Source organism: Netta rufina (assembly GCF_964035555.1).
Source record: "Netta rufina genome assembly, chromosome: 1".
Taxonomy (NCBI): domain Eukaryota; kingdom Metazoa; phylum Chordata; class Aves; order Anseriformes; family Anatidae; genus Netta; species Netta rufina.
The window spans coordinates 164,955,921-165,163,878 of NC_140123.1; the positions used below are offsets into that span (position 1 = coordinate 164,955,921).

Sequence of the window (207,958 nt, forward strand, 5' to 3'; positions counted from 1 at the left end):
CTTACTTCCTTTGCTTTCTAGCATAATAATAGGAATAGGAACCAAAACATATTTCCTAAGTTCCTACTGCAGGAATTACACTGCATTGTGGGAAGAGAGAATTAGATCATAAATACCACCATACACCAAAGTACTGAGAAGAAAGACTCTAAAAGGGAGGAGAGGGGGGGAATTTCAGGTAAGGTACTATACTTCTGAAAAAAGTCCAAGCACTAACAATATCCCTACTTAACTAGTGAGCACAGAACACTCTAAAATTGTAACATATCTCTAACATTAAAAAAAATAATAAAATCATAAGTACCTCCAAGCACCCCTACAGACTCTTGTTTTCACTTCCTTTATACTTGTAAAATAATTATACCTGTGGAATGTCAGGCACTTGTTTAGCACCCTTTTTTACTTTCCTTTGCACAGGTGTGAAGAGGCACACAGTATGCAAAAGCTAAGGCCAACAGAAATTAAAGTGTATTTGCTGGTAAGACACTTTTACCAGAACGAGCATTTCAAGAGAAAGTCGGAAGGCTTGAACCCGTCTTGCCAAGGCATTTTTATTATTTCCTAATAGGAGGAAAAATATTTGAATTTGGCTGCAGTCTATGTCCTTGATTTCACAGTGATTCTGCATTGTACTAACAGATGATATCTCGTGTATTTTTATACCAACAAGTATCCTACTGCTACTATTAGATCTTTTACATAGGATTTTAGTGAGGCTTTAAAGGATTGAAAGTCTCTCGCTGACTGACCTCCTCTACTGGAGCTTCTCTGACCTCACTGTGGGCATGAGATGTAGCATAAGACCAACAGTCCTCCCACAGACCAGGCACAGGTTCTTCTGCTCTGACAGTCTGCTGAAAAGAGCTCCTTGCAGGATGTAGCACAACAGGGGAATACAGCTTGTCTCCGGTTGTTTCCTCACTGTGCACAAAGGTTGTGTAAGTAACAGGGCTCCATGGGGAGGAGAAAAGAAGGGAATAGCAAGGGATGGGCAAGGGTGGCCCGAGCAGAGTCCATGAGCTGGGCTGACCAGAGCAGCATTGCGTCTGTTTGTTTGGAATTTGGCCAGGGTGGAGCACGTGGAAAACTGCAGTATACAACCTGGGTGTCAATCCACTATCCACCGGTACTGTGAGGCTGAAGTAGTGCAACTCATGCACCTCAGATTCATATATGTTAATTACCTGAATGCTAATGGAGATTTTATTTGGTGTCCTCGCACAGGAGTAAACATACTGAAGATTTTAGCTTTTTACACTTTAAATAAGATTGTAGTTAGTTTCAAGTATTAAGTGATTGGACTTCTATGTGAAATCATGATGTTGGCTCTCCACTTGGACCTTGTCGTCTTCTAAGTCAAATTCATATGTAAGTTCAAAAGGTAAACATTCCAGGAGGACAGTATTTTAACTTGCACTTACAGTAGCCACATATTTCTGCGTTAAGGCAACAAAGAGTCAAGGTCAATATGTTAACAAGGCCACCTGTATTGTGACTCTAAATTTCCTCATATTTAAAAGAAAGAAGGTACATGTAAGTTTTCTCCGTGGAAAATAAGCATGAGAACTAGGGAAATTGTCTTCCTCGTGTAATATCCAAAATATTACTAGAAAGGTGAGAACTACAGCAAAATATGGTCAGTTACTCCTATGTCATAGGAGTATAAATAATATAAAATAAAATAAAATTGTAGAAATAAAGGAGCATTTAAGGGAAACACAAAGAAATATTTATTCTATGTAGTCTGTAATCACATTCATGCCCTCTATCCAATGTCCCAGTTTGCAGTTGAATTGTATATTGTAGTGTTGGTGTTTTTGTTGTTGTTGTTTTTTCCCATTAGAATGGATAGTTTTAACCAGGGATATTGCATGCATGATAAGTGTTGAAATAAATATAGCATGTTCTCCACAGTTTTTGCTTCAGACAGCAAAATCATCACTATAAGTTTCAGAAGGATTATGTCTGGTACAGATTTATACATTCTGAAAATCAGTGGTCTCCTTAACTGAGAAATATGAAGTATTTTGGGAAAGAAGATTTTTTTTTTTTTTTTTTTTTATGGCAGTTCATACAATCTGAAAGATTTGGGGACCAGAGTACAGTTCTCATATTATATTTTGCAACTGATGCATGTTTGATGATAAAGTATAATTAGCTAATGGATCCCATTATTTCTGATGCTTGCTTTTCACAGATCATGTTCATCCAAGCAGCAGCTGAAGAGTTTTCTAAACTCAATTAGTACAAGAATGCTGTGACCAATGGAAAAATGTTTGATGCTTGCCAGAAAACAAATCTTCCCAGCTCTTGGAAATAGTGTTCTGAAAACAAATAAGGAACACACAAGATTTTCATATTAATAAATATTATTTTCTAAGAAAATATTTAAAATCAAAAGCTTTTTTTTTTTTCCTAATTTCTTTTATTTATTTGTTTGTTTGTTTGTTTTTAGTTTAGTTTAATTATTTTTCTCTAAGGAAGCTCTGTATCAGAAGCTCTGGAAAATAGGATAAGCATTATCCTGACTGGTAAGAATACTGACTCCCATTCACAGATTATAAACATTTATGGCACACTGAGATTGAAAACTCAAGACAATTTTTAATGTAGAAGTTGACAAGTGACAAGCATATTAAAACTAAAACTTACTGCATGTAAATAATTACCAGTTCAATAGATCACTCGGGACCCACTCAGCATTGCTACTTGGGAAAAATGACTACTAGTGATTGTCTTGACTTTAGTTTTGAATGAATAGGAAAGCTGTTTCGGTACAATAAACAAAAGAAAGTTTGAAACAAAGCCCATCTTGGATCTGAACATATAGACAGTCACTAAGGCACTGTTTCAGCTGTGGTGCCTGACTTGTTGCTAGCATCTGATATGTGAATTAAACTTATAACATGTGTCCCATTTACAATAGGTGGAAAATGCATATATTCAATTAACATAGTTTAGCTGAAAAGCAGTAGTGTATTCACTGCTTATTTTAGAACATGTCGATATATTCAAGGCCAAAGTCTAAAAGTCAAGGCCTTATGTTTGGAATATGACATTGTCTATGTATGATCTCTCTTAAAGTCTACAAAGCTTTAGTGGAATTTATTGACAGTAAATTAGAATTATTAAATTCTTTTGTACATCCACAGAAGCTGCACTTAAGTATGTGCTTGAGGTTATACACTCACACTTTTATATATCAACAGGAATTAGAGTTGTAAGAAGCTGACTGGGAAACAACCCAGTACCCCCAAGCTACACAAATAAACTAACAAGTAAATAGAATCACGTACATGAAACAATTTATTTTTATAGAACAGAGTTGCATCTCCAAGCTTCCTGCTGTATTTTGCTGCCCCTGGAGGCTGACTCTCATTTTAGTTCCCTTTTTTAGAAACTAAACACAGCAGGGTCCAGTGGGATCCAGCTGCCCTCTCTCAACTCTTCTGCAGAGAGAGGAATTGTCCTGGGTCTTAGCTTCCACAGGCCTGTTGACATCCTTTCTGTTTTTCTGTGTTGAAGGAATTCAGGGAAGAGTGACTATAGAAAAGGACATCTATTTTGCACATTTTCAAAATACAGACTTCTTGCCCCAGTTGCTTTAGTTATGTTCACATTACAAATACATGATCACACTCCATGGTGTATGTCTACATTTAATCTTAAATCTCACTTTAGATGTAACGCATAGAGAATATGTATTCTAGGTAGATGAAAAGGTGTGATTATTGTTAGTGATTGTGTAAATACAGTTAATTATGCATAGGCTTAATCTGCTGAAACATCAGTGATGGCTTAGAACAGAACGAGGTAGATTCTGTTAAGTTATATTAATCTTTACTTAGGCCATTTCTATTTCTGATTTTGAATCTGTTTGTTGTTTCAAGTGAAACATTTTCCATTGCCTGTGGTAAGAGGGCAGATAAGGCAGAAGTATCAGAGCTTATGAACTGTTGTATACTTACTGACCTGCGGAGAACTGAGGCATTTTCTCCAGAAATGGGAGCAGTTGAACTCTGAAGGAGAATGAACCCTTTTGGCAAGGCTTTGTAAAGGCTCTGTATGGAAAATCTTGTGTTTATGAAGCAGAGAGAGCAAGCAGAAACGTAGTGACCGTTCAGCTTGTAGTATTAAGGGAGCACAATTATTCATTTTATTCACACAGGGATGAAAACTGGTGGGTTATCTGGACACTGCATGCTGCTAGGAGTCTTGGAATCATCAAAGCCAGCAGACTCCCTGCCTGGTGTAGATCTGACAAGGTGTTGGTTACCTGCTGCCAGCTGTAGCTCTTGAGCTGAGACAGTTCGGTTCTCGATATCTAGTCACATGTTAATAGCTGATGCATTTTAAGTGAGCTGTCCACCCTAAGCTAGCATTTTGTTCAGGGATAGTGGTTAAGAAGTCTTAGGAACTGCTATCTCCAAGTTTCTCTTCTGCAGTACGTTCCTCCCCTATTCCCAAGGGAATCTAGCCTGTAATATCTACCCACTAGCAGAACTACAAGCAGTTCACAGAAACACAAACACATGCAGTATTACAACACACGTATTAAAATGACTTTTTTTTTTTTTTACAAGATCAAAAACAAATAGAAAAAATAAAGTGCTGTGGGAAAGCTTTTACCAAATAAAAATGTCTTTGGAGGCTTGATCATATGTGGGCCTGTGAATAACACTCAGGAGACTATAAACTTTAGACAAACCAGATGGTCAGACAGCAAACCAGATGGTTTTATTTATGCAGACAAAGTTCACATTTAGTGAGGTACTTTGTTCTTCTAGAGAAGGTTTCACACACAAAGTAGAAGAGTTATATACATGGCGAATGGTGATGGACTGGACCATTCATACAAATTTAAGTTTCATCAAGTAGACAGTTGTCTTTTCAATAGAAATATCATCATAATTACATCATTGGGGTGCTCATTGGCTGCTCTTGAGGTGGTGTTGCTTCTTTTTACTGCAGTTGTCTCCAAAGACTTTAGTGAGAATTATGACCAGCTTTTGGCAAGTGTTTTAAAATTATTTAGGAAGATACAGACCTTGTTCAGAAGAGTTTAGAGTCTAAGGAAGGTGAAAAGTATCACAGAAGTTGACCTACTATAGAGGAAAGTAAGAGGGAGGTAATAGTCTGTTACTGAAAGAATTTGATGGGTGTCTGCTACGAAATAACTCTCCTTTTCAGTATCCATGAAAGGGATAGAAAAACAGCCTTGAAACTACCAAACTGACCTTCCAGACCTTTACCTTTAGTTTTGCTATAAACACAGATAGTACATTTGTCTTAACCATAAAATCTAGGCAAACCTATTTTTCGTTCACTTCTAAAAGCTGCTCCATCTAAACTAGTTAAAACCTCAAGGTGTCTTGAAATGTCCTGTTTTGTAAATTTTCATCTCTACTCACTCAGATGTGCTCCAGCCACTCCAAAAAACAGTTATCTGTCAGGTGGAGGTCAGTTTTCTGACAAATGGCAAACAATAGGTTGATTCTAGATTATTTCAATATAAAGTGAATATGTTAGGTTATAAACCTGATGCTAGCTCTACTGCTTAGACAGTAGCATCCAGCAACACAGTAGTCACAGGCAGCTGATGATCTATAATGTCTTAGCAGGGCTCTTTTTTGAGTGTCTAGTCTATATATATGTCATAATTTCACAGGAGCTTTTAGACCATTTTTTTTCTTTCTCTCTTGCTGATCCTACTTCTTATTGATGCTTGATAAAAGTATTTTTGGAAAATGTATTTCCACAGTCTCGTGTAGGTGTGGCATATAGTGATGCATCTATTAGAATCAACCGATTGAGAAGTAAGAAATTGCTTTGGTGACTTTCTTAATGTAGTTTAAAAACAATAGACAGACTTTTTCCATCCATTCCTTATAAAGGATCACACATAAATGTTTTAACACATCTTCAACGGAGTTCTGTTCCGGACTCTGTTCCTATTTACACTTATATTCAATCCAGATGTCAGTTTTGCTGAAATTTCATTTTATCCATATTCTTGCTCAGCTATTGGCTTTACAAAATTGTTTGTTAAGTGTTATAGCTTCTCAGTAGAGTTGTTGAAATTCAGAAAATACAGAGCAGTTTTCTTTTTTACTGGTAGCAAATGTGTCAAGCTGATACAGACATTACAACGACCACTTCATAATTTTTACTGGAAAGTATTATCTTTCCAAAATAAACATCATAGGAATGATGGCGCCAGCACTGGCACCTTAGACACTGTTTCACTTCCACAGGTCAAGCACTTTTTTTTTTTTTTTAATGAAGAATAAAAATAAGGTGTATTAACTACATAGCAACAAACAAAGGCATTACTCAGAACAATTAGCAACAATCTTTCCACCCTGATTAGCATTGCATGTGGTCTTACCCAGTAGAAGACACTGTTGATACAAGCTTGTAAAGTCTTGTCAAGTGGAGTTTGGAGAGTAATGTAAGTACTGAAAATACAAAGTACTGAAATACAAACTATGGCGATTTTATATAGCAGAGAAATTAGTAGTTACTTCAGAAATGAACCCCAGGTGTCAAAAATGTGTAAAATGTTTGTGACATTTAGGTGCCCAACTCCCAAAGGAAAAAAAACACCTCCCTTTCAGTAAATCAGGAGCCTGCAAATGACATGGATTCTTCTAATTGAAAATTAATTAGAATCAACTTTTATAATATCTGTAACTTTTGAATATAGGACTTCTGTTCATTGGAAGTGTTTGGAACATTTATTTTATGTCCAACATGCTCCCTGTATCAAGTGGAGTAGCCCTCTCAGTTCTAGCATATCCATTACTTGGTAGGAAGTAAAAGCGTATAAGTATCTCACAGACATTCTAAGGTTGTGCCTTCGGACAAATGCAGTACGACATTAAGGACCAAAAGGATTTAATCCATTGGATTAAAGATACTCTGAATTGTCATTCTTTGTTACTTTTTAATACTCTGAATTTTAATACTCTCTCTGGCTTTTCTCTTTTCTTTCCTTTTTTTTTTTTTTTTTTTTTTTTTTTTTGTTAAGAATGGAGTTAAAAGCTCTTTGAGTCTGTTTATTGTGCGTTCTGGATTCAGCTGCTGGCTGTTTGTTTTAAGAGTCAAAGTATTTTGACAAAAAAGTCTCATATTATCTCTACCATGTAATTCCATTCCATGGTCAGTGACATTTTATGTTTCAGGCTTTAGTTGAAATCCTGTTTAAGCATACAGATAGATAAGCTATCAACAAAACTTTTCACAATCTTTCATCATTCTAAATCAGTTTGGTAATAATTATGAATTTCTGACATATCATATGGAGCTGATATCAGTATTTTTTTATCCATAAACAGCAACAGATCTCAAATCTTTCAAATCTTTCAAATGCTTTTGTTGTTTAAATCTTTTAAGTAAAAAGAATAGAATACATGAGATTTTCTATATTACATCAATTTTTAAAATACCATTCATACAATTCACATTTAATAGAGATGAATTTATGCATGCTTCAACAAAATATTCAAATGTGATATATTGATTTATCACGACAAAGAGAATTTTTTGCAGTTAGTAGTATCTCAAAGAGTTTGACAGGTTGCTTGCCTTTCAACAGCACAAAGAGTTGAACCACCATTTGTGCAAAAAGAAAAAAGTTCCATCTTCTTTCATCTCCATGTGTGTACATGCATGAGTTTCCTTTATGCTGTTATCCAATCCTCTGAATACAAAGACTTAAGCAAACTAACCAACAGTTCTGACTGACCATGCACAGAGCCTTGCCTTCGGCATCAGAAGCTGCACAGTCCCTGTCAGTCTTCCTGATTTAATTTTAATTCAGTGTCATTATTGCTTCCTTACAAAATGTGGCCATTTGGAAACCCTAGCAACTGAAATCTTGCTTTCTATAAAGCAACATCAGTGCAGACTTCTCTGCTGAGTGTTTGCCATGCACAAAATTCTTTAGTTTCCTAGTTGAAGCTGTTAACCTCTGCATCTTTGGATTTCAAAGTATGTGTGTAGTAAGTAGTGATGTGACAACTGTTCAATAGGTAGCTCTGCTCTAAACAATATAACTCTGCTCTAAAGAATATATTTAGTTATTCTTTCCCAAACATCAAAAAGAAACAACTGCTTTACAGTCTGTTCTGTTCTGACAACAAGAGAGCAGTGACTAAAGGCACTTTCTTTCTGCTACTCCTGCATTAACTCTCAAGAGGAAGACTGGACAGAGAGTTTGGATCAGACAAAGTTTAGGTCTTTTGCAGTGCTGGCTCATATCACTCGAACCAGATCACAAGGACCACGTGATGGTTTTACATGTGACTGTTGCATAAACTTTCTAGTGATCATACCTCAAGACCCTTCTAATTTATGCCAGATTTTAAATCAGCTTACTTGAAGTGGATGTCTCCATGTGCTTTTAGCAGACCTATTCAGCACTTCCCACTCCTAAGCTTTAAAATTAACAGTTTTGGATTCCCTTTAAGCTCATTTTAAATTCTAATAGAATTGAGAGAACTTCCAGCCCAGTCACTGTGCCGTATTTGTGAAAAGCACAATCTAACAGAATGAAGTGAGGCCATTGTAACCTGAAGGCTGGGGAAGTTATACTCCAAGTCTCACCTTTGCAGCTCCTGTCATCTTCTTGGGCTCCTATGCAAATGGTTATTACTGAGTTCTTATTAAACACAACATAACTGAAAAACACAGTAGGATGGCTTTTTTTTTCAGCCCATCGCCTATATATCTGTTTCCCACACCACAAGCATGTGGATGCTTTCCATCTCTCCCTTTCTTGCAACTCCTGCTATTTCTCTCCTTATTCTTTTTCCTTTGTCTTGTTTACTTTACCAGAGTGTTGTGACAACTCTGGAGCAGTCTCAACACTGATCTAAGTCCATGTGGTGGCAGGGGATGGGAAGGGAGAAACTGGGAAGCTGCATGGCTTCTCAGCTGCAGCTGAGAGGTTGGTTGTTACTACCAGCTACAATGGGGCGAAAAGCTCCCTCAACTTTTCCATCAACCCCTAGGGAAATCTACACCTCAAACCCCATCTTGACATGGTGGCATATAAACAGAAGTGTGTTTGCACTAAATGTGCTTAAAGAGGATCCAAAACACAACAACCTTCAAATAACCTGTGTCTGGGAGCAGCAGGAGGGGGCCTGCTTGTCACAGTGGATAGCTGGAGCTGAGGGCGAGCCAGCACTTGCAGTGCTCCCCTAATATGGCATCACCCATGGGGGCTCAGCTGGGGCTGGCAACAGGTCCCTCAGCCCCAGACACGGCAAGAGGTGAAGAAGGTCAGGGTCCATGCAAGAGATAAGGCCAGAGACAGGGCTGCAGAAGCTACATAGCTCAGGTGGGGAGCAGGCAGATGGCCTGGTGCTGAAATGGGTCCTGATCATGGCAGGGAGCCCAAGGGAGTATGGGCATGGTTTCAGATCATGGGAGCCCTCAGGTCCCTAACAGGCATATATTAGTGTGCATTATGTTGCTTGGGACCTATACAAAACTGCAATATTTGTAAAATCTTCATAAAGGTTATAACAAATTCAGCTTTCTAATGTTCAATATTTCCTTTATTAACTTAGGTTCCACATTTGCTTATTTTTATTGCTCCAGTGCAGTGTTCCTTTACCATTCCTTACTTTCCTTCCTTTCATTTCCTTTCCTTTCCTTTCCTTTCCTTTCCTTCTTCCTTTCCTTTCCTTTCCTTTCTGTTCCTTTCCTTTCCTTTCCTTCCTTTCCCTTCCCTTCCTTTCCTTTCCTTTCCTTTCCTTTCCTTTCCTTTCCTTTCCTTTGCCTTTCCTTTCCTTTTCCTTTCCTTTCCTTTCCTTTCTTTCCTTTCCTTTCCTTTCCTTTCCTTTCCTTTCCTTTCCTTTCCTTTCCTTTCCTTTCCTCTCCTTTCCTCTCCTTTCCTCTCCTTTCCTCTCCTTTCCTCTCCTTTCCTCTCCTCTCCTCTCCTCTCCTCTCCTCTCCTCTCCTCTCCTCTCCTCTCTCTCTCCTCTCCTCTCCTCTCCTCTCCTCTCCTCTCCTCTCCTCTCCTCTCCTCTCCTCTCCTCTCCTCTCCTCTCCTCTCCTCTCCTCTCCTCTCCTCTCCTCTCCTCTCCTCTCCTCTCCTCTCCTCTCCTCTCCTCTCCTCTCCTCTCCTCTCCTCTCCTCTCCTCTCCTTTCTTTGTGTTTGTTTGTTTGTTTTTTTTGCAAGTTTTCTTTTTGATTTTTCTTTTTCTGAAAATCCTGCAAGCCCTGGATACTACCTACATGTCAAGAAGAATGCTTATGCCTTAAAGTCCTGGCAGTACAATATAAGATATTGTGAACTGATCATTTTTTGTGAGTTTCTGGCCTTTTGAACATTCCCATGGCTCATCCTCTGGTAGCTGCAATGGGCAGCTGGAGAAATTCTGCTCTAGCCGATAGCTTACATTGTCAGCAACCTGCTAAGTTAAATAAATGATATAAATATATATTAGCCTGACAGTAGTGAAGCAGCTTTCTTGAAATTATGAAGCCATTTTTACTGAGGTGCCTACTAGTATTTAGGTAACTCTGCTATTTATGTCTAGTCAAATTTTCTCTAGAGGCCTCCAGTATCCTAAAGAGTTCGTTGTACTTGGGCTTATGCATTTGGCATCACCCCCCCAGCCAGGAGGCTTGGAAAGAAGCAGGAACCCACGAGAAGTGGGTGTAGAGATGGGAGAGGGACCTGGAGAACAGGCAGGTGGTGGGAGGCAGAGCTGTGGGCTGAGGCTGTCTGAGCCATAATCTGTTGTGGCTTTCACTGAATGCCACTCCCCCTTAAAGTCTCCATTTGAAAAGTGTCATTGCTGCCTGTGTGCTGGGTTGGGTTTTGGTTTCTGTTTGTTTGTTTGTTGCCTTTTCCCATGACTCCCTCCTAAAAAGTTGTTTCTCTTCATCTGGGAGCCACCTTCAGTCTGTGCTCCTCCCTCCCCATCCCACAGCCCTTAAGGCACTGTGCTTGTGCACCCAATGCTTCCTCCTGGCTGTGCTGCAACCACAACAGGAGAGATCAGGGATCTTCGCTTTCAACTTGTCCCACAATGCTCAAATCCATACCTTTCACTCCAAGCTAAACCCACCTCTCTATTTAAGTTACTTTAGCCCATGTGTTTTTTTCCTGATCAAAAAAAATAATAATAATATATGGGACTGATTCCCTGGTTTATTCAATCTGCACTGTGGCACTCTAGCAATGCAAAGCAACTGTAAACCCTGCTTAATTGGGCAATTAAACTTTATGACTGCTCTGCACCACTGAAGTGGTAAAAGGCAGCCAGGAAATCTCACCCATCAACTGAAACAGCCACGTATGCACAAACACCTCCTCAGAGCAGACCCCGAGCTGTGCAAGCCCCATGGTTGGCCCCTGGCCACACGGGCTGCAGGGCTGAGGAGGGCAGTCGTGCGCGCAGCAGCAGGAGTTCACCACTGCAGGAACGCCAGCATACCCCTTTCATCTTTGAAATGCCCTTTTTGTTGTCTCATGACCATTTGTTAGTCCTACTTGGAGCCTTTTGCAGTCAGCAGCGTTGTTTGTTTAATAAATGAAAATAAGGGAACTGAGAGCTCAGGCTGCCCCATGGTGCCTGCAGGTCCTGGCCTGTGCTGCAAGCCTGCTTCTGACCCTGCAGGCTACCACAGACCAAAATACTTTGGGAAGGCTGGGACCTAGGTGTGGAGCTCACACCATGAGCCTGCCCCTGACAAGTCTTCTGTAACTGCCCAGTGGTGTTTGATCGAAATGCCTCTTCCAGAGCGTAGGTGTTAAACAGGCCAGAAGGGTCCAGTGGCTCTGGCTGCTTCGTGAAGGTCATCATCTGGTGATTACCCAAGGGAATGGGAGCTCCTTGCTAGAGAGAGGGGCCTGAACTAGCCATGTAAAGGCATGAGGGCTCAAGATGAACTTTGGAGATGTTGAAATTTGAAGTTGCTGCTGATATCCTTGTCAGTCACACCCAGTCCCTAAGAAAAGCAGATTTTTATTCTAAAGCAGGAAGATTTATTTTAAGATTATGTAAGTAAAGCAACTACTCAAAAGCTGCTATTGCTTTTTCTCACTTCATTCACGTTTAGATATATATATATACGTGTATACATATATATTTGTTGTGTTACAAAACTTGTTTTGCAGTTACTCTTAGCAGTGTCAGTGGGAAACGTCCCTTTTAGATTTTGTGGCTGCTTGGTTACCATAGCCTCTTGCTATCCAAATAGCCTTGCTCTGGCAGGGCTGCGAGATGGGGAGAGATAAACACACAGAGCAGTTGTGGCTTCCTGCCACCAGCCCCGCTCAGCGAGAAAGCAAGAGCAGATGAACCGCTGCAGCAGCAGTGGGAAGCTGCGGCCTCGCAGCCGTGGGGCAACCGAAAAACACAAAATGGCTGTCCCAAGAGCAGGATAAGTAGCCCCCAGCTCTGTGCCTGGTTGTAGGCTCACCTCTCCGGTACAAGAGTTTCGAGGCAGCCATCACTCTGCCAGGGAAGTAGTTTGTGTAGAGGCATATTGAAAATAAGTACCAGTTTTAAGGTAAAGCAGTTGGATACTATATGCGAAGCTTACTGTGGCGGTAGACAAATTAAAAATGATGCAATAGAACCATTTGTCAGTTGCGACTAAGTGTTGCCTCAAATTAAGTGTCAGGTGTTGAGTTTTGTCACTTGACCATACGTTTCCGTTGTTTATTCAGTTTTGGAAATTGTGGCTAGACAGGAATAAAAAGAAAACTAGCTGATGGGTGAGAAAAATAAGAGAAATGAAACAAAAACAACAGAGTTAAAATTAGAGAAGCACCAGCAGTGCAAAAGAAGCAGGATCACGAACACTAACAGCTCTTGAGCAAATCAACCTTTCCCTTCCCTTGAGTGAAGTGTGGAGCAGGCAGCTTTCCTACCAGGAGCTGCAGGGTGTGTTTCTGATATAGTAGGGCTTTGTAACACGAGCTTAATCAGACACGATTTTGCAGAGGGAGGGAAATAACATCATCTGTTAGTTGTTTTTTAACGTTTGGTGAGGTTACATGTGGTGCAATTAGCTGGTGCTGACAGTAGCTAAGCACAACTTTGTTTCATGTTAGAAGAAAGTTACACAATGTTGTGGGTGGCAGAATATTTTGGGAGGTACAACTTCGCTGCGGACTGTGTTTGCATCACTTCCTGAAATAGAGATTGGCTGATATGATAGATTTTTATTTTTATTCTGCTTTTCTCTTGAACCATGTTACACTTGCATGCAGTTTGTGGAGCTAGGTTTTTAGACGATCATAAATGCTCAAACCAAGGTGCATTATATTTTTATCTAAATTCTCCCTGACCTTTTCTTTTTTTTTTGTTTTTCCCTCTGGTATCTCAAAGTAGAAATTCTACTAAAGAGGTGAATAGAAAGGGTATGGCTTTACTGAGTTATAATTGTATTGCTTGCAATATTTATCATCATTTAATTCACTTTACTTTGGGCTGTCCTCAGCTTGTGTTTTTTAATATGCTGCAGATTTCGGAGCTGACAGTGGGTAACTGCGAGAAGCCAAGAGCCGGTCAGGATGAAACTGGCGTTTTAACTCACAGGAAAGTGTAGGAGGCAGTGAGAATTTAAGTTTCATGAGTAGGAGAATTTAAGTTTGTTTTTGTTTTTATTTATTATTTCCATGGGAAAACTATACCTCTTTTCAGTCCCTTGTGCATTGGGAGATGTGAAAAAGGGAGGTCTGGCAATTTCCTGCATTGTACTCCTGCAAACCCATGACAGCAACTGTCAGCATCCTACCCTTTAGCCTACTACTTACCACGGACTGAGTATTTTTGCTGAAGTGATTAGCAGAAATTGATTTAATTATGATATATTACACAGATAGTTTCAATCTCTACCAGGACTGGAGGGGAATACAACTCTGCAAGATGGTGTTTTGGCTTGTCTGGTGTTTCTGTATGACGTTATTTAATCAAAACCCATTTGTTGCATTGAATCAGTCTTCATTATGCTTTTACAATTAATGAGGACATGGGAACAAGTTTAGCTTTGAGAACTAAAACATACTCTTTTTTGCACTAACCTACTAATGATTGGCAATGAAGGATATGAGATGTAGACATGGTGCATCACTCAAAAATGACTGCTTGTCAGATTAATTGTGCAAGAGTCCTTACTGTAATTAAAATACAAATGTTTATTGTTTTATGTTTGTGTTTTTTTTTTTTCTGTAGTGATTTAAATGCCTTCATTTTATTTCTTATTTTCAAGTCATGTGTAGCTAATGAAGTATCTCAGTATCCTATTTCCAACAGTGGTTGCTTGAGACAAAAAAAAAAAAAAAAAAAAAAAGGGGGGGAGGGGGGAAAGATAAGCACATGAACCAATACACTTCTTTCTTTCTTTCTTTTCTCACTTATCCAGTGAAAAGCTAGCAATTAGCTCTTCCTCCAGTGGAAACTGCACATGGATTATCCTGTTTAGTAGGCAGCTTTGGATCACCACTCCCTGAATTCATCACACCTCTTTTAAATTTATTTGTACTTTGACTTATAATTTCTACAGTTCAATTACTTTACATTAAGTAAAACAACAATGAAAACTCATTTTGTTTTCAGTTTGCTGTCTACCAATTTCATTGGGTGTCTGTTATTGTAATAAAGAAATTTCTTCTCCTATGAAGAAAGGCTGAGAGAGCTGGGGCTGTTCAGCCTAAAGAAGAGAAAGCTCTGGTGGGACCTCACTGCAACATTTTAGTACTTAAAAGGAACTTATAAAAAAGACTGAGAGAGACTCTTTGCTCAATTGGATAATGACAGGACAAAGGGGAATGGTTTTAAACTAAAAGAGGAGAGATTTAGATTAGAGATTAGGAGGAAATTCTTCCCTCAGAAGCTGGTGAGGCACTGGAACAGGTTGCCCAGAGAGGTTGTGGATGCCCCATCCCTGGAGGCATTCAAGACCGGGATGGATGAGGCCCTGGGCAACCTGATCTAGGGTGTGGCATCTCTGCCTATGCCAGCGGGGTTGGAACTAGGTAATGTTTAAGGTTCCCTCCAACCCAAGCTCTTCTATGATTCTATGAAATAATGAGTCATTATTCTGTTCTTGATCCCAACCATGTTCTTGTAGGTCCCTAGCATGTCTTCATGTGTTCTCAAGGTGAAAATTTTGATCCATAAAATGTTCTCAAATGGTCATATGTATCGCTCATCTCTAAGATTTTTCTACCACTGCTATCCAAAACTGATCACTGTATTCAGACGTGGATCACAGTAGCACAGTCATCTTGTGATTTTATTTTATTTTTTATTATTTGTCTTTCAGTCGTTGCTGACCATTGCTGTTCTGTGGTGGATTTCAAGATGAATGTTTGATAAATATTTTTTAGATTACCTCTACATGTCCATGTCCCTGTGTCCTGAAGTGGAAGCCTATGTTCCAGACATATTTTGTTTTGTTTTGTTTTATTGCACTCCGATGGCTAGGTCCTTAATCTTATATTGTCTGCTCTGAAATCAGTATGTATTCAGAGAATGGAATAGTGATCTTCAGTTTAGTAAACAGTGGGTTATTAGAGATCTTTTGGATAGCAGAAAACAGGATTGCATTAAAAGTTAACCTGCTTTAAGTACTGTGCTGCTCTGCTCAATAATATGTAATTTCCACAAAGACTATGAGACATTGGAAAAAATGGCCATTAAGCTTCATCTATGATTAAAATTATAACCTTAAACTTAATTGTTGTGGTCTCTTATATCAATCTCGAGGGTGCAATATTGAATTACTTTAATTTAGCAACATGAAAATACCATATATATAACAAGGCATACTGTTTTTTTCTTCTTGATGGTGGTCCTCTTTGATCCCTACTTAACTTACTGCTTATAAAAAGAAACTCTAAAAGAACAGCACCTGGGAAGGTCAAAGAATGAATCTTTGAAGACTCTTGTTCAAATATGCCAACAAGAATTGGAAGTTACTGAAGTACTAACAGAAAGATTTGTAAAAGGTAACCAAAGCTTGATGTGGCCATATAAGGTCTTTGGAAAAGACATTATTTTGCTTTTTCAGTATTAATTATATCTGAAAGATCCTGTTTCCCTTCTTCTCCTGCCCGTCTTCTACAGATTAGATGGCTATCTGTTTACACTGAAAAGGGTTTCTGCCCCAACTTCAGCTCTCTGTCTCTCCTGCATAATAACAGCTGCTAAAGAAAAAATACTTCTTGATGCTCTGTTCAGTCATCATTGATGGAATCTGTCTTGTTCCAATTAAAATGATAAATCTTGGGGAGGTGGCAAATTTCCCATGCTTTAATAGAGTCTCACTTGAGACAGTTGTGTTCAGTTTGTTGTGCTATGCAGAGGCTTGTTACTCAATACCTCTCAGTTTAAATGAAGGCTGCTTTTGTCTGGGAGCAGGAGCTGGAATGCTAACACACACAGTACCCATGCGGCATGCAGCTTCCTCAGCTTGTGTGTGGTTAGGTGCTGGGCTGCTCAGCCAAAGATTTTGATCTGCTTTAAATCAAGATCTGCTGAAATATGCACACCTCTCTCAAACACTTCATCACTTTCTGAGCAAAATCCTTATCAACCTGTTAGTTCTCCTTTATAAATACAGTGTCTATTTCCAATGAAGGATAAAACATTCTTTTTGGCATCCCAGGACCATACATTGTCCCAGCTTGGTCCAGAATGGTGCAAGCTTCATTTGCAAAGTATTCCCTGGAATAAAGAAACAAAAATCTGGAAATATCTGTTGTCATTTCACACAAATGGATGAAAATATTTTATGTTATTAGAAATAATCTTTTGGTTCTGGTCTTTTTTTTTTTTTTTTTTTTTTAATTTCAAAGGTCTTATTTTCATAAAAATACAGATATACTTTCATTTCATCAAAAGATTCATTTCGACATGCATGCTTTTTCACTTAGAAATACTCACCCAAATTTTGTTTAGAGCTTTGGGGATGTTAGCTCAAACTTTTGTTATCCTTGTTTTGCTACTACTGAGAAAATGAAGAGCAGGAGATAAAATAGTGCTTTGTCTCCTTTTCTAAACAGCTTTTTAGGGTTTTGCACTTTGTCCAAAGAAAGAAAAATAAATAAGACAAAACACCGCTCTACTTTCTTTCTCTCTTTGTCTTTCTTTCTTTTTTTCCTGCCTTCTTGCCTTCTTTCTTTTTTCTTATGTTCCTAGCACTGAACTGTGCTTGTAAAGAATTGCATCAGTATTTTGGTAATTTATCATAACATTTATTTGTTTGTTAACACTTTAAAGCAGTATAAATTACTCAGAAAGACAGCAAAGCTAAAGACAATGTCAAGAAAATATTATTTTTACTTTAGAGTGGTATTTTAGTCTATATTTTACAAGATCTGTGTTCAAGATCATTAATAATGTGTTGTGTTTTTTAGGAATACTCTATGCTTCTTGTAAAACCAATAAAATATGACATGGTAATCATGAAGATAATAGTATTATGTATATAAGCAAGAAATAAAATTATCCCTCTCAAATTTGTTCATTGAGATTTAACATAAAAGATAGAGCATTCTACATTGAATCTTGCTCCATACCTCAGACACAGTGAAAATCCATCAGCAAATGCAAGTAATTATCCATTGGTTTCATTGGGCTGCAGTTGAGATCCTATAGATTTAAATTATTATTTATTTTTTAGGGGAAAAAAAGAGTTTAATTAAGTACAAAACGTATTAAAAAGCTGTGTACAGTTTTCACATTTCCAACAGCTCGCTCAATTAGAACAAAAGACCTAAGATTTGTATTTACCTTTATCTTTGAACTGAGTCTACTGTACCAAGGGTGACTTACATTTTTAAAAACTTAAAAGCAAGAACCTTTTCTATTCTGAAAGTTAATAGAATTAACTTCTATGAAGTTAATTTTGATTTCTGAATGTTTTTATATTTCTACATCCAAAGGACTTGTTGGTAATGAAGTACTTCAAGTATTTGGAAAAATATTACAATGGCATTAACTGTTCAACAAGTGTAGAGGTCATGATGGGAGCAGCCTTCTGCTTCTGTAGTTGTGGAGTTCACTATTTTGTGAAAAGAGGAAAAGTATGAGGCAATAGATACTCAAAAAAGCAGATTTCACCATCCCCAAAGGGTGATAGGTAAAGCCACAGGGAAACAAATAGGCTGGGAGAACAGAGGCTGGATAAGAAAGCCACTGCTGGGGAAGGTTCTGCTACCCATCCAGATGCAGAAGACGGCAGCTTAAAAAGCCACCATAGATGCAACAGTAAAAGTAACACACTGTTATGGAGGAGAAAAGCAGAAAGGCTGTGACTGTAAGGAGTAACAGGAAATCCTTCTGTAATTGCACTACTGGTAAGAGGAAGGCTGAGAAAGCTTTGGTCTGCTGCTCTGAGGGGAGGAAAGATATAAACAGAAGATGCTGAGAAGGCCAAAGTGTTTAATGCCTTTTTGCAGCCAAACTCTCCTCAAAGGACATCTGCTACCAGATGGCTCACACGAGTCACACAAGTGACAAAGGGCTGGAGGAAAGAAAACATAAGCACTTAAGTTTTAAGATTCCCAAATCTGCTAGTGAGAATGAAGCCTGATAATATTCGTCCTGAAGCATTAGACTGACTAAGCCAAGATCTGCTGTGGGGGATTAACCTCATGTGAATGTAGCTGACTGAAAGTTAGGCACCCAGTGGAAACCATTAATCTGCTTTAGGGTGGGATGAGTGGCTTTCTCCATTTAAACCCACCCTTAAGAGGCATCAGGGCCAGGAGGGCACCCCCTGCCGTGTCTCTGTTCCTTGCCTCACGGTTCCCCCACGTGCCCCAGGCCCAGGACCCCGCATCAGCCCTGGGCCTGTCTGCCATGGCCTCAGCAAGGCCACAGGAGGGCCTGGCTGCAGCTCCCCACAGCCCTGCTCTGCAGGAATACTTAAACTGAAAAATATATTACCAGGTTGTCCCCCTCCCTTTTTAGTAAATATTAGCTAAACAGGGAAGGGAAATATCCACCGACCCCTGTAACAATGAAGATTAAATCTTTTCCCTCGCCTGCTACAAAGTGTGGAAGAACCATCTGAAATATCTGCGTCTGGCACCTGTTCCCTCCACATCCTGACCTCCATGCAAAATGACTTTGTTTTCCGAGTGTGTCATTGAAATGAAGGTATTCACTCCACGCATATCTGCAATATTTGCTCACCCCTTAGAAACTGCAAGTATTCTGCACCTGGCAGGTTGCATAATCTGGCCCGATGAAAGAGAAATATGGTCTATAAGTCCTTAACATAGCCCTTTGATCTCTCTTCTTGCCAGCAGCCTGTCTCTCTGCAGTTTCCTTTTACAGGGTGATTTGGAGGTTCCTTTTAAGTAGCTTACATTTTATCTCTTGTCGGACATGAAATAACTCCACAGGCTGTACTGGAGGGAACATGTTGTTCTGCTGTCACAGGCACAGCTGCCTGGGCAGAGGAGAGTATTAACAATACGGCGTCCAGATAAAATGAGCAGATACCTGCAAAAAAAATTGCTATCTCATTAGAGATATCCTATCTTGCAACATAGTGCTTTTGGGATCCCATTTGGCTAGTGAAATATGAAATAAAAAGGAAGGACATGCAGATGGTCTATTTTAATCAGTTTAATTAAAAGGAAGGCTAGTACCTACTTTTACTTCCTTTCATTTTAATCAAGAAAAAAAAAATGTAATTTGTGTACCACAGACAGCCAAAATAGTAGGAAAAAACTGCTGCAGTTTTATCAGTTTAATCTTTTTCTCCTGCATGTCATTTGGCATTTGCTCTCAGAACTCATATGGACAAAATCCTTAGAAAAATATTCAAAGGGAACACTGCCAAATTTGGTGGCTGTGTCCTAGTTAAACTCTCTTTCCTCTTTTAGCTTTGTGCTGCAAATGAAAGTCACCCAAACAAGAATGTCCATCTGCAGAAAGGTTGATTACAGAGTTGCATGATTGGTACATCAAACGGACAGGGATCTGTTATTTAGTTATTTTTTAATTGGAAAAGTACCAACCCCTTATGAAATGTACCTCTAGTCCAGCAGATGTAACTGCAGTGGTGGCAGTAGAAGAGTCAGTACCACCTCAGTCCCATTATCCCTGAGTCAGGATGGGAGCCACTCTTGCCCTGAAAAGAAGTCAAAAAAGTTAGTGTTCTACTAATTTTTCTTCAACTATTATTAAAATTTATTGAATACAGAAAGGCCTATTTATTTAGGTACATCTGAATCACAAGTGGAGAGTGATGGGATTGCTTTTATTTTTTTTGTCTTCTCCCATTTATTTTCTGAAATTTACTCTATGTAATGATAGCCTTGAGTATCAAAAGGCAGAAGTCCAGCAGTTGAAAGCTGTGGGCTCTTCATAGAATAAAAACCCTTTCAGCAGTTCTGGACAGAAATGCATTAGCAGAGTTATAAGGGCAGGTTTATCTATCTGAAATCAGTCTTGGTTAAGAAGGCAGTACAGAAGCACAGAGTACAAAATAGTTTTGGTGTGCAAAATGTCATTGTCTAGTGCATCTCTGTGTGCCCTGATTTCAGGCTATCGATGCTCTTAACTCTTTCATGTGGGGGGTTATGTTCCCTCCCATCGTGGCGTTTGTATGAGTGGCTAGCCCAGTTTTGCTCAGAACTGTTGGTTTGCTTTGCAGAATAGTCTGGGAAATGTTTAGCCAGAAGGCTAAACAGGCTCATTATTTACTCACATTTAAAAAATTTCCTACAAAATGTCTACATTTGTGTTAAAGTAACTTTAGAAAACTATTCCAAAATATTGCATAAATTTTGTGTCAAGAATGAAGCATTCAAGTCTTTGTAAAGTTAACCTTTCTCCTTTTTGACTTCCATGCAAATTTGAAATGTTTTATTTACTACAGTTGAGGACCTTATATGTTCACACCAAATTTGTTCACAATTTTAGCATTATGATTTCATTTTTTAAGTCAAATTATAACTTTATAAAAGAGACTAATGAAGTCTCTTTTGAATATATAAAAAATATATAATTTGTATAACAAATTCACAGAAGTCAGCAAAGAAGATGAAATTTTCTTTGAAACATTCTGCAGTGCTTTTGTAATATGAACTCCGAACAGTCTGGATTTGCAGACCACTGGATGTCACTTTTGCTTTACACTTATAGAACAAAATCTTGAATTATAAGACCTTTATCTTTTTATGTGGAGACATATATCTGATGCAGTGCCTGTGGTGGAAAAGGATGTCACCTGGTGTCTTCTACTTCTCTACTTCCAGACAAATCTCCCAGACGATTACGCTTTCTTCTGTGTCATGCTAAATGAGGACTATAGAAGGAAAACAACTTGTAATAAAAATATAATCTAAAAGCAGTGAAGGTTCTGTGAGAGACACTAATCCAGGCCCCTTTCTGTGCAGTATACAGTGAAGAATGGTATGCACATGACTTCTTTGATCACAGTAGAGGTGACTGTAGTCCCCCACCTAGGCTCAGGTAGGAAGCAGGACATAAACACAACCTGAAATATCTTTTTAAGGATCCTAATGATATACGATAATAGATTCTTCAATTACTTTGCTGTATTTGCATTATATTATTAAAAGACCATCCTAGGGGAAAGCACAAAAGACACAATGGCTGAGAAAGAACACTGGAAAGCAATTATTACTTTAAAAAACATTGTATCATGAAACCCATTGCATGGATATTCATTTTTCTGACAAGACTCTTGCTCCTGTATCTCCCTGACAGAAGAATTTGAATGTTAAATTTCTGTAGTCAACTGTTGAGTTGGAAACAGCCTGGAACAAGAAACCAATTGAAGCATAAGAGAAACTTCTGTAGAAAAAAAAAAAGCAATTCTCATGAGAACAAGAGGAAATATGTGGAAAATTCCCTTCACCCAGCCTGTAAGACAAATCACTTTCCACTGACTACCCTACTGTCCCTGTTTTATCCCTTCTGCCCCAGGTAGGACCCAGAAGCAGGGCAGGCTGGATGCTAGTACCAGGGATGTGCAGAAGCTCAAGCTCAGCCCTAGCCAGAGGGGTGACCTTGGCCAGGCAAACTCCAGCACCAGCAACAAATCTCAAGATTCACCTCAGGCTCCTGGACAAGACCACTGTTTTCTGACCTAGTCCAGGGACTGTTTCAGAAAGTGGAGGCAACTCACACAGGAAATACATATACAGTTAATTTTTTAACTGGGTATGTATTTATATACTAACAAGGCAGTGAAGAAGAATAAGGAGTTTTTAGTCTTAGGTATAGTTACAACCATGCTTCATTAAAAATAAATAAATAAATAAATCATTCAAGATAAAATACTTGAACGTGTTTGACCACTCTCTCCCTTTTTTAATATTAACAGGATTAAATTTTGTAATATGGCAGTAATATGGTATGACAATTGTCATCTAATGACACGGTATCAAAAGAAGTCCGCTTCTAGAAACACTGAACATATGTTCATGTATGTCTATGAAATTTAACAGAGAAAAATTGGTATGATGTGGTATTTTCAAAATTAACTGCACTTGCAAAAACACCATATTTAAAAATGACATAAGGATTCATAGATGTTCTAGTACCACTGTAGGCCTCAGTTGCCATAGGAACTGCTTTGAGGTGCCAAGTATTTTTCTAACATCAGGTCTTTACCATCTATTTCCTCCTGCAAACATCATTCTCAGTAGCAGTCAAGAAAGGTATGTAGCAAGCTATGAAAAATGGTAAAACTATGGAACAGGAACGCACAAAACATCTACTCATAGGGTGGACAGAATAACCAAGGAGGGCAATTTTTTTTTAATGCAATGACATGAAACAATAGTACCACAATGAACCATTGGTGCAGTTTTATTGCTAAAATATGAAGTATGTTATATGTTTTTTAAGTCATATACAGCACTTGACATAAAAGTAGATTGAAAACAATACCCATGAGATACGATACAGCACTGCAGATTCAGAAAATCTTTTCAAGATCAGTAAACAAAAAAGGAAATAAGTGATGCCATTTTTAGTGTTCTTCAGTTTCTATGGATACAGAAAGCCAAGCTTAGAAACTGAATGATGCATGTTAAATACGGTAAATGAATAAATGTGTAAATAACAGATTATTTCTGAATGTTATTCTAACTCCCAGTACTTGAGTTTCCCATACATGAGCTAAAGATGAAGTAGAGTATAATTACCTGTTAATTGCTTTTCAGAAAACAGATTGCAAGAAGAAATTTACAGCATTAGGCATGAAAACATTGGTTTACAGTTAAACTGAAAAGTACAATAATACACATAAGAATCAGCTGTTGAGGCTCAGTTCAGTTACCCAAATATAGACATCTTGCATAACTTCAAATGAAGCAAAGGTCACCCATCCTCATCTCTACCTGCCAAGTGTGTAGGACTCCCACAGATCCTGTGTTATCAGTCTCTGATGGGTGGCTTAGATACCCCAGAGCTTCTCAAATAGCATCAGGTACCTAAGTTAAGCAATCGAATCACTCTCTTAGTGACTGAAATAGCCTTCAGGCTACTAGAAGGACAACTAAACAAATTCTGGGGTTGCACTCAGGCAGCAAACAATGAACTAAAGGAATTATACTGGGGCGTGCTAATTGTATAGAGGAATTAGCAGACAATGAATGGAGAAGTTCATCTGAGAAGGGAACATGAGAAAAAAACTTTGGGAAATGATACAGTGAACACACAAAAAAAAGAGACAGGTTTTGTGTTCAGATAAGATCAAGACTACTGATGTAACTTGCTTGTTTCTTGATGTATCAGATCATACTGGTACAACTTACATTTGAATGATTATCTGGCACAGAATACTGGAAATGATTCAGTATTTAAGTACTGTAACAGGCTAAGCTCCTTTTTCCTCACAGTCCATGTACCTTGGCTCTGTGAGTATTCCTCATTTAAATATAGGCTTTGTTTTTTTTAAGGTGCTATGCAAGCCTTGCTGAGATTTTGTTGAAAGTATGCATTTTTTAATTCACAGGAGAATATACAATTTCTTTACTGACTGTATATATATATATATATATGTGTGTGTGTGTGTGTGTGTGTGTGTGTTTGTGTGTATAATTAGCCACTTGTTGAAATTGAGGCGATTTGATCTCTTCAGGTTTGGCACCACTCTTTGCTACTGCTGCTCTTCTCCCTGTGAGGAGAAGTTGTTGCTTCATAGAGACGTCTTCTTCCTCAGCTCCATCCTCTGGCTTGCATATACTTGCCTGGAATGGCCTTACCTCTGCTGGCCTTTTGGCTTCATCAGTCCTACCGTCTAGTGCTGAAATGGCAAACACACCAGCATCGCAGCCATGCCTATGGGTTTCTTCCAGTTACTACCCGTTTATACCCAGATAAGTTGTTTCTCTTCTTCATTACCCCAAAGTTTCTCTTTTAGATCGCACCCATAAGAGGAAATCCAGAGAAGAATTTGCTTGACCTGAAATTATGAACTGTCAACAACATACACTTGAGGAAAAGTCTTACATGTCCAGCATTCCTCTGGGTTTACTCTTTTTGTGGTCTCTACCTTCCTGAAATTTTGGCACAAATCCAGCAACTCATTTATGTGAGTATTCAATTAAGATGATATAAATGGCACTAAATCTGTCTCCCATTTTTCATGTAAGAATAGGACAGCACTTTCTGTCAGATGAATTAATTTAATTAGAGTATTTTGTGAACACCAAAATCATCTTCATCATCCATCAGTGTAAAAAATAAATGAAGAATGATTAATGTCTTGCCAAGTGAAGGTATTGTGAGAGTCTGAAATATAACAGGGTCCAAATGCAGTGCATCACATTTTTTCAAATTGTCAGATCATTATTTCCTTTCTTTTTTTAAATCTTCTTTAGTTTGATTATTTTCTTCTTTTGAAGCCATGTAAAACTGTCCCAGGTTCTAGCTGATTTATTTTGTTTTATGCTTGTCTGAGAAAAAATTGTAAGAAAAACACACAGCATGTGAGGATGGATGCTAAATTTTACCAAGATTACTTCAGTCACAACAGAAGAAAAGGAAGTCGTCTTTAGAGTGTTATTGTAGAGTGCAAATTCACACAAGAGTTTTCATTTTTAAAGAAGTGATGCTGTATTTGAATTGTTCAGGGAGTTAGCCAATTGCAGATACATAGCTTATACTGTCCTGTGAGCTCTCCTGTAGGCATTTAGCTGTAATAATTTGATCAGCTTTATTGCTGTAGAAGAAGAGAAGGGAGTTCTCTGACACTTGCATTCACATGTATTTCCTCCAAAATATTCAAAAATGCTAATTAACCTGGACAGCTGTAGCAAGCAAATATGAAGTAGGAAAAAGCAATAGATTGAAAGAAACACAAGAGTTTTGTCCAGTTGGTTTTGTATGGGACATGTTTAAATTACGAAATGCACATTGCAGTGTGAGATATGTACAATAGCTTGACAGAAGTTTTATATCTGGAATTAAACTTCTCCCAAGCTACAATGAAAAGCCCCAAACAAATCTCTTAAAAGCTCTTTTTGCACTTCTTTGCATCAACATACATTTTCAGGACTGCATCTAAGACAGCCATTGTATTAACATTTTTGCCAGTATTAACTGTGTGAATTAACTAATTCTATCATGTGGTGTGAACTACAGTGCTCTGGTTTTTAAACTTTATTATTATTATTATTTTCCAAGAGTATAATTATGCTGGCCTCCAAAAAGGGATTGGGCAATTTTCCCTGTTTAAAGGGTATGACGAAATGTTGGAAGTATTTGAAGCCCAAGGAGCTTCTGAAAAGATTTATAGAACTTACTGCTATAACTGTCTAGCCCTGGAGAGCTGCCATTTGGAAGGGCCCTGCTAAGACTTTGAACTTAATTTGTCAGCATCACGTCTTTAAAATGCAATCTGCAGCACTTCAGCTGTCTCCCCAAAACTACAGAACCATTGCCCTGGTAAACTGAGGCATATCTGCATGAGTCTGGGATCCCACAGGAGCTGGTTACGAAGAGATTCCCTTGGAAAAACAAAATCTTTATCTGCTGGAAGCATCTCCTGTCGCTCCCTCGCTGCGTGATATTGGCACATGGCAGTCAGAGAGCAGGGGCTTTGTGGTTCCTTTATGCCCCAATAATCCTGGCTACTCAAATAGCCCTTTGAGACTGCTGGCATCTACACTAGCCTTTAAACCCTGCTATACACTGGTCCTGACAGGCTTCCAACCAGGAGAAAATAAAGTTGGCTCAACGCCGTGTTTGCACAGCCTGGGTGCTGCACTGAACACTCTCGTCCTCACTCTGATGATCCCAGTTTGCGCTTGTATTGAGGTTTTCGCAGAAATGGCAAGGCTGTATTTTTAGGTAGTGTGTTTGTAGTATTTTCCTCCTGCTCCAATTGAAAGCCAAATGGTTGGGAGGCTAGCATCCGTGAAAATGTTGCATATTATTGGGTGGTACATAAAGGCTATAGTATCACTGATGTAATTTCCAAATTCAAAACGCTGTTGTATATTAAGAAGTTACTAATACTCATGCTGTCAAGGGGCAACTGAATTTCTTCAGCTGGAAGGGCACTACTGATTAGCTGTCACTGAAGCGACAGCTTTTTAAGACAGAAATCCTTGGCTAAGGTATTTGCTTGTTTTGTCAGGAAACATGCCTGCACGCTGTGCCTTCCACAGACCTGTATGTATTTTCCAGCACAGTAAGAAGGGCTTCTAAGACAACCTTAAGACTTTGACATTGACAGCTTAAACCATCGACTGTAGACTGATGCATGGTCTAAAATAACTATCATAGCTATGTCACAGGCTAAATATCTGGAGTCTGTTTCTGTCTTAGCGAAAACAAAATCTATTCTGGATGTGAGTTGCTGAATTTTTAGCTGAAAGTAAAAGCTCTAACCAAGCTTAATTTAACTGCCTCTGGGTATTGACTTAAGTCATTTAACTTTAGGATAGAAATGAATGCCATACATATTTGTAGGTTGAGATTTCTCTCATTTGATTTTTAACACAGTATTTAAGGTCTTCTCCAAGAAACACTGATTGAGTGAATTCCTGGTCCTAATTAATTTAATGGCAAAGCTCCCACTGATCTTTGTGGGGCTGAGATATAACTCACAGCATGAAAGTTAAGAGTAACTCTTTAAACAATTGGATAGAAACCTGAGATCTAGTAGGAAGGGCATATATTAAATAGATAATAAGTTTATTTCTAGCCTGTATGCCAGCAAGCAAGCAATACCACGTTTATATCATTTGCAATGACACAAGGAAAGCTACTACTCCTTGCAAGTAATATAAGATGCAGCAAATATTTGTCCCACCCATTTTTTTTCTATATTTGGAAAGATAGCCTATATTCTGAAGTATTTAACTTACTTCCTGAATCAAGATAATAGTCACTGCTCATAAGAAAAAGAAATCCCTTGATTATGTCTTTAGATAAGGCAATTCATATTTAATGTGAATAATTTTAAAACACACAAAATAAGTAGGAATTTCTATATATACATATACTATTTCGAAAAGTATTATCTGTATTCATTAATACTTTTCTGATTACTGTGTGACTATAAATTCTAGAATAATTCATCTGTTTCAAATAATAATGAGATGAAACACAAAACATGTTAAATACGGTAAATGAATAAATGTGTAAATAACAGATTATTTCTGAATGTTATTCTAACTCCCAGTACTTGAGTTTCCCATACATGAGCTAAAGATGAAGTAGAGTATAATTACCTGTTAATTGCTTTTCAGAAAACAGATTGCAAGAAGAAATTTACAGCATTAGGCATGAAAACATTGGTTTACAGTTAAACTGAAAAGTACAATAATACACATAAGAATCAGCTGTTGAGGCTCAGTTCAGTTACCCAAATATAGACATCTTGCATAACTTCAAATGAAGCAAAGGTCACCCATCCTCATCTCTACCTGCCAAGTGTGTAGGACTCCCACAGATCCTGTGTTATCAGTCTCTGATGGGTGGCTTAGATACCCCAGAGCTTCTCAAATAGCATCAGGTACCTAAGTTAAGCAATCGAATCACTCTCTTAGTGACTGAAATAGCCTTCAGGCTACTAGAAGGACAACTAAACAAATTCTGGGGTTGCACTCAGGCAGCAAACAATGAACTAAAGGAATTATACTGGGGCGTGCTAATTGTATAGAGGAATTAGCAGACAATGAATGGAGAAGTTCATCTGAGAAGGGAACATGAGAAAAAAACTTTGGGAAATGATACAGTGAACACACAAAAAAAAGAGACAGGTTTTGTGTTCAGATAAGATCAAGACTACTGATGTAACTTGCTTGTTTCTTGATGTATCAGATCATACTGGTACAACTTACATTTGAATGATTATCTGGCACAGAATACTGGAAATGATTCAGTATTTAAGTACTGTAACAGGCTAAGCTCCTTTTTCCTCACAGTCCATGTACCTTGGCTCTGTGAGTATTCCTCATTTAAATATAGGCTTTGTTTTTTTTAAGGTGCTATGCAAGCCTTGCTGAGATTTTGTTGAAAGTATGCATTTTTTAATTCACAGGAGAATATACAATTTCTTTACTGACTGTATATATATATATATATATGTGTGTGTGTGTGTGTGTGTGTGTGTGTTTGTGTGTATAATTAGCCACTTGTTGAAATTGAGGCGATTTGATCTCTTCAGGTTTGGCACCACTCTTTGCTACTGCTGCTCTTCTCCCTGTGAGGAGAAGTTGTTGCTTCATAGAGACGTCTTCTTCCTCAGCTCCATCCTCTGGCTTGCATATACTTGCCTGGAATGGCCTTACCTCTGCTGGCCTTTTGGCTTCATCAGTCCTACCGTCTAGTGCTGAAATGGCAAACACACCAGCATCGCAGCCATGCCTATGGGTTTCTTCCAGTTACTACCCGTTTATACCCAGATAAGTTGTTTCTCTTCTTCATTACCCCAAAGTTTCTCTTTTAGATCGCACCCATAAGAGGAAATCCAGAGAAGAATTTGCTTGACCTGAAATTATGAACTGTCAACAACATACACTTGAGGAAAAGTCTTACATGTCCAGCATTCCTCTGGGTTTACTCTTTTTGTGGTCTCTACCTTCCTGAAATTTTGGCACAAATCCAGCAACTCATTTATGTGAGTATTCAATTAAGATGATATAAATGGCACTAAATCTGTCTCCCATTTTTCATGTAAGAATAGGACAGCACTTTCTGTCAGATGAATTAATTTAATTAGAGTATTTTGTGAACACCAAAATCATCTTCATCATCCATCAGTGTAAAAAATAAATGAAGAATGATTAATGTCTTGCCAAGTGAAGGTATTGTGAGAGTCTGAAATATAACAGGGTCCAAATGCAGTGCATCACATTTTTTCAAATTGTCAGATCATTATTTCCTTTCTTTTTTTAAATCTTCTTTAGTTTGATTATTTTCTTCTTTTGAAGCCATGTAAAACTGTCCCAGGTTCTAGCTGATTTATTTTGTTTTATGCTTGTCTGAGAAAAAATTGTAAGAAAAACACACAGCATGTGAGGATGGATGCTAAATTTTACCAAGATTACTTCAGTCACAACAGAAGAAAAGGAAGTCGTCTTTAGAGTGTTATTGTAGAGTGCAAATTCACACAAGAGTTTTCATTTTTAAAGAAGTGATGCTGTATTTGAATTGTTCAGGGAGTTAGCCAATTGCAGATACATAGCTTATACTGTCCTGTGAGCTCTCCTGTAGGCATTTAGCTGTAATAATTTGATCAGCTTTATTGCTGTAGAAGAAGAGAAGGGAGTTCTCTGACACTTGCATTCACATGTATTTCCTCCAAAATATTCAAAAATGCTAATTAACCTGGACAGCTGTAGCAAGCAAATATGAAGTAGGAAAAAGCAATAGATTGAAAGAAACACAAGAGTTTTGTCCAGTTGGTTTTGTATGGGACATGTTTAAATTACGAAATGCACATTGCAGTGTGAGATATGTACAATAGCTTGACAGAAGTTTTATATCTGGAATTAAACTTCTCCCAAGCTACAATGAAAAGCCCCAAACAAATCTCTTAAAAGCTCTTTTTGCACTTCTTTGCATCAACATACATTTTCAGGACTGCATCTAAGACAGCCATTGTATTAACATTTTTGCCAGTATTAACTGTGTGAATTAACTAATTCTATCATGTGGTGTGAACTACAGTGCTCTGGTTTTTAAACTTTATTATTATTATTATTTTCCAAGAGTATAATTATGCTGGCCTCCAAAAAGGGATTGGGCAATTTTCCCTGTTTAAAGGGTATGACGAAATGTTGGAAGTATTTGAAGCCCAAGGAGCTTCTGAAAAGATTTATAGAACTTACTGCTATAACTGTCTAGCCCTGGAGAGCTGCCATTTGGAAGGGCCCTGCTAAGACTTTGAACTTAATTTGTCAGCATCACGTCTTTAAAATGCAATCTGCAGCACTTCAGCTGTCTCCCCAAAACTACAGAACCATTGCCCTGGTAAACTGAGGCATATCTGCATGAGTCTGGGATCCCACAGGAGCTGGTTACGAAGAGATTCCCTTGGAAAAACAAAATCTTTATCTGCTGGAAGCATCTCCTGTCGCTCCCTCGCTGCGTGATATTGGCACATGGCAGTCAGAGAGCAGGGGCTTTGTGGTTCCTTTATGCCCCAATAATCCTGGCTACTCAAATAGCCCTTTGAGACTGCTGGCATCTACACTAGCCTTTAAACCCTGCTATACACTGGTCCTGACAGGCTTCCAACCAGGAGAAAATAAAGTTGGCTCAACGCCGTGTTTGCACAGCCTGGGTGCTGCACTGAACACTCTCGTCCTCACTCTGATGATCCCAGTTTGCGCTTGTATTGAGGTTTTCGCAGAAATGGCAAGGCTGTATTTTTAGGTAGTGTGTTTGTAGTATTTTCCTCCTGCTCCAATTGAAAGCCAAATGGTTGGGAGGCTAGCATCCGTGAAAATGTTGCATATTATTGGGTGGTACATAAAGGCTATAGTATCACTGATGTAATTTCCAAATTCAAAACGCTGTTGTATATTAAGAAGTTACTAATACTCATGCTGTCAAGGGGCAACTGAATTTCTTCAGCTGGAAGGGCACTACTGATTAGCTGTCACTGAAGCGACAGCTTTTTAAGACAGAAATCCTTGGCTAAGGTATTTGCTTGTTTTGTCAGGAAACATGCCTGCACGCTGTGCCTTCCACAGACCTGTATGTATTTTCCAGCACAGTAAGAAGGGCTTCTAAGACAACCTTAAGACTTTGACATTGACAGCTTAAACCATCGACTGTAGACTGATGCATGGTCTAAAATAACTATCATAGCTATGTCACAGGCTAAATATCTGGAGTCTGTTTCTGTCTTAGCGAAAACAAAATCTATTCTGGATGTGAGTTGCTGAATTTTTAGCTGAAAGTAAAAGCTCTAACCAAGCTTAATTTAACTGCCTCTGGGTATTGACTTAAGTCATTTAACTTTAGGATAGAAATGAATGCCATACATATTTGTAGGTTGAGATTTCTCTCATTTGATTTTTAACACAGTATTTAAGGTCTTCTCCAAGAAACACTGATTGAGTGAATTCCTGGTCCTAATTAATTTAATGGCAAAGCTCCCACTGATCTTTGTGGGGCTGAGATATAACTCACAGCATGAAAGTTAAGAGTAACTCTTTAAACAATTGGATAGAAACCTGAGATCTAGTAGGAAGGGCATATATTAAATAGATAATAAGTTTATTTCTAGCCTGTATGCCAGCAAGCAAGCAATACCACGTTTATATCATTTGCAATGACACAAGGAAAGCTACTACTCCTTGCAAGTAATATAAGATGCAGCAAATATTTGTCCCACCCATTTTTTTTCTATATTTGGAAAGATAGCCTATATTCTGAAGTATTTAACTTACTTCCTGAATCAAGATAATAGTCACTGCTCATAAGAAAAAGAAATCCCTTGATTATGTCTTTAGATAAGGCAATTCATATTTAATGTGAATAATTTTAAAACACACAAAATAAGTAGGAATTTCTATATATACATATACTATTTCGAAAAGTATTATCTGTATTCATTAATACTTTTCTGATTACTGTGTGACTATAAATTCTAGAATAATTCATCTGTTTCAAATAATAATGAGATGAAACACAAAACAAGTAGATTTCTAAACAGTTTTAAAATCAACTATAGAAATCTTGGGAGACACTTCATTATCTTTTTGAATATTACATGTGCCTTTGTCATAGCATAAATAAATCATTTTAAGAGCTCTTCACAGATTACCAGTGCAATAAACAGCATGAAAGTAGATAGTCAGCCACCTGCAGGGACTTACACACTAAATTACCTGCTCTGACCTTGGAGAGAAAAGCACATGTTGCAGGAAGGCAGAGTTTGAAGGCAGCACAGACAGGCGAGCTGTGTGCATCTGATTTGCTGGCTCAGTGTCCTGGTAAGTGAATCTGTTAATAAAGAGACAGCTCAATTTTAGAAACAGGGAGTCCTCCCGTGCTGATGTGCCTCACGCAGTACATGAAGCACGGTGGTCAGTGGAATGTTTCCAGTGTCAACTTGTTTCTTCATCAGATGAGTTTGGCGAGAGCAGATTGTAGACACAGAACACAGAAGGACGTTGAACGTTTTCCTCCTCAAGTGTGATACTGCTCCTATGTATGTCCTGTTTTTCTTGGGAGAAGCCTCTTTCAGTCACCGTGTTTTATTTCCTGGACCCAGCTTCTGAAGGGCTCTTGCAGATGTCAGAGCCAGTTGGACCTGCTGGGGAGATGCTGTTGAGCACCAGAGGAGGCAGGGCTGTGGGTGGGAGGATGTTGAAATCCCACCTGGAGAGGGCAGGTGGCCTGCAGCCTGCCACCAAATGAGTGGGGATGGGGGAAAGGCTGGTGAGGCGATTTCCAAGGAAAGGAACTTTTCTAGTAGCACATCATTTTTTTTATTATTTTGTTTTTTTTTTTTTTGTTTGTTTAATCTGCATATTAAAATTAACCATGGAAATATGAGTTATGTAAAAACTTACTCTGACTTTCATCCTTGAATGAAAATGGAAATTTGAGTTTAATTGCTGTTTAAATGTCTGGAATGAAATGGCTACCAAAGGAGTTCAAAGATCCATGGTCAAGACATTTTAAAAGCAAGTTCGAGCAGGAGCTTTAGTTGACCCACTGAAGTTAATAGCAAGATTTTCATTTGCATCAGTGAAAAATACAGCCTTTGGCCAATTTGCCACACAATTTCCTGGTATAGGGCTGGACCAAGAACTGTGCTAGGGCTATTCAGTGCAAACCATAGCAGATTTGTATTCAGTAGCTCTTGATCCTTCGAAGCAACAGATAAAAATTTACCAGGGATAAGCCAGCTAAAGAAGTTTTCCAGTCTCCTTCACACACATACTCCCACATCACACTCCTGCAAAGCCCCTTCCAAATAAATCTGGCATACATTCAGCCCTGAATGGAAAGACAGACCACTGGTTATTGGGTATTGCTGGGTGGGAAGAGGGAATAGGGAACACTTTTATTTATTTTTTTGTTTTGTTTTCAGGAGTTAAAAAAAAAAAAAAAAAAAAAAAAAAAAACCTCCATACTTCTTTGTCTTTTTCTAAGGCTGGGAGCCTGAAAACTGAAAAATGTTCTTTTTGCATCCAGAGACTCCCATAGCAGGTGTGTGTCCTTATGTTCACTTCCAGAAGATCTCTCAATTTGCTCTCCACCTCATCATTAGCCAGTGACTTTTAATTGTCCTGTGCGCCTTTGACCTCCAGGCTCATGAACCGGGTGAACCAGCAATTTAATTTCAAGATGGAGCCTCCTATTGCTCAGAGAGAATTGTTCAGAAAACAACTTGTGCTGTGCTGCTTTTTTTTTTAGTTTTCCAATAACTTCCTATTAAGGAAGAGCTTATGTTACCTTGCTCCTCAGTCACACAGACACGTAAGACTGTATTACTATCTTTAGAACGTTTCATATCAGCTACATGTTGCTTTAATGACACATGTAATTGCTCTCAGTCGGGATCATCAAACATTACAGTCTAAGAACTATTACAAATTCATTTGTTACTCACATGAATTCAGAGAAGCAAGGTATGTACTCTGGGTTTCAGGGATGTTGTGAATTTAAGTGTAGCCCTTGGGGTCAGGCAAGAAAGCCCTGAGTGGGATTCTGCGTGGGCCCCACACAGGGGGTGCATCAATTTTGTAACACATCACTGGGAAGCCGTCCCAGCTGAGCTTCAAACAGTGGTCTAAGCTGTAAAAGAAAACATCTTTTACAAAAATTAATTAAATCAAACAAAGCAGTTAGATAGCACCACAATGCAGAAATACCACCTTCATGTATAAGGCTATCTTCTTCAGCTTGCATTACAATTACATTTATTTCATGTAAATAGTTACCATAGAAGAATTTATATATATATGTATATATAAGTGCCAGACTGAATTTATTATATGCAAAGCAGATAACACCTTTATGTTAGTTTTTAAGTAAGAACGTGATTCTAACAATACTGTTGATGTGAACAGTCAAGGTTATGAACAACAAAGGATAGAATGAGTAAAATAGGTTTACGGCGTGAATCATGCAGCTGAGTTAACACTAAGAGGAAGCAGATGATATATTTATCATCGTAATGTGCTCTTCATGACTCATCTAAATGCAAAAAGATAAAGTATGTGAATGATTAGGCAATAAAGATAGGTGTTAAGAAGGGAGTGACAATGGAAAATATTACTAAGCTTATAAAAACAAGTTGACTTATTCATTAATTTAAAGATAATCTGTTGTTTTTCCAATTAGCCTAAAAATAAACAGATTTTTTTTCAGTATGAAAGACAATTCCAACAATTTGGATGACAGTCAAATATGTTTGAGTGACAGGCTACATAAAATGATTTAAGGCTTTATTTGGCACATACTTTTCATGTGAATCAATGTGCTTATTTTTCTTATGATTCCTCACCTCCATGCTTGTAGGGCCATAAATCCAATCTTTCATGTCTAGAAACCAGTTGAAGAGTGGCAGCCGTAATATCTAAAGCATCAAGCCAAACCTGTAGTGTAAAAGGGTATTTTTACAAGATCATCTTGGGGGTTACAGTTTCTGTTGATTCGGATTTTGTTGAAACTTTATTTTATTTATAACATATGAATTTCACACTTGCAAACAGCAATTGTATGGAAAAACCTTCATAAGTAAAGGGTTATTTAGTACTGCCAATTCTAAATATTCATTTTTCTTACAGCTGAAATTGTAGTTTTCATCTGTCACCCAGTTTCTAATTCTCTTTGGCTTCTTCCAGCCCATATGTGGTAGGACAATTAAAGTGTTGCAGTCCTATGTCAGAACAACTTGCCACTGTACTCTACATGTAGAATTGGAAATTTCACAGTTTCTAGGAGTCAGAAAAACACAAAATAATTGACATAGCCTCCTAAGTATTACTAGGACCTGTCTGACCAAATGTAACTATCTGAAACAGGGCTATCTGTGGTTGAGCGAATCTTCTGGGCTACCCTTATTATCAGCAGAAAGAAAGAGTGTCTTCTAAAATGCACATGTTTCATCACGCAGGGATCTAAAACACAGGGGATGAATCATGTTTCTAAGCACCTATTTCTTTCCATGATCATACATCAGACCCACAAGAGACTGGCTCAGGGGCTGATGTCTGAATTCAGGAGAGATGAATTTCACCTTGAAACTCTGATCTGACGCTCAGTAACAGGGGAAAAGGTACAGTGGGAGGACACAGTAAATACATCTTGTTGTTACAGAGCATAATATGCATGACTATGCATATCGTTTGACAGGTTTAACTTTAATCTTTTTCTTCCAATGTTGAAAAACAAAGATAAAGATACCATGAAAAAGTAGCAGGAAGCAGGTAAGTGACAGCATTGACACATGGAAATGCAAAGGGAGAGATATGTGAGAGCTGAGCTGGGACAGGGGATGTAAAGGAAGATCTTGCTTGGCTGCTCTCACAGAGGGGCAGATAGCTTCCTCAGCTGTACTCCTGCCACCCCAGTGACAAGGGATGTGCACCGGCACAGCTGGGGGAATCACATCACTAAATGTGGTTAAAGCAAAGCTGAATGAATCCACCACACAGAAAAGGTCAGAGCTTCCATGAACCAGCCTTGCATCTCTCTTGCTTTTAGTGTTTCTCTCCTGCACATCTATGCTTATTTCTGTAGCCTGGAAATGGCAAAACTTAAGCTTCCAGAGCCCGTGCTGTAAGAACTCTTTCTGATTTCTTCATAACCAAGAGGAACCAGAAATATCTTAAAAATACAGAAACCTGCTTTTGAGAGGTTTATAAAACAATAACAGCAAGATGCATGTCTTAGAAATGTTTCTATTGTTCTGTTAGAGATAATTGTTGTAAGGTTTCAGAATGGATTTTCTGGATACTGCTCTTTCTTGTGCTTAGCTAATGACATTAGGCAGAACTGAATGAAAATGTGGTGACTTTGCTTTTTAAAATAGTCATGGTGTTGTTCACTGGCACCCAAATAAATGTCTTCTCTATGCATCAGCATGCATATCGATGTACGTAAGCATGAATAAAGTCCTTAAAGCCTAACTTCCAACTCCTTTGTAAATGCTGAGCTTTGTATATATTAAACTTATTTCATCTTGAGTTGATATGCGTAGAAATATGATGAATTCAAAAGATCACAAATGGTTTTATAATCCAGATTTTATTATCTCTGTTAGATAGAAATTTACCAAAAAAAAAAAAAAAAAAAAAAGAGCATGGCTGTGTTCTGCAATGCTAATCATGCAGAGTAACACAAAGTCATTAGAACATTTCCACTGCATTTTCAAGGATACATAATATTTGTATCATGTACTGACTTTTGTTCACCAAAGTGAAAATAGTCAAGCATTCTGGGAAAAAAAATAATGTTAATTAGGCACAGTCAGATTAGCAAACCTGTAGGGAATAGGGATGAGCTAGACAGAAAGTACTTTTTATTCATCTTTTAACCGTCGGTGTTAGGAAAGGACTTGCTAATCAGTAGCATTAGCAGGAACAATAATTACTCTGTTAATTCTCTGGTCTGAGACTATGGGACAGAGTTTAGTTCTGGGCTGTGTCCCAGACATCACATGTAATCTTGTGCAGATCTTTTCCAAAGCGGCCTTTCCTTCCCAATTCCTTAACTTCTGAGTACTTGGCCTGAATTTCAGATGCAGTAGATGTATATAGACCCTGTTGATGTTAATTGAAAATTACAATGCATAGCACTCTTGAAAACAAGTTTCCAAGGCATGTCAACGTGGTTAATCCAAACTTAAACACCCCTAATCTAATGACTGCTTGGAAGCCCAGTCTTAGGGATGCCACCTCAGTTTCTTTTGCAAAATCTGCAATAGCATTTTACATTAATTACTTGACAAATCCTTCATAAAATGACTTCATCTTATATATTTCAATGTAAATACATCAACTGCAAGAATGGATGAGGAGTGACTTATAAACATTTTAGATAGGTAATTTCACATCGATCGCTGCATATGGAAACTTATTCCTTCCAGATTTTGGTAATGAAAACAAAGTATGTGTGAAAAATGACTATGGGGCTCCACTAAATCATTTACCCGCAGTGTTTGAATACTGTTTCCCATAAAGGAGCAGAAACACTGTCAGTCTTGTGACTACAGGACTGAGGAAGGTAAAAGATAGCATCTTTGGAATGAAACTGGAGAAATATGACTCATCCTTTTTTGTTGCTTGCCAAGCTTACCTTGACATTTATTTCTTTGCTGGAGTGCAGAACATGTTTACAGAAGTTTACTCCATGCAAATGCATCTGGATTTCCTCTGAACTGTCAGCAGCTTGCACAACCAGGAGAGAGATTCAGTTTTGCACCTCACGGCATATTCTTTGTTCGTGATTGTAAATTAAATGCTTATGTGGGTCTGATTGTTGACAGCATGCATGGGCAGCCTCATATTTTGGAAACTTCATATCCCAGTGACAGCTCTGTAACCTCTCCTTGTTTTTACAGGATGAAAACAAAACTTAGATTCAAGCTGGCTCAAACCTACCTGGGTAGGAGGTTGGCATCTCAGGCCGTGTATTCAAATGACAAACACTGCAGAATCGCTGGAAGGATCGTGATGGTTTAACAAGGTTTATAGGGTTTTTACGATTTAGGCCACATCTACAGGAGAGGAGTTGAAACCATGTATCCCTGATATATTTCAACGCAAAGCAAATGCATTTGTTTAAACAAATCATGAGTGATTTACTTTGTATGCTACTGACAAGGATTGCTCAACCAGTTAGGGATCACCTAACTGGGGGATGATAATTTGCTTCATACTGTTTTACTGGAGTGGATAGGGTTCTGACCAAACCAAATTTTAGCTTAGCTTTATATGGTAATTTATTGATACAAACATAACTGGCTTTTGCGTGGTTTCAGCCTTCTGAACATGTTCATAAGGACTTTCTGTTTGTAACTAGGCAAACGCTGTAAATTTAGTTAGATTAGTGCAGGTTTTACAGTCTAGACAAACTATCTTGGTACCATACAAATCAAGGCAACTCTTTTTAGCTTCCTAGGCATTCAGTACAGTTGTTGTGCAGTCCCAAAGCAGACACCAGCATAAAACTAAGGAAAGGCCTCCATAATCTAAGGGATCTGGGCCTTTAAGATGCATTCCTGTTTAGACATTTACCAGTATTCACAGGTGTGAGTTTTTTTATTCTTCATTTTGTCAAATCAAAACCTTTTATATCATTGCATATGTTATTGAAGAAATAGGATGGGTAGTATTTCTCTCATTTAAGCAGGTTTTTTTTTTTTTTTTCTCGTGGCAGAAACAATTAATTTAACAACATACTTTGCATAATAACATTTACTTATTATTATGTTATGCCAGCATCAGAGAAGTAAACCAAGTTTTTCCACAAGCTGTGTATTACCTAGAGAAATTATTTACTCTTCGCTACCTCACATTTAAAAAATGAAAGAGAGGAACAAGAAAGAAAAGTTATATTTATTATTGCAAAAGCTATCTTTACTGACAGCAGCATCACAGGCATATTATATCATCACCTTTGTAATTAGTTTAAAGAAATCTGAAGCTGCTATACTTTATAATTTAACTGGGCCAGATAATTCTAGCCTGGATTGTATCTCCTGTTATTTGTTGTGTTTGGTAAAGGTGATTATATATGTTTAAGTTTGTATTAAGTTTGTAAGATGTATTTTGTATACATCTGTTTGATTTTAATGTTGTATACGATTGACTACATATGTTGCTTTTTATTTAGGGCTTTTGCTGCATGGCCGTAAACAGAACTATCCAAATAAGTAAACAAATGAGCCTGGAGGGTTGTGTGGATACTTCACAGTTCTAAGGAACCCATCCTCCCAACGCAATATGTTTTTCTAACAGTCAATAATGGTGCCAGGCTTCTCGAGTTTGAACAGAACCACCCTCTTTGAGGAAAATTATATGCCTAGTTTGGGCTAATTTATATATTTTTTAAATTTTTGTCTGCTGTTTCCAATTTAAGAAAATTAATGGAAAATGACAAGGATCTATTTTAAGGCATGCCACTTATTAAGTGTAGTACCAAATAGTTTTTAAGTACAGTTTGCTTCTCTTTGTTTCTGTGTTAATGTTCTCCAGGAACATATGAGATAATTCACACTTTTGTATATGAGACTCTTCTCCCACTTTTGGCCAGGTGATCAAAATAATTGTGCTGCTGGGGAACCAACAAGATTAAAGAGTAATTCACATTTACATCTTTTTGCTAGTCAGGATCAAACTTCAGCTATAAACTATGAACCTGCTCACTTTATAATGAAGTCAAAGAGAGTCATATCTCCTCAGACCATTGTTTATAATCAACAGTTTGCTGAAGACTTTAAGTGCAATTTTGGGAATAGTAACTGACTTGAATATTCTCTGACACAGAGGTCAGAGAACTGATCTTCAAAATGTCCCCCACAAACGCAGAGACTACAGGAACTTACTAATGTACACTGTGATACTGGTGTTCCCATTTACTTTGGAGTCTTGTGCCCTCATGCCATTTATTCCATTAACCAGCAGAGAACTAAGAGCTAGGTTTGATCCCTGCATGATTATATGAGCTGAAATGTTCCTCTTACGAACCTGAACCAACCTAAAGACCTAATTTAATCTATGTGAGTGTACTGTTACCAAATATGCCTCAAATGTTGGTTGGGCAACTTGCACCTTCAATAATGCCCTTTTTTCTTTTGTTTAATATTTGACTAGCAGACACCAAAAACCTAATGCCTGTTTCAGGAGGCATTAGCGCAATAATAGGAATAGTGTAGCTAAATCTACCTTGTAGCGTTCCCATTAGGGGAACTCTAAATTTTTATTTCCTACATTAGGAAAAAGCTCTATTTTGGGGTTTCCTGTAATCTAAGAGGATGTTCTCGACCTATACCTTCACTGTAGTGGGCATTTCCAAGCAGGAAACACTTTCCAAGCAGAAAACCCTCCAGAAAAGCAGACTGGCTGGAAACTAAGCCATCAGATCCCCACTAAGGTTGACACAATATGATGTTAAAACAGTTACTGCAAAATATTTTCATCATGGAAGGTGACATTATAAACTAACATATATACAAACACTCCAACAGTAAGTCATGTAAGTCTAAATAACCCCAAATGCATGGTGCACAATGAATTTACTAGAGCTCTGGAACAAAAACCTCAGATTTCTCTTTGTATCCCTGGACTGAATCTGTGGTAAACCACCTTTTCAGCATTCCTTATGTCTCGTGCAGGTCTGTATCAGATAATTATATCAAAGCCTTATTATTCTGGTTGTTGACTAGCATCTGCTCGCTTGCCACAACAAACAAGCTATGTGATAACAACGTGATTTCTTTTGAGAGTTTAGTTGGTGCCTCCCCTGGGACCCGAATATTGTGTATTAAGCCTCATAAAGAGAATGTTGAGGAGGTTGTTTATTAGATTCCTGTTTTCCATTTGATTGGCTCTTTTCTGTAGCTGAACAGAGGGCCATATCATCCTGTATTTACACACCACATGAACTGTATTACTCCACAGATAGCCTCACTGAAGTGGCTGACATACTTGTGATATGGAAACTCCTGCGTTGAGGTGGGGTGTTGTTAGGATACATGATCCAGCTTTGTCTTCTCGGCTGCTAAGAAGGCTCTATTCAGAGGACAATCATTGCTGGTGCTCTGCAGTGAGGAGACCAAGTGAAAATTTCCAATTGCATGACAGATTTGAAGATTTGACTGTATTCCATAGATCTCTCAAGTACTCACTTCTCAATAAAGCTGCAGATTTCAGATGCTCTACCATTTCTTAGGTTTGGATTTGTAAAGAATATAGAATGGTAAATGATGCTCCAATATGGCATATTATTCTTGCTTTATTTTTGGTACAAGGTATATACAATTTTAAAAATTAAGAATGGTGTTTATTACAGCATTTATTATCATGTTTTATAATTTTGTGTTTCATAATGTTTACAGTATGTAGTAATGTTTATTCTTTATGCAGTAGCAAGAGCTGCTGATGGGACTCATCACCTCCATATTTAAATGCTGTTACAGCATTTTCTGTGAAATTCCAGTGATAAGTGTAAGATCTGATCACAGAAACAGGCACAGGAAATAAATGTAAGAAAAATGAATTAGAAATATGTATCATATTCATTTTATGCATTTTGCATATCAAAATCATTGAAAGCAATCCTGTCTCAATTAAACCTGCTGATTTTTAGTGTAACATAGCAATGGCTTTCAGAAATATTTTTCTTTCTAAACTATTGCATGGTTTTTTGGGAAGGAGCATTGTTGCACCTTCATTGCGTCCCCCAATCCATCAACATTACTAACGTAATAGAGAAAGAAAATATTTTATCAGTTCTTGACTTTAGTTAAGGCAGAGATAAACAGTGTCAGAGGTGTTGCCATTTGACTGAGGTAAACAGCAGAGAAAGGTATTATATTTTCACAAATTTATCCTGAATTGCTATCATAATGACCTATGCCTTCTTCGCTGCTCCTGAGCTGAGCAAGGTTGAGCTAAGCCTGTGCTTAGCTGGAAATCCTCCAAGAAAAATATGCAGCGCCATGGAAAGCAGTGTTGGTGTATATTGGACCCTTCCTTCTGACTCATTATTAAACAAATTCTCAGGCCAGTTGCTAGGAGGCAGTGTGCCGTTCGAGGTGCTATCTCTTCTAATGGACCTGCTATTTATTTCCTACTCTAAATTTTTGTGTAGCCTTTTAACTACTTGCCAGATATTATCCCAGAAATGGCTAAATTTAAGCGGTGAGCAATGTGATGCCTATTTAGGTAATGTACTGCTTTAACTACGACTGTAGGCATCATGAAGTCTTAGAAGATGTAGATGCAGGTATAATCACATTTAGGATCAGGCAGTTTAACAGCAATTATTAGGAAATACACAAAACCTGTTATATCCTTTGTGTATTATATGATCATTTATGACCATACCAGAATAAAATTTAGCCTTTAAGACTCTTTAGTCCCCTGAAAACAGATTACAGGAATCCTTTGCTGCTGTTGAATTTTGTGCTGGTGGAAGCCATTCATGTAATGGAAGCCTATGGTCTTTTCATTCCAAACACAGACTGAGGAATTCAAATCCAAATCTATCCTAGTGCAGACAGCATATTGTGACTTATTTTTTGCATTAATTGGTTCAAAACCTTTTTGAATTTAATGGCAGTCTCTCTACTGACCTCAGAGAGTGCTGGGCTGCACTTTGCATTTGGAGACTTGATTGCTAATAACCCGAAGGGATTAATTGAGTACTTGTCAGTAGCTCACATCAGAAAGTCTAGCTCCATTGGAAAGAAAAAAAAAAAAAAAAAAAAAAAAAAAAAAAAAAAAAGCAAACCTAGCATGGACTCCTCCCCCCCAAATTTTATTTTATTTTATTTTATTTTATTTTATTTTATTTTATTTCATTTCATTTTATTTCATTTTATTTCATTTTATTTCATTTTTTGTATAGAGCACTAAGTGAACATCATTTACCTTTTCATAAATGAAGGCTTTAAGATTCAGTCAGATGTGTCTTCTTTAATAACTTTTCTTAGCAAGTATTTTTGAGAATGGTAGGAAAATGAACACTGTAATTCAGACAATGGGGTTTCCTCATTGCTTGATAATATTCAAAGATATCTAGTATCTGAAGACAGTACAGGCAAATGTACCTCCAGAAAATTTAATTTTGCCATATTACTTAGTTTCAGATGATAACAGAAGATGAGTAGTTGAATTTATGCAGTCTCTCTCTCTCTCTCTTTTTTTTTTTTTTCATATTTTTTTGTATGGAAAATAGATTACTAGTCATGATTATCTCTCCATTAGCTCTTCCTTTAAATAAATTGTTCAGTGTCCTAAAAGTGCAACCCAACAATTAAAGTTCTGTCAAAATTCTTCCTTCACCAATAAAATTTTATAGTCAGAGGAAGCCCTTTGAATGAAATAAGTCAGCTGCATTTACTGATGGATCTTGATTTCTAGATATGTGACAAAACCAGCCCTTACATAACCATCCAATGTGGGGATTGTCCTTATGAAAAGAGGGCATGATATACAGATCTGGTAAGTGCTGTGAGCAAGTGTCTTGCCACCCCACATTGCCTTGGTCATGACCTGTGGATTGCGGCCCCTCTGCCCAGTGAGGGGCCCAAGTCAGCAGGGCATTCACCAGCCAAGAGAGGAGGTCAGCAACAAGGTCACTCACGCAGGTGTGGGTGGGTTGTTTAGTCCTTACCCATTAGCAACACGTGCCCATGCAGCAAAGAAAGGCTGCCTTAAGGTTTATAATACAACTCCCATAGACCCATGGAACAGAAGACCAATCCTGACAGTGAGACAAGACCTCTTCCAGAAAACACTTCAATCAGCCCCAGCAAGAGATCTTCTCTAGGGAAGGTGCACTAGGCCAGGATCCATATTATGTTGCATATGAGACTCCCTGATTTTGATTCAGCTGGTTCAGATGGAACAAAGTCAGAGCACTGTGCTACAATAATTGCTAGCCAAGGAACTAATTGGAACAAATTGCCCTTAGGGGGGAAATTAAAACCAAAAGAATACCACTTCCCATCTTTGCACTACTGAATCCATTTACAACAATGAGTTGTTCATCACGGAGGGCAGCCAGGACAGCAGGCTCTGACACAGCACTGAAAACAAATGATTTTCAGCAGGTACCATGAGGCCACTCCTATGCATTCCTGTCTCATCCCTGAACCACATAAGAATGAAAAGAAAATCATTAGAACAAAGCTAACAGGCATATGGACAAATATAACAACCTTCACAGACTGAATTCTTGCCTCAGAAGCTTTTTAGTGTTCCCTGAAGGCCTCACTCTGTATGTGTCTAGGAGGGTCTCAAATTTGTTACAAAATGTAATTTTCCTCACCAAAATCTCTTAAAAAAACTAAACTCTCTATATCCTATGTAACTGGTTAGAAGATAGGAAACTGATTAGAAATAAATGCCCAGTTTTCACAATGGGGGGGGGGGGAGGAGGATCACCAATGGTTTTCCACAGGGATCTGTGCTAGGACTTCTGCTGTGAAACATTTATATGTGACCTTGAAAAGGGAAGCAAATATGGTGACGAAGTTTGCGGACTAAAATTATTCAGGGCAGTAAAAGAAAAAACAATCAGCAAAGAGCTGCAAAGGATATAGTGATACTGTATTCTTGGATAATAAAATGGTAGATGATGTTAATAAATGCAGAATGATGCACACATAGAAGGACAGTTCATATGCACAGTGACCCCATATTATGGCTTAGCAATCTCTAGGGGTCTGGGAGTTATATTACATGGTTCTATGAAAACACAGCTCAGTGGCAGTCAGGCAAATGAGGGCAGAAGAGGAAATCAAGGAAAGGAAGCTAAAAAAATAAACAAATAAAATGCTGTTATGTTATATTTTAAATCCATGGTGCATCCACCTCTTAAATGGTCTTCTTGTATTTCAGGAAGAATATTTTAGAATGGGAACAGTTACATGCTGACCCAAAAGAAAGATGAAAGGTATTGAACAGTTTCTATACCGGAAGAAACCGGTTAGGTTTAAAAAAAAAAAAAAAGATGCAAGATGCTGGGGTTGAATACAATAATCTATATAACCATGAGTGGTTTGGAGAAACTAAGCATAGAACTATCATTCACCATAATGCAAGAAACAAGGAGGATTCAAAACACGAGATACGAAGAAGACTAAAGGAAATACTTTTTCACACAATCTACAACGGGGTATTGTAGATGCCAAAGGATTAGATGAATTCAAAGAACAATTGGATACGTTTCTGCAAAATGCAAGCAAACAAACAAAAAAAAAAAGAAATGAAAAAATAAAGAGATCACCTCTTGCCTATGTAATCCCTAAGCCACAAAGTAGTGGAAAAATTAAGAATATACCAAGGATGCATCACTATGTGTTTGCCATGTTTTTATATTCTTCCATAAACAAGTGCCTTCGCCATTGTCAGAGACAGGATACAGAACCTTTGGTCTGACCAAGCCTCATTATTCCTCTTATGTTCTTCTGATGAATTTATTTTCTACTTCACTGGCTCAGTCTTCAGGGTACAAGGCCCATTACCTTGTTATAAAAGGAAATTAGATAGACAAATTATTCTTGACAATTCCTTAGGGGCTACTACTCCTTACTTCTTGCTTTGTTATCCTCTCAGGATGCGCAGAGATTGACTGGGATGTCTCTTATTTGGGCTTGCTTTTGCTAAAAACTCATTTTCTTATGGCAAAAGCAAAATTAGATTTTACTTTAGATATGGACTATTACTACAATATGGACTATTGCATACTTCCTCTTATTTTCATTTTCGAGCTAGTAGACTTTGCAATATCTCTAGTTCAGCAACTAGAAAAAAAAAAAAAAAAAAAAAAAAAAAAGGCTATATTTTTGCTTAAATATTTGCTAAATTCAGTAAAGATATATATGAACCTTATCAGTTAGTGACCTGGTTAGGCTGCCTATCTGAAAATGATGTGTTATGAGTTACTTTGGAAAGTAAATAACATGATTGAAAAGTCATATGTATTTTATATATATGAAAATGATGCTGTAAAAGCATGTTAGATTACAACAGACTGGTGAAATTGGAAACATGCACATGATCCACCTCTTAACTGTCTCAGATGATTCCCGTTTGTTAGTTATGCTAGTTGCTTGCAACAGCATGACATAGGTCATTAGCTTCTATCACAATGCAGTAGAGCAGACTATAGTTTCCTTCACTAGAGAAAGGAAGTTGCTAACATCACTGCTGTATCTTTTAATTCATCGTTTGAATTTCACGGTTCATCTGCAGTGCTCTGATAGCTCTTGCTTTCAGCAACTGTCCTAGAAGTTGCAGGAGGCAAATTGGGAACTTCAAGGCTCAGGGTAAACTGTACAACAGTCATGGATTTAGTTCCGATTTCAGGGTGTTGTTGTACAGGGATGACAAATCCCACACCACAAGTATGAGTGGTACAACAAATTACATTGTTCACCAATTACTTCTGGCATGGTCTTGCAACTCAATCACTTTCATAGGTCAAATATATTTTTCACTCAAAGACAATGGTAAGTTTTCAAAGTTCTTCTCCTTACTGTTGCTTAGGTGGCTACAAGGGTTAGACATCTGTCACTGCTGCTTTAGATGTGGCATCAGTAATATTCTTAATAGGCTGGACACTAATAATTTATTTTGTTTCATTTAATATGGTGATTACATAGCTGCTAACAAGGCCTTGGAAAATAAGGAATTTCAAAGAAGTTACGGTCAGTGACATCTTATTTACATTTTTTGAATTCTTTTTAATTCTTTGAATATCTATTTAGATGTCTGTGCCATTTTCTTGACACCTTTTCACCAAGTCTGTACGCTGTAGATGTGTGTGTTGTCACAACATACAGATGAAGGAAATGAAACATCACCATGTGTGAAAATGTGATTTTATGCTGTCTTGAATTTCTTTAAGCATAATGAATTCCTAAGACTAGGTCCATGAGATAAATTCTAAGGTTTTAAATTCTAAGGTGAAAATGTGAAAAAGATTTCTTCCTTGCTGCTTTTTGGAATATTTTTCCTGTTTCCTGCATGCATACATGTGAATGTGTGCGAGCAGGGAAGGTGGAGAGGTCCCACATGCGCTTCCAGAGCTCAGGGTATCTTCAAAATGGCCGCTTCCCTGAGGTCAGCAGGAAGGCCACACTGGCACCATGCCACCTCACCCAACAGGGTTCTATCTCAAATCCACTCCTTGCTGAGGACAACATTTAACATATTTTTACTTTGTCTCTCCTTTGTCTCAGGAGCTTTCTGCAATCCAGAGAAAGCCAAGATCCTGCCCGGTGAGCTCACGCCATCTTCACAGGCCCGAGTTCAGCCTGCCCAGCAATCCCACCTGGAGCTGCAGCAGTCAGCACGTGTTGAGACCACACCGAGGTGTCAACCTCAACCACCCCATCTGTCCAGCAGTGACCTTGTGCTGCCACTGCAATGGCAGACAGGCACTTGGAGGTGGTTCAAGTATAGTTTAAAGCATGGGGCATAGCTGATGGTTTTCTTCAAACATAGCATATGGGTATCTCCAGGAGCACACCAGCAAGTGGGGAGGATGACTGGTCACTACATTTGGCCAGTGAGCTAAGCCTTGACATTGTTCTCTTAAAAGTATGGCTACAACCACCACTGACTTCAGTGGATCTTAGCTGATTTTTTGTTTGATTGTTTGTTTACCATAGTCCTTTTCTCCCTTCTTTCATTATATTTTTTTTCCTGTTCATATGCTGCAAAGTTAAATGTAGAATTTGTTTATGTCAACATTATTAGTAGTAGCTTTATTATGCCATTTAGCATATTATCATGGCATAACTAATATATTTATATACTACTACTAAATTTTGCAAAAAGCCATATACTTCATCAGGATATCCCTGTTTTGGGGATAAGCGGTTTTCACGATGGAGTTTAAAGAAAACTGAAAAGTTAAACTCTTTTTCTCCAAGGGAAGAAATGTCTGAAGGGGAAAATAATGGTTGTTTGTTCTGTAAGTTAATGATTAAATTTAAAAGATTGAATTATAAAGTTAAATATCCCTAGAAGAACTTAATGAATCTCAGATGCTTCTGAAATTGAAATAAAACACCCATTTGGACTGACCCAGGGCCCTGGTATCAATTCACTGTTTGGAGGTTAATTTTCCAGTTCATTTTAACTAGTTTGTTGTTTTAGTTTTACTGAGCTTACCTGAAGGTAGAAATATATGATATCAGAAGTAGAATTATCGCTCCATTTCTCTTTTGTTTGTGTCTGTTTTCTTTGTTGCTAGACAGCATATCATTTTTTAGTTGATTCCCCATCATTTTAAAAATACCAGTATAGCAGATAATACCAGTGAAAGCTAAATAACATGCTGTCTCTTTTGTCCTAATAATGGGAAGGTATTTGTCTGGCTAAGGTCATGGTTGCTTCTAAGTATAAATTACTTAATTGTTTTCAGTAGGGCTTGCTGTGAGCTTCAGGGCTGGGCAATCTAATCTAAAGCAGAGCTCTCCGTGTCTGAAAGAATGTTCCAGGGCCAATCCTTGCAGGACATAGCGACTGCTGGGTCACCAGCTGCTGGAGAGTTGGATTGTATTAGTGCTTTTTATTCTGTTTTTGAAGAGAACAAGACATAGATAGTAATGAAGCATCATTTTACTGACTTCAGGGAGGAGTACATTGTTTTCTGTGACCATATACTTTTAATTACTCACTTGAGTTGTTTTGGCAGAGAACAGGCTGCTGCCAAAACAAAGTTTGTCTTCACAATAGCTGAATATACCAGTTACAAGCATAGTTTGTAAGATGTTTAACAGCAACCTGTTAAAAATCAATCAATCAATTAATAAATTAATAATAAAAAAAAAAGTTTAACATCTATTTCATTATCCACGTCTATACACATAGGTGCATTTATTAGGTATACATTTCTCACAGAAGTAGGGGGAGAATGTGTCCCCATCAGTACCATCTGCACATGTGTCTGATGCAGCTGTAACCGTGTCTCTGTGCACTCACAGCAGCAGCTCCATCTTCCCAGAGAAAAAAATAAATTTCATTCCATGTAAGTTTGTATATGCCTTTAATATGGATGGAAATTCCCGTGTGCGCAGCTTTGCAGAGAACTCTCCATCTGCGTAAACACTCTCTCACACAGCCAAAGCTGGAGACCAGTTCAGTCAAGATACATACCAGTTTAACAACAAATTGTAGTCAAGATTTTTTTAATTGACACCTTTGTGGACAGTCTTACCTCTGCTTTAATCTGGCTTGTATCAACTAACAAACCCACAACTTTTGAGGGAAAACAAGCCCCTGGACCTACCCAAACCTTGTGCCTGTGCAGGCAGTTTATAGAAAACTATGCAGCAGACTGCATTACTTACAGTGCAATCAAGGATTCACTGGGAGGGAAAAAAAGGACTTGTCCTTATGTGAACTGTGCATAAGATACCGTTAATTCTTTGTGGGGGCTTTTGTGGTGACATAAACTAAGGGAATGCTGTAGATAGAATTACAATATAATTTTTTGTAAGTTTTAGGAGCACATTTGAAATAACTAATCCATTGATTTTTAAAATATCCCTTTTATTAACCAAGTGCGTGCAACAGTCCTAAGATGAGCAAATGCCAATGCTGCAAGAGTAAATTTAGCATGCACCACAATGCTAATGAACAGTTACCCAAAACACAAGGCAGAAGGGGGGTTGGATTTCAGGGTGGGTTGTTTTTTTCAGATTTTTCTCTGGGAAGCTAGAGTAATCCTCTTGGGAGAAAAGGAGGCTTGCTTAGGAGCTTTTTTCAGGGGAATCAGTACACATACAGAAACCTACACCTGCAAACACAAGGAAACACACCCTGCATTGCCCCAGCTCCATCAGAAGTAGGCCTGTTGAACAGTCTCCTTCTGGGCATGTAGGGAAAGAATAGAAATAAATATCTGAATAAATATTTGAAGCCCAGCTGCACTGTTTTGCTAGTATTCCAATGCTTGTTGCATGTTTGCATTATGATGTTTGACATCCTTTCTTTTCTCTTCTCTGTCTTGGATCCCATTTTGTCTTTCCCCACTGTCTCCATTTATTTGGGCCTTTACATCCCTCCAGTTTGGGACTTCTTTTGTAAACATCATAGTAAATGTGAATGTGGGAGCATCTATGACTTCACTTTATTACACTTTTGGTGCTCAGCAAACCAATATAAACAATTCTAGTTTTGCATTTTGGTCTCAATTGTTCAATTGTCTGTGTGTTTAGATTGGACATCAGCATAGTTACAGACCTTAGCAGGCAATCCCATTCCTTCAGTGAGGATGCCTATTTTGTATAAAACATGTGACATTAGAAAGGTTTGTTAGCGTATACAGTGAGACAGCTAGGATGCCATCTATGGTTTTTGCTGTAGTTGATTATTCTATACAGTAGCTACAACCTGTTAAACATTGTATAAATGCCTCAAAGTGCACTTCTAACATGCTGCAAGGCTTTTATATATACGCAACTCCTGCTATTATCAGTAGCATATACATCTACCCTGTGTTTCACTCTTGGCATGATACATTATGCATGGATTCATAGCTGCTCTCTAAAAGGGCAAGGATTTCTGTATAGGAACTGCTGAATATATACAGGGACGCTGTTTTTTTTAACCATTTTCCACAGAAGAAAAGCTTGCTAATATCCTATATATCTTGATGTAAACTTTCAAGAGCAAAAAAGGAATAATGTATAGCCGAAATGCCTCACCAACACTGAACTGCTCTGAAAAGCTGCAGAAGTGCATAAATAAAGAGCAGCCCACTGCTCTGTGCCAGCTACTACTTAGTTGGGAAACTATGCAACGATTAAACAATGAAATTAAACACATAGGACCTGGTACATTTAAATATTTAAATGCCACTTTTCATAACAAATCATACTAATGCATAACTGTGAGTCTGACCTTGCTCTGGGATGGCCTATAATACTGAGAGCAAGGCTGTTAACTTTGTGCATTCCTCTACAGCTTCATCTAAGATCTGTGCTCTCACAGAGGGGCAGGGCTACCTGCATGCGATCTTTATTATGAAACTTCTTTGTTCATGTATATTTATCAGGGATATGACTGTTATCTTTAAGTGGAATCAGGCTGCTCATATGAGAGCATAAAGCTGAAACATAAATCTGAGGGGAATCCACTGCCCTCGGTAGTGCTACAGGAAAACGTGAGTTCAGTTTCTTGATGCCTTGCTGTTACTTCCAAGTTTCCTCATAGCGTTTAAACTACTACTTACATTATTGTACTAAATAACTTTGTTGCTTTCTGCAGTGGAATTAATTCCCCCCTCATCTACCATTCAGGTAAATTTCTGGGTAGAAGATCCAGTCGTGTCCTTCAGAAAAGGAGGGTTACAGGTAGGAAGAAACCTCCAGGAAGAGGAAAACTCTAGAACAGATGTGTGGCAAAGAAAAGTATTGCCACATGGCTCTAACACAGATTTATATTCCAAAAGGGGAGGGTCAGCAGGAATAACCATTCAATGTCATACTAAAGCAGTAGTTCCCAATTTTTAGTAACTTCATTTATGTAAGCAAAGAGCTGGTTATAAGATGTTGGCTTCTCCTTGTTTCCATGCCAAAACTGTATTAGAAGATGCCTGTAAACATATTAAGTGCTTTCCTAATGTTAATTTTCCTTGTACTCAATTACGTGATTGAAACAGGATCATGAAATCACTGAGGTGGTAACTTGCCATTCCCTCTGTCTCTTGGGGCCAAGAAGTACATTGCTAACAGCTGCTAATGGGTTAAAGCAGCAGGAAGAACAAGGTAATCTGGGGTCTAACTCTGGATAATAGCTCAAATTCAAATCAGCATTCTCCACAGATCTAAGCTCAAGGTGCCAACCAGAGCTAAGACAGACTTGCACTGTCATTGTCTCAGACAGGGCTTTTTTGTAGCAGAAGGGGGTGGGAAACAGCTCATGCCGGGACTATGTTGCTCTAAAGGTCACTCTGTCTTGCACAGGCAGCCTGCAGCCATGCAGATTCCTGAGCGAAGATGGTCAGGAAATGTTTTTTAGCTAAAAGTACCTTTCAAACTCTGTTTTAAAAAAATCAGTAAAAAATGGATCCTTCTCACAGAAGTCCCTCTGCCAAGGGGACATTTTCACTTCAGGTGAACTCAATGGAAGTTTTTAACCAGCTTTAATCCTAAAACCCCAGTCTAGTATTTATGGAACAGACATACAGAGACCCTGAGGGATTATTGTTGCAGCCCCACCCTGACACCTGCACATCTTTGGTCTGTTCAGATTGTGCTCTGGGGAAAACATTTGCCCCTACATGCAAATCTAAGAGTTTAAAAAGATTTTCTTTTATGGATATTCTATCTCACAATTCCTAACCATATTTTTGAAATCTATCAATTTACTGTTTGCTAGGGCCTACTGATGCACCCAGCTTCATTCATTCTCTTTAGCTATACTCATGGGGTGTTTGTGTGTCCACATCCCTTCTCCCTCCCTACATCCTATCTATCTTCCTGTTTTTTCTGTTCCATACATTTATCTTATGATACATTTATTTATGTAGGTTGAACAATCTTTTTACTTTCTGTTGATGTCAACTGAAAAAAAAAATCTAAATAGATGGATACCCTTGGAAAACAAAACTTTAGAAATGGATAAGATAGAAGGGATTTTAAATCCTAAATATACAAAGTATCCATAGAGCCTTTATATAATATCAGAAGCAGATATTTTTTAGGCACCAATACGGAAAAATTGTTATTCCTTTCATTTCTTAGAGTTTGTTGCTGCACTAATCATGTACCAAAACATTGCTCATTCATTCATTCAGGAATGAATTTTGTTTGTGTTTTATGATTTTAAAATAACAAAGACTAATTTATTTTCACCTACATCCACTCTAAATTTGATTCCTCCCCTTTGATTAACTCTGACTTATTTATTCATTTCATTGGTCCTTAACATATGGCTTACAGTGAAGCACTGTCTTTAACCTTTCAAAAAACTCTTCTTGTCTTGATTCAGTATAAGGATGGGCAGACATGGTCCATAAAGAATAGAGCTCAGTAAAATGTCCTGGGGATCACAGGATGGCACTGAGCATGCAGGCAGGACTTCTGGGCAGCCCCAGCAGCCATGGGCTGCTGCCCCTTTGCCCCCTGGCAGAAAGGTGGTGTCCAGATCTAATGGTGCAGCCCGAGCTCACATCTTCTGTTGCTGCAGACAGAAGGCTGAATGATCAGTGGCTTCATCTCTCAAGCAAGACACTGACCTAGGGTTTCAGGGGATATTTTGGAAAGAATAGGGGAATAACCCCAATGCCTCGGCCAACATCCCAGTCTTTAGCAGAAGCAGTATTAAAACAGTGTGTGATTAATGCTAAGTGCATAATGGCTGCCACATTTGCCTCTACAAGCAGAAGGTGTCCTGCAAATGGGCTTTTTCTTTTCTTTTTTTTTTTTTTTTTTTTTTTTTTTGGTTAAAAGTCATAAACTTTGCTTAACTGCAGGACAAGCATTGTAAAGTATGTTGGTATTCTAATGTTTTACAAAGATCATCTTGAGTTACGAATGTTTCTGCTGCAATTTTAAATTGATATAATTTAAATGCTTTCAGAAGACTTCAATTCCTCTTAAAGATGGCATTTTGTGGTCTGAGTGTATTCTCTTCAGACTAGCACCACTGCTCTGATATCTCTGTAAAGACAGAATGATGCTTACTGTTTAAAGACAGGAATTTTGAACTAAATAAAGAGCTCTCCTGTTTTCTGTTTTCTGTTGCTCTTGACATTTGCTGTAGCTAATGCTGTAGGAATATAAGTGACCGACATTAGGTTGACTTAAAGAATTATAATCTCCCTCAGCAAATGTGTTTAAAAATCACTGTTTTTGCTACCATGTTCTTAAGCACATTTGAGCTCAGACTGGCTCCATTTCCATTCTGATCACATATGCTTCAGACTCGGCACATACAAAAAAATCTCAAGCCATATAAAAATTAACATTAGGTGGTGAAGCTGGACTGCACCTGCCACTTGGGACAGTCAGTGGCAGCTGAAGAAGTCTTTGCCAGGGAGAAGAACACTCCCTGAGCAATGTACCTCTATTGTGGGAATTACCTCTCTAAGAAGTAGGAAATGAATCATTAAAATGGCAGAAACTCACGCTTCTAAAATGTAGGAAGTACAAAGGTGAAACATATCCACTTCAGGAACACAACCTTCGCTCTGCCCTGAGGCCTACCGGGCCAACGCTGCGTGTATGAGCAAGCTGCAGTTGCAGATGCACTTTGGAGAGAAACCATACGAATACTGCAGGAAAGTACTTGTTTTAACACTTCTCTTCACTATGGCAGAGCACAGGTTCTCAGACACACAGCAGCTACGCATAGTTGGCCTATTTTCAAGTATTCAGGGCCATGTCAGCAGGAGGATGTTTACCTGCCGGTGTCCCTTTTGGCACGCAGCTGGCAGCACGGCAGTTTGGGTGGATGGGGTCAGCACTCGGGGCTTTTGCTGGGGTTGGCCTTCCCAGTGCAACGTGGGACACAGCCCCTCAGCACACTGCTTGCTGCGGCACCGCCCGGTGAGATGGCTCAGCTGTGTCCTGGGACTCCAGAAACCCTTCTTCAGGGCTGTGGGCCTTGTGGTGGAAAGTTCCTGGCCTATATTTCCTCTAATCTTCTCTTCTTGTGCCTATTGTTTATATCTTCTCTGTAATATATGTAATCTTTTTCCTGCTACAATTCATTCTCTTGCTTAACTTGCATAGAAATACAGATGGTAAACCAGTCAATATATGGTTTTGAATATGAGACACAGAGCATCAATTTGGTTTGCATTTGTTTGTTTGTTTTTGCTGTTTGTTGTTTTTTTGGGTGGGGAAGGGGGAGCATTGTTGTTTTGGTTTGGTTTTGATTTGCAGAATTTCATCAGTTACTAAAATACCTGGTTGTAGAGCAGTGAGAATAACTGGGGTGGACAATAAATTAGATCCTGAATGCTATGAGCATCAAAATAATGTCTACATTTGGTAAAGGAAAGCTACAGAGCTTGTGAAACAAGTAATGAGAGGTGAGGCTAAACTGTTGTACAAGTGTTGATGATCACCTGGAGGAGAGGGGCTATGGAAGACAGCTGTCTTGGAGATTTCAGCTCCAGCCCTCCAACATCCACTGAATGATGAGAGATTTTTTTGAGGAAAAAGAGACAACACTTGCACTGCTGAAGGCTACAGTATGTGTTTTAACAGCTATGTGGAATCTGAAAGATCCAAGGCTGCAAAGCTACTGAGTGTGCCTTGCTGCATCTTATCGTGACCATTGGCAATAGAGGGAAAATAACAAAGGAACACAATGCAATTTCCTCCCAGTCTGAGCTTTAGAGAGAAATAATATAAACACTTTGCCACCCACAGCATCTTCTCTACTTTGCCAATGAAAAGAAAGAGCTAACTTGCCACAGTTGAGAAAATGTTACTAGATCATCAGGGACATATCATATTAGTGTGAACACAGCTGATCAGGGAGGCCTATGTTCAGAGAGGATTTTTTTATAGTCTTTTTGCAAGTTCTAACTCCATCTTCCCAGACTGCCATATTAACATTGGTGTTGCTGCCAGACTAACAGCTTTCTGGGGAAACAACTATTTTCCTGTTCATCATGGATATAAAAAAGAATATGAGCATCACCCGAGCATTTTGCATTGCCACACAAAATGACTGTTTAACACGTATTTAAAGACTGATGCTGGAAATGCCTCAGAATTTGATTGTCTAAGTAAGACAAAAATGTTTTGTTCTGATGTTTGAATGTTGCATTTCAGAGAATATTTGTAAAGTAGGAAGGAAAATGTTACCAGAAAAGGGGGTAGGGACAGAAGTACATTTGCTGATTAAGAACTGCCAGACACAAAGGTAATTATCAGAGCAGACAGTAGAGATGCACACCTGAAGGAGGCCTTAAGGGCATACTTTGACAGTATGTCAGAATCAGAGGAATATCTGCTTTGTGCTAAGTTGCTAAGTTGCTAAGTTGTGTTGTGGTAGTTGGCCTGCATATAGACTTGTAGTGTTGATTTTAAATGAATATGTCAGTTTTGAAAGACAAATTAAATCATGATCCACATAGGAAATAATAATAAATGGAGATGCTTCTATGAAGATTTAAACTATGAGAAAGAGAGTTCAAGGTGCTGACCTTTCTTATATGAATCACATATTAGCGTATAATTCCCCTTAATGCACACTGTGGTCAAGTGAAAGACCTAGTTTGGCCATAATATATTACCGTGAGGCAGAAGATGGCTGTAACCTAGACCACAAAACCATCCATACAGTACAGTAGTTCCTGCAAGTATGTCTCAGGTTCTTCTGCATCCTAATACATTCTTTTGGTATCTGAAGGGCTGCAAAACATCTTGTCTACTTGCTGAACCGCCTTCTGGATCTCCTGCCCTCTCTTAAAAAGATACTCAGTCCACTCCTTAGTGTCCAATGTGCTAGCCTCCACACTCTTAAATTTAATAAAAAAGAGACCATGTCCTCTTTTTTTCTTTTTTCTTCTGATTAAGTTCCCATACTAGCTGTTCAAGTATAGAACAGAAAGAACACTGAGAATTATCTGATGAGAAACATGTAAATGAGAAAAACCTTCCAACTTTTCCATAACGATATTCTTAGAATTATTTAATGTGGTTTAGGTTGCTCATTCAGGACAGCTCAACAAATCCCAGTGAAACGAATATGTGAAGGACATGACCAGTGGACTGATGGATGTTGATAGTGATGAGATAACTGATAATACTTGTGATTCTGGCTGATATTTTGCTTGTCAGGATGCCAAAGCCATACTAGAATAAGCTGAAATGGGCTGTGTTTGTTCTGTGGGATATCTCACAGTGATAATTCTGCCAGAGTTTCATCTTTACTCTTGGGGTTGTTCTGCAGCCAATCTCATAACCAATTCTTCTCTACATAGACTGAGAAATTCAGGGCTCCTTCCACAAGAAAGTCAAGGAACTAGGCTTTGAATTGAGTTTTTCTTTTAGATCTGCACCAAGTCATACCTCTGTGCTTTAGAGGTGGAAGTACCAGGGAAGAGATATATATAAACACACTGGGTACTATAATGGAGGGATAGGAGGGCTTTGAGATGTAATTACTGTGACTTCAGGCCACAGAGTTCAAGACTGTAACTGTGGGAACATAGGCATTGCTGGCAGAGGACTGCTTCCACTGAGGATTAATGCAGCATCCAGGGATACACTAATGGAAAAGGATCAAAAGTGAATATACATCAGCTAGTTTTATTTGATAAGCATACATTTGAGATTTTAACAACCAGATTTCACATTGCAATGTGGAAGTAAATGCCAAAACAGGGGTGGTTCTACTGATAAAATCATGGTGGCTCAACCTTGGCTACCTATATTTAACAGTAATAACTTTGGATTTGCTAAATGTTAATAGTCTTCATCATTATTCTGAAGACATCTTCTAAAATATGCCAATCTTTACTCATCACTGTATCACAGAAACTATCGTTATGCATGCAGACAGGCTGCTGACGATCGTATTGACAAGATCTCTTTCTGCTTCTACTGCTTGCAGTCTACAGCCTACACTCTGGTATATTAATTTCATCTATCAGGAAATCTGTTTTCATATCTTAGGTTCTATAGCCACTGCTCAGGATCTCCTTCCACAGCTCAAGTCAGAGAGAATTTTTTCCTTGCCTTTCTTTAAGTCCCTGAATGCCTGGGAGCCATTCTGGTTTATGAAACAAGAAAAGGCAGAATATAGCTCATGTCCCTGTTTAGCAGAGTGGCCAGGCTGGAAGACTCAGCATCAGAGGGATGAGTCGAAAGAGTGATTATGTCTGGCTTTCAGGGTAAATACAAAGTCCACACTAATTATCAGTGAAGACAAGGCAACTAAAAAGCAGTTCTTGCATTCTTCTCTAATTTGAGTCTCCATCATCCAATAGAACCAGACTGAATACCACAAATCCATCTGGAATAGTTGCTAAAATTTAAATCTGTAGGAGCCAGCTCAAATAATGGCTTGCTTGCTTTCTTTCTTTCTTTCTTTCTTTCTTTCTTTCTTTCTTTCTTATTATTTTATTTTCCTTAATCTTTGCTTATTGTGAAACAGCAATTGCTGAATCACTTTGAGTCACTATTGCTATAACTCTATGGAACCAACTGAGGCTTCTCTGCACTAATGGCATAGACAATACCTCTTCAGTGGTAGTTTCTTTTTAAGTATCTCATTTTTAGCCGATGACTTGATCCTTAACAGACGCCTCTGAAACACGTGTCATCTTTGGAGTGCTGGAAAGGCTTTATTACACCAAGGACAACAAAAATCCTTCAGTAGCTGCCTGTTAAAGAGAAATATCCAAATCTCTTCAGTGAGCAAGCATCCCCATGCAGTACAGCATATTTCAGTCTAAAGCAGGATCTTTCTATTCTACTATGTACTGTGCATTTGGATATTTACAGATTTAGGACACTGACTTCCAGCAAAAGCAGCATTTCTCCTACCACACCCCCCCAAAACACATATTATCTATAGTAAGTGTGGAGTAGAAAACTAGACTGTGATTCATTTTACAACATTCCCAGTACTTCTGAACAGTTCCTAAATTATATTTATCATATGGATGTTGTTTGTAAATACTTTTTGCCAGTCTGGGTTATCTTAGTTCACACTTGATTTTCTAAAACTTCATAAAGTGTATATACTGTATACTACTAACTCAAATTATTTTAAAATTAACCTTTTTGTGTGTCTTCCATTCTTCCATTTTACTTTTGTTACTATTCATTAGAAGTTCTCAGTACATTGCCTTTTTTTTTTTTTTTAACAGAGCTTTTGAGTTAATATATTATAACCTGAATTTTCAAGTCTCTTCCCAAGAACTTGATAGACATGTTAGCTTCAGCAAAGCAGCCATCAAATATTACAGAGGCTGAACAAAGACCATTTTTATTATTTACATTGAAATGTTAAAGTTACAGGAAAATAACTTTTATTAGTAGCCAAGTTAAATAACATATTTTAAATCATTCATCACTATGGCATTAACGTATACTTTTGCTGCCAGGCCTCTTCATTCTGAGCTGGAAGAATCTATTTAAAGTGAGCTGAAATTAAATGCTCTCATTGTCAGACTGAAAAGTTCATGCCTTGGGACAGCGGCAAATTGTTCTCGAAACACTAAAAATGTAAGAAGACTAAGGGTGATTGTATTTCATATTTAATGAAATACAAGCTTTTAGACTAATATTGTTCACATATGCACAGTAGCTTCTGTAATGTCATCTTGCTTTAAAAAAAATTTAAAAAAAAAAAATGAAAGCAAGCATCTATCTTCAGTTCTTTATATGAAAAGTAAATTCGTCTTCCTGCATATAAGACCCACAATAGCTGGCTTATATCCACAAAATACAGTCAAATATCACATATCAAAATAAAGTGAAAAACGCAATGTTCCAGTTGTTTTCCACGGTTCTAAATGGAAGTGTTAGCAGTGCTGAAATGGCAGTGATGTCGTTCATCACCCAGACGTGCACTAATGTGATTTGTATTTTAATTAAGGGCAGCAGTACTGATCCTGTGGACAACCTGGCCATTGTTTTGCAGTGCAGCAGGAACAGTCTCAGTAAGCAGTCTTCAGAACTGTATCTACAGCAGTGTTTCTGTTGAGAATAGCAGTGAAGTTTTGAAGTCATCATCCCCACTTACTATAAGCTTGTTTGTTTTGCAGAGTGGTTTTGGTGCATACAAAATATCTTCTCTCTGGGGGAAATGAAAGAGTAATCTTCAAAAGTGTATCTACTTTGCTCCAAGCCTAATTAGGGCATAAGGACTATGAACCACATCTGTGATAGGGACCAACCACAATACATACCTAGAAATAGTTCAAACATCACAGTAAATCTGATCTGAGGTATAATGCCCATACATAAAACATACAAATGTAGAACTTGGAGCCAGCCATCTCCAGCTGCTGATCTGCTGCTGTTGCACTGAGTTACTTAGTAATGTAGACGTGATCGTGACACTAACATCTAGCAATGCACAAAGCATACTGAAGCCTACAAATAATATTTAGAATAGAACAGATTAGTTGGAAGGGACCTAGTAGTGTGGAGCCGACTACTGAGTACTGAGCAGGGATTCAGGTTCTGTGTCAACACACATTTCCAAAACAGATCTACAAAGCATGGGTCAACAGTGAAAGCTGTGAACAATTGCTTCTTACAGGTTCTGTGGGGTAAGTTTCACTTTGGATTCTGCTTCCTTTGCTCATCTAAGCTGCATACATTCAATGAGAGTCTTTACAGGCTGAGATGGAATTGAAACAGCTCAATTCCCTGTCCAGCCATTTACAGGCATGCAAATAAAATGTAACAGAACTCAGTCCTTTCAGTCCACTTTGCACTCACGTTTTGCTCATTTAAATGAGTGCGCAGTGGGGGATCTTAACACTGACAAACTTCAGTTACCCATCTTCGGAGAGCAATCTTCTTTTATTCTGTAGTCACCTGAAAGACAAAGATCCTTCTAGAGGACAACCCTGATCAGCTAACTTAGATAACTGAACTCAGGCAATGGAAACACACCCTAAGGCATAGCAATATAACCTATTGGCAATTGAATTAGGACCTCTAGAATGTAACAATGCATTAAAATAGTGAATAAATGTATTTTAATGCATTAAAAATGATGGGAAAAAAGTGATTATTATATAGCATGGATTTTTTTAAAATGTGGTTATTTCATGAGAAACCCATGTGATTCTTAAATCTGATGCACTAGAATTTTACCTTGTGGAACCAGAGGAAAATAATCCTAAAGCTTTATAAAAATTTACTTTTTAAACTACCTGCTAAACAGCAAACAGAAGAGCGCCTGCTTCAAAAAGTAAAGCTCCCAAACCATTCAGCTAGAGCAAGGATAATACAAAACTGCAGTTTGTTTACCAGAACACAATAAACTCATCCAAAGAACATGGCACTGGAAACCTTATGTTTGAGTTGGATAAGTTGGATACATATCCTAAACATAATATAAGGGATAATATTGCCTTTTTCATTTCCTATTTAATATCAAAGAATTTTTATTTTATTTTTTTCCCCCTGGGATAAACTGTCAACAAATCCAGAAGAAAATTCTGTTTGAGGAAGGTATTTGACAGAAATAAGGAAATGTGGATAGTTCAGCATGCTGGCTAATTTTTTTTACTTTAGCTTTCTCATTTACATTTACAGTTATGTAAGAACATCCCACCCTGAAAATCCTATCTCATTGCTGAGTAATTAGTCTTACTAATAGTTTGCAAGTCTAAGGGTAAGCTGGGAATGAACTGGTGCAGTGCCTAAATGGCAAAGGCCAAAAGCTTTTTGTTTTTGAAGGACCAAAAACTGGCATCATGTCAAATGGCATTTTGGCAGAAGCTCAACTTCTCGCACTTGCATGTAATCTTCACTGTTTTCCAGCTAGAAGCAGATGCACCAAGCAAAAAAGGCTCTTATCCAGTTCTGTTGCACTGCACAAGAGCAATGGGCAACACGGACAGAATTGTTGGTGTATCCCTTTGGTTAGATTAATCTAAATATCTTAATTTATATAGCATTAACCTATATAAGCATTCATCTCATTCTATGATTCTGTGATTCCAATATTCATGTTCATGCCAATCATTTCACAAACACTGAAAAGATGTGCATGCCTCTGCATCAAAATACTTTATTGTACTGACTGACACACATGCCAGAAAGCTAACCTATCTTCTTGCACCATCATCAGCCCTACAGGTACTGAAATACCCAGTTCCACTGTTTATTGCAGCCTTTCATTCCCTAGAAAATTAAGACTCCTGCTTACATTGAAGTAGAGTCCTTAATAATTACATGCTTACCTAGCACATATAGATATAAATATATGCATACCTAGTAGGCCTTATAGGTCGCAGAGGGACTGATTACATGATTGCACCTCATTATATTGATTAATATTGCATGGAAACAAATGCTTCACAAGTTTCCTTACAATCCTTCTCTAACTTTGCTAGAATTAATAAATGCAGTCCCTTCTAGGTATGACTATGCAACAGCTAGCTAAGGAAGACTCATCCCTCAAGAGGCCAGTCATTGTGTGCCATGCCCTCAGGAGGTGGACCTGGCTTCCAAAACAGCTCTTACAGCCAGCAGACAGATGTCCTTAGATGTCGGTAGATAGGTGTGTGCACAAATGATTTCCCCGGAATAAGCACAGAGGCTTGAACTCTGTTCTCTGCCTTGCCTCTAGGCCTGGTCTATGTTGTTGTCTTTGGTTTCGCAGTTCCAGGACCCAGCTCACGCCTGCTGCCTGCATAGTCATAGTTCTGGCCTGAGCTATCTGTCCTTGTTCCTGCTCCGGGTGCTCCTTCCCCTGGCCCTCACATTAAGACCTGCACTTCTGCTGCCCTGACGGCATCTGAAGTTTGGCTGTGTTCTTGTCAAAGTGCATACAAACTCCCTGGCTTCTTGCTGCCAAACCCTACTTCTGACCATATTCTTGCCTTGCTCTGTTAGGCTAATGAGTATTATATGTCTCTGGTTCTTGATTTCAGATTGCCTTAATTACATCACCTGGCTCCTGCCTCCACCCAGACTTCAGCCTGGGGCCTCACTATGAGGCGTGCAACACCCTTGTCCCGTCACAACAGTCTACACGGACAGGTGCAGGCAGACAGCAGCTTGTTCCAATACAGCTCCAAGCTGGGCAGAAACAAGCTAACTCTGGTCTGGAAGCTCTATACCCACAGAGCCTGAAAGGAAGAGCATGTTTATTTCCAGAAAAGACACACCGCCAGTGTGGAGCACAGAAAAAAAAATGAAACCATCTCTGCCTATACTTGTTCAATTATATATATAAACCTATAAAAACCTGTAGTAACTGATACTAACTTTTAGGGCACAGAGTAAATGTAAATGCTGAATAGAGACAGAATGTATAGATGTCTCAGTGTTTGCCCAGATGTTGAGTGGCATCCTTCATGACACATAGGGAGATAGAAATCTTCTGTGTGGGACAGAGGCGAAAGCAGAAAGATCTCTACTAAACTTGTCTCATCTCATCTAAAAGCTGTTCTTAGCTTACCTGAAAACACTGTCTATGTTCACTGTGCAACTCAGCTGAAGCATAGAAATTGTGTTTCAAAACATTTGGGTAAGATGTAGGAGCTACAGGGTAAGGGAAGACAGTTCTCTTGGTGTCCCATTCTTTGGATTGCTTTTTGCTGTTTTGAGCATTTGTTTTCATTTTGAGAATGGGAGAAGCATTTTCAGCCCCAAATCAAATCTTTGACCTGAAGTACTAAAATTTGAAGTTCAGGCCTCCATCCAATACATTCACACCAGCTGTTGGTTTGATCCTGTGTAACTTCCACATCAACAGATGAAACCTCAACAGGGTCAGAGTACACCACAAAAATGTGCTTGAGCTACCTTAAAACTAACCAGTGCAGCTCCTGGTAGCAGCATGCTTGGGTTGCATAAAGCTCAGTGGAAACTAGTGTCGGCTACTGCAGGTTTGATTTAGGCTACCGGACTTCTGCAGCTTAGGCTGAGCTCCATGCTGCTATAGCTTGTACCCATGCCAGGTAACGCAAGCCTAACAAACGTTCCTGTATTCTGGAAGCAATAAAGCAAATGTTGGATCTAAACAGTGCACATTTCAGGGCAGTTTTAAAAGCTATGAAGCATTTATTGACTTCCAAATCATTTCCAATGCCCTAGTGGTTCAATGGGGCTGCTCACAAGGGCTGTACAATGTGAGCAACAGTGGCAGGATCTGACCATAAACACTTTCAGGCATGTGATAGAGACAGACTTTTGTGCCTTTGTTTCTAGGTAACTGCGTGTTTTTGTTTAACTATGTTTTGATTATGGTATGGAGCTCATTTAGCACTGTATGGGCAAATGGCATTCTTTATGTTATATTTAGTTTTATCTCTCTATGTGTGAGGACCATGTAGTGTAATTGTTGCTTTGAGGCCTGATTTTCATCTCCTTATCAAAGCCGAAGTGCAAAGCTGTGGGAATGTTATATAATAAGGGAATGCAACTCCCAATCTGCCATAATATGCCTAATCTGAATAAACAGCCGGGCTGTAAATTGTCTGTGTGGTGTATAACCCCACAATAAGTTAACATATAATTAAATTTCAGATTTTGGAACCTATACTTATACTGGAAATCATTTACTTGTATAAGTAGCTGCAGTGGGTTTCAGTGGGACATTAGTGGCAGCTTGTATAAACTCACTGAAAAGAGCAGAAGTTCCCAAATCTAGCCTTGACCAATTTAAATAGATATAAACTAAGGCATCTATACTTTCGCTAGCTGGAGCAAGCATCTAACGTGACCTATATATGTATCATCTATAAAATTACTATATTTCTAGAATAAATGTATATTAAATCTGCATATATTTTTGGTGTAAAACATTAAGAAATATATTTTTCAGTGTGCTTATGCTGCTGCAGAGAAGTGTGAGTGTAATATGATGGTGATGATATTGCGGGATGTGGTTGCAGGATATTCCCATTTTGTGCAGGGAACTGCCTGATGACTCTTTGAAAGTGAAGATGTTCCTAAATATGTGATACAGAAAAGCAGGGACAGATTATGAATTTTTGATATGGATTAGTTATTTTTTACAGGAAGCAGACATCAGAAAGGTACTTTAAGCTATTATTTTTTACAGTCTTTCCTTTTCTATAGTATTTGCCCGTCTTCTCCAATCTTATCTAAATGCAAAATGATGAGAGAGTATGGCAGACCCTTCTCATTTTGCAGTAATTGTTTGACATTTATTTTCCTGGGAGTGACACTACGATTTTAGCAAGATCCTAAGATTTAATATTACACCTATTTTTAAAATTATACATAAAAATAAGTTTTTGAAATATGAGAACCCACAAAACTGTAGCACAGACATTTTATCAAAGAAATAAGTGTATTGTTTTCTAAAACATAAAGTATTTGTGGGTTTTCTGAGCACTCCTTGCTCAATCAAAAACCCCACTGCAAAAGAAGCTGTAGCACTGGGGGCTTTACCTGCAGCTTTTATATCTTTATTAAGGCTTTAACTTAAATGTTTTAAACCTTAAATTGTGAGGACTGGGAGTGGAAAGAATCTAATCACTGTGATCAACATACTTTATTCAGCTCCTGAGGTTTAAATACAAAATGAGGTCAGGAATGGAAAATTAAGAACTTGGAGTTATTTATTCCATGTAAAATCAAGACTGAGATGCAGAGCGAGAAATGTTCTAACTTCTTGTTAGTTATTCTGCTCATTAGGACACAGTCATAAAGAAATAATTAAAATGTTAATAATCAAAAGAGTTAAAACAATTTAACTTTAAAATCATATCAGTAAACTGTAATTAATCACACAATTAGAAAGTTCATTGTATTCCTATTAATCTGGCTTAAATAGTAGCAATTCATAATACATAATTATCTATCTGTCTTAAAATAAGCATAATGCAAAACTTTCAGAGGACCAGCCTTTACTTTCTTGAGTTCCATCAGAAGGAGAGAGCAACAAAATGCACATAAATAAAAACACAAATCAAGGAATACTTAATGCAACCTGGAGCCAGGTGTCTGATCTTAGCAATCTCAGAGCTTTAGATCTGACTTAGTGCTTGAAGTAAAAGTACCCTATGACTCTTTCCTAGTTATAAAAAAGTAGCTACACCAGTAGTACTCACAGGGAAGTGACCGGGACACAAACACGCCTGGGAGGAAGGGGCAGGAGGACATGGGAGATGAACCTCGGAATCGCCTGTCTCTGTCTCTGGGGTGAATCTCGGCTGGGGTCCTGGCTTTTTGTTGCTGTACTCCCACGACTGAGAGTTCAGTTTAAAATGAAGACTGTCAAGAATGAGAACATTAGTTTTATCATTTAATATGAAAATTTTCTAGCCCTCCACTCATCGTGTTTGTACAAAATCCTATTTGGCAGCTCTCAGAAGGAAACAGGAAGCGAAGCCCTCCCATGTACAGCACCTCCACTGAGAAGACATAATGCTGGGCGAAAGAACTGACTCGCCTGTGCTCTCTCGCCTTACTCCAGCTTGCAGATTTACTTTACACAAGACAAAACCTAGGACTAAAGAACACCAAACCAAACCAAACAAAAACAAAAACAAACAAACAAAACCCTTCCCAGGAAAAATAACAAAGTTCACAGCTAGAACTGTGGGTTATATTTCATGTGATGGTCGAGCCTACTGAATGTCTCCCTGCTTCTGAGAAGAGCAGCTCTGTCTTTCTCCAGTCCTGGCCACAAACTCACATCTTTTCTGGAAAGCTTCTGTGACTCTTTTACAAGTCTATTCAATTTTCTAGAGCATCTGAAAACTAACCAAGCCAAAAAGTAAAAAATCTGCCAGTGTTGACCGCTCACTGTGGTGTCAAATGAACACCAAAGCCTGCGGAAAGGCTGGAAACAGTGTCTGTGCCTCTGGGAGTAGGGAGAGGGCAGTACAAAGGGTGAAGGACTGGCCCTTGTCCTGGCAGTAACTTGCCTGGATGCCTCAGCTAATTGGAGAAACTCAGCCTCAGTCTCTAAAGAAGAGACTGAGAAAATGCTGGGAAGAGATGCTTTCTCTTTCAGCAAATAGAAGTCTGTGTCATAAATCCAGAATGTCTAGGAAAGTAATAAATTTTGGACAAGATCTAGAGGTTATGACCTTTTTCTCTTCTTATACTAAGTGACTAAATAATGTTTTGGTGGGAAGAAGCTGGTTTTGAGTTACTTCAAGCATCTGCTAGAGAAAAATATTGTTATGGGTCCCATCTCAATCAGGCCTTTGAAGTTACCATGATGACTGAATGGGGGAGTTGCAGGCCAGCAATCCATTTTGGGAATAGGTAAGAAAATTAATTTTATCAGATGGGAGTTGAAAATCATAAACCTGTTGAACAGGAAGACATATTAAAAGGTTTGGAAGCACGCTTCTCTGTATTCACAATATTGAAGTTAAAGCTTCTGGAGTACCTTAGTGTTACATTAATGGTTGCCACAGATTAATGTTGTGTCAGATTAATTGTCACAGTTAAGTCACCCTTCTTTTAAACTGACAGGATAAAGCAAGTCAATTTCTTTGTAAACTCGTGCTAAGGAACAATAGGAGGTCACCACAGGAGTCACTTGATGACTTAGGATGAAGTCTGATTAGTGAAGCTGTAGCCTGAGGAGTTACCTACAGAAGTAACTCTACATAGCAAACACAGGGCTAATAATAAACAAAGGGGGAAAAAACAATAGTGGAAGTGTTTATTAGGACACTGAACTACTAGAAAAAGTGACTTCTGAGAAGAAAACCACTTTTGCTCTCTGTTGTATTTAGAGAAAAAAGTTATTATGAATATTCTTATAGTTATCATGAATATTCTTACAGTTATTATGAATATCCTTGTAAAAAAGCATCACAGTACTATCAGCCACTTCTCTTTTAAAGAAAAGCAATTGGTTTTCCTTTTAATGGCTTCCTGAAGAAGCCAAAGGGCGACATTTTTATTTTTGTCACTGATATAGGTGTGTTACTTATGTTACTACATTGCTAAGACTAGTCATGATGTGAGTGCGCAGTTATGTCATATGCTCTGCTGGCTCACAAAAATAGAGCCTGTAGGCACCATGACCAGCAGGGCATACTCATAGATGCCCAAAATCCAAGCCAAGCCAATTTTGCCCAAACTGAGATTTTAGTATTTTTAAACCTACAGTTTGAGAAAGGACACCTTCACATACCAAGACGAGTATCTAAAAAGGAAAGTCACATGCCTTCCAGTAGCACAAAGGCAGAAATCTAAGTGTTGCAACTGTCAATAACCCTTTAGTGTACGTATATTTGCATTGTGAGAAGCTAGACTTGGATGTCTTTCATTTCTCTTTATCCAAAGCGTCCTCCTGCAGCCCTGAAGTACGTTTCTCAGCTGTGATATGTTCAGAATGCAGCTCCCAGGGAACATCTTGCATGCATTTCAGAGTGACAGGTCATTCCCTTCCCCCAAGTATTTAAATTGTGCATTTCAGTGTCACGCTCCTTGACTCAAACCGCACAGAACAGTGGAAAAGAAACATGTTGCCAGCTTACCAGAGATTGGTAAAAGCAGATGTACATGTAAGATTATGTGGCATTTTTTACATTAGAATAAAGCTAAGGTACTTATTCTCAACAGCACAAGGCCAAAATGGACAATTGTCACAGCACTGTCTAACAAGAGGTCTGCACTTACATATGTGCAGAATTCCCAGGACTGCAGGGACCACAAAGAAATGGAGTGCCTCTATTTCTGTTAAACAAAATACAGTTCAATCTTGTTATTTTTCATGGAGTGACAAGGCAAAACTTAAATACAACTGAAAGTAAGAATGGTTTTCTAAAGTCAATTTTATAAATAAGCATATTTCCCCATTTCTAAAGGGCATGGTGTTACTCTTTACTAACCAAAACAACTATTTTTAGCTTAACCCATACACTATTGAAATTGTCAGTAGAGTGCATGCCAGTTTAACAGATGGGTACAAGTAGAAGAATGTCAGAGAATCTGTATGTGAATCAAGTTTAAATGTTAGCTTGCATTGCCATCCAAGAATATTAAGATGGCAATCTGTGTAAAGCTTACTGAAGATGCTGGGAGAATACACCATTGCAAATCTGATTCAGAACTGCACAGCCTATAAATACGTGCCTAGGTTGCTATGGTAGTTTTAGTTCTGGTTTTGGTGACTCAGGATTATGCAGCATTAAAAACTAAACCACCTTGAAATATGACATTTCTGGGAAGAACCTTAGTCTGAACTGAAAGAAACCAAAGAATGAGAAGTCTGCCTCTTACATAACTCACTTCAAAACTTTGATAGCACTTTGTGCATACTCTTTCTATCTCTTTTTTTCTGGATAAAGAATGGATGAGAGTTTTCACTGTTACTTGTGTGGGTTTGTCACACAATCAGAGAAGAGAATACAACATATTTATAGAAATGAATACGACTATCAAAAAATATGAAAGAAATGTCTTATTCTTATGATAAGTATCTCTATTATGGCCTTTTCATGATGAAAAAGGCTTCTATATTTTCTTATCCCATTTCTCATTTTAAAATCTGTTATTCTTTATAAAATTCTGGAAGAATTATCAGGAAGTTTTATGTCAATATATACAGTATTTGTCACTGTCCCTTCAAATTATTCATTTTTTCCAGAGCTGGAGTTGATGAAATTAACTTTGATATATTAGTTTTCTTCACTGGGGAGAGAAAAACATTAGGACAAAATTTTTAGAAGCCACAATGTGTCTGTTGCTGTTTGAGATGAAAGACAATTCAACAATTATCCTTAGGAGGTCAGAAGAAAAATTCTACATCCCAGAAGCTGACTATTTCGGGCAGTGCAAAAACTTCATCTGTGTACTTCTGTTGTACAGAAGACTGCAGGAATTAGCTTTGAACAATGCCTGTAATTCTTTTAAGAGAAAATGGAAAACCAGAAAACACACTGATAAAAATCCAAGTGTTAAATCACTTTGTTGATCATTTGAAGCCTGTCATTAAACTAACTGCAAATATATACATGCATAGATGCCATCTCTGCAAGTATTTACACAGTTATCTCAAGAGAAAGGTATGCCTAGTGAATTCAGTGTTACTATTCATATGTGGAAAATTATACATTCAATCACTTTTAGTGCTATGTATATACATACAAAGGATTTTACAGAAAATAGTCTGCTAGGGACATATCAAAACAGCTTGGTAAAACTAGGTCTACTTGGTGTACCCTTATGTTGGACACAGATCATGTGCCTAAAATGGTGACTCTTATCAGCACACTGATATTGTCGTAAACACACACACACACTTACACAGTGATCTAATGCCATTTTGTGACATTGTTTTGTAATCAAACCAACCAGTAATGCCTGTTTCAGGGAAAATTTTATACTCAATATTAACATGGTCTTCAAAGTGAGCCTTAATATACAGGGTTTGGGCCCGGACTCTGTACAGATGAATTTCACTAGATTTCTGCAGAAAGTATTTGTCTGTACCTTGTCTATACCTCTATACCTTTGTCTATACAAGTACCTTTCTACAGAATATGTCTATATTCTGTAGAATATAGACATATATGTCTATATGTCTATACAAGTACTTTTCTGCAGAAAGGTACTTGTCTATATTTATCTCAATTGTATGTGTTCATCTTAATTAGTACTGAATTAGAAGCTGTAGACGGTCTCATCTCCTCTCGGGTATTCTGATTTTACACTGATAACAAATGACATCAAACTGGTATGACTGAGTATGGCCCAGTATGCCTTTACTATTGGAAATATAAGCTTTTATGAAATTATAAGCTTATATGAAAAAGGAAAAATAAGGCAGAAAAATAAGAACATGCGTTAAGAATTATTATTATTTTTCTTATCATTCTTGGTCTGAAGTGTGGCTTAATTTTGTTGGATACAGAAAATGGGGACAATTGTAGAGATGAATGAATGTACATGAGTGACAGCTATATACTTTTTATTTAAGAAAGATCATATGCTTTGCTAAATCACATTCAAGGTACAATTAAAAGAATTTACTACAGAGCACACAGGTATCTGGGAAAGGCACATATACCCCATATACACAGAATATCTGAATTTAAACCAGCTGCACGGATGAATCATACATTGCTTGTGGGGTGTGTTAAAAGGCTCAAACATGACATAACTCCCAAATAATGAGGTACAACCAAAAAAGAAAAGAAAATGAAAAAGTCAAGAAAAAATGAAGTCAAGAATGTAGAATATCCCAATAGCTGCAGTGTAAGAAAAGATATTTGTCAAAGTTCTCTGTGAAGCTGGAGATGAATCCGTGAAAAATGCCCTGGAGAAAGGAATCAAGAGGAAGTTATTAGACATGGTCTTTAAAAGCAGACTGTATGTTACTTAAGAACAGAAAAGGACATCCTTTCTGAGCTGGAAAACCTCTGCATTTCCCTAGCAAGTCAAGGACAATGAGCTTAAGGAGCTCCTTAGGACCCATGACCAGAAAGAAAAAGCTGAGCTTGCGGAAAAAATTCAAGGAGTGGGCACAGGAGCCCAGATGGAAACCTAAAAAAACGCTCCCTACCAATGAAATTCCTGAGATGGCATTTCAAGTAAATACCTATCAGTTTGCCTAGAATTACTTTGCTGTCAGTAAAGCACTTGATTCTTGAGTTAAATCCTTGCTGAAATCAGTGTACTACATTCTTCAGGTATGTGGTTTCTCTGAAGAGCCAAATTTTCAGACAGCTGATTGAGCTGGTTCAGAGGGAAAGAGTTCTGCAGGGCACTGGGGAGGGTACACCCACAATACTGGAGACACCTGGGGACAGAGGACGTTCATTCGTTTTTGTGGGAAGGTACTTTCCTTACAGAATGTCATTGGATTGAGAGTCTGTCTCCAGGGAAGGATGCCCAAGAGGACAAGACCACAGTATGCAGCTGGACGCCGCACAGATCCTCTCCTTTGCCACAAGTCAGGAGTTGCAGCCAAGGTGCAGGCTGGTAATTGTGCATGTTGGGCACCACTCAATTACCCGTGTGAGTAAAAAACATTACAAAGACAACTTCTGAAGGGGATTATGCACAATCAGGTCCAGGAACCTAAACTGTATGTTTGAGTAGACACACGGGTCATCAATGAGAATGTATTAATTAGATGCCAAGTCATTGTTCATCCACCTATTTAGACTGCAAGACTTTCTTAGGCAAATCTCTTGTCTTGTCTACCAGGTACTGTCTTTCAAACACCCACAATTGTGTTGCTCCTGCAAATTTTCGATGGGCTGCATGTCACACACCACTGTGGGAGCAATACCACTGAAACAGTTGCAGTTGATAATCTGCTGTGAAGAGCACCAGTGAGAACACACTGCTAAAGGTACGTAACCTGAACCATCACTTCTTGTGCAATGCCACTGACATTCTTATGGATAAAAACGGAAATAAGAAGGCAGAGCGGGCTCTGTGGCCGCCCACCGTAACGAAAGAAGGAGACATTATAATTAAGGAAAGAACAAACCATGCAAAATTCGAAGAGTGTGAGGTTTTGGTGACCCTTTCAAGCTATACTTTGCTTCCTGTAATTACTTGAAATTAAAACTTTATTTTTTTGTTCCCAGTGAGATTAAAACCACGTTTTATCCCCAGAGATGCCTCAATTTAAGCGAAAACGTGTATTGTTTACAGTCAGGAAAACACGCTGTGCACGGGGAAGGGCGCTAACTGCACTGCATGGCTCGCTTCCTGGAAGTTGCGTGTCTTGAGGAAGTACACTTTAGGGTCTGCACCTTCTAATGGGGAGTGTGTGTGTGTTCTAACTCGCGTAACACCACCAGAAGAGGGGGGCTCTAGGCCCCTTCCTCCCCACCCCCGGCCATGACGCCACTGGCCGCGCCCCGCGCGCTCCCCTCCCCTTCTCCTCCTCTCCCCAGCCCTGCCCCGGCGCTGAAATCTCGCGGGATTATGCTAAGGAGGCCGGCGGCGCCGCCCCGCCCCTCCCCTCCGGCTCCCTCCCGCTCCGCGCCCTCCGGCTGGGTGGGTGCGCGAGCGAGCGAGGGCGAGCGCGGGCCGCGGTGCGCTGTGGGATCGTGGCGGTATAAAGCCTATCCGCCGCGCCGCGACCGCCAAGGGGGCCCGGCGGGAGCGGGGCATGAAGATGGCGGACGCCAAGCAGAAGCGGAACGAGCAGCTCAAGCGCTGGATCGGCTCCGAGACCGACCTGGAGCCGCCCGTGGTGAAGCGCAAGAAGACCAAGGTGAAGTTCGACGACGGCGCCGTCTTCCTGGCCGCCTGCTCCAGCGGCGACACGGAGGAGGTGCTGCGGCTGCTGGAGCGCGGCGCCGACATCAACTACGCCAATGTGGACGGGCTCACGGCGCTCCACCAGGTCCGTGCGGGCGGGGAGGGGGGGACACGGGGCAGGGGGCAGCGGCCGGGCCCTCCCGAGGCTGGAGAACAGGGGACGGGGCAGGTGCCCCCCCCCGGGGGGCCGCAGCGCTGGGGCGGCCTCCCCCAAGGGGGTCTCGCCCCCCTTCCCCTCCCCTTCTTCCTATGGGGCCGGGGTCCCGGGGGCGGCTTCCTGCTGTAACCGTGCCGGGAGGGCTCCTGCCCGTAGCCATGGCTCCTGCCGCAGTGTGGGAGCCGAGCGGGGCTGCGGGGCTGCTCGGGCCGTTCGCTGGGAGCAGCCCGAAGGAATCCGGATGGCTTTGTTCTGCCGTGGGGCTGCGGCGAGGGGAGGGGGGGGGGGAAATAAAAAGGAGGGGGGGTGCGGGGCGTGGGGGGCGCTGCCCGGAGGGAACTCGCGCTCGGGGCAGGGGGGGGGGGAATGGAAGGGAAACTGGCTGTGAAGTTTCCTCAAAATGGATGCTTTGTGCATGTTGAAGTTCATAGCAGTCTGATTGGAATCTCAAAACGTTAGCCAAATAAGGAAAGGCTGTGGCAATCCGGAGATAATGCGGGTTTGCCTGAATAGTTTTTCTTTCTCTAGAAGGCCAAGAGCTTCGACGTGATATTACGTTCACTGGATGTCCAAAAAGCAAAAAAACCATAGTCTTTGACAGGATGGCTTCTTGTTCCTGAGTTTAGCAGTTGTTCACTTTTTCAAGCAAAAGGAGAACGGTTGAGATGTAGGTTGATCGAGCAGAAACCTTCCCCAAATGGTTAGGTGAGGACACGGTTATGTCGTGCTTTTCTCAAAAATGAGGTGGCGAATTCAGTGCATCTTATCCACCCCATACAGATTTTTTGAGGATGTGAATTTCTCCAAGCGTTAGCTGCCCCACGGTAATGAAGTAAGAAAGGACAGAGCCAAATTCTGAACATAAGATGTAATTTTCTACTACTTTCTGCCCTGTTTCCTGTATGTAAGTCATCTCTCATTTGGCTGTGGAAAGGGCTGGTTTACTTTCAGTTGTGAACTGAACTGGAAGAATGACTGCCTGTTGTGGTTAACTCTGTCACAATGTTACTGCAGCAGGCTTACCTGACTCCAGGCTACCCTGTCACTTTCAGAGTGTGTTGCTTTTTTTTTTTTTATTATTCTTTTTGAATCAAGTTATGATTGCTTTGTGCATGGGGGGAGCTCTGTATTGGAAGTCATTCCTTAACTGGTTAGGTCGATGGGTCTGTGAGTTACTGTGGGCCGGTGATTGGTAGGGAAGGATGACGTTTGGTTTAACTCCCTGAGACGAATGGTGCTGCTTTTCTCCATGGCATTTAGATAGCGTTTTCAAAATGTTTGACGCTGTGGGCAGCAAAGCTTGCAGCAAAATTTCTTGGGAGTTATTCTCCCCTTCTTTCTACCTGTAGTCAGTTTGCAGTTGGGAAGGGTGAAGTCTAAGAGAACAGAGGTAAAGATTTACATCGCTGTTAAAACTCTTGCTCACTCTCCTGCTCTTAGTGATACCAAAGAGCCTTTTCTGGTCTTATGATATTAAACGCAAATAAGAAGATCAGTTGTGAAACGATAATCCTCTTGAGGCAGTACAGGCATCTTATGTTTTTTTAAAAAAAGGTGTGGAGGGGGGCAGACATAACAACAAATCCTTGCCCGCAACCGTTTTGTTATGGTTTCACTTTATTATCATCAATATGTTTTCTCTAGTATGCCATATAAAAGGTGCAAATTGTACATTATGCAGCCTATAGCATTGATTCATTTAATCAGATTTGGCTGCAGAATGGAACAAAGCTTTATCTGTTCCCAAAGGAAACTCTTCAGCAACTACTCAGTCAGAACTGTCAGGAAGAGTGACAAATGTCAATAATGTTGAAGTCTGTTGTGTTTAAGACTGCCATGGCTGCTGTTGCATTGTTGTTAGTTTTTTTTGTTTGTCAGATTCCCTGTAGGTTTTACTGCTTCACAGGAATAAACTTGTCCACAAAGACAAAGTGACTCTACCTTGTTTGGGTAGGTTTTTGTCTTGCGTCTAACTTTTCTTCCGCAATTATTAAGAACAAACGCGTGTCTGACAGTATATGAAATGTTTAATTCTCTTCCTATTTGGCCTTTGTTTTTTCCCCAGTTATATATAACAGTTATAGGAAAAGGCCTAAGCTGTGTAGTTTTTGTTTTTTTTCCCACACCCCGGGTGGTTGGAAATGCTGAGGGGGAAGTACTATTAATCCTGAAATTCTGATGAGCTTCAGATCTTGTCTTTAATGGAGCATCAAGCTTTGCTACTGAAGTAATTAGCTGAACTTCCCATTTCAGTGGGGTAAGATGTCATTACTTTCAGAAAGCTCTGTGTAGAATTATTTTCCTTACTGTGTATGGTGGGGGAAAAATACAATTGGGTTGGTTTTGCTCAGAGGAGGAAGAGGGAGGGTATATGCAGGCATTTCATTCATCTCTCATCAATGTTAGTGAGTGATTTCATTTTATTTCACTGCAGACTTGAGTGCATTATAGCTGAAAGCATATCAATTAAGTTGCTTTGAGTTAAATCTTGAACTGTGGAAAAAGCCTGTTGTTAGATAGTGATTTTTATTCCTGTATATAATGTTGGATTTGGACGTTGTTTTCTTTGTTTAAGAACTTGTTTCAGCATACATCCAGCTTAGGCCTTCAGCAAAAAAAAAAAGACAAAAGTGGATATGCAATTAATCCATCTATGGGAGGATGTACATAGTGTAGCATATTGCAGCAGGATATTTTTATGCATCCTGTTGCAGTATCTTAAGTTATATACATATTATGTGTGTGAGACCAGAAAACCTTTATAAATTTATAAGGTCTAACCTGAAATCAGAGGTCTGTTCGATTAACTTGGAGGCTAAGTTGATAATGTTGTTAAATAGTGCATTCCCAGACAGCTGTCACGCAGGCTGAGATGCAGCGTACAGATAGTGCAGCTTGTCTTATCTGCAGTAACAATTGGACTGGAGAAAAACAGGGCCCAGAGGTGAGCTGTGGCCTCCCAGATTAATGGCTGCTGCAGAGAGGGGAAAAGTGGCATATTTTGAAATCAGAAAAGACTGTGTTTTTCAGTGAAACCTTCTGGGGCATACTTATCAAAAGGGGGATTCAGTTCTGTAATGTTTAAAGCAAAGCACCTATCCTTCCTCGGGGTTTGCATGTTCTTCCCTTGCCCTCCACGCAAGGGGAAGCGTTTGGCTCGCCCCGGCTGGGACTTGCTGCTGAGTGACTGCAAGTGGCTGGCCTAAAAGCTGCACAGAGCTTCGTACAGGAAAGAGGAGCCCACCCTTTCTGGGCAGCAGCGTGGGAAGGCTGCGTGTGCTGGGGAGGGGCTGGGATGTGCCCGGGTTCCTGGAAGGCCGCGCTTCCTGCACGTGCAGCTCCCTGGGGAGCGCAGGCCTGCTCTGCAGAGTGAGTACCTGCGTGCTCCTGATACAGCAGGCAGCTGGGATCAGGCCTTGACAACTCGTGTGGCTTTCTTCTCAGCTGCCTTCTTCCTTTGAGGCTTCGCAGATCTAGGAGGTGGTGGCTTGCTGTTTGCACTCCTTCCGTCTGCGTGAGGGAGGCGGGTGCTGCAGTCTCGTGCCACCACAGAGCACAGAAGATGTCTCTCAGGCCTGGTCGGTGCTTTGCTTGGGGAGCACAAGGACAGGGTTTTGGCTGTTGGTGTGTAGGGGGCATTGTGTTCTCCAGGTGTTGTCACTGCTGAAGGCTGAACAGCAAGAGAAGTTCCTAATGCATAATGAAGAGCGTGTGCACCTTTTGGTTCAGGACAAGGAGAGTTTAATTAAGCAAAGTCTCCCAAAGGCTGTTCCCTCTTCCTGTTGCAAAATTTCAGTATTTTTCTGTAACTCTTCGAGTACTAAGTGTACATGTAAAGCAGGTTAAATAGTCAACTTTATAATTTTACAACAGTTTAGAGGCCTGATAGTATGCAGGGTTGAATAGAAACTCTTGTTGATGCCACTGCTATAAGTGCTCTGCATTGGTCCATCAGTAGTAGAGGACATTCTGAGAAACTATTCACAAGTGATCTGAACTATTCACTGTTACCACTGACCTACTATATCCTGTGAGTCCTGTGCTTGGGTTTTATTTTGTGAGTAAGAAGTAGCTTCCTTGAAGGAAGCTTCCTGGTAGTTTATATGAAAAATTCTGTCAGGACTCCTGGCGGTATCGTCACAGTACCTGACGTGGTAAAGGGTATCATTATGGTAGGCATCAATGTCATCTTTGTTATGACATCCTTTCAAACAGAAGGTGAAAAAGGGACATAAATTTGACCAGCACTGGATCTCTCTGCCTTAGGTCTGGATGGAGGGTATTAAGGCTGCACTGCCGGAATCCTTTTTGACAAATGATAACACAGGTCATGTATTTGAGCTGGGGCCACAGCATGCAGAGCACGTCAAGTCATAAGAGCAAAGAACAGGTTGCTGCAGTCTTAAATCTCCAGGGTGTTTGCATCATAGCAGCAGCACCCATCATCCAAGGATAAGGAAGGTATAGAAATAGCTCAAAGCTATCTTAGTAACCTCCTAGCTATGACTTCTGCACTGCTTCTTTTGGGGAGTGGAAATACTGCTGTGTATGGTAAACCTGTTCATTTTTTTTTTGAGATTATCAAGTAGGAGAACTTCCTTTTGCACAGAAAGGCTTTGTGCATGGCGATGAACCTGATGTCTAAACCTCCCCCTCTCTGGAGGGGGAACAGCTTCCCACCCACGCAGCCCCCAGAAGCTCTTGTAGATGATACACAAGTGAGAATTTTGGAGTCATTTGTTGAGCTTGTATTATGTTATCCTGACTTGTTTAATTCTCGAGCTGTACAACAAAGCATAGCAAAAAATGAGTCCTGAAATAAGTGTAATTTTGACTTCACTTGGTGATTAGACTACAGAGGCATATTTGTTTAAAATCCCCTTTGTAATTGGAGTCGGTTCTTGTGTGGGCCATAGATCTGTCTCTCCATAGTTACAGTAGCTAGGTTCAGATTCTACAATATGTACTTGTTAGCTTTCTAATGATCATGTCATCTAAGATTTTTTTTTTTACCCTTTGAAATGGAGGCAAGAGGAGAGAAAAGATGTAATTCTTCATAATATACTTTAAGTATAGTAGTGGAAATTTTAAATGCTGCTTTTGAAGTAATTGTTACTTCTGTAATACCAAGCAGAAAATCAGTGGCAATCTTCCTGCCTTTTTAGGTTTGTTATCTCCAAGTGTCTCTTGGTCTCTTTAAACTCTGTCAAGTCTAAACCCAGGGTTTTCATTTCTGGTTTTGTAACAGTTTTCATCACTATGGGTATTATGCATAAATAGAAAATTCAAATGAACTCTAGCGCATAGTAATGAAGCGTTTAAAGCAGATTTCCTTGTTTGACATTTATTGAGTCATGTACGAAGAGTTCTGCCTTCAGTGTAAGGACACGTTCAGATGATAAGGCTTTAGTGTTTGCTGACACTGATGCTCAGGAACAACTTCTGCTGGTCTCTAGCTGTGAATTTCACTGTGGCATTAATAGTACCTTTACACTCAAGCTTTATCCATGGTTTTGTGTGCATTCTGGCATATGTTCAGTATCTTAGAACATTCTTTTCATGATAAATCATCAAAAGCAGCTTTTAAGAGTAGATAATAAGTGCAATTATAAGTGTGAATAAAACTGATGTGAGCATGCTTGGTTTGAGGCCTTCTTGATCTTGGCATCATAGTAGCAAGCTTCTCGATTACCATTTGGTTGCTGCTTACCAAATTACTAATTTTCAATTTATTAGCTAGATCTGAGGTTAGCAGACAGAACTAGCTAGTGTAGATCATTAGTAGCTCCTCAGTTGTAAGTCTTAAGTCACATCTCTGTATTCCAGGCTTAAGGGTACATGCTAAACTTAAGTTGGAACAGATGGCTTGACAGGCTCTTGGCCAGTCCTGTACTTGTTTATGCCTTTATGCATGCTTGCACTCGCTCTCTCTCATCTTACTTGGGCTAGTAAGATAGTCACTGCAATTCTCTCAAAAACCAAGCTTCAATTTATCCCCAAATTCAAATACATTTGATGTACAAGTGTGGTGGTATTTCTGGATGACTATAGCACGAGTACGTACTTCTGGGACTTGTTGCAACCAAGAAATTGGGAGCTCTACCTCATTACTGCCATACTACCAATGCATACTATATGCCATGTAGAAAGCGCAGCATATGAGAACACTTACGTAACAACTACTACATCAGTTCTTAACAATTTATCTATCTTTATTGATCTGGATGACCACAGGAGTGTAAACTGGGATGCAACTGCAAGGCTATGGAGCTGCTGGTGAGCTGGGCAGCTCCTGATGCTGCTGGGTGGGTGGAGACATTCCAAGCTGCTTTACTTTCCTATACGCATTCCTGAAATGACAGTCAATGGAAAGCATGGCATAAGAGTGGCGGCATTCCTCAGCTGTTTCCTTTCTAGTAGCTTCAAGAGGATAAGGATAGAATAAGAAGACAAAAGATGATCAGGGTACTTGTAGGGTGAAGTACTTGAGGATTTTTTTTTTTTTTTTCATGCTTTGTTTTGACAAGACCTGGTACCTGGCTTCTGTTTTCTGCTAGAGCACTAATTCAACCACTGTGCTTATCCTGCAAATGTTGTTTTTGTGAATCAGTAGTCAAAGATTCGATTAACAGTGCGATGAAGTTTTTGAACAAGATTGTTTCCTTTTTATGCATGAACTGTGTTAGCACTTAGCCCATTAACATCCACTGATCTAGTGGAAGGTGACCCTGCCCATGGCATGGAGTTGGAACTGGGCGTTCTTAATGTCCCTTCCAACCCAAGTTATTCTGTGATACAATTCTATGAATATGTTTCTTAGGGTAATGGCTTCCAAAGGTCTGCTACTCTAAATGAAGAGTGAAGTTGAGTTTAAGATGGTGAAACACCCCCTGGGGGGAAAAAAGAAAAAACAAAAAAACTTGACCAGCCAATACAGTCTTATTTTGGGCCCAAGCGTGGAAATAGCAATAGGTTTGTTCGCAAGGTTGCAAGTAAATGATTCTGGTATGAGTGTAACTTCACACAAACATTAGCTTTACGTTTTGTCTAAAACCAGCATAAAACCATCTATTATAATACCAAAATATCTGTAAGCAATGGTTGTTAGAGACAGTTCCAGCTTTAAAACTTTCTGTCGGGGCCAAGTTTCATGGATTATTTTCTTAAAATCAGTCTGAAATATGCTTCTATTTATTTTTCCTAGGTTATGGTTGTAATGCATGGTCTTGAGTGCAAATTGAGGCAGTTTGCTTTGAAGCGATCAGTTGGCCAGCCAGGAGTGGTTACAACTCAAGTTTTAATTCTGGAGGTGTTTGTTTGCTTTTGCTGTTGTTGTTTTTATTGTCCTGATAGTGATCCTGGAAGAGGAAGCCAAGCATCTTCTATACACACTTGAGTATTTGATTTTTTTCTACATCAGGAAACTGTATACAAGTCTTAGCCTTGTGTTGTGGCTCTGAAATGTTTGTGTGACTTATTTACCTGTTAGTTTTTTGGATTCTTACACAAAATGGCTAAGATAAACTAGCAACACAAAAACTGTTCATTATCAGATTTTGCTTCAAACTTACAGGAAGGACTTGCCTAACATTTTTTTTTCTTAAAACTTCATACTTGAATTGAGTACCTTTCCAAGGCAAAACAAGTGTCTTCATTTGGCAACAAAGGTGAACTCTGCTGACTGTTCATGTACACTGCTGTAAGTGTGGTCAGTGCTACCTTCTGAAATACTTAAAAGTGGATGAAGCCTATGCTGACAAGCTGCATTCCTCTGTCAAATTTGGGATCCTTGTGGGCCCCTTTGGAAACCAAAATACCGTCTAGGACTTCTGGCTCTGAAATGTTTGGCTTAATGTCCTGAAACTTGCTACAGCATTCTTGGTTTAAAACCTATACTTCCATTGTTGAAGTGAATTGTTATTTTTAGTTACAGTGGATATCAGGCCAACTTTTAACAAAAGCTTTGTTTATAAATATATGCAATTATGCTTGAATGAGTAGGGTTAATTACATGAGTAACCTTAATGAAATCAGGGAGAGTTTTTAAAAGTACCTGCCCGTTCTCTCATCCAAATGCCAGAACTAAAACAACCCAAAGCTATTGGTAGCATCTTCTTGATTGGTCTGCATTTCGACTGCCTTCCCTGTGATGGTTCTATAAACTGTAAGTAACCCTGATTATTGCTGTTACAGGTGTAGCTTTACTTAAACTAGTTAGCAAAGCAAGTTCAAAAGTTGTTTGCTTTTTTAAATCTCAGTACATGTCTTTTTTTTTTTTTTTTGGAGATGTTTCCAAATCAGTCTGGCGTGGTATTTCAGGTGTCTGATTTGTTGAGAATTGCCTTAGGTTTTACTCAGTAAAGAGTGAGATCAGGATGGTAGTATTGTGCCTCTCATCTAAACTGGGACTCCTGTTGTTAAGTTGCTTCCATCAAACCGTATAAAACAATGTTTTTAGGAAGATTACTAAGCTTAACTACTTACCTTGTTCAGCAACTGGAATTATTTTAGGCCCTAATGATAATTCCTTTTTTTTTTTTTTTTTCACAAGGACTGTGCTCTTTGTCTGGCACTCTGTGGAAAATAGCTCAATGCTTTCTTTTTGTAAGAACAATCTGTGTGTAACATCAGTTTCTTTGGCTACTTCCTGCTTCTAGAACAAGATTTTTTTTTCTTGTTATTATATAAATAATTCCAGGTGTAAATATAACAAATGTAAAACTAGGAGGAAAAACCTAAAATCATTTGTAGGTCATAATAGTTTGTGGAAAGAAAGATCTCCAAGGAGCTGCGGTTGAGATTCAGGAAGAGGCTGTCCTGAGAAATTCGTGCTTTGGCAATGCATACAGGTGCTGGATACAGCTGTAGGTACTGATGTGAAGCATGGAAACACAAGCAACCTCTCACAGTTTCTGTGTAGGAATTCCTGTTAAGAAGAGGTAGTACTTGCTTTTCTGGTTCTGGCTGCTGAAAATCGGATGAGAGATCTGGGGGAATTTTACCCTTTCCCTAATTTGCTCTTGAGCGTTGTTCTTGAATTAGATTATCCTGGTGCTAACCTCAGTATGTAGCTGTCTTTCACTTAAAATTAGTAATTCCTGACTAATTCCTTGCTAATGGGCTAGCTTTGCACTAATGAATAGCAAAGATAATCGCATTTCATAAGGCTGAGTTTGGAGTCAATGTGCTGTTCTGGTGTCTATGTGGTATTAAAGACCTCAGTCTTATGATGAGGTTACATTAAATAAATATGGACCAGAAGTTTTTCCCATGTCCCCCCATAGGGGGAATTAAGTTTCACATGGTGCTAATTGTAGCTGGTTTGCAACCATTAACTAGGAAAAATATTTAGTGTCAGATACCCTGTTTACAGGGTAGTGTGGTAGATGTTAGGCTATTTCTGTTTCTTTATGTAAGAATTAGCATGTTAAATGTAGCTCGTTCTTTTTTCATGAGGGAGAACATGCAAGATAAGTTATTTATGTCACTGGGAGGGAAACCCCATTTCAATCCAGCTGTCCCTTTGCCTTTTTTGTCACAATTAATCTGTGGCAGCTTGAGATGCTGCCTTTTATACTTGCAAAAACAAAACCACCTTAGATATGTTGAGTGGACTTTAGCAGTTCTTAAACAGATTTTCCCTCTCAGTCCCTGGAGCCAAATTATACTGTATTGATAGCTCTACACATATACGTATAGTACACTCCATATAGGATGGAGATAAAGTTTGGAGAAGGATAGATAGAAAATAAGCACTGTAGGCTTTGCGTGCCAGGTGATTGTGTGGTACTGTCTTAACATGCCTGAGAAGGACTGCTTGATTTATCTTCTTGCTAGTTACAGGTTAGCTAGTATTCAGGTTTAGTTTGTTGGTTTTGGTTTTGTTTAAGGCTAGAGGCTCCCGTGAAGTATTTGAATGTCATATTACCTCCAGTAAGAACTTCATGCTCAAACATGTCATTTCCCTTCTCCCTGCAAGAAAAACTACCACCCTGAACAAGCTTTACTGAAGACTAGTAAAAATATCAGATATAGTTTTGAGTGTAAGGCAGTGCTTTGGTAAAATGACTACTGGAGTTCTGGCTTCTTAATCAGCATTTTTGGTTCACAATTCATGAAAGTAACGCAAAGTGTGAAACATAATTAGCAGCTACCACACTCATGACCTGGTTATATTTGTTACAATGATTGTAGTACTACAACTGGTCAAGTAATGGGCTTATTTTGTATCTACCAATTGAAGTTTAGTATATATGAAGTCAGGGTTGTGTTGAAGAGGATACAGTGTTTGTCAGTCCCTTATGCAAAGAGCCATTAGATAAAACTGATTTTTCAGAACATTCTGAATTCTGCCTAAGATTATAGGTTTCTCTACTGAAATTCACTAATCCTACTGGTACAGTTACCTACTGGTAACTGAGTGTTTCTTGATGCTAGTACAATTGTCCCTTCTGTCACCAAGGCAGGAATGCTGCAGTAAGCTGGGAAGATGCTCATTTCCTTGGTCAGTGCAACAGGAAAGCAATTGCATCTCAAAATGAGGAAGGTGTGCTGGGTGAAGTTCTGTAGTTTATTCATAGTGAATGTAAGAAACCTACTTGTGAGAATGGATGTTACTGTAGCTTTTTGGAGCTTGACTTAGCAGATCCTCTGGCATAAGGAACATGGAAATGGGCAAGTCCTCCTGGATGTGTGTGGGGCAGTTCCTGAGGGAAAGTCAGGTGCTGGGTGTCAACCTCAGTTTGGGTATTGGTAAAGTTTTCATAAGTCAAAGAGCCTACTAAAACAAAGTACTAGATTGATGAAGATGGTGGTTTTTAAAAGTTCTTCTGATGCTATTAACTGTTCAGTATTCTTTTAGAGGATGTGATCTGTCATGTCAGGTGTAAATGCTGGATTAAAGCACAAATTGGGAAGTTCTGGTGTGGAAAGGCTTATATGATAGTCTAACCAAACATGTTTTTCTATTTAAGCTTTTTGCAAAATACTGCATATACCTAAATGTGGCTAAATGTAGAGGTGTGCAAGCTACGGGGGATTCCAGTAAAAGTCCTACCAACAGGACTTAAAAGTAACTTTCTAATAAGAAGTTTTGTTGACTTCAGAGTCACAGAGTCATCAGTGACATAGTTTATCATCAACTACACAGATATGACTCAAGTGTTTGCTTAAAAGAGCTGATGTGTAATTTCCCCTCTGTTGGAGTTCCTCCAGGGACTTTGTCTCTGTAGCTGTTAGCTTGTTACTGTACACAAAGGTAAGCATTTACTCATGGCTGCCTTTGGTGTCTTAATTTGTCCCCTCTTGGATTTTGAGGATTTTCAACTCTTCTCTAATTATCTGCAGAAAATAATATTAGATAAGGAAATTCTCTCATTTAACTTTTCTCCCTGTTTTGCCTTGTCATGTTCCACTATTGTTGATAATGTATGAGATAACATGCATGTGCTTTACATTCTGTTAATAAGTGGAAGGTGTTTGTTTATACAGAGTTTAAAAACATAATAGCACGTTTCACTAACTTGGACTGTTGTGTGGCAGCTTCAACTGTAAATATTGTTTGGGTAGTAAAACCCTTTAAACATTAAGCCAGAACCTTCATTTAAAAAAAAAAAAAATAAGCGGCCTAAAATTTCGCTTCAAATATTCATTGAAGCTCACACGATGGACTGTAAAACTGCATTTCACTTAATGAATAGTAAACTGCTATTTTTATATACTCTTGTAACTTACTTGTAGCTACCTGAGATTCATGAGCCCCATACTACATCCTGCAGTTGCATAAGCTGCTCTTAGAAGAAGTCCTTCAAACTAGACAAAGGTGGGCACAGAGCAAGAGAGGGTAGAGAATATTAATTACTCCGATCATAAGATAAAACAACGTCAGATGCGATTTTTTTTTTAATCCAGATAAACTGCTCCTTTTTCTCTTTTCCTGTCTCCTTGTGTTGTGGAACCTGGATCTTGACACATGAGAAGTTATGAGGCAACAAAAACAGCTAGTGATGTTTACTAAGTATTGGCTGTGCTTTTGAGATATAAAACCAAACTCAATTCAAGTCTGCATCTGCATAGCATTGGGCAAGGAGTTGGTGCTTACTGAAACACGGCATGTGCCCTACTTTGTTTTCTTGCTCCAAGAAAGGTCTGTTGCTGCTTTGTTTACTTCCTTTGGTGATATCAGCAACTGATACATACAACTGAGACTCAGGATATGACTTGACTTCAAGAGGATACCCAAGATCATGACTTAGGCTCTACTTGCTTTCACTGTAAGTTTCTCTAGCGTGTTTTTGACTTAGCTTAATGCACAGAGTGACAAAATGTGAGGAAAGGGATGTGAACCACTTATAAAGTCACATGCATGAACCAAGGAACTTGATGAACTCTTGCTTTTGTCACTGTCTTTGTGTAGATCATGAAATGCCTCTGATGCTTTCAGGGAGTCTTGATTCACTGAGAATATTGATGACTCTGGTAGGCTGGTTGCTGCCTTAATCTCAAATACTTCTGGGTGAAGGCCAATTTTAGTAAGGCTCTGGCTTTAACGATCACATGTAAATCTCTTTAAATTCTTACAAGATGCAGATAATCTGCCTGCTTTGGTACAGCATGGTGTTTTGGCTTTTCCATGGCTTCCTTGTTTTCTGAATACAAGCCTTGAAGTTCCAGATACTTGTGACTGTTTTATCAGCTGGCAGAGCATGACTCTGTGAGAAAACAGTGCTTGGAAAAAAGCTTAGCCACTCTGGTGAACATTGCCAAAAGTGGTCGGTCTCTTGGAAGAAAACAATTTCCCCTCTCTCCTAAAACGCTTCAGTCCTACAAAAATAATATTGTGGCCAACTTAGAAGATGTTGAATGAAGGGAACTTCTTGCTTATAAGATCATGCTGACACATGAAAGGTGAGCAGCAGGCTGTTGGTAGCCAGTTGGAATAACTGAGGAAGGACAATTTGTCTGACCCATCTGCTTTAGAGGGGGTGGGAGGGATGAGAACAACCCTTGATTTGTAAAATTGCACCTTTGGGTTGGCACGATGTCAAACTGAGAACTATAATTAGGCAGCAAGTTATTGGCCAAAGAGACTGCTCAATCATGCCAGAAGAATCCTTTCTTCAGCCAGCAAGACATACATTTCTGCAGCTGATCCAGTAGTTCTGGCTACTTTCCTATCTTGTTTTTGAATGTGTATTCTCAGGCATGTTTATCTTGAGGCTTTTGACTAGTTATCAGCTACTGCTGTTCCCTTTGGCTCTCACAGCTCATGTCCACAAAAGCAAGAATCAAAGGGGAGTGCTGCATCTTGCTGAATGAGACAGCAAAACGTCAGATTGGACTGATTATGGTGAATGCTATAGAAGTTAAAATACGAAGTGAAGCTCAATGGAAACATGTTGCAGAAGATGCTGTAGCTAGTAGCAACTACGGAGAACAAAAGTTACATCTGGTGTCCTTTACAAGAAATTAAGAGGTGCTAGATAAGAACAAACTAGTAATGCTTTGGTTACTTACCTAGTTTTAGAGTTGTTTGGAGTATGCGTTTCTAATTGATCTCTTCTGGCTAGAGAATTTTTAATTTCTAAGCCAAAGAATGGTAGCATATATATGGTGGTTATGGTGTGTATGGCTTTTCTTCCCTCCCACTTCAAATGCAAGCTGCATGCATGGCTAGTAATTCTTAACATTCAGAGTGGCTTTTCGTAGCTATTAGGAGGAGATACTTCCACATCGTGTAGTTTTTCAACTGCTGTGGCATTGCAAGTACAGGATTGAATAGGCAGGTGTATGCTAGAGCCTCTGGATTGTGAAGTGGTTGCAATATCTCCATGTTGTTAGTAAACCTTAATACTGTTTTTACTAATATTTTTGGCTGCCTTGATTACCTAACAGTACAGGTGCTTAGCTGGTTGGTAACACTTCTCAGCTGTAAAACAAATAGTTAAAATTCTGGCTTTATGTCTCTGAATCTTGTATCTTTAATGTAATAAATGTTGACAACATTCTTCTTAAGCTTGGGGCTTCAAGTGACCATGTTAACAGTAACTTTTTCTGTTTAGAAGAGCATTCAAATTAGCAAGCTTTAACTTTGTCCTAAATTTGTGCTGGGTTCTACCATGACTTTGATACACATGCCACTTAAATGAAAGAATTGTGATTTTTTTTTTGCATTGTTTTAACTACTGGCATAATATGAAAGAATTACAGCACTCTGTACTTCCACTAAAGGTGATAACTCAGGAATCTTCTGAGTTCTTCTAAACCCAAGAGTTTGGGAAGGGGAGAGAGAGATGTTCTGTGCTTGCTAATCAGCAAACATACGTTGAGTTGTACATCTTATTGAATTTGAAGATAGAGGAGAAGTCTTTGGATGTTGTGAAATCAAGATGTTTATTCACCAGTACTTTTACATGGGATTGTTAGTTTTTTTAACTTCATCCAGCACTACTTCTAAAACTGCCAGAAGCAGATGTGACGTTGTCCAGTAGTAGCAGAATCTCTAGTAAAACTTAGTACTACTGCTTCAGCTGATGAAGATCTAGTACACTTGCTTTGAAGTTTGTTTTTGTGCATGTACCAGTACAAGCAGATCCATCAGGTTGTAACCAACTGTGATGTGTAATCAAGGATAGCTGGATTGCTTTGACCTCCTTCAAGTTGGTCTCCTAAAATGGAAATTATTCATTTTGCAGTTGGAAATCGGAGCCAAGCAGCTGTGAATTCCAGGAGACAAATACTGAGGCAAATTCATAACATTACTCGTGTTCAACAACAGCAGTTGATTCCATCATTTGCTACTGCTTCCTTCTGTATCTTAAAGATCTCTTCCATGAAGCGAGATAGTAGTTGTATGAGGACACTGCCTAATATTTAAAGTTTTGTTTTTTAAAAGTCATTTTTCATAATTCCTTCTCTCCCTAACTATTTTTACTCCTTTTCTTCCCCTAGATACCAAGCCCTCATTATCCGCCCTCACCCTTCACCTCTGTGGCTGCTGTTTTGGGGAACTTTTATTTCTTAGCCCTTAATCATCTTTTTCAGACTGACTGGCATGAAACTGGAATAGTTTGACAGCTTTGTGTGCACGTGTTTTCCTATGCATGCAGTGGTGACTGGTGACCTGCAGTCTGAGAGGCTGGTATGGAACTGCTGAACAGAAAGGACTATTATAAAAACATGTGAGAAGCAGCATGTTTATGAATGCTGCTTCCATGAGTCTGTGCTCCACTGTGGTTCAGTCTAAATGGTCTTGCCTAGATGGAAGGCTTACTGCCTTTTTTCTTTTTTTGGCTCAGCTTTGGAAATTAAAGAGAACCTGGATGAAATTGTGCTACCACTGTTGGTAGTGGTCTTTGCTGTTTTCAGGGAACTATTGAGTTCAACTTACAAAACCATCTGAGGTTAGTCCTATGGGAAAGCTTGCTGGATGTTTCAGGTTTTGGTGGAGGCTTGCTGCTAGTACTACTTCAGGTTTTGTTTTTGATGACTCTGACTTCTAAGCAAAAGTAGAGCTGGGAAGATATTCAAGCAAACTACCAAATGGGTATGCTTACATGTTCCCAAATGTCCTACGTAAATTGGAAGAAAAATGATGCAACCTGTAACTGCAATCTGTCAAACCTTGTAGCTGTGTTCCGACCTTGCCTTTAAAGATAGAAGGCTCTTGAAGTTGTGCCTTGGGACTGAAAAAAAACAGAACTAATATAATGGCATGTGCAGGATAGCTGGGATCTTTCCCAATAGGCAGGTCAGGCTAGTAACTAATTTTGATAGAAAGTGCTGTTTTGGAGGATTACTGAGAAGCTGAAAGATGAAGCAGAGCTGTGGCTTGCTCAAAATTTCTTTTGAAGGGGGAATGTTTTCTGCTGGGCCTCGTCAACAAGGAGCTGCCCTTGTGTGGGTTTCTCGATTCAGCTCAAGGAGTAGGTACTGTGAATGTGATACTGCCTTCTCTTATGAGGTGGGCTGTTTTTAATGCAAAGCATCTTTAGGACCCCCCCCCCCCAGCTTTTGAGTACCTAGTGGAAGGCTGTACCCTTCAGTGCTTTTACCATTCAAGTATCTGGAGGGTATTTGCTTACTCTGAGTATTCTTAGGTGCAGTAAAAATGGGAGGAGGGCTGTCTGTTTACCTCAGAAGTTACCTTTTAATCTTTATACTCCTTTTTTACTTTAAGGAGGTCTAAGGAGTTCCAGCTTCTGCAGGTCCCTGGCTGTGGGACACAAATACATGGAGGCTAGGTATTTGCTGCAGTTGGGTACTGGTTGTTCTGTTTCCTGCTGTATTCTGGGTGGCCTCTTGTTTTCTCAAGGTTACAAAAAGCAGTAAGATTGTCTTCTCGTAACTATGTACTTGCAGTAGACAGTTATAGACCGCTAGTTGGTATTTTACTGACCTCTGTAGCTTGTGGTGCAATGTGTCCTGTTCCAGCAAGACCAAGCAAGGGGGCTGTCTCTAGTCTGAGTGTGAGTATGTGGGTGTCACCCTGTTGAGAAGGGCATGTCTCCACTCAGCCTGTTCACAAGCCCAGGAGTCTGTTTCTTTGGCAGCTAGGTAGGTATCTTCCCACTGGGTAGAACTTGCACTCATATTAAGTGGTCATAGTTCCTGAAAAGCACGGTGTAGGAAGTGCACAATGGAGGAACTAGAAGAAAGGAGGAACAGCAACAGTGTATGGAATGAAAGGTGTGATGTGAGAAGAACAATAAATCTCATTACACCAAAGCATTCTTTGTTCTGCAAAGCAACAGTGTAAAATCCAGTCCTTCACTTCTCAGTTCTGTGTAAGTGAGTATTAAATTCATAAATTGGTTATCCTGCAGCATCGTTCTAGATATTCCAGAAGACTATGCCTTAGATTGTCTTTTTGATTATTCAAGGCTGAGGCTTAATTTTTTCAAAAGAAAGATTGTGGCTTTTGACTTCTCTCTAGAAAATGACAACTGTGTAAATAGGTTTAAAAAATAGTAAATAGGTTAAAAAAAAAAAAATGGGGTCTCTGACTTGATGATAAGTCAGTTTGAACAGCAGTATCTTTTTAATTAAAACATAGTTCAGCCTGTCTGTGCTGAATAGTCATTCTTAGAAGTGGATGCAGAAATTCAGATGCCCTAGATAGTTTGTCCACAGTATTGTTTATGGAGTTCAAGACCTTTGGTGTGCTAATAATAATCATCCTCTTTTTTTTTTCTGTTCCATTTTGGAGACACTCTTGTTCTTGCTATACTCGAACAGACTTCTGGATTTTGAGGCAGGAAGCCTTTTCCAGAAAACTTGAATAGCCCCATGGATGTGGATATATTTCATCCACATCCTGATCCTGGTCCATGGCTGTAACTCCTTGGTGTTACAGTGATACCGACACCAGGAAGCTATGTTAACTATTAAATCGTTCTTAGCCCGTGATCTGCCTGACATACAGAGTGAGCAGAAGTTCCTAATGACAGTGACTTCACTTCTGCTGGACTCTGTACAGACCTCTGAAGACATCGCTCCTGCTCTACAGTTCTCTATAATAGAAGATGTCTGGAGTGGATTAATATAATCAAATATGAAAAAAAAAATGCAAGCTAGTATAATTTTATGTCAGATTCAAGTTGAAGGAAAACAATTTTTTGACTTATACTATTAAATGTGGGTTGTACTTACTTTGTATCTCTACCTGCAAATTGTGGGGAAGTGTAATAAGCATAAGTTGTCTGCTGTTCAAGTACTGCTGTTTGGTTTTGTTTTTGTTTTTTTTTGTACTTGATGAATTGAAACTGAGTAGTTGGGTAGGTGTAGCAAGACTGCCTTAAGGAATAATTATAAGTTTAAAATGTATTTTCTGTGAAAACTAGCATAAATTCTCACAACTGTATGAAGTTATCAGATGCTGTAAACTTTTTTTTTGTAATGGTGTTTTCTTATGCTTAATGCAATAGCTATTAAAGAAAAAATACCATTTTGCTGTTCAGAAGTCTTATTTGTAGTACTACGAAGCAGCAGATCATGCAGTCTGTAGTCTTTATTTAGCTTCATTTATGTAAAGCCAAGATCCTAAGTAAGAAATTAAAACTGAGTTGATCACCTTTTAGCCACTGTGATGGTATGATTTTACCTGGTGATGAAACAATGTTGGGTCTCAAACATTCATCCACAAGGTGGTAAAACTGTTACTATGAATTACTTGAAGGAACTGTTTAAATTTGTATTTCAAGTGTTGTACAGAAATCTTTTTTAAAGTACATAGCCATACTGGTTACTTCAGGCTCATTTTAATTGCTAATTTTGGCAAATTTTATCTTGCTTTTAACCATAATTTTGAAGATGTGATGTTCTGAACATGCTTAGACTGAAAGCATCCAATAAAAACAAAGTAGCTTGCAGTAATGGAAAAAATGACTCAGTACGAGTTGGAAACAGAAATTAGCTAAAAGGCAAATACGCAGTAATCCTTACAACAGAAGCGCTTCATAAACTGTTCTCAGACATGTAGGTTGTAGATCAGTTTATTCTCTGTCCAGTTCCCCAACTACTTCAGTAAGGGTTCCTGTATCACTTTTACCGAAACTTCCCAGTTTTGCTGAGAAGGTTTCACACTTCGATATTCTAGAAGTGGTCAATTGCTGCTTTATTTCAAGCAAGTGCCGTCAGCTGAGATTAAGGCACAATTTAACAGAGGAAACTCATGCTGCACACTTCACAACATCACTTGAAGAATAAGGACAGGGCGAGTGTGCTCATCTTCCACTTGCTGTGTCATGAAGCACGTGCTTAGGAGTGGTGAGGAGGTTGCTGATGGGATGAGAGCTATCGCCTGTTCAGTTTCTCAGGTTCTGTGCCTATGTGCTAGGGTTTTGAGATGGAGATCAAATCTCAGATGAGAAAATATGCTTTCCTTCAGAGCAAGACAAATCATGTAGTGTAGTTCTGCCTTTAACCTTCCTTTAGACCTCTCAGTTCAAGACCTCAAGTACAGGTTAATTTTAAATGTTAAGCATTAATAGAGAAGATTGCTGTAATTAAGGATTCATTACTTCATAGTTGAGTGGGGTTAGTTCATAGACATCTTTCCCAAAGAACAGCATTAATCAAATCAACAATAACATGCTTGTTTCCATGGATTCCTGCCTTAACTGTACCTTTGCCCGAACTAAAAGTAGCTACTAGAATATTCTGCTTTAACTACATAGAGCATGACACAGCTGAATATTACTATGCTGCTGTGCACGTAGCAGGTATCTGCCAAAGCAATACCTGGAACTTGTGTTGTAATGTGTGTTGCAATTAGGTAGACATTTATTTTATAGACACTTGTTTTGTTATTCCTTAAAGTTACTCCTTAAACACACTTGTAACATGGGAACTTAGAGGAGCAAGCTCCTCTTTTTATGGTATACTCATGAGTTTCAAAAGGAAACTGGCTTGGCTACCTGGTTTCCCAAGAGGAAGTGAAAACTAAGCACAACTTACTCTTAAAGCTTCGTAATCACTTTCTTAGTGTGATAATTTTCAGTCTTACACTGCTTTTACCTTCCCACATCCAATCTGTGATCTTGGCTTCTGCTGTGTGAAAGATGTCTATATAATAAAGGTGTCTCAAGACCCAAGCGTGCATAGGCACACTCTGCAGATAGCATTAGCTTTCAGCGTAAGAACAGTGAGGCTCCAGAGCAAGGGCTTTGTGTTAACTTGGCCAGTGCCTACAAAGGTGAAGTCTAGCAGTGTTTTTAGTCTTATTAGAGATAAGTCTACCGTCATGACTGAGATGGCTTAAGCTACCGGGAGAATTATTAGAATTCATCCTCTTTGTCTTGTCCCATGATAAAACTGGTTCAAATTACACTTAGAATCACAGAATCATTAAGGTTGGAAAAGACCTCCAAGATCATCTGGTCCAACCATCCCCGTACCACCAATGTCACCCACTAAACCGTGTCTCTGAGCATGACACCCAACCTTTCCTTGAACACCCCCAGGGATGGCGACTCCACCACCTCCCTGGACAACCTGTCCCAATGCCTATTTCTGAGAAGAAATGTCTCATAATTTCCAGCCTGAACCTCCCCTGGTGCAACTTAAGGCCATTCCCTCTAGTCCTATCACTAGTTACCTGCGGGAAGAGGCTGATCCCCAGCTCCCCACACCTTCCTTTCAGGTAGTTGTAGAGAGCAGGAAGGTCTTCCCTGAGCCTCCTCTTCTCCAGACTAAACAACCTCAGTTCCCTCAGCTGCTCCTCATAGGACTTGTGTTCTAGGCCCTTCATGTCATTAGTCTAAGAACAATGTTACTCCAAGTGTGACAGCTTCATCCAAAAACCTCAATTATCGGTACTTGTTTGAGACAATGATTAATTTGTTGGGAACTCTTTACAGGCTCCTGCTGCATTCAGGAGGGAACATAGACCCAAAAACTGAATCTTGCATCTGCACCTGGAAGTGCTTTCCGTAGCTTTAAAAAAAATCATCCATAAGGTTTGCTCAGCCAGGGCTAAACTACAGCAATTTCTTGGTAGAATTGGAGCACTCTTTTGTCAATGCTCACATGTAAATTCATACATTCTAGTTTCTTGATTCTTCAAAGCTATAGGTATAATTTTAATGTAGCTCGTGGTAGTAACTTCCCAGTTTGCAAATGCATTATTTTCCCCATCTCTAAATGCAGTAAACAACTCTTATCTAAGCCCACTTTGCATCTGCTTTAACTAAATACATTGCTTAGTGAAGGGAACCATCTATGGTAATACTTAAACCTGTTTTACTGCAGACAGTATCAAAGTGCTGTTTTATCTTTTTTTCTTTTTCTTTCTTTTTTTTTTTTTTTTTTTTTGGTCTGATCTGCTCCGTAAGTATGCACACTGCTTAGTGTGGTTAAACTCAAACCTCTAGAACAGGAAGGTGGTAGAGTGCCTTCTGTCTCACCACTCGCTGTTTTTGCTTTTGTCCTCTTCGTGTGAGAACTTTGAGTGACCCAACACAGCTCCATTTCTTCATTCACCATCTCGTTAATAAGGGTGCCATCACTGGTGTCCCAGATGACCTGTTGCTTTTCATTAGGGCTGTGAAGAGAGAATTGATTCTTACAACCATCTTAAGTCAAAGTCTGTTCTTCTGAAACTCTACGCCTACATTGATTTTAGTGCAAATATGTACACGTTATTGTATTGATGAATATTCAACAGTGTCATGTTGTACAAAGATAACAGAGAGTGATCACAAAGTTACTGAAAGCTTCGTGGTCAGAAGATTGTTGAGTTGGGTTTGGATTCAACTAGCCTGAATCTAAATCCTTCTTCACCGTGACCTCAGAAAGTGGCGGTTGCATTCTGCAACATCATCTTTCACAACCGTCCTCTCCAGTTGTGCGAGATGTGCCTTCGCAAGATCCGTGAGGATGAGGAAGGAGTGCCCCAGCATGTGATCGAGATCGGGTTTTGAAAGAGGAGTGCATATTACTCTTTGTCACCTTACAAGGCCTAAGACATTCTAGATTGTCACTCATTAAACTAACAAGGGTGTATGCTTTTGTTTTGCCCTGACCTGAATTTCCATTCTTTTCCTAAGTGATCATGAAGACTGCTGGCCTAAATTCTGCTGGTAGGCGGTTGCCCTCTTCTCAGTTCGTAGGCAGCGGGAGGGGAAAGGGGTGAGATACTCACCGATTCACTCATTCTGTGATTGTAAAATCTGAAGCCAGTGACTGCTGGTGACAGGACAAGGAGGTCCAGAGTGACCGTGCAGCATCAGCTATTGTCTGCTTAGAACCCCCCTCCTTGTACACCAGACTGTAACTTAGGACATTTAAGTACTTAGCTGCTTCATCAACCTGTATGGTCTAAGGCATTCATTGTTTCTATGAGAATGAAGTAGTCTATGGACTAGACTGACTGGGAAAGATAAAATCTCACATGCTATCTCATTTTCCTCTTCCGCTTGCTTGCTACCACATTGCAGGGGACTTTGACCTTCCATGGTCATAGCGTTCAGATGTCTGCAGCACGCTACGGTTGTGCTGTGGTTTTCAGTTAAACCTAATTCAGTGTAACAAGGGTGAGTCCTCAGCTGAACAGGAAGTATTTTCTGTGCCTTTCCTAAGGCCAACAGCATTTTAACGCTATACTACCGCAATGTTAACATGTTACTATATATCAAATATATAGTTAAAATATATTATGTATAAAAAGTGCAGGACTTTTTGAGAATACCTTTGATAGGTTCTGGAAGTGTCTCCATACTGCATGCAGTACTTCCAGACAAGTGTTTGTGATCCCAGCTGCCCCTGAGGATACCCTGTCTGAGGTGCCCACAGAAACTGAATGAGAGCACACTTCCTCAGATGAAACTTGTAAGGAGAGTCCATGTATCTCGAGCTGCAAGGGTATGTGGATTTTTGAGTCCAAGGCCACATAAAACATGCTTCTAGCAAATTAATATCCTACAGAGCAGGAATGCAGTTGTAGCTACTGTAGTTATCTGAAGTACCTTTTTCTGAACTATGTGCATTTACTTTAGGTAGGTTGGGATGTGGATACACTGAACTTCAGTGCTGTCATTATTATAGACTAAATGCCTAGTTAAGCACAGTACTTGTTGGCAGCCCCTGTAGGTTTCTGCGCTCATTTACTCTACGGAGAGAAGTTTGTCTGCTTGGCAAATCACGTGGTAGACAAGTTAGCAATAGGAATGCAGTAATTCCCAAAACACTGGTATCAAGAACTAATTGAGCAGTCCATTAAATTACTGCTTAGGACAACCCAATGATAAGACATGGAGAAATGGAGTCATAGCTCTCCTCGGTGGATGAAATTGTATAAATCTAAAAACTTTAGACCTCCTTAAGGGATCTTTTTAATTTGGGGGAGCACAAGCCAAGTGAATTCTAGACTTGCACAGAAAAGGCTCTGATTCCTTGTGTGGCACATAGGTTTCAAAGGTGGTTAGCTTTGTGGCGAAATCTAACAACAGACTGAAATTTCATCTTACACAGAAATGCAGTTGGCATCTCTCCACTTCATGTCTGTATTTATACCGTGGTCACATACATACTTAAAGTTCCGTAATAAAAGTGATTATGGGTCCTGTTTGGCTACACGCTACTTCTTCTGCTACTTTTTCTAACTGGGGGTATTGCCTATCCTGCTCGTTACATAAATCTTAGTGACTATGAGATTTTAGGCTGTCTTTAACATCATACTTACTGTTTTGTGAGGCAAAACTGAGAAATAAAAGTTGGTAGTGATCTGACCCAGAAATTTTTCACTGCGTTCATTTCTCTGTCTTTACTGGTCCAGGATAACCTTAGTTTCTTAGCTGAACTTCAGTACTGAACATAGTAAGTGTGAAATGGTGCGATGTGGTTAGTTACTCTTCAGTTATGCACAGAAACTCCCAAGTTCATCCAGGAAAAGAAAAGTGGAACATCTGGATTCAACCGATTTTTCAGATTTTTCTTAGTAACTCAGCCCTTCATCTGGAATAGAAAAGGCATCTTCAGGAGATATATATGTATATGTTTGTTTAGTTTAACAGGAAAAATATCTAAACAGAAATTTCTGTAGTAGACATCGTTTTATATTTAGTGACGATGAAAAGACACCCCAACAACATCACCCGTCCCTGAAAGGTGTCCCTGTTTTTAAATAAATTTCTTAAGGGAATAGAGACTAGTGGATTTCTGCATCTTGCTACTTTTTTGTTCTATCCCAGATCTTGGGGACTGTTCCTTTAAATTACCTTTTTGTTTTGTCGGCCCATCCCATTCGGAATCTGTTTATTTGCATTGTAGGAAAACAAAACAAAACAAATCAAAAAAACAAGAACAAAAAACCAAACTCATGTTCTTACAATATTTAGAGGCCTGTCCTTGAAATTCTCAATGAGGAGAGAGTTGTTCACGTTTATAAATTATGGCTGTTGTATTCTGGTTATGGATGCAAGCATAAATCAGCATTGTAGTTAGAATAGGTTTATCCTTCTGTGAGTGCTTTTGCTTTTCCAAATCAGAACCCTGTCTTTTGGCAGTCACCTTAACGAAAAATGCGAGGTACAGATTATTTAAAATTCAGACATTGAGGTAAGCAGTAACGTAGTCTTCCTCTTTTCCTCAGAAAATTAGAAAGAAAAATCAGGAGGATCCTAGGGGATGTGTAATTTAAAATAAACATTTGAAGTTTACTTTAGTTTTTGGCCCAGGAATTGCTCTATGTAGGGGTGCTGTGGTGCTGTGATAGAGTGGTGAGGCGTTAGAGCAGGTGGTGGTTGTGCGCTGATAGTTAGCTAAATTTTCCAGTGTGCATGAGGGAAAAAGTCAGGTAGTTTTGTAGACAATGGAATAAGAATGGTTAAATTGAACCCCCTGTATTTTTATGAAGGATATATGAAGTTGAGTGCACTACCTGACATTTTGCATATTCTTTGATGTGATTGAAATAGTAGCTAAGAGGTTGGTGACATAGTTATTCAGTTTGTAAACAGTTGGATTGTGGCAGAGGGAATCCCCAAACAGCTGTGGATAGCATAAGCTGTATGCAATGGAAGAAACATTTAAATTTGGGGTAATTAATAGAATCGTTGCTGACTGACACTGCTTAGTATTTATGCATGTTGCTTAACTGAACATATCTCATTCCCATGATGGACGGTATGACGATAATCTAAAATTTCCCATCTCCAGTAGGAGAAGGGAGTTTTTAGATGGATAGTACTGTACTGGAAGTACCAACTCCCAACGTCACGCCACGCAAGCCTGTGTCATACAGTCAGTTGGTCACCAGTCCATATAATAATAAGGAAGCAGGGCTGGTTTCAAAAACTGCTGAATATTCTTTTTAATAAAACTAGAGAGGTTAGTCTCGATGCTAGGTTATGGAGGATGTTCTGTGAACTGCAAGAAGGCAGCTAGGCTTGTCAGCAGCTGGCATTTATTGGAAGGAATAGTTTTGTTTAGATTGTATTAAACTACAGGCGCGTTTTTTGTCCTTATGAGCCAACCGACTTTGTGTTTACTGAAGAATTATTTTCTAGTCCCAGTTATAGCAGATGCAAACGTCCTAGTTAATTTACCAGCGCGGGTTGTCTGCTGTACAGAATACTGTGAGGTTTGAGCGTTTGTTCGCCACATTGTACAACATCCTGGCAAAATTAAGTTCTCATAAAGCATTCATCCATATTGTGAAATTCTATACCTAAAAAGAAAAAAAATCCCCCAACTTTTAATAAATACAAAAAGTAAGTGAAAATGGGATACAAGAGGAGTGGCAGAGTTTTCTGCTAATTTTGATACCGTGTTAGAAGTGTTGCTTCCCAACATCTGAGTGCTTGATTCCTTCGAAAATAATATATCCTAGACTTCCGAAGACCCAGTTGTCACGCAGGCACACAGCTCTAAGGCTTTTTGTATTCCTGTGTTTGTCTGCCCTAACTCTGAAGTCCTCATGTATTTCTTTACCGTCCCTTCTTTGAGATTCTCAACATTTTCCTTGCATTGACTCAAAAGATTCCCTTCCCTTCCCTTCCCTTCCCTTCCCTTCCCTTCCCTTCCCTTCCCTTCCCTTCCCTTCCCTTCCCTTCCCTTCCCTTCCCTTCCCTTCCCTTCCCTTCCCTTCCCTTCCCTTCCCTTCCCTTCCCTTCCCTTCCCTTCCCTTCCCTTCCCTTCCCTTCCCTTCCCTTCCCTTCCCTTCCCCACAGCCTGTCTCTCACCCCCCGCCTGTTCAAGAATGGTGCTTTCTCCAGTTCTCCCTGCCCTTTCTCTGTAGACTCTGTATTACCATCTCCTTATAAGCCCTTGCTTGTTAGAGTTATTCTCGTTGGAATCTAGGCTACAAATAATCTTTCCATGCAGCAAGTTGCTGCCTCTGATAAATGCGGGCTGCAGCCAGCGGTTGGCAGGGAGATTCGTTCGCTGTTAGCCCCCTAAATTGTGAATTAGGCTCTTCTGGCACTTCTTGTTTGCACCAAAATCAGCAATGTTGTGCTTATTAATGCTGCCTGCAATTTTGAAATTGATCTGGGCTAATACTGCCAGAAGAAATGCGTTCAGATGAATGTTATGCTGTGGATTCTTCTGGAAGGCTATTTACATAAACTCGGCTAAAGCAGAAGTAACGCTATATACCTACGATTTAATCCTGAAGTATCTTTTAAAAACGTAGGGCAAGCGTTCGCATTAACCGTGACATACAGGCTAAAAAGACGGTATGGATCTGATTTGTGTAAGCATTTTCCATGGGAATCCCAGTGCCTTATATGGTCAACTCGCTTTGTAGTGTTTCAGGGAAACGAAGGCAGCCATCCAACAAAAAAAAAACACAGCCCAGCTGGCTTTGGCTTTGTCCATAATACCCTCTTTCTTGGCCTCCTTCAGTAGCACAGTAGCTAATTATTAAAACTAAAAGTGTGGCAAGAGCCTATGTAGCCAGTGGAAGAAATTCCTTTTGTGGCAGTGGCTGTATACCGAAGATTTAACGCTATTTGAATAAAGACTGGTAATGCATTGATAGTCTCGCTTTGTTGCATGCTGAACTTTTGCTCTCAGATAAGCTGTTGTGCCTTCACCCCAGCTTGCTGTAAACTGGTGATAGATAATTTCTTCTAGCTGTTACAAACAAAGGTAGGCGACCCAATTCGGCATCCCTTTTTTCCATGCGTTTGACCTGTTTGTTAGTTGCCTGAATAGATGCTAATGCTTCAAATAAGCGTTTGTGCAGGTTTGCATATGAAGCTATTGCTTCAGAGAGATCTGGTTCAGGTTCCTCTGGAAAAAGCATCCGAGTATGGTGGCACCACTCATTGAAAATGACTGTGTTTGCAGTGAGGTGTGAGCTACCCTGTATTTACTCGCAAGTATTAGGGCGCACGTAGGCTTTGCTGTAATTCTCCTGTGGTAACTTACATACCTATACTTTAGAAAACCCTCCTGAATGAGAGACTGCACATAATCACATCTCTTTCTCCAGATACGCAGAATCCTGTTTTACAAGAAGCGTAATAAATTGAAGATGCAAGAGTGTCAGCACCTCAATTTGGAATATTAATGAAACAACGACGTGTGCTATCACAGAGGGGAAAAACGGGGCACTTTATTACTTACCTCCTTAGATGAGGAGATCGAGCTGTGAAAGTATTACAGTATTCACTTGACTTGTAGTGAAGAGTGTTGTTTTTTTTTATATCCAGGCTGCCTAAGGCCTTTAGGACTCTCTCAGTTAATCACATAGTTCCAGTGCCTGATTTGTGTTAAAAGGAAAGGCCAATCTACTGAGCTCAGTAATAAGTCATCTCTGCTTCTGCTGATACGGGGCATTCCAATCAGCTTTCAAAAAGCAGCTTTTGTTTTTTAATGGCTTTTGGTCCCAGCTCTCACTGGCTTGGTATAATGACTTCTACTCCTTGTCCTAGGAGAAGGGTTGAACAGCTGATTGCTGCTTGCTGTCTCTGTATAATTCATGATTTGTAGCCATCTATTACATGGTCATTGAAGAAATCTTGTTCGAGGCTGAAGAGGCCTGGCCTATTGAGTTCTTTTCATGGCAGATAGTCCATGCCTTTGATCAACAACATGGGTCTCTGCAAAGGCTGTTCTCTTACTATTTGTTAATTCTTATTAGTAGTTAACTACTAGTAGTTAAGAACTGTAAGGAAGGATGATACTGCCTTTTTTCTTATGCTAGTCAGTGTTGGGTTTGCCACCACAACAAGATGTTCTGGCAGTTGTAGCTGCAGAATGACAGCTGGATGTTTTTATACTTAATGAGGCTGAGAGAAGCAAAGAGAAAGTCTTGCTGGATGGATACATGTTTTTAATATTCCAGCATGTTGGAGAGTATTAGTATTTTTTGGAAGATTTTTTTTTTTTCCAAATATTTTTAGATCCACCAGAGGAGAACAGTGCTTCAGAGAAAAACTGATATCCAAGAGAATTTGCCAAGACCTAAAGAGACTGTAGCACTGTACAGTGATATATTTAAGTTACTTTTGAATATGATAGTTCAGATCACAGAAGCAGTACAGATGTCAGGTTGCTATAGACTTCCAAAATTGTTCTAGAGATACACTGGTACTATCTGTGCTGTGACCACTTTGCCTCCAGTGGCACAGAGGAAGAAGCCATAAGATGGAGACGCAGCGTAGGGATGTACAAGTGAGTCACAAGAGTGGAGGCAAAAGGGAGCTGTCAGATGTGGGCTGGCTGTCAACATGAACCAAAAGTTGGGAAAATTAAATGGTGATGTGGAAAAGGAAGCAGGAAAGAACGGATGGTACCTGGAGCACTGAAATAATGGAACTTGGGTGGTGGTGTACTGGATATCAGGTAGTTAAGTTAATGCTACTTGTGAAATATCTGCTTGGATTTAAACACGTTAATCTCTTAATGCTCTAATTTATTGTCATCATACCTGGCTTATAGAACCTGTATGGAGGATTTGCTCTTGGGATAATTCAGACCAACTGATTAAAGATGCTGTTGTGTGAGAAACTTCTGCTTTATCAGTGGGGGAAAAAAAAAGAAAATGGTATATGGAGTAGGAGACTGCAGGAAGGCTTGTAGAAACGATGTACTTGTGTGCCTGTGAATATAACAAAAGGAAATGTCTTCAAACATATGAGGTGGTTTATATCCTAAAATCTCTGTTCAGTGCTATTTCAAAGTGTATGGTTGAAGCAGGGGATACTATTTATGATGACCTTTCTGTCTGTTTGCCATCTGTAAAATGGTAACATACTTTTGTGCCAGAGATTTTACAAAAATACTGCTTATGTACCTAAATGGAGATAAGCGCTGGTATGCAGAAGAGCCCATGAGAAAATGACTTCTGTCTGGAACAAGATCTGAGTAGCACGGGCCAAACACTCAACAGTGAAGAAAAATCCAAAGTTTTGAATAGCTTCACATTAAGGAAGCACTGATAATCTCATGGACTGAATGAAGCAAGATCCTTTGGCCACAGGGAAGTAGTGGTCACGTAGGACTGTGCATGGGTCATGCTTATGGGGCCAGTTGATTGGGCTTAGGCAGCATTAATTAAAGCATTTCCTACTCCTGGAGTATTTGGCTGGTTGGCCTTATTATTGCTTATATATAGGTCTGTGCATAAACAATATTTAATATAAGTCCTTAGAGAAGCATAAAGCTTAAGCACGTTTTGGCTAATTTAATGTTGTAAATTAAGTGGCAGAACAGCTTTCCCCTCCAGGAATTCTTGTGGAGATGTGCACCATGGAGGAGAAAAAGCAAGCTCCAGGCAGCAGAGGTAGTCCCCTGGCACGTCAGGGGTGAGTTTCAGTTTTCTGATTAACACGGAGGCAGTTTCTTGCTGTGTGCTTTGAGGTATTTGGAGCGTAGGCCCGAGCCAGATGGCTTGATGGCTTCTGAGGCTGAATTGAGGACCCAGCCTAAAAACAGTTTGTGTAGCAGGAGCTGTTGGTTTGCAGCAGGAGTGGTGGATGATGGAATAGCAGAGGAAGCCAGGTGGGCCTTTGTCAGCTTGTCTGGATGGGAGGCTTGCAAGTCGGCCCTGTCTGAGCCTGTCCTGCCCTTGCTGCCGCTCTGTCCCCACTATCCCCAAGCTTTGCAGCACAGGGGCTTTCCCTGTTCTCAGGCAGCTTTCTCCATATAATCAAATCTGTGTCATTCTTTGCATTTCTCCCCCCTTTTTACTTTAGCTCTTGTTCTCACGTATTTGCAAGAGAAATGCAGTCAGTGAAGTCAGTCCCATTTCTTTGACTAAACTTGAAGCAAATGTGCTTTTAAACCAGGCTTTCATTTTTGTGCTCTTTGATAATTATAATCTTCAACAAGCAGCCTGATGTACAAGAAGCAGACTTCAGAGCGTTTATGATTAATTTTGTGATGATGTGCACGCTGCCAGGGTCAGGTAAACAGTGGACTCGGGGGTCCTAGTTAGGTCCTAGTCGTCTCTCTCAAGCCAACACAGTACTGGTAAAGGGAAGGGCGGCGTGTTCTGTGTCCCGAATTTAGAGGTGTCAGTGGTCTCTCAGAAGTCAGCAGTCAGCACAGATGACTTACTACATAATCTGACATGTAGACTTTTAACCTTTTCTCCAAAACTGGTCACGAGAATGAGCAGTCAGAGGTGGCTGTGGCTCCAGGTGCAACTGAGGTCATAGGCTTACTGCCTTGAAAGGGCGTGCTCTTGCTTCTTCCTCCCACCTTGCTGTTTCCTTTCCTGTTGTTGTGTTTGTTGTGTGTTTTTTTTTAGTGGGTGGGGGAGGAGAAAGGGTTGTTTCTGCTATGTTGGTGAGCTCAATTGGCTAATGGAGAGGCTGACAAATGCTTCTGGGAGTGTGCAGTTGAGAATGAGGAGGGAGCCTGGGACCTCCCTGTTTGTCAACAGTGAGCTCTTGCAGGATCGTGCCCTGGGTGGATAGCATTTGTTAGCTCCAAGAGGTTAGGGTTTGCTAGTTTTATAACACTACCTCCTGCAGAGAACAGAATATTGCTTAAAACTCATCTTGAAACACAAAGAAGAAAAATTTTCAATAGGAATGATATTTTATATGCACTTTGAAACTCTGTCATCTGCTGAAGGGCAGAGATGCTAATGCAGAATTTCCACATGAGGGCTTAGTTATTATCAGCTGGGATGCCATTTTTGGATAACTACCTAAAACCGAATGTAGCAGGGGAAGAAGATCCTACAAGCTCAATTAGAATAATTTTATGAAGTTCTTGCTTTTGTCAGTATTTCTCTACAATAACTTTTACCAATGTTATCTTTTACTAACTTCTTAATAGTGACATCATGTGTTGTTAAAGGCACAGGAAGAAATACCTGTGTGTCCCTGTGACTCAGGTGAAAGCTTCCTGCAAAGTGACATCATTGCTGAAGGAGTGAGTAGAAGTACTGTGCCCGTTTTAAGACGCCCTTTGATTTTCTAGCAATTTTCTTCAGTGCCTTTTCTCCTTGAAACTGATGTCTGTGCTTCCAAAGCCTGGCACATGGGACTCAGCAGGCAGAGGCAAACTGCCTGACCACGTGTATGGATCTTTGAATTCCTTGTGCTGGTTGGTGAGGACCTAAGGCTCTGCAGATGGGGAAAATAAAGCTGTGTCCTTTCCCTGTTCCTAAGCTCTTCCCCAGGCATTTGGTACTGCACAAATAGAACGTGTTGGTGGGGGGGGAAGAGAGAGTAGTTGTTTGCTACTCCCCTCCCCACATCTCTCTCCTTAAATAGGAAGATCTCTGAAGGAAGTGTGGTGGAGTTGTCAGAGAATTCGGGGATGGCAGGCGCTACTTCTCCAGGCAGTACATGTCACACAAAATAGGCAGTGACAACAGCTGTGACCTGGAGAGTCCTTAAGTCCTGCCACGTGAGGTGCTGCAGACGTACTGCACAAGCAAGCGGTGGCAGCGGTGGCTGTGGAGCAGCACACAAACAGCTGCCTGGCATGAGGTGGTGTCAGCAGTGGGGCACACGCACCAACTGGGAGAAAAAGAAGCTGCTTTCTTAACATAATGACCAAAGGTTGGAATATTCGTAGTATCCTGCCTTTCTTAATACAGTTACCAAAAGTCAGTATGTGGCTTTTTTTCCTCCTGCATCAGAATATGCATGGAGCTGAAGAAGGGTTTGCTTTTCCCTCTTGTGCTGTTAGTAGATGCACAATAACACTGGTTGCAGATGCAGTCTAAAGAACTGCTTCTCAGAAACATCCCCTTTCTGCTGGCTTTTCATGCATTGTGTGCCAAAACCATGCAGTTAGGTTCTGCTGCTTGCTGTGGTGAGGGGCTACAATGGCTAAAAAAATTGAGGCATCTGTTTAATTCCAATTTGTGGGACATGCTTAAAGGTGTCCTTTGACAGGGAAGCCTCTTCGGGTTCAGCACCTCAGGTGTCTTTGCTGCATGAACACTAATGAGCTTTCTTGAACATCCATGAACAGAGACAGTTTTCCTGTGTGGAGTCAGCTTTCACCTGGCAAGGCTACAGGTTTAAAAAGCCTCAGTGGACCCAAGCTGGTTCAAAATTGTGTCAGCTGGTGCCCCAGGTTTTAGGAATGTCAGTTGGGGTCCTTCAGTGGTGGTCGAGTCCAGCTGTGTGGTGCCAAAAAGCAGTGGTAGCATTGGTGAAGCTAAGCAAGCCTTTGAAGCAGTGTAAGCAATGGCATGGTAATAAGCCTAATGGACGTCAGTTATCTTGATACGTCATGCTGATTTTTTTGGTTTTGTTTCTAATTCTTCTATCTGGTATGGCTGACAGGCTAACTCGTTTATCCATCCATGTTCCTGCTTTGTGGTGCTGGTGCAGCGTAACAGTGCTCTGCTGTGTCCCAGGTATTTCAAGATCTGTTTAGAAAATAAGTATCAGCAGACTTGAAGCTGCCCTAAGTTCTTAAATAGTGGCTAGAGAGCTGCATAAGCATGCTTGTGATTCATATTACCAAGGCCTATTGAGGTACACGGTTATTTGTGGGTTTTTAGCATTTATTTTTTTTTTACTAGTAGAATGGTAGGTATATAATCATCATTATGCAATACAAATTAAACTTTTTGCTTCTTTCAAAACATGAAATAGAGATATTTGTTGACCAATTCTCTCGCCCCCGTATCATTCACATATATGCCCTACATCACTGGTAGGTTTTCCCCCATTATTAATACACTTACAAAATGGCTCAGTATTTCTGTCCCTGCCAGCTGTTTTTTCGTTGATGTTCATAGGTCTTCTTTCCAAATTTCTGCTGCCAATTGCTTACAATTTGTATTGATTTATACCCTTTCAATTTTTATAGTGATTTTCAAATTTTTATTTGTTATTTTTTTTATTTTAATTGCTGCCATTGCTTGGCTGTAATGGCACTAGTGTACTTTCCTCATAAATTGCTCTTTCTTGTAGAATAATGGCTTCTCATCCATGTGATACACATTTAAAACAGAAAAGAAAAAAAAAAAGAGTCTCTTCTTCCTCTTTTGAGGTGTCATGTATGTATATATCTGGTGGTGTCTCCTTTTGCAGGTGGGTTAATCTTTAAATTTAGATTATTTCACATGTGGACTGTTGTCTTCCTGTCCATTTTTTAGTGCCATTGAGATGTAGGTGGTTTCCTAGGCACTCATGTTTACCTGCAGTTTGTTCATTAATGTCACAACGAGTTTATAGTGGGGCAAGTGTACCAAGGTACTTCCTCTTCCTCTACACCTGAGGCAGTCAGATGTCAAAGTTGGTGCTTCTGTCGTGCTTTCTTGGGAGAGGGGAGGTTCACAAAGTGGATGTAGTCTTAAGTTTGTGGCAGGAGATGAGTCATTATATATCATCTGCTAAGAAGCACCCCAGGCTGTTTTCCCGTGCCGGTTACGGCTTTGGGCAGATACGGGTTGGAGGAGGACGGCGGATCCTGCCAGGCTGGGGGGAGCACACAGGGGCGAGTGTGGAGCTTCGACCTTGTTGCAGTCAGGGAAGATCTGCGCAGTAGGTTGCATGATGGGGCTGGCCTATTGAAATTAGGGTATTAAGTTACACTGTGGCAAAAATGCCTTTTTTAGAAGTTGCAAACCATATCTGTGTGGATGAACAGCTGCGTAACTAGCCTTTGAAAGAAACAGAGATGAGTGTTGAATGCACTTTTTCATTATTCTTAATAAAGATTATAGTACATTTGATACTCATCTCCTTATTTGCTTATACAAACATTTTTGTTAACTATACTAAAACATTGCGATGTATTTCATGTAAGCTATTTTAGAAGATTGTTTAGCAAATTTAGCTGCGGCACAGCACGAGAACACCCTTATTTAACTTCAAACAGATTCCTGGAGTGCCTAGTCTGACTTGAATTTTGGCTTCAGGTGTAGTTTGAGTTGATCTTATTCATGCAGAGGATTTGAGTCTGGGTGATGTTTGTCTGTTGGAAGTACCTTACCTTTTGGGGATCACAACAATGTTTTTTTCAGCTGATTAATTTAGAAAAAAGGCTTTGGGCAGGCTGTTCAAAATGATGCTGAGTGTCTATATACAATATGGAAAATGAAATTACCTGACCACAAATTTATCAATTTGACAGTTAACGTTGTCTGTGCCTGTGGTGCTCCCAAGTAATACCTTCAGTCTTTCAACAGATGAGAAATGCAGACCAGGTCCCAGTTTACTGAGGTATTACAATGAACATATATATTTCTCAAGTCAGAAATTAATTGGGCTATTTTAAAAATGTAGTTATGTATAAATGAGTGTGTACGACAGCCAGTGTATTCTGTAAGGGAAAACAGAAGAGCTGCTGCTTGTTTTTTCTTATTGTAGTTGAAATGGGTATGCATTACAGATGAGTGTAAAACGTACTGTGCTGTCTTTAGGTATTTAAAATGCTGCCAGAATCTAGAGGTTTATTGGCACGTGGGTGCTGGCATGCTTCGGGGCTAGGGCTGCCCTGAGCAGCTCTTACACCTGACAAAGGCTCTTACCTGGTACCTGCTGATATTGAGGGGACAAGATGTGGAAGGCTTGTCATCGTGTTATTGCCTGAACAAAGTCTCTGTGAAAAACTACAGTTTTCAGAAAGATCAGCTTCTTACTGTAGTAAGTTTGCCAAAAAAACTTTCGGATAACTTCACTAAAACTCCATTTTTTTTTTGTTACTTCAACAGTCCTTGCTTTTCTGCTAGAATTTTAGCAACACTCGGGGTGCTCTGCTTTCATTTGGCACCAGCTGACTTGCAGCCTGAGTCAAATTCAGGACTTAGAAGTGTTTTTGAAGAACAGAAAACTCTAATTTATTCAGCCTATTCAATGCTTTAGAAGTTTGATCATAAATTGAAAAAATTACCGGGATTAATATTGTAGAAAGGTAGCTTTTCTTTTGCCAGTCTGGGATTAGAAATTAGGCGTGGCAATATATTCTTTCCCTAAAAATAGGAATGATGAGAAACAATTAGTTACGCTTCCTATTTATATGCAGTGCTAGCTTTGTTTAATGAGTTTTACATGCAAAAGCAGTTTTGATAAACTTTAATGTATTTGACACATTTAAGATAATTTTAAGCAATCCAAAATGCCACTTTTACTCACTTCTCATTTAATTCTTGTTTTCATCCAGGTGCAAAGTGATTACTTTATTTCTTTATTTATGCATAAAATATATATAAATCTCACTGGAGAGGGTGCTTGTTTTATATATTATGCTAAATCAGATTATAGAAATTAGTTCTTTATTTACATAGATTTCTCTAAGAGGGGCGGGGCTGAACAATACCAGTTAAGCCAGCTTATTAAAAATATGGTTTTGCTTCTAGTATTTCATATAAAGATGGGGACAAAACCACATGTGGCAGATGTTAACTGGAGGAAGCATGCATAGATGCCAGTTGTATTCTCAAATTTGAGTGTCTTACTGCCTTTTTGTACCTGTAATCATGGTTTCTTCTGTTAAAGGGGCAAGAAGAGTGAGCATGAATGTTTACCTTGGTATGCCCAATCAACATCTGAGCATGTTTTTTTTATTTTCCATCGTGAGATGTAGACTTATTGCTTTTATGAAATTTCATGCAGCTTCTATTCTACTCACTTGTGTCACTTCACTTTGCTAAAAGTAGAAAGCAATGAAAAACCCACTGAGGTCCTGCAGAAGCAAAAGATCTAGATGCCAGGTGGCCTATGGATCATGGCCATAGCTCCTAAAGGCAGTCAGTTTTGCTTCCTTTCTGTCTTTTCACCACACTGAAGAACTCGGAGCTTTATGGAGGTGATAGTTAGACACAACGGTAACAAGGGAAACTTGGCACATGTGGCTTAACTTAGATCCAAGAAACACGAAAGCGAACAAACCTGTTTATTTATAAAAATGGATTCTTCTAGCAAGTTTTCTTGATGCCTTTTTGTTTTGCTAGATGATTAATTTGGTTAAGAAAGTGTATTAGAGGATATCAGAATGCGAGGCATTTTAAACTGAAAAGCTGCTTTGGCACGTGAGCTCGTTTAGTTGCCAGTATGCTAAAAGAAGATTGTCTTTACTGGTGAAAAATTGAAGAATTTGAAATATGATTGGCATATTCTTAAATTTGTCTAGGACATAAATAAATACACTATGTGACTCAGCCTTTTCCTTCTCAAATTTAATGTTTACAGATTGTGTTACCAGATTTCTATCATGAGAGCTAACACTATCTGCCAAGACAATAACAATAAATGCTTAATAAAAACAGAGCTGCACAGCGGCACTGTATTCTTACAGTGTGGGATTTTTGTTAAATTCTAATTCAAGAAACATATTTTAAACCTAATAAAGGCTGCTTCTGTACCTGTCAGGAGGTGGGTGTGGAGTGCTGTGGCGTGTGTGCCACACGGAGCACAGTGCATCAGCCAACATTGTTGAAATGGTCCCAGAAAGCAAACTGCAAAGCCAGGGGTCGCAAGAGTGGGAAGGCCACCTGCGTGGTGGCTTTCTGTTCAGGCAGCAATTTCTGTTGCCTGAAAGTCACTTCGGGGTTGAACTCCCAGCTTCTGACACTCACAGATTTGGTGCTGCTGAATGAATGCTTTCACCAACGTGTATAACAAATGAGCATCTGTCATACGTAATTTGTACATACAAATACCTAAGCCTTTAGGGTTCAGTCGCACATCACATTAGCTGTAATACCATACTGTCAGTTAGATCTTCATTGCTCCGTTTCTGTCAGTGAACTCATGCTTTTTCACCTGCACTGTGATTATAAAGCTGATAATAAGTCTGAATCTATTTCTAAAAGCAAATGTTGTTCTGCAGAACATACTGGTTTTATTTTTAAATTGAAAGAAATGAGAAGGAACAGTACCATTTGAAACCAAGGGAGAGCCTGATTTGGGTGAAGTTTAGGCAAAGGTTGTTTCATAGTCTCCTTTGTATCCTGTATCGTCACCAGGTTAATTTCAAAATACCTAGCCAGGAGACAAAAGTGCTTTCAGCCAAATATATCTGCTGGAGTATCAGTATCTCCTCTAAAACAATTTTAGAAGCTAGCATTTTTTCCATGACATCTCATTTCCATGTTTGTTCATTTATTTTGTCATGCCTTTTTCTTTTTTTGGTTGTTGTTGTTGGCAAGTTGTCTTGAGGTTTTTCTTTGGGTTGAAATACATGAATGTCAATAAAGCTTAATATGTTTAGAATGGTATTAGCATGGTAGTTTTTACTGATAATCTCTACTGTGAGAATTTCAAGTGTCCTTGAAAACAGATTTGCATGCGGCTGAAACAAGAAAACAAACAGTTATTTGAAAGAAGATTTGCATGTAATATTAGGCGGCCAGTATTTTATTTATTTTTTGAACAAAAATAGGAAAACCCTGATCCATAGCTAGTGGGATTCCTAGCAGGAATGGAAGTAACTCTGGTTATAGCAGATAACAAGTTGCGGCCAACTCTCCCGTTCCCCTTACTTATCTCAGCAGGAGGCTAGAGGACAAGAATAATTGCATCTCTATCTACTTGAAACACACTACCACCACCCGAATATATGTATTCTATTACAGTTCAGATTAAGAACCACGTGTAAGCATCCAATAGGTTTTAAATAGTGGGAAATCCCTATGAAATTAGTTTTGCGACATGTAGATTGTGTCAGTCAGCCACAGATTTTAGTGTTTTTCGTGAATTGTACCCTTCATTAAATTATAGGTATATGCTAACTGTAAACTGCAAACTGGCAAACCTGCAGTGCAAGTAATTTGTATAGTAATTCAGAGAAAATGGGGCAAAACTGTAGTCAGTATAGAAATGACGGTATGTTCTTATTGGATATTTGCCCTAAGCAGTGATCAGTTTTACATAGCTCCTGGTATGTGCACCTCTTTGAATGCACGTATAATCTAAGTGAGCGTCTGTTGGGATATGCTCTTGCATATGACAGGGTGTTTACATGAAGTGGAATTAATAGCTACAGAAGTTTGCATTCTGGAGTGATTTGTCTGTTTTTGTCAATGCTTGACAGTTATACAGCATTTGATTTAAGTAATGATGCTTAATGGATGCTTTGTTTCAATAGTCTCTGCATGCCTTCCCCATAAGACATGAATGGACACGAAAGATTGCATCAGCCTCAATTAATGTTTTCTCCTTGAGAGAGTGTCTTCTCCACCTGCTTTTGCAGGTGTCTGGAAGGACCCTCATTTTCTACAGTTAGAAGCGAAAGGTTTCCAAGAAATTTCTCCTGAGAATAGTTTGCTGCTCTGCAGTGGGTTAAATGGGTTTGCTAATGAAATTTGTGCCAAAATTGACTCATATTCTGGGGTGAGGAAAATACAAACAATTAATTTCAAACTGCCAAAACTTCAGAAGCAATGCTTTTTAAATGGTTTCTTGGGTTATTTAATATGGCAACTATCATTTTAACAAGTTTGTATGTATCAGCCCTCCAGGATTTAAAGTAGTAGGCCTTTGTTAACTGAAAATAACAGATGCATCATGCACACATGCACACAAGTTCAACAAAATAAGGATAGTGTTGCCAAAAAAATATATTATTATTAGTTTATCAAGAATACTTGCAGGTAAACTCTTCCGTTTTTACTAGTAAACACAATTAAGAATAAAATACTTAATCATAAAAACTGTGTTTTGTCAGTATGTGGAGATATCCGGTATTATCCCAGCTTACTGAAAAATATAAGCTATAACTTGTGGGTTGGCTAAATGAACGCTGGAAAGATTATACTTAATTTCATAATTGAGCAACACTTGTCATCCTTAATAGTAGATTAGTGCCTGAAGTTCTGTTACAACACCAAACCTGCCCTGTTTCTTACCGTACATGTGAACAGCAACAGCAGCCCTTCTACCCTGTGTATTGTATTTTGTTAGAAAGAATAGCCAGCAAGTGTAAAATGCCTGCATTTAGAGCGATTCCTTAAATAAGTGCAATAATCAGTAATAATTTATGACCTAATTTGCTGGTCATTCTTATTACCCTTTATGCTGGAAGTATTCCCAAATATTCAGTGAGCGTTAGGACATTGTCATTACTAATATTGGGCTCTTCAGCTGTTATGGTTTGAACAAAAACATTGAATTAATGACCCGCAGCTAAATTTCAAGTACAAAAAAAGTATTCCTCCTTTGTTTTTGTCGTTATAACTGCCAGGTTACCTCAAAGCACTAGCTGGAGAGTTAGATACAACTTATGATTTCATTTCATGCATCTTAATGCTGCTTCACTTTTTTATGCTGTTCTTAATTAACATGAAGCATAAATATGTGACCTGCCAAAGGTGGGAAGTGTTACTCAAGCTTGCTTTGTATCTTTTCACCAAATTTCTTCTTGTACCTCCACAGTTAGTGGCTTATTGAAAGAAAAAAATAAAATTAAGAATTGCAATGTGGAAGCTAATTCTTTTATTTCCCAAGGAGAGCTGAAGACGAATAGAAGATGCTCATAAACAGCGTGACTAGCGAACCTTCATTTCCTCTGTCTACCAAAACCCTTTCCTCACAGTGGCAAAAATCAAAAAACGAGTGGTAGAAATTCTGGTTGAAATTGAGAAGTGTGTTCTTAGAAAAGTCTCGGTTTGAAACAAGCCTTGACACCGGGCTTTTAATGGGTGAAATTTCACAGTAAAGCAAAGTCTTGTTTCTCTGGTAGTGGAATTAGGGCGTGAAGATGAATTTCAGAGTGCGCCTTCTCTGAATATAAAAAGTGTTTTAATATAATCAGAACGAATCATGCAGTTTTAATCCAATAAAGATAGTAGTTTATTACAGTCCTTTTCTTATTTTATTTAATTTTAAATTCTAATCACCTTTCTGATGCACTCGAGATCCAGTTCAGCAAAGTATACAGTTCAGCCCCATGGTCCAGGTGTGGTATGCAACCAGCAGCTGAGGGGGAAGATCAGGAGCCTCTTCTGAGCATCTCTACTGCTGGATGTGGATGCTCTCCCTTAATTTAATTCTTGGGTATGTTAACAAAGACGTTAACATCCTGCTTAGTTGCAATGGACTCATTGGACTTGGTTCACTAGGTAAATCAAGGGAAGGGATAACTATTCTACAGGCCGTTGCATGAGGTCTTTCTTCTGTTTTCTGCATTTCCACGGGAATTCAAAGTGTTTGGCTTGTTTAGACCTTTATGTCTCTATATTGCTCTGTGTTGACGGTTTCTGAATCCTGTCCATACTAAGGGCAAATGAAGAGGAATGAAGTGTGCTTTGCTGCATGGATGTGAGACAGAGGTGGTCTCTCTAGCTGATTGCTTGTCTCTTTCCCTACAAGATTTCTGTGGGTTTTCTTTTCTTTAAAAGCACACTTGTTTTCTCGTAGCTGTGGGGAAGGAGCCCTGTCTACTGAATCCTTAGGGTGGTTGCTCACTGAGGGGCCGGACACCCCAGATACCTCTTTTAAAGCTATCTATTTTTAAGATTACTGACTAACTTAAGGCTACCCTTCACCTCTGTCCTTAACACCTGATAGTAAGGAGAGCCAGCCCGAGCACGTGCCGCTTGCATTGGGATATGAAGTCATGTTGGAAACAGCTAAAATCCAGCGTGTTCAGTGGGCCTCTGGTTATTCCCTATTGAGTGGTCAGGAAGTATTTCTGGGAGAAGTCCAAAACGTGGGCACCTTGTTGCAGGAACGAGCCGGACCTACCTGGGTGCGTTTGCCAGAGAGCAGCGAGCTGTTGCTCTTTGCTGGTCCGTGGTCCAGCTCTTGTTCGTCTGGGGGTCCGCTGGCTAATTCCCGTCAGGTTTGGCTTGGGAAACGCCACGTTTCTGCCCGATTTGGGGTGAGGAAGCGAGGCAGCGTGGGGAGCGGGGAGGAGGCGGCAGCGCTCTGGCCCCATTGCGTGTCAGCAGAACTCCTCTTAATTGCAAGTGGCCTGTTTGTGGCTTTTTCTGTTTTAATGATATTCAGGTTATGGCCTCCTGAGGTTTAGAAGGGCAGACTTTTCTGAGGCTGTTGCTTTAAGTTTATCGTGCGGCTCTGAAAAGCTTTCCTTTTGGGGTTGAGATGTCAGTCTCTAACAATAGAGGCTCTCCTGGCACTTGATAAATACTGCTTTTAGAAGTGACTGGGAAGATAACACAACGACAATCGGAGTAGAAATGGAAAAACAATGAGATAAAATTTCCTTTATACCATTTGTTTCTCGGCATTCATCAAAGTTGTCTTTCATATGGCAAGTGATGAGGGCTCTTGGGTCCCTCAAACACCTCTGGTGCTATGAAAGGGAAAAAGGGGACAAGGGGAAATAGGGCACACTCTATCCTCGTTCTTCAGCAATGAGATCAATTACAAATTACATTTGCTTTTCTTCACCTTAAAATAGGTAATAGCCTTCTTGGATGTCTCAGTGGGTTTCTGATACAGATTTCCAGGTACAAGATTTACTTTCAAGTAATCTTTGTTTAAAGAGTCTCAAAGGCGATGGATTTTTAAATTACACAACCGTCTGCCATTTCATCAACTTCAGCTTCTGTGGCTCCTGTTGTCCACTAACAAAATTGTTCTAACTGTTTCTCAGATTGTATAATCGGGTGTGAGAAACGTGATTTAAACTTCACAGATGTTCACAGATCACCAGCAGTGCCCATTTACACATACGAGTAAATTCTTTTATTATCTTAATAGCTCTTCTTCTCTCATCCCAACATATATAATCTTGCTGATTGTTTATCTTTGCTTGTCATGGGTGTGCAATCTGTGATAATACATTAGAAGGGGATCTGAGCTCTGCTGGTTCTTGCCATATATGGCACAATAAACTGCCCAAATTTGGTCAAATATTTTTAGCCACTTAGTCATATGTCTTTTAATGTGCTGCATATGTAAGCTTTTGATTCACTTAGCAACAGTATTTTTATGAGTATGTCTTGCCAGTTTTTCTTACGTATAATTGAAAAACGGGCAAGGTTTGTTCTGTGATAGGTTGTGTCACTAACAGATGGCCTGGCTTTTTTTTAATAGTGCTAATCAATTTTAAGATACCCTTTTTCATATATTATGCATTTTGGAGGGTCAGAACATACATGAGCATGTAGCATACCGGAATGTAGTATTAAAAGTCCTCAGGAAATTCTAAGTTTTTCTGATAAAAGCATATTTTGCATATGATTACCTGGTGGATATTATAATATACATAGGATATCAGTGGTCAGGCAAATGGTATTTTTGCCAGAGAAACTAGGTGTATTGCGTGTGTGAAACATGGTTGGGTTACTGCTTCTGTTAAGTGTAAACATCAGTGTTTCTTGAATTTCTTCTCTTCCTGAACTGTTACGACATCTTGCCTTTAGTTCCTTTTCCTCTAAGTAACAAAACGATTTGCAAAGAGAGGCAATTATTTTTTTAAGAGCTTGTTATTACCATGTAAACGTTGTACACTGATGGTAAGTGGGAAAAATGGAAGACAGTATGCTAGAGGAACCGGTAGTCTTTATTCTTGGAGTAGCTTAGTACATCAGTTATTAAAAGAATTGCTGATTATAGGGATGGAAATGGCTAAAAAGATGATTTCTAAAATCCTTTAAGAAGGCACTTTTCTAGAATACCTGGAAAGGTAGGAAGGGGACTCAGGTTTATGTTATGTTTACACACACAAGTGTATTTTTGTTTTTAATTGAAGAACAAATAAAGCAAGCTGTCTACTGCAGTCTAGTTACAGCCCAGCTGAAAGTGCATGGATGAACAAGTCCAGATGAGGCTGGTTGTTAAAACAGTTCTGTGTTGCATTCTAAACAAAGCCTTAAAGTTCATACCCTGCTACAGCGAATGGGGTCAAAGAGGGATAATTCCTTGCTGTTTTTGCTGGGCTGATTAAACAGGCCAGCAATACGGCTCCCTTACACTGTAACTGTTTCCTCAGCACTACAGAATGGAGGAAAGCTTCAGGATTCATCTTGGAAAGCACAGATGATTAAATAAGGAACTTTGTGGGTTCTGCAATAGTACAACAATATATAATTTTCAGTATTTGTTTCTGTAGAACTGTTCTAAAAAGTAAAATTTACACCTTAGCTGCATTTTTATTAGAGGAATAATTCTCTAGAAGGATGTAGGAGCCTGGCAATAGCAGTTCCCATTTCAGCCTTCTGGTTTTGTAGTATTGTTGATTTATTAAGCTAAAAAAAATTAATGCCAGTCTTGTGGGGTCTAGCTGTTTTGAGTCCTTGCCGTCCTGAAATGCAGAGGGACTTTTCTCTGTGTTGCTCTGCCCTTTTAAGGGCAGCAGTATGGAAGTTGGCAAGAAAACGCACTGAGCACCCTGTGAGAAAAATACTCAAACACAGAGAAGAAAGACAAAATAGCAGCCAGGCGATGGGGATCTGGAGAGCGGCAGTAGGTCTGCATCCGTGCAGCACTGCTGCCTTGGTAATTAGGATATGTGCACAGAAGATGGTAGTATGTGCACAAACGATAGTATTTTTACCATGTGCTGAAGTGATACTCAAGTAAGTTCATAAATACAGTGATTAATAGGCTGTTGCAAGATGTATGGTGGTATAGAGCACGCTGCAGTAGAAAACAGCAGGGTATTGCTGAAGTGTGGCCTCGCATCCCCTTGCACGCTCCTTAGTCTCCTCTATGTCGTAATTAAAACCATGTTATGATATTGTTTTCAAAACTGCTCCCCATCTCTTGCTTACAACAATTCTGCTCCATGGCATGGTGATCCTGTTGGCAATTGTAGCATCCAGTTGGTTAGCTGGACTTGGGATGGAGTTAGGGTCTGGGGGCTTTACAAGGGGAACCCCTTTGTGCAGGAGAATAAGGTTGTACTGGTGACTGTAAATGGGTTTTCAGAAAAATAGAGCAAATTTACCTGAGGAAATCATAATTATTGGTTTTGTTAAACTCTGAATTCTTTTGTTTAAGGATTTTTTGACAAATCTGTGACAACTATTGCTTTTTTCTCAAAATATTCCTGTCTTGCTGTCAAACCCCAACAAATAAACCTCACTCCTGCATCATACCTGAAAATACTTATTTTTATCCTAAATATGTTACTTAAACATGTGTATTATTGTAGAACAGCTTTAATGTGAACTTCTTTCTTTCTTTTTTTTTACAGGCTTGTATAGATGATAACGTAGATATGGTGAAGTTTCTGGTGGAAAATGGAGCAAATATTAATCAACCAGATAATGAAGGCTGGATACCTCTACATGCAGCTGCTTCCTGTGGATATCTTGATATAGCAGAGTAAGGCTTTTTCTTCTATATTTGAAATACCTGTATTTTGCTATTTTGCTAATATATTGTTGGAGGGGTATGAGAAGCAAATAGCATTCATAAATTGTCTTTTTGGTTGCCCCTGGGACATGCATTCAGAGAGAATGCTTTTATATTGCATTTTATTGTGTTTTGGTTATGAAGTGTACCGTGTGTATAGCTATTCGTGCATTGCATAAGATGTACACATTTAAGACTGTTCACGACTGTCACACGATTTATCAGAAATATTTTTCTTTTTTAGAAATGTTGCTATGGGGAGAAAGTTCAAATTTAGATTATATTTGTAGTCTGAAATATTACCCCAGGATAAGTCTACATACAGGAGATTGATAGTGCAATTATATTTGCAGTCTTGAAATTTCTGTTTTTCAGGTGTGGTGTGAACTGGGGATATCTGCTATGGACATAAACCAAAATCTTACAGTTGAAGTTAGATGCCTGTTGTTAGTTAAAGTTTCTTTGATGCTGAATTCTATGAGTGATTTTTGTATTATCTTTTAAGCCTGTGGAGGGCCTTTGAAGATGCACGAAAATCCATTTTTTCGAGAAGTTTTATGTCGTAACCTGTACCAATTGATCTGAGAAAATGGGTGGCATATTTTGTTCAAAACGATGTTCTTGCAGTAAAGAGAGTAGCAGCACCTTTCCAAAGACGCTTCAGAAATACACAGACTTCACTAATTCTGCTAAACATTGTGTGATGTCTGACCCGGTGTAAGACTCAGATGAAATAAGTATAAGGTAGGGTTCTGTCAAGCAGTAATGCTAAAGGACTACTTACAGTGGCAAAAGATGGAAATTTTTAGTTTAGGGGATGGTTGATTGGTGTTCTGTCCTGCAAGTTTGAGAGGCTTGATTGTTTCAAACAAGTTTTGAAGGGAAAGGAGAAGCTTTTTTTTCCACTTTCACAGGGAAAATTTTATTTTTTAGTTTTCAGAGACTGGTGTGTTTTGTGTATCCTTGTGAATTGGGACAGTGTGACTGCTAACTTGTGTAATCTGCTTTTCTACACTATGCAGATGCTGTAATCTCTCTTGCATGCATGTTGGAAGTGTTGACTTGTTGGCCATACTATGACAAGAATTTCCCTACAAACCGAGATAATATACGCCTTTCTTCAGTATAGTAGAGGTAAAACTCTACTATCCTAGGAATATACTATTATTTTTCCATAATAGGAAAATGTTGAGTACATGTTCTTCATTTGGCATTGCAGCCTACAATAGGCAGATGTTCAGGGAAGAAAGATGAATGTATTCCCTTGTCCACAAGAACATTTTTCACTTTTGACCCATGTATCTGAAATCAAGAATAGTTTTGAAGGTTGTCATGTTTTTTATTCTCTCAGTCTGTGACAGGACAGGAAGGTTTGCATACCTTCCCTAGATGTCCTTTAAAGAAGTAAGGTTATTGAAGCATAGTTCTGTGGGATGTAGGACCTCTAAGCTGTTGGAAGTTCAGTGTTTCTAAGATGTGAGGAGTTTTAAGGATAAGCTCTTGAAACTGATTTCCACATAGAGCAGAGGGAGGGGTAACCTGACCTGAATGGAGCATTATTTAGATCTGGTGAGGCCTGTAGAGCTTAGATTTTCTTCTAACTGCTTTTCCAGGAACGAGCTCAGCTTCAAATAAGTCACAAAATTAACAACAGTTTGCAGCTCAGGCAAAACATGAAGAAGGAGGAGAGGCTGATGAAAGAAATTAGCAGACATTAGAAATTTGGTTTTTATTTGGCCCATAGTGCACATTGGGTTCAGCATCAGCATCAGTTTCAATGAGAAAACACCTTTCCTGGAAAGCATAAAGGTGTGGTTTGCGTGGCTGTGGCTGTGGATGAATCTGGTACATAGCAGTTTTAGAACTGAATTTTCTGGTTCATGGAAAGGTGCATTTACTTTTGGATAAATTACATGGATTGTACTTAAAGTTCTGAAAAAATTACAGCATGACATATCTCTGTCCTTCATGATATGGACTGGCATTTTTGTGCAGAATGGCTTCTGTTCACATTTCCTGTTTTCTTCCAAGGTGCAAAAGAGAAGAGTCAGGGAATAGAAGAGTAAGGGAATAACAATGCTTACATTTTTACAACTCATAAGAAAAATGTAGCATAGTACAACATACTTTCATTTTTTCAGGATTTCATTTCTCAAAGTCTAAAATCATACGTAAACATCAGAGCTAGAAAATGGGGATCTTTTCTGCTATGAAGGGCATTTCTTTGTTCATGAGGTAATTTAGTGACCCTCTAGCTCTATATTTGTCTTCGAAATATGTATACCTTTGCAACCTTAGTATTCTTTGTTTATGTGCGTGCATCACTTCCTAGGCTTAAGGGAGGGAAGAAAATGGAGGAAGGAAAGCAGTTGTTCTCTTAACATTGCGTGTAATCTCTTGCATGATCCCCAGGGCTAGTCTATGAAATAACACCAAGATTTTGAAGTTTGCAGATCTGTTAATAGGGTGTGAAACCCTCCTGCTTTCAGAACACCCACCCCCCCACCCCCCCACCCCAGTCTTCTCCTGATGTTCACGTGACTTCTGCAGGATTATATTGGGATGGATAATGCACTTATAGAGTGAGAAAGGTTTCTGTTCAGACAGCTCTATAATTGAATCAGTGCCCCCTCACCTTACAGTTCAGATGGTCTTTCTACACGTTCCATCCATTTGCTACTAGCAACCATCTCCTATTATGTACAGTAAATGGGAATGACTGAGAATCCTCCGGTTAATAGGGAATTGTGTATGCCTATTTGATCCATGCAGGAGCTTTCCCATCTCTCTGTGCTTTCACTGAACACCTAATCATCTCTCACTCTCAATGCACACATTCCTCGTAAATATTCCCTGCTGCTGCTCGGGTGTTCCTGAGTGAGTGTACCCGTGTGTTGGAGATCTGGGAGAAGTACAGGATATGTGTGTAGGGATATGCATGTAAAGAGGATGTGATAGGGGGAGCTTCTCAGAAAAAAACAAACACCTTTATGTCTCAGGCAGCCACCCCTTCAGCCATGTGGCTGAACGGCTCTAGTCCCATTGCATGGGCTCCAGCTAATGGGCTGCATGAATTTGTAGCATGGCCCCAGTGAGTTAGGGATTGCTGTTGTCTTTGCTTTGGGTCACTGCACTCTCGCCAATGGGCAAGAACAGTGGGCAGAACTGTCCCTGGCATCCTTCACCACATCCTCCCATTCTGTGGCACTTTCTCCCAGCAGCATCCCCCGCCCATTTCAGTTGGCAGCTTCTTTGGAACCTTCATCCTGACATCTTCTTTTGTCTGTGCTTCCCATCTCCTTTAAAAAAGGCATTTAGGCAGTGTTAGCTGTGTAGAAACCTGCCTCAGGTGAAATACAGCAAGAAGTTACCCATGTAGAAATACAGCAAGATAATGTAGTTTAGTGTGGGACAAATTATTAACTGGTTGCAGATGGAGGGTTGTGCTGTATAAGCAAATACTCTGCCATGGAAGGCAACTGCTCTTTTCTTTCTGGTGTTTCTGAGATCTCCAAATGCTGGGACTGCTTCAGCTTATCGGGAGTTCTTTGAATAGTTTGATTTTAGAATTTCCCCGTTAAGTTATATGTTCATCTGTTTTATGTTCATACAAATTAGCTTACAAGTAATTGTAGAATTAGTGGTTTAAAGTTATTCAACATTGCCAAGACACGTGGATTTTGTCTAGATGTCTAGAATATTCTCCTTCCATTTGTTTCTGTTTTTTCATAAACAGAAAGCTTTATATGGAGTGTTTTTTTTTTAGTGCTTTTTTTTTTTTCCTTCAATGCGTTAGTATAAATTAAAATATCAGCATCAAATGCTTTGAAAAATTATAGTTATACGGAAATAAATTTCAGTGCAGAAGCACTTTTAACAGAAATTTTGTGTATGCATTAAGATGGTATTTAACAGTTAGGACCCTTACAGTTAGCTGTTACTGAAACATTAACTCATCTAGTAAAACTGGATGGGTCGATGTAAAGAATTGTTTTATGTGATAGATTTCCTCTTCAGTTTAAAAGCCTGTATGTTATTTCAGTGTTGGGGAATAATCAAATTCCTCTTTAGAAAGCAAAAAAATGTAGTGGATTAGCAATAAGCAGTTCAAATTGGCATTTAAGAAACAGAATATTAAATTGCTTGCTCTTTACAATGCTTTGTATTGTACCAGATTAATGTAAAATAAATCTGAAATGGCATAAATTTCTTTGGCTTTGAAAGAGTATGTGTTAAAAATGCATTTTCTTGTGGTTGTGTACCATGCCTGGTTGTGTGTAGCTGATGTGTTTTGAGTTCGCTTGTAAGTACTCAGAGGCAATCGTATAGTTTTACTACTTAAATGCGAATGTCCTTTCATTTTCACCAGCATGGAAGAAAGTGCATCTTTCAGGAAATGTAAGAAATGTGTTTTTCTCAAAAATAACACAAAATTCAGTTCTTCAACTGACAGTTACACTTTTGTGCAGAAAAAGAGGGGGAGGGAGATGTCTCGAGGTAAGAATAGGGTTTTTATAATGAATATTGTTTATCATGATAGATATTAGTACCCAGTAGATAATGTGCTTTCCTGTATTAGAAACTTCACAGATAGCTTATGCTTCTTGAACTGAGGAGTGTCATACAACTTAATGTACAAGGCTGGGATGAACTTGAAATCATCAAATAATGCCCCTATATTTCCTTCCTTGTTGTCAAGTTGTGTGAAAGAAATGTTTGGTTCACAGTAACCTTTTTCCTGTTTGTACTTAATTTTCATCTATATTAGATTTTTCTGAATTCCCTAAAATTTCTTTCTTTAAATGCTAAAACTCAAAACTCGTCAGTTTGAAATATGCAAAATTGCCACGATCTTGCTTAAATGTATGATGAAATGTTTTCCCTCTCAATGGCAGCCAGTGGCTACCCATTTCCATGGCCCTCTGGTGTAATTAGCAAATGTGACTCTCTGCCAGCACTTAATGGCCATGCTTCCTCAATCATTTGTAATCTGTGCTTGCTAATAAGTATTCCCAAAATACTGCAAACTTTCAAAGTCTTCCTAGCACTTTGAAGTTAATATAAATTGTTTCCAGCACCTTACAGAGATCATCTATTCATTTTCTTCTGGGCTCTGCAGAACGGATGTATGAAATCTAGTTAATAAAGCCGCAGGTGAATCATACCTTTGTAGTCTAGATGGAGTCCAGTCGAGGAATGACTCTGTAATTGTGTTTGTTTCCAAAGACATTACTGCTATGATGTTTCTAATGCTCTTTCTTCAGAACTAGATCACAGAATTCAAGTGCTGCAAGATCCGCTTCTTGCTTCCCAGATTGCCATTGATGGTTTAAATTCCTGAAAATCTGGTAACGTTGTGCACCTCCTAAGATACTAATTCTTCAGCAAAAATGCTGATCCCTTGTTAAGAAGTATAAGGGCAGAGAGAAGGGAAAAAAAAAAAAAAAAAAACAGAACATGAAGATAACCTTTTGCTCATATTTTGAGTACTATGTGTGGTTTGGACAGCCTCATTATTTAAAGAATATAAAAGGGCGCAGAGTTTCCTGTGTTGTCTCCCCTCCTTGCCCCAGTATGTCAAGCTCACTTGAAAAAGCTTTTGTGTGGCCACTGCCTTGTTGCTGCCGCCCATCCGTTTCTCTGGGCTCCAGCCACCTGTAAGTGAAGCCAGCCAGACGTGTTTGCTGAAACCTCTGCAAGCCAGTGACCCGAGATCTCTCTATTTTAGTAACAACCCATTAAGACTACGTGAGTGATTGCTGTCAGGCATGCAGCGAGTGAGACAGACCTGCAAACCTGCAGCTGAATACATCAGTGCTCAGTGACAGGTGCTTTACTTGACCTACTAACTGCCCTGTGGGGACTGCCATCTGGGGTGGGTGATAGTGGCTCCTGCCTCTTCCAGCTTGGTCCCAGTGCTCCTCCGGCAGCACCTAGTGAAGGAGATTCAGGGCAGTTTCACAACACACCCAGTGTGATCTAACTTGAGGCTGCTGCAGAAATAGGCAAACATTCCTTTCTCTCCCCGCTTTCCCCCCCTCCACAGGCTCGGGACTCATACCCCCCCTCTTGCAGTACCTAATGATTACCCAACAGCGTGGTAACTATTAGTGTAAGACTAGCCTTGGGGGGTTTGGGAGGACTTATTCTCTTTTGGATCAGTGAGCTGATCTGGCTTGCCAGCAGCAGTTGGCACAAATATGCGGGCAGTAAAAAAAAAATGTCTGGGCTGCTTTTCAGACATAGCTTGTACCTCTGATCAGAAGCCTGCCTGCGGAGCACTGTCTGTGCTGAGATGGAGTCCTCTCCTTGTTCCCCCACGTCATAAGCCTGAACCAGCTGGTGCTGTTGAATGTTCTTCTGCAATATACAAGAGTGGTGGTGCCACAAAATAGCTTTCAGAGCAGTTGTTTCTAATATATTTCTCTCTAAGGTTTGCTGACTTGATCATCTGGAGCAATTACTTACGGGAAAGTTTTTAATATCAACTCCTTTACTGTAACCCATTGTAATTTTAGAGGAGGAGGATATTATTTAGGCAAAGCAGACTGACAAAAACTTTTGGGAATGGTTCCCTTCTCCATTAGATTTCTTCTCAGTTACAGACTTAATTAACAGAGTATGAAGTGATATTATTAGTGATATGTCCAGAAGTGGATCTTTGGAGGATAATAGGAAGTTCTGATTTGTGTGTGCCAGTGATGTTGGTGATCTGATGTAAACCACATGCAAACTGTGCAAACTGATTCGGAGTTTGGAGTGATAGAAGTGCTACATGGTGAGTGAACGGTTTCATACGGATACAAGATGCTACTTGGAAGAACACAAGGAAAGGCTAACTGGAAGAGTAGAATTAAAAATGGTGTTCCTCAGGGCTCTGTGTTGGGACCAGTGCTGTTTGACATCTTTCTCAGTGACACAGTCAATGAGATTGGATGCACCCTCAGCAAGTTTGCCAATGCCACCAAGCTGTGTGGTGTGGTTGACGTGCAGGAGGGCAGGGATGCCATCCAGAGGGGCCTGTGCAGGCCTGAGAGGTGGGCTTGTGTGAACCTCGTGAGGTTCAAGAAGGCCAAGTGCAAGGTGGGCCGGGGCAATCCCAAGCACAAATACAGGCTGGGTGGAGAATGGATTGAGAGCAGCCCTGAGGAGAAGGCCCTGGGGGTGTTGGTTGATGAGAAGCTCAACATGAGCCAGCAATGTGTGCCTGCAGCTCAGAAAGCCAACCGTGTCCTGGGCTGCACCAAAAGCAGCGTGGGCAGCAGGGCGAGGGAGGGGGCTTTCCCCCTGCTCTGCTTTCCTGAGACCCCACCTGGAGCCCTGCGCTCAGCTCTGGGGCCTCCAGCACAGGAAGGACATGGACTGACTGGAGCAAGTCCAGAGGAGGCCGCAAAGATGATCAAGGGGCTGGAACACCGCTCCTGTGAAGAAAGGCTGAGAGAGTTGGGGTTGTTCAGCCTGGAGAAGAGAAGGCTCCAGGGAGACCTTGTAGCAGCTTTCCTGTACCTAAAGGGTGCCTACAGGAAAGCTGGGGAGGGACTCTTTGTCAGGGAGGGTAGTGATAGGGCAAGGGGTAGCTGTTTTAAGCTAAAAGGCTTTGATTAGATATTCAGAAGAAACTCTTTACTGTGAGGGTGGTGAGGCCCTGGCACAGGCTGCCCAGAGCAGCTGTGGATGCCCCATCCCTGGAAGTATTTAAGGCCAGGCTGGATGGGGCTTTGGGCAACCTGGTCTGGTGGGAGGTGTCCCTGCCCATGGCTGGGGATTGGAACTGGGTGGTCTTTAAGGTCCCCTCCAACCTAAACCGATCATTCTGTGATGAAAAGGAAAAGGACCAAAGAAACTTGATACAGCTCACTAAGGAAATGAGAAGAGGACTTCAGAAAGATACATTGTAAAACTCACCATACCACAAAATAAAAGCAGGAAAAGAAAATCTGTTCCCAGCCAAAGAAGAGCAACTTTCTAAAAGAATGACTGACTTCTTACAAGTTGACACTGGTAGACGTTTGTTTTGAGAGCTGTGAAAAGGTCACTGCAGGCTTTGAAAGATTATTTCAGTTAATGCATTTCTATTTGCTGCCTTGTTTCTTTCTGGAAGAAGTGATTGGGGAAAAAAAAAAAAAAAGATTAAAGATATTGTAAGACTGTTTATTGGTCAGAAGAGTAAGACAGGTCTCTGGGAATGTGATAGAAAATATGCTGATGTGGTACTCTCTTGTTCTTTTTCCTAAATCAAAGAATGATGTTCAGTCTTTATCAGGAACTTAAAGGTTGCTCCTCCTCCAAACTTTTATTAGACCTCTGCAAGGATAAAGTTAAATTCCAGTAGGAAAAAAAAATGGAGAAAATTGAAGAAGATAAGAAGATAATTGAGCTAGAATTAATTGGCATTTATTTTGTGAAATGTATCATTGCAGTGTTTGCTATTTTATTCATGGTTTTGATGCATGTATGTTCCTCATAGGAATAATGAAACACCAATTGAATTGTTTAGGTTGAAGGTGAAATCTCCTTTCTATAATCATGTCATTATGTGGTAGAGTTTAATCTTTTCTACTGTGTAGACTTGATCTATGTTTGGATAAGAACCAGCTGGCAGAAATACATGCTAAGATATGGTTGATGGGTTGGAAGAAATTATAGGGCCTGATTTGATACCTGGTTGTTCAATTGAGGGTGTCTAGGAGCACTCGTCACTCTAGGATGCACAAAAACAGTGTGTGCTCTGGAGCTGCCTTCTTCAGCTTGGCTCACTGAATGCATCTCCACTTGTGCCCCATAGTATTTGATAATATTGTATGTTGCAGTTCTGTTGTTTCAGAAGTAAATCTAACAGATTTTTAAGTTTGGAAATACCTTCTTCAAGGCTCTATGATTTAGTAGAAGGTATCTTTTTTCTTATAATATGCTTTAGCTGTTCATTGGGTCAAATGAAAAGTCAAGGGACTGATGGCCAGTGTAAAGCTCAGAGCACTCTTTTTTTTTTGTCTGAAAAGTAATTTAAAATGGTGGGTGGTGTCTAAAAAAACATCCTGCTTTGAGATGTTATATGCATAGGAAAGATCTTACTTGTTTATCACACAGCATAGGTTTTATTGGTATCCCAAGAACAATTTGTAATAGATACCTTAACTACGACTTGTGAAGTTAATTAAATATGAGCAGCTGAGTGATAAATATGGAAAGGTGTTGGTTTTGAATGTGGTTTTCTTGGAGAAAACATGGGTGTGGTGTAGGTTGTCACTTCTTGCACCTCATTTTCTTTCAGCTTTTAAATTAATGTTTACTCTGCTGTGAGTTTGACCCTCTTCTGCAACATCCAGTGCACTTTCTAATGACACTAACGCAATTTGTGCACTTACTTACCCTTTCTTACAGCTGTGCCTCTTGTTGGATATCCTAAGCTACGTCATTCGAGTGCAAGTGATCTTAATCTGTGTGTATTTTTCTAGTCTTCTTATCCCTTACTGGGGCAGGATAAAAGCTGCTTGAATTCTTTTGAAATCTGTGTAAATATAGTGTGGTGTCTGTAGAGATACGAGGCTGCTGTGCATTAGTGAGAGTGGAGTTTCTTGGATACAGTTCAGATATGAAGATACAGAAATGCAATTTTGTTTATAAACAGTGGGTCTGACAAGATAAAAGTATAAAAAGGGAATTATAATTATCAGCACCTCTTAATTGCAGATGAGGTACTACTCACCAAATTTTTGTATAAAGAATAAGTTTCTTTTGGACACAATTTTTTTCAAGGAATTCAAAGGGCAGGTGCACAGCTGCTATGCATTGCAGATTGCTGATACTTAGTGAGGGCTCAGACTGCATATAGTACTTCTGGGTGATGCTAAAAGCTGTACTATGAAGGTAATGTTGCTCCATATAGAGGTTTGGTCACTATATTATTGCATAAAATAATTATAAACAAGATAAGTTCGATGGTGTAGTGATTATATCCGTGCTAATATCTATTTAAGTGCAGTAAAAGGGGTTTTCAGAATTGGTCTTGGTTTAAATTTCTTTGATGTACATGCCAACACATCACTGTTGGAGGAAAATAAGGTTGTCAGCTTAAGTCTGTCCTCATAATTTCTGCTATAATAAAAAGAAGCAGCTAAAAATCAGTATCTGTGGTGCTACTGTAGTCAAATCTAGCAATGCTACTTTTAGCTCAAGGCAGGAGGGATGATGCACGCTAGCTGTGTGATGACCTCTTTCTGGTGAGCAGTTAGTTGAGCAGAGTGGGCAGCAGCAACATTTCCTTCTTCCTCCTCCTCTTCTGCTTCCATGCTGTTGTTGGCTCTTTTCAACCAGTATAACTCAGTCCTAGATACTCACCTTGGTGACACTTCCTTAGAACACCATAAATGCTTGCAAATTTACTACAGGAAAGCATCCTGAGCACGGAAAGCATCATGAGTTAAAGTTACTGTACTCTTTTGAAGGGGCAAGATATTTGTCAAACTTAACCTTCATTTTTGCACAATAGAATACAAGAAAAATAATCAAATTTAGATAACAAACAGTATTTCTGGAGAAAAAAATCAGAAAACCAGTTATCTGTGGTTGAAAAACCGCATGTATTTTTGCTGACATATGTTATTATGTTTCATTGTTTCTCGTATCTTTTGAGAATGTTAGACTTCAAAACATGTTGTTCTGATAGCTTAAAACTTGGTTGATTTTTTTTTTGCTTTGTTTTGTTTAAAAAATCATGCTAATTTTGAAAGTATTTGCTATAAAATTTCATATGCCCAAGCTTGAAAAATCAGCATGCCTCAGTAGCTAGCATAAAAAGTGTGGCTTAATTTTCAAAGACTTCAAAATAAAGAGGGGAAACACTTGTTCACAGAGTGCATAATGAAATTAACATTCAATATGCTCTTTAAAAATACTTTTTTGTTTTACTTTCTGTTTGACTAAAGTTTTTGCACTGTATTCATTCTGTCAGTACCAGGCTCCATTTTTTTTTAGGGGGGGGAGGAATATGTTCTAGCATGTTTCCCTATATAGCTTTCTTCATGTTTCCTACTTCCCTCGTCTCAGTTACTGTTTACTTTCACCTAAACACTGCTCTGCCACCCCTCGTATGTCTTTCCTCTATATGGATACAGTAAAATATGCAGGCTTAGTTGCTTTTCTTTTGCTGCGGGTAGGAATTTTTACTGTTCCATCTTTGCGCAGTTAATATTTAGGTAGCCACCTACGTACAAGTATTTCTAGAGCTTATTGCTGGCTTTTTTCATAGGTTACTTGGAACTCAGGACTAAGAATAACCAGTTTCTGTTTAGATATTTACACTGTTTCTTCCATGTTCCTGCATACCGAAAAGGAAAACAGATGTGATTCTAGTTACTGCGCTTCCTTGGGTGTGCCAGCTACAGTGGGGGCTAGGGACAGCCACCTACGTGCAGGGAGAGCTCAATGTTGGTTTGGTACATTTTGGAGTACTGTCTTCATAAATGTATTAGTATGCATATATATTACTTAGAATCAATAGAAAGAGCTGTTTGCTGAGTGGATTTTTTTTTTCTCATCTCCGTGACATACTACTTGGTTAGCTTTGGGAGTATTTGGTAATTTTGAAGCAAAGGTGCGTAGCTGTTCAAGACACTTTCACAACAGCTTCAAGAGGGAGAATCAGAACAAGCTGGATTTGCTGCTGTCTCTTGCATAGTGAAAGATATAAAAATCTTTTCAAATTGGTCCATAATTTAGAAAAAACATACTCTGAAACTTGGATTTGACTAGTGAAAAATGAAAAGAAATTGTCACTTGCTGTTTTCTTAAACAATTTTGGTCATCTGTTTCCCATTTCTTTTTCATTTTCCAATTACCCATTTCTTACTTATTTAAAAAAAAATGCTTCTACCCACTTGAAATTCTTAATTCTTGTAGTTTGCAAGAAGAAAACATAAATTCACCTGATATCTCTGATTGATATATCTGCTGTCTAAAAATCTTTCACTCATGCATTTCAGGAGAAATAATTATCTAGTTTTGCCAAATAATCCTAATTGTCCTTATTTAACCTGGTGCTTTGTGTAGGTGCTCGCTGATCATAGTGCTCTTAGGGGAACAGTCCTCTTCAGGAAGTGCTGCAGCTTCTTTTCTCCCAAATGAAAAAGATGTGATCGAGAATCTTCTAGAATTTACAAAGAAGCATAACCTTAAAAATTCCTGAGTTTTATTATGGTTAAATAGTAGTTTAAATGGCTTCATTGTGGCCTGTCTCCTTAAGTCTGCTTCAACTTGATCCTGAATGTTCAGAGACAGCAGGTTGAGACACAGCGGTGGCTGACAGCATAAGATGGCAGTTTGCAAAGTTCCTGAGTAAGACTTCCTGTGAACTTGACTTGTTTCTCAGGCCACTTGATTTCTTCTACATCAGTCTTCAAATCATTCAGCACAAAGTATTCTAGGCCCAATGAAATGTGTGTGGTTTTGGTTCCAGTATTTAACACGGAGCCTTCATTTTCTTCTTTAATACATCTGATACATTAAATACATCAGATTAATACATCTCAGGAGAAGAGGCAACTGCAGGAGTGTTTCATCTGTATAGAGAGGGGAAAAGGGGAAATTATTTGTAGGTGGTCACTGGAGAGAGTGAAGAGGCCCCGGCTGTGCAGAGCGGCCTGCTGCCTGGCCTGTGTCACCTCAAGGGGCAATGAGAACTTGGCCATCTGTAGTGACACCTGTGAGGCACTTGCCTCATGTTGGGTATTTGCTTCAATTTTGTATGATTTAAGTTGTGTTTTGGTTTTAAATTTTAAAAGGCCTGTCTTTAATCTGTTGTTCTGAGTGATTATGTTGAGCAGTGCACCTGAACGGTGCAAGAATCAGGTAGAGGCTGTGATCCTATCTCTCGATATCTTGTTACCCAGGTTGTGTACAGGTAGTTACTGCTTTGCTGCCTTACGTATTATATATTTTTGCTGTAAATTTAACAAAACAAAAAGCTAAACAAACCAGAAATGGTTTTGAGAAGGGCTAGGCAGCTTGAGGTAGCATTTCCACTTTGGTCTGAGTTAATAACAGTGCTGTCAAGAATTTAAATTTGAAGTGAAACTCTTCTGGTAGGGGTTACATGAAGAAATATTCCCAGACACTCCAACCAATAGAAGGTCTCAAAAGGATCAGGAGTTACAGTTTTAGTGTACTTTAACTTAAAAATAAAGAGCAATATTAAAATTGTATAGTTTCAACTTGTTAGATGTGGCTTGAAAGTCTGATTGTTTGGCCAGATTTTGATGTCTTTTTAGTAGTAACTTGAATGATTTACAAGGATGTGCTTTTAAAAGTTTTTCGAGACGTTATTCAAAAAATACAGCAAAATAAATTGGCAAGCTGTGCTAAAAGAAGGCAATTAAAATATATATTCCAAAGATTTGCAACTTTTTAATTTGTTTTTACCTCCTGTGAACTCAGGGGCAGATGTTTGGTTTGTTTGTGCCTGCAAATGATTGTACAGCTGCTGTGAACACGGTGACACTTTTTCCATCTTTGGCTCCACGGTATCATTCAGTTAAGGCTCTTGTGGAATTAACTTGAACTCCACCACCTTTGGATTTAAAAAAAAAAAAAAAAGAAGAAAAAAAAAACAAACAGCTGGGCTTATCTGAAATGGGTAATTAGTTAAAAGCTCAGGAGATCAGCTGTGCTGTTGGTTGGTGCCCCACTAGCATTAAATCTTGTTTCCCTGCAAGGCCAACCTAGCCTTGCTTATTTCAAATATAAGAGATGTTTTAGGAGGGTCCCTCTCCTCACATTTTTGGGGTTAGAGGATCCTGTCCAGTGGTCTGACGAGGCAGCAGGCAGTGCTCATTTCTGCTGCTGAGCTCCTGGTGAGTCCAGCAAGCAGTTGTAATGAACTGAATCAGTTCAGGAGCCACGTCTCTGCCCTGTCTCTTGCTTGCCATGGTTTTTGTGACCTTCAGGTTCAGCAAGTACTTAAAGTTAATTATATCCCTAATTACTTCACAAACTTGTTTCCAGATATGGTGAACTGGGACAAGGTTTGAATGTAAATGAATGCCCCTTTCTTTTGCCGAAGTAAATAATATTAAAATACTTTCTGAGCATAGCAAGCTGGTTGCAACTGAAGAAGTTCAGAAAATCCAAAGTTTGAGATTCAGAAGGAAATGCTTCCTAAATCCCTGAGTTTGTATGTACTGTCTTCAGAGAGGCATCTTCCTCTCAGCTTACTTTGTGTCTCTATGTGCATTTTGTTAATAAATTTTCAACCTAAAGAATCATCAATTGAAGATGATTATTCCTTTTATTTTTATTCAGACTGTAGGCCAAGTTGCAGGGTAAAATTTTTAACTTGCAGTTCCTGAACTTAGTTTCGGTAAGGACTCACTGGCTTTCATACAGTAATCTCAGAGAGTTATTATTTATTGTCTCAGGGATACCGAGATCCCATCTCTTTATAAAAAAAGTTAAAATGTACTTCTCATAATGTGATAGGAGTCTGGGTTACATAATAGTGATTTTAAATAAACACTTCATCTTTTTTTTTTTTCAAGGTCATTAACTTATTAACTCATTAGCTTATACTTCTCTAGTTATTGAGGAATATGTAGCAACGATTCCTAAAACAGAGATTTCAGGTAGAAGTATTTTCACCTTCCTAAGGCAGTGCTATCACAAAAGCAAACTTGTTCTTCCAGCCTTACCCAGACTACATAACGCTTATCGTGGAAACTTCAGGGTAAAAGTGTCAGGGACAATTTTGTTTTCCTGCTCTTGTCTTCCCTGATATTTGTAGGATGCTTGTGCTTCTTTATACTTGGACCACAGCAGTATCTAAAATAGGTGCTGTAGATTGAATATCTACACTTGAAAGCTTTGTCCCCCTAAATAAGCATGATATGGATCAAACTACTGTTCTCTTCTCATTTACTTATATTTTGAATGAGCACCTACCAGAATATTGTATAAATTGCCATATTTTCCTGAATTATTCTTTTATAGCTGTCTGTTGAACATAGCTATAGCACAACAAACAAATTACAAAAGATGCAAATTTAAGTGCCATTCCAAAATGTTTTATAAGTGGGTGACTGTGGGGGTCCTTTTTTTTTTTAAACTTTTCTATTGCATCCTACTTTGCATAAAGCACCTCTTTCTGGACTTGGTATCAAAGGCCACAGTTTTAGACTTTTGTTGCACTGTTCCAGTTTCTTGTTCACTGTATACCATGTGGATGTATCGATTACATATCAGCTGAGGAAATTAAAGTTATATTTTGCTTACTTATTTTAGAAAGGCGAAATTTCAAGTTGAAAGTAATAACTATTTGATAAAGCTTTTAAAAAGCAATTTTTTGCTTTCATTTTGAAACGTGGATAACTTTTTAAATATGTATACATACCTACACAAAATAATATGCTCTTGCATCTGAAAATTTCAGTTATATGGTACTGGAATAACTGAAATGTCAAATATGCCCATATTCAAAGTCATAATATTAGTTTTAATTAACATTTAGCTTGAAGTGCAGTTAATTTGGAAAGTGATTTAAAAAATAAATCTTCTGATTTGTAGGGTTGTTTTTGTACTGAGTTTTCCTCAGCTATGCCTTAAAAACATGGAGCATCGTTCTCTTGATCTCACTTACCAAGTCTGTTTTCTGTACATGATGCAGAGCCAGGCCACCTACACATCTGAAATGATTGTGCTCCCTTCCCGTGGAAGTGCCAGGTTTCCTAATTAAAGCTACCATCCTGTAGGCACCAGGGTAACTTCATGCACCATCTGAACCTTGTCATTGCTTTGCTGAAACTATTATTACTGTAAAGGAAAATAAACAAATGCATAAACTTGTTCAGGTTAGGGACATCTGTTATTGAATGGCGTGAAAAACAGAACAAACATTTGTTTTCATTAGCACATTTAGAAGGTTTCTTTAGAAGAGTTGGCATTTGAGTATTTTTTTAGACTGGGTATTCCTATTTCATTATTCATCCATGCAGTGTGGGTAGCAGGGGGGATCCCTGGATGGAGTGGCCAAGGGAAGGCTGAGAAGGGACCATCACCACAGAGCTTTTCTCATTTCCCCAGCAAGTCAGCTTTCTCCTACTTCTTCCATCCCTTCAATTCAAATGTGAATTTGGAGCAGGTTTACCAATTCATTTCTTCATCAGATGGTTCTTCCTTTTCTAACCCAGTAAAACCAAAACCCTGTAAGCACATGCAAAGGGGAACTCAGTAGCTCCACTTCTCCAGCCCTACTGATCCTCCAACTTGGCTGGTCTCATTTTGATGTGTAAGGTGCTTTAGTTTTGGATTTTACTTTAAAGTAAAAACCATGAAGTTGTTCACATGGCTAAATAACTTTCTGAGGTATTACTATAGCTTTTTGTTCATTCCCTGCACTTTCTTATGCACTGCTTGCTCCTTTTATCAGGAGTAGTCTTATGCCCTGTATCTTACGCACTGTATCCTTTTATCTATATGTCTAGAACTGAATGAACAGGTTGAACAAAATACAACCACTTCAATAAGGTACGTATTTTCCTTGCAAAAGTAGCTTATTTTTTCCCTGCAGGCATTAGGTAGAAACAGGTAAAATCACTTTTTATAAGAACCAATTTTATGTTTATTTTAGAAAAAGGAAATTGAAAAGTACCTGAATGCTGACTTGGGATTTTTTTTTTATAAGGATATTATTGTTGGTGGTTGACTTTGTTTTTGAGTCCAAAGTTTTGACATTGCTAGAAAGTTAGGTTTCCTGGTTTTTTTGCCTGTTCAGCAAATACCCTGTATAGCAATTATCTGATATGTAACCTGAAATGCTGTGTAACTTTCAAACAGTGGAACTAGTATTGTTGAGAAATTTAGTTACTTTGAATTAATTTTTCATTCAAGCAGAAGTTAATTCTTTAAGCTCAAGAGAGGTTAAGAGTCACAGCTATGCTCTTTCAAGAGGAATAGAATAAAAACAGCACAACATACCAGCATCAAAGCTAGTAGTGTCAACTGATGGTATGTGTCCCAGAAGATACAGTTACACTTCTGGGAATTCATTTCCATTTTGTGGCCTGTCAGTCATTACCTTTTCTTGACTTAATTGCAGAGGTTTAATAACAAGTGCTGTTAAAATCATACGTCAGGAAAAAAAAGAGAAGGAGGATACTTGAAGCACCAAGTTGTTGAATAAAGATAAGGAAAAAATTATCCTGGATCTGGAATCTGTCATTAGTAGCTGGCAGTAGTTAAATAGAAATATTTTCAATTATTTGTATGAGTGGTGGATTAATTTTGTGATTGATTTCTGCATAATTTGACATTCCACCATAGTGAGGCTAAAAAAGTACTTTTGATTTCCGGTACCTGTTACCAAGTGGGGAACTAGTTCTTCAGGTCTGAGTATTTCCTTTTATTTTTTTCCCTCAAATATATGGAAGGTGTAAATTAAGCTCTGTAGGACAGAAGGTGTGTTTGTAATGTCGTGCTTTTACTGAGTGCTATTGTGGCTCAAACAGTTTAATTTGTTAGGGAAATATAAATGTTTTGGCCGGAAAGTGTAAGACTGTTCTGTATTGTTCATTTCTTCTTAGAAGCTGACTACATTTTATGCAGTAGGTTCTCAGTAGTTTCATAGGCTTATGGTTTAAAACTGTGAAATAACTTAATCCTTTCTTGATTTATTGTTGGAATCCATCCATTTGACTTAATATGAAATTCAGAAATCAATTCCACTGAGTCCAGGTTGTTGCATCCTAAGATAGCAGTACTTCCAATAACAAACCAGTTAGACACGTGGGACTTGAATAGAGTGCAAAGTACTGTTGCTTCCTCTCTCTCTCATTTCCCCAACAAAAGCTAACTTTGGGAATACTTTGGACCAGAGGTGATTTTCGTTTTATTAAATTTATGAACCTGGCTTAGAGACTAAGAGTCATCATTCCAAGGAATATATGGGTATAGAAAGAATGATTATAGAAAGATGATGTGCCACTAAATATGGATGCTTTAGGAAGAGTGGCTTAATATGTGGAGCTCATGAGTGTTGGTGTTTCAGCCATTGTTTGTGTGTTTGCTTTTGTTCATCACCTAACCATTTTCTTCTTTCAGTTCATGTAAGTGTGTATTTAAATATGATTGGAAATCCTTGCGGCAAACTGAAGTTCTATTCATGTAAATGGGTAGTATGATAAAAAGATGTATAGGTATTCAGGAATTGTAGGGTAGTCATGAGGTTTTTTTTTGCTTATACCAAATATGGTTGCTTCTATTAATTGTATGTGTATGTATATATATCCATTGCATGTGATATCCTGGTGGCTGCTATTTTTTACATCAGCTTTATTATGTTGAAGTTCATGTTCTCTTCTTGTTTACCAAAAAGTTTGTTTTTCTATTGGCAGGTATTTAATTAGCCAAGGAGCACATGTAGGAGCTGTAAATAGTGAAGGAGACACTCCATTAGATATTGCTGAAGAAGAAGCAATGGAAGAGCTGCTTCAGAATGAAGTAAATAGACAAGGTAATTTTGAATATGAAAAGCTGTTTTTGTCTGTTGAACACTGAATATGCTAAATGTTAAATTAGCAACTTTAAATTCAATTATTTTTTAAAGAGGGTTGTCAATACAATGTACAGTGCTAAAGCTGTGTTCCAGGCATTTTAAGTCATCCCAGCCTTTTGAGAAGAAAGAACTTGGAAGCACTGAACTAAAGTGTTGGTTGCATTCTTATATTCACTCACCTCAACAGAATTTAACTGGTGTTCAGATAGTATGGGTGGTATACAGTCCATCTGGGATGTAGACTGCTATATCCCAGCTTTAAACTGTGTCTGAAGCAAGACATCTGTACTGAAGTAAATTACCGTGGGAGGGAAATAGGCACTTTTAGGGTGACTCAGATGTCAGTGTTAGCATGAAGTGAATCCAGCCCAAAGGGAACTCCTTTCCATTGAAAGCCTAGAATAACTGAAACAAGAGTAAACAACTATACCGTGTTACATAAACCACCCTTTGCATCTAGTTCTGACCTTTCGAACACCCTCCTACTATGCCAAATGTCTGAAACTACTTGTTAGGATAAGGATTCTTAAACTGTTTTAGGTCTGACAACCAGTCAGGAAACTTTAAGCTCTCTGGTAATTTGTGTGCCCTCCTGAGAGCACCATGCAGGTGAGCATTCATGTAACAGTTAATGGAAAAGTATCAAATTTTGATAGTATCATTTTAAAACATATATCCTAAATATGTCCACTTTACTTCTATAAAATGGCTAGGGCAATGCTAGCAGTGACATCTTTGCAAGAGGGACTGGCCTCTAAAGAAGCATATGGATTCATTTTTCTCTGATTCATTTTTCTCTGATCCTTTTTACCTCCTTACATTGCTATTTCCCATTTTGCAATCCTCTAGTGGTTTTTCCAGGGTTTTTGAAAATTTCAGGTTTTCCCATTCCACAGATGGGAGAACATTCAGATGTTGTTGACTCATTGTCCTGAATCTGATAGGCATGCATTACTATCCCAAAACTCTTAAATACAAGAAGAGGGATGGTGTAGTCTGAGTTACATCATACGCTGAAGGATGATGTCAGTTTGTGAAGACAGAGCCTTTGTGAGGGGCGTGCTAGGGACCTGCATCTCCATTACTTCTGGCCATCTTACTCTCTCTTAAAAGTCTTCCTCCTACGTTACTTTTTTGTAGCATTGATTTTATATCTCTAAAACAGATTTACATAATGTAATAGTAGACAAGAATTGCTTCAGGCTTTGTCATGATTTAATTTGTACGCTTAAACCTGTTTAATGCCCAAAGGAAATGTTGAAAAGAAAGTGGTGACATGATACACAGGGAATAAGAGATGGGTGCTAATACATAGAAGCAGACTGTAGATTCAACAAAGGCTTTGATTCAATTATTTATTGCTGTTAACTTAATTTTAATTGATAGTTTTTATAGCTAGCACATAAAAGACTCTGGATTAGATAGATATGATTTTTTTTTGTCTATTTTAATTAGTTTGGAAAAAAGCACAGTTCTTTTTTTTTTTTTTCTTTAAGAATACTGTTAATCCTTGCTGGAGAGTCACTTCTGGCATGTACCTCAGCCTAAATTCTTTGGGTAGTTTTTGATACATTTGACTATACTGGCATGCTATATTGATTGGCTGTAGTTCTTTGTAAAACTGACATCATTCAGAAAAAGAATTATCTTGTAAAACCTCCCTTTTATGTTAATGATAATATATTGTTATAAGTTTTTATGTACATTTTTATAGTGCAGGTTCAACATTAATTTTTATTCTTTTTTCAAATTTAATTATTTTGAACAGCCCAATTGTAAAATCGGCATTGGTAACCTAAACTAAATGTCACAATTCATTGAAAATTTCAGTGTAGTTTACATATTTTATAAAGCTTACAGTAGAATATCTATGGCACTGTTGTTACAAGCCTGAGAAGAAAGGAGATGTTCCCACAGTGTGGCTGTTAGCTTCCAAAGGGATAATCCAGGCTATTTTAAAATATTGAATTTCAGTTGCTAGGGAAAACCTATTTTTCAAGCATTCCTGCTACATGTTTATGCCAGTTACTGGATTGGCTAAAGGTTTTTCAGACGACTGGTCTCTCTATGGTGATTCAAGCAATATATTGGTTGAGGGAGGCACCATGTAAGGTGAGAAACTTCCTAGGACTCCGCTTTGCAGTGGTTTGACTGCCCTCTGGAGAACAGGGGACTTTGTGTTGTCCTGAAGAGTGACCACACTTCGAACATTTGTGACAGCATTTCTGCCTTCCTGGTGCTAACAGTGCTCTAAAGTCTAACCTACATACATAAATATGTATATGTGTGTGTGCATATATATATATATATATATATATATATATATATATACACACATATATATATATGTGTGTGTGTGTGTGTGTGTACACACACACATATTTATATATACATATATGTGCATGTATACTTGGAACTGGTATTAATGCTTGCTTATAGACCTGTTGCAGAACTTGGAAAGGTCTATATTCTTTGCTGTTAAATCTATCTAGAACTAGTTTTGTAGGGTTTCAACCTAGGTATTTCACGTGTGCTTTGTTTTATATAAATTATTCTTTTCAGTGTTTTATATATACATATTCTTTCATATGTAAGGTATGTGTGTATATATGTGTGTGTGTGTATATAGAATATATATATATTCTACCTAGCTTCTTTGACTGCAAGACCACTTAGGAGTTGCAGTTTTGTAGAAATAGGGAAGAAGGCATGTAATGTAAAACTAAGGGTTTTTACCTGCAGGGATAAAATCACAGGAAATATTTAATGATTGTAAATGAGGATGGAATAGAAAGGGTATGAATCTGAATATAAAATGGAAGTGTATATCTTAATAAATCACAAGACACAGGAGCCAGCATAAAATAATGTGCATTTGGTGGCATCCTTAACTTGCACATAAAGTAATATTACATACAGAATGACTGTTTAGCTATGATCATGGTCACTTGAAAAGTGCCCAATTGTACATATGTTGTAGCTAGAAAAGTTCAGATTTCTAAACTAATCATTTATGTCATTGGGGAGTTAACACTGATGTATTGTGACAGTTTCATCTTTGAATATACATGTGGTTAAATGCAAATATGCTTCCAACTTTACCATTGCTCCTTGTATAAAATAAAGCAATACTGCAGTTTTGATAAACCAAATTGACTGTGGGGTCTCTGGAACATTAAACCCTATTTCAGTGTTACTGGTAGTGGAAAATAAGCCAATTTATTTTGAAAAGGAACAAATCTGGGTACCAAAAAACTTACCCCTGTGTAGGTATAACATGCAGCGTGACAATTATGTAGACATTTTCTGTCTCATTCTTGTCTTCGGCAACTTTTTAATGTGTTCCTACATTTATTATAGTGGGTTTTTTTGTGTGTGTTGCTTAGTTAATGTGATGAATATGGCTTCCTACATGTTGGCATCAGCAGTCAGGGCTATTTTGTGGATCACTCTGATCTGATTCATTGTGATTTCAGATATTTTGAAGTGATGATGTTTGACATTGTTTCTGTTAGAGATCTGAGGAGAATCACCATGCTAGCTTATCCTTTTTTTGCTGCTTCTGCAGACCTTGAGTCTATATAGGAAGAGTTTAAATCAGAGTCTTTCAGTTCAGCCTTCATTAGTTTGTTTGTATTTATGACCAATTTTCACAAACATTGACTTACATATCTAACGACAGCACTAAAAATGGGAGCCTCTGGAGATGCTAAATTCACAGTCAGAAATGATAGAATAGGATACAATTCAGCTCTATGTGACATTGCAGGCTTAATACAGAGAAGGATCCAAAGTGTTTGTGCATCCTGTTCTAGCATTCAGATTTCAAAATCTGAACTGTCTAGAGAGGAGGTGGTCAACTATCCCAATTAAGCTTCCTGTTCTACGTCCTTTTGGTTGGACACGAAATAACAGAATTTGCCTGTTATTATTGTCCTTCTTCAGTTATTCTCATCTCTGTGTGTAACACTTCTAAACTGCGACCCTTGGTTCATGCTTCTCTATTTTCTTGTGTCCTCTGATGTGGGCCACAGGTCCCCCAACGTGACCACCTTGTATTCTGCTGAGCATACAGCAGGCCTTCGTTGATATAATGGGCTCTGCAGTCATTCTCAACTAACGGACTTGTTATCCTATAGATGAAGCCACAGCACTCTGATAATAGGGAAAGCATTTTTCTACGTGAACCTTCAAAGGAAAATTAAGATTTTTTGCTGAATTTTGTCTAATTTGGACTAATTTTGCAACATTCTCTAATATTTTTATATTTGTTTTGTTATATAAATAAAGCTACATTTATTACATTATTTCTAGAGTGAACAATTAATGGCTTAATTATTTTTAAGCTTAAAACACAATTTAATTTTATACTTCATGAGAAGGTAAATTACAAATATGCCATAGTAATATATACAGATTTTTTGACACAGATCTGAACAAAACACTTCACTGGTAGCAAAAGTAGTTGGTTTATGGAAGTTACGTAGGTGCAGTGCTGAACAACTAGTCTTTGCACACCATATGTTTTAACTGTTTGGCGTGCTATACAAAAACTTCTCCTAGCACCTTTTTTGATGTTTCCTCCGTATGTCGGATGGCTTTATCATGGACCAGTCCCATGTATATAGATGCCACTGCAATCCACAGCATTTTTAACCTTTACATTAAAAGCACTACTTCCAGTTTCTTGATGTGACCCTTTATATTTCAGCTCTGTGGTGTATCAGCATACCATAGCTATGGAAGCTGTCTTTTGCTAGTAAAGCCTTTTCATATGCACTGGTGAAAGCTGGCAGACTTGAGAGCTGTTTTGCTTGGCCCTGGCCACAATCCTAGCTGCCACTTTAATCACATTTAAAGCCAGTCAGCTCTCAATGCTGCCTCTCCTTCAAGTCTTCAGTAGGCTTAAGCATTGGTCTGAAGCGATTTTTTTAGTGGTGGCAGGCTATTTATCATCAGAAGTCTTTTAAAAAGTGTTTTTAACTGCTCAAGTGGTTATTTTGGATGGTAGGCAACATTCTCGGGAGGTGAGCTGGTGGGGAGAGGTGATGTGAGGTGAATCAGGAGGTGAGGATACAGCGCGGCACTTCCTCTGGGGCGGGAGGCAGGCCGCTTCTCATTTCCAAGCAGAAGCCAGTGTTCCTCATTCTTAATTATAGGTAAATGTAATGAGGCTCTCTCCAATGTATTGCTTAACTCAGCTTTGTTTATGCGGCTGAAATGCGAACTATTACGTTTGTATATAAACATTAACTCGATGAAGTCAAAAAGCGGGCCGCTGTTCCCGGCGGTATCTATGAAACATGCCTTTATATGGCCGAGCCGCACTCGGGCTCTGATTCAGCGCCTCAGGTCCCGCTCAGCTCCGCTGTCTGCTCCCCGCGCAGCCCAGCGTGTCGGACCTCCTCACAGCTGCTGACTGACACGCCTTGATAGGAGAAATGAGAGCATTTCGCTGTAAATTATTACTGATCGGAGCCGTGCTTGGGCTGCCAGAGGTTAATGCAGAGGAGTTGGAAGCCAGGCTGGAGCCGAGAGGCAGCAGCACATTGCCATCTACGGGCCGGAGGCGGAAAGTGGTGGTGGAAAGGTGCAGCAGCGGGATCCTTCACCCTGGCGTCTCAGGGCAGAGTCTCAAAAGCAAAAGCAAGGAGGAAGGTCCATATAAGGTATAATAAAGGCTGTTCGTGTTCTCTTTGCTGTATTTAATAATGGGAGCTATATTTAGCTTATCTCAGAGCACAGCCCTTTTTCTATGACACAAAGTTCGTAGAAATACCCATTTTCGTGCCAGTTAGCACCGTGAGGCGTTTTATTTAGATCGGCAAGATTCTCTTACTTTCATCTGTTGAAACACGATCAGAAATGTACTGTCTTGTAAAATAACGTATTGATGCAGCTGTTGGTCCTGTACAGCCTTTATGTCTTGTTTGGGCTTCACAGATACATTCATTTGTGATACTCACAGGGTATTATATTTAACATTTATTACTTTTTCTGCCAAAGCACTGGTATTTTGACATAATTATTTAGTTCTCTAGGCCTACGTAGAAATTATGGTTAAACATTCGCCATTGGAATTTCAGGATCAGGCTTTTGGAGGAACGTTTTCTCAAAAGTGCTTCAAAACAAACAGACACGTGGGCAATTTTCCGTTGAAAGGAATTTATGTAGGATTGTTCGCCTGCAGAAAGTTACTTGTGCCACGAGCATTTTCACTTAGAACTCTGGCATGCAAGAAGGGGATGGACATAAGTGTGCCTAACGTGATATATAAACCACTTATTGGCATAATTGTGCCTGGCAAGAAACACTAAAATGTAAATGATTTTACTCCAGAGAATTATTTTCCCAAGATCTGCTGATCTGCACTGCTGTGTCATTCTGAAAGAAAATGAAATGTAAAGGCCCCAGAAATTTACAGTTTGCACTAGTTCATGCATACAATATGTAGAAGTCTTCTGGAGGAATGAGAATACATGATTATAAACACATTATTGATTCAGAGTTTCTGGGTTTAATTCTTCATTTCGGTCAGAGTTCTAAAGATTTTTAGATATGTGAAATTTAATCTCTGTTCAGATTTATTTGTCATGCATTGGGTTAAGATGGACAGTTTTAGAAACATACATTTCTTTAATTTTTACCCCACTTTCTTTCAATATTTTAGCTTCTCCATAGGCTCTGCTTAGTGCTTCAACAATCATATCTTCCTGTATCTTGCAGACTTAACCCAGATTAATGGGTTTTCAGCAGTTTCTATTATTTTTTATTAAATTGCGGAGGCTGAAATGACTATTTTAGCAGATTAAGTGAATGAGTCTAGAAATTCAGTTGACTGCTTAAAACGCTTAATGTATTACCTGCCTCAGTTATTTTATGATAGTAAAGTTATGTCTTTAAATTCATCCTTGACATAACATTTTACCAGATCTTCTTACTGAACAGAATCTTTTGTCCAACTTTGTGGGTGTTTTTTTTGCAATTAAATTCCTTTTTGCATATTTGTTGCTATGGAATATCTGTTATGGTTTGAATTGACTGAAGAATACAAAAAATAGTCTATTGTAAATTTGCTGGTAGCTAATTTGAATAAAAAAGAAAGCCTCGGGTTTTGAAGTTGCATTATATAATATTGTTTAAAAACAAAAAGTTGAAGTTATTTATGAAAAAAAAAAACATGACTTTTTCAGGTATGGTGGTCTTTTCTTAGTTTTCCATGAAATGACTATTTAGATCTTAGTATTGCTTATATGTATATACCAAAAGGGAAGAAATTAGCACCTCAACCTCCTTGTAGCACAGGCATTTTTCATGGGTGAAAAGGGAGTTTAGCAATGTCATATGCTACCCCAAACAAAATGGCAACAAAACAAAACAAACAAATGGCACCTTATGTTTCCAGAAGCATGTAATGCTTCCACTCATTCTGTCTGGATGTCATTGAAATTTTGATTTGGGCATGTCATTGTCAAGTTGTTTCTTCTTTTTTGTTTGTTTGTTTGTTTAACTTGTATAATGGGTGAATTGCAGTTTTTGTTATGGCAATAGATGTGCTATAATACCCTAATTTAATCAAAGGGTTTCTCAGTGAAAGATATTTTATTATATTTGTGCTATAAAAAAAACAATCAAGGAAAATCTAATTCATATGTAATGTAATACAAGCCTCAATCTACCATCCACTGCCTGAAGGGTATTTCAGCAGTGCCAGCGTAATTGCTTTTGGTTTGCCAGTTTGTTGTTCCAAGTCTGGCTTTTTAGTTGTTAGTGGATTAGTAAAACTTGAGGAATCTGGTTTATTGTAGTCTGTTTTGCCATATATATCTGCTTTACAGTAGAAATGATGCATTACATTACATACGATCATTTACATATCATTCCTGTCTTTTCCTTTTATGATATTCATAATTTCCTTAATGCAGACCTTTTTATCCCTCAGCTCAATTCCTGTTGCATGTCTGAACGGGCAACAGTCGAGTTGGATTTTCTTTGGTTTCCATACTCTAGGCATTCATTTGCTTTGTAAAGGATGAATAGCTCAGTTTCTTTGAAGACATTAGAGCCTGAAATTGCAGTTCATTATGAAGGCTTTGAAAATCAATTAAAATTAATTAATTATGTAGAGTAGGGTTGAAAAGAGATGTTCTAGGTTTCCATAGGCTTGTTTGTGATCGCTTTATATTGTGTTTTGATTAGCTGGGCAGTTAGAAGAGTTACGTGATACAAAAATGACTACTGGAAAAAAACAGTTTGGGGACAGATGAAAGAAGGTACAATTAGTTCAGAGGCCAGGAGCAGGAGAGAGATTTCGTATCTCAGTGTTAAAAAAAAAAATAGTTTAATTTCTGCTTTATAGGCTGTGAAGGTTACTGTTGAGGTTTGTGATAGTATCCAGTAAGTCAGTACCCATTTCCAGATTTCACTCGTTTTTGTCATGTCAAAATTACATTTTGCTCCAAGAGAAAATAAAAATTCAGAAGAACAGTGTATATTTCTCAAGACCCTGCACAAGGTTGATCCACTGATGAGTTTTCTCTTAGAGGTCAACTCAGTTACATTTTCACTCTTGATAACCACAATTCCTGGGTCCCATTTCCTTGCAAAGTTGTTGGTGTTCAGTTAGCATAGATGGACCAATACTCATGCATTGTTCTCTTCAAGTCCACTTTTCTGTTGCATTGTTTGGGCCTTGAGCTTTTTTTCTACCTGTTGAAACTGCTATGTATAATTGTAAATGTTATATTGTGTTCCTCCCTTTCGTCAGTGTATGAGGTATTTTTTTGTGAGAATCTGCTGTACAAATGGTTTCAGCGTGGTGGTTTTTTTTTTGTTTGGTTGATTTTTACCTGAGAATCCAGAGGGAGATCTCAAAAGGTTTGGCTATTTAAGGTTTCTGTTCCATAGTGATAGAAGACAAATCTTTTTAACCAAAATTTCTTTAGAGAGTATGAAAAATATAGTTCTACCTTGTAAGTATTTGACAATGTTCAGAAGTTAGGCTGTTATTCTTCCCACAGATTTCTACTAGTATAAAATATTGTGGCTGTTTTCTGGTTTCTACAGATATGAACAAGATTAATACTTTAATGCTTAATAAGGCTAAACTTTAAATTTTCTCTCTTTTTTGAACACATCTTTTTAGTGATTGTTACTGTGATGGTAGAAATTCTTAAAAGCAGAGGGCCAGTTTTAGTAGATTTTTTTTTTCTTTGGGGAAAACTGTGTAATACATGCAAAGTGTCATACTGATGCTGTAATGGATGTTTCCGTAAGCTCTTGGGGTTGATATGCATATAAGATTTGTTGTATAATTGCATTTAAGTATTTGAATTAAAACATTGTGTCCTCTCTTTCCCTCTCTGTTTTCTCCCTATCTGTTTTAGGAGTTGATATAGAGGCAGCTCGAAAAGAAGAAGAACGAATAATGCTTCGAGATGCAAGGCAGTGGCTCAACAGTGGCCATATAAATGATGTCAGGCATGCAAAATCTGGTGGTACAGCACTTCATGTTGCTGCAGCTAAGGGCTATACGGAAGTCTTAAAGTAAGTATAGTTTAAGTGGGAATTTTTCCCATTTGATTGTCTTGTTGAGGTAATGTGGCTTGGAATTGTTAGAATTGGGCATATCTGACTGCTGGGGATTGTATGTTGGGAAATTACAATCTGTAAAACTGTATTTTCCTCAGAATTTGATTTTAAGTTTTCAAGTACTCATAATTCATGATGCTGTTGATTTTCTAGATGTCATTCAAAATGTGAACACAGTGTACATATCGAGCCTTAATGCTCTGAAAGAAAGTTGACCAAAAAGCTTTCCATGTTTCTAAAGTCAACTCTATAAACAAGTTTAATTATTTTTATAATGCCAGTTAGCATTCTGGGTGAAGCATATTTTCACAATACCAGGTTTATTTGCATACATAGAGCAGAGTCTGTGATCCAGAGTAAAGGTTTTCAGACCTAAAAAATAGAGAATTTAGTTTTGTCTTTTGAGATTGTTGTTGAAAATCATGACTCTTGAAAGCTTTCATGGAAGGCTTCAGGCTTTTGGTGTCCCCTAATTCACCCGTAGCATTTCAGTAATACAATACAACACAAAGTATATGCAGTAACAGAGGTTTCATTTGTTTTTCATCAAAGCTCAGCTTTTAGTGAAGTACAGCATACTTAATACATTGTTTTACTGTGATTATAAATGTATTTGACTGCCTTGGCAGGACTAGTAAGTTATATATTGTATATATTGTAAAATTAATGAAGATGAGCACACACCCATGCTTAAGTATGGCTACCATTAAGGTTTGCAGAGTATTGTTCTGTGTCAACACCAAAGTTGACTGAAAATTGTTTTAATCACATTACATAGAATAGGAGTTCTGCTTCAAAAACAAACAAAACAAAACAAAACAAACAAAAACACACACACAAAAAAAAAAAACTGATGCTTCAACATGATAAAGAGAAATAATTCCGTTTGAAATAATAATTTGTACATTAAAATAGTGTGCATCTATAAGGGATTTATATCTTTAACTGTGAGGTTGGGTTGTAGTTGTTGTTTTTTAACCTTTGGCAGTTATTGTCTTTTTTGTAGTACAGTTTCTGTACTTTTCCTAGGAGGAGTAAAAATATATGTTGAGGCAATTTTCTTGATGGTTTCAAAATAGCAAAAAACCTGCTCTGTGTAGGAGGTAAGACTGCAAGACTTTGTGTGAAAGTTGACTCATTGGAGGATATTAGTATAAGTATATTGGCTCTTAAGAAACTGAGAGATTTTTATTAAAGAATACTTCACGATTATTTGATTTTTTAATAATTATTAAATAATTGTTTAAATAATTATTTTAATTAATAATTAATTTTTCAGCTCAGAGGGTCGAAAACCATTTACACAAAACAGTTTGTTGGGCTGAGTATGTTCAACAGGCACGACAGAGCCATACTGAATTTGCATGCTGCAGAGCAGGTCCTCCATTTAAGGAGCTCAGCCACCACTCAGAGACCAGTTGAAGTATGTAAACACTAGGCTGTTACAGCATCAAATGTTAGTGACAGGAGGAGATGCAAGCTTCAAGCAACTAATATTAAAATAGAAGGAAGTTTTAATAAGTTAACAGATTAGAACTGTGTATCTGACTTTTTTTGGCATTTTACAGCCTTTTTCTTAAAAAGACTTTTCACTATCACTGCACATAGAGAGAAAAATGCCTAGGAAGAAATGAAAAAGGGTAAATGAAAAAAAAAAAGAGAAATTAACAAATAAAATAGAAAAGGATATTTTTCCTGACTTTTCCTTAAAAGTAAAAATGCCCATTGAACAATGAGAAGGCAAATATTTCTGCGGGGAAATAAAATTAATGGCAGTAAACCAAATAAATACGTTTAGTTGACATTAATGAGAAAGGAGAAGAGTATTATTGTAGAATAATTAAATGATTTTATGACGGTTCAGCTATATGTCAGTAGTGTCGAGATCTAATTGTGTGTATTTCTTTAGGCTTTTAATACAGGCTCGCTATGATGTAAATATTAAAGATTATGATGGCTGGACACCACTTCATGCTGCTGCTCACTGGGGTAAAGAAGAAGCATGTCGCATTTTAGTGGAAAACCTTTGTGATATGGAGGCTGTCAACAAAGTGGTAGGATTTTTATGTAATCCTTGTCAAGATACAAAGTTCTGGTCTCTAAAGTGACTTTAGAAGCCAGGGTAAGAAAAGTGATGATAAACTGCTGTTTACTGTACATGGAGCTTTATATAATGCATGTTTTGTCAAAACAGCATGTTTGTGTTCAAAACTAAATTTCCTGATTGTCTAAATTAGTTTCTAGGCCAAGTTTATACTTACTTCTATATTAAATGATCCAAGTGATCATTTACAACAAAATTCAAAATAGAACAGTTTTACTGATATTTCAGAGGTACAAAATTAGTGACTAGATGGACTGCATAGAGGCAGTGTATTCAGTCAACATTTGTTTGCTGAATACGATGATGCCTTTGAGTAGTGTTGGGCATTAGCTTCTGCTTTTAACTCTTAAAAACAGCTTGTGTTGGAATACTAAAAAGTTACCACTAAGCTGCTTTGGGTGCACTCTAAGAAACTTCTAGGCATCTGTGGACTCCCTGGACATAACTTGGATGCTACCTAAGCTGTATTTCCTCGACCTCTACACAAAAGCTTTTGTAGTTTGTTGGCTTTGAAAGTTCTTGCTCCCAACAGAAAGAAAACATATTAATGACTCACAAAAATATATTAATGACTCACAAAGGTGTCACAAGGAGCTGAGACTCTTTGATGAACGGTGTAAGTGATGAAGCTCTCTTTCTTCTCTTTGCACCATGTTGTTCAGCTAGATTCTTAACTGCTCCCAATTTCTGTCAATATTGTATATCAACCAACTTTTAACATTGATTTTTTTTATAACTTTTTTAAGTTAATCATGGAAATAGGTAGAGATAGGCTCTTAATTAGGTCATGAATTTGCTAGTATCTATATAAAGGCAAAACTACTGCAGCTTAACATTTTTATTCTTTGTTGACTTCTTTTAGAAGTTCAGGTTGCTTATAGTAAAATGAAAGAAATCTGGAATTTCATTTCACACAGTCTCAACTCTGTTTCCTTATAATACTTACAGAGCTTCTTAAGATCAGGTATATAAATGTGTTTTGTGTCAGGTAATCAAAAGCTGCTGCAATTGAAGCCAGTTTAGCAGGCTATCTGTTAGACTTTCACAGGGATTTTGAAAATGTGGAGGGTGGTATTCCTGAAAGCACTGTCATAAACCTGTGTTCAGCTCACCTAGGACAAGATTAAGAAAAAAGGAGGTACAAAGAGATACGAGCTGTTTTATTTGTTGTATAGGCTTGTCCATGTAAGGTAGGAAAATTTTACCTGTTATGTTTTTAAGTAAGCCAGTACAGGTTTTTGCTTTAAGAGATGATGAAAATTAAGAATTCCACTGCATTTAGTTTCAGTTGTTAGGTGCTTAGCATCACAGAGATCTCAGCAATTATTGTTTAGGCACTTCACGTATTGACTTGAGGTAACTTCAGGTATTGACATCTACGGATTGAGTTTAGATAAAACCTTCCAACTACAACAGGGAAAAAAAAAAAGTTATTTTTTGTAAAGTGATGGCCATGATAGGCCTGATTTGATGTTTTTTGGAAATAAACCCACTTAATAGCTACCTAAAAATAGAAAGCTAGATTAAAAGCTGTAATCACAATGCAAGTATAAACTTGAGATAATTTTGTTTAGTTTCCAAGTTATTGCTGTGTTACACTATGTGGAATAGTTTGTGTCAGAGGACCTCAAGCTGTTTTGGGTAGTACTTGTTGAAAGGAGTGTGTGCTTCTGGTGTATGGTCAGAAGCTTTATAGATGAGAAAATTAGTGGTTTAAAGGTTTGTCCTTTCTAACCACTTAAGACAGACTTTGCAAAGTAATTGGGAGCATGTTTGTCCCTAGTTAACATTTTGACAGACTAAAATAGACAATGAGATAAATATGAACACATTTCATTATCTTTATAAGCTGCTGTGACCACTTTAAAATGACAGCTCTGTCTTTATTGCTGTTCTTTTGTACAGAAGTATTTACTTGACTAGTGTTGTCATCTCACCATATTTCAACATGTCCACCCAGCATGTTGATGCAGCTGCATTTGTACCAGTGGATGTATGACTTAACCTAGATCCCAACCTCACTTCGTTTAAATGCAGACTTACAAATACAAAACATTCTATTGCAGTCTTGAAGCAAGTAAGCTAGTCTTTCTTTGTAAAACTGTGAGATTCAGACTTTCTTGTCTTCACGTGGAGGTGAAGAAAAGGAGTTTTTGAAACCTTTACTAATTCTGACCTTAAAGATAGAATCTCTTGTCTTGTGGGCATCTGGCCTACTCAAGAATTGTAATGACTATGTAGATGTGAGGTACGGCAAGCCAAAGAAATTCTAACTAATGGCATTACTCTCTGTTAATGAATCACAGTGGGACATTTATTCAAGTACATCCCATGAAAATCACACACTAAGGGGGGTAGGAGCAAACAATTGTAGAGGATCTTTTCTAAAACAGAGTGGAAAATGTAAATACAGTTTTACTGCAAAAAATGTAGAAGTATGACTTCTTATGTTTTCTTAAATAATTTAAATTTCAAAAAATCAACTGTATATGGTAGTCTGAAGATGGATAGTGTACTAACTAGTTAGTGGCCATCCATACAATTTCTATTGGAATAGTTGTTTGGAACTAATGTTGTGAGCATTACATTCTTTCAGCCTGTTTTATTTTCCTTTCTAGTATTTAGTTTCCTTCAAAGGACAATAAAATTTTATTGAGTCATGTTTTTCTGTCTTAAAAGAAGTGTTTACTCATGAGGTATAGATGCTTCTGTTTCAATTAAAAAAAAAAAAAGTAATATTGCAAAATTGTTTTCAGTCACTGACAGACTAACAGTTTGCAATAGAGCTTGGCTTATGTGTTCTAATTTCTCTGTACAATTCTGTTTCTTACCGACATCATCAATGTGATAAGGCATCAAAATCTGTTATATTTAATTTCTACTGTACAAAACTGTGTTTTTTTTTCTCCCTTTCTCCAGGGCCAGACAGCATTTGATGTGGCAGATGAAGATATTCTAGGATATTTAGAAGAATTACAGAAGAAGCAGAATCTGGTAGGATTTTTGCATATGTATATGTTATACTTTATTATACATGTGATGATGGTGCACAGTTAGCTCAGAGTAGCATATAGATTAAAATCAAAGTTTTGATTTGGGGCTTCAATTCAGGTAATGCCAGTCATCTCAGCTCTTCTTTCAGGCCATTATTTGGTCAGCTACAGTCATCGGAAGGCTCTGGAAGATAGAAGGTGCTCTCCTACTTACTTTCTCCAGTAGGCATTTTATGACCTATTGCTTCTGCAATCAGCAACTCAATGGAAATAACAGTTTCTGAGATTTTAGAACATTGATATTTGACATTTTGAAAGTGTATGAACATACTAGCATTTTTTGTAGTTGAAGAAGAGTTCTCTCCACTAGTAATTTTGTCACATTGCTACCGTTCTACCAATTTAACTACATTATTCTATGTTTTGAAGCTTCATAGTGAAAAACGGGAAAAGAAATCTCCCCTAATTGAATCCACAGCCAACATGGATAATAATCAGACACAGAAAACATTCAAAAAGTAAGTAAACTAGGAAAAATTATGAGCTCTTAGTGAAACACATAACTTCACGAGCTGTCACAAGGTCCTACTTGACATGTTTTAATAAGTTTTTCAGGACTTAGTAAGTTTGGTGTTTTGTTTTGTTTTGTTTCAAATTCAGTAAGGAGACATTGATTATGGAACAAGAAAAGAATGCATCTAGTATAGAGTCTCTGGAGCATGAGAAAGCAGATGAAGAGGAAGAGGGAAAGAAGGATGAATCCAGTTGTTCTAGTGAAGAGGAGGAAGATGACGACTCAGAATCTGAAGCAGAGACAGGTATGTTGAGTATTGTCTAAGTTTTTGCTTTATTAATTTACTTATTTAATGTCATATGATGCATAGATAAGTGTATTAAGTTTCACTTCTGCATTTCACTAAGCTTCCAATCATTTTAAAGCACATTTATGTACGTCTGAAGTCAAGTCATGACAGAGATATCATAAGAGTGATTTTATTGATGGCTACTGAGGTTAAAGCAGATAATGCTTTAGACTTAGTTAACTGTCTATTTAACAGTTTATTTTCATTAAATTTTTGGAATATATAAGCCTTAAGCAGCATGTAAAAAAAACATTGACAAAGTTAGAAGGTCAAAGCAGAAATGAGAAATGAAGACTTTATTAGTAGTGTTTGCTTATGGATCTGGTACAGAGACTGGAACAGCAGGTGCACAAACATTCTTATTTGTTCTTGCCATCCTGAAGTAAAAACCAGTATAAGTATGACAATCTTAGATATTAGTAAAGTAATGGTGTTCAGACTTACTCTCGATTATGTACTGGGGAAAAAAAAAAAAAAAAAAAACCTTCAAAAGGTGTTATTTTAACATATGCTTCATATAAAACTTCATTTCCAGAGGAACGTTCTTGGAAAAGTTTGGAATTATATACAAAGAAACACATTACTCAGTACTTCTGAGAATAAGCTGAGTATTGATGTTTAAATTTATTCATGCAGCCTAGATGAGGGGAGACATTAAATGCTTTGCGTGTTTATGCATAGGTCTCTGGAAGTATTTAAAGGTGCCTGAGTCTCAAAGTCTGTGTATGGAAATTAGGTGGGAAAAAATGAGGAAAAAGAGAGAATGAAGCAGGGAGGTGAATAGAATTATAATCAAACAATGTAACCATGTGTTCTTATTTCACCATTAATAACTTTCCAGATTTATAAATCTTTCGTATACTTATCGTTAAATATAGAAAAGTACCCTTGTGTTTGAAATTAAAAAAAAAAATAAATCCTGCATTTATTCACATATTATTATTCCTTCTTATTTGTCCTTCTATATTTTTCCTTCCGTTGCTTGTATAGGTTTTCAGTTCTTGACTGCTGTTGTGACTGATTAAATTTCAAAAATAGCAGTTATTTTCCTTCTTTTCATTATGGGATGTGCATATTCTAGTGCAGCGTGAGACTTGCACTCAGGATCTTTGAAAGGCAAGCTACTTATGCTGTTACAGCTGGTAGGAGCATACATTGAATTTACCATGAAGTTACAGGCACATTCAACACTGCTTTATTTGTAAAAATTTGTGGGTATTGCTATACTGTAGTTATTGTTTTTATCCATATAGGGAAAAATCTGTTGTAGAAGAAGAGATGGAAACTCTTGCAGATTTTTACCAGTCCTATCCAATTTTCAGATTATTTTTTTCCTGGTACCTGGAAGGTCTGGTACTGATCTGAAATCCAAGAAAGTAAAATACATTGCATTCTGAGGATAATGAGGCTTACCTTTGCTCTTTCTTTAACTTTTGTCTAGGTTTCCTTGATAACCTTCAGGGAAGCTGAATCTTTCCTCTAGAGCATTTCGAATAATTCCCTTGGTCAACAGCTTGCTCTTCAGTGGAATTTAGCTTTTTTTCTTCCTGAAAGATTATCAGAGACTTAAAGCAAATAATGATGTAAGAACAGCACAGCTTTTGAATTAGAATTTAGAATTGCGGTGCAGTAACATAATAGACAGATGCAGATAGCATTACAAATGTCTTGTTAATATTTCATAGTTATGCTTGTTAAAATGCGTAAACCTATTTTCATCATGTTAGTTCTCATTTTAAAGCATATTTTCTAATTTATTCACCTGAAATAGTAAGGTTAGAGAGTGATTTTAGAGCTAATCAGTATATCATAAATACTTGATGTAGGCAGAAACAAAAATGAATTGTGAAACCAAACATTCTGTTTGCTTTAATTATTTTTGTATTTTGAAAGAAACCAACATCTCAGTAATAAGCAGGAACAAAAGTCTGTCACGCTTTGTAATTATTCTGTCACCTTAGTGTACTTGCATCCCTTGCTTGCAGAGACTGAACTTGGATAAACTCAGAACACTTACGATACATAACATGTAGTACTTTCTCAGTAACTGGACTAACTGTAATGTCTCCTGAACTTTATGACTCTGGTAACTGTGTTCTCTTCGTTACCAGTAGATAGTTTGTGCCAGGAAAATTTGACTGTGACACAAGAATTAATTTATGTAAACTTTGGTTTTTTAATATCAACAAAGCTTTATCATACTTTATTTGGCAAGCCAGACTTTAAGCTTTTCCCTGTAGAACTGCATCTCTAAATTCCAAGCTTGTGCTTTCCTTTTTTTCCCATTATTCAGCTTAAGGTAGTTAAAATCTTAAGCTTAGGAAGAGCATTCTAGCTGTAAAATATTTTAATGTCATTCAGTATTCTGAGGTATTGGAAACTGTATGGTTTCTAATCTGTTGGGTTATTTGAAATGTTTTCCTAAAAATTCTGTTCTGATTCATTGATTATGTGGGTATACAGCTTCACAACAAATACATTACTCCGTAAGACCAAGCAGGAAAATATGAATTCAAAACTAGCATCTCCTAAAGGACAAGAAAACACGCTAAAAATAAACAAAACTTTCAGCAATTCAGTTTTTAAACATACTTCCTTTGAGTTCTGTTCTGTTTCTTGAAAATTAGCTCAGCCATTCATGGTACTGCGTTCTGCCCGTCCTTGAAATAATTTCAGAATGCTGTTGTGAAAAATGCATTTTCTTCTTTGTGCTTTCACTCCTGTTTTTTTTTTTTTACTGTGTATCTTAAAGCTGTATTACTTGTTTACAAACTTCCAGCAGATCTGCTTGTACATCTGTAAACCTTTTTCAGTTCATACTGTCAGCCCACATTGCCCCATTGAACATTTTATCACCATGACCCAGAAGTTTAAAACCATTTAATTCCCCTTGTGTTTAAAAGAGCTTTCTATTAAGTTTAGTTAGTCGTGCAAGCTGGTTTTTTTATGTATTTTTGTTTTCTGCGTAACTGATTCTTCAAAATATCTGTTAAACTATATCCATAAGCAAGTGTGTAACAGTAATAGCTTTAAGTGTGTGATTTCAAATCATACCATTGATAGTTCTCTGAATGTGAATGGTAGATATGAGAACGCTATAAAAATGTTGCACACTCTTAAAATGGGTCATGTAGTGACAGGACTAGAGGCTATGATTTTAAACTGAAAGAGGGTAGTTTTTAGATTAGATATAAGGAAGACATTCTTTGCTCAGAGGACAGTGAGGCACTGGCTCAGGTTGCCCAGAGCAGCTGTGGATGCCCCATCCCTGCAGGTGCTCAAGGCCAGGCTGGATGGGGCTTTGGGCAACCTGGGCTGGTGGGAGGTGTCCCTGCCCATGGCAGGGGGTTGGAACTGGGTGGTCTTTAAGGTCCCTTCCAACACAAACAATGCTGGGATTCTGTGGCTACGAAGCTCAAGCAAGTGAATGACAACAGTTGGATGACAACCAGGATATTATATGTGTTTGTATAAGAGGAATTAAGCTACACAGCAGAAGGCATGGGCAGGGAAAGACAGTGCAGAAGAGGTCAGAGAAGGTAGGCGGTGAAACTTACATAAGAAAAACAAGGGAGGAAGAAGGAAGGAAGCAAATGGACTCTGATTGTTTCTCCAAGGAAGAGCAAGTTCCTGCCTCAGCTAAATTCTTCTGGTCAGAGTCCCTGGCTAGATTCTCTATGCAGTTAATTATTTCTTTATCCTCAACATACACATTTATTCAAGAATAAATGTTTTACTTTGAATTAGTATCTTCTGTAGTTCAAATTAACTATTACGTGCCAATGTACCTCCCGCTGATTAACCAACTGCTAAAGTACAGTTTGCCTAGAGAGGTTGTGGCACCTCTGAAGGTTTTCAAGACCTGGCTCATCAAAGCCCTGAGCAGCCTGGTCTGTATGTAATGCTGACCCTGCTATGAGCAGGAGGTTGAATTAGGTCACTTTCACTCTGAAAGAGTGTGGTTCTGTCTCTGCATCTCTGAGTGTTTTAATAATTCCTGAAGAATGAAAATAAGTAAAAAAATATATGTATGAGCATTATGGAAAGAAGATGAACCTAAGATACAGTGGGAGGGAAAGGGAAAATACTGAGGGATAAATAATATTGTTGGGAAAGCTGACTGACAAACTTGCTCAAAAGAAATTCAACTCTGTGTTGTAGAAGTGAGGGAGTTATGAGTGAAAAATGAAAATGAGAATCTTGTAAATATTTTTCAGATAAGACCAAAACCTTGGCAGGTGTAACTAATAATGCAAATACCACAAGTACACAAGCATCATCAGTGGCTGTGACAGCACCTTCGGTAGCTGGTGGTCAAGGGACGCCCACATCACCTATTAAGAAGGTAAAATAAAATACTTTTCTTGTTGTGATTTTAGATTTCTGTTCTTTGTAAGCATACATTTTTTGATATTTGTATAAAATTGAATTGTGTTATCCAGTGATGAAAATATGAATAGATTCCTAACATATTTTGTTTTTCTGCAGAAACTGTGTTCAATTTTTGTAAATTTTTAAATTTGAGTGAACAGTTTTGATTCTAAACAGGAATCTAAAATATATAGCTACAATGTAGCTGAACACGAGATCCATTTAAAAAAGCAAAATCCTGTTGCACAGTGACTGTAATTCTTGTGTTTGTTGTGTTTTTTTTTTCTGAAGCTAAACTTCATTGTTCAAAAGTATTTTTTTTAATGCCAAATGCCTCCTAAAGTTTTAGAATCTACTGTCACTCCTAAGGCAAGAAGCCTTAGCAAGAAGTATGACTGAGGTACTTTTGAGAGTCCTTAGAAACATTCAGCTAGTGCTAGAAGTTGAAAATGATAGGCACAGAAATTGAAAATGATATTTGAACTAAGAAAATGCTGTAGGTTCTAGCCCTGATTTCAGTGTGGTTAGGATCTAATGGAAGAACCAGAGGATTGGAGCACATAATTTGTGATTAGTGCAAATAATTTGTCTCAAAAACATAGCCATCAAAGCCATATTGCTTATAGGAAGCTTGATTTGAAAAGTTAGTTGGAATGAATCTTGGGTTTGCTTGTCAAAAGGGAGATCTGTATGCCTGGAGAAAAAAAAAATTACAATAGATACTATACAGTCACGAGGTTGTATGCAAGTCAATCATTCAGAATATATAAACAAACTGGATAGCAAGCCAGTAGGGCTTCCTTTGTCATCCCTTACAAGTTTTCTTCACATGTCATAATCAAAGCTTAACCCTCTACAGATGTTTCTGAAAAAATTTGACTATGATACACTGAATCCACATCAGAGAGGGAAGACTTACTATAGGGGGAATATTATGTATTGCATTTAGCTTCCTGGCACTTACTGGAGTTGTGCTTTCATATACACGATGGAACCTAATAATAATTAATCTTAAAAAGCATAGGTTAGAACCTAATGGTTAGCACCTTTTCATGTAAAAGATAAAGGGAATGTATTTTAAATCTCCCAACAGCATCATATTATGCTATACTGTGCAAAAGGGTTGGGCCAGCTTTCCTAATCCTAAAAGCTGCTTTATAAAAATCATCATGACTGATGTCCACAAGATTTCTCTTAAAAAAAAAGCATTAAGAGCAAAAGGTAATTGTGGGCATGGCTCACTGGCAGGAATGACTACTGTTTCCCCTCTCTGAGCCCTTGTGGCTGGGCAAACAACTAGATTCCAGGGTGATCTTGTGATGTTAATCTAAACAGTTTGCACTGGCTGAGTTAGGAGTTACGGTTCTCTGTTATGGGAGAACAAGAGTTGCTCAAGAGCTGCAGAGAACTCAAGAGCTGCAAGTTTTCCATGCAAACCGTAGCAAATGGGGCTCTCAAACCATAGCAAATGGGTTCTGGGGGAAGGGAAGACATTGTGAGGAATTTCTGGTTTGCCAACTGTACTTAACTGTAGAGAACACAAACATACAGTGTGAAGTTAACTTCAGGGAAACAGGCCTACTGTATAGTTTATCTTTTTGAAGTCAGTTTAGTAATACAAGCATTTCTGACAGTTTTTCAGTTCAACCAATATTCTCTCCACCCAGTTTTTGCACTGGAATTAGTTATGTTTGCATGCTTCATATTCTAAGGTATCTAATACTTCAAGTATTTCATTTTTCTTGAAATTGAGCAGTGAAAGTTTCCAGCTTGTGCTTTTCAATCCATTTATTTCATACTATGCAGAAGTCTTCTGAGCTATATGACCTTCAGTGGCAGGATGTTATCAAATCATTGCATGCTTGGGGTATGGCTTGGTATTCCAGAGTTGAATGTTCAGTTATACAGAATTTTTTCTTGGTACATGATTAAATTATGATGTATGAAAAAGTTCTGATAAGAAGAAGTAAGTATGATTTTAAGCTAATTGAAAAACTTTTGCAAATCAGCAACATATTGGCATTTAGTTTGTTCTAATTTTATTGTGCAGTAACTAATAGTTTATCTTATTTTTCCGTCTTTGAGGCAAAAAGTGCAGGTTAAAAGTACACTGCAGTTATCTTTCTACAATTAAATATAAAGACTCTGGGTCTTCTGTATTTACAAAATAAATGCCTGTTTATATTGAGGCTGATCATTTTGTAAAATGGTATGCATGTATGACTTGGAGAAGCAGTTGCAGCTCATGTCAATGAACAAACAGGATTTAAACTGTTATTACTAAAAAAGGTAGAACAGAGCTGGTACACGTACAAGTTGCCTTGAACCTACTCTTGCACCTGCTTCTTCAGGTTTGCAACATCTGTGCTACTTCAGTTACTCTTCTGATTTTACACCATAGGTGTCTGAACCATATGTTGCTCACAGCAGTGTGCTAAGCTTGAACTTGGGTTTTCCTCAATCGTTGTCACATTCAGTAATGTTACTTTCTGTCTGAGGACACTAAACTTGGGCAAGTGTGTGAGTAAAGGTGTGGGTTTGATAGCTAAGCTAGCATGTGATCATATTAAGAGATCTGAACGTAATATGAAAGAAGATCAGAAAGGTAATGAATATGTTAGTGTGAATCTTGTAATATTCTCCAGCATATGATGATTTAGGCACGAACCTGTTAGGTCTACAGGCTTTGCTGTCCTATTCTATGCAAACTGTAGTTCTGTCACTGAGCTAGCTAAACATGTTGTGCTGTGTTTAATAAGAATCTGTTACTAAAGTTGTAATTGTCTTTCTGCTTTTTGGTATTATGTGGTGTAATGAAGAGCTACATGACATAAGCGTGGGAACAAACTATGTGCTTTTGAAACAACCTTCTGTTTCTATTTTCTGTTCTTTCAATCTTCATCTTTGTCTTGTCTTAATTGGCTTTAGTATGATTTCATTCCTCCTATCATGCCTGTCGTGGAGTCAGTAGATCCTGCATCATGGAGGCAGGGCTTGCGCAAAACTGGCATTGTTCTTGTGCCCAATAAGGGTGAAAAATCCATGGTGAGGTTCTGGTGTGCACAGGTTTGTGTATAGGTTGCAAAATAACATATTTAATCAAAGTGTTGATACCAGATCTGCATGGTTTTAAGTTTGCATCTCCTGACCACGGTGTTTATTACAAAGTGTGAGTTTTTATAATCTAACTTCTAGAGGACTAGTATTCCTTGACCAGTTTTATGTTTCTTATCTCATTAACTAATTCAAGAGAAGAGCGTGTAGGTTTTCTTTCACCTTAACTCCCCTAAGAATTCAGTATTTCCATGATTATTAAAAGTAATTGTGTTCTCAAATCTCTGCAAAGATCATGTATTACCACTGATAATGCAAATTAATAGCCTTTAATTTGCTGCTGTGTTTTACAGTTTCCAACATCTACAAGCAAGGTTTCTCCCAAAGAAGAAGAGAGGAAAGATGAATCTCCTGCTTCATGGAGGTTAGGTCTTAGAAAAACTGGTAGTTATGGTGCACTTGCAGAGATTACTGCTTCCAAAGAAGCTCAGAAAGAAAAGGACGCTGCAGGTGTTATGCGTTCTGCTTCAAGTCCTAGACTTTCCTCTTCGTTGGACAACAAAGAGAAGGTAATCTTTTTCAGTGTGAAACAGCATTTTGAGGAACTTTGCTTAGCGTAGGTGTTTGTTGTAAAAGGAAGACATTCTCTTTAGAGTTTACTGCTCATTTATTCTTTACTAAAATTCTGAACTGTTAAATTATATATGCTTCTGTGTAGTACTTTAGAAGTACAATATGCACCTTCACTGTCTGGTGACCTGGCACATGGGTCTGGGGCTTTTCCCTTTCTGGGACTTTCACTGGCAGTAGTAGTATTTTTTACAGTTAAGGGAGACCAGAGGGTTGACAGTTTTGACATCATTTGGAGAGCAGTGTTGATAGAATCGTCTGAAAAAGGAAGCTGTTTTTGTATTCTGTAGTCTTTTTTTATTTACAAAACTTTAATTGCATAATTAAACACAAATGTACTGCAGTCCTTAGCAAAGGACTAATTTGGAACAGGTATGCATATAACATATGGTTCTTTTTCAAGTACGAATGTTCAAATCTGTGTTGGGGATAGGGAATAATACTGAACTATACCATGTAAAAATACTGAAATAGTTGTTTTCAGTAAGCAGTTTTCTTTTTCTTGCAGTTTAAACGGAAATCAAATCATTTGCATAACTAGCATGAAAACATAAACAGTTCCCTTTACCTGTTTTAGTCTTTATGATATTTAACTAAAGCTTAAAACTCATTTTTATAATTGGGTCACAACAAATACAGATGAAATTTTCATAATGATGATTTTCCAGCTTATAGTTCTATAATCAATGATAGTAGCACTTAGTAAAAATATGTCTTTCAGGAGAAAGATGGAAAAGGAACTAGACTTGCATATGTTGCACCTACAATACCAAGACGACTGGCCAGTACCTCTGACATTGATGAAAAAGAAAACAGGTGACTCTAAATTTATAATTGCTTTTAAATATAAAATTATGTGACTTTAGAGTGGCTGACAAACTTGCAGATATGAAGATAATGCTGGTTTATAGCATTATACTTTTCCATAGATTATGCTAATCTGTAGAGTAGTCCCAAAGGTTTTTGATTTTGTAAATCATAAATTATTTTGTTACAGGAGCTGATCTGGTCATTGAGTGTTGTCATTTTAGGGGAGAAAATAAATGCAAAATTAAAAAAAAATTAAACTTTAAACTATTGAAGGGTACTGAAAGAATTTTACTGATTTGTCTTGACCCATCTGGTGCGGATATTGGGATTCATTATTCTGCTGAAAAAAATATTTTTCTTATAGTGCTTGGTAAAACTATATCATGCGTCAGCAGCTGTTTGCAGAAATCATAGTGGTTCTTTTGTAGCTTTCACTTCTATTTTTCTTGTTTGCATGTTGGCCTTTTATCTTCTTTTGGGAATACTCTCTTTACTGATATTTTTTATTCAGCTTTCAGTATAAAGGGAATAAAAAGTTCAGGTGCATAGGCCTGTCACCTGTTAGTATTTGGAGTGCTTTCATGACATATTTACATTGTCAGAACCTTCCAATTTTTCACTTCTCTCTTTTATTGCGGTTCTACTTGGCTGCTTTCTTGAGTTTCAATATATTATACATAGTACAAAATGTTAAGTGTTGTTTCTGTCAGATTGTGTCTAGATAGCTGAATTTTGGATGACCTGAAATGAAAATACTTCTCATTGCTCCACAATAATCATTATCTATAAGACTGACAAATCTCCGTATGTCTGAAGAGGAGTTTTTTTGTTGCTACTGTTGAGAACGTTTCAGTTCGGAGAAAACACGAGATAAATGCTGTTTTCTCTTAAGCTTGCAGAATGCTGTTGCTTAAGTTCAGTGTCTGGGTGACAAATTCTGTTTTGAAACAGGAATATTCCAGATCTCATACTCCCCTGAAGTTCAGCTTAGTTTGTTGGCATCTGTTTTGTTACATCCTGGTTGAGTCTGTGATCTTAAGGAACACGGACCTGGCAAATGGCAAAGTCAGGACCTTGAACTTGCACAGAGCAAACTTCCAACTGTTTGTTCCAGTGGATGAGATCCCCTGGAAGACTGTCATAAGGGACAAAGGATTTGAATAGAGGTGGCAACTCGTTAAGGATGCCTTAGAGACCAAGAGCTCTTCCATCCACATGTGTAAGAAAGCGAGCAGGGAGGCCAAGAAGCCTGGATGGCTGAGCAAGGACCTGTTGCTCAGACTGAGGTATAAGAAGGAGATGCACAGGCAGTGGAAGTAGGGACATGTGGCCTGGGTACAGGGAGTACAGAGTACAGGGATGCCCCATCCCTAGAGGTGTTCAAGATCAGGGTGGATGAGGCCTTGGGCAACCTGATCTAGTGGGTGGCATCTCTGCCTGTGCAGGGTGGTTGGAACCGGATGGTCTTTAAGTTCTTTTTCAACCCAAGCCATTCTATCATTCTACTATATTCTTATTTGAAGTTGAGTTCATTAATCAGTTTTGGTTTGTTTATAACAGATTGTTCTTATTTCATGTTTTATTCTTTTAAGAGCTTCTCAAATGACTTTCTGAAACTGTCTTGACCAGGTGATAACTTAAGATTGGGATAAATACTTAATTATAATTTTATTTCTTCAATTTTTTTATTGTTTGTAACAAAGGGATTAAATGTTGGTGCAGTGTTGAGGTTTATTTAGTCTCTTTGGCATACCGTCATGACGTACTCACAGACACAGTTCCAAAAGTGGGTACCAGCAATACTATGTTTTTCCTCATATGTATTGGGTGACCTGAGATCAGTGTCATTAGTCCTGACAGTGTTGTCTGAGCAGTTGACCTGAGAATATTCTTCATTCCTTGGTGTATGAAAGGCGAAGAGTGCTTTTAGGCCAGCCTTTCTAGGCACCAGTACTTTGCCTAGTGTATGACTTGGCAGACAACCCAGCTTATTTATTTAAAACCATCAGAGATTTTTGACTTTTAGTCTGACCTTTTTTATGGTGACTAATTTAACTCTCTGCCTTACAGATCCATTAATTAATTAATAAGGGTTCTGTCCTTGTCCCAGATCCCTATCCTTGTTGCTTAGCTTAATGCAGTGTTCTTGTTCCACCTGTCTGAACACCTGCTTGTCTAGATAATAGATGATGTCGTGTAATCCATCTAACTTCCTACTGTGAGTAATGGAAAGGACTTCCAGATGAATCCTAGTTGGGCCTTTAGATAAACAAATCTTAGACATCCAGCCTCAGAAGTTTAGCCAATGCTACAAGAAGAGTGCTGAAGTCTGTAGAGTCTTGGCAAAGCTAAACCTTCAGCAATTATTAAAATTTGTCATGCAGCGGGACTTACTTAGGATGTATGGTAGGCAATATCTCAGAATTAGTGTTTCTCTTTGTTTGTAAGACATAGCATTGCATCGGACTGCGTTTGATCCTTTTCTGAGGTTGTTTGCAACCACAGAAATACCGCCATTCATTTTTGTGCAAAAGGATATATTGGGAGTAAGTTCTGAAGTTCACAAGTATCTTGAACATGAAACACCTCTTTACAAGGTTTTATTTTCCCTCACATATACAGTAGCCTTTTATATATAGTTTTGTGCAAGACATTTCTTTCTTCCTTCTATGTGAACTTTACTTCAGATCTTGAGCTTATGTTAGACACTGAGTTTTTTGTATTAGTATCAGTTTTCAGAGCCATTTTTCTAAGCAGATTTTTGCAAGGTTATTTCTTGCTGCTATAAACTGCAACAACAGAATGGAAATTCCTCATGACTAAAGTAATGTCAGCTAGTGATATGTGGCAGGCCACTCAGGAATGGCTACTGCGGACCTGTTTACACTAGCCTACAATATCATGAGTTCTAAAGAGAAGTCAGCTTTTGAACTTCTTATTATAACATCCACAAATGAATAATCCTATGAAACCAACTTCTAAAATCACAAGGTAGTTTTCCCTTGATTGCACTGGATTATCGCAGGAGCAAACGAAGAAGCCTCTTGATCCTTTTTGGAGGGAAATAAAGCCAACAATGATCACAAATAAAAGCTGATGTTTGACTTCCTATTGATTAAATCCCCTTTAACAGTATTTTTCTGAAACTTCTTTTCTATTATACTTCAAGCAATGTTAATATGAATCTGATATTTTTCTACAGGAGCTTGAAAATTACTGTATGTATCAGGTCACTTTATTCCTGTTCTGCATTGTTACGTTTATTTTAAATGCATTATCCACACACAAGTTTTTCATCTTTAATTTGAAACTCATTTTCAGCTTGCATCAAAATCAAACTGCTTTAATATGAGTGTGCTAAATTAAAATCTTATTTACAGGGACTCGTCTGCTAGCTCAATACGTGGTGGTAGTTCCTATGCAAGGAGAAAATGGGAGGAAGATGTCAAGAAAAACAGTTTGAATGAAGGTCCTACATCATTAAACACAAGTTATCAAAGAAGGTGTGGGATTTTCTCTTGTTTTAAAATCAAAATAATTTTACAAATCAAAAGAAAAAAAAATAATTCCTGAATCCTTAACTTCGTAAGGACAGTTGAAAATTGAATGGTGACATGTTAAAATGGCGTTCATAGTAATCACAAAGTATGTACTTAAGCTGAGGTACAAGCTCATGTGCTTGTTTTAAAGCTACGCCATTTTACCAGCTTAGAGTGTTATAGCAACTGCTATATAAAGTTATATGCTTTTTTATTCCTATTGTTTATTTCAGTTTGAGATTATTTTGACTCCTTCCAGATGTGATCAGGAACCAAAGATAACTATTTTAGCTGTTGGAATAGTAGTTCTGCCTGATATCTGAAAAGAAGAGGGAAAAAATGCTGAATTCTGCTAGTGATAGTATCAGAGGTCTTGGTCTGCTGTCCACAGTGGTAGGCCATGCCTACCTTGAGTATCGCCATCATAGAATGCAAACGTAAAACTAAAACTCACTTGAAGGTAAACTAAATTATGATGAATATGAACATAATTTTCAGGTCTACATGGTTCTCATCTTGCAGGATTTTCTCAGAATGGATCATATCCAGGAATTAATACATGACTCATTTTACTGTGTAGTTTCAGTGAAGCTAATTGAGTGAAGTTTTTCATTGATATTAATGAAGTGGGCAATAAATATCTTAAATGAATAGATCAAAAGTTTGACATTCAGGTAGCTAAGCTGTATACTGATACATGCTGATGACGTACATGGTGATGGATGCTATCTTTTTCAGTCCTGACATTGATGTGTTTTCAGTAGCATGTAGTCAGGCTGTTTCATACAGTACAGTACATCTTAGATCTTTGCTAACCTCTTGCCTTAAAAAGAAAACTAAGTTTTCTTAACATTGAGTGTAGGAGAAATACTGCACAGATTTCACATTCTGGGTGGAAAATATTAACAGTTTGATTTACGAAAACTATTGTTGCATGATAGCTTTTATCAGTATTGTGCTCCAGACTTCAAACACCATGTACATATCCCTTTAATGTGGTACATGGTGTTTTAATTGTGCATTTCCTTAGTTGTTCTTGTACAAATGTTTTTTTCTTGGCCGTTTTAGAATTGATAGCAAAAGAAAGAAAGATCAGTAGCAGAATGACAAACAGCCCTTTTTCCTTACATCTTTTCTAGTTAGCGATGCGATGTTCTGTTGCTCCTAACTGTGGGTTCTAATGTTTACACACGAAAACATCCTGTCTTGGTAATGTAAAATATGTTCAGCCAGAACCAGTGGGATAAAAACGTGGAAACGTGTGGATCATCGTTACAACTAGAAGAGCAAGGGAAAAGCATGGGTGGGAGGGTTAATCTTTCTGGGAGTGATGTGAGGTTTTTGTTTGTTTGTTTGTTTGCTTGTTTCTTTAAAAAGGACGTCTGCTGAAAATTGTTACAGGAGTGATATTAATGACATTTTCTTTTCTGACAAGCTGTGGAGTAAAGTTCTGTATTTTCAGAGGTCTTCAGTGTGGGTGAAAGAGCAGCTTAAAAATGGAATGTTGAGGGCTCTGTGTGAGTATTTTGGTAGATGCAATCAAGACAAGTATCAACCAGTGAGATGCTACTTTATCTCCCATTACTGTGGAGGAATGGTCAGGTCTGTTACTTTCAGAAGTTGAAGTTATAAGTCCTTCTCGATGAATTAATGAAGAAAATGGCGTTTGGAAAAGCTTCTTTTGCCCAAAAAGTTTCCAGAACTCAACTGAAACATAGAATAGACAGGCAGAAGTTCAATGGATCATTCACAGCTTTGTGATATTTTAATGAACAAAGAAAGATAAGTCATACAAATGTATTCACTGTAAATGTCTCTCCTTCAGTGGCTCCTTTGGTAGAAGACAAGATGATTTGATTAGTTCTAATGTTCCAAGTACTGCATCAACAGTTACCTCGTCCGCTGGTCTTCAGAAAACACTGCCCGCCAGCGCAAACACTACTACAAAGAGTACAACGGGTTCTACTTCAGCAGGTGTACCAAGCAGGTAATGCCACCAGTATATTCTTTGTTGTTCTTTTTTTGTCAGGTCTACTATGTGCTTATGTACGTGCATGCGTTCTTGTTTAGTAGATCATGGGGCTCTGGATTTTTTCACTTTCCTGTTCAATTTCTTTTAATTTTACACGATTTGGCTCAAATTATGCATGGCTTTCTACTGTAAAGTGACAGCCATGTTGTTATAAATAAATAAATCCAATATTCGAATCGAAGGGTGAAGAATAAGAATCCAATTACTGTGAACCATTCAATTCCTAATTCATTCAATTTAATAGCTCAAGTTGAGCTTTCACTGTAGAGACATTTCTCAGTTTGCTTTTAAAAAAAATCCGTCCCTCAAGTTACATGTTATTAGTTGTTTAGTAAAGTGCTTTCATTGTTTAGCTGTTTCCTTTTCTCTTTTTTTGTGTTGCTGCTTGTTATGCTGTAGTACCTCAAATCGTTTGTGGGCTGAGGATAGTACTGAGAAAGAAAAGGAAAATGTTCCTACAGCAGTGACGGTTCCTGTTGCACCATCTGTTGTAAATGCTGCGGCCACTACCACAGCCATGACTACAGCTACTTCTGGCACTGTGTCCTCAACATCAGAGGTCAGGGAGAGACGGAGGTGTGTAAAGGTCCTAAGAGTAATGTTGCTCTTGTACAAAAATAATCTTTTTTTTTCTTATTTAAAGGAACGTGTTGGTTACCACAAATTTGGATAGTACAGTATGTAAAGCAGTGGTATTTGCTTGCTGTTTATTGAAACAACTACCAAGATGCCTCAATTTATCCATTGATAGATCTCATCCATGAAACTTAAACTTTGATATTGTGTATTTTGGCTGTCCTTGGGTTCTCATTTGGTATGCTGTATTTTTATATTTGTTTTTCTGTTAATACATGAGTCCTCTGAAAAATATCCATAATGGAACTACGTAAAAAACACTGAGTTAAAAATAAGAAAATCAATAATTACTTATTGCAAATGCATTGCTGCTGTCTACTGTGGCACATCTGTTGTGCCAAAGGCAGTACGCTGACAAGTTACCACGTAGTATTTTTTCCAGTCACTTTGTATGTCTGCCATTACAAAGACAAGAGTGTTGAACCAAACACATTTTGTTCATTTCATTGCAATCATTTAGGGTCTCTTCCATTTGAAACATTATATACAGTTGTAAGTGCAATGGTTTAGGAGCTATTCAATATGAAGAAGTAGTAAGAAGCTGATGTAAATTTTAAGAATACAGCGGTTTTTTTCTGTTACACCTACATGGAGGATGAGTTACAATTGATGCATATTTATGTTTCCATAAACAGGTGATACCTACTATTTGTGAAAGCAAAATAATAAGATTTCACAAGGTTGTTAATTCCTGTTAGTTTTCCATGTGTTCTGATTATTTTTGATATTTATAAAAGTTTATCCCTTCTGCTGAAATGCACATTCAGATTTCTGTGTTGCTGCTGTATTAGTTTTGAAATGCAGCTACTATGTCAGTGGTGGATGTGTATCCCTCTGTATGTTTACAGAGGGAACAAAGCTATTTGTTGTTAGAGAAGAAAGGCAGCAAAAACATTCATAGATTCCACAGACCTTTAACTGTGTTTAGGATATTCGTAGTCCATTTTCCTTTCATATCCGAAACTGCGATGAACAACCTTCTTTTAAATGGGGATTTTTCTGTCTCTTCCATGATCAGGGAGATGCCCACAGGTGCTTACCACCATTGTCATAACAACCATAGCCAGAACCTGCATTTTCCGTAGTGCAATTTGACAAAACAAAAGCAAGAAAATGTATCATTTTTCCAAAAACAGTTTCAACTTTAAAATGCAAATCCTATTTCAGTCTCATATGAGCTAGAAAAACGAGGAGATCTAGAATTAAGGCTTTTGCTGTCTCGTTTGCTCTCACTAACATGTGTATACTAATATACGTATACTACATATGTTTTAGATACCTGCAATTGGCCTGAAATTCTTTCCTTTTAATCTGACTCAGGGCCAATTGTATAATATACTGTTGTAGATGTATTCGTGATGGCGTGTTAAAATATCCATTAAGTGTTAACAGTCAGCAAAGTCGGAATAATTCCTGTGTGCATGTGAGAAGGTAGTACCCTCAATATGGGCACATGCATATCTATCTGTATATATACAGATACATATCTCTGTGTGTGTGTATGTTTATCCGTGTATGTTTATATGCACATAAAGAAATTTTGTCTGTTCATGAAATATGTTAAATATTTTCTTAAGAAATGAAGTTGATTAATCCATATAGACTGGAAGTATGTTAATTGGAAAATATGTTTGAAGTAGTATTTCAAATAGTATATGAAAAGTAAGCATGTTATGAACTACTTTGAGTAATGCAATATGTAATGGTGAATCCTTTCAGAACGTACTGAAGAAGCTATATTCTTTATCTAATTTTTAGGATTGCTTTAGAGAAACACGGAAGAGTGACAAACTTGAATCTTTAATATCTTTGTATCATGAATACACAGTTGACCCGTGAGGCATACACAGAGGATGCTGGGGCAGTTTCCAGTCTGACAGTAGCTATAGAGTTGTCATTTTCCTTCAGCAAGGTTTAAAGCTTTTCACATTTTTGGAGGGTAGGATTCCTACAGAGCAATTTGCAGCAGTTTTCAAACTGTAAAGGTTACACCTGCTCTGCAATCAAAGCTGTCTTAGGTAGGTTAAAGCTTGTGTCTACCTATGTGGCTGAGGAATACATTGGCTGACTCTAAAGTGGAGTCAGATTTATGTGATGAATTGTATTTCAGGCTAGCTAAAGCAGCTAGTAGGCACCCTTTTCCTAATATAGATAGGGCCTAAGGGTCTAGGAAAACAGAAAATCTTATCAAAAATATTATTTGCAGGAGAACAAGATAGAGGAATGAAATTAATATAGTTCTTGAGAGGGGATATTTCTGCATTTGTAAATATAACAGCTAATTATATTTTTTCTCTATTTTGGAGATAATTCAGTTAGTAGAGATAGAACATGGGTGGTAAAACATAGGCATAATAATCTGTGTAAATAAAGTTTATTTTAAAAACTTAGAACCATTTCAGAACTGTTTTAGTATGCTTTAGCCCGAGAAATACATAATTAGGTGACCAAAAAGATTTGTTTTCCATAGATAAATGCTTTAAGTGTTAATAGGTGATAGCTTCCCAAAGTATTTAAATCTGAGGAATTTCAGGAAGAACTTCTTTACAGTTCGGGTGACAGAGCACTGGAACAGGCTGCCCAGAGAGGTTGTGGAGTCTTCTTTGGAGATATTCAAAACCGGCTTGGATGCCATCCTCTGTAACGTGCTCTAGGTGACCCTGCTTCAGCAGGGGTGTTGGACTAGATGATCTCTGGAGTCCCTTCCAACCTCAACCATTCTGTGATTCTGTGAAATCATTAGCCAGTTATTAACGAATGAACTATAGAAATAATATAGTCAGAAAATATCATAGAATTCTGCTTTTAATGTAGCTAATTTTATCTAAAGGATCTCAGAAGGGCTTTATGTCATAAGCAACCCTTTAGCAACCTTCAGTTTCTACTTTTTCAACTTTCTCCAATCTGTTTAATCTAAGGATTAAAAAACATGATGGTAAATTATAACAGCATTCTCAGAATGTTCTGTAATAGAAAACCAACAAATGCATTAAAAACTTCAAGGTCTTTAACAATGGTTTTACATATACACATATATTACATGCATACATATATATATTTATGTATATGTACGTATTGATTTTTTTACCCAAATTGCCTGGGTTGGAAAACCTCTTTAAAGAGTCCTGACCTTGCATGGTTACTGTAGTAGCCCTTTGGCTTTGATTACAATTACTTGTTTACTCTGCAGGATTGTTGTGGGATTCCTGAGGATTTATTTTTAAGGTCTGTTGTTTTTAAAGGGCATTGGATTACCCAAATCGTGGATGATTCATGTGAAAATATGGTAACTACCTCCTTAAAGATTCTTAATCTCCGGTGCAATAGATGGTATAATTAGCATTTCTGCATTAGCAGTACATACAGATTTTTCTGAAAGCCTAAAAGTTATGTTAAGGGTTTACTTGCATGGGCACTCACATCACACACACACATTTTGTTTGTAATTTTTTATGTTTTATTTGGAGAAAAGCAAATTAAATTAAATAGGAAACACTATGTATTTTAAGTGAGTTGTAAGGCCACTAGCATGATGAACAGGTTATTATGATATAGATGATATAGTATGTATAATGTATATAGTATATATGATACAGTAATTCATTTCATATCTTTAAAGGTTTTCTTCTAACTGCTTTGGTTTTCATACGTTGTGAGTTTTTTTCTGACATTTAATGCATTTGTACAAAAATTACCGTTTGCTGACTTATTTGTAATTAACTCTTTAGATCATACCTCACTCCAGTACGGGATGAAGAGTCGGAGTCCCAAAGAAAAGCTAGATCCAGGCAAGCAAGACAATCTAGAAGATCTACACAGGTATGGTTTTATTACAGCTTCTACATTTATGGGAACATATATAACAACTCCCTGAGTACAGTGAAGTTTTAATTTCCCATTAAAACTCCAAGTGATCAGTTGATCTTCCTGGTATAAACAACTTGTTACCAGATGAAGTAAATGCCTCTTAGTTCCTTTATTTCCGTGAAAGCTTGAGGAGCCCTCATTATGTCCTGGAAAGTGCTTTTTCTGATCACCACAGAGTAATTTAACAGAAATTTGAAAGCAGAGATGCTTCCACTGAAGTTTTTGTTTGTGTTATGTGAAAGTGGCTTACTCGAGTAATTGTATTGCTTTTATGTAGATATCGGCTTTCAATTCACCAAGAACTAACAGCTTCTCTGTCAAGATTTTACTTGAGAATTAGGCATGGCATACAATATGTAGATTTACATACATTTTTAAGTCTTTTCTGTGTATGGACTATTGAAGAAAATGTGATTGAGTTGACCAACATATAGATATACGATGTGATCTGTGACACAGAAAATACACATTCAGCCTAGTTTCCATGGACACATAAGAGTACTGGGGAAGAGGTTTTTGATATTTGATATTTTGATATATTTGGAAGTTTTTCCCAGTTTCTGTGAGAGCTACCTCATACTGAATTGCAGCCATTGCAGTCCTTGCATAGAAAAATATGTGATAGTAGCAAAATAGATGATGTCTGAGCAGGACTTGAATGCTTTGTGGGCCCTGGAGCAATTACCAGCTACTATCTTCTGTAAAGTGTGTCTACCCTTCTCTCTTTGTCTTCTGACAAACTGAGAATAATCAGCAAAATTGTCCTTAGATAAAACAGAACAAAGAAATACTTCAGCCAGCATCCTTATCTGCATTAAGGTCAGATCTATAACTAAATTATTTACTGACATTACTTTCAAACCTTTGTAATTCTAAACCCCTCAAATGTTTCTGGTTACCTTTCCTACTGAGAGATCACATTGTTTGACATGGGTTTATCGTAGTGGAGTTCTTTTCTACTTCTTGGTAGTAAGCCAGATCCTGGAAGATTGTTAAACCACAGAGCAATTCTTTTTGAATCTTTACAGTGGAAAAGCATAACAATCAATTAAATAACTAATGAGCTGGGAATTTGGCTTTGGAATAGGTCACAAAGAATTTTGAGCAGTATCTCCATAAGATAGATAAGCTGAAAATTGCAGTATAGAAAAGTTCTCTTTATATAAGAAGTTGTTTGCATCCTGGCTTAATTTGAAAACTAGCATTTAGCTAGATACAGCAAGGAGATAAGATATTAGTTACAACTTTCTGTAGTGCTCTCAGTGTATTTATTTGATGTGTCGTTTACCTAAAAATCCAGTTCCAGTGGGTGAATTTGTAGGTACCAATATTTCCGATTTTTTTAAGTATTGTATTTTCAGGTTCTTTCAAAAATGTTTATGATGGTTATGATGATATTTGAGGGAGCTAGTGTATTCTTTAATGATTTCTACATGATTTTCTACATGATCTGTATGTACTAGTTCAACTAAAATGGTGTTACTAGAGAACCTGTGGTAGATCACATTAGAGCAAACACTTGCTGCTAATCAGAGAGGAATATTTGGTTCCAGGATTCAAGAGAAAAGTTTATAGGTAGAATATGTAGGTAGAATGCATTTTTTTTAATAGAGAGAATTAATTTTCTTAAGCTGATTTTTATATTTAACAATAAATAATGTGATCATCTTCATTAATACAAGCTGAATGATATGTTGTACCATTGTTTGCTGACTGCTATTTTCACAGGGTGTAACACTGACAGATCTTCAAGAAGCAGAAAAAACTATAGGAAGAAATCGTCCTACACGAACCAGAGAACAAGAAAATGAAGAAAAGGAAAAGGAAGAGAAAGAAAAGCAAGACAAAGAAAAACAAGAAGAAAAGAAAGAATCTGAAACTAAAGATGATGATTATAGACAAAGATATTCCCGAACTGTTGAAGAGGTATTTTCATGATGGGTCTCTTTAGGTAGAGAAATTATATGAATCTTAACTCCAACTATAACACTGTAATTTTTGTATTACTGTAAACAATCATTTACATATTTAAATGTTTTAATATCCTGTGGTTTATGTTTGTTTAATCTTTGTAAATTAATTTTGACATTTTTCTGCTGAATAGCCATATCATCGCTATAGACCAACTTCAACTTCAACTTCTTCATCATCCACCTCCTCGCTCTCCACCTCCACTAGCTCTCTTTCAACTTCAAGTCAACTAAACAGACCAAACAGCCTTATAGGTATAACTTCTGCCTATTCTCGGAGTGGAACAAAGGAAAGTGAGAGAGGTAGGACTACTGTCTGTGAAGTTGTGTTTTTATTTTTCTTTTAATTGCCAAAGGGCAATTTGTGTTTGTAAAGACTGTTCAAAATGGGGTGTGATGTGTAAGACCTCTCGTAGATATACATCACTCCAGATCTTGTAACAAATTCCAAAACTTGCATGTAGAGAGGAAAAAAGACTTCGAGGACTTGATGGTGTTTTTCAGTCTTACGGTGTGTGAGTCTGGGTTCATTTCTGCTTTCACACAGCAACTGTAACAGAATATCACGCTTCAGAGTTTAAACGTGCAGATATCGAGGAGGAATTTTACTTGATTAAATAATTGCTAACTAATTGGAGAGGAGGGTTAGTCTTACAGTGAGGGAATGAAACGATGCTTTCATGGTTTCATGAGCATCTGAAAACAGGAGAGAAAGAGATACTTCTGGTGGTAGTGTGGTGTTAGTTCATAATATGTATTATATGTGCATATGTGCAACCACACTAATATCTAACCGGTTTATATAATTTTACACTGAAGATGAGATGCTCGATTCAGGGATCAGAAAGGTGCTTTTCCTTGATGTCACAGATTTTTTGCCTAGAGTTTTATTCAAATATGAATCATCTGCTATAATTCTTTAAAAATACTGTACCTGATCAGTTGCCTGTCAAAGGATGAAGCTGTTGACATACATTGTGATCCCTGTTCTCTCTCAGAGGTGCGGCACTGTTAAGCTGGGAGAAATATATTAATTCAAATTATTGATTAGATATAGGATTACTGATTGAAATTGATAATTTTGTTATACAGAGGCTCAGATTAGATGATCCATTGATCAAATCTCCATGAACTATGCATCAGTATCACCTTGTTCTCTATATTGGTATTTTCTGAACAAGTTGTTAGTACTAAGCTTCAGTGATAAGATTTCTGATTTTGTTCCCCTCCGTCCTAACATGAACTGAAATTTGTAATAAAAATTTTCAGTACTACATGCTTACTTTAGGAAACTCTTTCTAGACTGTTCTATGGAAAAAAAAAAAAAAAAAGTAAATATTAGCTACAGCAGTTTTTTTTTTCAAATTATGATTTTAGGAGGAGAAATACATTACTGTCTGAAAGCTCAAAGGTAAATCATCAATTACTAGGAAAGGTCGGTGTTCAGCATGAATACTTGTATTTCTTTCTTCTTTGTTTAATTCTTGCTTCATGCTGAAAAATTCATTTACCTCTGAAAAGCAGTGATGATACAGTTAAGTTAGTAGGGATGCTGTGATTTGAACTCAACTCTGTGGTTTCTTTCTCATAAAGGAATAGCAAACTGAACAAACTACCTAACAGGTAAATAACTTCTGTTTGGGCAGGTTTGTTTAATTCTCTTTTTTGTGCAAGTTACTTGTGGGACACCAAACACAATTCTGAGGTATTAGGTCAGTTTTGAACTGCAATTGCATTTCTTTTAAAGAAAAAGGAAATCTGTATTACAGAGTTATAGGTCTTTGAGGTCTGATTTTATTATTCCTTAGATGGGAAAATGAAGAAGACTAACGAGAAAGGGGACACTAAGGAGGACTTAACAAACGTTTAAAACATATATTTTTAATAAGGAATTTTTGATGTAAGCAAAAAAATCTTGTTTGAAGGATGATAAGGAACTATCTTATCCTTTGTACTTTTATATAACTACTGACACAAATGTTAATGAATTATTATGTGAAAGTTTTGAAAATCGAATTTTATGTGCAATTTATGGTGTGTTACTGTTACACTGAAGCATTTTGTTTACGTAACTGTTTAGGTGGAATTAGTATTTTGCGATTGTTGTTCAACAATTGGAATGGTATTTATTTTAGAGCTATGTTCTGAGGAATGCGTATTACAGCAAACCCTGTGGTGAGGTTTGTAGCGAATTTATTTCAGGTAAAAATATTAATTTTAAGCATTTTAGAGACTGAGAAAATTTCAGTAGATTTTCAGAAAATCAGATTGTCTCAAATGAACAAGAAAGTTGTCATTAACAGAAGGGGGCAAAAAAGAGGAAGAAAAGGAAGAAGATAAGTCACAACCTAAATCTATACGGGAAAGGCGGCGACCAAGAGAAAAACGACGATCTACAGGAGTTTCTTTTTGGACTCAAGATGTAAGTAAAAGACAAACTACCATCAATCAGCTACTGCTGATTTATAGCCATAGTTTGTAGCAATATGGAATGCTTATAGTGCATTCTTAACATGGAGAACCATTTAGAATAATAGAGTATTTCACTAACTTGTTCTGGAGAAAATGGTACTCGTTCATTCTGTTTCTCCATTGTGAAGCTTTCAGGAGCAAATTCAAAATCAAGTCTAAGTTATGCTGATAATGGTTAAAAAAAATCTAGAATACTGTAATAACCTTAATGTAATAGGAATTAATCATAATCTTAAAAAAAAAAAAATAAAAAAAATTGAACAATTCTTTCCTATTGCATGCATACCAAAGCTATAAGAATGAGGCTCATTATCTGGCATGTTACAAGTAGCTATGTACTTAAAGCTGAAAGAACTGTTGTCGAATTAGAAGGAATATCGCCAGTGTTTCAGCAGATTACCTTTCCCTTTTCTTTGTCATAGGAACAGCATATAATTTTGTAAAAGATTTTTCTGTGCAAATGCAAAATGCAAAGCTGTGTTTCCTCTGCTGGTACTGAAAGCAAGTGCTTGTTTGAGAATTTTCATTTTACATCCCAGATATGCTCTGTATATTTTGGATAGGTAGAATTCTACTACTCTTAGCTTTTGATATTAAAAATACAGAACACATTAAATTCTCAGAAAGCTTTCAACAGCTTAACTGTTTTCCTTATCCCTCCTCTTTCACCAGAGTGATGAAAATGATCAGGAGCACCAGTCTGATTCAGAAGAAGGAACAAATAAGAAAGAAACTCAGGTAATTACAAAAAAAATGCTAACTTAATAACATATATCCTAATTGTAAAACTTTCAGTGCAGTTGGATTCAAATAAAGTAGTGTATATGATGAAGTCCTTATGAGTGCTTTCTTAGTCATAATTTGATTCTGTGTTTCAGTGCCATTTCCTTTGCAGATTTATAGTGAAAATCTTGTCTTCTAGTATACATATGAACTACAGAATTTTATAACAATTTTAATATGTTAACAACAGGTAAAACTGTCTTTTTCTCTTCCATTCTGATTATGTAGAGTACATTTCTGGGTACTAAACCCAGAAGGTCTTGGTGAAATTTCTGACATATAGGTCAGGGACATGTTGCAGCAAGTAACTGGAGTGAGTTTTCAGATTCTACCATGCAAATATCTTTGTTTCATCTGCTCTGTTATTTTCAGTGGAATGATGTCCTCTGACAAATACACAATAGAACCTTTTTAAATTAAAAAGTGGTGTTGATAATGTAATTAACATCTAATGTGAGAAAATGTTAATATGAGAAAGCTTAGAAAGTTAAAGAGCACAATGCACCTTATTTCTGTGTTGAAGAAAAAAGATTTCTGAACATCCTAATTCAGTATGGTTAGTTTTGTTAAAAAGTCAGTGGCAAACAGTATGGCTTTATTTGATGCAAAAAATCCTTATAAAATGATGCATGAGAGTGGGATAAAGTGGGCTTAAAAAGTAAGTAGCAACTTAAGCTATACTATAAAATGGTGTAGCAGAATGTATTTCTTTTGACCTAATGCCTGGAGTAACACACTAGGGAATCAGGGTCATTATTGAGTAATAAAACTCGAGTGATGTAAAAGCTTCCATTACATTTCCTTAACTGGTTTAGATGTTGATTCGTTCTGTTCCCTTTTGTTTTGCTCTATTTTTGATTCCACTGTCATGTTAACATAAATACTTAGTCCTGTTTCCTCTCCTCCCACCAGTAGCTGTTGTCAGATCTCTAATTATTAGATCTGTAGTTATTTCATATTCTATTCTCTAGAAACTTGTTCTGGTAGAATGCAGTCGTTGTAATAGAATTAGACTTAGATAAAACTACAGTGAAATAATGGTAAATCAGGCGCAAAACAGCTTATCAGAGCTTTAAAACATTATGTAGATTTCAAGTAGTTTCCTCTCTTTGATGAACAGCTATTTAGAGTTTTTCAATTATAAACAAAGAACTAAATAACTAACTTTTTACAGTACAGTATTTTGCTGCCTCTAGAAAAAAAGAAGTGGAATAGACTTCAAGCATTCTAATGGCAATCTGTTCCCAATTCTATGACAAAAAAAAAATGTATTTTTTGATTCTACATCAATTCCACTTTTCTTTTTGCAGTCGCTAAATCCACTTACAATTGACACAAATCTTGCATGTTTTATTGTAGAAAATGCGTGATTATTTGGCTATAAATCCTTTTCATTTTTGAGAGAAGGAAAGAGATGGAATAAATTAGAATTATAAAGGGAGGCTAACATTTAGAAAATATTTATGCTTTTTAAATTGTACTGAATATTTGATGCACTACTCAGAAAACAGAAGTCTTTGGAAAGACTGAAATTCTCTGTTACTCCCTTATGTGGTGCTGCTGTTGGTTTTTTTACTTGTTGAAGCTACAAGCCAGAAGTAGAAGATGGCAACTATAAACTTTGAAGAGCTTTGGCGGTAACTCAGGAATTTAGAGGAGGTCAAAAACAAGCCTTGCACATGCTACAACGAAAACTAAAGGGCCTTAGACAAAATAATTTCTAGCCTGAAATCTTTAAGGAACTTGACAAATGCTTATGCTTTTCATTTCTGAGGTCTTTGAAAGAACTGTCTTACAAGATTTCAGTTTGTGCTTTCTTGTTCCCTATACAGAACTACCTTTGACATTTCAGTTGATCATTAAAGGAGAACAAAAAGGAGAACTATTAAAATGAAGTCAGATTTTGCTAGCACTATGACAGTTGGAGGCTGCTGTAATGAAATTTTGTTTAGGCTAAGAGATGAAAAATTTTTTGCAAAACAAATGACATGTTACTTACAGGAAATTGTTGTTCCTCTAAGAAGGATAATCTTACGTTGTAGGAAGGCAGTTCAAATATAAGCAAGTCTGCAGATCATTTTGGCAGCTGAGGGATTTTATATAACAAACTGTTCCAGTGAAGCCTCTTTTTCAGTTACATTTTTGCTTTTATAGTCCAACACTCATCTCATGGATTTCATTCTGAAATTGAGACTGTGAAAAAATAACTTGTTTTTGTAGACAGATACGTTTTACCAGTGTAGCATTCTTGGGAAATGGAGAACGTTACTTGCACCAGCTTGTTCTAACTTTTGGTTTCTAGGAACAGTTATGTCTGAACTCTGGGGACAGAAAGAGATAGGAATTAGGAACCATGCTGTTGGTAGCCAGTGTGCCAGAAATAGGTATAGACCTTTTACGCGTGGGTAAATCTGACCTGAATTTAGTGAATAGGGAACAACAGAAAGTAAAGGATTGCTCAGTCTTAACCAATGTAGGCATTTGTTATGTCACTGAAGAAGAGCTATTTTTGAAAAGCACAACAAATTTCCAGGAAGGTGAAAAAACAATTTTACCAGAACATAGTTCAGTAATAAATTTCCATAAAGCACAGCTTTGAACGTACATACCAAAGTGATCTGTGGAACAGCTCACATTATTGTCAAACATGCCTGAACAGCTCTCTTTCTTGGCTGGCTGAAGGGGAAGATGTGTTTAGATAACTGATTTAAGTTCTGTTGATGTAGTCTTCAGGAATTAGTATGATCTCTTCCTTTTTGATAATTAGATTTTACTTTGAGTTGAACTTCATCTGTGGATTAAGATTCGCAAGATTTCTTTGCTTTTTGAAGTTATTTGGGCTAGCTATTTGTCCTGAAGCAAAAATAGCTCAAATATGAATATTGAAATCTGATTTATTATTAGTGGAATGCTGACCAGACAGTCAAAAAGACTTAAGGTATAACAGAGTTGCCAAGTCTTGTGATGATGTGGAAAGTGGTGTTTGCTGTGCTTTTTAAAATTTTATTCCCCTAATTGCTGCTTTTTTCTCAGTGAGCCACCTTGCCATTCCTTTCCATTCTAGCCATCTTTTGTTCATGGAAGTATGTCTTCTGTTACTGGAAACGGTGCCCCCGTGGCACAGTAAGAGATTATGAATGGAAAAGAAGCCAGTAACTTCTAGGAGATGAGGAAATTTGGAGTAGAATTCAAGCACACGAAATCAAGGGTATTTGACAGTTAAGCTTTTCGTGGTATGAATATTTGCAGGGGAAAGAATATGGAATATGTGTGGTGAAGGAGAAATAGCTTGTACTTGGGCAGGAGATGAGAATGGGAACATGATCTGTTAGAGAACTGATCTGCTTAGAAGTGGGCAAAAGACAGATATCAATTGACAGTGATACAAATTGTACAACTTCTGTTATCAGTTTGTCCTGTTTTCATTAGCATTGAAGCTTGGAGTGCACCTGAACTACACGCAGAAAGATACCTATAGAAGTGTTGGGGGCAGCATAAAAAAACACATTAAAACAGCGAAACTAAAATCTACCCTGAGATGATGTATTTAAAAATAATTACAAATTTAAATAGTCACTACAACAGTGGTTAGTTTATAATTAAATTAACTTAAATTTTATTTAATATGGAATCAGATATGTGACTTCTGAAGGTTGAAAGATAGCAATATTAGAATAATGAATGTCATTAGCTCTGCTGCGGGAATAAACATGAGAAACTGGCATTACTAGCACTGGTTATACATTGTACTCAGACCTTGTTTCTTAGTTTCTTGGCTGTGGCAGTTTTATACAAGTACTGATTCACCCAGTGTAGACAATTCGTAAAATTAATATTTTATTTCCATTACTAGAAATTATCCTAACCTCACCAAAATGTGACATATGTCTGGAAGCCCAGTGTACATTTTCAAATACAGTGGGTTTGAGGGGAAGGACCCTCTTATGGTCTGTATAAACTGATAGCTTACGGTTAGTGTCAAGTCAGCTGGTGTAGATGAGGATACATACACACTTTCATTTTTCCTTACTCCTTGGGTGCTGCTTTATGTAACTTCAGCTGTCACAGTCTGCTCAGTTCTGTGAATGTGTTAAGAGCACCCATCTCATGTAATTTGTATGTGCAGAGATATATAGCAGTGTTGGTCTCATTTGTCTTCAAACCAACTTTACGCAAAATCCATAGACTTAGAGTTCCAATTAAAAGAACAAAAAAGTAAAAAAATAAACTGTGAAAAATTGTGAATGAACTAAGAGAAATCAAAGGGGAAAAAAAATAAAATAAAGATAAAACACCACTCCTCAAAAAAACATATTTTGTGACAAGTGAGGGAAAGAACAGGCATGTGCTTGAGAAACGTGCTCCTCTCCTCATGAGCTCTGGGGGCTGGATGCTGCTTGAAGCCCAGCAGCAGGGCTTCACAGCTTTCAGGAAATGCAAACTGCTGACGTACACTTTCCTGATGGTCACGGAGTCCTGGCCCTGCTGCTCAGTTTCCAGATCTCAGCCGGGAGAATGGGAATGGGCTGGGTCGTTGCTTCCCTGTCTCCAGGACTGTCTTATGTCACTAGCTCCTGTGGTCTTCCTCTGCAGAGCTGGAAAGTTCTGTTTGCAAAATGTTCCGTGTGTGACTTAATAACTTGCCTTTCCATTTGGGAAGCTGTACAGCAGCAGGTTAGTGGAGATCCATGAGGCTTTCACATTCCCATGACATCATGGGGAGCCCACTAGAAGCAAGGAAAAACAGCTTTTAGAACCCTCTTTGTTAAGGAATAATGCAGGAGTGGTGTCATCACATTAGCTAAAGGGTAAAAGGCTTAGTGTTTTTGTTCGTATGGTGTCCCTTCAAGGTAAAAAGAGAAAACATAAAGTATTTGTGGACAAAGGATCCTCTGTTTTGTTAAGGTGAGAAGGAAGGAGTAAGCAGTGGGAAAAAGGTTTCTGTAGGTCATCAATTATGGAGTGATATTCGGTAATCTCATATGGATCTTAATCTTTAGATATGCAACATATGATTCATACTTAGGTGGAAGTTAAAAATGTTGTGGCCAGTAGCTTAAAAACTAACCAGGCGTAGCTATGTGACACCTAACTGCAATGTTTTCTACAAAAATCTCCTAAGTTTTCAGAATTATTCATGCCCTTACAGAAAATAACAATATTTTGATAGGAGTTGTTTGTCTGCTGCACATACTTTTGATAAACCATGTGTAGTAAATCCACTTCAAGGTGTCAAAGGGGAAATTGAGTGTGTTATGGAGAATGTGACTATTTTCCTCAATGTAGGATAAAAAAAAAAAAAAAAAAAAAAAAAAACTCCACTCCACTACCCCCAAAAAACAAGCACAGGAGAAAGCTCCAGCCACTGCCAGGTGAACATCATTGGAGGATATCCAGGGGAATATACAGTGGAGTTTCTTGAGTGAAATGTCTTCACTCAAGATTAGTATAAAAATCAGAATAAATGATGAATATGTATTGACCACCCAGAGGGGAAAAAGGCTTATGTGAGTGATGTAATGCTTTGAGGACACTCCCTCAGTCTTAAGTCATCACTTTTAATTAAATTTCACTCATCAAGTAAAGTGAATGTACTATCTGCCTGTGGATGCACCTGTAATGAATTAATTAATTAATATAAAAAATGAAATTACATAATTTAGATCTAGTCTAGTAAGTGCTTCCTTATGTAGTTGGTATAGCAGCTAGTTTCCCATTGACGTATGTTGACGCAATGATCTGGTAGCTTATTTTACATTATTATTGTAAGCTGAAGTCATTATTATGTTGACCTTTCAAAAACATTATTGCTATTGTTACAGAAGAAGAAGAGGAATAGGGAATTCAGAGAACAGGGTCCCCCAGCTGGGGGTCAAGTTGCAGAATGCACCAACTGCTGAACTGGTTGTTACGTTAAGGACAGTCCAAAATTTTAAAGTGTAATGCTAATATCCTCGTAAACCACATTTTGGCAAACACATTTCTAGCACATGCTTCTCTTCTGTTCCAGACAACAACATTGCAACTTGACAATACTACTGGATAGCATGTGCGCTGTAACATAATTGTTGAGTTATGCTTGTTTACAGATTGTTATATATTTTATTTAAATAAATTACTAATTTGATCTATTCTTTTTCTCTCTTTTTACCCTTCCCAACCTCAGAGCGATAGCCTTTCAAGGTATGTGTGATTTAAGTAAATTAATTTAAATTTTTTACATTTTTTAGTCACATATTCTCATTTAAATTTGTTTATGTACAAATTCAGCTTTACCTCAGTATTGAGTTGGGTTGAATTTCAAAAGGCATTAGTGGCACTTAAAATTTACATTTAAAGTAGTACTGCAATTAAAGTAATCCTTGCCAGAAGTTGGACTCAGTCGTCCCTGTGGGTCCCTTCCTCAGTATTCTATGATACATTTTTAAGAATAGGTCTTCAAAAATAAAGAAGTAAAATATCTAAACCAGCATAAAATCCTTTAAAACGTTTAAATATTTATTTGAATTAAATATTTTAATTTAATTTTTAAAATTTCTCAGCATAAAAGGTAGGTATTTACTTGGCATGGTGGGCAGTTTTAAAACATTTTCACTCAGAGAATCTTGAAGTATACTGAAGAATATGGAGGGAATGTCAAAGTTTAATTTGCATTAAATTAGTATGCAGCAGCTTACCTAAAATATGTTATTGCAAGTGGTTGTGTTCAGTTGGGTAATGGTGCACTCGCAATGTCTGATACAGTGAGTAGACTCAGTTTGAGTACAAAAGCAAAGAAAAATAATAACTTTTCTTTTACAGATACGATACAGGATCACTCAGCGTGTCTTCCGGTGATCGTTATGATTCAGCACAGGGGCGATCTGGGTCACAAAGTTACCTTGAAGATCGAAAACCTTACTGCAGTAGACTAGAAAAAGAAGATAGCACTGATTTTAAGAAGGTATCTGATCCAGTGATTTTGGTGTGAAAGTAATGTTTGATTAACGTTTTTCATATTTTTTTCATAACTTGGAAATAATCTCATGTTATTTCACAAATGCTGCTTAGAGCAACTCAGCTTAATGGAGGAGCAGAGGAACCATTGCAGTGGGGGAATACATACATTACAGAACAGTTTATGGCTTTTGCACTGAAAAAAAGTTCTAAGGAGTTCGAAGTGCAAAAGTTCAAATGCAAAGGAGAAAACCTAAGGAGCCAAAATGTGTATTTTTATGACAAATGCTATCAGATTGTTTTTGTAGTTATTTGTATTATTAAAACTGCTTTATACATGCATGAAATCCTATATTTGATCTTAGGTAGCTTATAAACATATAATACAGAAATTTATTTAGATCTTGGTTCAAAATAGAGGAGGAGTTTGTTAAGAAAAAAAAGGTTTACCATAGTGTCTAATCTGTGATATGGAAGGTAAGTTGTGTGCTCCCTGTGCAAAGTTGCTTTTCTCTATAAATGTCTGGTAGCAGTTCTTTATAGTTGCTAATTCTAAATATTTTTAAACTCTGTAACTGATTTTTACTTCTCAGACTATTAATGTATTTCTTCATTTTACAGGCAGCTCAGACACAGGTTTTAAAATGTTCAGCTAATGTCATGATTCTTATTAAATGAATATTTTTTCTTAGCTTTATGAACAGATTCTAGCTGAAAACGAAAAGCTGAAAGCACAGTTACATGATACCAACATGGAACTTACAGATCTTAAACTACAGTTGGAGAAGACCACTCAGGTTTGTATAAAACAAAAGGCCCGTACTTTGCTGACAAGTAGATAGCAAACTAGAAGCACCCCAGTATATGGGTTGCTATTTACTAGGCATCAGCTTTGTTTCTTATTCAAAGATGGGAGTGAAGAAGAGTACCTCTCTGTTTCTAAAGAAAAAAGAGCACAGGATTCTGGTCCTCAGCTGTGAACAAAATGTGTGAGACCATCTCCTGCTTATTTAAGTACTGGTGGTTCTTGCCAACATGTATGTGGAACTTCTTTGCAGGGTAGGGATAAACGCTTTCTACACTGTTAAGCCTATTTTCAAACTGTCAGTCTGATTTGATTAATTAATCCATAAACCTGCTGGCAGATTGGCATAACCTGCCAGTTCTTCCTGACTGGTTAGATAGCCTTATCTTAGAACTGAAGAGCAAATAGTGCACTTCACTTACAGGTAACTGCTCTCAGATAACAGTGCTGCATACAGTAATATTATATATGTACACAAAAGTGAAATTCTTCTTAAATTGCTGTAGAAAGAATGTTCCCCTTTCTCAGATCACATTTGCCACAATTTACCTGCGTATGTATTTCACTGTCTCCCATATGCAACCTGTAAATATCAGTACAGTGCATTTAAAAAGATATTTGTTTTGTAAAGCTTTTAGATAGATATACTATATTGCTCCTATTTGCCAAAGGCTACGTAAGATTAAATTACTTAGGGATGGTCACAGAGGAAGTCGATGATAACACCAGCTCATTCTTTTTTTATTTCAGTGTTACTTCCATGAACATATTTTAAAGTGCTTTTGAAGACATATTTTGGACAGTATACAGTAGTAGTTGCCCTTAGCTGAAATGCCTTTTGTATTACTTTTCTTCAGTTTTACATTGTTTGAGAACAAGTACCAATGTCTCTATTAATTCTGTGTTTCAGAGACAAGAAAGATTTGCTGACAGATCACTCTTGGAAATGGAGAAAAGGGTGAGTTTCTGCCAAATACCTATTGAGTAGTCCAATACAGACTTTGTTTTAGTTTGTTTTGCAACCCCTGGCTTCGATGTATTTTAGTGGGATAGCCTTTCTTACAACTTTCATTTTTTAGAAGATTTGGGGATTTTAGGTGTCAAAGTGGCAATGAATGTGAGATACTGTGAGATGGAATTACTCTTAAGAAATGCCTTCAGGTTGTCTGTTGGTTAGTGATAACCAAGTTCTAAACCTCACTGCCCTCCAGGATTCTGCTGCTTGTTCCATCTCATCCAAAACAATGTTGGCTCTCCAGAGAGTTAAGCAGATTCAGAACGTCTCATCTTTTAATGCATTTCCAACGTTCAGAGACTTTAATTTCCTCAGAGCTTTCCGGAGGCATGTGTGTCGTGTTACCAATTATTATTGGTAATGAAGTAGCTGTTTCTACCCCACAGACATCAGACCTCAAACCTGCTAATGATGTAAAATTAAGCATAGTCTGTCTCTTTCCTTGTACTGTAACTTTTCCAGAGGGAAAATGACACTGTATTGGGGTGGAGTGGAGGCAAATGAATGAGCAGCGTGGGAAAAAGGGCATTAGGGTGAGAGACAGCCCTAAATTGACAGGGAAAGGAGATGTGTAATAAATCCACATGTGAGATAGACTGCAGGAATTATTTCAGAAGTTGTGCCCATGATAATTTTAAGCTGTAGTTTCCTGTTAGCTTAAAGCTCATCCCAAGTTTTGCAGAAACTTAAAGAAAACTCAGTTTCTTCTGTTGTGGTCCTGGCTTCTTTTTATGTCCCTGGTTACATGTACCTTTCTCCTCCCCTAACCCTGGAGTGACGCATTGGATACTTCAGTGGGAAGAAAACTAAATGGAATTTGACAGTAATATGTGATATGGTATATATTTATTTATCCCTAGTAAACTTCACATTTATTAGCCTTATATGTTTATTTTCCAGTATTTGTGGTTTAGAAAACACATTTCAGTTCTGCAAACCTATCTGGTAAATAAACAAACCCTTGCTTGATTTTACAAGAGGACATGGAGATGCAGAAATGCTCTCAGGCACTTCCTGAAGTTCTATTATTTTTATCTTAATAATCTCGCCAGATAATTGCAGTGGCCTTTTAGTGCCTATTTCTTCTTGTTTTTGTGACATCCTGCTGTAGGCAGTGATTTCATCAGCAGAAAAGTTTCATTAGCAACTTTAATTGGTTTCTTGCTTGCTATCATGGCCACACAAGTGGACATTTAATTATTTCATAGATTTAGCTGTATGCATTACTATACAGGTTTTATACTGCAGAATATTCTGTAGTGTACATCTTGACATTATTTCAGTTCTAAATTACTGTGCTACTTTTTCTCCAAAATAGGCCGTTGCATCAATTGGCTATCATTAGGAATTCTTGCACCTTTTTCTTGTAAAGACACTTATTACAATAGCAGAAATGTCTTTCTGAAATGTTACTCATTCTGAAGTTAGTAATACCGAAGCTAGCAGGTAAAAAGATAAAATAGTGACGATGCTGCCTGGCTGAAACATGGTTTACACGAATTTTAGGATATGTTCCTTGTATTCTTATTATTTTTAATTTACCTCTTTTCAGACAAGAATTTAAAATGGGAATTTAATTGTGGGTATATTTTCCTTGTTAGAATCTGGAGCTGGTTTCACTTTGAAAGTGACTGAAGTGAGATTCTCAGCTGATACTTACCAGTAGCTGATCTCTAGAAATAAGCTGACTAAATTCAGTTCAGATGGCGGGTCTTTAAGAATAATTGTAAAAACATCTATCTATGTGTGAAGTAACCACATAAATGTAAAAGGTAAAAACAAACTATAGAGCTTTTCTAAATACACTTTTCCAAGTATAAGACTACAGTAAAATGAAATACCAAATTAAAGATGTTCATATAAGTACACAGAGAAAAAGGGAGGACAAAAATAAAAATAAAAATAATTAAAAAAAAAAAAAAAAAACAACTGAAGACATCTTTGAACTATGATATCTTCCAGTTGAAGCATACCTGTTCAGTAAGGAAGATAGGAACATTTATTAAACCTAGAATTTCACTGTGACAAAATTTAGAAAATACGGATTTTTAATTTTATTTGAACTTAGCCTTTATTGGTTTCCATGATGTGATTTGATGATGCTTTGTCAACACTTTTAATTTGAGGACTAGAAATAAGTACATAGGCAAAAATACAGTTTTTGTCACTCTGAAAACTATGTTAAAAGCTCTTTGCAGAATTTCATGACGTGGTCATATGCAACTCACACTGCAAGATTTCAGTATGGATCTGAATTGGAGATATGTTTAACCCATTTCTCCTAAATCTGGAATTCATCACCTGGGAATTTGTTTTGGGGAAAGCTTATTTTTTTTATATTACTGAATAAACAAATATCTGGGTTTACTTAATTTTAAAACTCTGGGGTCAGTTTTTCACCTGCGTATATCCATGTACCTCAGTCTCACTGCACCAAGACTGTGGTTTCTGGTTGCTTCAAAACATACAAATGAGCTGTTGTCTTTTATAAAATGAGAAACTGGCTTGTGCTTTTTTTTCATATTGAGAACTACAAATGCTCTTGGTGTACATTAAAGAAATGGTGACGTATATCACAAGATTTTACACTGCATAGGCATTTGAAAGCCTTAATCTTTGAGTCCAGGGACTAACCAGATAATACTGGCAAATTTTCCTACTGAAACTCTGATGTGTTCTTTTGTTGGCATTTCTTTAGCCACTTCCTAGCAGAGTAAAAAGGAAAAACAGGAAACATAGCTTCATCTAATTAGAACTATATATTTTTGCAACAAATCTTATATCTAGGCCAGTCCATTTAAATGTTTCCTTTGTATTATGTGAAGTATGCAAAGTTGATGAAATAAGGATTTTACTTAACTGTTTTTTATTGCTAATAGTTATTCTTAAACAACCTCAACACGTTAGGTAAGCAAATACATCAAAAGGACGAATGGTTTTTAGTCCTACAAAACCAGTAGGTAACTAATAATGTTCTAAGTCATGTAAGATGGTGTGGGTTTTTTGTTAGTCACTTGCTTACTGCAGTTAACTCACTGGTACTTACTATGCCATTACTATCAGTTCTTATCCTTATAGGAAAATTAGTAACTTGAAGTAGTTAAGTACATTAAGTACTAACAACTGCAGTAATCTGTTACTTTGGTAAACTTTTAAAGTTGTATTCTAAAATGGGAAAATGTTGGGGAATAACTGCACTATGATTAAACTAAATTAAATGATTTGTATCTGAAAGGTGACCGGCAAGAGTCAGTATCTACTGGGCGGTATGATCTAACCAAAGTTTTACACACCTCAGTCAATGCTGCTTGCTGTTTGCATAACACCATTGTATGCAGATGCATATGTACACTTTGCAATAATCTGTTGCTTTTGCCTTTCACACTTTGGAAAGATCTGAATGTAGAATAGTGAATAACCGCAGCTGCTTTTACATGAGACACACCGCATTGTCTGACACAGGAAAGCAAGCAAGCAAGCTATAAACCCCTGAAGTCTACTGCATTAGCTGTTGATCTGTCAGATGCGTTGAAAATGAGGTTTAAACAAAACAATATCAACTAGAAATATGGTAGTGTGTCTGCACTGCAGACTGCAGCATAGTATAGAAAACCCTAAGCTAACTTTCAAGTAGCTTGGGTACTCCGATCAGTGATATCAAAACAACCTGAAGTTCTTGACAAAGGCTAATTCCTCCTGCTTCTCAGGTAAAAAGGAAAAAAAATAAAAAATAAATAAATCCTACCAACTATACTATACTAGAAACGCAGAAAATATTCAGGAAACATTTACTCAGGAAGCAGGTAGTCTTACGTGGCTAGATTTCTTGGTACTCAGCTGAACTCACATAACGTAAGTTTGGGTTGCATCTACACTACGTTGCAGTTTATAGTGTGGACAGATCCCACTGAGCTGAGGCAGATTTTTCAGCTACGTTTGCTTGTCTATGAAAGCTTATGCTTTTGTGCTTGTTTCTTTTAATATTCTTGTTTGTTTCTGATCATTTTCTGCATTTCTTGTATATTAAGCTTTTATGGAAACCCAGCTTATGAAAAATAATTCCAAACGGTGCTTACAAACTGTCTAAGTTTTTGTAAAGGAAGGGGTATATTACAAAATAGGACTTGATGTAAATTTTTATATCTCTTCCTCCTAAGTTATTGAAATTCAATATTGAAATATTTTCTATATATCACTGCCATCACAAGTTTCCTGTCTACACTATGCTTCTGATTGTATGATCTTTGAAACTTGAAGTATTTCACAGTTTTCACAATATTTACAATCATTAATTAAAAAAGAATGTTATTGCTCAGTATTAACAGACATTTTCTGATTTAGGAAAGAAGAGCTCTAGAAAGAAGGATATCTGAAATGGAAGAGGAACTGAAAGTAAGTATTGTTAAACTGTTGTTAACACATTGTATGATTATGTCATTGGCATTAAACAACACTTAGTCTAGCAATATTACTGCTCTCTATAATTTCATTAGAAAATAAACTATACCCACATCTCAAAGTCATTTATTTCATTTAGTTTGTAGTGAAGCTGTTTTCCTGGCATAAGCAGTCATACATGTACGACTTACTTTCTAGGAAGGTGCTGAGGCTTACAGTTCTATAACATATTGGCTGACAAGAAGCATTCAGAGATGTTTGCAGTGAAACATGTTTTGATATAATCAAGACAGAATTGCCATCTATGTTTTTGATACAAAACTCTCATATTTTAATAATGTAAAAACAATGTTATTGTATAATTCCATAGATTAAGCATAGATAATTCCATAGGTAAAGTATTAAATGTTGCTTTGCTCAAAAAACTTTATCTCATTAATTTATGTATTAGGCAGCACGTTATCAATATCAAAAGAAAAACTTCCATTTGTATAGAATGAGTAATGATTTTTTAGTTAACAAAAAGCAGCAGATTTTAGATTTCAGATGTTGACAGCTAAGTCCCATTTACCACATACACCGAATAATAAAAGTTGTGGTATGATTTTTCTCATTCCCTGGTTTATCAACATTAAGTTCTTTGATATAATTAAGAAGACAGAGAAATCCTGCAGGTTCACTTTGGATATAATATTGTACAGACGCAACCAAACTGATAAAATTAAACTGTAACTAGACAACCAGTGGACCATGATGAAATAGAAAACATTTTTGTACCCCATAATTTTAAAGCAGTACCACTGTTTTGACATCTGATAGCTGTCAGTGATTAATAAGTTTCCTTTAAAGCTCATTTTTGAGCTCCCTCTGGTGCTTGAAAACTGCATTAACTTCCAAATCCTTTTCATTAAAATACTTGCAGTAAGGTTTGTTGATACAGTTGAGACTGACCAGCAGCAGTAAACAGAAGGCAACCACAATGTCTGTAGCTCCCTTGGATTCAAGCCAAGGTAGTTTCCTGTAAGGAGGGGAACACAGTGTTCCCTGAGGGGAGAGGTCTTTAGAAGTGAAATATGTAGAAAGCTAATTGTGGCATAGGAAAATAATTATTTCTAAAAGTGGAAGACAGGATATGAGTTTCTGTCACCAACCTGTTAGGGATTACAATTCTGTTAGGGATGGTTGGCCTTTTTCAAAAGCTTACATCTTGCCTTTGTCAAAAGCTTACTTTCAATATGCAATATGTGAAGGTTTTGAATTAAAGATTAATACTCTTCCTGACATTTGCTGCACTCTCATGCACAAGTATATGTTAAACGTATCATTATTTACTGACTTTTGAATAGGAGATTTAGTTTGTGCAATTGGGATGTTAAGTAAAGAATTCCAGGAATAACTCTCATTGTTAATGTATTCTGAACTGTTTTGGAAAGCTGTGGCTAATCACTGCTGGTTCTTAGATTGCTTTTCAGGAATGTGCCACTTGCTTGATACTTTATTTTCAAAACAATTTATCTACTTTAAACAAGACTGTCTCTTCTAAGTTTTCTTTCAATTCCGTTCATCTCTAGTTCTTTTCAACATAATATATGTGTTGGTTTGTTGTTTTTTTTTTTTTTTTTCCCATTTTCACTCCTATTTCTTTGATTCCTGCAGAACCTGCAACAAATAAAGCAGATTCAGTCTTTGAAACACATAAATGAGCGACTGGTGACTGAGAATAGGGCCTTGACCCGTGTGATTGCCAAACTGTCAGGGTCCTGTAGGCAACTGCGTTCTGTGGACTTGTAATTCCTTCCTTCTCCTTTGTGTAGCCAGGCAGGTGTTGACAATAAGTTTGTGCTTGAGCAGAGTTTTACTATTAACACTTGTGTGTTCAAAACTGACTTACTGCTCGGTTATGGAAGTGTGGCTAAAGCATGGTGTCTAGTGTATCGAATAGAGATGTCATGGATACATTGTTATGGTGTGGTATTGCCAATACTAGCACTGAAGCTTGTCGTTTTTCACTTGAAGCTAAGTTGGCAAGGATTTTGAGAGACCTTTCACATGTTAAAACCCTGGCAACAATTTGAAAGGAGTTGAGTTCACACTAGGATAAACCGAAGTCACTCCCCTGTTTTGATGTTTGAGTAAATGCTCAAATTGATAGATTTGTCTTTGGTTTTCCAATAAATTGAAATTAAGAAGTGACCTTTTCTTATTGCAGTAAAATTAAAATGCATAGAACTGATACAAATCTGGTCAGAACTAAAGAAAGTTTGAGAAACGGTTGCAGTACTGTGCATTTCTGAACAGTTGCATTAACAACTTAGTTTCTTAAATTTGTCTGATGTAGTGTTTAGAGGGGACCAAAGGTGTCGTCTGTTAGAACATATCAGACTTTCAAGTCAGTTGATATTTTCTATACTAACTTGCTGTGAAGTTCTGGACAATCCGTATTTTTATCCAGACTAAGCTTAAAATACCCAATTTTAGCACTAAGTCAAAGGTTACTGAGTTATGTTGCTGTGTATGTAGGCATTCCAGTCGTGGACCAAAATCTTATCATGCAAGGACGACACAAACACAGACACAAAAATACCCTGCCTAGACTGACAGATTGACCAAATCTATTGGCCTTTCTTCCGCCTCTTACATAACAACTACATGGGGTGGACGTTTCAGTGAGCTTTTAAGATCTGTAGATGAAAATAAAATATTTTTTTATTCTGCACAGTGGCTCATGCTAACCTGCTTCCCTTTGCTTACCCCCCTTCTCTCTTAGAAGCAAGGAGATGAGCATACACTTTTTTTCATTCTGCTCAGAGTCAGATCTCAGGTTTTCCCCACTAAGAGGTATGAAATAAATAGCAAGTTTATCCTTTGGCTTTATGTCTTCCTGAAGTTCACCTAACAATAGGATGCAGATAGAAAGGTTGTTCTTGGTCCAGGCCCTGCATTCCCGAGCGTTCCCTTGTGTTAACCCTTGCTGAGTGAATCAAGTCCGCTCAATGACCTGGCTGAAAAGAAATCCCTTTATCAGTTTTATGACTTGATCCATCTCACCCCAGCGTGGCTGTGTTGCTCAAGCTAACACACAGAAAGCAGCAGGAGCATATTGCTGCAGGAGAAGGGAGAGCTGTTCCTTTGGGGCAGCTTGTCTTACAGCAGCTTCAGCTAAGCATGGGTTTCCAACACAACCGAGCTTAACCTAGTGACTGCTGTCCACAGCCACACGTCCATACCATCTTCTTTTTTTTCGTACTGGCATTCCTTTATCTATGTTAAGCCATTTCAGGATGTTAAACTATTTGGCATTCCTTTTTGTAGGGGAATTTTTCAAAGGCAGATCATTGTGGAGCTTGAGGATCTGGGCTAGCAAAAGACAAGCAATGGAAATACAGCAGCGAGGCTTGACATTACAATTGTAGCTTAACCACAGCAGTGTGCCTGATTAATCTGAACAGGTACCTTAACAGCTCGTGAGCTTTCTCTAATATTAATTTACAAAGCTGTTTTATAGGTACAGACTTAAATCCTCCAGCAAACACAGTCATTACTACTGAGTTGGCTCCATAGATCAGGTGATTATTGAAAAATTATTTGATCAGCTACAGTACTGCGAAGTTAGTATCTAGTTATATAATAAAGATAGGCAAAAGTAATATAATAATTAGTATTATAAAGTAGTATTATAATTAAAAAATATAATTATTTTGAGTATTATTATGTATAATACTTATAAGTAATATAATACAATACAGATAGTGCACTTGTAATCTTATTCAAGAATCTCATCAAGGCAAGCTACTCAATTTAGTGAAAAGCAAATTTGAATTACAAAGTATGTAATTGTAATTTTAGTGAATTTCATGAAAAGCTTTTTCTTCTGCCTCTGCACATGAAAGGCATGTGGTACCACCTCACAAGAAGTCTGAGTACCATAGGAATGCACTGCTCCAAGAAAATTGCATAATGTCTTTGGCTGGGCTTAGTATGTGGATTTATATGTCAGGATTAGTATAGATGGGAAGTATAAGTATTTTATGTTACTTGAACTTATACTTTCTGATAAGTCTCCTATTACTTACAAATCCTTTTGTCTCCTGCCAGACTTCCCCTATTCTTTAGCAGACTCATAACAAAGGAGAAAATATTTTCTTAATATTTATTCTACCTATCAGTTTAATCAGGATTAAAATCTACAGAGATTTGCAGGCATGTAATGGTACTGGATTATGTTAAAGCTCTAAATTTGAACAGTGCTTTTTTTTGTTAAAATCGTTTACCAGAAAATATATCAATTTCTGTGTCTGCCTGTTTGTATTACTTATTATTGACTGTAGCTCCCTAGTCACTAAGCTGAAAGAGGACTGTGAAATAACTGGAGTTGCTTTGAGATTTCACTGGAAGGCATACAAGGTGACGCTTGTAGAAATACACAATTAACAAGAACAAAGTCAGACTCCTTTGCTTCCTTGTGCATAGCTAGATGAATGCTTTGTGGTTCCACCCAGGATCTTTGGTATGAAGTCTGTAACAGAATGAAAAGTAGGAAAGAAAGGTGTTGGTTGCTTTTACCAAACAAACGGTTATTTCATTGTTTGCATATACACATCAGAACAACCGTAGGCTTATCCTAATATTACAGGTGCATGCACAAATGCATGGCACACCTGCCTGTTACCTGCATATGACCAATAGCATACGTATCTCAACCCACAGTATGGTGGTTAGATGGAGTCTCCAGTTTTTGCCCTCCTTTTCCTAATAGACCCTCTCCACTGTCAAGATAAGACACTGACCTGAGATCACAAAATCAAGGCGTCAGAATGAAGAATGTGCAAATCATTTGATCCCTCTATATATTAGAATTGCCTTGGATAATAGAACAGCTTTTTGCTTTTTTCCTCCTGAAGGCACTATTTCACTGAGTCGATAGCAGCATTAATTTAACTGTCCAAACTCATAGAACACAAAATCATTTCCTCTTACTCTCAGGGTTTTTGCGTGTGTGTGTGATTTTTCACATTGCACTGTGAGTTTTTCAAAAAGTAAATTAATGTCTCTTCATAGCATATACGTGATAAGAAGTGGTGATAATGGGCTATTTAACAGTGTAGAAAGCACAGATAACGTTTGAAAAATGGCAAATGATTACTTGTGTTGCTCAAGTTCAAACATGTTGACGTGGTTTTTGAAAGTAATCAGTGTTTTACAGCACTTTATGTTCAAAGCACAGCTTTCTCTTGACTGTAATGGAAGCTGTAGAATTAAAGTGCTTTGATTCCTTGTGAAGAGCTCGGTTTAGGTGATTTGCCCTAAGCCACTCCAGTGAGTAGATAGAGTAGGAATCCAGGTTAGCAGAATTATTCTGTGGAGACCATCGTTTTTCCTCTTATGTTATCGTGTAATCTTCATTTCACATACTCTGGTATTTGCAGTTAAAGAAACTAGAGATCCTATAGCCTCAATTATCCCTAGTGCACCATCATGTTCCACTCTGTGAGGATCTGAGGAATCCTTTGGAGACGTGTAAAGGAAGCCTCTAGCGTAACACATGGTTAATTAACCTCACATTTTAAAACTTCACAGTTCCTTCTATTCCATAATAATGTCCTGAGTATCATGGAGTCAAAGATGTAATTTTGTTTGGATAAAGCAAAAACAACACTAGTGACAAGGAAATTTCATCATGAACAATTCTGTAGCCGTTGTTACATAGGTCATCGGTTGGACTTAGACCTCTTGTATGCTCTTGGACCTGAGGTTACTGAATAACCACACTGCAAGAATAGGCTGATAGCTCCTGTGTGAATGTGCTGCTCGAAACCATACACATAATGCATCTATGAGTTTTATAGGTGGTTTGTTATCAGTGTGTGAACACAGATACTGAGAATTTCTGAAATTACCTCTAGCTTCTCTGACAAGTTATGTTCTACCAGTACAAGCCTCTGTGCACTGACTTGTCCTCCTTTCCTGTCTGATCCTGTCCAACTCTCACCTCACTTGGCTTCTGCCTTCCGGCTTTTGTGCTTGTGTGTCACCCATCTCCTGTGGCAAACTTAACTTGCCATCTTCTAACTTGTGTGCCCGAGTATGCAGCCTGGTGTTTCAATATCTGATCTTGTGTGAGCCATGCTATTCAGGGATGTGATCTCAAATTATAGGATGTGCGCTTGAACACAAGTTTGGCAGTGATTGGAAGATAAAGGCAATGCGTTAATAAGCTGAATCACACGGTATCTGATCAGGATGAAATCATCCAAGAGCACAGTGGTAGATTTAATTAGCCACAGCATGTTGTTTTGAAACCGCGCAAGTGCAGTATAGACAAGCCTCTTTAAATTGTCAGTAATTAACATTTTTTGTTCTGCACTGAAATCTGGAGCATTTAATTGCTTTCCTTATGCTACTGTAAATGCTTTTGTGGAGAGGCTGCTCATCTGCACCACTTGGTTTTAATGTATCTAGACCAAGCAAATGAAAATCCTAATCTAGAGCTCCTAACTGTATTGTGCTAAAAGGTGAGAAATTTCTGAACTGCTGATACAAAGGGGGACAGTAACTGCCAAAATACCTCAACTAAGTATTTTTGTCCCTAGTGCTTGTCTAGTCTTGTTGCTTTTACTTAGTGTATAATTGCAAATAACCATTGTGTTTCATTTTTGATAGATGCTACCAGACCTGAAGGCAGACAACCAGAGGCTAAAAGATGAAAATGGGGCCTTGATCAGAGTTATAAGCAAACTTTCGAAATAAAGGGTTTACTACAGCAGCAAATAACGGTATTGCACATCACTAGTAACTCCAGTGGACCATAGTATGGCAGTCACTGGAAGTGTGGGAAGATCCCTTGGAGACTGTCATTTTCAGATATCCTGCCAAAACGCCCTCTTACCTGTGTGTTTTTTGTATCAAGATCATTGTTTCTGTTAAAATGCAGCTGCTGAGAAGATAAAATGACTGAGAAATCCTGTTTACAGCTACAGCATAATAAGGAAAGTGTTCAAGGCCAGATACGCCTCAGATATTTAACCAGTAAGCCTTAGTTGTACATAAACACTTTTACATCAACAAAAGCTTTCAGCTCTCACAGAAGACAGTTACTCAATAATGTTTTTGTTGTGCCACAATTCCCAGGTTTTTTTCTATACTCAGTTTTTCTTTAAATCTTAAGTTTGGATTTTTTTCCCTTCTAATTATTCATGTACCAGATTTTCTTGTACAGTGTTTTCACAGCTTTACCATTTGCAGAGACCACACACCCTTTTAAATTACATAACTGTGTAGCTACCTAGAGTTGTATTGTCCAACCACCTGGAACAGAGATGCTTGGTGGAACATTTGCTTTCACTGTTTGTGCAATATGCATTTATTTCCTATACAAAATGCTTTAAAAGTCAGTTGAAACTAGAATTATTTTAAGAGTCCTGTTTTCTGCCTTTATTGGTCACTTTAAAAAAAAAAAAAAGTTTGTAGTGAAAGATGTTAGATCCTGTAATCGTCACATTCATTTGAGCAGGTACTGAGTGATGCTGTATATATAAATGTGTACTGGTTTGATTTTTCAGACCACCACGTGGCATGCTTGAATATATTTCCCTATTGCAAATGTCTGTTAATGCAAATTAGGCTACTCCAGAATAGTGTGTTTAACAAAGTTCATTAATTTTTATGGTATAAAGAATTTAGACATTGTACATTGTATGGAGCCCTATCTTTACAAAAGGTCTAAACTATATAAAATACTTTATTATCTTTTCTTCCCATTTTTTTTTTCATTTGATAGTGTTCACCATAATAAAAATTGCATAAATATAACTGCTTCACTACATTTCACATACCTGTATTTATCTGAGTGCTGTCCAAAACTGTTGTGCTAGCCAAAGTAATGTTACTAAATCATTTGAAAAACATAACCCATTACACTCACATTAATGTTTATATGCACTGTTGTTGCCATGTGAGAAGGCATCTAATTTGATAACACCATCATGTCAGACCATTTTATACATTTCAGTGGCCTTTAAAAACAAAAAAAAAGTACTTAAGTGAAGATCGCTTTTGTTAGAAACAGCTTTTATATTTTCACTAAACCATTCAAAATACAACATCCTATTGGCACATAGTTTATTGCCTAAAACCACTGAACAGATCAGCCATTAAAACAAATTGTACATTGTAAAGCTTGTAGTAGCTATTGTATTATTGATTATATTGTATACTATATTAAATGTGAATTTGTACCCCTTCATTTAAAAAGGTCATTGTGTTCTACTGCCTACTTGGGGGGGAGGGTAGTTTTATGGGGGTGGGATATGTTTTGGTAAGGAAGACATGATGTCCTCTCTCTGTTGATTGGTTTTTTGAAGATGTAAGGTTATGCTCTTACTACCAAGCTCAGGATTCTTGATTTTAAAGGTACAGAGATAGTTTGAGATATCTTATTGTAATTGATCTGTATGAGAGGTGGGTCTGAACCATAGGGAACTTCCATTGTCGTATGCTAACGTAAAATAAGCAAAGAATTGAACAGTTTGAATGGCTGCAACGTATTGAGTTCTGTTACAAGACAGTTAGGCATATTCTGGGTTATATTTGGTAAAGTTTGGGTGCCTGTGAATGATTAAATAAGTGTTTCTAATATTTTAGTGTTTTATATTTAGGTTATTTATTCTTTATATCTAAAAAATGAATGGCTACTGTGCTATATTGATTTTATTGGTAGTACTGAGCAGACCTTGTATCTGCATGAAACTAGTTGCAAAACCCACTATTTTGGAAAAAAAAAATGTATTTTGACATATACAAATAAAATGAATACAAACTATTTTAAATGTGTGAAAGTTTTACTGAGAAGTCATTGAAATTTGTTATGAATTTAAACCATGTTATAAGTTTGCTATTTAAATTCTTCGGTGGGCATTTTTCATTCATTGCGCTACTTGGATGCCAAGTTCAAGTACGTTTCAAAGATTGTAATCGAATTGTGATTATTTGCACATCGTTGTACATGCACATCTGTAAATGCAACAGTAAAAATGCCATATTTATGCAATCTGTAACAACTTGGACAAATGTTTCTATGTTTTACATAAACCTGTATGTGTGCAGAATCTGAGAACCATTTTTTACGTAATACTATCTCAGTCTCGCAAAGCAATTGCTAAACTTGTGTCACCATCATACTGTACTGACTGTGTTGCAAACCAAACACACCCCCAGAAAATCAAGCTACCACAGAAGCAAAATGGTAGCAGGGGACTACTTTATTATTTAGGCAATGGTTTGCGTATAAGAAACTGGCTGCTGACTGGCAAGCTTGCTTAAATAACTAATGGCTTAAATGGTAATTCCAAACAGCAGCTTACATTTTCAGGGGACTTGTCCCAGTGTGGGAAGGGATCTTTAAGTGCCACAGTTTACACCAAGAACAGATGGCAGCATGTAAGTAGCTGGTGCTGAAGAGGAAGAGAAAATGGGAATGTACAGAACCACCCCCAGCTGGTAGCAAAGCTGTCACCCCGAGAGGAGGGGTTGAGCACACGTGGGGAAGCAGCGCTGGGTGCAGAGAGGATGGAAGGAGTGTGTCTGTAGGGCTGCAGGACTTACTGGGTCCAAATGCTAGCAGTTGCCTAGAATAAGAGGCTCTGGAGATGGAACTGTGTTTTTACCCACCGCATCTCCCTCATCATGAACAATTTCCTCTGGACCTTCCCAGTTCCTACCATACACCACTTCAAGACTTATGCTAAATGTGTCTGAGAAGCTCTTTCTGTGTAGATTGGCGCATTTGTTCGTTGAGCACCAAATACAAAACATGAGAGTCTTGGTGTTACTCTCCCTGCTAAACTTTGTTTTGTGCTTAGATAAGCATTAAAACAATGGATATTTGTCTTCCCTCTTCAATAGTTGTAAGCCACTGTTTGTTTGGTGGTCTTGTCTTAGAGCAAGTGTTCTCTCCTTTCTAGAAAATGTAAATACATACAGGTCATCTTGTAGAAGAGAGAAAAATATGCTCCTGAGGAGCTGAAGATACCTGTGTCAGGAGATGTGCTTTGAGGGAGAAATTTTAATTATTCCCTTCATCTTTATCATACAGAAATGGGCTCCACGTGAGATGACTCGTATCTCTGCTGTCGGACTTAACAGTGAGGTTTATATTCAAGAGCAAAGGCACCAAAAAGATGAGTAAGATGGTAGACGGGAGATCTCTAGTGCTAAAGAGGAGCAGGTAGCAAGGAGGAAGTACAGCACAATGCCAGGTGCTGTAAGGCATCACCACCTCAGAAGTTGAGCGGTGCATATGGAAGGTGAGGGCAGCGCCACTTTCAGTGACACTGAGAGGTTTTTTCCCCTTTTAGTGGTAGCTTCAACTTCACATGATAAAGTGTGGTCCGTAGATAATTTTGACACTTCAACTGTACAGCTGATAGGTTCATGTTTTATAGATAAAATTTAATTTCCAGCTACAATCCTGAAGACTGTCACAGCAAAATGCCAGACAAAATCACTGGGTAACATACAGTTTGAAAAACTACACAACTGTATGAACTTTATGTAAGTTGTGGAACCTAATTTTAAAGAAGGTAAAGAAAGAATTGTAGTTGCCTTGTAGAGGGTTGCTTTCCCATGTTTTTTTGTTGGTGTTTTGTTTTTTTTTTTAATTTTATTTTTTAATTTCTTCTTTTCCTTAAATTTTGCAATTGTTTATTATTTCAGTGGCTTATGAAGTACCTTAATCCTCCATTTCTACTGCAGCAATTTCTGTAGGATTTCCAGCACAGGCTGCCCACGAGTTCTTAAATAGAAAACTCCAGAAGCTTATGGAATTGTTGCCACAGGATTGTTCTAACTCTACAAAACAAAACAAAGAACAACAGCAAACCTATACAGGGCTTTAAATCTTAGGACAGTATTCTCGCAGTCCTGATAATCATCTCTGTGAAATTACATTTTTTCCCCATGTAGGAATAGCCAGTCTGTCTGCCGGGGATAGAGGAGACAATTTGCTGAAGTTTTTCAGAAGTTGTTACTCTGCATGATTATGTACACATTGTTAACATTTAGCTATGGTGATTCAGCTTCCTCGGGTTCTTAGGTCGAAGCCACTAATAACAAGGGAAAAAAAAATGTTGGTGACTGGAGGTATTTGCTTTACATTTGTTTTGAGTGCAAGAGCAGCAGTTGGGGTTTGTTAGACAGTAACAGCAAGTACCCTGCTCCAGTGACAGTGCTCTGCCTCAGCATAGACTTAAAGAATGTACCAGTCCCAAAGGTGACTGCAGATTCCTGCATGAAAGACAGAATTAATACCACCCCCCCCCCCAAAAAAAAAAAAAAAAATGCTTCAAAAACCCACAATGAATTGCTGACGCTTTAAAGGGAGAGCTGCTGCCACACCGATGAAGTCATCAGCTATTCTTACTTTTGTCAGCACCTCCCTGGTCTGTATTACTGATTAGATAGCAAAAGTATGTAGCCTTTAGAGAAAGGAGGAACTGTTCGTTTTTTCGTCTGAAAACATCACCTGTTGGATGTCTAATGTTTCTGATCTGGCCCAGGGATAATGATGGCAGGGACAAAAGCCCCGCATTCCAACACTAATTATTTCACCCTCCTTGGTTGGGTTCTACCCATCTGTTTCGCAAGCCTATTAAAGCTTAGCAGAAGTAGTTAGCCAGGGCAGCACAATTCATCTTCCAGTGTGGTCCTTCCAGCCTTTATAACAAAGGGGAAAAAACATTTTAAAAAAAAAGGGGGGGGGGGAGGATGTGGGTGGAGAAGAACCCTTGGTACCGTCTTTGGGAGCTCCACCTGTTGCAGTACATGGTGTCCTTTGAGCGGGGAGATGAGCTGGGCAGAATGGCCCCTAGAGCAAACCACACAGCAAGAAGTGGTTGCAGACCTCTGGCCTCGAGCTGGAGCATCTCTGGACCCCAGAGCCCCCAGCCCCGAGGGTGGCTATGCCAGCCCCAGCTCTCCCCTACCAAAGCGGACAGGGGAGCCAGCCCCATTGCCTGTGTTAGTGTCTATATCAGCCACTTGTTTTCAGGCTGCATCTCAGCCTCAAGAAAGGACGGGCCTGACTCGGAGTTGATACATTGCAGCTAAGATCAAGCTGCTGCTTTCCGGGGGGCTCACCCAGCCCTGCACCCTGAGGCTTCCAAGGGAAAGGAGCTTCATCCTGCCAGCTGGCACTAAACACACATCTAGGGAAAAGGTACACAAAATACATGTGTGGGGACACAGCGTACTCGCTGCCCAGACACAAGATTTAATGGAAAAGTGAAATGGTTTAAAAATAAATAAATAAATAAATAAAATAAAATAAATCCACATTTGCACGAACTGCTCTTATCGCGGTTCTCCAGCTGTCGTCAGCTCACCCCTCAGGTTTTTATGGCAAGCAGCAGGATACGAAACTCCTTCCTCCCACCAAACCTGCAGCCACGGGTGCTGCTTCACGCCGTGCGGGCTGCCACCCTGCTAACTCAGCCGCAGCCACCCCTTCCTACAGCTGCCGGAGCTCCGTGCCAGCCTGCTTCTGCCGCTTGTTTCTCCCCCCTGCACCGACGAGGAGCGATCCGCTCCCGTTTTATATCCCCGGGCCGGGCCGTGCCGGCAGCCAGCAGGCGGCACCCGGGGGCCGCGGCAGCCGGGCCCCGCTGCCCTGACGGGGGCGACCCGGGCCCGGCCCAGGCCCTCGGGCGCCCTGGAGGCGTTTGGCAGGGGGGGTTTCCAGGACTGCCCGCTCTTGTTGTTGCTTGGGGGCAGCCCCTCCAGGTCCTTCTGCCTCTGTGCGAGCCGAGCCAGAGCTGGGCTGAGGCAGGGAGCGGGGCGAGGAGCAGAAATCTCGAGTTAATTGAGGCGTGAAGTGAGGCTGAGCACAGCAAGGCCTCCGTGCACTGCCTACCAAAAAAAAATGAACGGTGCAGAGAGCTCTCGGCCAGCCTGCTGGGCTGAAACTGTCCCCTCAGGGCAGGCCGGTGAGCCTGGGAGAACAGATTTGGCTAGCATGGTCCTGCTGGAGCCTCTCGACATTGGTGTTGGCATTGGCACAGGCATTGGCACTGGCACCGGTGCCCTGCGCTGTGCCAGCAGCCCTGTGGCCAGGGAGCCAGCACGTGCAAAGCACCTCAGGAAGGCTCAGCTAGAGCCCAGTGACGAGGGGGGGAAGGCAAATTTTTAAAAAGGAAAAAAAATCCTTTGTATCAGGTGTTGGCAAGCCTGTGTTTTATAGCAGCACTGAACTTGGCTGAAATGCCAAATGCAGATTAACTCCTTGCCCAACCCCATTGCAGTGTGACCACCATGCAAGTGTGTTGCTTACAGGCTTTGCTTTGTAACCAGAGCACTGTGTACACTGCAATATCTCTCTAGTCTCCTTTTCCTTTGCCTCAGTCAGTCTCTCCTCCCTGATCATTGCTTTGCAAACACGTATACTATATCACAAGCACTGCTCACTTTCCTTTCAACATTATTCTCCAGTCTCCTCCACCTTTTCTCCTCAGCCCTGCGTTGGCAGGGTTCTGCCCCTATTTCCAAGCCACCATTTATACCTGTTCTGTGTGCTGGGGAAAGCTTTGAGCTACATTATTTGTAGTTCAGGGTGATAGCCGCAATAACCGAAAGATCCAAGAAGCCACTGCCCTGAAGACCTTAAGCACTCTGAATTTCCACAGTTTCTGGGGAGTGGCACTCAGCATTGCTACACACAGACATCCAGCGTAAGAACTCCCTTCATGTTTTACTAACAAGTCCCTACAAGCTTACCGACATGCCACAGCTTCTGGAGAAAACTGACTCCATCTTCTTCTCATCTCGGCTGTCAGCCTCCTCAGCCGCTCCTGTACGCCACCCAGATCTCCAGGACCCTCCTGGGGCATTCAGCTCCCAGCACTCCTCAGTCAGTTCTCGTAGTCGCTGCCAATTTCTGCCTAGATAGGCTGTCTCCCACCCTTCTGCTTGGTCCTTGCATTTTCTACTCATTTGCTGCTTCCCTGTTGTTTCACTCACTCTTCAGAGCTGACCATGGGTTACTTCTTCTCTTGCTGATAGTTGCACCATGGTATCTTCCATCAACTTCTCTGCTGACCACAACTTCTGCAGCCTCAACACTTGGTGTCCTCTCCCTCCACCCCTGCTACCTGCCGCCCCTTCCCCCTTTTCTTGCACCTCCTTATCCCGAGCCTCTCACAAGCACACATCCCTAATGGTTTCAGAGATGCCATTAATCATTCCTGACCACAGGATCTTTTTTCCCCTGATAATCTAATCTTTACTCAGGAGGAATGAGGAATGCCTCTACCAAGCCATTTAGTTCCCACCTACTCCAGTTTCTCTCTGACCCAAGGGAGTGCTCCTACCATAAACCAAGCACCATACAAGTCACCTGTTCCTGTTTAATCCAGTTACTGCCCTCCTCAGGAGTCAGCACTATTTTTCATAGGCTTTGTTCCTATTCTTTGTACCTCTAAACAGATTCAGGTTGAAAGCAGTTAAAAGTCTTACACTTTTTCCATTGAAATGTGGCTACTTTGGGGAAAATTTACAAATAGCATTGGCTGTGGACTTGCTTGCAGGCAGGACAAAGTATGCAGCTTGTCTTCTTCCAAGTAATTTTTTAACTTAAAACTTCTTTTCAATACATATTTGAAACTTGCTTAAATGACTTAGCAATTTTCACCTTGAAATAGCAAAGAATGTATATTATGAACAAAACTCAAAGCTCACTTTTAAGCATTGCCCACGCTGGTTTATATAAAATGGTTATGATATAGGCACATAAGTTTTGATGTTCAGCCCCAAGCTTTCATGCTAGCTGTTTATAGCACAGACAGGTATCACTGAACAACGTTTGGTAAAATACCATCATAATTTTAACAATAGAAAGCAAATTTCATTTTTATCTTGTTTAAGCTGTTCTCTCCCTTTGTATTTCGTTTGCTTTCTTAGCAAGACTCTGAACTCTTTTCACTGCTCCCCCTCCTCTGCTTACACTCACTGATATGTCAGGGCCATTGATTGATTGCTGTTTGTGTTTGTTTTGGACACTTCCAGATGATTGCTACTAATAACCAGTACTGAATTCCTGAAATATCTGCCTGATTCCTTCTACAAGGCAACTTCTTTATGGCCCGTTGTATGAAAAACCCCGGGTCCTAGAAATACTGTGGTGTAAGAGAAAAGTAATCACCAGACAAACAGCTAGCTCAAACAAAGCACTGTAAAAAGCCATGACACTAAATTCTGCATGCACCCCAGTGAACACCCAGTTTCCCAGTGGTCCCCCAGAGGTTGGTCAGTCTGTCCTAACCGCATGCCTTGGGGGGACACGGCTCTGAGCCCCCCACATGACTGAGCCCTGCCCCGCACGGGGTGGATCAGGATGAAGCTGTGGAACAGGTTTGCCAGAGGGACACGGGACAGCCTGGAGACCTACTTCATTTTTACTGGCTTTGTATTGGCCCTTCAAAGGATCAAAACAATTCATAAGAGCTAGGGAGCTGTTTATTGAAAAAAAAGGAAAAAGAAAAATCCCCAGAGGGTTTTGAAGTGTAACTAGCAGACACGGACAGACAGCAGCCCAGTCACCACTGGATTTGGTTTCTAATTATTCATTTGCATGCTTACATCTGGGGAAACAGAAAGACAGGAACTGAATTATCTTTGTCAGGGACCAGAATCTGTTGGCCAATGCTTTAAACCTACCCTGAGCATCAGCTGTATAGAGGCAAGTCTGTTCACAGCTTGCTGTCTTTAAGAGGAGGAAATGGGCTCTGCTGGTGCTGATAGTCCTTCAGCACAGGTAAAAGCTTCTTGGTGTACAAAGAGTTTTACATTAAGCACTAATGGAGGTCATCAGATGTTGACATCCAGTCTGGAAACGTATCAAACGTAACACAAAAAGCAACAAAGGTGGTGTTATTCAGATAACTTAAGGTTATCTTAACTGTAATGTAAACCCATGATATTATTTTGGTCATACAGCTAAGTAAGCCAGCACTGAATTGCCAGGGTGACAGATATTATCTGAGGTGGCACAACAGCTTTGTGACCAGGCGGCCCCTCTGTGCGGGTGGCAGCCCAGCTGGCTCCCTGAGCAGTGCGGAGCACAACGTGCACAGGTACACACTGCAGAAAGCAGCTAAGGGTAGCTCATGTCCAGAAGACTGCATGGTCTCTCCTGCAGAGGACTGCAAGGATACTTCAGCACCTCTGTTTGTTCCCTGAAGCACAAGTGTAGAGGCTGGACTAATAAGCCAGCATGCAGCCAAAGCCAGTGCCTCCCTTATATTCACACTGTGAGGGAGCACGGGCACTCTGGGGGACCATTTTGGTTTGACAGACTCAGTGCTGCTCAGGTATGTCTAGATCATAGAATCATTAAGGTTGGAAAAGACCTCCAAAATCATCAGGTCCAACCATCACCCTACCACCAATGTCACCCACTAGACCATGTCCCTGAGCACCAAGATGGTATGTGCTCAGACGGCACCTTAGAACATTCTTCCCAACCTAAGTCACTTCAGGTTTGTCTACACTGAATTCCATGTACTGCGTTGTCACCACCCCTCAGCTTGGCAATTTGTGATTTTTCACTTTATCAAATTGTGTTATTTCTTTTCAGTACTTTAATTTTGATGGATCCTCCATAACGAAGCGTTCTGTGAGAACCTCCCTAGGTTCCTTCACAGGGAACATGAAAGTGGAGCCAGAATGGAAAGACCGTCTCCTCTATGTGCTTCTTTTGTATCATGCTCATATCCTATATCCTGGCCCTACTGGTTTGCTGCCAGGATTTTGGAGTTTTTCCATGCCTTTTGCAAACTGGTCCCAAAGCATATTCCTAGCCTGCCTAACGGCATTCACCCTTTCCCCCCTTCTTCCCCAGACTCTGTAAGATTTGTCAGCTTTGGTTTTCCTCCACCTTATACCTCACCATGTAACATTCTGACTCCATGTCTGTTTTCCATCCCACTCCTCAGCAAGTTGCTCTAGGGCATATGCACTCGGTTCACCATGCAGATCTGGCCCTAGAGAGTACCTATTTCGACAGTGAAAAAGAGGTAGTGTGGTTGCTCAATAAACTATTTCAAAGTTATGCTGACTGAACTTCATCACAAATAGAAAGGAGCAGCAGGATAAACAGAGCCATAGGTCTTTTTTTCCTGTAAGGCAGGAAAAGCGTACAGAGCAGAACGCGAGAAGCAGTGATTGTGAACTGTGGCAGAAAATGTTCTTATCAAGCCTTTGAAGTCATCTCTACCCTCGTTCCTATCCAACAACTGCAAACTGGAGACAGATGGCAATCTCTGCATGAGTTTCTCATACTGTAAAATGAAATACTTCAAAAATCACATTAACTTCCTTCTGTAAGTTTTTATTTTTCTTTCCACACTGCATGCCTCCACCAGTTCAATGAATGAACTTTGCTGCAAGAGCTGATACTACATGGTTTGAAGAAACTATTCAGGTATTTATGGTCAAATGATAGCAGAGTTCAAGGATGGTAAAGCCACGTACAGAAACCAGACTAGAAGGTATGGCCCCTAGGACTGATCCTGAATGCTAATAGCTGCTGATAAATCCAGCATTTTACATATCCAAATATTATCCAAATATTTTACAAAGCTTTGTTATAATTGAATGCAAGATTTCAAATTGGGACCTAGTATTTAAAAAATATATATGTTTTAGGCATCTAATTCAGTAACACGGCAAACAGTGCACAGTTGATATTTCATTTAAAGAGGGAATGTCAGATTTGTATGAGTTTCCAGACAAAAGCCAGAACAAAGTAATACAGCTAAACCATTGACCACAGGGACTAGAACATCACTAACTGTCAGAACCTAACAGCAGAAAACCTCGCCAGAAGTTTAGCACTGCAGCAGTAAGCTCCAGTGAAGGGGGGGAGGATGAAGGAGGGGAAGAATAATTTAATTAAAACCTGGAAGAAAAGTTTAGGAAATAAAAATCCATGCTGATAGGCTAAGCCTCTCAGATTTAGATAGCGTGTACAGCTCAGAAGTAGCAGAAAGTTGTATTACATTGCAAGGGATAGCAGCTTATCCACATTTAGACAAAAATGCAAAACCAACCAAGACCAAGTGATAAGAGAAGCTGGTAGGTAAGATGAGAATAACCAAAGGTTAAGAGAGAATTTGAAAAGCAAACAGTACAGATGTAAACAGAAATAAACCTCTCTCTACATGCCTAAAAAAGAAAATTTGCTAGAGACAAAATATGTAATCGCTTTGCTGTCCTGAAGTCAAACGGAAAGCGTCTCCATGTTATCCTTCACAGCTTCGCTTCTTCACCACCACAAATTAATCCTCTGAAGCAGGGGGAAGAGACCAGCAGTCAAGGCTGTGGAACACCACCAAAGTTTTTAAACTCTTTTGACTGTTTCTGACAGAGATACAATCCTCTATTAGAGATATAACTGGAATAGCAGGAGAGTGCAAGGAGGGAGACACGTCCTGGTAAAGTGTACTTCACCATATCTTGCCTCATCCTAGGGACGTGGTCTGTGGCAGCATGAGTGACCTGAGGCAGGAAAGCAGGCATTGCCACTGGAGAGCAGGGCATTGGCTGGGAAAGCATTAGCAAGGAAAGGTTAAAAGAAGAGTCAAGAAGGACAGCAGTGCTATGTCATAGGATCATTTTACTTTTACATGAAGATTTGACTTTAGAAATTTCATGCAGCACAGGTGGGGATTTTTACAGAAAGATAGAGAGGAGTTACAGTAAGTCATTTAATGGGAAAGGTTTAAAGAGTAGGCTTTTGAAATTCTATGGATAAAAAAAGAAGCAGGTATTTCTGTGAACAGATAGCAGTAAGATTTCACTGAAATAGATAGGTTATCTGGGGTACAAAGTGGTGTGGGTGAGGATTATCCAGCAGGTGAAACGCAAAGCAGCAGAGAGGGGAGGTTTAATGGGACTGTGCTGGAGAGACCTGAATAAATTTTGCAAGAGTGATGGAGCAGGCAGAGCAAGCAGGGGACTGACAATGTTTGTGCTGGGAGAAGCAGCATGAAAACTGTTGGCTGAATGAGCTTCAGAGGGAGGAGAGGAGGGCACACCAGGCAGGAGCACCAAGCAGCAGCTTCGGGGATGCTCAGGTAAGACAGATGCAGCTGGGGTAAAGTCGGGAATGGAAGGAAAAGTATGTTTTCAAAAGACAGGCAGGGAAATGCAGCAGTCTCCGCAAAGATTTTAGGGAGAGCTTCCAAGGATGCT

General features: G+C 38.4%; 1 protein-coding gene across 7 annotated transcripts; it reads left to right on the forward strand.

Moving 5' to 3' along the window:
* Window positions 1-72,742: 72,742 nt before the first annotated feature.
* Window positions 72,743-196,995, forward strand: PPP1R12A (protein phosphatase 1 regulatory subunit 12A). Of its 7 annotated transcripts, XM_084305965.1 has the most exons (25): window positions 72,743-73,105; window positions 117,152-117,282; window positions 135,690-135,808; window positions 145,237-145,396; window positions 147,351-147,495; window positions 150,465-150,539; window positions 150,968-151,056; window positions 151,199-151,356; window positions 155,619-155,746; window positions 159,180-159,395; window positions 160,178-160,272; window positions 163,647-163,769; window positions 165,631-165,792; window positions 166,237-166,413; window positions 170,202-170,292; window positions 172,069-172,266; window positions 172,445-172,613; window positions 174,614-174,732; window positions 175,455-175,520; window positions 181,732-181,748; window positions 182,367-182,508; window positions 183,194-183,298; window positions 184,217-184,264; window positions 188,663-188,713; window positions 195,380-196,995. In XM_084305965.1, the coding sequence occupies exons 1-25, from the start codon at window positions 72,869-72,871 to the stop codon at window positions 195,464-195,466; spliced, it is 3,108 nt and encodes a 1,035-aa protein (XP_084162091.1). In that variant the 5' UTR covers window positions 72,743-72,868; the 3' UTR covers window positions 195,467-196,995. The 7 variants fall into 7 exon arrangements, with proteins under 7 accessions (XP_084162091.1, XP_084162092.1, XP_084162086.1 ...); XM_084305966.1 differs by lacking the exons at window positions 188,663-188,713; window positions 195,380-196,995 and adding an exon at window positions 187,557-188,650; XM_084305960.1 differs by lacking the exons at window positions 181,732-181,748; window positions 182,367-182,508; window positions 183,194-183,298; ... (1 more) ...; window positions 188,663-188,713; window positions 195,380-196,995 and adding an exon at window positions 158,701-158,817 and having other exon boundaries at window positions 175,455-175,672.
* Window positions 196,996-207,958: the final 10,963 nt, after the last annotated feature.

Coding starts and splice junctions, on each gene's coding strand:
- PPP1R12A (XM_084305965.1), top strand. CDS start 72,869: ATGAAGATGGCGGACGCCAAGCAGAAGCGGAACGAGCAGCTCAAGCGC. Junction 73,106..117,151: donor GGCTCACGGCGCTCCACCAG/GTCCGTGCGGGC, acceptor TTTTTTTTACAG/GCTTGTATAGATGATAACGT. Junction 145,397..147,350: donor GGCTATACGGAAGTCTTAAA/GTAAGTATAGTT, acceptor GTATTTCTTTAG/GCTTTTAATACAGGCTCGCT.